The following is a 225,738-nucleotide window of genomic DNA, read 5'->3' as shown; positions in this document are numbered from 1 at the left end:
TGGTAGGTATGGGAGGGGTGGTGAATTCTGTGTGTGTGTGTGTGTGTGTGTGTGTGTGTGTGTGTGTGTGTGTGTGTGTGTGTTTTCCACACACATTACTAATGAGAAATAGCATTTTGACGAGAAAAGGACTCAGTTCTGAGAAAGTTCATAGTCCCAAACAAATGTTTCAGTTATTTCTAGCAACGTTTTGTTGAGTTGTTGACTTTTTGTTTGGTTTGTTTTGCGTTTTTCTTTTTCTTTTTTCTTTTTTCTTTTTTTTTTGGGGGGGGAAGGGGTCTTTTGGTAGTCTCTAATCAGGACGGAATGGTGCAGTAAAATGCAGCTCCTTTCCTTCGAGCTCACCGAAGCACTGTCATAATTGTCCTCAAACACGGTTTTTTGTGTCGATCAATCATCAAATATTGCTTTCAATCACTTCAATGCAGCTCTCAGGAAGGTGTGCTCAAAACAAAGGCAAATACTCCCAAAATCTTTAGCTTCTTGCACTCGCTTTGATGGTAATTTTGTTCTGCGGAGTTGATGGTCAACTCCCAAAGGAGATGCTCAGTTAAGTGTATTTATTATGGTTAATACTGGTGGTGGTGGTGGTGGCGGTGGTGGTGGTGGTGGTGGTTGTGACAACTTAATCTATGAATGGGCAAAGGACCATGGTGAACAGAAGAATCTTTTCTATATTTGCAATATTCTGTATAACTGCTGCTATGGTTGTACACCTTTATTCTCACCTTAACTTTTAATATTTTAATCGATGACAAGTGTTTTTTTTTCTTTCTAGTGTATCTTAATCTATCAGTGTTTTGTTTTGCAATGTTATGGATCAAATCAGGGCCTCCAGATGCGAGGTAAGAGTCTACCACTGAGCTAACTCACCACTTTATAGTTTCTTCTATTGATTTTATGCCAAAATATTGCATACTTGGTTTTTGCATAAACTGGAAAATGTAGAATCTTTTCATCAAACATTGTTTCTCACTCTTTTGTACCATTTATAATTTTTTGATTAGCTTATTTAAAGTATTCAATTTAATGGCAATTTAACAGGTTCTCTAAGTACTTAGTATCCATGTAAAACTCCTACTGTCCTACATTGGACACCAAAAATTTTTCTACATAAAAATGTAACATTTTTGAAATAACAAAATAGTTTCTCATTGACCAAAATACAAGTGACCACACACACACACACACACACACACACACACACACACACACACACACACACACCGAGATTAAACTCAAGGAAGTGGAAACATGCTTCTTCAAAAAATTTCATCCTCTTCGAGAAGATTTTTTTTAAGTCATAGAATAAAATATGTCTCTAAGTAGTCAGACTACAAAGGGGCAAGAAGTCTTCCAGAAGATTCTGCTATTTCAGTAAAGTGGGGAGATTTTCTGTAAGATTATGGTGCCAACTTCTTTAAAGCTCTTAGGGCAATGGGAGCCAGCGGTGCATGAAGCCCACTTTTATCTTGTCACCACAAATGCTAGTGCAGACCTGTGGTCTACTGCACACAGCTCTGGCTTCTCCATCTATGGTTCCGCTCTTCACAAGTCAGGATTTTCTAAGCAGCAAAATGCAAATAACCTGGAGGCTCTGGAGAATAAAAAAAAAAGGCAGCTTTTTAAAAAGAACCTATCAGACTAATGAATAAATACAGCATCATTTATTAGAGAATCTATCTCTTGTATAGGTGTGCATGCATATTCATTTATGTGAGGATGACTCCTTCTCCTCATGCATGTGTGTGTGTGTGTGTGTGTGTGTGTGTATGAGAGAGAGAGAGAGAGAGAGAGAGAGAGAGAGAGAGTTTTCTTGTTGTATTTGTTTGAAACAAAGTCTCTCATTTGCCTGGAGCTCACCAAGAAGGCCAAACTGGCTGGGTAACCAGCTGTAAGGACACACATGTCTCCTATCTCCTGAGCACTGGGATCTCAAGTACACACCATCCCTCCCAGACCTTTCCACATGAGCTCTGGGGGTTGTCATGCTTCCTTTAGCCAGCCAAACTGTCTTCTTAGCCGAAGAATCTATCTTTTTAATGGGGAAGATATTTCGAAGGATAAAAGTTTGATAGCACCCTCTAAATCCCAACTGCAGCTCCCTAGAAGGGTTAAGTGGGATTTGCAGCTGAGTGAGCAGAGCCTCTTGCCATTTACCCAGAGGGATCCCATTCATCAATCCCAGATGTCAAAGACCTCTAGCAAATAGCTTGCCAGTTCCCTCACTGTAATATCTGAGCCTTTGTCCTGGAGGTTCTCTGCCTGGAGCTCTGGAAAAAGACAACAGCAACAAAAAGCAGGGTGAATCCTAGGCACTTAAAAGAAGGAATGGGCCAGGTCTATCTATCTGTAAGGAAAGGGGGCTCCACAAGGAAAATGCTTCTGTCTAGAGTCCATACTGATGTGAGTAGCTCACAGGCAAATGCCTTTTTCTCATCTGGAAAGGTGGCCATCAAAAATGACTGCCTGCTTCACCATGCAGTTACCCAGATGGCAGCAAGCTTACTGTCTGTCAATACCTTCGTACAGCCTATCAAATACAACTTATAATTAGCAATTTACCAAGCCTATTATAAAATACTCAGTAATTAACTTGTAGCTTTAGAAAACATAATGAAAAGGAAGCCATAGCAAATCTTAAAGTTTCTCTGTTGGGGATTAAAGGACATAACTAATAAACACAGAGCCCAACTCAGCCAAGATAAAGCCTGAGGAAAATTAAAAAGTTAGACAAGTGTGCATTTGGCAGTCCTCCCTTCAATCCATAGTTGCCCTAACTTGTGAAATAACAAAAGTCTTGGATTTGTTTCTTGAATATTTATGTAAGAAATCTCTTGTTACTGGTTAACAAGCCATCTGATACCTCAAGCTGGCTCCCCTCAGAAGGCCTTGCTTCCCCTTCATTCTCCATCTATAGTTTTCAAGTATGTCCTCCAAATCCTCCAACACACACCTCACTGTGAGAGCTGGTGGTCTAAGTCTCCTCCCCATCTGAGCTCTAAGATTGCTCAGACTTGAAACTGCAGTAGAGTTTAGCCCAGCCATACGAAAACCATCAGCTTCCAACTTGAACCTTTAGGATCCACTTTCATGATGGGTCTTTCATGACCATGCTGCAAGGAAATGGAAAATGTCCACAGAGAAACCAAATAGAGACAACCAACATTCTCATATGTCCATCCTAATATGGAGATGTGTGGATCTCTAGCCACACATCACTAGCACCAATCCATTAGCCACAGAACAGCCCTATTAGAAGTGAATCTCTGTGGCCTAGAGAGTTTACTCCAAGGTTGAGAGCACTGGCTGTTCTTCCATAGGAAGGGTTCAGTACCCAGTACCCATAGTTCACATCATCTATAACTCCCCTGTAGGAGATACAGAACCCTTTTCTGGCCTCTGGGAGCAGCAGGCACAAATTTGGTACATATCCATACATGCAAGCAAACATCCATTCATATGAAATGACTCAAAATGAAAGGAAATAGATCCTCTAGTTCAAACTGAACAGCCTCAGCTAATGCCAGAGGAAGCATCAGTTCTGCTCGAATCATAGACTTTTGAGCCCCGTGAAGTTTGGAGGTTGTGTGTTAGACAGCAGAGGTGACTAGTTGCTGTCCACCACCAAACTCCTCATGGTATGAAGAGCCTATCTGTCTTCTAATATAGACCATGAGAATAATGTGGTTTCCTAATCGTTACACCACCTGCAGCCAGGTGAGTCCTGTCCAGTGTTGGCTGGGCAGAAAGTTCACTCTGTGCATCCTTTCAACTCCAGATTTTCTTGTTAAAATCATATGACTTTCTCAGAGGTGATGCATTCTTTGTCCAGAATTTATGAGCCATAGAACCATCCCCCAAATACATACACACACACACACAAACACACACACACACACACACACACACACACACACACATACACACACACACACCATAATCTTAGAATATTAGTGCTTGAAATAGCTCTCAACTTTCAGGATTTCAATCATTCCTGCCCTTTTTTATGCCCTTTTGCCATAAAAATACCTTTAAGGATAAGAATAATCTCCCAAGAAAAGAAGTTTACATGAAAATTTGTTTGAATGAGCAATCATCAGAGGTTAAATGGCTGACCAAAATATTACCTCATACTTTCAAGTTTTCTTATTTTAGAAATTTCTTTTATAAGCATAAATTTTGAAAAACATATCAACAAGATAACTTTATCCCAAAAAAACCCTCTAAAATATAAGTAAACCAAGGTTCTACTTTAGTGGTGGTACCCATTTACATAGGAAAACTTCAACTGAGAAAGCAGTGACTTGTAGATAGAACACAACAGGAGGTGAATACCTCAGCCCTGACCACCATTTTGACTTCCTACCTTATGCTACCCTTAACATTTGTCAGGAATTTCACAAAGGTGGAAAGTGCCCCCTCACTCAAATTTTCATTTCCCCAACAGAGATAACTTACCAATCAAACCATCCCTTAGAAAGAGATTCTTATTTTGTTGAAGGATTCGTCACATTTCAGGCAGTGTGACATATCTTGGGTAATTCCTTTTGAGTCTTTCAGCACAGGTAGGCATATGCTCCCAATAATGTATCCAATAACACTGAGAGGAGAAATTAACTTCATTACAAAAGTAACAGTCCTTGAATGTGAAGACAGATTAAGATAGAACACTAAACAATCTACTTGTTTATCATACTTTATAAGAATGTTCAGGAAGCCTTGAAAAGGATAATTTGATTATGATTTTTAAGACTTAAGGAGCCAAACTACTTATACAAGGTACTTTGTAGACACAAAAAGAGCTCACTATAAGAAATGAATAGGGATAAACAATGAACTATAATGGTTATTATATAAAGAATAATTATCAACATGAACAAAGTAATGTAGCTTAAAAACACAGCTGTGTGGCACAGAGGGAAGACAGGTTAGTTTGAAACTTCTGAGGTGTTTTAAGTAAATAGGGCTCCATAAGCTCATAGATTTGAATGCCACTAGGGAGTGGCAATGCTCGGAAAGGATTAAGAGGTATGACCTTCAACCAACTTAAGACCCATGCCATGAGAGGGAGCCCACTCCTGTCATGGAGGGCCAAGATACAGAGGCTGGATAGCCCAGAAACAAACCTAGGATAAAGCTAAACATTACTGGCAAAAAAAAAGAGTCAATGGAATGTTCCCTAATGATATTCTGTCATACTCATGATCGATGCCTAGCCCAATTGTCATCAGAGAGGCTTCATCCAACAATGGATAGAAATAGATACATAGTCCCACAGCCAAACATTAGGTGGAGCTTGGGGAATCCTACAGAAAAGGGGGTGGGTAGAAGAACTACAAGAACCAGAGGGGTCAAGGACACCAACAGAATCAACTAACCTGAACCCATAGGGGTTCAGAGACTGAACCTTCAATCAGGAAGACTGCATAGGACTGACCTAGGTCCTCTGCACATGTATAGCAGTTATATAGCTGGTCTTCTGGTGGGACTCCTAGCAGTGGGAACAGGAGCTCTCTCTGACTCTGTAGCCTGCTTTTGGGACTCTTTTCTCATCCACCCTCAGTAAAAGAGGTGCTTACTCTTAACTACAACTTGATATTCGATGACCGATGACCGGTTGATATCCATGGGCAGGAGGCCTGCCCTCTTCTGAAGAGAGAAGGAGTGAGTTGGAGAAGGGGAGGGAAGGGAAGGTACTAGACAGGGACTGGGAGGAGAAGAGGAAGGGAAAACTGGTAGGGAGAAGAAAGAGAAAGAAAGAAAAAGAGGGGGAGGGAGAGAGAGAAAGAGAGAAGAAGGAAGGAAGAGAAGGAAGGAAAGAGAGGTGTAGCCTGTTGGAAAAAAATGTACCACTGATAGTGTGCTTTGAGGTTTCAAAAGCCAAGCCATGCATGTTTCTCTCTGCCTGATGTTGAAGCTAGTGCTCAGCTATCCCTCTGGTGCCATGAATGCACTAATGGACTAAACCTCTGTAACTGTAAGCAAGCCCAATTAAATGCTTTCCTTATTAGAGTTGCCTTGGTCATGGCTTTTCTTCACGGCAGTAGAACGGTGACTAAGACAGTTTCCAAGAGGAAATGGAGATGATATGAAACGCTTCTCAGATTGTGTGCTAAGGGAGTGCATTTCCCAGAAAGCATGAGTTCAGCATTGAGCCTAGTATGTTGTACATAGTGTAAAAACAGAAAGGCAAGTTCAATGTCTGGAAGAACAAGATGAGAAGAGCTGGAGGTCCCTTGTTGCCTGGCTAAGAAGGAACTTCCCTTTGTAAGAAAGCCTGTTCCATTTGTTCTTGCAGACCAGATCCCAGTGGAGCAGAAGCAGCTATCCAAAAGAAGGAATTGTGATCATAAGCACAACACACCAGACTGTACACTGAACGCCAACAAGGAGAAGGTGTCTGTTCTTTCCCAGTGTGCCTGCAAGAGGGGTCCCTGGAATCAGTGAGCATCCTTTTTCCCCTGTGTGGGTAAGAGAGAGGAATTCCAGAGGAAATACCAGAACTGAATGTAGACAGTGGCTGTGGGTGGATCACCGGATCCTGAAGAGGCCTTCAAGATAAAGGGAAGAGCATTTGCAAATGGAGAACTTGGAGGAACGTGATGGATCCTGTAATATCAGTTGGAACAGAGAAGAGAAGAGAGGTAAGCTCTGAGAATGAAGATAAGTTGGGAAAGACAGGAAAGGATATGGGAGAAAATGCTGAAAGGACTGGTCTGACTGACATTGGAAGTCAAAGGATGAAAGAATTTTCAAGAGGATAAAACAAGATGATACTTTAAACGCTTTGTTAGTCTTGATGCTGTCTTAGCTTTCCGTTGCTTGACCATGACCAAAAGAAACTTGGAGGGAAAAAAAAAAGGATGATTTTGCTTGTACTTCCACATCCCAGTATCATTAAATCAACACAGGATTAAATGACAGGAACTGAAGCACCCTGGAAGCTGGGCCCTCCCACACTAATTATCAATCAAGACAGTTCCCCACAGGAATGCCCAAAGGCCAGTCTGTGAGGTTGGGTGAGGTCATTTTCTCCACTAAGGTTCTCTTCCTAAATGACTCTAGCTCATGCCGAAGGACATAAAGCTAGCCAGAACAGACACCAAAAGAATGCTAGTGATGTCGGCTATGTTAAAATAGGTACCACTTCAAGAAGAAGTATAGTTTCTTTAGGGCACAATATCTACTTAACTCCTTCCATCAACACACTGGTGCCAAGCTAAAGAGGACTTGAAGACTCGAAGAATGCAAAATTGAAGACTGGGGATAAAATAGACACTCAATAAAGACTTTGAAATTGATCGTGAGACTTTGACTAAGCCCAGTGAATGAAACAATACGGGTGATCTCCCCTCATAGAACATATATACACATACATCTAAAGTCTCGTACCATAGCACGTGCTAGAGTAATCCCATAAGTGCTTGCTGGAGTTCAATGCGCTGAAGAGTATAATGCTTATGAACCAGGTCCCCTGACTGTATTGAATCCCACTGATTTCTAGTCTCGAACTATGAGGTTAACTATTGTCAAATATCTGTTGAGATCTGCTATGAAATTTGCTTTTATTTTCTTCACAAATAAAGCTTTTCTGTTTATAGAGAAACATTTGAAATGTATAAATTCCATAATACCAAATCTCCTGAAAAAATAATATCTTAACCAGTTGACAATAACATACCTAAATTACATCTCCAGAAAAATAGAAATATAGTTTAGAAATAAAAGAGACGGTGCCTAGCAGTTATAGATTGGATTCTTACTGATAAAACTGCAAAATATTTTGATTAAATGAGTGATTTTTCAGGCATGGATAGGAGCAGTCTCCCTGGGAAGCTGAAGAAAAATCAGAATGAATTCCAGACCAACCCGTACTACATAAGAACCTCCAGGCCAATTTAAGCTATAGCAAGACCCTGTTTCCAAAAAAAAAAAAAAAAAAAAGCAAAATAAATAAATAAACTTTTGGTTGATTTTTCCATTTCTAAAATAACTTTCTCTGGGTTAAAATGAATCCATGAAAGCGGCTTTAAGAGTAATAGGCAATATTTTTAAAAAATAACCACAAATACGATCCATTTTAATCCATCCCTTAGTGATCTGAGTAGCACAATTTACTAGATTACCTGGCTAAGATTGGCATCTAAGTAGCTATCCTAAAGAGCAATGCTAATAGTTACTACTATGCCCCAAACAAAAGCACACAGCCCTGAATCATAGGCAGACACACGAGTTCACTGCACACAGTCTCAAAGAGAGGTACAGATGACTAAGTTAATAACGGTGCAATGCTTCAGCATTTCTCAGGACATTACAGCACCATATTGAAAAAGCGAAATGTCTGTGACAACCCACTCCAGGTGACATTTGGGGGTTGGAGGCACTGCTGTTTAAAATTTACACTTCCTTCTGTCTTCAAATGCAAAAAAAAAAAAAAAAAAAAAAATGTCGCCAGTCTCTGGATGTATTAACCATGACATAGTGTTTATTTTATTAACCCATATTTCGGCATGATCTGCAAAACCGCAAATCACCCAATATGATGGGTTTTAGGAAGAGTTTAATTTTTTTCAGGTGACAAAAACTGAAAGCCTACTGAAAAGTTTTATTTTCTTCAGGACAATTAAGGTAGGTTTAAGCCTCCCCTGTAGAGAGGCGTAAGCAAATACGAAGGGCTGGGGGCATTAGCATAAACATTTGTAGTTCCACTGTCTACTGGGGAGAAGGCTGTTATAGGGATGGAGCATGACCTCAAATACATCGCTCCATAAACATTCAACACCGGGGAGGGCCAGGATCACTACTTGTGGGCTGGGTGATGAGAACTCGGGAGTCAGCATCTGTTATGGCCTCCACCGTGGCTCATTACAGTGAACAGAACAATATGGGAAAGCTCATGGGACGACCTGCTTGCCTCTGCCTCCTGAGTGCTGGGATTAACTCAGCCAAAACTCACATTTTTAATGGGACACCTAAGATGGTGAGCTTAGTCTTATGCATGATTTATGTGACTTAAAGAACATTAGGAATCAAAGGTCGGGGCTGGAGAGATGGCTCAGCAGTTAAAAGCCCTGACCTCTCTTCCAGAGGTCCTGAGTTCAATTCCCAGCAACCACATGGTGGCTCACAACCACCTGTAATGGGATCTGATGCCCTCTTCTGGTGAGCATGAAGACAGCTACATTGTACTCACATATGTAAAATAAGTAAATCTTTAAAAAAAAGGGAATCAAAGGCCCAATCAATGCCTACAAGTGGATATTTCCTGGGCTGGTGAATAAACTGCTCTGGTAACACATGGAATACATCATTACTCTTCTTTTTACCTCGATCCTCTATCATCGGATATATGATATTTAGAGACCCAGAAAAGTGTGGACTCCCTGCCATAGGTAATACTAATAACAAACCGTTAATTTTCCAACAAATACCTGTTGTGACAGATTCTTGTCTAGGTTGTAACCAAACAGTAGTTAACAAAATATGTAGAGGCTGCGCCATCAGTTAATTTGAGCCTGCCACACAAGCATAAGGACCTGAGTTCAGATCCCTACCAGCTCTTTTTAAAGCTGACGACAGTGTGCGTCTTTACTAGCACTGGAGGATGAGGGAAGCAATGACAGACAGGTCCCGGCAGCTACTGCTGGACAACTAGCAAAGACAAGACTGTGAGTTCTAGGAAAACATCCAATGTCGCCTCTGACCTACACTCTCGCTCTCCTGCTCTCCCGCTCTCCTGCTCTCCCGCTCTCCCTCCCTCCCTTCTTCTCTCAGTTGAAACAAGGTTCCTTCAAGGACCTTAAATTTTCTCTCATTAATGGCTCGTGATAAAACATCTCATACTTGGTACATCGTGTAGAAGCTTAGCCATGATTCACTACTTTCCCTGTAGTGCCACACATGGACGCAGCAGGGGACAGGCACTGTCGCAGAGTGCGCACACTGATGAAAACCTTCCAACGCAAGCTAAATTCAATTTATAGGCTAGAAATTAAAAGATGCATTTAATTATCAGTCTTCCAGCACTCCTATTATCTTTTGGCATTTTTGAAGATTAATAAAGTGCTATGTTTCTGCAAATATAACTGGCAGTAATCCACGATTGATGGAGCTAATTAAGCGTAACAATTGTCAAGAGCTAAAAATAATGAGAAGGGAGAATTTTAATGAAATGATGAGTAACACCAGAGAGCTGTATCAAGAAGTATGGGTAATCGGGAGACATACCCCCCAAATAAACAGTGTGTGTGTGTGTGTGTGTGTGTGTGTTTGTGTGTGTGTGTCTGTGTGTCTGTGTGTCTGTGTGTGCATTCATGTGTGTATGTGTGTGCATGTGACTTTAGTATATCATTCTATAAGGTATGGAATACTTCCAATGCTCTGAGCAACAGAAAACAAGCTGTGAGAAGTTTATTCTTTTCCACTAATTCAAAGAATACTCTAATACTTAAAACTCAGATATAATAAAGATGTTCTCACAGTGGGAACATGCAATTATTATTCATCAGAATCTCACAATTCTGAGAGGGGAACAGAGATTTGAGTTCTAAGGTCACTTATTCAAGTCAATATAGTCATGAAAGGTTTAAATAATCTTCCATTGCGTTCTTAGACATGTGGTTCAGGAAGCCTATGGGGCATTTGTTGCTTACATTGGTAAGTTCTTAATGAGCATCAGACACTATTCTCTCCCCTGCTCTATTGCTAGTTAAAATTGCCTGTGGAGGGACTGAGGCAGCATGCACAGGACCTGCACAGGTCTGCACCAGATAGAGGCCTAGAGCTAAAAAAAGATATGGACACATGCCCCATCTCTAGCCCAGAAACAATCTCCAATTGATAACTTCTTAGAAATAGGAAAATGAGTTTCTCCAAAGCAGTCTCACTGGGGAGACAAATTACTCTTAAGGCTAGTAGCCCAGAAAAAAAAATCAATGGCATCTTTGGAAGTTCTTTGTTTCATAATGTTGTGTCAGGGCATTTAACCTTACAGTCCCTTTGCATATATATACTATCTTCCAATCTTATGTTTTTGTCAACGATGGGCGCTGGGTGTACCTGGAAGAGAATGGGGGACAAGAGACACGAAGAAGGATGCCAAGACAAGAGTCTGATCAAGGAGACAATTTTGTTTTTCCCAAGGCTGAATTTATACCATAACAGGGGTAACAGAGGGAGGGGGAGTAAGAAATATTTACGCAGGCCAAGGGCACAGTATTCATGTGGTCAGGGAATCGGCTGATGTTGACACGATGTCAGAAAGGTCACAGGTTTGTCATATCTATTAGTCAGCAGGATGTTGGTTTTTCAGAAAGGTTATAGATCATCACATTGGGTATCTTGACGTATCATATTATTATTCATTTTGAACACCAGATTTGTATTAGTCTTCTGCAGCTGGCTGGGGATTTTCTGTGAACCCAGTCATACTTAATTCTAACCATAATAATAACATCAATAATGGAGGGCTTCAAGGGCATCATTCCCAACATGTTTTTATGGGATTTCCATGTGTGCAAACTTCTATGTTTCTGCATCTGTATGTGTTTCTTACGCTTTTCTTTGTTTTGTCCTCTGCTGATTGTTTTGTTTTGTTTTATTATATATGTTTTATTGTATTTTATCCCTTAGAAGTCTGTTTATTTTCTAATGAGAAAGAAAAAGAGATGGATCCAAAAAGGAAGGGAAGTGGGGAGGACCTGGGAGGAGTGGGGGGATCATAATTATGCAGAACAAGTGGACCATGCCGTCAGACAGAAGAACCAGTAAGGTTGAGTAAGTCCAAACCCCATGAAACTCATAATTGAGTACTGGGTAGGCGTGGGGCCGGCTCCCTGCCAAACTCTACCTGCTCTGGAACGCATAAACATGACACCCCACTGAAAGGACCATGACAATCAGTCAAGTAGGAAGAGCACCTGGTCCTTGACCATGCTATTAGAGCATCACTAGCATCTCAAACTGAGGCAATGGGCTTACCCTACTCCTCCATGTTTATATAGTTCTATCCACATGGACTAAAATGCACAAGTTATTTCACTGAGAATCATCTAAGAGTGGCTGTTTTACAAAGCGTTCATCACTGGACCTTAGACCCACCTGGCAGGCTAGGCCCCTGCCATCCCTGTCACTGCCACCACAACCCACCATCTGCCTGCTGCCACCTGCCACCACCACAGCCGCCACCACCCCTGCCACTGGCATTGGTGCAGCCATGGTAGCAAGCAAGATCTGGGACCCTGCCCTGTGCAGGCTTCCCTTCTGAGAGCTGTAATGCTTTGGCCCTTTCCAGCAGGACCAGAGACCCACAGAAATCCTGGTTCCTCAGAGAACAATGTAATTAGAATATATTGTATGAAAAACAATTTTCAGTTAAATAATAAAAATAACGAATTTGCCTGTGAAGGTCCTGGGTGTGGCATTATAACCAAATACCAGGAGAGATGCAGACACTGGGAATTAGGCAATAAGCTGGTGCATCTTGTGTCCTGATGACCAAGCACTTTGACAGATTTCCATTCTTAAGTTATGCTCACTTGTTTACTTCTATTTGCCTTATAATGATTCCTATCTCCACATACCTCTTTCCTAGTAATTCTAAGAATATAAATCTATGAAGATGTATTTAATGCTAACAGAATTTCGGGAAATACAGTATATCTGTATCAAGGTAGAGTAGGTCAACAAGGAGGTAAATACGGCCTAGCAAGTAATCTCCAAGTCTTTTTTTCCCTCTCATTAATTTATTTATTCACTTTACATCCCAATCGCAGCTTTCTCTCCCTCTTGGCTCCCTCCACACAGCCCTTCTCCTACCTCTCCCTTTCTCCTCTTAGAAGGGGGAGACCCCCTCTGGGTATCACCCCATCAAGTCACTGCAAGAATAGGTGTATCCTCTCCCACTGAGGCCAAACAAGGTGGCCCAACTGGGAGAACAAGATCCACAGGCAGGCAACAGTTTAATGACAGAGTTCACCCTACCACCACCCCACTGCAATTGTTGGAGGACCCACATGAAGACCAAGCTTCATACCTGCTACTTATGGGGGTGGGGCTAGTTCCAGCCCATGTATGCTCTCTGGTTGGTGGCTCAGTCTCTGGGAGCCCCCAAGGGTTCAGGTTAGTTGACTCTATTGGTCTTCCTGTGGAGTACCTGTCCCCTCTGGACCCCTCAATCCTTCCCCCCCACCCAATTCTTTCACAAGACTCCCTGAGCTCCATCCAATGTTTGGCTGTGGGTCTCTGCATCTATTTCAGTCAACTGCTGGATGGAGCCTCTCAGAGGACTCCTGTCTATTAGGTTCCTGTCTGCAAGCTTAACAGAGCATTATTAATAGTGTTAATAGAGATTGGTTCTTGACCGTGGGATGGGTCTCAAGTTGGACCAGTCATTGATTAGCAATTCTCTCTGTCTTTCTGCTTCATCTTAGTCCCTATACTTCTTATAGGCATGAGGAGTAAACAGATACCCCTCAACCAAAGGGTGGATAAAGAAAATATGGTTCATTTATACAATGGCATTCCACTCAGCTATTAAAAACAAGGACATCGTGAAATTTGCAGGCAAATGGATGGAACTAGAAAATACCCTGAGTGAGGTGACCCAGACCCCAAAGGACATGCAGAGTGTATACCCACAAGTAGATATTAACCATAAAGCACAGGATGCCCATGCTATAATCCAGACCCAAAGGAGCTAAATACCAAGGAAGAACCAATCAAGGATGCTTTGAATCTCACTCAGAGGGGGAGATAAACTATCTCCGAGTCTTGATGGATGGTATTCAGCAGAAGACACACAAGAAGAGATCCCGTTGTAACGTCTGGAGGATGCTGTGGTGTACCATTTCAGAGGAGAGCTCTCTGGAATACAGGACTAACGGAAGTGGATAGTGAAGTCTAAAACCATTGCTCATTCACTCCAAATACATCTCCAAAGAAGCATGGTGTGTCCTCTCTCCGTGGAAGCCTGGTGCAATATTTATGGACTGCAATAGCTGCAAATGGCAGGATGCCGTACCCAAACTAATCTGTCAATGCCAGGATCCTCTGTGGTTCTGAAATAAGATCCATAACTCAAGAATACCAATTTCCTGCTCCTTTTAAAGACTAAAGTGGGGGGGGGGCAAAAGAAGGGGGCGGGATAAATTGCTCAGTCATGAAGAATACCAGCTACTCTTCCAAAGGAACCTGGTTCAGTTCCCAGCACCCACACGGCAGTTCATAGCTGTCTGTAATTCCAGTTCCAGGGTATCTAGCACCCTCACACAGATACACATGCAAGAAAAACGCCAATGTACATACAAATAAATAAATCTTTAAAAAAAAAAGGAAAAATTGATGGTGTGCCTGTATTGGAGTTAACCATGTAATCAGAGCTTCAGACAGATGTGATCTTCACCTTTTAGGGATTAAAGGGTCAGCACCTTGATAGAAGATTGTACCATCTGTAACACAGTAACAGTGTGAAACAGAGACACTGTGACATGTAACTTTGTAACACTGTAATAACCCAAGGCCATTCTGCTTCAATCACTTTCTTAATGGACAGTGATCATCTGGTTGTCAAAACAGGGCCCCTATTAAGGGAAGGGTTAGATTTCCACACAGTTAAGAGGTTTTTCTTACAGGAGTTTACCCTAAAGAAGTCACAGTAACAGATCAGGCAAGTATACAGCACAGAGAAAATGGAGTGACAGAAACTGGGCAAAGTGCACCATTGGTGAGTGCGGGGTTGTGTGTGAGCTGCCTGCTGGGTGGATCGTTGTGATGCCCTTGGGTGAGAAGGACTGAGTGTGCACTTGGCAGCGCCCACAGCCTGTGTGCCTAGCACTGAGCACTACTGTCTTCTACACACAAATTATGAGTGTCCCTGGAGCTCATCTGTAAAATAAATTACTCATAAAAGGTGTTTCGAAAATTCAAATTCAGTGTTGCGTATGAAACTGTTTTTAAAATGTGAAATTTTATTTCTGGAAACAAGTAGGATGCCTATGGTGCAAGAGGACAATGAAGGGGGAAAATTACAAAAGTCTTTTTTACGATTTAAAACAGAAAACATAAGGTGCAGTTGAATTCAAATCTTTACTATTAATAACCTCTCATAGATAAGGCAAATCCTTGAGACTTCAGACCCTCACTTGACTGTACTTAAATGACTGTGTGTGTGACCCCACAAGATTCACAGTGAAGCCCTCATCCTCAGTGCGATGGATGGACTTTTGACATGGAACTTTCTAGAGATAAGTCATAAAATCCCCTCGTGATGGGATAGCTGTTTACGAGAAAAGTGTTTTGCTTGCACACAATAAGTCCAGTCCCTCTTCGCATTCAAAGGAGGAGGCAGGATCTGCAAACTGAAGACCAAGAACATAGTCTGCTACATTTGACCTTGGACTTCCATAAGTGTCTGTTTAAGTCATCCAGGCTATGATGATCACACCCCAAAGTCCTCCTTTCCCGCTCCCTGCCCTGTACACACACAATTGCTGATCCACTGCAGTGTGCCAGGAGCGCTAAAGCTTCTTATGCATTTACTTATTTGTGCCTGCAATGCAAATATTGACATAGGTACAGTCCAGATATATGTGGAACACAGACGTGATTATAGCAGCACACTGTAACTACATCAGTTTTCTGTATGCAGCCATCTGCACCACGTGCGTGTATGAATGTGCGTTTCAGTGTATCTCTCACCACACCAACATGATATGCACACATGTGCACAGAGCAGTGCGAGATATAGTGGGACTATATCTAAGAGCTTGATACGGCATCAGCACCACAGTACAGTGACAAGCTAAAGTGGAAGTCTGACTTTCTTCAGCATAAAGGTGTTGGGACACTTTCTTAAGCAGATGCATGGGGCTAAATAAAATTCGATGATTCAAACATCTTCTGGAGTTTTTAGTGTCTGTAGCAAAAGAGTAAAATCAAGAGCAGAGAGTAGTAACATACCTGCTTTAAAAATATTTCCCACGGCCAGCCAATGGCTGCCAAGCCTGAGGACCTGGATTCGGTCCCCAGAATCACAGGATGAAAGGAGAGAACTAATTCCTGTAAGTTGTCCTCTCACTGGCATACTTGCAAATGCAACATGCAGTGGGTGCGTGGGCACACAAACACACATTAAATACATAAGGACATAGATTGGGTAGATAGATAGATAGATAGATAGATAGATAGATAGATAGATAGATAGATAGATAGATAGATGATGGATAGATGGATAGATGGATAAATGGATAGATGATGGATAGATGGATGGATGGATGGATGGATGGATGGATGGATGGATAGACAGATAGACAGATGGATTAATGGACAAACGAATAAAGGTTGTTTTCTTTTTTTGTAATTCCCCCAAATAATTTGGTGAAGATCAATCCTCAGAATCATTATAGACAGAAGTTTCCTCTTATGTGTCTCACAGTAACCATTCATTTAATAAAATATCTAAAAGTTTTTCCTCAGTTGCCCTATCAGTGATTTGGGCAGTAAGTTTGGGTCTTTGAATCTTCTGTGTTTTATTCTGTCTGTGTCTGTATATATTTGGATATTTGCCTATAATCAAGAAGTTGGAAGAAGTCCCACCAAGTGTGAAGCCTGATCGCCTTGCAAACCTTAAGCTCTGCTAACGCATCTTACTCAGGAAGTTGGCTGGCCTGCCCTTATTTGGTTAGAAACTGGAGAGTGGAGAATACAGAGCTGGGTGGTGTGCTCTCCTGGAATCCCAGCCCTCGGTGGAAGCAGGAGGATCAGGAGTCTAAAGCAAGTCTCTGGGCTACATGAGACCCAGCTCAAAAACAGAAACCAAACAAGCTAACAGGACTACTGCTAAGAACAGGTTTGCCGCATCTCCCTTACTGTGCCCTGCTCCGATACCTGTACCTCAGAGTAGATCAAGTTTTCCCAGAGTGAAAATAGGTCTTAGTGCAGCCAAGGCTCTAAAGGTCCCCTGTGTATCGTGGACACATGATAATACTTGAAAGCTTCTGTTATGGGCATTAGAAGCCCAGAAAGGTGTGCTGGTTTGAAGTTCTAACCACAGTTCCTCAAGTGTTCATTTGGGAGGCAGAAGGTAGTCTCCTTATTTGAACCTACATTTCTTTGAAGTGAAGGAAGATTTTAAATGTGCTTATTAACCACTTTCACTGGCTGCTTTTTAAGTGACCTGATCATACCTGTTAATCAAATATTCATTTTTAAAATAATCACAACATGGGTACTTAATTGAATTTAAGAACACAGTTTCTTGGAAGGGACCTTTCCAAGTATATTTGAAGAAAAGTACTAGGTGAGAGTAGTCAAACTGTGTAGTAGTGAATGTAACTCGGAAACCAACAATGTAAATAAACTTCCGCCATTGTTGAAAGCAGGCTTGTGTCTGTTCTAAGCAGGGCATGGTGGAAGGAAGATGACTCTTAAGTGTTTGGACAATTTTTGCCTATGGTTTTTCATTCCGTTGGAGACAGATTCAGTGTGTGATAATGACAGTCATTTCTCTTTGAGGAGAAACTACATTATGTTTTATTTTCATGAGACTATATAATTTCTAAACTATTTAACAGTTCACCTAAGGAAATCTTCCAGAAATGACTTGCTGTGCACACAAGAAGACAATTACCTATGTAAGAGCCAGGCACGGTTGTGTATGCCAATAATCTCAGTCGTCTCAGCCTGTGGGCCAGAGATTAGTCTGCATCTGTCCGGCCAGCAAGCCTAGCTGAAACAGTAGGCTTTGGGTTCAATGTGCCCTGTTTAAAATATAAGTTGGAGGACACAAGGAAAACACCTTTTGTGGCCTCCATACTCAAATTCATGCATAACACACACACATACACACACACACACACACACACACACACACAGATAAAATTATTTCAAAGAGAAAAATTCTGAATATAAAACATGTGGCATTTAGAGAAAGCAGTATAAAATTATACCAATGAATTAATACTTTTGCACTAAATTGATATTGAGGGAGTCATTCTGAGACAGGAGCATAGAGACTGCAGTCCAGAAAGTTTTGTACAAAAGCTGCCAAATTAACATATGAAAGAAAACAGTGGACAAAGAGAGAGGATGAGCCCCTCACCGAGCCCAAGGGCAGGGCACAGGTGCAGAGCCTTTGCAGAGTCTGAAGGTGACTTAAGGCTTGTCATAATGCTAAATACACACCCCTGAGTAGAAGTTTAAGATATAATGAAGCATTCTATGCCTGAAGATGTGTGCGTGTGTATGTATATATATATATATATGTATATATTTACATGTATAAATATGTACATATACATAGATATGTATATGTATATATGTGTATGTGTACATATGTGTATATACATATGTACATATGTATATACATATATGTGTATATATATATCTTGGTATAAAAATTGAGACATTAGCACATCTGGATATACAGACAAAGGAACCTTAACCAAGACATGGAATAGGCCTAGATATTCACCAACAGAAAAACAGATGATGAAAATATACTATAATATATACAATGGAGTTTTATCTGGCCACAAAAAAAAGAAATGAAATTACATGTTTTTCAGAAAGATGAATAAAACTGGCCATCATTAAGCAAATTAAGTCAGACATGCCCCCAAAATAAACCAAATATTGCATATTCTCTCAAATGTATAATTTAAAAAAAAAAAACCTCTATCTCACAGTTGGTGAGATGGCTCAGTGGATGGCATTAATTAAGTCTGATGGCCTGAGTTTCATGCCCAGAACCTGTGTAAGGTGGAAGGAGAAAACTGACTCCACAAAGTTGTCCTCTAACTTCCAGACTCTTGCCATGGTGTGCTTGCACATTCACACACACACACACACACACACACACACACACATGCACGCACACACCAGTCACACACGTACACATACATGAATGGGAGATTACTAGGAGAAGAAAGGAAGAAGAGAAGCAGGGTGAGTAGGAACAGAGTTTATGACATTCACACCATAAAGAACCCATCATTTGATGTTAATCTTTTGTTAAAAAACTAAAAGGCAATTGAGGGGATGGGTGGTACAGAGAACAGCCCACTCAGGTAATGAGGGAAGAGTAGACATGCTAATGCATGGGTGTCATTAGTAGAAGAGATTAACTATAAAAACAATAACTTATGGATCAAAATGGACGGCCAAGGGTGGGATTCAGAGTCAAGTCAGTGCAGAGGACCTGGCTTTATGAAATAGGGCACAGTAGCAGCATGAAGTGAACCTTGGAAACAGTGCAGTGTGCTGGTCAGTGCTGGGCTGACAAGGCCCCAAATTGAGATGGCAGCTGGGGTGACACAACTGCATGCCATAGAGTAATACCAGTAACTCCTGGAATAGTCCGAATCCTCCTGTCTCTACAGACCCATCACTAAGTAGGACCAGCGGAAGCATAGCCTGCCACTCTAGTTCTAAGTAAAACCAAAGACCAGACCCTGAGGCAAGGTGGGATGAGAAACTAAAGCTGGCGTTTCCAGAGTTCCTGCCTCATTCGTACCTTCCCTGTTCTCACTTACCAACCTCACACTGACATCTAAGGAGTTATTATTAGAGTCTCTAAGAGTATCAATACATAGCACCAAAAGAGTTAACAGTGCCTCTCTGTTAAAAAAAAAAAAAAGTAAGCCTGAAGGAACCATTTTGGAAAACAAATTGACAATTTCATTATGTGGTAGCTAGACTTACCTTTTTGCTCCAGCAGTTCCCCTCCCATGCATTTCCCCGGGAGAAATGAAAACTGGAGTCTTCACAGAGGTGTAATGGGAATGTTTTACAGAATGTTTATTCAGAACAGCTAAAACAGGAATAACTACATATCTGTGAGGACATAGGAATAAGTCCACTAGGTAGATTCTGGCTATAATGCAACAAAAAACAAAAGACACACACAGCAACACAGACACACTACAAGACCATTGTGTCAATTAGACATCAAACCTGCTGTGGCCAAGCCAATTCCTTCAGTCAACAGGGTCCCAAGGGAGAGAGTGAGGATTGAAAAGAAAAAGACAATTAGACATTATAACATGACTCCAGCCAGTGCTGAGGCTGAAGAGGGTTTATTTTTTTTCCCCAGTCAGCTTTTATACCATTCTAGGTACTTGTAGACTACAGGGTCAGTTCTTAGATCAAAGACAAAGTAATCAAGCAAGGTAATAAACAAAGAGATCAATCAAGGCAATAAACAAAGTCCCCTGGTCACTGTTTCTAGGGGCTTGTCAAGATGACTGAGATAAAAGAAATGTCACACATTCCTAGGCTGAGTTTACCTTGAGCTTTGTATTAGCCCAAATGTGAATATTCTCCTCTGAGCCTTGAGCCCAGTGACAAGTACTTGCCAAATTTCTATAAGTGGCACCAAGAGTTCTCCACATGCTGGGATTGGTGGCTGACTCCTGTAATCTCAGCATTCGGGAGATTGCAAGTTCTAGGCCAGTCTGGGCTACATAGTGAGACTCTATCTCCTCCTGTGTGCCTCTCCCCTGAATCTGCTTTAGGAATGGGACAAAGACACCGAATCCAGCTTTGTTTTGCATCTGTGCTCTAGCAAATTCCTACTCAAGATCCAAGAGTCAACTTACACATGCTTCTGAGTGAGGTAACCTAGTACCAAAAAACAGGCAAGGTGTGTACTCACTTATACATGGATATTAGCCACAAAATATAGGTGTCATGCTACACCCCACAGACCCAAAGAAGCCAAGCAAGAAGGAAGGGAATCCCATGTAGTCATTGTTTAATAGCTGAGTAGTACTCCATTGTGTAGATGTACCACATTTTCTGTATCCATTCCTCTGTTGAAGGACATCTGGGTTCTTTCTGCTTCTGGCTATTATAAATAAAGTTGCTATGAACATAGTGGAGCATGTGTCCTTGTTATATGTTGGAGCATCTTTTGGGTGTATGCCCAGGAATAGTATAGCTGGGTCCTCAGGTAGTACTATGTCCAGTTTTCTGAGGAACCACCAGGCTGATTTCCAGAGTAGTTGTACTAGCTTGCAATCCCACCAACAATGGAGGAGTGTTCCTATTTCTCCACATCCTTGCCAGCATCTGCTGTCATCTGAGTTTTTGATCATAGCCATTCTGATTGGTATGAGGTGGTATCTCAGGGTTATTTTGATTTGCATTTCCCTGATGACTAAGGCTGTTAAACATTTCTTTAGGTGCTTCTCAGCCATTTGATATTCCTTAGTTTAGAATTCTTTGTTTAGCTCTGTACCCCATTTTTTTTTCGTTTTTATTTTTTTTTATTTTTTTTTATTAACTTGAGTATTTCTTATATACATTTCGAGTGTTATTCCCTTTCCCGGTTTCCGGGCAAACACCCCCCTCCCCCCTCCCCTTCCTTATGGGTGTTCCCCTCCCAAACCTCCCACCATTGCCGCCCTCCCCCCATAGACTAGTTCACTGGGGGTTCAGTCTTAGCAGGACCCAGGGCTTCCCCTTCCACTGGTGCTCTTACTAGGATATTCATTGCTACCTATGGGGTCAGAGTCCAGGGTCAGTCCATGTATAGTCTTTAGGTAGTGGCTTAGTCCCTGGAAGCTCTGGTTGCTTGGCATTGTTGTACTTTTGGGGTCTCGAGCCCCTTCAAGCTCTTCCAGTTCTTTCTCTGATTCCTTCAATAGGGGACCTATTCTCAGTTCAGTGGTTTGCTGCTGGCATTCGCCTCTATATTTGCTGTAATCTGGCTGTGTCTCTCAGGAGCGATCTACATCCGGCTCCTGTCGGTCTGCACTTCTTTGCTTCATCCATCTTGTCTAATTGGGTGGCTGTATATGTATGGGCCACATGTGGGGCAGGCTCTGAATGGGTGTTCCTTCAGTCTCTGTTTTAATCTTTGCCTCTCCCTTCCCTGCCAAGGGTATTCTTTTTCCTCATTTAAAGAAGGAGTGAAGCATTCACATTTTGATCATCCGTCTTGAGTTTCCTTTGTTCTAGGGATCTAGGGTAATTCAAGCATTTGGGCTAATAGCCACTTATCAATGAGTGCATACCATGTATGTCTTTCTGTGATTGGGTTAGCTCACTCAGGATGATATTTTCCAGTTCCAACCATTTGCCTACGAATTTCATAAACTCGTTGTTTTTGATAGCTGAGTAATATTCCATTGTGTAGATGTACCACATTTTCTGTATCCATTCCTCTGTTGAAGGGCATCTGGGTTCTTTCCATTTTCTAGCTATTATAAATAAGGCTGCGATGAACATAGTGGAGCACGTGTCTCTTTTATATGTTGAAGCATCTTTTGGGTATATGCCCAAGAGAGGTATAGCTGGATCCTCAGGCAGTTCAATGTCCAATTTTCTGAGGAACCTCCAGACTGATTTCCAGAATGGTTTTACCAGTCTGCAATCCCACCAACAATGGAGGAGTGTTCCTCTTTCTCCACATCCTTGCCAGCATCTGCTGTCACCTGAGTTTTTGATCTTAGCCAATCGCACTGGTGTGAGGTGAAATCTCAGGGTTGTTTTGATTTGCATTTCCCTTATGACTAAAGATGTTGAACATTTCTTTAGGTGTTTCTCAGCCATTCGGCATTCCTCAGCTGTGAATTCTTTGTTTAGCTCTGAACCCCATTTTTTAATAGGGTTATTTGTTTCCCTGCGGTCTAACTTCTTGAGTTCTTTGTATATTTTGGATATAAGGCCTCTATCTGTTGTAGGATTGGTAAAGATCTTTTCCCACTCTGTTGGTTGCCGTTTTGTCCTAACCACAGTGTCCTTTGCCTTACAGAAGCTTTGCAGTTTTATGAGATCCCATTTGTCGATTCTTGATCTTAGAGCATAAGCCATTGGTGTTTTGTTCAGGAAATTTTTTCCAGTGCCCATGTGTTCCAGATGCTTCCCTAGTTTTTCTTCTATTAGTTTGAGTGTGTCTGGTTTGATGTGGAGGTCCTTGATCCACTTGGACTTAAGCTTTGTACAGGGTGATAGGCATGGATCGATCTGCATTCTTCTACATGTTGCCCTCCAGTTGAACCAGCACCATTTGCTGAAAATGCTATCTTTTTTCCATTGGATGGTTTTGGCTCCTTTGTCAAAAATCAAATGACCATAGGTGTGTGGGTTCATTTCTGGGTCTTCAATTCTATTCCATTGGTCTATCTGTCTATCTCTGTACCAATACCATGCAGTTTTTATCACTATTGCTCTGTAATACTGCTTGAGTTCAGGGATAGTGATTCCCGCTGAAGTCCTTTTATTGTTGAGGATAGCTTTAGCTATCCTGGGTTTTTTGTTATTCCACATGAATTTGCAAATTGTTCTGTCTAACTCTTTGAAGAATTGGATTGGTATTTTGATGGGGATTGCATTGAATCTGTAGATTGCTTTTGGTAAAATGGCCATTTTTACTATATTAATCCTGCCAATCCATGAGCATGGGAGATCTTTCCATCTTCTGAGGTCTTCTTCAATTTCTTTCCTCAGTGTCTTGAAGTTCTTATTGTACAGATCTTTTACTTGCTTGGTTAAAGTCACACCGAGGTACTTTATATTATTTGGGTCTATTATGAAGGGTGTCCTTTCCCTAATTTCTTTCTCGGCTTGTTTCTCTTTTGTATAGAGGAAGGCAACTGATTTATTTGAGTTAATTTTATACCCAGCCACTTTGCTGAAGTTGTTTATCAGCTTTAGTAGTTCTCTGGTGGAACTTTTAGGATCACTTAAATATACTATCATGTCATCTGCAAATAGTGATATTTTGACCTCTTCTTTTCCGATCTGTATCCCTTTGATCTCCTTTTGTTGTCTGATTGCTCTGGCTAGAACTTCAAGAACTATATTGAATAAGTAGGGAGAGAGTGGGCAGCCTTGTCTAGTCCCTGATTTTAGTGGGATTGCTTCAAGTTTCTCTCCATTTAGTTTAATGTTAGCAACTGGTTTGCTGTATATGGCTTTTACTATGTTTAGTTATGGGCCTTGAATTCCTATTCTTTCCAGGACTTTTATCATGAAGGGGTGTTGAATTTTGTCAAATGCTTTCTCAGCATCTAATGAAATGATCATGTGGTTCTGTTCTTTCAGTTTGTTTATATAATGGATCACGTTGATGGTTTTCCGTATATTAAACCATCCCTGCATGCCTGGGATGAAGCCTACTTGATCATGGTGGATGATTGTTTTGATGTGCTCTTGAATTCGGTTTGCCAGAATTTTATTGAGTATTTTTGCGTCGATATTCATAAGGGAAATTGGTCTGAAGTTCTCTTTCTTTGTTGTGTCTTTGTGTGGTTTAGGTATAAGAGTAATTGTGGCTTCGTAGAAGGAATTCGGTAGTGCTCCATCTGTTTCAATTTTGTGGAATAGTTTGGATAATATTGGTATGAGGTCTTCTATGAAGGTTTGATAGAATTCTGCACTAAACCCGTCTGGACCTGGGCTCTTTTTGGTTGGGAGACCTTTAATGACTGCTTCTATTTCCTTAGGAGTTATGGGGTTGTTTAACTGGTTTATCTGTTCCTGATTTAACTTCGATACCTGGTATCTGTCTAGGAAATTGTCCATTTCCTGAAGATTTTCAAATTTTGTTGAATATAGGTTTTTATAGTAAGATCTGATGATTTTTTGAATTTCCTCCGAATCTGTAGTTATGTCTCCCTTTTCATTTCTGATTTTGTTAATTTGGACGCACTCTCTGTGTCCTCTCGTTAGTCTGGCTAAGGGTTTATCTATCTTGTTGATTTTCTCAAAGAACCAACTTTTGGTTCTGTTGATTCTTTCTATGGTCCTTTTTGTTTCTACTTGGTTGATTTCAGCTCTGAGTTTGATTATTTCCTGCCTTCTACTCCTCCTGGGTGTATTTGCTTCTTTTTGTTCTAGAGCTTTTAGGTGTGCTGTCAAGCTGCTGACATATGCTCTTTCCTGTTTCTTTCTGCAGGCACTCAGCGCTATGAGTTTTCCTCTTAGCACAGCTTTCATTGTGTCCCATAAGTTTGAGTATGTTGTATCTTCATTTTCATTAAATTCTAAAAAGTTTTTAATTTCTTTCTTTATTTCTTCCTTGACCAGGTTATCATTGAGTAGAGCATTGTTCAATTTCCACGTATATGTGGGCATTCTTCCCTTATTGTTATTGAAGACCAGTTTTAGGCCGTGGTGGTCCGATAGCACGCATGGGATTATTTCTATCTTTCTGTACCTATTGAGGCCCGTTTTTTGACCAATTATATGGTCAATTTTGGAGAAAGTACCATGAGGAGCTGAGAAGAAGGTATATCCTTTTGCTTTAGGATATAATGTTCTATAAATATCCGTTAAGTCCATTTGGCTCATGACTTCTCTTAGTCTGTCTACATCACTGTTTAATTTCTGTTTCCATGATCTGTCCATTGATGAGAGTGGGGTGTTGAAATCTCCCACTATTATTGTGTGAGGTGCAATGTGTGTTTTGAGCTTTAGTAAGGTTTCTTTTACATATGTAGGTGCCCTTGTATTTGGGGCATAGATATTTAGGATTGAGAGTTCATCTTGGTGGATTTTTCCTTTGATGAATATGAAGTGTCCTTCCTTATCTTTTTTGATGACTTTTAGTTGGAAATTGATTTTATTTGATATTAGAATGGCTACTCCAGCTTGCTTCTTCTGACCATTTGCTTGGAAAGTTGTTTTCCAGCCTTTCACTCTGAGGTAGTGTCTGTCTTTGTCTCTGAGGTGTGTTTCCTGTAGGCAGCAGAATGCAGGGTCCTCGTTGCGTATCCAGTTTGTTAATCTATGTCTTTTTATTGGGGAGTGGAGGCCATTGATATTGAGAGATATTAAGGAATAGTGATTATTGCTTCCCGTTATATTCATATTTGGATGTGAGGTTATGTTTGTGTGCTTTCATTCTCTTTGTTTTGTTGCCAAGACGATTAGTTTCTTGCTTCTTCTAGGGTATAGCTTGCCTCCTTATGTTGGGCTTTACCATTTATTATCCTTTGTAGTGCTGGATTTGTAGAAAGATATTGTGTAAATTTGGTTTTGTCATGGAATATCTTGGTTTCTCCATCAATGTTAATTGAGAGTTTTGCTGGATACAGTAACCTGGGCTGGCATTTGTGTTCTCTTAGGGTCTGTATAACATCAGTCCAGGATCTTCTGGCCTTCATAGTTTCTGGCAAGAAGTCTGGTGTGATTCTGATAGGTCTCCCTTTATATGTTACTTGACCTTTTTCCCTTACTGCTTTTAATATTTTTTCTTTATTTCGTGCGTTTGGTGTTTTGACAATTATGTGACGGGAGGTGTTTCTTTTCTGGTCCAATCTATTTGGAGTTCTGTAGGCTTCTTGTATGTCTATGGGTATCTCTTTTTTTAGGTTAGGGAAGTTTTCTTCTATGATTTTGTTGAAGATATTTACTGGTCCTTTGAGCTGGGAGTCTTCACTCTCTTCTATACCTATTATCCTTAGGTTTGATCTTCTCATTGAGTCCTGGATTTCCTGTATGTTTTGGACCAGTAGCTTTTTCCGCTTTACATTATCTTTGACAGTTGAGTCAATGATTTCTATGGAATCTTCTGCTCCTGAGATTCTCTCTTCCATCTCTTGTATTCTGTTGGTGAAGCTTGTATCTACAGCTCCTTGTCTCTTCTTTTGGTTTTCTATATCCAGGGTTGTTTCCATGTGTTCTTTCTTGATTGCTTCTATTTCCATTTTTAATTCCTTCAACTGTTTGATTGTGTTTTCCTGGAATTCTTTCAGGGATTTTTGCGATTCCTCTCTGTAGGCTTTTACTTGTTTATTAATGTTTTCCTGTGCTTCCCTAAGTGTGTTCAGGTCTTTCCTGAAGTCCTCCAGCATCATGATCAAATATGATTTTGAAACTAGATCTTGCTTTTCTGGTGTGTTTGGATATTCCATGTTTGTTTTGGTGGGAGAATTGGGCTCCGATGATGGCATGTAGTCTTGGTTTCTGTTGCTTGGGTTCCTGCGCTTGCCTCTCGCCATCAGATTATCTCTAGTGTTACTTTGTTCTGCTATTTCTGACAGTGGCTAGACTGTCCTATAAGCCTGTGTGTCAGGAGTGCTGTAGACCTGTTTTCCTCTCTTTCAGTCAGTTATGGGGACAGAGTGTTCTGCTTTCGGGTGTGTAGTTTTTCCTCTCTACAGGTCTTCAGCTGTTCCTGTGGGCCTGTGTCTTGAGTTCACCAGGCAGCTTTCTTGCAGCAGAAAATTTGGTCTTACCTGTGGTCCCGAGGCTCAGGTTTGCTCGTGGGGTGCTGCCCAGGGGCTCTCTGCAGCAGCAGCAACCAGGAAGACCTGTGCCGCCCCTTCCGGGAGCTTCAGTGCACCAGGGTTCCAGATGGTCTTTGGCTTTTTCCTCTGGCGTCCGAGATGTGTGTGCAGGGAGCAGTCTCTTCTGGTTTCCCAGGCTTGTCTGCCTCTCTGAAGGTTTAGCTCTCCCTCCCAGGGGATTTGGGTGCAGAGAACTGTTTATCCGGTCTGTTTCCCTCAGGTTCCGGCGGTGTCTCAGGCGCAGGGGTCCTGCCGCTCCTGGGCCCTCCCCCACGGGAGCCCAGAGGCCTTATACAGTTTCCTCTTGGGCCAGGGATGTGGGCAGGGGTGAGCAGTGTTGGTGGTCTCTTCTGCTCTGCAGCCTCAGGAGTGCCCACCTGACCAGGCGGTTGGGTCTCTCTCTCACCGGGTCTGGGAGCAGAGCTCTGTACCCCATTTTTAATAGCATTATTTGATTCTCTGGAGACTAACTTCTTGAGTTCTTTGTATATATTATATTAGCCCTCTATTGGATGTGGGATTGGTTAAGGTCTTTTTCCAATCTGTTGGTTGCCATTTTGTCCTATTGACAGTGTCCTTTGCCTTACAGAAGCTTTACAATTTTTTTGTGTCCCCATTTGTCGATTATTGATCTTAGAGCATAAGCCATTGGTGTTCTGTTCAGGAAATTTTCCCCAGTGCCTATATGTTCAAGGCTCTTCCCCACAAATAGATGGAACTAGAAAATGTCATCCTGAGTGAGGTAACCCAGTCACAGAAGAATACACATGCCATGCACTCACTGATAAATGGATATTAGCCCAAAAGCTTAGAATACCTAAGAAAAAAGTTCAAAGATCATACGAAGCTCAAGAGGAAGGAAGACCAAAATGTGGGTGCTTCATTCCTTCTTAGAAGGGAGAAAAAAATACTCACAGGAGGAAATACAAGGACAAAGAGTGGAGCACGGACTGAAGAAAAGGTCATTCAGAGACTGCCCTACCTGGAGATCTATCCTATATGTAGCCACCAAACACAGTCACTATTGCTGATGCCAAGAAGTGCTTGCTGACAGGAGCCAGATATGGTGTCTCCTGAGAGGCTGTTCCAGAACCCTACTGATACAGGTGAGGATGCTTGCAGCCAACCATTGGACTGAACATAGGGACCCCAATGGAGGAGTTAGAGAAAAGACCGAAGAAGCTGAAGGGGTTTGCAATCCCATAGGAAGAACAACATTATCAACCAACCAGACACCAGCAGAGCTCCCAGGGACCAAACTACTAACCAATGAGTACACATGAAGGGACCCATGACTCCAGCCACGTATGTAGCAGAGGATGGCATTGTCCAGTATCAATAGGAAGAAAAGCCCTTGGTCCTGTGAAGGCTAGTTTCCCCGTGTAGGACAGGTGTCTAGCATGGCTGTCCTCTGACAGGCTCCATTTAGCAGCTGACTCAGATGCAGACATCCACAGCCCAACAGTGGGTGGAGCGTGAGGACTCTTATAGAAGAGCTGGGATAAGGATTGCATCCCTAAAGGGGAGAGGAACTACACAGGAAGACCAGCAGAGCTAACTAATGAGGACCCTTAGGGCCCTCAGAGCCTGAACTACCAAGCAAAGAACATACACAGGCTGCACCGAGGCCTCCCTGCACATATGTAGCAGACATGCTCTTCCTGTGGGTCCTGAACAACTGGAGCAGGAGCTACCCCAAAAGCTGTTTCCTGTGTGTAGGATATGTTCTTCTAGATGGGCTGCCTTGTCTGGCTTCAGTGGCAGAGAGATGTGCCAGGGTGGGGAGATACCCATGGAGGCCCTTACTGGCTACCTGATTAGAAGAGAAGGGGAGGAGGATGGGGAGAGGATTGTGGGAGAGCATGACTGGGATGGGGGCAGTGAGTGGGATATAAAGTGATTAAGTAAATATAAAAAGAAGAGGGTAATGGTGTCTCTTCACAACAATAAAAACTGAGATAGAAGTAATGAGAAAGTCTGAACAAATCTTCTAGGAAAGAAACTGTGTTTGCAGGGACTAATTGCCTGATGAGAGTTTCAGGACTGTAGAGATACTAAAACATTACAAGCCCCTGAGGCTGATTGCCTTATTTTGAGCTAGTTATAGCTCTCTAGGACAGACATTCCTTGTCCACCTCAATATTGTGACTAATAGATTAAAAACTTTTTAGAAACTATTAATTTAGCAGACTACTAGCTTCCATCAACCAAAAATCCAGACAGCATCTTCAGCCTATAGAAAAGCTTCCTCCATCTTGCTATACCTGATTCTTTGATATACCCACCAACACATTTTAAACTCACCTTGATTTATGGTTTTCCTAATTCTGAAAGTTTATAAACTTGATGAAAGTCCTGCTACATTGGAACACTGAATTTGAGATAACATAAATCTGTGTTCCTGGACCTCCGGAATAAACTATCTTTTATTCTCTTTAAGAAAAAAGAGAAGGAAGGGAATAGAAGAAGAATAGAAGGTGGAACAAAATAGTCATGAGAGGCAGATAGAGGAGGAAACTGGGAGGGAGCGGGATGGGGAGGAGAATGGGGGATTCAGGACCCAGTGCAGGAAAGGACAGGAGAGATGGCTAGAAGGCCATAAAAATGAATGGAAATCTGCAACTGACAGGGATGAGGAGGTTGGGGGAGGGGGGTATCTCCAGGACAAGACTGAGACCTGGGATAAGAGAGAGGCACCCAAGAATCAATGGGAGTAACATTAGCTATGACTCCACATTAGGGGTATGGACCCTGAAGAAGCCATCTCCTGTAGTCAGGCTCCACCCAGTGGAGCAATAGAGAAAACATCCCACCCAAAAAACTTTCAACCTGTAATTTATCCTGTCTACAAGAAATGCAGGCATGGGGCTGGGGGGTGGGGGAGCAGAGACTTGGGGAATAGGCAACCAATAACTGACCCAACTTGATACCCATCCCATGGGCAAGCACCAATCCCTGACATTATGAATGACATTCTGTTATGCTTGCAGACAGGAGCATGTTGCCCTCTGAGAGGTTTCACCCAGCAGCTGACTCAGACAGATACAAACGCCAATAGCCAAATAGTGGATGGAGCTTGGGGACTCTTAGGGACGAAAAAAAGGAAGGATCGTGGGTCCCGAAAGGCATAGGAACTCCACAGGAAGGCCAACAGAGTCAACTAACCTGAACCCTTGGGGTTCTCAGAGTCTGAACCATCAACCAAAGAACATACACAGGCTGGACCTAGGCCTCCTGGATCATATGTAGCAGATACAGCTTGATCTTCATGTGGGTCCCAAACAACAAGAATGGGGGCTATTCCAAAAGCTGTTGCCTGTACTTGGGATGTGTTCTTCTAGCTGGGCTACCTTGTGTGGCCTCAGTGGCAGAGGAAGCACCGAACTTCAAAAGACTTGAAGTGCCAGGGTAGGATACCCAGGGAGGCCCCCACCTGACTCAGAGGAGAAGGGGAGGGGATGGGGGAAGGATTATGGGTGGAAGTGACCAGGAGGGAGGCAGTGAGCAGGGTGTAAAATAAATAAGTAAAAAAATAAAATTAAATTTAAAAAAATTCTTATAGTCGCTTGGCTTTTTCGTTAACTAGAGTCAAAAGCTAGCTAACTGAAACTAAGTATTTATAACATAAAAAAGATTACATTACCACCATAATTTATTTGTACAACTTCAGTCCCAGTTTTATTGTTAATATTCAATTAATTGATTGGTTGCTTTTGGAGTCTTGCATTTTTGTTTTTCCAAGAATAGGTTTTTATGTGTACCCCTGACTGTCCTGGAACTCACGGTATAGACCAAACTAACCTCACACTCAGAGATCTCCCCGTCTCCACCTCCTACATGCTGGGATTAAAGGCTCTAGCTATCATACCAGCCAAAATCCATTAGTTCTAATCAGGATGATTCCCCCTTTGATTGCCGTAAAGTCAACTGATTACGACAGATCACTCAAGGGGAGAGCATTGACGGAAAAGGGATATGAGTCTTTGGGAGTCATCTTAGAATTCCACCTTCACAAACTGTTCTTAAAAAGGCTTTGATTCCTAGGGTGCGCTTCCAGACATGGTAGTATATTGATTCACAAGCGTGATTTAAAATTTAAGCAAAAAATGTGTTTATTACAAAAATTTTAAAAATCAATAAAAGCATACACTTACTTGTTAACCATTATTAAAAGAGATGTCAGTTTCTAGTAAATACGAAAATGGGAGATAATAAGCATGTAGTGTGGTGGTTTGAATAAGCTTGGTCCATAGGAAGGAGGCACCATGAGAAGGTATGGCCTTGTCGAAGGAAGTGTTTCACTGAATAGGTGGGCTTTGAGGTCTCCTAGTGCCCAAGGTAGTGCTCCTGACTGCATGCCAAAGACAGTCTCCTCCTGACCACCCTCAGATTGAGAAGTAGAACTCTTGGCTCCTACAGCACTAAGTCTGACTATATGGTGCCATGCTTCCCATCATGCTGATAATGGACTGGACCTCTGAATCTGTAAGCCAGACCCAATTAAATGTTTGTCTTTATAAGAGTTGTCTTGGTCATGATGGCTCTTTACAGCAATGAAATCTTAACTAACACAGGTAACAATAACTGAAAGATTCAAATAATTTACCAATGTTTGCAGTAATCTTCACTGTCAGACGGTATTAACTATACAGTACAGATGAGACTTGGTGACACAGAGCTTGTATGTAGTAATAAGCACATACTTAAAAGCTTTAAAATAGCATGTGTGAATGAAAAGCAGGGTAAATAGATTACTTGATATACTACAAAAAACACAAGGCTGTGTCTGAAGATTTGGGTTTCCTAGGTACACAAACAAGTGACATTCTCTGATATTTCTCACCTTGGCTTTCCTAAATTGTGCTACAGCTCAAGAACACAAGGAACATCCTTGTTTTTCTCTCCAAAATGCAGAACCAATAAGGACATGTTCAGCAGACAAAGGTTGGGACCTGTACTGATGATGAAGCTAATTCTGGAGAGGGAGCCCAGGTACACACCAGCCAACAGTCCCTGGCGGACGAATGAGTGTAGGCACTGGGTGAGGCAACACATGGGAAAGCTCATTCTATAGATGATCCCAGCACCCAGTAAAAAGAAGAGAAGACAACAAATTTGTGTGCTTTCATGCAATTACAGAGTCCCACCATTTAAAAACTTTGACTTATGAGTGTACCAACCAATCCAGTCACTCGCTTCAGTTTTATAGACAACCAAGGAGTCAAGAAGAGAGAAGCAAGAGGTTGGTGGTGTATAGGGTAAGTGTGTGTTTGTTCAAGTAGAACGAGTAACAATAATTCAGATAGGACCGTGTGTGTGTATGATGCTTACGGAATCTATTGAGCTTGTTCACAATAGTGTATAAAATACTACCCTCACAATCACAAGAATAACGCTCATTACCAGGCTTTCTGATAAAGACTTTATAAAGTCCAAAATAAGAAAACACATGAATAAACATTAAAGAGCACTGCCATCATTGACACGTAAGCATCTTATGAACAGAGGAAAGCATACACCTTCATGAACCACATCTTCTGCTCTGTATTTTACTGAGGTCTCCTTCAAACCATACATACATGTTCATGCTGGAAGAGAACTTGTTAAAGGAAGTGCTATTTGCTGGGAAGTTATCCTATTCTAGAGATGAACTCATTGAGGCCACATGGCTGCCCTGTAAATTAAGGATATGAGATTCTCTGTTCACATAATTTACACATGCTCACACAGCAGTACAGACAGAACTGGAAAATTCTAATGGTGCCAGGAAACTAGATTGCTTGATTTTTTTTCCAGTGTTAGAAGCTGTCTAGTAGACTTTGTATAGAACTTTGTATCAAACTCCTTACTTTGAGTCTCTTTGTGTGAAATTTAAGAGTTATTTTGATGACTAAAACACAAATGTGTTCAACTTCACCAATTTATCCCTTTGACAATATTCTTTCTAATGAGCAGAAAGAAACTGTGTTTTAATAACTGCATTTATTATCTACAAAAAATGAAGGATGAATTATCCATTAAATACTCCCCTTAGTCCAGAAGTCTTTACTAAGCTACAAAGCTTTGGCCCCCCAAACTAAGGAGAAAACTTAGTTGAGAAAACACTTGCTGTGCAAGCAAGAGGACCTGAGTTTCATATCCAGAAGCCAAGCATGGTCATAAGACATGACCTTGGGACAGTGGCTAAAACCAAGTAAGAGTGAGGACTTGCGTTTGGATCCTTAGAACACACATAAAGCCTGGCATGGTAGGATGCATCTCGAATCCCAGTATTCCTTCAGCAAGAGGGAAAATGGAGACAGAGGAGTGCCCAGTAGCTCACTGGCCAGCTAGTGTAGCACATGCAGAAACAGCAAGGCCTCGTCTCAAACAAGGTGGAAGAAGAAAACCAAAATAACAAGCTGCTCTCTGACTTCCTTTGACACACGTTTCTGCACTCACATGTACATGCACATGTATCTCACACACACATACACACATGGAGACAGACACACAGACAGATAGACACACAGACAGATAGAGATAGAGGAGAGAGAGAGAGAGAGAGAGAGAGAGGAGAAGATGACGTGAATAACTGTTTCTCTCAATTCTGAAGAGCAGAGAAGTCCAAGATCAAGTTGTGGACAGATCTGGTGTCTGGGGAGGTCTATTCCATGCTCACATCTGCCTTCTCACATAGCAGAAAGGGTAGAGCACTCTGGGCTCCCCTTCATAAGGACACTAATGCCATGTATGAGTACTCTCTTATGACTTATCTTCAGAAGCATTGTCCTCCTAATGCCACCATCATGCTGACGGTGAAGACTTCGATATAATGATTTGGCACTGGGTAGAGGCGTCTGCGGAAGCCAGTAACTGCCAGGCTCTCCATAGATGCACAGAGCATCTGTCTCACTAATGGGATAAGAGTAAGAGCACACGAGAAGAGAACCTGGAAGAGGGACAGAACTGATGCGGCAAATTGTCTTAATTAGGGTTTTGATTGATGTCAAGAGACACCATGACTACAGCAACCCTTACAAAGGAAAATATTTCATTGAGGCTGGATTACGGTTTCAAAGGTTTAGTCCATTATCATCGTGGGAAGGAAGCATGGCAGCATGCAGGCAGACACAGTGCTAGAGAAGATAAGAGCTCTACATCTCGATCTGTAGGTAGAAGTGAATGCCTCACTAGGCCTAGCTTGAGCATCTGAGACATCAAAGCCCACCCCCATTTCCTTCATTTGGAGGACCCTAGGGGCTTTTGCCACTCTCCACCCACAGTTCTTGGGAGGAACAGGAACATGCTTGGAAAACTGCAGAATGTACCGATAGTCACTCTGGTCCTAGATTAAGTTCCAATGCATGTCATAATCTGCCCATGCTTGCTAACCAATAGATTCAAAAGTCAATACGATAGCCAATGAGTTTGAACTGCAACCTTGTTGATATAACCTGTACCCCTACAAAGTATAAAAACTCCTTGTTATAGCTATTCAGGGTTGCCTTCTAGTCACTCACCACAAGGGGCTGATTGAAGGTCTCGCTGGGAAATAAGCCTCTTGCACTTGCATAGAACTCCGTTCTCTGTCTCACTTGGGGGGGTGGGGGGGCTCCCAGTAGTTAAGACTCACTTTGAGCCTTACACAATAAGACCACACCTCCTAACAGTGCCACTTCTTATAGGCCAAACATTCAAACACATTAGTCTGTGGGAGCCATTCCTGTTCAAACCACCACACAAATAGAGCAGCTGTTCTCAACCTTCCTGATGCTGAGACCCTTTAATATAGTTTCTCATGTTTTGGTGAACCTCAACCACAAAATTATTTTCATTACTACTTCATAACTCAAGTTTTGTTACTGTTGTGTATCATAATGCAAATATCAGTGTTTTCCAATGGTCTTAGGTGACGCCATGAAGGATCATTTAACCCTGAAGGGGTCTCAAATACAAGTTGAAATCCGCTGTCATAGAGGAAGATGGCTGAAATACGCAATTGCTATTAGGAGGTCAAGAAATAAAATGTGTCACAATTCATACGGGTTTTGTTTTTCTTCTTTTATTTCTTAATTGCCTGTGTGGGTTTTGGAGCAAGTCTAAAAATGATAAACTCTGAGCACTCTCTTAGAAATCAACTTAGGTCTTTAAAATGAATTTCTGTTGATTAACTCATGTGGTAAGATGACATATCAAAAGACAGGATTATAGAAGTGGAGAGATGTTCCAATTAGTCAAACAGTTGTTATGAGGCAAGCATGAGGATGTGAGTTCAGACTCCCAGCACCCACAGAACAAAGCATAGACACATGCCTGCAATCCCAGTGGATCCCTGGGGCTCGTGGGTCAGAGAATTTAGCTGAACTGATAAACTCCAGGTTCACTGAAAGAGCCTGTCTGAAAATACAACATGAAGATTGATTGAGAAAGACACGTGAGCTACTGGATCCCTCAACTCCCACACATGCACATACACAACAAACACAAACAGAGAAACTACATCAACATACATTTGTTCAGTAGGGCTTTGAAAACCCAGCTATCTGATGAAAGGCATGTTTATTAGGCGAGATTTTATTTATATGTACAAAACACATTAAGATACAATGTAACGTTTCTTCTCAAGGTTGTTCGTCTGGTTTTCTTTGCAATACTTCTGAAAGTAATGGTTTATGTCTTGAAGAGAATTCCTAGGCTTGGTGGTTAAGAGTGCTGGATACTTTTGTAGAGGACCTGGGTTCAATATCCAGAACCCACATGGTGGCTCATAACTGTAACTCCAATTTAGGGGACCTGACTAACTCCTCTGGCCTCTGAGGCAGGCAAATACATGTATATATATATACATGTATATGTAAAATATATATTTATATATATGTAAAATCCTAATATTTCAGCCAATATTATCTGCCCCACAGTTGCCTGGCAATAGCCAGCTGTGCCTGACTATAAAGGGGCCTGCTGGCGCCCTCCTCTCCTTCCTTCCTTCCTGCTCTCTCTTGCTCTTTGCTCTCTTCTCTTCCCTGCTCCTCCCCTTGTCCCTTCTCTCCCCATCTCCCCCCCTTCCCTCCACATGCTCATGGCTGGCCTTTCCTCTCTTCTTCTACTCTTCTTCTCTCATTAAACCTTTCCATGAGGAACCTTGCTGGTTAGGTGTGTTATGTCTGGATGCGAGCCAAGATTTAAACCCCAACACTAGGAGGCTTCATAACTTTATCTCCTGTTCAACTCGAGGTTAAAAAAACAAGTTAGCACATACAAAATGGAGTCGGCAAAGGCTCCTGATTAATAGAGCAAATAATAAACAAATAAAAAGGAAGGAATGACTGACCCAAGGTATGGTGGAGAGGTTTATTGCAGATAAAAGGGAGAACAGAGCCTGAGGTCTGGCAGAGTCCAGAGTGAACAGGTCCCTGAGCCATGTGAAGAGAGAGAAGGGAGAGAGAAGAGAGCAATGTAAAGGGTAGACCTAAAAGACTCAGGTGGGAAGATGGCTGGATTATATAGGGAAAGGTAACCCAGTAGGCAAGAGAGCAGGGTGTGCAAGCCACACTCTGTAAGAACCTGGGTGCCAGGTCTGCATTGATATGTTAAAGACTCCTCAGGTGTCCATTTGTTTGAGACCTAACACAGAAGAGACAGGGTCAGGCTACTGATAAGATAGCTTAGATGAAATCACAATGAGGTGTCTTCCCGGGGGACTTGGACAATTCTTTTACCTTAGCTGGTGACCTCCCTTCTCAGAGCCTTGCATGTTCCATGGGAGGCACTTGAAATTAAGCGTCCAAGTTAAACCTTCCTCTCCTTAAAGTTCACAGCCAGGGATTGATGGTGAAAGATAAAATTTGTGAAGGTCACACAATAAATGCAATACATGTGTATTCAAATACGACACAGATGTAAACAAAGTGTGCCATGACACTACTCTGAGATGCGAATAAAAATGCTATTTTGTCTCTGCCCTGAAATTAAGAAAGCTCTTTGTTCATACATATGTACATTTTTCTGAATCAAAAGTAGAGACTGACAGCTTTCAAGCTGTAGCATTTTAAAAGCAGTGGATGTAGCAAGCATAATTATCAGAATTAAAACTTACATCTCATGAATGTAGGCATAAAAATTTCAGTCATCAACTTATTCATAATATCACTACAGAAGTTAATATAGTCTTGACCCAAAAACAGCTTTTATGATACATAATTTAGGTTTTCTGTGCTTCATGACACTTGATTAGAAGCAAAACATCAGCCAGAATAATGTATCTTAGAATCACAGCCATGTGGATGGCTTTCCCAGTGAATTTGCCTGCCCCTGCACTCATGGACAGAACAAGCAAGGGAAATGTGGCCTTACACACAGAAAGGAAAGAGAAGTTAGAGCTAATGAAGTCAAAATTCACCCGTTAATTTGTTGTGCTTAGTAACAAAGGTTCTCTGACTTTGTAAGACAGACAAGTACTGCAGATGAAGGACACAAGGCACGTTAATAGAAAGTAACAGATAGTCCCTGTCCTGTGACACAAACAGAATGTGTCACCAGCAGCTGTCATGTCTGACTGAGCATTCACCTCCTACCAAAGCAGGAGAGCTTGAGTTCCTCAGCAATGTCCCACCCAACTCCTTCACTGCCCCTCACATTCACCAGCCAAGAGCAGACCTCCGAATGCCTGAAATGCTAATGCTTGAAGTTCCTACGGAGGGCGCTTGGAGAAGAGCACGGAAAAAGCACATCTGGGCTCCTAAACATTAACACAGCCCTTCAGAAGAGATGCTAGCAGAACTAGCACTTAAGGGGCATGGGGCAGGCTTTCCCCTCCGCAGCTGGTGACGCCTTCCCAAGATGCATCACATCTAAATGATACTCCTGAGGAGGGTGACGACTGTCAGATTCTGGGAGGCTGGAACTGTGAGGTGGTTTCTCTGAGATGAAGCGACCTGTTCACAGCAGAGAAACTGATCAAGTTTCAATTGAAGGAAAAATCATCTAAATATACCTACCAGCCTTTGCTAAAGGCCATCTGATTATGTGTGGACATTCTTGGAAATGCAATTCAATAGCACATTTTCTCTAATTATGTTCTGGTCGATTCGGATTTGTGGCTGAAAATGGCACTTCAATTAGAAGAAACTGGATTCTTTAAAACTTGACTTTAAAGTAGTCACAAATAAAGAACTGTTGCTTCACCAGAGACAACATCAAATATTCAACAGCACATTTAAATAGAAGCTTTTATAAAATCCCATTCCCAAATGGGCATTTGTATCTGGTCAAGACGTAACAGTAATGGGAACCAGGGTGATCATCCGTATCACCCAATAAATGATGGGAATCCCCCCCAGGCAACGTTTTACTTCATGAGCTTGTCACCCCCTCATTGGTTCACTAGTCCCAGGATGAGAAAGGACTCAGCCACCCACAATAATGTTATTAACAGGAATATAGATCAGTTCCCCAAAGAAGCCAGTGAATCCCCATGATAGCGAATCCTTTCGTTGTGGCCATGGCGATCTTCTTTTCTGTGGGGTTTGGTGCATCTTTTAAGCAGCCGAATTGAGTCCTTTACAAACTGCTGACTTGGCTCGACAAACTGCATCAGCTGATCCACGTTTGTGGGGTGGCGGTTTGAGAGGGTGGAGACATAGCTCAGGAGAGACTTGTACCCCAGGATGGGAATCTTGAAGCATAAGAAATGTAGCGGTTTGTCCCCAGCTAGACTTCACAGAGGGGAGGATTAGAGGAATTCTTTGTACTTCCTGGGGACAGAGACTGAGCCTGCACTGAGAGAGATCAGGCAGTTCAAGTTCATGACATAGGCTTCTCTGGCGACGGCCAGAGATCTGCTGGGGACTGGCCATGTAAGAAGTGTCTAGCTTCATATTGCTGTGACAATTACCTAAGGAAGCAGTTTCAAAAGAGGAAAGATTTTATAAATACTTCCTGTGTTTGATATTTGTAAATATTTCCTTGTACGGTCCCCGTGTGCCCCTACCACGCTTTCAGTGCTGGGGACCAAACCCACAAAAACAGGCTTTGCACATGGTGGGCAAGCACCGTACCACTGAATCACAGCCCCCGTCTATTCAAACTAGGAAAGGTTTATTCGGGCTCTCAGTTTCACAGGGTCAGCTGTCCAGGTTGCTTCAGGCCTGAGACAAGACAGAAACATCACCAGAGCAAGAGAGTCTGGCAAAAACTTCCCACCTCCTGGTGGCCAGGAAGCAGAATGCAACAGAGGAAGGACCCTTTAAAGACATGCCCCAGACCATTCCTTCTTCCAGCCAGACCCACCACCTCCAAAAATAGTTCACCAGCAGGGGACCAACCCTTCAACATACGAATTTGCAGGATCAATCTATATTCGAATCGTGGAAGTGAAGAAACTAGTCAAAGATTAAAAAGCAGAAACAAAACTGATGCCTTTGCCAGGCAGTGGTAGTCCTTTAATCCCAGCTCTTGGGAGGCAGAGGCAGGCAAATGTGTTGAGTTCAAGGACAGCCTGGTCTACAGAACAAATTTCAGGACAGCCAGGGCTATGCAGAGAAGCCCTACGCAGGGCTACGTCTTAGAAAAGAAAAAAAAAAAAATGTGCAGTGGCAGTGGACGCTCCGGGTCTACACACGATTCTGATTCCACACCCGAAGATTCAACCCACCACAGATCACACATATTAACAATGATCTGTGTTTGCACTAAACACATGCAGATGCCCCCCTCCCCCCACACTACTATTTATTACAAAGAAACAACCTATCCACATAGCAGTCACTTTGCCTCAGAAATGAGTACCCCGCGGGCTCTCTGCCAATGAGAATTAGGTCTCTGAAGAGACTGCCACCTTTTGGGGTAGGGAGTCTTGGAAACACTCTCTGAGGTCACCAAGGGACAACTGTAGACGTTCCTTAACTCGCAAGTTTTACTGTAGCTTCCTAATAGCCAGTCCTTGGAATTGGGAAGGGGAGAGCGTTTTATTATGATAGCAACAGTAAAGGCTGCTGTGCCTTAGAGCTAATGACAATCAACACCTTGAGGGCTGAGCTATCGCCGACACAATACAGTCCACTCATTCTCACACACAGCTGTGGATCTACTGTTTCAGTGCTAGAGTGCCAGAAAATATAAAAGTTACATCTTAAAAAAAAAAAAAAAAAAAAAAAAACCCTTCAGAACAACGTTCTTGGAAATGGCTATATTTTTAATATAACAGTTAAACTAGCATCTGGAGTTTACACCTCAATATAAAAACAGAAATTTGTGAAAACAAAATTTTAAAGGACTGGGCTCAAGTGGATTTAGGGGACAGGCTCTTCTGGGTTTCCTTTGCTCTGAGGCTACAACGAGCGAATACTAGAATCAAGTGCGTTAGTGCCCTCTAGTGGCCACTGTCCTATCCTACAAGCTCATTTTGTTGCTGTCTCTCCAAATGCCCCCATACTCCAATCCTCTGAGCAGGGACAACCTTTATAGCAACCCACTTGTGTCGTCTAAGAGCAGACAATGCCCTAAAGGTAAAAGCTATCAATTTGAGATTTTCCTGGCAAAACTAAAGTAATAAGCAGCAGACGGCAACTAGGAAAATACAGTGAAATTACTATCATGTATTTATTTCAAGATTTTAACAAATTGAGAATATTGATTTACATGGGGGAAAGTTGGGGAGTCTTTCCATGCTTCTGCCTGTGGCTTGTCAGCTACCTCCCCCTTGGGTCTCCATCTCATCCTGCAGCTTCCGTTTTAGCCTGAGTCACCAGGATTTACACGCCACAAAGAACCTGTTCTATTGCATATAAGTCTTGGGTCTGAGCCTTTCTTCTGTGAGCGTATAATGGTGACACCTACGAAACCCAGTAATTGTGAACTAAAGTGTCGTTCTCCTTGACTATGTTTTTGGGTGATAATGATATAACTATCTGTCCTATTTGTAGGTATTTGTTTTATTAGTTGAAGTCATAGACCATTTTCCGTTGCTGTATCTGGAATAATACATACTGAACAACTTATAAAGAATAAAGGTCTGCTCACTTCACAGTTCCAATAGTAGGTGATTCAGAGACCAGGGGCTGCCTTGGTACCAGGCTCCATATGGTCTACACTCCTCAGAGTTCTGAGGTGGCAAAGGACACCACATGGTGATAGAGGAGGGCAAGGAAGGCAAAAAGGGCATAGTGAGAGTTATTCCAGGACACTCATCCATCTATTCATGGACCAACCCATTCATGAGATCCCTGCCTTTGGGACCTAATTATCTCTCACATTCTCTCCCATCCCATCTCTTAATACCTCACAATGGAGATTAAATCCCAAGTGAGTTCTAATGAATCACCCAAACCACAATACATAACATTTTTAATGCATTCATTTGCTGTGTGGGGATACACATATGTGCACGTGTGTGTGTGCCACGGTGCACATGTGGGAATGAGAACACAGATGGCACTTTCCTCCTTCCTTCCATCATATGAGTCCCAGGATCAAGCACAGGGTGTGGGCTTGGTGTAAAGACTTTTATCTCCTGAACCATCTCATCAGTCCAAGAAATAAACATTTCTAAAACTTTGAACATTTTAATTGTTTACTCCAAACCTGATCATATTTAAAGAATATTACTACAAATTATTCTAAAGACAAATATTTATCTGTTGCAGTATGCACTTAAGTCATTCTTACAACCCCCATCATTTTTCACAGCGGTTGGGACTTAATGCATGATCTCCCTCCCTTCTTGTGATTCTGCAGCGTAAGTGGAAACACGCAAGGAGAATATGGAAGAAAAGCTGTTACCTCAGCCTGTTCCATCACCAGGAGACCAACTGAACAGGGTGAAGGGGAGAAACCTAAAACTTTGTAAGCAGACATAAGCCAGGAAGTCACTTTATCCCACTCAAGTCCACCAATAAATGAAACCTTTGATAGTTTCTGCAAGGTAGTACAGGCCTAATAATTAAACACAACGCTATATTCCTAACTTCTGCAGAAAATACTTTACAAACAGTTTATCCAGACAATCAGTCTGGTCATGTTGGAAAAAGAAAGTTTCCTCTTCCAACTTGGATTTGAGTGCTCTAGGGTCTGCGAATTGGTGTGAGATAAAAGCTCATTGCCAGGGAAGGAGGGAGTGACCTACAAGGATGGCTCCTTGAAGAGCTTGCAGGTTTCGATACCAGCTAAGGCCTCAGAGGGCAAGCAGAGGCATTTCCGGTCTGGCTTGTTTTCAAACCCTTTAGAATCTAACAGTTATAATCAGCCAGTCATTTCCCTGTGAGGAGATCTCTGAGCAGTTTGTAAAAGCACAAACTTACACAGCTCTGCTTTGAGTTCCTACTGTGGCTGCTTCACATATTTACAGTTTAAGGTAATTCCATGATTTCTTGGTGGGTGGCTCACCCCTTTGTTTTCTCTACTTAAAGTACCACATTGAAGCCCTTCACAAGAGCTGGGCCGCTTGCTATGAAGAGACTTGAGCTAGAAGTTCGGAGAGAAGAAACCAGCACAAGTCAAAAAGGAAGGCCTAAAACATACTGCAAGCCAACCCCAATTAACTTTTTCCCTTTATAAGAACTGCCATGGTCACACTGCCTCTTCACAGCCATAAAACCTAAGACAGAAGCCCAGCAGATATTTGTACAGGGAGACTGAAACTAGGTCAGGTTCGGCTCGACATTAGTTAGGATGGCCAGGGTTTGGTTTTGTTGATGCAAACTTCATTCATGAAGGTGAGAACATCATAGGATTAGACGAAGAGTAAAATAGGACAAGACAGTAATATTCAGCCCGTCTTTCTACAAATGAAAAAAGATGTTTGTTAAAATTTCTAGGTTAAAGAATTTTCCAGGGGAGAAAAAAAAAAGAGGTTATAAAGAAAGAAAGATGGAGAAAAGGCTGTAGACTTGTTATCTTGGACAAAGTTGCCTGGTTCATGGTGACCAGGATGAATCCAAAGGGCCCATTACTTCAGTAACAGTGCGTATCTTCTAAAAGCTCTGATGTAACCTACTCGGCTGGCCAAAAGGCACAAGACCTTTGTCAGCTGATGAAAGCCTTGTCCTCTACACCTGTACAAGAATGGCATTTTTCAGCTTTCTTTTTTTTAATAGACTTTTGTTATTTAAATAAGGAACTTGGTCATTTGTTAGCTCCCCGCCCCCACTTCTATTTATTTCTTCTTTTTTACACTCCAGATTTTATTCCCCTCCCAATCTACCCTCTGACTGTTCCACATCCCATACCTTCTCCCTGCCTCCCTGCCTACACAAGGATGCCCCTACCCCCGTCCTATCAGGCCTCTAAACTCCCTGGGGCCTCCAGTCTCTTGAGGGTTAGGTGCATCTTCTCTGACTGAACCCAGACCTGGGAGTCCTCTGCTGTATATGTGTTGGAGGCCTCATATCAGCTGCTGTATGCTGCCTGGTTGGTGGCCCAGTGTCTGAGAGATCTCAGGAGTCCAGGTTATTTGAGACTGCTGGTCCTCCTACAGGGTTGCCCTCCTTCTCAGCTTCCTCCAGCTTTTCCCTAACTCAACCAGAGGGGTCAGCAGCTTCTGTCCGTTGGTTGGGTGCACACATCTGCGTCTGACTCTTTCAGCTGCTTGTTCCATCTTTTGGAGGGCAGTCACGGTAGGACCCTTGTTGTGAGCACTCCATAGCCTCAGTAAATAGTGTCAGACCTTTGGGGCCTCCCCTTCACCTGGACGCCACTTTGGGCCTATAGCAGGACCTCCTTTTCCTCAGGCTCCTCTCCATTTCCATCCCTGCAGTTCTATCAGACAGGTACGATTCTGGGTCAGAGTTTTGACTGTGGGATAGCAACCCTATCCCTCACTTGATGCCCTGTCTTTCTGCTAGAGGTGGGCTCTTCAAGTTCCCTCTCCCCACTGTAGGGTGTTTCATCTAAGGTCCCTCTCTTTGATTCCTGAGGGTCTCTCACCTCCCAGGTCTCTGATACATTCTGGGTGGTCCCCCAAGCCCCGACCTCCACAGGTTGCCTGTTTCTACTCTTTCTGCTGGCCCTCAGGGCTTCAGTCCTTTTCCCCAACCTAATACCAGATCATGTTCTCCTCTCCCCCAACCCTAGCCCCAACCCCTTTCCCTCCCCTGTACCTCTGTCCCTCCCCCCTTGTGGTTGCTTTCTTTTCCCTCCCAAGTGGAACTAAGGCATCCTCACTTAGGCCCTTCAGCTTGTTGAACTTTTTCAGTTCTGTGGACTGTATCTTTGGTATTCTGTGCTTTTTCTTTAGCTAATATCCACCTATTAGGAAGAATATACCATGCATGTCCTTTTGGGTCTGAGTTACTTCACTCAGGATGGTATTTTCTAGTTCCATCCATTTGCCTGCAAAACTCAGGATGTCCTCATTCTCAATAGCTAAATCATATTCCATTGTGTACATGAACCACATTTTCTGTATCCATTCTTGTCGTGGGCATCTGGGTTGTTTCCAGCTCCTGACTATCACAAAAAAGGCAACTATGAACATACTGGAACATGTGCCCCTGTGGCATGGTGGGGCATCTTTTTGCCCAAGAGTGGTATAGCTGGGTCTTCAGGTAGATCTATTTCCAATTTTCTGAGGAAGCTCAGATTGATTTCCAGAGTGGTTGTACCAGTTTGCAATCCCACCAGTAATGCAAAACTGTTTCTCTTTCTCTACATCCTCACCAACATGTGTTGTCACCTGAGGTCAAATTTGAGCTTAGCCATTCTGACTAGTGTAAGGTGGAATCTTAGGGTCCTTTTGATGTGCATTTCTCTGATCGCTAAGGACTTTGAACATTTCTTTAGGTGCTTCTCAGCCATTCAAGATTCCTCTGTTGTGAATTCTTGGTTCAGTTCTGTACCCCAATTTTTGATTGGGTTGTTTTGGTTTTTCGGTGATTAGCTTCTTGAGTTCTTTGTATATTTTGGATATTAGCCCTCTATCAGATGTGGAGTTAGTAAAGATTTTTTTTCCCAATCTGTAGGATGCCAATTTGTCCTATTGACTATGTCCTTTGCCTTACAGAAGCTTTCCAGTTTCATGAGGTCCCATTTACCAATTCTTGATCTTAGAGTGTGAGCCACTGGAGTTCTGCCAATGAGTTTTCATATATTCCTGAGTGCATTAAATCATTTACTTAAATCCCCATAATATTCACTATCTAATACAGAAATCAAGAGCTTTGACATGCCAGCAAGCATAAGTCAAAATACGTCAAAATTATTTCAAAGGGGTCTGTTTTAGTCAAGAGTTCTCTGACAGAACCAAAAAGGGTATTATACTAGATGGTATTATACTAGATATTATAAAATTTGAGACGCTTACTGGTAGTGTGTCATGCTAGCCTAACAATGGCTGTCAACCAACAGACTGGTCTTCACTATGTACCAGGATCTCCAAGAAGCAGGCACTAAAGACAGTGGGGGAATGGATTGCCAGCAGAGTGAGGGCAAGCAGGTAAAGAGAGCCTCCTCCTTCCATGTCCTTTATATAGGCGGTCACCAAGTGTGGCCCAGATTAAAGGTGGATCTTCCTACCTCAAAAGACCTAAATTAAAAGTGGGTCTTTCCATTTCAAATGATTTAAGAAAGAGCAAATCCCTCACAGGTGCCCCACTTGCTTGTATTTAAGTTAATGCAGGTGTGGCCTGGTTGAGAATCAACAGTAGCTATCACAGCGTCAGCCCATGTCTCCTATTTGGGGTATTTACACGTTTAAAAGGGTCTACACAATTCCTGCAACTTAAGTTCAGAGTTCTCCTCTACACATGCATACAATGAGATCCTAGGAAATTCTGCAGAAGTGGGGTTTTCTCTTCTTCCACCATGGGGTGTGTGTGTGTGTGTGTGTGTGTGTGTGTGTGTGTGTGTGTGTGTGTGTGTGTGTGATGGAATTCAGGTCTTTCGGGTTTGGGAGCAAGCACTAGTACTCCTGAGCTATCTCTGCTGGCATGCACCTGAATTTCATGTCCTAGGAGGCCTTAACTGGCCTAAGGAGAATTTCTTCTACACTCTTTGCAAGCTGGGAAAAGGTCCCTGGTGGAACCCAACCCTCCTTTATAGAGTTGAGGTATTTTTGAGTCAAAGATCTAAATATTCTGTCAAAAACAAGTTCAAAACAGACTTCAAAAGCCTGCTGGGAGAGGGAGAACCCATTTTCCTCAGCAAGTTAGCTGGTCTATGAGAGGCTACCTGTACTACAGGTGACGATCCCACACACACTCAGGCAACACTGAGCAGACTCAGTAGGTTTAAAAACAGAACACATGGGCTGGAGAGATGGCTCAGCCGTTAAAGGCTAGGCTCACAACCAAAAACAGAACCCATGAACCTGGGAAGAAAGATGTAGGAGGGGAATAGGGAAAGACTGAAGTGGAGGAGAAAAGGGGGTAGATTTGATCAAAGTATGTTATATGCATGTATGAAATTCCCAATAACAAACAGACACATTAGAAATAAAGAAACAAGACTGTAGAACTGATCTACTATATCTTGTCTTCAAATGCTGGAAACCTAGACTTTCAGTACTTAGCAACTACATCACTTTGCAAAGAGATGCTCCCAATACCAACAACAAAATTCCCAAAGCACTAGCTACAACGTCAACTCCATGTCCCCCCAATAGAGTCCAACAGTTGTGATAGCACCCAACCAGTGTGTGGAGTGGACACGAGCTCCCATTCCATCTCCCAGCCCCAAAACTCCATCTAAAACACTATTCTGAATAGAGGATTTATCAGATATTAAGCTGATAACAGCTGTAATAATATAAATGAACCATGGGAAATATGTAAGTGAAACAAGAGAGTCATAAAATCATTCATGTGTGGTAACTTGGGTGATCACGTTCTTACAAATCAGAGGGTCGTTACCCGGGATTTGGGAGATATGAGTGTGCTTCATACCTCTGAATTTTAATTTGAAATTGTTTTAGATGGTAAATTTTGTTCTATGTACCTTACTATAGCATACAATTGCTAGGATAAAATTAAAAATTCCTTAATTTCCTTAAGCATTGGCCTAGGAATTTTATAATTTCTAGCACAAATGACATTGGCTTACTGAAGACTGGAGAACCTACTGTGTCTCTTCCCTACCGTTCACCTCTTCCATCCCACAAGAGTAAAGGAGCTATGACCGCCCTACTTCCCCACACAGCCTAGCCAGAGTAAGGGTGCTATGATTGCCCTACTTCCCCACACAGCCTAGCCGGAGTAAAGGAGCTATGACCGCCCTACTTCCCCACACAGCCTAGCCGGAGGCATCTCCGGGGCACACTCAGTGTGAACCTTTCTACCTAGCCATTCTCTCTCTGCTTTGTCCTCATGAACCTAAGGAAAAGTGAACCTCGTGGCCTACAGATGGGTTTAGCTTCAGTCAGTGCACTATTTGCCCTCACGTTGATGAGAGAAAATAATGAATGATGGAGTCCCATCCACCCACACAATTAGCAGATTCTGTACAGAAAGGGCTTCAGTTCCCTGAATGCTTTATCAAGAAAACAGAACTCTGGAAGAAGGCCTTACAGCCATGGGAACTACTGGTCAAGCAAGACTGAGGGCCAGGCGGTGGCGGCAGCGCACGCCTTTAATCCCAGCACTCAGGATTTAGAGGGAGGAAGGAGGCTCTCTGTGAGTTTGAGGCCAGCTCTCTCAAACAGATCCGAAATCCAGTAGAGTAAGTAAATTCCAGTTTATTGTAGGTCCTCTTTATTTACAGTACAAGTCTCTAAGAAGCTACGGTAGTTATCTTTAAATAACATGTCAATCATATAAAAACAGCTGGAAACAAAGTTAGAGAAATATATACATTATAATACATTAAGTAGGAGGCTACTGTGATTTACAACGTCATTTCCTCTAGTTTAAAACCTGTTGAAAGACATTATGTACATTTTCTTTTACAAAACTGACAAAGCAGCATTAAACAAAACTGCTCGTGATTGTAGTTTCCTTTTTTTCTATAATACACTACACCCATTACAAAAACAACCAAAAAAATAAAATAAAATAAGATAAAGGCATTGCACTAGATGTCTGAATACTGCATAAGTCACTTTGGAGACTGAGTGTCCTGGCAAGACGGCACCAGGCTCACAGCAGCCTTCACACTTGAAGCTCAGCTGACTTGCCACAGGCAGGTCACCTCCTCGGCACTTCCACAGAAGCCCACTGCTAATGGCTAGAGTGCCAAGAGACCATCCACCACACAGCCACCTCAGGCCAATGCTGATATGAATGACCCCATTACTTACACAGACGTCAAAGCTAGAAAACCCCTGCTCGGTCCTTCCCTAGGGAATCCTGAGAATCGGTGAGTACTGAATAGACTACAAAAGGGCTCACCGGCTTTCTGATTTCTTTACTCAGGCAAACAGGAAAAATTCAAATTCTATTTTTTTAAACAAAACTTTGTCATCAAAAAGCTTCATATTTATAAACAAGATTTTTATACACAGCAACATGCTGGCATAATTTTCTCATGTTACTGTCAGTTACTTTGGAATTCATATTATATATAAGTATGAGATTCCTTCCTTATTCATAGCTTTTCAACGTTAATATTCTCTAGGTCATGAAAGGGAGTTAAAGAGGACAACAGCCATTCAATCCGAAGCGCTCAGAACACTACATATACACATGTATGCATCAGTTGCTAAACACAAGCAGCCTGGAGTCACACATTTGTACCACACCAAACAGTTCAATTATGTGTTTCTCCTTCGTTAACACCAGCCAGACATTAATTTTAAAGGAACAACTCAAGCTTTCAAAGCAGTAACTCTTGCTTCAGAAAGTTTAGTCACCAAAGTACCTTAAATTTACTTAACCAATACTTTAAAAAGCAAAATGTCTTCCCACTCAGGAAACAAGAGAAGATGGGCATGCCACGGTACTGTCAGGAGTCACTTCCCGGAGCTCAGCTCAGCAATGCGCTACTGAAACCAAAGAAACAGAAACGGCTTCTATCTCTCCAGAGGGGGTCCTGTAGCCTCATCAGTCGCACAGAAAAATGAACAGAGGCAAACAGACCATTTCAAACCAGACACAAAAGCCTGTGTCCCTGGAAGCACAGAGAGTGTGTTCCACGCCATCTGCACGTCTGCACACGTCTGTACCCCTTTACTGATCTTTACATCAGCTGCACGCGTCCGTGTCTGGTCCATCTTTCCGAGGCACAGATGAAGACTGAAGAGGCCGAGGCCCAGCATCAGGCAGACATGGCCCTTATCTAATCGCACACTCCCCAGGGAACCAATAGCCAGCTACTGCGTCACTGTCTACAGCAAGCCTGCGCGCTGTGCCGACGCAGGTGCAGACTCTCCTCTGTAGCAGCGTCCATCTAGCCCACTGTGAATATTAAGTGCTGAAGTCTGACAAAAAATCTACTCCTTACGACTTTACCAATGTCCAAATATCCTTCACAGAAAAGCCAAGAGAAACACTCGCAGGTTACGGGTAACAGCATTTCCTCACCAGTCAGTCAGGATTCCGGGTCACTTTCAGATGAGACTGCCGACAGTAGGAGTAACTTTACCTCTGAGCATTCATCAGCAGCACTGGTCAGTGTGGTGGGAACTTAAAAATGAGAACTGAGAATGGAAAACGTTTAAATTTTACAAACCCACCTAACTGCTAGTAGTGCTGAAAGATACTTTACAAGTACAAATATAAAAGAACAAAAACAAAAAGAACAAAACCCAACATTTTGAATCTCACTCAGTTTCTCTTTACTGTAAAAAAAAAAGAAAAAAAGAAAAAAATCCTTCATTATTAATTCTTCACTTAGGGCTTCAGTGACTACTTAAGTGTCCTGCTTATTTCGTTTCCCCAAAATGAGAGGGAAATCCAGACTACAACACATATGCAGATAGGTGCTGCTTGGCACATCACACAATGTTTTAAACGAGCTTGTTAAAATGCTCTAAGAAAGGCTTTCAAGCTAAGGGCTAGAGGCTCTTGTCACCTGCAGAGAGGATAGACTGTGACAGCATCAAACACGGGTGCCGAATACAGAATATGGCAGGGTTCCCAATTTAAGTCAGACCCCTAATAAAGCAAGCACCAATCTATTTAACTGGCCATTAATGGAATAAATTAGATTTTTTCCTAAATGTTTCAGATATTGTAAGAACAAACATAAAGTCACTACACAGGAAACATACCCAATCAAGGAGGTATCTGCAAGTGCCTTCTCAGGAAAAAAGTAACAAATGTGATACCAGACAGCCACAGTCTACAGTCAAAATCTACCAGACAGCCACAGTCTACAGACAGTCACAGTCCACCAGTCAGTCTATCAGACGGTGCCTTCTGCTTCAAGCAACTGAGTTAGGAAACATGACAACTCAGTATCTTACTCTGTCTACATACTCATCCCTACTCACAGCCCTTCAAAAAGAACACTGTATTTAACTTTGTACAATTTCCCATTTTACAGGCAGGTAAGAGCGAATATCAGAAGCAAAGTACAATGCAAGGGGCTTTGACCCTGAAGTTATGGAGAGTCTGAAGCCAATGTATAGACAGTCACAGAACTGAGAGTTCTTTGTACTCAGTGGTATATATGACAAACAGGTAAAACACCATATAGTTTGAGTTTCTTCTTCAGATCCACTTTTGTTCACAGTCCTTTTCAAATCTTCCGTGTGACCTCAGCAATTGAGATCCAACCCTGTCCAGTGGTCTGGCACCATCAAGAAATACTTGTCCATTGCTTCACAAAATCTAGTCCTGTATAACTCTGGAGAGACCACGGTTGGCATTTTACCTAAGAGAGGGAAAGACAAAAGGGAGGGATAAAGCTGTTTCAATTGGGCAACTGACTTAACCAAACAAGCTACCCTAAGCCGAAGCACTCTGAAAGGAGGGGAAGAGTTTTTGAAGCTGAGTTATGAGGTAAGGGCTATCTAAACTCAGAAATGAACTAGAGACTCTAGAAGATATCAAGTGTCAGTTAAAGACAACCTTTTATTCAAAACTTATTTTAAAAACTTACTTGGAAAACTTCTGGCATTTAAATCTAGTAGTTCCCCACTTATCTTTATATTAAAGTCATTTTAGAAATGTCAAAGTCAGAGACAGTCACATTGGGTTTGTTTTGTTCTGTGTATACAGAGGGGTCTTATGTACCCAAAGTTAGCCTTGAATTCGTGATGCCCCTATCTAGACTCCTAAGCACTGGGATTACAATACGCCACCATGCCAGGCTACCATGCTTCAGGGTCTTAAATACTCAAGGAATATATGAGAAAAGTGTTAAAAATAAATAAAGCAACATTTTCTCACCTTGTCCTCCTAAAATTCCTGTTGACTTCACAACCATCTCGAGTTTTTTGTCCCATGTAAATGTTCGAATGTAATCTAGGGATAGAGAGAGGGCAACATGAACAGAAACGCTGTGGTAAGCCTAAGCCAGAAGGGCGGCAAGGCCTATTACTACTCAGACAGCGTCCTTACAATGCTGCTCCACGGGCTGTCCCCACACTGATGCTCCATTCTCGCAACTCTGTACAGTGTCTCTTTTTAAAGTAATTACCATTACGTTTTAATTGATATATTTTTAGAAGTGAAGAAAATGAATAGAAAAGACGAGCATGAAAACTTGTTAACTTGAAATTACAAATGAAAACCTACAAAAATATTCAGTGATTATAACATTAAACCAATTCAACAGAATCTTTGAAATTGTACTCTAGTTTTAGTCCTAAGCTGTAAACAGGTACAGTTACTGACTTACCTATGATTCCAACAACCAGCTCATTGCTAGTGTCATCTCGACCAACCAGCAAAGAATAGTCTATAATGAGGTGGCTGGAAAGGAAATGGGCGTCGCTATGGATGGAGGTTCTCAGCACAGATTTGGAATGGGAACGAATATACAGAGGGTTGTCTCGAACCATCTTCAGGAGGTTCTCATCCAGCAGAACCACGTCACAGCTCTCTTTCCCAGTGTCAGTTTTCACATTTCGATTCCTAAGTGAACCCTTCAAATCAAAAACCTAGCAAAACAAAAATTTTTTAGTATTTGTACAAATATGCCACAATGATTATTTGGTGCAATTAAAAGCAAAAAGATTCCTTGTACTTACTGTCAAAATATGTATTTTTTAATTTTATTTCAAAATTTAACTTCTCTAAATCATAAATACAGAGCAATATAGTTATATAATGCATAAAATACATGGTATATGATACATTAAATTCATGGTGATACAATAGTATCATACAAAATAATACACAGGTACTCAAGTTATTAAAAGTTTGGAAATAATCTGTTAATGCAACCAATTTTAAACTACATTAACAAGTTTATCATTGGATTGTCCAACAGTATTAAAGAAAACATAAATACTCTCAGGAACTTAAAATACTAAAACTCTATACATAATCACTTAAGGCAATATAAAGTGAGAACATAAATTTCAGACTATCTGGAAAGTAAGAAATGTTACAAAAGCTTGATGAGCAGGACCGGCTCATCTTCAAACCAGTTAGCCAGATAGTCCTAGTTCATGAAAACGTTATAGCTGCTGGCAGAATATAAGGCATTAAGCACACAGTGTAGCTCAGCCAGTGCTCTCACAGCCAAATGCCTCACAGTCCAGGTTCTCACCTGTGCCATCTTTCTCCCATAGAAAAGATTTTCCATGACAAGGAGATCTAACTTCTTCTCAGTGTTGTTCTGAGAGTTCTTGTAACCAATTCTGTACACACCAAGAATTTTAGCCAAAGCAGTGGGCCTCTACTCAAGAAAAGAGCAAAATAAACTATTACCAAAATAAGATTATCTGTAAGTCACATAATACCTGATTTCTCCATGTAATAGCCAAGAATGATTTTCTACTGATTTACCAGAAATAGGCCTCTGAAACTCATCAATGTCAGGGATTGCAGTTGAATATAATGCATGCCAGTAAAACAGTGGATCCTTAAATTGTACAGTAAAATAGCCCTCCACAGCTGTTCAAATTCAAAAACTTTACCATCATATGGACATTTCCCCCAAATAATTTGCAATAAATTATTACTTGACAACGATTTTTTTAAAAAACCTACATTCATGACTCAGTGACGAGTGGACAAGCATGAGCTGCTCATTGGTTTCTTTTCTAGCTCTCCCATTTATCAACATATGCTTCATATTTTTGTCTCAACAAAAACGTTATTAAATGGGAACCTAATTTCATCTGGTCTCAATATTTTACAGTAATATGTATACCAATCAAAAGCTAATTGCTTGAGGTTTTATAGCCATAAACCTCCAAAGCAGAGGTAGGAAAAATATCTAAAAACTGTGTACTCTATCACATCCCAATAGAGTAAGAGAGAACCCAGGTACATGAGACCTGCTCTTAGCAGAGACAGTTCCTATCAGGACAAACAAGATATAAAAAGCCCAGTACTCTGTGACCACAAACCACCATTTAGGATTTCTACCTTCTGTTGAACAGCATTGGTGATATAATTGAAGTAGTGCGGTGCAAAGTCAAGGAAAGACTGGACTTCCAGACGAGGCATTTGCTTCAAAATAAATCTATCATCTACAAGGAAGAAATCTGACATTATTTATCACAGTACACATTGTCTGTTGTTAAAATGAAGGTGAAATCATTTCAAATACTACAAATCATCTGTTTATTTTCTGTTTCACAGTATTCTTTTAAACCACACAGTTAAAATTTTGATCAGAAAGCAATTCTCAAGTAATGAAAATGCTAGGAACCCTGAGGGTACATGAACAAAATACCTCCTTCTCAAATCTACCCTCAAATTTAAATTCATAGCACGAATTCATTCATTTACTTTTTAAAACTCTCAAAGAAAATGTTGTAACTTCATTTCGATGACTCTTGAAAGTTATTTAAGTTATCAAGCAACAAATGGACACTGTGTTGCGGTCAGTATTCATTTGCAAGTGTACACAAATGTAGTATTCAATCCATATGCAAAGCAGAATGTTAACATAGAAGTGTCACACTGTACTATTTGGCAAGCCTGTGTAGAAAAGAAGCCCGTCTTTCTATGTTCTGGGCAAACACTTCTACTGTTCCCCTTCTCATGTCTGTAAATTGAAATGCCCCACAGGCCCATGCTTTCAGGCCTGTTCCAGCTGGTGATCCTATTGTGGAAAGGTATGGGAGTGAGTGCCAGCTGCTCAACAGAGAAAGATTATACTCACCCCATTCCAGCCTCTCTCTCTGCCTGTCTGTCAGGATGTGAATGACTACCTACCAGAACACGCTCCCGCTGCCAACCACTCAGGGCCAACATGAGCTGAAATAAACCTATCCCCACTTAAGCCGTCTCTGTCAGGTATTTTGATCACAGTGATATGAGCGTAACTAATATAGTTTCTACATGCATCTGGAAAACTCAGAAGAACTAGAAAGAGTTCAGATCATCTGACTAACATCTGACCTTGTATAGTCTTCTAAGATTTTATTACTCTTCTCAGGAGCACAAAGAAACTAGAGAACTTTGTTTGCCAACAGCTAATACATAAGGCCACTTCAAGTGCTTCATGAATTGTCTCAAGGCAAAGGATAACAACTGTTCCGCACTAGTGAGGAAAGAGAATTACCTTCTGTGGCATAGAAAGCAGCTCCTGACTTGCCTCCCCGGGCCTGCCAGGGTGATGAGTGAGAAAGGGAACGAATGAAATCTTCCTCACTGCTGCCCAGAATCACTTCCCGCATCTTATGGAACTCTCCCGCGTAGTACAGTCGACAGTAAAACTTGGCGTTAGCGTCAGAAAATTCTACAAACATATGAAAGAAAAGGAGGAGGAGGAGGAGGAGGAGGAGGAGGAGGAGGAGAAGTTACATAAAGCAGAAAATCTCTTCTTCCCTCTCCAAGCATCAAACACAACCCTTTAGGATTCCCCATGATAACATGTTTCCTAATGAGATAAAGTCCTAGTCTATCTCAACTGTGTTAGGATAAGCGTCACAGTATCAGGAAATATTATCTAACCATTCTTACTTATCTTCAAAGACCTCAATATGAAACTCTGTTCTACTTCTACATTAGCGACTGTATTTTCTTCATTATACTTTAAAGCAGTTCTTAAAATACTGTCTTTTATGAGTATATGTTAGCAAGGATTGAGCCCAGGGTCAAAAATGCTGACAGGTGAGCATTTCATCCTCAGCCCTAAACAAACATCTTAATGCTGCTTGCATAGTTCCAAGCCTCTCAATTACATAGAAGAAAATATTTAAATTTTTAAATTAAAATACAATTTTAATAAATTATAATTTAAATGGTGAAAATTATAGATTAAATAAAACTCAAACACCACCTAATACTCATTAAAAAAAATCAGTACACTTATCTACAATGAAGCTACTTACTTATCTTATTATTCCCTGTCCTTAGACAAATGTTATTGCATACTTACGAAGTTCCACATGGGGATTTGTGAGTTGTTTCTTCTGTGTGTCTCCTCCATCTACTTCATCTAAGGTTTAATATCATTAGCAAAAGCAAAGCATTAGTTATAAGTTCATTTTGTCTTTTTTCCCAATATAGCAACAAAAGTTAGCAAATAGGAAATAAAAATACCCTAATTATTATTATAAAGCACACATAAGACTGACAAATTGTGCAAATGACCACAGTAAAAAATGTATGTTCTTTCCTGGGATTTTAATATTTCAGGCTGGATCATTTTTCTTACATGTAAGTGACTTCTGTGACAGTAATACCGCAAACTAAACTCCAAGAATCTCCATGGCTTCTCTATCCATATTTATGATAATTTTTTCTAGGTACATATATAAAAAATGCTTTTTTGATATATTACAATCTTAGTAGGCATCCTAATATGTAGAAGAACAGACCATCCCCTAAGTTTCACATCTCAAAATCACTTGTTAGGCAACATAGCCCTTCATATCCCTCCAAGGTACACATTAAAGATACCTGTAGTCCAGTGGTAACATACAGATATTAAACAGATATTTTAATTAATAGTAAAACAATTTTCTCAGCTGCTATTATTTTTACTTTGTTTTGCTTTGTTTTGAAGCAGGTTGTTACCATATGACCTAAGCTAGCCATGAACTCACAATCCTCCCGCCTCAGCTTCCTGCGCACTAGGACTACAGTTGTGTATCACCACGTCAGTCTGCAGTTTTGAATTTTTTTCTTTTTTTATATACAAAGTATGTAAATCATATTCTTTCCCTGCCCTCGATTCCTGAAAGATCCTCCCCAACTTTATGTTTTTGGTCCTCTCCCTCTTTCTCAAAAAAAAAAAGGAAAGAAAAGAAAAGAGAAGAAAAAAGAAAAAAAAGACCAAAAAACAAAACATGAAAATCAAGACCAAAATCTAAAACAAAACATGCACACATACAGAGAAAAAAGCAGAATCTATTCTATGTTGGCCAATTATCCCTAGACATGGGGCCTGCCCTGGAATGTGGTTGGTAAACCCAATGACACTCCACTGGAGAGAACTGATTTTCCTTCCCCAGCAGGAATCGATTGCTATCAGCTTCTTGGTTAGGAATAGGGCTTTTCAAACTAGAGAAAATCCATACATGAAAAAAGAAGTACAATTGCTATTTTTTAAATGACTCTTCCATGATCTGACTTACAAGTCACCAAACAATTCCTCCAAAGAGTCAAACAGTAAATACTTCACTAAACTACAACTTCTCAACTGGCCAATCTAATGTGAAGCAATCAGACAACAGGAAATAAATGCACATGGCCCTATTCTGATAAGTTGGTCAACTTTGCCAAATCTAAACATAATTAGATAAACATGGTTTTTAAAGATCAAAATGAAGGTGCATATAAGTAACCACAACCATACAGGGACTGGAAAAGAAGGAAAACATGTGGAGGGGTATAGGGTATTGAAAAGTTGAGTACATGAGTTATGTTTACATAAACACATCATTTTGCCTTTAAAAGACGTTGCTTTTGCTTCTTTATAGATACGTACAGTGAGGCTTTCTGATTCTAACATATTAAATATAACAGTGCAGACATCTGAAGCCAAACAGACTCCAAGTATCATGCTGTTTCTGGTCTATTACCCTAAAGAGTTAAAACGGAAAAGATGCCCTGCCTTCAGCAAAGAATTATTTACTTCAAACCATTAAAAAATACACAAAGCTAAAGAAAATAAAGCTTAAAATAAGCACATATGGTCTACTTAACACACCTTGAGGCTCAAGGCCTTGACTCTCCATCCCCTCCTTGCCAGTCTGCCCAACCTGGTAGTATGCACTGTCGGCCCCACGTAAGGTCTCTCTCTTCTGAGAAGACAGATCAGGGCTCTTCCCTGCTGTTCCTCTGAAGAAGGACAGCATTCCTGAAGCTTTTTTGGCTTAAAAATAAAAGGTGCCATATTAGAGTAAGTACAGGTCACTATAACTGAAAACTAAAAGTTTTCAACCTTAGGTTGGCAATAAGCATTATGTGATGCTACTGAGAAGGCATTATACATATTCTCACTTACAAATTTCAACCCCCCATGCTGCTGTCTGTAAGTCCTTTCCCCATTTACCCTCATCAGAAACAAGACAAATGTTCTGCTAACTGAAGGTCAACATGTTAAATTCCCCAGAAAGCCATTCAAAATCTTTTAAAACGCAGTCATATTCTAAGCAGTAGAATGAATTACTACCAAGTTCTCATAATATTGTAGCAGTTAAAAAACTAACATAAAACGATTTCATAAACTAAAAGTTAAAATACCTTTGAATCTTAAGTATTCTGTATTAAGATTTATTCTTATTTTATGCATGAGTATTTTGCCTGGATAAAAGTACACCATGAGCATGAGTGCCTGAAGAAGCCAGAGTCTCCTGGAACTACCTGGCTGTTAACCATCATGTGGGCACTAAAAATCAAACCCAGGTTCTCAGGAACAGCTTAACCCCTGAGCCGGTTATCCAACCCTGTGGTCTTCACTTTAACAAAGGAAAACATTTTGTTTACAGCAGCTTTCAAAAAAAAAAGTGTCATATATGATAGAGGGCTGGAAAGACAGCATAGCTGCTTAGAACAGTGTACCGCTTTTGCTGAGGACCTGAGTGCTGTTCCCAGTACCCACATCACACAGCTCAAAACTGCCTGTAACTCCAGCTATAAAGATCTGACACCTTCTTCCTTTATGGACACCCAGACTCAAGTGAGCACACCCCTACACAGAGGCACACACATGATTAAAATGAACAGGTGCTGGAGCGATGCCTCAGCAGTCAGAGCACACACTGCTCTTCCAATAGAGCTGTTTGGTCCTCAGCACCCACAGAGCTGCCCATAACTCTAGCTGCAGAGGATCTGACAACCTCTTCTGTCTCCAAGGAGACACACACAGCATACAGATACACAGACATATACATGAAAATAAATAAAACCTTTTTAATAGGACGGTGAAGATTTATATTTTTGCTTACAGTTCTGTTTTGCTTAGCATATTAATATGTATGACTCTAATAATTTATTTCTTACAAAATTCATAGAGTATCAAACTGTAAAAGTGCTTAATATCCACTGGTGCACAGTCTTTGCTAACAAAACAGTAATTTTTGTAGGGAGAACCATGTATAGAGACTCAAAAGCAGATGGTGACCTGTATAAACGAGAGGTAACTGGCTAAGACTCAGTCTTGACCAATACAACTGAACAACTGAAGAGCACAGAAGTAACAAATACACCTTATACCACTCTTCTCTCAGCTTCAACACAAACTTGGAATATCATGTCTTTAAAGAAAATGAAAAAAAAAAATCGAAGGAAAAAAATCCCTCTATTATCAAAACAATGCTGAGCAGCTCAGTCCCAGCAGCTGCCTGCCTTAGACAAACATGACCTGGGGAAATGACCTGCCATTTGTTAAGCTGTACAGTCAGGTGAGCTGCTGCGACTACTGACCCAAAGGACCAGCAGACAGTTAGCAAGAGTCACTATGTCCTCTTCCACCCGCCCCCTCCCCCCACCCCCCACCCCCGTCCTCTGTGTGTCTCTCTCTGTCTCTCTCTGTCTCTCTGAATCTCTGTCTCTCTGTCTCGCTCTCTAGCCTTCGGCAGTTATTAGTCTGAACTTCAGCTTCCTTCCTAAGACACACCAGATAATTCTTATGTGAGTTATGGTAAAATTTAAGAGGCAAAACCAAAAGAGTTTTCATTATACCAATAAGAACAAAAAATTTAAAAAACTGTACATTGCTGTTGTCTCTTAAGTTATATATTTTAAACTGAAAGTTTAAGAAAGACAAATCCTCTTTCTTCACAAAGGGCTTCTACAAGTTTTAAATTCTGTAAATTGAAAGCATATTTCAAGAAGACTTCAAAGAAAAAGCAAAACATCTTAAAATGTTAAAAAATGTTTCAAAGACCAATTCTTACCAAGTAGTATTCCTTATGGATTTTGTTTTCTTCTGCAAATCATGAATATAACAGAAATATGTGCATATGAAGCCAGTGCTGGCTCAGTGGTAATGGGCACCCGCCTCTCTTGGACCCAAGAACCTGAGAAAAATCACTGAGCCCCACCCTGTAGAAAAGAGCACTAACTTCCAGTTGTCTTACGAGCCCCACATTCAAGCCCCCCCCACACAAATAATAATGAATGAATATAATAAAAGCCTTAGGTCTTACTTGGTTGAGGTTCTCCTTCTACTGTACGGTTTGTCTGTCCTCCACTGACTTCAGGTAATCTAATAGGACTGCTACTTTTTGGTCTGTTATCTAAAGCACTACCATTAAAAAAAAAAAAAAAAAAAAAGAACATAAAGATATTCAGATAAAATACAAACAAATTCTAGTTCCTAAACTACTGTATTCCTTAACTAACACCACCCTCAATATCAGGAATCTGATTTGGAATTTTGAAAATCACAAGTTACCAAAAAAAAAAAAAAAAAATCTTGAAACATCTACTAGGTTTAAAAAATAAAGTACTAGAACTAGAAAAGTATATAAAAGTGTTATAAAAAAAGACCAAGGGGTTGGGGATTTAGCTCAGTGGTAGAGCGCTTGCCTAGCAAGCGCAAGGCCCTGGGTTCGGTCCCCAGCTCCGAAAAAAAAAAAAAGAAAAAGAAAAAAAAAAAAAGACCAATAAAATTTTGCCAAGCTCATAACTATAAGTCAATTACCAAAATATACCAATATCATTTTTCTTACTTTAATTACAAAGATAATTCAGACTAAATCTGATAAGGTCAGTGTAACAGGAGAATTTATTTCAGTAAAAATAAACCTATGCCAATTTCTGTCTAAAACACAGAACATGCTAAGTAATTGATTTGAGTATTTACTTTCTAAATATTAGGATCTTTAGTACTATAGAAATTTTACAAACACTTAAAGTTATAAAGCCAAGCAATAGCACACGCTTTCCAAGTTTTTTAAACAAAACAGCCACTTCATCTTATCATTAAAAATATTGCAAGTTTTAATCTGCAGTGCACAGTGACATATCACAGCAAGGGAAGAAACTACACGCTCAGGGCTGTGTAAGGTCTTTTACAAGACTTGATTTGCTCCAATAGTTAGCTAAAATGAATTATGCGAATCCTAGGAGATTCTGTACTAATAAATGCTATCCTAGAACTAGAGTACAAGGCTATATGAAACAATGACATAGCTCAATTTAAGAAGAATTTACTCAGTCATGAATCACCTATTGGTTGGAAGCCCTTCTTCAGCATTGTTCCACAGAGTTGCTTTGGACAATTCCTCTAAGGCATTTCGGTATTCTTTACAACTTTGGGCGGAAAATAGGTTGAAAATGTTAAACATTAGGTTCTTCTTTAACAATAATAAGTTTTAAAATAACTTTTACATTATAAAAGCATAATCATTATATGTGCCCATAGGTAAACAAATACATTTGGAATTACAAAAGTAATCAAGCTTTATGAATAAAATTAATGTCTTCACAAAGAAAAATCACCAAGTCAACCATATCTAATAATCTTAGCAATGATCCAGAAACACTGTGTAAGGGGAAGATATAGCTCAGCGGGAGGAGAGCTCTAAAGCCTAGCATCTAAAGGCCCTGGGTTTAACGGCCACCAGCAACTCCTACACAACTGCCAAAAAAGAAAGGAAATTGAAAGTGACTTTCTATTTGAAGGGGCTAAACTATTTTTTTAAAATAACATTCCAAATTTTTAAAACTCCGATTCTTGGACTATCAGCCTAGAATACTAGTATCCATTACTTTTCCGAAATATTGATACAGGTAGAACATCCACTTCCTAATACTATAAAGAATGATTACATTTTTGTACCTTTAATATCTATGGAATGTAATCAATAAGGGAAGACATAAGTATCTTTATAATGCTAAAGCACAAAGGAAAAATAACTATGTAGACTCTTGTAAAGAAAAGAACTCTTATCTAATGTAAACTCTAGCTCATGAAGGAAGAATCAGATACAACCATACTGCTTACTCTGGTATATGCAATATCTATGTGCCGCATTTTGTTTATAATCAAATATTTTTCAATAAATGAGATACCTTATAATCGATACTTTTTATTTTTATTTTTATACTTTATGACAGAAAATTTTAGTTAAGCACCTTGGTCTATTTAACCTAATCCATCACTGCCAATGGCAGCTGTATAAAGGAGATGCTGAGGACTTTAGAAATTAGATAGAAATATTTTAAAGGTCCAATGCTTCTTTAAGATCATGGTAACTACTAAGTTAAACATCCAAACGTGTCTCTGGAACAAGATGCAGAAACAGCATTCTCCAGGTAGAAAATTTTAGCCCGTATGTGTGCAAAGTAGGAAGAAAGTGATATTAGGATATTGCAAACTGGGTTCACTATTACATTAAGAACTAAATTACACAGTAAGAGTTACCAGGAATAAATCAGACAGCAGTCAGCATATTCAAGGTTTAGTAGATGCTAGGCCAGGTCACATTAGTAACTACTTGCCTAAGAGTCATGCATTATCTCATTATTAAAGATTTTCAAATACAAAAGACTCTCATGCTTAACAAACACATGTTTGCTTGCATCTAAAAAGCCCCAACCAACGTAACTAACAGAGAGACTTAAAAAGACACAGATGTAAGTACAGGAAAGGCTCATTATACCTGAGTGCAAAAGCAATGATGGAGCTGGGCTCTTTCTCACAGACAGCAATGGGCACCCGTTCGTGTTCATACATTAAATAATGTTTATCTGGATCGCTGCCCAATAAATAAGAATTGAAGTAAATCAAATGCAAAACTGATTAACCCAATACAATCAAATCTCAGGACAATTTAAGATTAACTAAATACTGAGCAATGTAACCATTATTAAGAAAGCCAAAATGTATGCAAATGCTGAGAAATTGAATGAAATAAGCAATGAAAATACCAAGAAAAGTTTATAAATCAACTGGAAAATTGTCAGAAATAGGTTTGGGGTTTGGAGAGATGGCTGGCTCAGCAGTAAAGAACACAAGGACCAAGATGGGATTCCTAGCACCCATGTGTAGTTTGCAACTGTCTGTTACTCCTACCCAGGAGAAATCCAGTGCTCTCTTCTGGTCTTTCCAGGCACCAGGCACAAACCTGGTACACAGACATACATGCAGACAAAACATCCATACACAGAAAATGAACATTAAAAAAAGAAATAGTTTTCAAATCGCAGAGTTCTAGAATAGTTACTCCAAAACTTTACATACTGTCAAGACCTTGGCCATACTAGTTTCAAAACGGAGTATGCGATAAATAGGCTAAAATGCATGTCCTACTTCTAACCCTCAGAGGATGCCTCCCAGTAACTCTGCAGAAACTGTGCTGATAGTTCCAGGGCAAATAACACAACAAGACCACTCTACTGTCATGTGGAAATCGGTTTTTGCTTAACCTAAACTTTGCTCCCTGACTTCTGCTCCAACTCTGCTTGGGAACCTTAGATAGAGTCACTGGCTTTATCTTAGATGCCATTCACTGACTAACCTATGTAGAAGAAAAACAGTATTGAGGAAAACTCCTATTTCGGTATTGTCCATCCATATACATGGTTAACAATGCACTGGACAGAACTAAACAGGTTAAGTTTGTAGTACACAGGGGTAAAGAAGCAATCCTGCAAATAAATACAATCTCTCTCTGATAAATGCAGTAAGAGAACTGTTGCAGATGAGTACTTAACTCTTGTTCTCCAAATCCTAAGTAGAAACCCTAGCCCCAGTGTACTGGTATTAGGAGACAGTGCCTTTAGATCATAAGGATGAAGACATCCTAAATGGGAATAGTGTCCCTGACAAGAGGGACAAGTGAGCTCTCTTTCCACCACATGAGGACGGCCTGGGCAAGGACCCTCAGAGTCCACCCTTCAGACATGAGCTTGATCCTGCAGCCTCCAGAACTGGGAGAAATATGTTTTTATCGTGTATAAGCAAACCAAGATATGGAAACTCATTATAGCACTCTAAGCTAAGAATCCTAACAAAACATAGAGGCCTAATTCTGTTAGTACTGGGGCATAGAAAGACCATCTAGTGAAGTTGTCTTCAGAAAAGAACACAACTTCCAAATTGATAAAGATGGTAAGAACACAAAGGCCATAGGAAGGAACAAATGTCACTGAAGAAACACATATTCAGACCTGAGGTTGAGAAATCTAGCCTTTATACGTGACTACCATGTAATGTATCCTATGTATCTATGAGTCTCTTCTTGTCTCCTCCCAAGACCATCAGCTCCTAAGAGCAATGCTCTCCACCTGGGGGAAGGTGAACAGTCATCACATAAAAATTTAATTAGACCCATGGATCCCGGCCCGCAGCAGCTCTCTGCTCCCAGACCCGGTGAGAGAGAGACCCAACCGCCTGGTCAGGTGGGCACTCCTGAGGCTGCAGAGTGGAAGAGACCACCAACACTGCTCACCCCTGCCCACATCCCTGGCCCAAGAGGAAACTGTATAAGGCCTCTGGGCTCCCGTGGGGGAGGGCCCAGGAGCGGCAGGACCCCTGCCAGAGACACCGCCGGACCCTGAAGGAAACAGACCGGATAAACAGTTCTCTGCACCCAAATCCCCTGGGAGGGAGAGCTAAACCTTCAGAGAGGCAGACAAGCCTGGGAAACCAGAAGAGACTGCTCCCTGCACACACATCTCGGACGCCAGAGGAAAAAGCCAAAGACCATCTGGAACCCTGGTGCACTGAAGCTCCCGGAAGGGGCGGCACAGGTCTTCCTGGTTGCTGCCGCTGCAGAGAGCCCCTGGGCAGCACCCCACGAGCGAACCTGAGCCTCGGGACCACAGGTAAGACCAAATTTTCTGCTGCAAGAAAGCTGCCTGGTGAACTCAAGACACAGGCCCACAGGAACAGCTGAAGACCTGTAGAGAGGAAAAACTACACGCCCGAAAGCAGAACACTCTGTCCCCAGAACTGACTGAAAGAGAGGAAAACAGGTCTACAGCACTCCTGACACACAGGCTTATAGGACAGTCTAGCCACTGTCAGAAATAGCAGAACAAAGTAACACTAGAGATAATCTGATGGCGAGAGGCAAGCGCAGGAACACAAGCAACAGAAACCAAGACTACATGCCATCATCGGAGCCCAATTCTCCCACCAAAACAAACATGGAATATCCAAACACACCAGAAAAGCAAGATCTAGTTTCAAAATCATATTTGATCATGATGCTGGAGGACTTCAAGAAAGACATGAACACACTTAGGGAAGCACAGGAAAACATTAATAAACAAGTAGAAGCCTACAGAGAGGAATCGCAAAAATCCCTGAAAGAATTCCAGGAAAACACAATCAAACAGTTGAAGGAATTAAAAATGGAAATAGAAGCAATCAAGAAAGAACACATGGAAACAACCCTGGATATAGAAAACCAAAAGAAGAGACAAGGAGCTGTAGATACAAGCTTCACCAACAGAATACAAGAGATGGAAGAGAGAATCTCAGGAGCAGAAGATTCCATAGAAATCATTGACTCAACTGTCAAAGATAATGTAAAGCGGAAAAAGCTACTGGTCCAAAACATACAGGAAATCCAGGACTCAATGAGAAGATCAAACCTAAGGATAATAGGTATAGAAGAGAGTGAAGACTCCCAGCTCAAAGGACCAGTAAATATCTTCAACAAAATCATAGAAGAAAACTTCCCTAACCTAAAAAAAGAGATACCCATAGACATACAAGAAGCCTACAGAACTCCAAATAGATTGGACCAGAAAAGAAACACCTCCCGTCACATAATTGTCAAAACACCAAACGCACGAAATAAAGAAAAAATATTAAAAGCAGTAAGGGAAAAAGGTCAAGTAACATATAAAGGGAGACCTATCAGAATCACACCAGACTTCTTGCCAGAAACTATGAAGGCCAGAAGATCCTGGACTGATGTTATACAGACCCTAAGAGAACACAAATGCCAGCCCAGGTTACTGTATCCAGCAAAACTCTCAATTAACATTGATGGAGAAACCAAGATATTCCATGACAAAACCAAATTTACACAATATCTTTCTACAAATCCAGCACTACAAAGGATAATAAATGGTAAAGCCCAACATAAGGAGGCAAGCTATACCCTAGAAGAAGCAAGAAACTAATCGTCTTGGCAACAAAACAAAGAGAATGAAAGCACACAAACATAACCTCACATCCAAATATGAATATAACGGGAAGCAATAATCACTATTCCTTAATATCTCTCAATATCAATGGCCTCAACTCCCCAATAAAAAGACATAGATTAACAAACTGGATGCGCAACGAGGACCCTGCATTCTGCTGCCTACAGGAAACACACCTCAGAGACAAAGACAGACACTACCTCAGAGTGAAAGGCTGGAAAACAACTTTCCAAGCAAATGGTCAGAAGAAGCAAGCTGGAGTAGCCATTCTAATATCAAATAAAATCAATTTCCAACTAAAAGTCATCAAAAAAGATAAGGAAGGACACTTCATATTCATCAAAGGAAAAATCCACCAAGATGAACTCTCAATCCTAAATATCTATGCCCCAAATACAAGGGCACCTACATACGTAAAAGAAACCTTACTAAAGCTCAAAACACACATTGCACCTCACACAATAATAGTGGGAGATTTCAACACACCACTCTCATCAATGGACAGATCATGGAAACAGAAATTAAACAGTGATGTAGACAGACTAAGAGAAGTCATGAGCCAAATGGACTTAACGGATATCTATAGAACATTCTATCCTAAAGCAAAAGGATATACCTTCTTCTCAGCTCCTCATGGTACTTTCTCCAAAATTGACCATATAATTGGTCAAAAAACGGGCCTCAACAGGTACAGAAAGATAGAAATAATCCCATGCGTGCTATCGGACCACCACGGCCTAAAACTGGTCTTCAATAACAATAAGGGAAGAATGCCCACATATACGTGGAAATTGAACAATGCTCTACTCAATGATAACCTGGTCAAGGAAGAAATAAAGAAAGAAATTAAAAACTTTTTAGAATTTAATGAAAATGAAGATACAACATACTCAAACTTATGGGACACAATGAAAGCTGTGCTAAGAGGAAAACTCATAGCGCTGAGTGCCTGCAGAAAGAAACAGGAAAGAGCATATGTCAGCAGCTTGACAGCACACCTAAAAGCTCTAGAACAAAAAGAAGCAAATACACCCAGGAGGAGTAGAAGGCAGGAAATAATCAAACTCAGAGCTGAAATCAACCAAGTAGAAACAAAAAGGACCATAGAAAGAATCAACAGAACCAAAAGTTGGTTCTTTGAGAAAATCAACAAGATAGATAAACCCTTAGCCAGACTAACGAGAGGACACAGAGAGTGCGTCCAAATTAACAAAATCAGAAATGAAAAGGGAGACATAACTACAGATTCGGAGGAAATTCAAAAAATCATCAGATCTTACTATAAAAACCTATATTCAACAAAACTTGAAAATCGTCAGGAAATGGACAATTTCCTAGACAGATACCAGGTATCGAAGTTAAATCAGGAACAGATAAACCAGTTAAACAACCCCATAACTCCTAAGGAAATAGAAGCAGTCATTAAAGGTCTCCCAACCAAAAAGAGCCCAGGTCCAGACGGGTTTAGTGCAGAATTCTATCAAACCTTCATAGAAGACCTCATACCAATATTATCCAAACTATTCCACAAAATTGAAACAGATGGAGCCCTACCGAATTCCTTCTACGAAGCCACAATTACTCTTATACCTAAACCACACAAAGACACAACAAAGAAAGAGAACTTCAGACCAATTTCCCTTATGAATATCGACGCAAAAATACTCAATAAAATTCTGGCAAACCGAATTCAAGAGCACATCAAAACAATCATCCACCATGATCAAGTAGGCTTCATCCCAGGCATGCAGGGATGGTTTAATATACGGAAAACCATCAACGTGATCCATTATATAAACAAACTGAAAGAACAGAACCACATGATCATTTCATTAGATGCTGAGAAAGCATTTGACAAAATTCAACACCCCTTCATGATAAAAGTCCTGGAAAGAATAGGAATTCAAGGCCCATACCTAAACATAGTAAAAGCCATATACAGCAAACCAGTTGCTAACATTAAACTAAATGGAGAGAAACTTGAAGCAATCCCACTAAAATCAGGGACTAGACAAGGCTGCCCACTCTCTCCCTACTTATTCAATATAGTTCTTGAAGTTCTAGCCAGAGCAATCAGACAACAAAAGGAGATCAAAGGGATACAGATCGGAAAAGAAGAGGTCAAAATATCACTATTTGCAGATGACATGATAGTATATTTAAGTGATCCCAAAAGTTCCACCAGAGAACTACTAAAGCTGATAAACAACTTCAGCAAAGTGGCTGGGTATAAAATTAACTCAAATAAATCAGTTGCCTTCCTCTATACAAAAGAGAATCAAGCCGAGAAAGAAATTAGGGAAACGACACCCTTCATAATAGACCCAAATAATATAAAGTACCTCGGTGTGACTTTAACCAAGCAAGTAAAAGATTTGTACAATAAGAACTTCAAGACTCTGAAGAAAAAAATTGAAGAAGACCTCAGAAGATGGAAAGATCTCCCATGCTCATGGATTGGCAGGATTAATATAGTAAAAATGGCCATTTTACCAAAAGCGATCTACAGATTCAATGCAATCCCCATCAAAATACCAATCCAATTCTTCAAAGAGTTAGACAGAACAATTTGCAAATTCATCTGGAATAACAAAAAACCCAGGATAGCTAAAGCTATCCTCAACAATAAAAGGACTTCAGGGGGAATCACTATCCCTGAACTGAAGCAGTATTACAGAGCAATAGTGATAAAAACTGCATGGTATTGGTACAGAGACAGACAGATAGACCAATGGAATAGAATTGAAGACCCAGAAATGAACCCACACACCTATGGTCACTTGATTTTTGACAAAGGAGCCAAAACCATCCAATGGAAAAAAGATAGCATTTTCAGCAAATGGTGCTGGTTCAACTGGAGGGCAACATGTAGAAGAATGCAGATCGATCCATGCTTATCACCCTGTACAAAGCTTAAGTCCAAGTGGATCAAGGACCTCCACATCAAACCAGACACACTCAAACTAATAGAAGAAAAACTAGGGAAGCATCTGGAACACATGGGCACTGGAAAAAATTTCCTGAACAAAACACCAATGGCTTATGCTCTAAGATCAAGAATCGACAAATGGGATCTCATAAAACTGCAAAGCTTCTGTAAGGCAAAGGACACTGTGGTTAGGACAAAACGGCAACCAACAGATTGGGAAAAGATCTTTACCAATCCTACAACAGATAGAGGCCTTATATCCAAAATATACAAAGAACTCAAGAAGTTAGACCGCAGGGAAACAAATAACCCTATTAAAAATGGGGTTCAGAGCTAAACAAAGAATTCACAGCTGAGGAATGCCGAATGGCTGAGAAACACCTAAAGAAATGTTCAACATCTTTAGTCATAAGGGAAATGCAAATCAAAACAACCCTGAGATTTCACCTCACACCAGTGCGATTGGCTAAGATCAAAAACTCAGGTGACAGCAGATGCTGGCGAGGATGTGGAGAAAGAGGAACACTCCTCCATTGTTGGTGGGGTTGCAGACTGATAAAACCATTCTGGAAATCAGTCTGGAGGTTCCTCAGAAAATTGGACATTGAACTGCCTGAGGATCCAGCTATACCTCTCTTGGGCATATACCCAAAAGATGCCTCAACATATAAAAGAGACACGTGCTCCACTATGTTCATCGCAGCCTTATTTATAATAGCCAGAAACTGGAAAGAACCCAGATGCCCTTCAACAGAGGAATGGATACGGAAAATGTGGTACATCTACACAATGGAATATTACTCAGCTATCAAAAACAACGAGTTTATGAAATTCGTAGGCAAATGGTTGGAACTGGAAAATATCATCCTGAGTGAGCTAACCCAATCACAGAAAGACATACATGGTATGCACTCATTGATAAGTGGCTATTAGCCCAAATGCTTGAATTACCCTAGATCCCTAGAACAAAGGAAACTCAAGACGGATGATCAAAATGTGAATGCTTCACTCCTTCTTTAAATGAGGAAAAAGAATACCCTTGGCAGGGAAGGGAGAGGCAAAGATTAAAACAGAGACTGAAGGAACACCCATTCAGATCCTGCCCCACATGTGGCCCATACATATACAGCCACCCAATTAGACAAGATGGATGAAGCAAAGAAGTGCAGACCGACAGGAGCCGGATGTAGATCGCTCCTGAGAGACACAGCCAGAATACAGCAAATACAGAGGCGAATGCCAGCAGCAAACCACTGAACTGAGAATAGGTCCCCTATTGAAGGAATCAGAGAAAGAACTGGAAGAGCTTGAAGGGGCTCGAGACCCCAAAAGTACAACAATGCCAAGCAACCAGAGCTTCCAGGGACTAAGCCCCTACCTAAAGACTATACATGGACTGACCCTGGACTCTGACCCCATAGGTAGCAATGAATATCCTAGTAAGAGCACCAGTGGAAGGGGAAGCCCTGGGTCCTGCTAAGACTGAACCCCCAGTGAACTAGTCTATGGGGGGAGGGCGGCAATGGGGGGAGGGTTGGGAGGGGAACACCCATAAGGAAGGGGAGGGGGGAGGGGGATGTTTGCCCGGAAACCGGGAAAGGGAATAACACTCGAAATGTATATAAGAAATACTCAAGTTAATTTAAAAAAAAAATTTAATTACTATGGAATAAAAACAAATGAATTGGATACACTTGTACCACCATAACAAAGGCAGAATCTGGCCAGCCAGGTCAACCAGTAGAAAAACTAGCTTTTACAACCATTATGTACTTCTTTCCAGTCTGAGTGAATACGGCATAAAAAAATATGAACATGCACGGGCCATTTTGCTCTTTATCAGTATTCTGTTACATTGAGTACACTCATATACACCCAGCAATATGCCGTTTAGAGATAAATGAATGTGGATGAAAGAGATGGCTCAAGTCACTAGCACCCGTGTAAAAGGCCAGACATGACCATACATGTCTGTGACCCAGTACTAAGGGAGACAGAGACAAGAGGATCACCAATTTGCTGGGTACCCTAGCTATGGGTTCAGTGAAAAGAAAAAGGTAGAAAGTAGAAAGTGACATGACCGAACACCTAACATATTTCTCTGGCCTCTGCACATAGGTACTTATTTGCATCTACAAACACACACACACACACACACACACACACACACACACACACACACCCCACCCCTCACACATAACTTCTCTCAGACACAAACACACAAGCAAAATCTTTAAATGAGTTTTGTAAAAGATCAATGGGTATAGCACTTATCTTTACATAGATGCATATATGTTGTGTATCTGTTTTCATAACTAGTACCTTTATGTACTAAACAATATTAATGTTTTCTTCTTCCATTCTCTATGATATGATAAAACATTCTAAAAATTACATGCCAAAAGCCATCTCTTTTACTAGAATGATGTAGATTTAGACAAACATATTTGCAGATAAACTGATCTAAATAAGTAGGGAATAAATGCCACTTGGTTCTGAAATACTTACAAAGGAAATGGAATGGGATTATAGCTGTTTCCTGGAAGCAAATTAGCAAAGATGGCTTTCATGGTTGACTTTTCCTTCACCTGGCTGTCTGTGGATCCCAGCAAATGCCCATCAAATACATCTAGAACAAAACATATTCTACTTATACATTAACATTCAGGAAAAACAAAGAGTAGAAGTGTCTGTTTTATTTCATTTTCTCTTCAGAATATAGACAGATATAAATTACAGCTTCCATTTTCTGGTCACTCTTAGGACATGAAATGGCCAAGAGTGAAATCACTGATTCAGAAAGATGTGTGCAAGTCTTCACACCTGAGGAGATCAACCTGTGTCAGCACTCTCTTCCCACCACAGGATCCGTGAGGGAATTACTGTCTGAGCATGTGTGAGCTATCCCAGCACTGTTACTCCAACTGAGGAGTGTACACTCTATTACACTAGAGCTTAGCTGCAATGGTAAAGTCACCCAAAGTTTAAAGTAGTTATTGCTTAACAAGAAAGCAAGGAAAGAGAGAAAGTATGTAAATGTAAAGGTTTGTTTAAAAAAACGGTAGAAATTTCTTTCACCTTGCAAAGCAAAAATAATACACTTTATGTACCTTAAGAAAGATGCCCCCTAAAAGGTAGATAATATTGAATAATATTGTCTTACTAGAACAACATACACAAAGTGATGCATGTCAAATAGTACTACTAATAGAAGAAAGGACAAAATAGAAAGGCTTTGTTTAAAAAGGTACTTTTTGAAGACTTTATTATTTATTTATGTGTGTGAGTGTTCTGCCTGCATGTTTATATGTACAACACATGCTTGGCTGGTATCCAAGGAGAGGTGTCAGAAGAGCAAGTCAAATTCTCTGTGGAAGAATTACAAACAGTTGCTAGCTGACGTGTGGATTCCGGAAATCAAACCCAGTCCTCTGCAGGAGCTGCAGGTGCTCAAAACCACGGAGCCATCTTTTCAGTCCCTTAAAACTGTACTTTAACCACAAATAAAATAAACAATTCTAAAGAATAAGAAAGCATTATGTCAAAGGATTAGCCATGTTTTTCTTTTTTAGAGGCATGTATAAAGCAAGGAATAATCTCAGTCTTGGATTCAATGCAGTCGAGTAAAACGTGGCCCACGCCTTACCTTCAGAGCCACTGGCTGTGTCCAGGTCAGAAGGCCCTCCCACTAACTGCTCAGCCAGGGCCTCAGGAGGAGTGGGCAGCTGGAGATGGGTGGAGCTCGTGGAGCTCTGACTGGACAGGGTTGTCAAGAAGCGATCCTCTAAAGAAACACACGATCTTAAATGAATCATTATAACAAATAGTCCATGTCACCTAATTAATACTCATAATATGCAAAGTCATTTATTTCTATTTGTTAAAATAGAAATTCACCTCTTCAAAAATTATCTAGGTCATATATGTAACTCATGTCATAGAAATTGACACAAAAATCCAGAAACACTATCTGATTTAACCACAACCAAATCTTGGTGTCAAAACCACATCAACCAACTCTGACTTCTACCCAACAATGCTCCATTGTCTACCTAAACATTAACAGAGAATTGAATTAAAACACTATGGGGAAACTTACATGCTCATCCTAAAAGATAAAAGTCATTGTTATAACTATTATAGAAAAATATTTTTTAAATGGTTATTTCTTTGCAGTAGCCATCCTATGTAATTTTCCCTAGTTCCAAGATGTCACCAAGTTATTGAAGAAAGAAATCTTAAATCTAAAACATAATTAAAGATGTAAAATATAAGTTAAGCATGCTAAATGGACCTTGCAATAGAATAGGGAGGTTGACTGGCATAAGCAAAAGAGAAAGCTAATGTCAGGTTTTGTTCTTTTCCTACTGGCAGCCCTCAATATATTGTATGCATTTCTTACGTCCTAGTTTATGTTCTTATAGCACACTGTATAAGAGTCTCAGACCAGTAAAAATTATAAATGTTCTATAAGGAGGAAAATGACTATGGACAAGTGTATTAGAGAATAATGCTCACATTAGCAGTTAAAAGCAGTTGCAGAGCAAAAACCTCCTTAAAGACAATAGGGAGAAGTCACCATGCTGAAGACCAACCTTTTTCTCCGTTGTGAAGTCCTGGAGAAATATTCCTTGGAGATGTGTCCATTGCACTTATCTATAGAGAAATAATAAATATGCCGTTCTTAGGATGCATTTTTAAAAATCATATTTTAAAAGTATTTTGAATCTTGAAATTTTTGAAATTAGGACCTTCTTCCACTAAAATATTACCTTTTGATAATTTAAAGTGGCTCTTGCCACTTTAATTAAACCTGAGTACGTACATTCTTAAATGGCATCTACTGGTTCACTTAAAATGATGTAATTTATTTACATAAATATACATATAAGAACTACCTAAAGAGAAAGCTATTTTCCAAAATTTAAAAAAAAGCACTAATGAAGAGTATCACTGTTTTACATTTTCAGGAATATCTTCAAAGGCTGGCTAGCTGTAAGACAGCTAGATTCTGTATTTACTCTGAGGTATTATTACACCACCAATCCTGGCTTCAAACAGATATGCAGTTTATAAAGAAACTAGCAAACATGGACCCATACTTTGAGAATATTGCTATAAATAGTAGCTCACACCTTGGCATGGGCACATCTAGGAAGACTTGTCAAGTAAGCCTGCTCATCTCTTACAATCCATCCACTGAACCTTCTTAGATCCGCTCACCCATCACCCATGGACAACATATATTAGAAGTACTACAAGCCCCACAGAGAATTTAGTTAGGAGTAATTTCTTATTCAGTAAAGATTACCATACCACAGAGATCTTTATTTGTATCTTACATAAATAACCCACCATTATTACCCACTCTATCACCAAAATTCTATTTTCTTTTAAGGTTTTCTATAGTCTTCTAATAGACACTAAATCCTTAAGAGTCTATCTATCTTCTATCAGTTTCTTTTTAAGCAGGCAAATGTTTCATGAGATATTAACTATAGCCTGTTCACAAATGCATGCCATGTAACACAGAAAAATCCTAAACCAAAAAAAGCACTAGAAACAATTTATCAAAAGGCCATGCAACAGGATTTCAAGTCAATTTTCTACTTCCCAAAAGCAGATCATCTATTGGGTGGTAAGGTATCTTCAAGTTCATGCCTACAGACTATACTCAAAAGGGTCTCACACTAGGTACATACAAGGTGTACATACATACAATGTAGGCAACAGCACTCATGCTCATAAAAGTAAATAACTATATTTTTTAAATGGAAGAAAAATAAAGACTGAAAACTCTACTATATACTCAGAATCCAGAGCTCTTCCTCTGTTATATTTTCTATCATGTCTTAGGTAGAGAAGCCTTTTTACAAATATTCAAATAGATACATTATAACATACTATTTTAATTGGAATTAAAATATAAAAGTTATCCAGATCATAGGTCCCTGAAAATTCACACATGTTAAAAAACTTTGTGTATTAAACCAATACTCCTAAGTGTTAGAATGGCATTAACTACATTCCCATCAATGAAACAACAAAGACAGTGCTATACTCTATTACCTTGCTCTCTTCTCCTTGTCTCAGTCTTCCAGGACTGGGAGGAACCGAAGGCCTCTTCCTACCTTTTTCCTGCTGGAAGAGGTCCTGTAACCTATAGCCACAGGCAAATAGGAAATGGTTTTGTTCTCAGTACCTTAAATTATACTTATAAACTTTTTCTTGTAATGGACTTTAAAGTTGTACACAGCCATCACTAAATTATTACGACAGCCAAAGATTCACAGCACACTGATCTAGTCCATCTCACGTAGTAGCACAGCCGTCTGAAACAGCAACAAGGGCTATTTCCTCTTATTCTAACAAACTATGTAAAGGCTGCAATGTGTTTTAACGAATGAACAGACGAAGGCCAAAAAAAAAACAAAAAACAAAAACAAAAACAAAAAACAAAACCTTTATAACTAAGAAAATGGAGCATCTATAATCAATAAGGACATTTAAATTTAAAAACTGGGATTAGGGATTTAGCCAAGTAGCAAATGCATTGCCTTGGTTTGCTCCCCAGAAACAGGAAATAAATTCTGAAATACTGTGGTAGAACAAGTTTGGCAGTGCTGCGGACAGAAGACTGACAAAGCCCGACCTGCTGTTCCACGCTTGGAGCGCCTCACAGAGGCTTTGCTTCTTGGCAATGAGTGACTCGAGAACGGACTGCAGTTGCTGCGGGGTGTCCACACACGAGGACATGAGCCGCGCCTGCATCTTCTCAGTCCAGCTCTTAAACTCACCCTCCTCCATCTGGAAGGCAACAGATCCAAGTTTGCTAAGCTGAGACACCAGACAGACAGAGGGGATTCTAGGAAAAAGCAGCTCCCAGATTTTCTATAAAAGAAACAATTACCTCCTTTTGTGCAAAGATATCCTCCATCTTTTCCTCTCTGGTTTTGCTAAATGTATCTGTTTTCAAGGACGCAAGTCTTTCATCAACAGCTAGGTACACCTGTGAAACCCTTAATGTGATGGAAAAAGCACAAGTTAGGAGGAGCTGAAACCAAACTATTTCATAGAAATTGGGGGGAATGGCATTTTATATGAACTGAATCGTCATCAAATATCATGGAATTTTGCAAAGCAAAGCAAGGTGTCAAAGGATTTACTTGAAATTTTAAGTTGTCAGTTATGTTTTAGAGGTTTTCTCCTACATTACTTGAACTTTTCTTTTTCAACACTGAGCACACACTAACTATAATTAGAAAAGGAAAATCACTCATATTTCAAAAGAAGAGTTAGCCTGATACTAAATCGCCATGGATTACAAACACGACCAAGAGAAAATGGATGACCAAAGCAACGAACACCTACTTCTGAAAGAAGTCCTTGAGGTCCTGAAGAAGAGACACCTTCAGCGGGGCTTGGCGCTTAATGAATATTTTTGGCAGTGGAACACACACTTCAAGAAGCCGAATAGGAGAGTAACTGAGGAAAAAAACAGTAACAGGCGAACATAAAAACTATTTTAATAATGTATACAGAGAACGTACATATGTATGCAAATGATCAATTAAATTCTAATGAGCATAGGAGAAAATAATGTTTTCTAAAAAATTGAGTTTCATAAAGACAAAAAAAACTAACTTTCAAACCACTAGAAATCTCTCTCCCAATACTGGGAGGATTTCGTTTTACCTTTGCACTGTAATGCTGTTACTTATCACTCTGAGGGGCCATCTGCTATAAAAACAGCAATGACTTTAATGCAAACTTTTGCTATGGATCTGAAGAGACTTAAGTAAAGTTGAAACGGTACTTATTAAGTCCCAGCTACTGGGGTTTTCATGCGTCTTCCTTCCATCTGACGTATAGACTAGTAAATGCTACATCCGACCAACCTACATCCTATATTTCAGGTTAAAAGCCCTTGCTTTAAAAAGAAAATAAGTTCCAATTCACAAATACTTCATTAGTATAATGTATGAGATACGGTTTTAAGTGCCTAGAATACAGCACCAAAATTCCTGCCCTCATAACTTAGGAATAATGAAATGTGGCTAATAAATAAAATATAAATATTTAAGTATCTTTATCAGAGCTCTGTGGAAAAAAATAATGACAAATGAAGCATGGGTTACTTGACAGGTAAGGTCTAAATCGAGAGCTCTGGTAGGTAAAGAAACAACAGGTAGGTGTCTGAGGAGCAAGCACCTGCGAGAAGGAAGGGTAAGTGCAAAGTTCCCAGGTAGGCACCTACCTGGCACAGTAGAGGAAAGGCCAGTGTCAGTGAGACCTCAACAGAGTGACTATGAGCAGTACAAGGTGATAACACAGGCCTTGGGCAACCAGAGCTTGTAAGGGTTTGTCGGCCAGAGAATGGATTCTGGCCTCTGCTTGGCAGACCAGATACCTTTGGGATTTCTAGAGCACAGTAGAGAATGGCTGATTTTCCTGTAACAGGGTCACTCTTGACTGCTGAACAGAGCTGAGAGCCGGCTTCGGGAGTGAGGCTAAGGGAGTCTGCCCAGGGCTACTGTGAAAACCTCCTGCTAAAACAAAAGAGGCTTAGCCACAGCCGCAATGCTTAGGGCAGTGAAGTATTGGTCTGAGTAGTTTCTGAGGACAGAGCTTAAGGCAGTCTCACGTTTGATGCTGCAATGATCAGTACTCATTCCTTAACTTGGAATTTTCGCTTTGTTAGAAGTATCTTAGGACCTTTGTGGTAACTAATATCTCAGCAAAGTTCTCAGACTTTCAGATGCCAAAACAATCGCCAAGAGTGATCCGGGAAGCAGAAAAATCAACCAGTGTTCCATGATTCCCATTAGTTGACAGCTCCATGGGTGAAACATACAAGATCATTACCCTTGCTCATGATGGAACAGAAATACTACCTAGTTCTTGGAATAAACTAACACTAACACTAAAAGCTCTTAAAGTAGAGCCCTCTGCATTTGCAAGCTTAGAGACAGGGGAGGACATATATGTCCAAATTCAACAGTGGCAATGTTCTCTCTATAGGGAATGTGATAATACACATAATCCCTTTGCCTTCTTACCTGAAAGATGCCACCATCTGATTATAAGAGAAATACTGGTGATAATCATGGTGGATGGAGTGACCGCAGGGCTCAGCATTGGCTCTGCGAGTGTACTGGTGGCCATAAAATCGAAGTTCAAGGTATTTTGCAAATGACATCGACCAGGATTCATTTGAAAGAGCAACAACTGGTGTTACCTGAGGTTTGGGGGGAGGGGGCAGGGAAGTAATAAAGTACAGACTCAAGATCTCACATTTAAAAGACCTATCTCTATTTTTCAAGACAAACAACATATTCTGACTGAGGGGAGTGAAAAACCTAGGAAAAGAATAAACTCTTTAAGCTGGATTTGACTAAGAGGATGAGAGAAGAGCAGCTGCAGTAACCCCAGGCACCGTCAATCTCCCTGTACACTGCTGGATTTCCTTCTCTACAGCTTTCTAAATGGCCACAGGTGCACAGACTTACCTGGTTTCCACTGACTGGCATTTCAGAGAGACAGTTCTTTCTTATCAGCACACTCAGAAACAGATATAAACTATGCCCTTAGAATAAAATCAGTAATGGTGGGCAATGAATGACCGATCAAAGGGCAATGGTCTTACCATACTTCCTTCCAAATTGGGTGCATTCATTTGCACACACTCTCAACAACAGTAACTGAAAATACCAACTCTCTCATTTTCCTACCAACCCTACAAGTTACTCATCTTTGAAATGTTATTTCTTTTTTTAAGGCATTTTCTTATTTCATTTATATTTGGCTTCATTTGTGCTTCAACTACATTAATGAATAAATTTTATTTGCATATTTACTGCCCATTTGTATTAAATTACTTTGTTGTACCCTATGCCCACTCTACTGTGGCTTACAAAATTCAACATTACATTTTCCTAAGCTAGAAGCTTTTATTGTGTGTATAATGCTTTTCCTTTCTAGCATAACCCCATACTTTTTTTTTTAAATCTTAAATGCATAAACCAAAACACGTTAAACAGACTAAAATTTAACTATTCATTTAATTTAACAGTCGATACACAGCAGTGGTTCTCAACTGGTAAGTTGTGTTACCTTTGCAGTCACCTAAGACCATTGAAAAACACAGATGTTTATATTATAATACCTAATAATGGTAAATTGTTAATGTTGCTATGAAGTAGCAATGAAAATAACTTAATGGGTGGGGTAATCACAATATGAGGAACTGCATTAAAGGTCACAAGCATTAGAACAGTTGAGAAGCATTAATCTCTAGCGCTCACAACAAGTTGTCTCATGGGACCAAGATCAAGAGGCCTATGGGTATGAGGACAAGGCTGGGACTGAGCCTAATGGTAAAGCATGTGTAGCCTTGTAGCCACTAACACACACAAGAAAGTATGGAAGAATTTGATTACTGAAAATCACTCTGGACCAATAAGCCCCCAGCTCATAAAGAAAACTAGTGTCACCATTTTCAAGTGCTATATGAACAAACACACTTATGTACAATTCTCATAAATGCTTTCCAATCTCACTTCAAAATACATCAAGATAATAATGAAGACGATTTTAATACATATTCACTTAAATCTGAACAGTGTATATTTAAAATGTTATAGGAACTGAAGAGATGACTCAGCAGTTAAAGAGTATTAGCTTTACTCCAGAGGGCCCAGGGTTTGATCCAAGCATCTACACGGTGTCTCACAACCATTTGTAACTACAGTTTCAGGGGATTCAAAACCCTTTTCTGACCTTCTTGGGCACTAAGCACACATATGGTACACAAACATACATGCGGACAAACATTCAAGTATATAAAAATAAAAGCGGGGTTGGGGATTTAGCTCAGTGGTAGAGCACTTGCCTAGCAAGCGCAAGGCCCTGGGTTCAGTCCTCAGCTCCGAAAAACAAACAAACAAACAAACAAAAATAAAAGCAAATTTAAGCCACACACACACACACACTGGTACTGGAGAGATAGCTCAGCAGTTAAGAATACTCCACCTAACAACCACCTCTAACTCTAGTCCAGGGGATCTATAGCCCTCCTTTAGCCTACTCATGTATATACACAGAGTTAGCTACACACATAAACACATAAAATTACATAAATATATAAATAAATAAAAGTATATAAATAAATAAATCATAAGCCTAAACTTATGCCACTTCTCCAAAGATGGATTGAACCCATTGAATAAAAAATAAGCAAATAAAAAACGATCACAATAATGACATCAAATAATTTTTTCAGAGTTAGAAGATACATGCCCAGGTCATTTTTCTAAGATTGATTATAAAAACAAATATAAACTCATTTTGAACAAAGCCTCATCTACATTTTTTTCATAATGGTTGTTGATATAGACTCAGATTTGTTAGGTCAATAGCTTAATACACTGTAGTTACTGCTATCTAAGTCTATTTCCTCTTCTACAAGCCATTCCACTCTCCTTCTATTCCTAAGGTGAAAAATAGTACCTAGAATACAGAAAGAATTGTCTAAATTGACATACATAAGTTATCAAAATATAATTTCAATATATTTCTTGGACAAGGCATGCATATTATATGTAATGACCTATATTCCTTCGGTGAAGTTTTAAAATATATTAGGTTAAGCATAAGAAGGCTATGTGAAGATCACAATGACAAATAACTAAGTTCAAAATCCTACTAACTATACATCCCCTACAGAAGTATACAGACAGAAAGAAATGTCACAGGAAATATGTCACAGGAAGTCAGTAGCAGCACATACTTGTTTGCAGATTCTGCACCAGGAATATGTGAGAATTGTATGTTGATATCCAGGCACTGGAGAATCCAACTCCTTCAGGATTATCTGTACACAGCCTTGGCCATGAACAAAGCGTCGAATGTGATGAACCATGGGGGTATCACAGAACATGCTAGGACACTGGTAAGAAGACCTGGGATGAACAAGAGAATCTTTCTCACATTAAATATGAAACAGAGTCCACACAGCAAGTACTGAATGATCATGGCACAACCAAGAACGCACAGCAGCAGCTCGAGAGTAAAGACAAAGAACGTACAATCTGTACAGGATGCACACTGCTCTGAACTGTCTTAAACTGAAGCATGGTGACAGTTCCCATTTGTCATAAGACCTTCGAGTGCCCAGTTTCAAACAACAGTAAAACCCAGACATTTCTAAGGACTATACTCCCTGCATGATAACATTAAGTCGCTCATGCCATGCTGTAAAACTTAACTGGAAACACCAATGTCATTGTAAAGATACACTCTGACACATAGTGTAAAAATGAGAACTATCAACAATACTTGATACACAACTCAAAATGTTTAGCTTGAAATTCTGGACTTCAAAGATGCATAATAATTAATCCAGCACTTGGGAGGTAGATCTCCGTGAGTTCCAGACCAGCCTAGTTTACAGAGCTAGTTCCAGGCCAGCCAGGTCTATAGAGAGAGACACTTTCTCAAAGAGAGAGAGAGAGAGAGAGAGAGAGAGAGAGAGAGAGAGAGAGAGAGAGAGAGAGGGAGAAAAGCAAAGAAAAGAAAAGAAAAGAAAAGAAAAGAAAAAGAAAAAGGGAAGAAATCAGCTTTTACCTGAAACAGTATCTTTCTAAAAATATTCCCAGTGTAAGGTCATTCTTTCCATAAAACTCCATTGTTACAATCCTAAAAGAAGAGATGATTTCTTAGAAATATGGCAACATTACCACCAAGACCATACTCTAATTGTTAAATATGCTTACGATCAAGTACAAGAAAAACACATCTAACAGTGCTGTGAAACAGGTTTTACCTCATCCTGTCAAATAAGTGTAGAATGGCCACACTACAGTATCGAATCCATTAGTATCCGAAAAAAAATCATTTAATGAGAATGCATAAACTATAAAATAAATTTAATAAAACTGATTTGCATTAGGAAAAGGTAAAATCATCTTTTAGTTTCAATCCCCATCAACATTGGGGAGGAAAAAAAAGACAGTTTCCTTCTGCTCTCTAGTCACTAGGTATGGAAAACAGCTCTCACTCTTGATAAGAGCTAACTCCTAAGAGACTCTGCGTGTATGCTTGTTGAAATCTGTATCCTTAATATTACCTAAGGAGTCCATTAATTTCTAAGGGGAAAAACCCTACAAACTTTCAGAAAGTCATGCTTAAGTTGTCCTAGAACTACACAAGTTTCTAGAAATATATATATATATATGAAATAAATGTTTTATTATGAAGGCAGCACTACCCAAAACAAACAGCAGTGAGAAAGGAAGTGAAAGTGAGGCATGCATTCCATGCTCTCTCCTGAATGTTGACTGCTATGATCAGTTACTTCCTCTCCAGCTTCTGGAACTTCCTGCCGTGACCCACTGTACCCTTGAACTATCAGCCAAATAACCCTTTCTCCTTAAGTTGCTTTTGCAGATAATTTTTTTAACATAACAACAAAAATCTAAGACAAGCATGTAAGGTCTTCATGACTATCACTAGAAATATTACAACATTATGAGTTTGTCTCTAAATTTACTTAGACATTTGCAAGAAGAACACACAAAATAAAAGGCTCGTCTGGTAGTATAGTCAGTGACAAAACTACAAACAGTAAGATAAAAGGATGACTGTTTTTATAAAATTTATGCAAAAGGAAAACTTGCCTAAAGTTGTACATATTATAGTCAAAATGTAGATTTTGGGTTTCAAAAACCAGCTTTTGTGGGTCAATTTTGTAAGTTCTATAATATACACATTTTTCTTTCCTCTCTCAAAGTTTTTTCATTCTTACTTAAAGTACAACTATTTATCCATGAACAAAAAATTTGCAGTTACTACGTAAGTTTAAATATCCTTTCAATTCACATGTGACCATCAATGTGTCATAACTAATGGCAGGCATTATTTTTTATGTTGCTGGAATTCCACTCTTGGTGCAACAGTGTAGACAGGCATCCTACCAAGGGCTGACACAAGCACTGGGCGCATTGCTGGACTGGGCAGAAGAACTGCTGAAGAGCACGCAGAGCCTCTGGTGGTTAGCAGGATTCAGACAGTCCACCTGCAGAACAAGCAACAGGTGAGCACCTGAGTCGGAGCACAGCTCCTAGCAATTCACTGACGCAGAATGCCTTTCACTCTGTTAATAAAGCCGTCTATTATCACTGCTGGAGGCTTATGAGGGCTTACAAAAGGCTAACTATAAGAGCAGCTGGGTATTAAACACAGACTATTTCAGAACTCTAAGGTAAAGTTGGAGTGTAACATAAATGAGGCCTCTGGTTATACCCAACACTGGGTTTGAAAGGGGAAGAAAACTAAGAAGTTTGTTTCTTAACATAAACATTCCATTCTTTCAAAATTGTATTATATTTTGGAAGAACGAATTAGTTAAAATATATTCCTATGAAACGATATCACCTGACAGATGGATATGGTATCAATCCATGGTACCTAGAGATCTAAATTCTAAGATATTTTTCACCTGTGCTTTTCCTGTTCCCTGTTAAAACTCAAGTAGTAAAGGAACATACGGTAAAGTTCCTCCTCCTTAGATGCCACTCCACCTATCAAACTATGTATGTAGTTTGCAAAGCTAAATAGCCACTCAGACCAACATGGTGGCACATGCATGAAATCCCAGCACCTGGGAGGTAGAATCTAGAGGTTCAAGAGTTTAATGTCTTCCTCAACTAGATCTTGAGTTTGATGCCAGCCTACAAGAAACCCTATTTCAAAGAAAAACAGTTCCTTGTTTATTCACACTGTTCAAATATACATACATGCACAATCAAGCATGTTAATACACATATACATATACAAAGGTGATTGCTTTCACTGAAATGAGATATGCTATAAAATGAATTAATATAACTTGCTTTTTTAGAGGACATGCTAAAATACATCCATCCATAGTGTTTCATTCTGATATAGCAAAACTTGTTGTATTTTTAAAAAATCATTCATGGAATTAATTCCGAGACATGCTTTTTAGTAGTCCAGAAGTTACCGCGGGTTCTATACAGATCATATATGGGACCAGCCTATCCTCTGATATGGGTTGAATATGAATGATGCCCATGCCCAAGAATCCTGCATTTAAAGTTTATTCCTCAACTGGGATGCTATGTTAGATGTTCTAGAAACTATAATGTGGGGAGGAGTCTCCCTGAAGGCTGTATCTTATCCTGCTTCTTGTCTGTTGTGAAGTGAATGACCTCTGCCAGACTCCACTATGCACTCTTGTACATATAGTCTTACAAGCAAGCATCCTCACACAGGTATATTTAAATCATTCAAGAAGAGAGAAGTTGGAATCCTGAGTCAAAGGTGTACAAATGTGCATGTAAAATAAGAGTACATGTGAACATCCTTATCACTTTCTATACATTTATACAAAAGCATTCAAAATTTCTTGACTCCCACTATGGTTCGGTATGTGAGTCTCACAAACAATTGTCTAGCACCACCATTTAGCACTTCCTTAACTAACAATGAAACTAGATTTTTTTTTTTTAATTACAGAACTGCATTACATCTAACGAAAGATTTCTTCATAAGTTTCAATATTAGTAATGTACACACCACAAGTAAATCTTAAACATCTTTAATTTCTATCTAAACAGATATAGTTAAATAACAATATATAATTTTTAGTCTTAGATATATTCTTATATATAAGAAATATATATATATATATATATATAGTCTTGAAACAAGTCCATATCCAATATGAAATTTCCATCTCTCACAATATTATCAAAACAATAAAACTAGCCGTAATGGTGCAGAGCTATACTCCTAACACTAAGGAAGTACAGGCAATATTATGAACTCAAGATCAGCCAGGATCACATAATAAAACCTGTGGAGATTAGCTTTGTCACCTTAACACTAGGAAGAGAGTCTCAATGAAGGATTAGCTACACTGGGTTGGAAGATGGACATATCTGAGTGATTGTCTTAAGTTAAAATGTGAGAAGACCCAGTCCACTGTGGGTGGCACCATTCCATAGCAAAAGATCCTGGACTGTTTAAGTACTGAGAAATAAACCTGAGTACAAGCAAGCAGGCAGTATTTATGTATTTCTTTTTCTTTGCTCATTACTATGATTGTGGTATCTTAAGTTACTTCAAGTTCCTGCTACCTTTATTTGCCCTTACTGATGGGCTGTAAACCTATAATTACAAGCTAAATAAACTCTTTCATAAACTGACTGTTTGTCAGGGTATTTGATCACAGCAACAACAACGGAAGGAAGGAAGGAAGGAAGGAGGGAAGGAAGGAAGGAAGGAAGGGAGGGAGGGAGGGAGGGAGGGAGGGAGGGAGGGAGGAAGGAAGGAAGGAAGGAAGGAAGGAAGGAAGGAAGGAAGGAAGGAAGGAAGGAAAAAAATTAAAATGAAAACAAGCTCTATCTTAAAGCACTGAAAGAGTCAGGCGCTACATCATTATCACATGTAAGCAATTCAGGCAGAAACTTCAAACAACTGCACACTTTTCCTTAGTTCAGGCCCTTCCTACTTTACTACAAGTGCATATTAAAATCCAAACTCCCAGTTTTGTTGCCTTATGAGTCTACTTTTTACTTCATATATAAGCCATCCGATTCAAGAAGAGAAATAAACAGAAGAGTAAATATTTAATAAGCCTGCATGTAATTTGTCATTTTTTTTAAATCTTGCCTCAGTAATTTTTCAACACAAAAAAATTCTATATTACCCAGTAAAGAGTGACATCTTACCTTTGTTGGCCATAAGACATCACTTGGAATCAATCCCCTCTCTTCATCACTCTCAGTTTTGTTTCCTGATTTGCTCCCTGAAGTACATGATGTATCTTTTGAATGGACAAAAGGGTCCAAATGTTTTGACTGAATTCTTCCTCCTCTAGCTCGATAGTCAGCTAGCATTCTACCCAAGCTCTGGCTGTCCCCCAGATGTTCAGCGATCCTGGTGCTCACTAGCTCATGTGAAGGTAAGACTTGTATGGACTTGGTCTGAACATTGCCATTCATGCTCTGAAGTCCAGAGAGATCCCTGAGCAGCTGTTTCTTCCTCCTGCTCTCCATTTCCTTCACCTCTTTATTGAGAAGAGGAGACCAGTAAATCTGCTCTGGAAAGTAATCTCGAGTTGAGCACCTCATCCCCTTTTCAGTTAAAAGGAAAGGTTCACGGAATGTAATAACTGGAGAGATACAGAGGATGACGTCTTTTAATTCCTGTTTAAATGTCAAGGAGTAAGTCTTTCGTTTATCTTCAGAGGAGGTGACTTCCTCAGTAACATACATTCCAGTGTCATCCTGTAGAGGGTCTCTAAAAGCTCTCATCTGGCTTTTGGGGTCCTGTTGCTCAACCGTTTGCTGTGATGTCTCTGGCTGTTCATCTCCTACAGCATCCTGTTGATCCATATGGAGAGGCAACAATGACTCGGGTACCAGTGCAAAGAGAGCACAGGGGATACCTGCTGGGCAAGTGGGGGTGGTGTAATCTTGATGCTTCAAGGAGGCAACAGCCTGTGGGACACTTTTATTGTCCAGCTCACCCTTCTCAGGCACAGTCCTTGATTCCAACAAAGTGCTATCATCAGAAGACAGGGCATCAAAGGGGCACTCAGGATCCTGGGGAAGGGAGCTGCCACTGACCTGCTCCTGAGAAGCTCCCTCTTCCCCTCTTCCCTCAGCCAGAAAATGGAACGAAGGGCTTTGTGTTAACGTTGGAGGCATAGCAAACTCATCCATGAGAAAGGAGATTTCTAGCTGAGAATGATAAGCTACACAGATCATAAATATTAGGATCTCCTTAACTCGAGCCAGCTCATAATCAGAGCCTCCTCTGAGCTTGATTGTGCAGCCGAGGTGCTGTGCACAGCCTTCAAAAAACATCAGTGTTTTGGTTTGTTCTACAAATAAATAAATAAAAATTAAGAGACTCAGATGACAATTTAGAGGACCAAATAGAATTTACTACCCACAAAAAAGAAAATCCATAAAACAACAAAACCACCTTGAATGTCTCCCTCTTAACCAGTGCTTATGGATATTAACCCTTCCTTAGTAAACAAAGCTATCCTTAACTAGGAGATGATTCACTCCTGCTTGAGTCCCCAACTGAGTGAATGTGAGCTTCAGATGACTCACCGTTAGGCAACTGAAAGAGCTGCATATAAAACTTGTGGCAAGTGCCCAGGTGGGGTTTGGTGAGCAGCTGGTCCATGGACACCACTAAATCTCCTTGGGTCATTCGACTGATTCTTTCTAAAACTTGCTACAAAATAGAAAAACATTGTATTACAGAATTAAATTAGCTATGAGTAAAAATCTCAATACCCTGGAGAAAGATGTACATGAAGTATTAAACAAAATAATGTTTACAATCAATTTTTTTAATTTTAATAAATTGCATGACCAGATTTACCTGCTAAATAATCAATGTGTGGCCTCAAAACAAACCATGCTCATGGTACTCTTATCCAAAATGGGTGTGGCATGGTGGCCCACTTGTATAACTCTTAACACTTAGGACGCAGGGGCAGGAGGAGCAGTGCAAGTTTGAGGTCAGCCTGGTTTAATAACTGAGTTCCAGACCTGCCAGAAGTACAATGTGAGATACATTATTTTTATTCTTACTTTATGTTGTTATTATCCTTTGTTAAAAGAGCATTTGGATAGCATGTCTTAGTATAAGGCACTAAGGGAAAACAAAAAATAAAAATCAGTTTCCTTGAAAGTGGCCTCTGTTTTATAGAATGAAGCACCAATAAGGACTTCTGATGGGTAATGTCCCTTCCACCTTTGGTCTCATAAACACCCAAAAGTTAGTTTATGTAAACATAGTTACACTGTCTTCCAGTGTGAATCTACAGTCTTAATAATGTAACTACCACACCTGGGTCTCACTTCAACATAAATGCTACATCAAATAAAAATATTGCTACAAACCTACCATACATGCACCTTCATTTAAAAGTCATGATTGTGTAAATGAGTAAAAATAGACACTCACTGACTTTACATTAATGACCAGAGTAATGCCATGTTCCAGTAACATGTCTTGAGCAATCCGAGACACTGTTTTCTCAACGAGAACCAATGTGGGTCGAACATCAACTATTCGTTGAACATAATTCTTCAAGAATTCCCTTTCCTAAGTAAGATAAATCAGAAATACAAAACCTGGTACAATTCAGGATTCTGACATATTGAAACAATCATGACAGCCTGACTGTTAATATCAATATTCAGTCTATAATTTTTCATTCACAAATAAGTCTATAACAAATTTGAATGCAACAAAAAAATTTAATCATAGTTCTCAACTATACATTTTACTTAAAAGTTTTAGGAAAAGTCCACCCTCTGATAAATTTTATTTTGAAAGATTTTCAGATCCTAATAATTTGTAATTTGCTGAAGATGTAGCTCAGTGAGAAAGTACATGACAAACACATTTAGGATCCAGTGGCTCAAAACTAGCAACAACATGTGGGGACAAAAGGCGGCGGCAGCAGCAGCAGCAGCAGCAGCAGCAGCAGCAGCAGCAGCAGCAGCATGTGTGTACATGTGTCTGAATAACAAGCACGAAGAACACAATATGCAACATCGGCGAAGATTTTAGACTGTCAAGAAACAAATAGCCTGCTCCACCTAGCACAATAAAAGCAATTTCTAAATTTATATGATTATGAATTTTCTTTTCCATTCTGTAACCTACAAGAGTATCTTTTCTGGGAGTCAGAACTAATAACCCTCTGACAAACCCTACCTCCAATTTCCTAATATCCTATTATACCTTAACAAATACAACTCAAGTTCTAAAACATAATGCTTATTATTAGTCCGCCATAATAGCTGAGTGTGATGGTGCACGCCTGTAGTACCAGCACTCAGGAGGCAGAGGCATGTAGATCTCTGAGAGTTCAAGACCACCCGGGTAGAAATCAGTAACAACAGAAACACAAAGTCTGCAAACTTATGGAAACTGAACTTTCTACTGAATGAGAAAAAAAAATGGGTCAAGACAGAAATAAAGAAATAAATTTCAGATTTTCTACAATTGAGTGAAAATAAATACACAGCATACCCAAATTTATGGGGCACAATGAAAAAGGTGCTAAGAGACAAGTTCATAACACTAAGTGCCAACACAAGTGGAGAGATCTCCTAATAACAGCAACTTAACAGCACACCTGGAAGCTCTAAAACAGAAAGAAGTAATCACACCCAAGGAGTAGATGGCAAAAAATAATCAAACTCAGGGTAGAAGTCAATAAAATATAAACAAAGAAAAGAACTGAAAAAAATCAATGAAACTAACGGGGAAAAAAAATCAACAAGATAAACCCTTAATCCAAACTAAAAGATGAAGAAAAAATATCAAAATTAACAAAAACAAAAACAAAAACAGGAACAGACACCAAGGAAATCCAAAGAATCATCAGGTCATATTTCAAAAACCTGTACTCACCAGCTGGCAGTGGTGCATGCCTTTAAAACTAACACTAGGGAGGCAGTGGCAGACAGTTCAATGCCAGCCTGGTCTACAGAGTGAGTTAGAGGATAGCCAGGGCTACACAGAGAAACCCTATCTCACAACAACAAGGAATAAATAATAAAAGAAGAAAGAAACCTGTACACCAAATTGAAAATCTAAAAGAAATGGATAATTTTCTCCATAGGCATCACTTACTAAGTTAAATCAAAATCAGATGAGCAATTTCAACAGACTTATAACCCCTAGGGAAATAGAAACACTATTAAGTCTCCCAAGCAAAAAAAAAAAGCTCAGGGCAGACAATTTTAGCACAGAATTCTACCAGACTTTCAAACAAACAAAAGTTAACGCCAATATTCCTCAAATTATTCCACAAAAAAAAAAAAGACACACAAGGAACACTGCCCAATTCATTTTTTTTGTTTAAATACTCTAATTTTTATTTACCTTTTTTTTTTATTATTAACTTGAGTATTTCTTATATACATTTCAAGTGTTATTCCCTTTCCCGGTATCCGGGCAAACATCCCCCTCCCCGCTCCCCTTCCTTATGGGTGTTCCCCTCCCAACCCTCCCCCCATTGCCGCCCTCCCCCCACCAGTCTAGTTCACTGGGGGTTCAGTCTTAGCAGGACCCAGGGCTTCCCCTTCCACTGGTGCTCTTATAGGATATTCATTGCTACCTATGGGGTCAGAGTCCAGGGTCAGTCCATGTATATTCTTTAGGTAGTGGCTTAGTCCCTGGAAGCTCTGGTTGCTTGGCATTGTTGTACATATGGAGTCTCGAGCCCCTTCAAGCTCTTCCAGTTCTTTCTCTGATTCCTTCAACGGGGGTCCTATTGCCCAATTCATTTTATGAGGCCATACTTACCCTGATACCCAAACCACACAAAGACCCAACAAAGAAAGCAAATAAAAGACCCAATTTCCCTCACTAACATAGATGCAAAAATACTCATTAAAATACTTGCAAACCAAATCTAAGAACCTATCACAAACATCATCCACCATGATCACATAGATTTCATCCCAGAGAAGCAGGGAAGGTCCAATACACAAAAATCAGTAAATGTAGTCCACGATATAAACAAACTGAAAGAAAAACACTACATGATTATCTCATTAAATACAGAAAAGGCCTTTGACCAAATCCAACACCCCTTCATGATAAAAGTCCTGAAGAGATTAGGGACACAAGGAACATACCTAAACATAATAAAGACAATCTCTAACAATCCTATATAGCAAACATCAAATTCAATAAAGAGAAACATGAAGCAATTTCATTAAATAAGAATAAATAACACAAGGTTGTGCATTCTTTCCACATCTACGCAACATAGTTTTGAAGTCTTAGCTAGAGCACTAAGACAACTGTAAGAGGTCAGGGAGATACAGGATGGAAACAAAAAAGTCAAAGTATCCTTATGCAGACAATATAACAGTATACATAAGTGACCCTAAAAATTCCAATGAGAAACTCCTACAGCTAATAATTTCAGCAAAGTAAATGGATACAAGATTATACATACATACATACATATACACACACACACACACACACACACACACACACAGAGAGAGAGAGAGAGAGAGAGAGAGAGAGAGAGAAGAGAGAGAGAGAGAGAGAGAAATCAGAAACCTTCCTTTATACAAATGACAGACTGAGAAAGAGTCAGGGAACTTTCTGGAGGGTCCTCCCATCTCCCACCCCCCAAAATTGCATATTTCCATTCATTCTGCTGGCCCTCAGGGCATCTCTCCTGTCTCTTTGTCCCTTCCCCCATACTTGATCATGTTCTCCTTTTTCCCTCCCCATTCACTCTCCTACCCAAGTACCTCCCTCCCTCTTCCTCCTGTGATTTCTTCTCCCTCCCAAGTGGGATTGAAACATCCTCACTGGGGCCATTCTGCTTGTTAACTTTCTTGAGTTCTGTGGATTATATCCTAGGTGTTCTGCACTTTTTTGGCTAATACCTACTTATTAGTGATTACATACTATGCATGTTCTTTTGGGTCTGAGTTACCTTACTCGGAATATTTTCTAGTTCCATCCATTTACCTGCAAAATTCATGATGTCCTCGTTCTTAATAGGTGAATAGTAGTCCATTGTATAAATGAACCACATTTTCTGTATCCATTCTTCTGTTGTGGAACATCTGGGTTGTTTCCAGCTTCTGGCTTTTTGGGTATATGCCCAAGAGTGGTACAGCTGGGTATTCAGGTAGCTCTATTTCTAATTTTCTGAGGAACCTCCAGATTGATTTTCAGAGTGGTTGTACCAGTTTGCACGCCCACTAGCAATGGAAGAGTGTTCCTCTTTCTCCACGTCCTTGCCAACATGTGCTGTCCCCTGAGTTTCAGATCTTAGCCATTCTGACTGGTGTGAGGTGGAATGGAAACTCAGGGTCGTTTTGACTTGCATTTCCCTGATGACTAAGGACTTTGAGCATGTCTTTGAGTGCTTCTTGGCCACTGGAGATTCCTCTACTGTGAATTCTCTGTTTAGTTCTACACCCCATTTTTTGATTGGGCTGTTTGGTTTTTTGGAGGTTATCTTCTTGAGTTCTTTATATATTTTGGATATTAGCCCTCTATCAGATGTGGGGTTAGTGAAGATTTTTTTCCCAATCTGTAGGATGCCAATTTGTCTTATTGACTATGTCCTTTGCCTTACAGAAGCTGGGAGGTGAGAGACTCTCAGGACTCAAAAGGGAGGGATCTTAGATGAAATGCCCAACAGCACATGCTGGTGAGGATGTGGAACAAGAGGAAGCCCTATCCACTTCTGGTGGGAATGCGAACTTTTACATCTACTATGGAGATCAATCTGGCAGTTCCTCAGAAAACTGGGAATCAATTTACCTCAAGACCCAGCTATAGTACTCTTGGGCATCTACCCACAGGATGCTCTATCCTGTCATAAAGACACTTGCTCATAGACGCTTTATTCATAATAGCCAGAAACAACCTAGACGTTCCTCAACTGAAGAGTGGATAAAGAAAATCTGGTACATTTATACAATGGAGTATTACTATAGTAGTTTAAAAAGTAACACCATGAAATTTGCAGACAAAAAGATAGAACTAGGAAAAGATCATCCTGAGTGAGGTAACCCAGATCCAGAAAGATAAATATGGTATATATTCATTTATAAATGTATATTAGCCATAAAATGATAACCAAGCTATAATCTGGTTAGACCCAGAGGAGTTAGGGAAAGAGGAGGGGTCTAGTGGGGATACATGGATTACCCTGGGAGGATGAAATAAAATAACTTTACATGTAGACTTGGAACAATATCAATGGCATGTTAACATACAGTGGGGATTTTCACGAGGTTCACAGGACAACTACTGGTTGTCCAATGCAGAGTAGTAGCCTTGAAATCATATATATATACCAATAACAAAAACACTTAGCAGGTTCTGTGTGTGTGTGTGTGTGTGTGTGTGTGTGTGTGTGTGTGTGTGTGTAAAAAATTGTGCATACATATACATACCTATATTCATATGTATTCATAGACATCATATATACTATATAATTGTGTATACATATATATTTGTACACACATATGTAACAAAAATAATCAAAAAAGAGGCTATCAATAGGACAGTGGGTGTGGCACAGGAGGGGTTCAAGAGTGGGTAGCTGAGAAGGGCTGGAGGGAGGAAAGGGAAAAAGGAAAGTGATGCATTTAATTCTATTTCAATTTTTTTTTTTTAAATTTTAATGTCTAAAACGAACTGCAAGAGTAGAGATGGTGCTCTGGCAGTATAGTTCCCAGAAGCCAGCCCTGGCTAGGAGTACATCTTTCTGTGGAGAGAGCTTTGTAAGCATCTCTTTAAGAGCAAAGCTAAGAGAACTTGTGCCTGCAGCAAAAAGGCTGAAGTTATAACTTACAGCTGCTATTCTGGTACCCTTTGCTTGTGAAAAACACACAAAAAAACCCATATAACCCCCATCTTAAGTTATTCCTCTACTGCCAACTACATACAAACTATTTCTATTCTAGAAACAGACATTAGTGAGAGTATTACAAAATGGGAGGTTCCATTAACCTTAGAAGTTAGAAAAACTCTCCCAGTAAAGCAATGGCCAAAGTACAGAAGAGAACTAAACTCAAAGTTGAATTTTCACTTTCTCGTCCATACATTCCCAGTCAAATGTTCCCTTCAACACTCTGAAACCTTAAAAATGAGTGAAAGAGATTTGGGTAAGCTACTCCCTAAAGTGCAACATAAACATGGCTCACATAACTTAATTTTTGAAGCGTAACAAGGTTTTTGAAATTAAGAGTTGCCAAGCAACACATAAGGTAAGCATCCATCAAATGATTTCCTCCAGAAATCCTTACCTGAAGCACAATGGGGTCAATGCAAGTAAACTTAGTTTCTTCTCTATAGAGATACTCAATAGAACACTTCAACAGAAGGATTTTGGGGTTTTTAATACAGGAATTCATCTAAAAGAACAAGGTTTTGTTAAAGGTTTGCACTTTATAGACTTTTAATCATAATTTTAATTCATATTGTTCATAATTCCTGTTAGTACCATCAAACTCTAATTTATTACCTTTGGGTAATTCTCTTTTTTCAAAACAAGTTCTTGAGAAAAACAACTTTTTCTTACCTATTTCTCTATACTAGTCATTATATTTTTTTTATAGTTTCTCATACTGTAAGAACAAATAATATGCTCTAGGCAGCAGTGGGTATTACAGCCAGAGTATTCACACACTCTAGATCAACAACTTTGGAGTCCTTCTAAACTTCAAAAGGAAAAAAGTTAATGGGACTTGAACATTATTCAAACAGAACACATTCTCCAGCAATCCTAAGTTAGCAAGCCCAATGGATAATGTGAAGTTAAAAGAGAAAACATAAAATTATTGTCAAAAGCAGGAATTCGTGCCAACATTCCAACCATGCAACTAAAGCCACAGGCAGAACAGCTTGTGTCCTGCCATTAAGGTTCAGTCTGACCAAATTCACACAGCCCAAACTGGCAAACAGTTCTGAGGACAGCAAGTAAGTGAAGCAATACATCTGGGGCTCTAAAATCAAAGACTATGTCTAAAGATGATCAGTGAGGCAAACCAATAATTCATGGGTGTGTTTCTCCCTCTCCTACACATGGTTTTCACAACTCCTGAAAAACCATAACATGTTTAGTCCTTCTTTTGTTTTATTTTGTTTTATTTTTTGAGATAAGGAGGACCTCCCTCTATAGACCAGGACAGCGCCAAACTCAGAGAATCCACCTGCCCCTACCTCCTAAGAGCTGGGATTAAAAGTGTGAGCTACCACCATCTGGCTAAAATTCTTAGTCTTAATTCAGTAAAAATCTCTTATTTTGGCTCAACACTGTACCTTAAAAGTGTAATATCCTGATTTACAAGATTGTATATATAAACACATGGTTTTGGACCATGTCTAAGAAATAACATTTCTAAAGGTTAAATGTCTAATAGTCAGCCCACCATACCCATAATTTCCACATCCTGGATTTGACCTACTACAGAGAGAAAAATATTTACAAAATGGGGAAAGAGTCTAACTGTGTGTCCTACTCATGCACAAAGTATTTTTTCTATCACTTAAATCCATTAGCACCTAAACAATATAGCAAAACAACTACTACACATTTACATTGTACTAGCCAGTGTAAGTCCTCAGAGATAACTTAGACGTCTACACGGAAGTACTCAGTAGAGCATAGGTAAACACTAAACCATCTTACATACAGAGCTTGAGCATCTCAGCATCCCCTTGAGACCCTGGAATCAATAACCTGCAACAACTCAGACACAATTGTACTAACCTATACCTAGAAAATAGTAAAAACAGAACTACATTTCAGACCAGTATCCTTGCCTTCTATTGGGCTGGCAACCTAACTGTCCCCTGCTTTTTTCTGTCTTATGAATTCCCACCATTCAAATTCCGACCCATCATCAGCTCTGGGAGATTTTCCTAGAACCTCTGGACTTGCACCTCTATGAACCTTATGGGTAGGTACCCTTCAACGTCTCCTTTTCTTTTGTAATTAAGAAACCCCAATTTGTGAGTTTAGCACATAGTCACGGTCTACTGAATTTTACTGAAGAATTGAAACTTATTACCTTTTTATGTGCAATGTTTTTGGTACAAACAAAGCCATTGACAACCACGGAATCAAATTTCTTTCCACCTGGGATCTAATAAACGAGAAAACAATAAAAACCAGTGATGTACCTTGGACTTCATCAGATGGTTATCATTATGTCTAAGCATCTTTGACCAGCAAAATAATGGTAGAAAGTTCCAGAATATAGTTCATTTCATCTCTTATTATCTCTCTTATCATGATTGTTTTCCTGCCTTCTACTCTCTAAGTCATATATGCTACTCTAAGCACTCTGACTAAATAAGCTGGTGTCTACAGCACTATTTTTACATTCAACATTCAATATTACAGGTAAAACATACATTCCCAAGTTAATATTACCTAAATAAGGCTCACTTTCTGCTTTTCCTCATGACAGTGCTAGTGATCTATGAGAACAGACTCTCTCATAAATGGCATGCTAAGTAGCAGCATTAAAAAGGGAAGAAACTGTTTATTTTGGTTCTCACCACACCCAACTCACTCACTCGTTCCATGCACCTCTCACTTCCTATAATGAGCACCAAGAGCTCTATTTGTGCTATTGACAAGGCAGACGGTAACGGCTCCTTTCAGATCACCTGATACCTGCCCCATCAGTTCCTGGCAGCAGCAAACAGTAGGAGAGCTCACCTTCTTGATATGGACAAACTGACGGATATCCATGTCATCATCCTGGTGCTTGACGTCAGGTCGGACTGTCTGAACAACCTGACAAACTAGTGACACAATGATGTCCCTCCAAGATGATGACAATGACTCATTTTGAAGCAGCTGCTGGAGTAAGGCCATCATGTGGTTATGATTAGCTGAACTAAGAAAGGTTACAGAAACAAGTTTGTACAGTTAGTACACAAGAAGCACTCCTGAAGAAGTAAACATTCCAATTACGGCTCACAGATAAGATATTCCATGTCAATTTTATTCTTTTAACGTATCTTTATTTACCATAATGATTCTGCACATAAATGAAATCTGTGAGTAGCTTTAAACTAACAAACAAACATCAAAGTGCTAAAATAAAAGTTTAACACATAAATTAAAATGGAGACAATCAGTTTGGGACTCTGCTTTATAAGATATTTCATCAGAACTCAGACTACACTTTAAATTAGTATTTTTCACTTTATAAGGAAGAGAATTGTGCAGATAGGCAAGGGTCGGTGAAAATTACAAAAACTATTACGAGAAAAATAAAAATCTAGAGCCTTACAGCAGCCTTTCCATGGCTTGCTTCTCCTCATTCTCCTCCCGCAAGAGTTCCAGGTTGTTATGATGCCAGCCCAAAGGGGTAAAAGGCAGCTCTTTGGATTTTTCTTCTACCCGTCGATTAAATAAGGACTCTAAACATAAAATAAGTTAGTACTTCATTGTCATACTTTATACCATCAACTTATATACTTAAAAAAATAAAAATCTCAGAAGGTGAGAATATAAATTATTGCTATAAAACAGCAAAGACCTGTAATCAACACACAATTAAAATAGATAATCAAACATGCAATCATACATATATACATACAGCAACATGTTAAAATACAGCAGGCCTTGAGCTACAGCCCTTCTCTAGCATGTGCAAGATCTAGCATGGTAGAGGAACCAAGAAACAGCTCACATCTGGAAACATCTGAGAACAACTGTGAAAAGTAACTTAACCTAAGTAACAAAGGCTCCCACCAAAAGCATCAACATGAATTCTGAAACAAACAGAATGGTACTTTTGCATCTTGCTTGTTTTAAAGCAATGAGTCTCAACCTTCCTAATGCTGTAACCCTTAATACAGTCCCTCATGTTATTTTCATTCCTACGTCATAACTAAGTTGGTACTATTATGAATCACAATGTAAATATGTATGAAAACCACATTCAGTTGAAATCTGAATGGTAATAGTAACACAGTCATGTGGGCCCTGAACTCTCAAGAGAGAAACTCTCATGGACAGCCCCATAAAAAACAGTCTAAAGTCACTCCACACAATCTTCCACTATATTTTACAATATAGGCTTTAAAACAAAATGTTAACAAAATAAAGTATAAAGAAAGTATACTAAATAAAACATAATAAAGAATTTACATATGAGTTTGAAGTCTTTAAGTTTTCCAAATGGGTGAAATGATTGGGTGTGATGGTGCACACCTTCAGTCTCTGAACTCAGGAGACAAAGGCTGCAGGAGATCTCTAAGAGTTTGAAGCCACCCTGCTCTAAGTTGCTTTGGAGGCTGGAAGGAATGGTTCATAAGTTAAGAGCATTTGCTGTTCTTCCAGAAGACTGGAGTTCAGTTCCCAGCTCCCAGATCAGGCAGCTTACAACCATCTGTAACTCTAGTTCCAGGGGATCCAACACCTTTGGTTGCTGTACTCACATGCACATAAACCCAAGCAGACACGCACGCAGACAGGCAGGCAGGCAGGCAGGCAGGCAGGCAGGCAGACAGACTGACAGACACACATAAATGACTTAAAAATAAAAATGGAAATTTTTAGAGGGATAAAATGGATGAAAAAAGTTAAATAGTAATGCTTTATAAACCATGAGCTCATTAAATAATCACAGAATACGAGAAAGAGAGAGAATATGGAAAGAAAGAGATAGGAAATTTAGTGCTTTCTCTTTTAAAGCAAATCAACTTCTATTAAGCATGTGTAATAGTACAAGAGACTCAAGACTGGCACTTCTCAATTACATGAACAGTCAGTCTACACATGTCTAGTCAAAGCGGATGATAGGAGGTGAATTTAGATAGCCTGCCCAGCCAGAGCAGTTGCCTCCCTTGTTCCAACTTGACCCACCTCCTCTCTTTTTCTAAAACCTGAGGAGCTAAGACCTGAGAAAGACCCTTCCCTCCTTTTGCCTTTTCTCCTCAGCAGCTTAAGTTAAGGTAAGAAAGATTTGTATTCATCTACTCTTCCTTAGTCCCAATGAAATTGACCATGGATTTCCTGCTTTATTCTCTTTTGCCTACTTCTCTTCCCAGCTCTACAGAGCAAGCAGCAAGTTCAAGCAATGAGCTCACTTGTGCACTCTCTAACAACAAGGCAATCCTTGACAATCTGTATATCAATATATCAATGTTTACTACTATATAATGCCTTCAAAAGAATAAAACACAAAGTTGATTCAAAAAAATTTTAAACAATCACTTTGACATTAAAGGTCTCATCTCCAACTAAGAAGTATATTCTTGAATTACAACATACTCCAAAGTCATTCTACACGTTTAAAATCATGTTCCTGTGATACCAAAATAATCAAATACAGCTAGCACTTTCTGTCAATCAATGTGCTAAGACCTCAAGCACACCATCAAGAAGCAGACACATCACTTCCAGCACCGTTGTTTTAAGATTACCTTTGATGAAGGCATCACTTATTGAGAGCTGCTGTCCTCCAGTGTCAGAAACCAAATACTCTGCAAACCAGGAAGAGAACAGAGAAGAGGAAGGAAAGACATATGACTTCAATATGTCACCATAATTATGCAGCAGAACACCCCACAGGGTGTGTTACTCCCACAAAACGCATCACCGTCCAGCAAACTTTTACATATGTTCAATAAATTTCATACTAAACTATTTTCAGGAGACTTAAATTGACAACAGAACCATTAAAAAATTTTTCTCGATTCAAATGTCAGACATTTTAACAGATATTTTCCCAAGTGACCTTAAGTTGCCAAAACAGAACTAATTTATTAAACTGCTTCCATGCTGAACATGGGGATTAGAGAAACCTAAATCAATGTTCGTGGGCCATGGCCACTCAAAATGGTTTCAGAATAAGCTCTCTTTCTCCTTAAAAATAAAAATAAAAATAAAAAAACAGGCAAAGCTCTTTAGTAACTAGCATGATAAACACCACTTACCACTTTCCTCAGGTAGCACTACAATATTTAACAAATAATGACTATCTGTAGTAGGGTACTCTATAGAAGTCTCATAAGAAAACTGTACAAGATACATGCAATAAAATAAATTCATATGGCAGAGGATACAGATATTCAAGGAATTTCTGTTAACTTTTAAAATCAGTTTTTGTTTTTTTTTTAAGCTCCTAGCTTCTTTGCAATAAGATAACTGATAAATACATTCCTAATGCTTTCAGAGCATTTAAAATCTAAATACTTTCCTACAAGTGAAATTCTACAAATGAACTTTCCTCTAAACATAGCTCAGAGCGGTTCTTTCTCCTATGCAAATTAAACCACAGTGCATTAACTACTTCTATGTGACTATTCCACAGAACTTTTTCCAAGCCAATAAATTCACCCTTCCAGCCAGGAAGCAGAGAAAATATTTTATTTAGAAAACTAAACTACACCATACAATACAACCAGGTATGTATGTAAGATAGATACAATTTGTTTCTATATTTCTGGCAGAAAAAAGCAATGCCTAATTCTGTAAACTCAACTAATGCATTGTTATTTAAAAGCCCTGATTCTCATACTAAAACTTAAATATCAAATTACAAAAGTTATAGTTTTCTCCTCTCATTATGGAAAATTTTAAATCCACAAAAAGTTCTGTATGCAGTCCACTTAGATAGAGGAAGTGTTGAAACTGTCATATCTTACTTCTCTATATATCTGCACATGCCTTTGAAGTTACCCTAGGGCTAGAGAAGCAGGTCCGAGCTTAACAGCACCTGCTGTCCTTCCAGAGGCCCTGAATTTGAGTCCCAGCACTCACATGTTGGCTCAAAACTGACTGTAATTCCAGTTCCACAGCGCCTGACACCTACACTCACAAACATACACACATACACGTAAATAAATTTTTAATGTAAATTATTTCAAGTTAAACACAAAACTTTGCCAGTAGCACATCAGTATGCATTACTTTAAAACAAGGACACACCTCTATAGACACTATTATTTACATAATTGTGAAAGCAGACAATACCAAAACAATCACAGAACTGATCCATATTCACATTTACCTATTTGTATAGTATCTTTCAAAAACATGTTCCAGAAAATTGGATCCCACCAAGTCACACATGGAATTTGCCTGCCATGCCTCCTCATTCTCTTTCTACTTAAAACAGATCTCCTAGTCTCTTTTCATGGTAAGGAGTTTTCAAAGAACCAGGCAAGTGTCTGATGCACTGCCCCATATTCTAGGTCTGAACCCGTGTTTCTCTTCATGGGATATCTAACCTGCTCCTTAGTCACATTTTCTGTGCATGGGAAATCTACTCAAAGGACTGACAGAGCCAGGGCTTTCCCTGTGTCTCAGTCTTGCCACTAATGTTCTACACATTGCAGAATCTTGCTTGCAACATAAAATAAATTTTAATACCTGGGTTCATGCCAAATGGTGGCTTACAACCATTCTATAATTCTAGTTCCTGGGGATTCACTGCCCTCTTCTAGCATCCACAGGCACCAGGCATACACGAGGTATAAATAAATATGCAGGTAAAACACTAATATACATTTTCAAAAGTAAAGAAAAAATGTTTATGAAATATTTAAAGTGTCCACAAAGTGCTTGCCACACAGACATGAGAACAGATCCAAGTACTCATACATAAAGGGTGAATTTAGCAACACGAGCCTGTAATCCCAGCACTAAGGAAGTAGAAACAGGAGGATCTCTGGGGCTTGCTGACCAGCCAGTCTAACCAAGTCAGTGAGCTCCAGGTCCACCCTGTCTTGAGACATAAGGTGAAGAGCACTAATGAGGAAAATACCCAGGGCTGACCTTTGGTCTCCTCCATACATGCATAATCCATGTACACACAAATACACACACACACACACACACACACAGAGAGAGAGAGAGAGAGAGAGAGACAGAGAGAGACAGAGAGAGAGACAGAGAGACAGAGACAGAGACAAAGACAGAGAGACAGAGACAGACAGAGAACCTCTTACAAGCATGTGCCCCACAACCCACACACAAAGGGCTGAACAAACTGACTATAGCCATACCAAGCTCTATGAACACACAAAACCTAAGAACATCCTCCTCTAGCTGGTCTCAAACTGACATTAATCATTTTAGTACTTTACACAATCACCCCAGCAAGCTACACGACTCTCTCAACATTCATAACAGCACTGTGACTCCTACAGTTACAGACATACTATGCTTTGCATACTTCCATTCAAAAACCAAAAGCTCAGTGTGCAGAATACTGGGTGTCAGAGGCCAGCAGCAGTAGAGAGAATAGGGAAGTGTTGCTCCAGGGTAGGAAGTTTCGGTTGGGTAGAGGAACCAAGATGTACTTTACAGCATGATGACTTCAATTAATAATGTGTAGTAGATTTTTAAAATTACAAGAAAGTAAATCTTGAAGGTTTTTGTCACACACACCACACACACACACACACACACACACACACACACACACACACACACAAAGGTTGGTTACTGAGGTGCCAGATGTTACCTGGTTTTACTGACTCATTCTTTTACAAGCATACGCCACTGCATCACTTTGTTTCATATAACTAATGCAAATATATTCTATGAATGTGTGAAGAACCACAAAGAAACGCATTATCCTATACTATTAATCTGCTCTAGTAAGTAGTGAACCATCTTGACTACAGCAAAGCCCTATACGATAACTTAAGATATTCTCGTCCTGACAGACAGATAGACCAATGGAATAGAATTGAAGACCCAGAAATGAACCCACACACCTCTGGTCACTTGATTTTTGACAAAGGAGCCAAAACCATCAAATGGAAAAAAGATAGCATTTTCAGCAAATGGTGCTGGTTCAACTGGAGGTCAACATGTAGAAGAATGCAGATCGATCCATGCTTATCACCCTTTACAAAGCTTAAGTCCAAGTGGATCAAGGACCTCCACATCAAACCAGACACACTCAAACTAATAGAAGAAAAAGTGGGGGTGAATCTTGAACACATGGGCAGTGGAGAAAATTTCCTGAACAAAACACCAATGGCTTACGCTCTAAGATCAAGAATCGACAAATGGGATCTCATAAAACTACAAAGCTTCTGTAAGGCAAAGGACACGGTGGTTAGGACAAAACGGCAACCAACAGATTGGGAAAAGATCTTTACCAATCCTACAACAGATAGAGGCCTTATATCCAAAATATACAAAGAACTCAAGAAGTTAGACCACAGGGAAACAAATAACCCTATTAAAAAATGGGGTTCAGAGCTAAACAAAGAATTCACAGCTGAGGAATGCCGAATGGCTGAGAAACACCTAAAGAAATGTTCAACATCTTTAGTCATAAGGGAAATGCAAATCAAAACAACCCTGAGATTTCACCTCACACCAGTGAGAATGGCTAAGATCAAAAACTCAGGGGACAACAGATGCTGGCGAGGATGTGGAGAAAGAGGAACACTCCTCCATTGTTGGTGGGATTGCAGACTGGTACAACCATTCTGGAAATCAGTGTGGAGGTTCCTCAGAAAATTGGACATTGAACTGCCTGAGGATCCAGCTATACCTCTCTTGGGCATATACCCAAAAGATGCCCCAACATATAAAAAAGACACGTGCTCCACTATGTTCATTGCAGCCTTATTTATAATAGCCAGAAGCTGGAAAGAACCCAGATGCCCTTCAACAGAGGAATGGATACAGAAAATGTGGTACATCTACACAATGGAATATTACTCAGCTATCAAAAACAACGAGTTTATGAAATTCGTAGGCAAATGGTTGGAACTGGAAAATATCATCCTGAGTGAGCTAACCCAATCACAGAAAGACATACATGGTATGCACTCATTGATAAGTGGCTATTAGCCCAAATGCTTGAATTACCCTAGATGCCTAGAGCAAATGAAACTCAAGACGGATGATCAAAATGTGAATGCTTCACTCCTTCTTTAAAAGGGGAACAAGAATACCCTTGGCAGGGAAGAGAGAGGCAAAGATTAAAACAGAGACTGAAGGAACACCCATTCAGAGTCTGCCCCACATGTGGCCCATACATATATAGCCACCCAATTAGACAAGATGGATGAAGCAAAGAAGTGCAGACCGACAGGAGCCGGATGTAGATCGCTCCTAAGAGACACAGCCAGAATACAGCAAATACAGAGGCAAATGCCAGCAGCAAACCACTGAACTGAGAATAGGACCCCCGTTGAAGGAATCAGAGAAAGAACTGGAAGAGCTTGAAGGGGCTCGAGACTCCATATGTACAACAATGCCAAGCAACCAGAGCTTCCAGGGACTAAGCCCCTACCCAAAGACTATACATGGACTGACCCTGGACTCTGACCTCATAGGTAGCAATGCATATCCTAGTAAGAGCACCAGTGGAAGGGGAAGCCCTGGGTCCTGCTAAGACTGAACCCCCAGTGAACTAGACTGGTGGGGGGAGGGCGGCAATGGGGGGAGGGTTGGGAGGGGAACACCCATAAGGAAGGGGAGGGGGGAGGGGAATGTTTGCCCGGATACCGGGAAAGGGAATAACACTTGAAATGTATATAAGAAATACTCAAGTTAATAAAAAAAAAAATATATAGAAATAAACAAAAACAAAAACAAAAAAAAAAAGATATTCTCGTCCTAATTTAGACTTTGGCTTTCAATGAATCAAGATGTGAGCCTTGTGTTTGTTCCTTTGCAGGTGCATGCCTTTTGACACTTGTAGTTCTTTAAAATATCATTCTTTATCCATGTAGTGAAGATAAAATTTTTATTTGTATATATTGCTTCTATGGAAGTGAATAAAATGACAAGTGAAATAAAAAAAAAAAGATATTCTCTTCCTGGCATCAAATTGATAATGATCATTTTAAACTACCATTAAAAGTAAGCAACCAATTGCTATAAAGCTAATTCAGACTCCATAGCCTGAGCAATCTTATTTTTTTTCACATTTACTTACTACTTACTTACCTACCTACTTACTTATTTGGGAGGCAGGGGCATGCCAATGCTGTAAGTCAGAAGGCAACTTCTATGAGTTGGTTCTTATATTCCACCATGTGGGTGGCAGGGATGGAACTCAGGTTGCTAAGTCTGGTGACAAGCACCTTTACCTGCTGAGCCATCTCCCAGGCCAGCACAGCACAGCCTATACTTTTAACCAATACATAGGACCACTATCTCCAACTACCTCTTTTACATACTTCATTGTTGTCTCAGCTGACAAAGTTAACTATGACAATCAAATGCTTTATTAACATAAAAAAAGTGATACTCCTCTAACCTACCAACTTCTTGTCAACATTAAGGTGAGGTTAGGTTCATTTCAAAGTGACTTATTTTAGCTATGCAACACAGGCTCCCAGTCACGACAAATCCTTTTCTAAATACTACAGTTTACTCTCTAAACTTCTTATGGTTTTGTTACCTTCCTATCTGGAAAGATAGATGGATAAGGAGAAATGAAGTCCAAGAGACTAACGAAACCGAGGATGCATGGTTAGTCCAAGAAACTGCCTAGATGTAGAGAGGTTATACGCTAGCATATTAAGGGAAGTTGTATCTGTGATCAAGAAGTTAGAATCTACTGTCTTTAAAGAAGTCTGTAGGAATCCATATTACTTTATTGCTAGATGGCATGACATTTTTCTTTTATTATATGCATTGAAGATTTGCCTGAATGTCTGTGGTGTGTGTGTGTGTGTGTGTGTATGTGAGAGAGCGTATCAGAACCTCTGGAACTGGAGTTACATAGACATTGTATATTTTGGATATAAGGCCCTATCAAGAAGCCTTTTTTTTTTTTTTTTTTGGAGCTGAGGACAAACCCAGGGCCTTGCACTTGCTAGGCAAGCGCTCTACCACTGAGCTAAATCCCCAACCCCAAGAAGCCATTTTTAAACACACATACACATATGTACATATATATATATCGTCGGGTGGTGGTGCAAGCCTTTAATCCCATCATTTGATTTGGAAGGCAGAAGCAGGCATATTTCTATGAGTTTAAGGCCAGCCTGGCTGACAGAGTGAATTCCAGGAAAGTCAGGGCTACAAAGAGAAACCCTATGCTGAAAAACCAAAAAATAAGGGGCTAGAGAGATGACTTGGGGTTAAGACCATTGGCTGCGCTTCCAAAGAACCCAACACCCACGTGGCAGCTCATAACTGTCTATGTAACTCCAGTTCCAGAGGTTCTGATACGCTCTCTCACATACACACACACACACACACACACCACAGACATTCAGGCAAAGCTTCAATGCATATAATAAAAGAAAAATGTCATGCCATCTAGCAATAAAGTAATATGGATTCCTACAGACTTCTTTAAAGACAGTAGATTCTAACTTCTTGATCACAGATACAACTTCCCTTAATATGCTAGCGTATAACCTCTCTACATCTAGGCAGTTTCTTGGACTAACCATGCATCCTCGGTTTCGTTAGTCTCTTGGACTTCATTTCTCCTTATCCATCTATCTTTCCAGATAAGATTAATTTTGACAGAGAACTACATCTATTTCTCTAATAACGTGAATTTCTCTTTCTATGACAACTGTACTCTGTTCTGAGATATCCTTGCCCTTTACTCCAACCCTCAGTACCGTGTGGATTTTTATAATCCTGTCATTTTTCTTAACAAGTCTGCGTCCTTCTTTCAGATTTACCTTCACATGGCAGTTGCTGCTCATAACTTTTACCATTTTTTTTAAAGATTTAAAACCAGAGTTTCCAAGAAGAATAGTGGGTTTTTTAACTGCAGGAACTTCTTTTATTTTCCAGGAAGTTACACTGAGGTTGGCTGTAAACATGTCCCTCTTGAAGCCTTCAGTTCTACTCCTCACCTCACATTTTCAGTTAGGTTTCCTACAGTAAACGTGTCAGCTCAGCAGTAGAATTCTAAGACAAAACATTACTGTTTCCAAATTCTTCAAAACACGCTTAATATTGCAAGAGGTAAAATCATCAGCAAACAAGTATACTTGACACTCTGCATTCAACAAAACAGACCTGCTACCATGCATGCTCAGAGACATGTCCTGTCATGACACCTCTATTAAAAGCTTAATCTCCTCATGTAACAGCAGTGCAGTGGATTCTCAGAGTCAGATCTGCCTCAGTGTCCTTTACACTCATCCAGATCTTCCCCATCGTGTTTCAAACTTCTATACTAAAAGGATCCGCATCATCATGGAGTTTATACTCAGTGGCAGTCAAATATGTATTCTCTTCCTCTCTCTCAATACCTTATTTCTTAAATAAGCAGCACTTTTATTATCATGATTACATTTTATCACATCTTGATAGTAGCTTACATTGACAATTATGAGAAATTTGTTGAGGAATGTAAATGTTTCAAGTTATAAAATAAATGTTATTTTTAAGTTTAAAGTAAAGAGTAGCAAAGAATTAGACAAGCATTTCAGAAGCAATTCAGTTTTAGAGAGTTAAAAGTTTAAGATTCAAACTCTGAATAAAAGTATAAAATTAAGTACTCTATAATAAAGGTGTTTTGGTTATTATAATGAGCTGTCATAATTAACTACTTATTTTATTTTATTTTAAAAATGGTATTTTGGGTTATAATTTAAATTAGCTTCTAATTGCATCTAATAATACACAGCCCATTTTTAAAAAGAAGCAATCCATCTATACTGCTATGTTAAATATTAGAAATGGTTTGCTGCATCTTTCCTTTTACATGGTATTTTTGTTTTTGGAGTCTAAGTTCACAAAGTAAAGCATCAAATAAGACATCTAAAATTACAATGGAATTCATCGCTTACTAGAGAAGAAATCTTAAAATAAATGTAACGAACATGAGTAGAAAATTTCCCCCAATCTAAGTTCAAAAAACTACACTGTCTTAAAGAAACTGTTGTTGCAGAATAGCACAGGCAAAGAGGCTTTGTGATGTTACATGAAGAAAAGACAAAAGAATAGAGCAGAACGTCCATGTTATAAATGCAAAGAATTGCCACCTTGGAAGTTGCACATTAAGGGAATAGCAATCAGAAGAGTGCCTTTTAAAGACTATACTTTAAACTGGGCATGGCAGTGCAAAGGGTCAAAATAAGAAATAAAAAGAATCAACCAAAAAAGGTGTGGGGAGGAATACTGGGCGAGACAAGAAAGGGTGGAGCAAAACCCACTCTAAATCCCTCAGCCTTATGGGACAGAGGAAGCCAGAGGACAGGCTGTAATGAGATTCTAGGGCCCAGCTTTTCAGCCTGTTTGGAGTCCAGTTGGTGACTACCTCCTACCTTTTTGGTCAGCAGGGTGAGGGGGCACATGTGGGTACTTGGAGGGCTTCTTGATATGGAAGTTCACGTTGTCCAGCTCCACGTTCAGGCTGATAGAAGCGGCTGAGTCACTGTCCACTGTGGACTGGAAACTGCTGACTGAGGTGCGCTTGCTAGGACTGGCAGAATCTTTTAGTGTTGGGAAAGGGAAAGAAATACAGGGAGAGGGGAGTAAAAATGGGTTTTATCAGGGCATTGGAGGAAAGGAAAAAAATTTTTTAATATACAAGCCCAATGTGCAATACCAAAATGGATACAGTATTTTCATGTATTTCTGGGTAGACTTAATAAATTTAAGCAGATTAAATTTAAAATGAATTTTAAATGAGGCAATATATTGGAGGTTCTGCAGAGAGAAAGTCTGATACCACAGTGAGAATACAGGAAAGCTGCCTGCTGAGATATTAGCTGGAGTTATTTTTAAGCTGCTGCAAACTAAAGACCAATGCAACATCCAGAAATGAATGTCAGCTGACTAACAGACTGGTTTCTTAAGAAAATACTGTATCTAAGACAAAGATCACTATCGGATGTTTCCATCGAGTGAGAACCTTAAATCATAAACAAGACAAGCATTTTATCCTACCAACATAGCAATGAGCCATAAAAACTAAAACATTAGAAAATCAAACTTACTAGCCAAATTATCGTCACCTTCTTCAGCAATCTGTTCTGTGTCACTGTCATCAAATTTTATGTCTTTAAACCAGGATGGCTCAGAGTGTCCTTCCACAGAGTTCACCGAGTCACTGTCTGGAGAAGGTGTCTCAGAAAATTCAGTACTCTGAAAGGACCAAAGCACAGCAAGCAACTGACTGTCAGTGCTAACAGCAGTGCACGGTAAAGAAAGCATGGCCTAGAATTCTATAATTTAACAACTCAATAAACTCACAGAGAAACAACCAATTAACAAGAGGTACAGAGCAGTAGCATATTGATAACCACTCTTAAAGTTATAGTTTTCAGTAACAAATGAACATCTCTCTGATACGTATTGATCATGGCTTCACATCATCCTTTAGTTCAAGTGAAGACAGCATGAAATGTAGTCTAACCCTGCAACTCCAGAACCCTCCAAACACAACCCAATTTTAACAAATTATACCACAGCACTAGGAGGTTATTTGTCATTTCTAACTCTAGTTTCAGTTCATAAATCTTAGTCCACAAGTCTTTAGAGTTTCGTCATAAAGGGGTGTGTGTGTGTGTGTGTGTGTGTGTGTGTGTGTGTGTGTGTGTGTATACATTCATATGTATTATTTTACACAAACCAAAAATTAAAGAATTATATTTTAAAAATTTATCTACAAATAATTTTCATTATCATAAAGAAAGAAAGAAAGAAATTTAAGCTTTTGACCACTAGTGTACAATTTGTATATCAAGAGTCAAAACCTAACTCAATAACTAATGTTAAATTTTCCAATCATTTTATTATATATATTTCACTCCCTCTTAGTTCTAAAAGTATGGAGAGTAAAAACTGAACAGCATTAAAATTAAATGACAAATAACTAAGTACCAGAAAGCCAAGTTTAGCAAAGCCACACCAAACTAACTGCCAGATCCTAACAGCAGGAAAGTCAGCAGTGGAGTGCGTCCGAGCACTGACTCTCACGGCATTAAAGACAGGTCTCTAGGTGACTGGACTACTCTTAATCCTCCTGATGAAAACACAACTGCAAAGTAAGCTACTACCATTCTCATCGGCAGTGTCTCACTACAAGTTTACCTGCAGTGGTCTATACAATGCATACTCGTCCCTGAAAAGCTGGTCATGATGACTGACACAATCCAACCAACGTCCATCGACCATTGCTTGTCCAATTGCTATAGCTTGTGCCCTAAATCAAGACCAAGAAAATTGAAATTTTAAAAGGTTATGCAGAGTAACTGTGTAGGCAAATGATAAAACACATCTTCATTTTTTTTTTATCATTTCTAATCAAAAAGGAACTGCCAAATGGTCTTCAGATAAGTAAGGGATTAAAACAGAAAATTTGAAATAAATTAAACTCTTCTAAGTACCAAAGCAGAGAACCTACTGGTAAGGTAGCCCTTTAAGTAGCCCTGGTTTTTAAACAAGCTAATTTCAGTAAGCACGCACTGAGTACACAATGCATTCACACCCATCCTTAGCCAAGTAAGCAAGACTGAGAATGGCATGGTTCCTACATCAAACAGCTTATAGTCTCAAAAAAGACAACACAAATATAGATATAAAATACATGAATGAAACATTCATTATAGTTTGTGGTATTTCGAATTAATAAAATACCTAGCCAATGTTATTTTGTTCAATACCCCTGGCTTATCTGAACACCAAACCATTCCCCTACATTAGAACTAAGGGGTCCAAGCTTCAAAGAAACTGAATAATTTATCTAGACACAACTAAAAAAGATACAGTCAAATTAGAACCCAGAGTTCCCCTGTTCACAGCTACTTGTTCCTTCACCTACTTAAAAGATATGTTCCTTCTCATGAGGGGAGGCTCATCCAAGCAGATATCAAACATGAAGAGATAGCTTAACTTGGAAGGTATAGTATATGAATGAGGATGTTCCCACACTCAGACATCTGAATGTGTGATTCTCAGTCAGTGGTGGAGTCTGGAGATTTAAGAGATGAAGCTTTGCTGAAGGAAGAGTGTTAATAGAGGCCAACTTTCAGAATAAAAACTCTTGCCCTTCAAGATGTGAGCTCTAAGCATCCAGCTCTGTCACCATATCTGCTGCCTGTTGGCAGGCTATTACCATTGTCCCATTTAGAGGGTTTTTGGAGGGTTTTTGGTTGGTTGGTTGGTTGGTTGGTCAACTTGACACAAGCTAGAGTCATGTGAGAAACGAGAACTTTAATTGGAAAATTCCCCCACTCCAGCGGACAGTGGGCAAGCCTCTGGAGCAGTTGCTTGACTACAAATCGATGTGGAAGGGCCCAGCACACTACAGGTGGTAACAGGTGTGTAAGAAAGCCAGTTGAGAAAACCTTAGGGAGCAAGCCTGTAAGCAACATTCCTCTAAGGCTTCTGCTTCTGTTCCTGCCTCCAGACTTGCTTGAATTCCTGCACAGACTTTCCTCAGTGATAGAGTGTGGCCTGAGAGTTGTAAGCCGAAAAAAACCCTTTCCTCCCCTAGCTGCTTTTGATCAAGGTAATGTGTTTTGTTTAATTTTGGTTTATTTCCATGTTTTGAGATTATTATATAATTGCATCATTTCTCCCTTCCCTTTCCACCTTTCAAGCCCTCCCGTATGCCCCTCCTCATTCTCTTTCAAAATATTTCTAATTAATTGTTGTTATACATATATATGGTGTTTTATCATAGCAATGGAAATCCTAAGTAAGATACCCTTCATTATGTACTCCCTGTAACCTATGCCAAAATAAAGCCTTTCTTCTGTAAGTTTCCCTGGGCACTTCATCACATCATAGCAATTGTTGGCAGCTATAGTCCTTAAAACCCTCCGTTATTAATGTTAATATTAGAGCTAAGTAAGATGAAATGAAAAATGCTAAAATAAAAATATGATGACTGGGTTCATTAAGAGGTCAGGACAATGGAGAGAGCCAGCTGCAGAAGGCTAATACAAATCTGACGGTCAGGTTGCCTAATGATATGACAAACTTGTGACCTTTCTGAGAAACCAACATCCTGTTGACATCAGCCGATTATCTGACCACAAGAGCACAGTGTCCTTGGCTTTGTGTAAATATTTCCCGCGTCCCCCCTCCCTCTGTTACCCCTGCTATAGTATAAATTCAGCCTTGGGAAAAAATAAAATTTGTCACCTTGATCAGACTCCTGTCTTGGCGCCCTTCTTTGCATCTCTTGCCCCCCACTCTCTCCTAGGTGGTCCCCAACCTCCACTGACTACCCTGTGGGTCAGGGCAAGCAATAGAAAAGAAGCTAACACGGAAAACAAACCAATCCTGCCTGTGATTTGTTTTATACACGTGTGATCTGTGAGACAGATTAGCTCCCTTCAGATGTGGATTACGGATGCAATCTCAATACAGGTTTGAAGTTTAGATAGAGAATAGTGACAAGAAAACCCTTTGACTTTAGATTCTAGCTACTCTCTTCCACCCAGCTTTTCTAAGGATCCACTTGAAGAATTGCTACATGTTATGTGTGCCTGTGTGCACATGGGTGCTCACATGTGGAGGAGCAGATGGAAGACAGAGAACAACATGGAGGGTCTTCCTCGATTGATCTCCACTTTACAGGGTCTCTCACTGGATCTGGAGTTTAATCAGTTAGACACTTAGGACAAGCTCACCAGCAGGCTGAACCTCTGGCCTCTGCCTCTCCAGGAATGTGCTGCTACACCCAGTTTTTTCCATGGATGTTTTACCTCCGTGTATAGCATATGGGTTCTGGAAATCCAGGCTTGGGAATAAGTGTCTTTACTCACAGATTCATCTCGCTAGCCACCAGTCCTTGTTTTTAATGTGGTAGGTAGGCTCTGACAACAATCTGGTTCCTTACACTCTCAACAAATGAAGTTAAAGAGCTAGTTCCCCCAAACCATCAAATCCCTAAAACCAGCATTCTAACACACAAAAAGATGTTACCTTTACATCTTCAAATGTATGTCCTAAGCATTAATAAATATTAACTAATAAATATTTTTAAAATGTTTTAAAATCAAAATACCTTGTAGCAATGTGTCCATTTCTGATTAGCCAGTTGACTAATTCCTTTCCTACAATGCAGTTGGGATGTGTTCTCAACCAGTAACGGTGATCCTGAAATTCCATCCCACTGGTATGATGGCAGATTTTCTTCCACAGATCCTTTAACTGAGCACTGTCCTGCAATCACATCAAAAGCAACTAGGTAACCCCAAGAGAGATGCTGGGTTCTGTTCAGACGCTGTCCTATTGTTCTAAGATCTTAAAAGATCTCAGTTTGGAGTTCTTCACAGTAGCTAACCATGGTAAGTTAAATAAAAATGGCACACATATGGAAACAATTGAATTTGACTCATTAATTCATAACTTTTTTCTCTTCAAAACAAAATATCCCAAAATATTCCAGTCGATGGCACATATTATTGGCCTCTTAGTTATGTGCAATATAAAATTCTTTGGAGACAAGTCAAGGAAGATAAAGATAATAACCGTTACACGAACCTAAGATAATTATAGCAGTCCACACTACAGATTCTAGGCACCCTCCCCTATTCTCACCTGCTCAGTAAATGTTTCTGAAGTCTTTGTTGAATAATGTCCTAATCCAAGAAAACTTTCAACAATGTTCCTCAGTTATAAATCCAAACCTAAACTTGTAAGAGTAGATGTTGGGACACAGTCCAAAAATGGAGCTGTGTGAGAATTCTGAGCGTTTGTGAGAAAACTCCAAGAAAACAAGAATGAGTCTTGTGACAGCAATTTCTTCAGGAATTGTTTTTGGAATGCGTTTTCATGCTTCTCCCAGGTGTAGCGGATAGATATTAAAACAGGCTATGGTTATTTATATGCCTCTATGAAAAAATAAGATTTTGCTACATGTGGCTTGTCCTCCACATGCAGCTTGTTCTTGTGACTGTACACGTCACTCATGACTCCTCTGAACCCTCAGAGTATAAACTGTCTAATGTTTGAATAACGTTGGCTATTGCATAAGACTTTAGTCTGCATCATCCATCAGCTCCATTTTCCCAGGTCCCACACCAGCTAGAGTGGTGAAGAAGTGGCACCTAGTTCAGGGACCTGAAGTAGGTCTGAGATAAGACAGTAGGTACCCTCGCAGGAGTTGAGAATAATGGGGCAGAAACCAGAAAGGGTTGTCTCATATCAAGCTTGTGCATCCTTTTTTAAAGTAGGGACACAAATATTAAAATCACAACTATTTGACCACTTGCAAGTTATGACTATAATCTCTGTTTTCAGAAGAAACTCTAGAAGAAGAAATACAGAGTCCAAAAGAACACTAATAGCATATAAACAAGGGGAAAGATCCCTGTACAATTTTGGGTAACTTGGACTTTAATTCAGACTGTTATAAAAATTATTAAGATAAGAAGGATATGAATCAGAAGTAAGAAATGACTAATTCCTTGAATGAATATAAACTGAAGGACCAAACCTTAAAACTGGTAAGAGAAGCAAAAAAAGGTAAAAGAAGCAAACTGAAAGTAAAACCAGAGCCAGCAATAACTATGCTGGAGACAAGCCTCCTCAGGAGGCATAGCCTCCATTGCCTGAAAATGATCCTGAAGCATGAGGTGAGAAATTTGGTAAACAATCTAATCTTATTTTTCCTCTCCATTGCCTGGTGAAGATTTAGGAAAGCCTATAAAAATGCAACTTTACAACCTAAGCAAGCTAGGACATGGCACAGCAGTGAAAAGGAATCAGTCTCAATTCTTCCCCAGCCTCATGGACTACACTTGATATTTCCAGTGTAATTCAACAAAATCAAAATGCCTATAAGCACTAATCAATCAATCTATTTAAAACTCTAGAAGATGACATTGGACAGCCCTTGCATTTTATCTTGAGAGGCATGAAAAGACTACAGCTATTTGAATCCAGACTAAAAGCATTTGTGGATCATGGGATCCTTCACTTCCTTTAAACTTACTTATTTTCCCCACGAAATTGTCTCCGACAGGTATTATAACACAAGAGGTTAAACCTTTGGAATGGGTTAATTTATACCTTAGGGGCCATAAAATACTAACTGCTTATCTTATTCTTACTCAATTAATAAATCAAGGTGAACCCAATGTCAACAAGTATATGGATTTGATCCTTAATATATTATATTACCCTTAACTAACAATAAATTTTTAAGAGCATTACAGAACTCTATGGATTTGTCAAATTTCATTTGCAGATTATTAGGGAACGATAAGAAGTTATTATCCAGCTGGTAAACTATAATTTTTCTCACACAGACTGAACTTGTGGTTACAAAATCTGTCCGCTCTTCTCCCATTCGACTGACAGAACTTTATTTTATTGATGGCTCATCTAAGGTCTTCTTTTTCTTCAGTCCAACAGGTAGAATTGACTGTTCTGATTCATCTATTACAGTTAATTCATAAACCCTTAACTATTGTTTCAGATTCTGCTAATGTTGTAGGATTATTTCCAGCAGTAGAAACTGTTTTAATTTCGTCCTCACATTCTGTTATGATCTCATTACTACAGGAACTACAAAATCCAGGTCAACCATCTACACTTGTGTCTTTTTTTTTTCTCCATCTTTATTAAATTGGGTATTTCTTATTTATATTACAATTGTTATTCCCTTTCCCGGTTTCCAGGTCAACATCCCCCTAACCCCCCCTCCCCAGCCTCCCCCCATTACCACCCTCCCCCAACAATCCCGTTCACTGGGGGTTCAGTCTTGGCAGGACGAAGGGCTTTCCCTTCCACTGGTCTACATTTGTTTCTTACTCACATTCATGCACATTCTAACCTCCCTGATCTCACTGCAGAAGAAATAGGTAAGCTAATTGGGCAGGGATATACATCTGTCATTGCAGATGGATCCACTGAAATATTGTGGATTCCTCTTCAGCTCCCGTAGCCCCAGACTATTAAGGACAACAGCTGAAGGCAAAAAGACAGTGGGAGTCGGGCTGGAGAGATGGCTCAGTGGTTAAGAGCACCCGACTGCTCTTCCAGAGGTCATGAGTTCAATTCCCAGCAACCACATGGTGGCTCACAACCATCTGTAAAGAGATCTGATGTCCTCTTCTGGTGTATCTGAAGACAGCTACAGTGTACTTATATATAATAATGAATAATAAAAAAAAAAAAAGAGAGACAGTGGGAGTCACCAGAAAGATAGCAAACCTCCTCCAGCTAAAGAGTGAAAGGATACTGACCACATCATCAGAAGTCAAGTAGGCCCAGGTTAAGGGCCTGGCATCAAAGGAGAAGTTATTTCACACAGAGCCCTATGGTCACCTGAGAATCTTTCTGGCGATGCTAACTGCTTTGACCTGTGTGTCTGCAGTGAGTGCCTCTGAAAATGTTATGTTCCTCAACCTCCTTATTTCAACTAATAGGTCAGGGATCCAGTTTGGGCTATCTTTACTGAGGACTCTGTGTTCACGCTTGGACCTTGGCACTATAGTAGACTCCTTCAAACATCTGAAGATGGGATTGTATTTAATTTTTCTTTGGTATTTAAATCACTTCCCATTTGCACAGGACATCATAATTTCTGTGCTCCTATTAAAGGGTAAATAATATGCGCTTACATTCTATAAGAGATCAGAACTACTACTCATATGGATCTCTTTACAAGCTATTCTCTAGATTTTTCTGATCAATATAATAATATAAGCAATCGTGATGAACACAGTTTTGGACCCCTGTTCTTGGTGGCTCAGTACTACACAATGAAGCTTAATGACAACTAGGTTTATCTATAACATCTCAAACCAAAACCACTCTGGATATCCTGCTGTTGGAAATGTTTAAAAAGCTGAGATATCATACCATGGTCAATTATTGGATAAATTCTACCAGGTCCTACTAATTCTCGAGCAGTAAACAAAAAAACTGAATGTACTGCCTCCCAGTGGGTAGACCCAAATAACTTTCCATTCTAAGTGACCACAAATTCCAACTTAAACTCTGTCTCAACTAAGAAATTCTACTTCTGTCCATGGAAAATGTTTTGTACCTTTTGTCATATCTTGAAATAAAATTCACATCCTGTCTAATGAAACCAATTTTAGCCTTTGGAATTTCCTGACTCCCTCATTGTTATCAACGTTTTTAGTTTATTTCTTTATGACATAGCTGTGGTATACATTTTACACATTTTTATCATTAAAATATTACTTGAAAGCCAGGCATGCCTTTTAATCACAGCACTTGGGAGGCAGAGGCAGGCAGTTCTCTGTGAGTTCAAGGCCAGCCTGGTCACACAGGGAGAACCAGGGACACATAGTGAAAAACTATGTCTCAAAATAAATAAATAAATAAATAAATAAATAAATAAATTTTTTAAAATCAAATATTAATTCTTTCACTAGAAGATCAGATCCCACTGATCTTCTGCCTTTTGAATTATAACCTTTAGAACAAAAGGCTTCTTTTTCATTTCTTTGAGTTGGTTTTAGAATTAGGCAAATGTTTTCATATGTAAACTGAGGAAAGAGCCAATTATTATGTCATCTAAACACAGTTGGAATTAAGTTTCAAAGTTCAAATACAACAACAATTTAACCTCAAGTTCAATTCTTGTGTTAAATAAATTCTGATTTTGACAAATGAAAGGAAGAAAAAATAGTAACAGAGTGTGGAAAAAATGCTAGCAAATAAAAGATTAGCTAGCTAATGATTTCCTTGTTTAATTGATATATTTTTGTTTTAGGACAACATCCCACTTAGCTCAAGTTGGTCTCAAACATAAGATTCTCCTGCCTCAGCCTTCCCAGTTTATCTTACAGGCATGCATACCAAGCCCAGCTGACTCTCTTATGTATGTGTGTCTTTAAGAGAATAGAAAGTCAGCATTTTTTACGTTCAAAACTAGCAACAAGTTAGATGCTGGACTGGTACCAGAAGAATTTTGCGTTCATCCTCAGTAGTCTCTGTCCTGATGTAGTTTCGGTTAGCCTGGGGACTCACAGATGTCTCATATGAAGGAACCATAGGAGAACCAGACCGATCCAGTGACAGATTAGTAATGCTGGCTGATCTAGAAATAAAACAAAAAGTAAAATCACAACTTTAAGTTCATCTGAGATCAAAGGGAAGACTCATTTCTATGTGTAGCTGCCAGTGCTAAAGGAACTATAAATGGCTATGCTGACTATCACTGAAGAAAAGTAGGGAAGGACATCAGAAACTATTAATTGACTTTAAAAACTTGAACTGGGGCTGGAGAGATGGCTCAATGGTTAAGAGCACTGACTGCTCTTACAGAGTCCTAAGTTCAAATCCTGGCAATCACATGGTGGCTCACAACCATCTGCAATGAGATTTGGTGTGTCTGAAGACACCTACAGTGTCATAATAAGTAAATATTTTTTTTAAAAAATTGAACAGTTTAAATATTATGAGAAAAACATTTATATGGTTTGCATATTAGTAGTATTTCAAAGGAAACACACACAAACTCTGCTTGTAAGAAAATACTGGAAAGTCATTTTTTGAGAAAAATAAAAAATAACAACTGTATACAAAAAATAATCTTGCATATCTGGGTTAGAATAAATATGGTCTGAATGCCAAACCAGCCTGCTGCTGTTTTCAAATAGCCCAGAACTAAAAAGAATCAGTTTTGTAGACGAACATCCTGCAATTAATCTAATAGGAACTCTGATCATGAACCCCAACTAAGCAGAATGTTATGACTCAAGAAAGAATTCTTTTTCTTCTCATTAGTAGGGCTATACTGTGTTCAAATATTACAATAAATTTATTTCATCAGTAAAAAAAGTCATAGAAAATCTGTTTCCTCGCATTATATAAGTATTCACATGTATCCTTAATTTTGCCTCTATGCAAAGCTATCATATGATTTATATCACAACATATATCATATATCAATATCAAGCTTTATTCATTTTTAATATAATTGGAGATTTGGTTAAAAACAACAAAAAGAACAAAAATGAAATCAAACTTCCGCTTCAACATAAAAGATGAACAGAAACTTCACTAGACACCATGCAGTAGTTTGAATATGCTTGGCCCGGGGAGTGATTCTCTTAGGAGGTGTGGCCTTGTTGGAGGGTGGGCTTTGAGAGAGCTTCCTCCTAGCTGTCTGAGGAGCCAGTCTTCTTCTATTTGCCTACAGAATGTGATGTAGAGCTCTCAGCTCCTTCTCCAGAGCCATGCCTGCCTGGATGCCGCCCTGCTTCTCCTCACCTTGATAATGGACTGCACCTCTGAACCTGTAAGCTAGACCCAAATAAATGTTGTCCTTTATAAATGTCGCCTTGGTCATAGTGTCTCTTCACAGCACTAAAACACTAAGACACACTACATAACTCGTTTCTGGGACAATCCTTACACTTTTTCACTTAATCCTCACACATTCTGTAGAGTAAGTATTACCAGCTCCATTTTACACATTGGGGTTAAAAAAAAAACCAAGAATCAGGAGCCAGTAGGGTAGCTCAGTGGGTAAAAGTAAAACTGAAAGACCCCAGCTTAGCAGCAGTAACGCCATTTTACAAGGCTGTACTTAAGATGACTGGTTCAGGGAAAGGTTAGAACACTGAGTACACAGCGGCTGCCAAACAAGATATGTTTGGTTGAAGGCTTGGCAACAGGACGACTTCGGTTGAGCACCTGACAATGAAAAAAAACCCCAGGAGAGGTCCCACACCCTGGTGGGGGGCCGAGTCAGCCGTTATGTTCCAAGAAGGTAGCTAAGAAACTTGCCCCCGGGCTGAACCCTTGGGGGGCTGAGTCAGTCGTTATGTTTCAGGAAGGTAGCTAGGAAACTTGCCCCCGGGCTAAACCCTTGCCATATTAGAATCCACCAATTATATCCCTGTAACCATGCATCTGCTTCTGTATGCTTGCTTCTGCTCCCCAAAATCCTATAAAAGCCCATCCTTGGTTCCGTGGGGCGCGCCAGTCCCCTGAGTGACTGAAGCGCCCGCAGGTGCCTGTGCCTGTGTATCCCGACTATAAACCAAATCCTCTTGCTGATTGCATCCTGTGGTGTCTCGGTCTGGTCTTTAAAGTTAGAGGGTCTCCATCCCGAGGGAAAGTTCTCCCTGAGAGCTTTTCAAAACCTGATGACCTGCATTCAAACCTTGGAACCCACATGCTACCATGTTATTCTCTCATCTTCATGTGTGCTGTATCATGTGTAGCATGTGCATATACACATACAAGTAATAATAATAAATGTGTAAATCTTAAACTTTTAGTTTTTTGTTTTGTTTTAGTTTTCGAGACAGGGTTTCTCCATTTGCTCTGTCTGTCCTAGAACTTGCTCTGTAGTTCAGGCTGACCTCAAACTCAGAGATCTGCCTGCCTCTGCCTCCCAAGGGCTGAGATTAAAAGCATGTGCCATCACCACATTGGGTAAATGTAAAATAAGTTTTAAATCAAGAATCAGAGATAAAGTTGAGCATGGTGGTACATGCCTTTAATTCCTGCCCTTGGGAGGCAGTAGATCTCTGTGAGTTCGAGGCCAACAGAGCAAGTAGTAGTCAGTCAAGGCTAAACAAAGAAACCCTCTCTTGGAAAAACTTAATAATAATAATCATGGATAAAGAAATTCATCTAAAGTCAGTCCTCTAATAGTAAGAGGTCCCATTCGAAATCATAAGTCTCAGATGAAAATTCACTCTCTGTGCATTGTAAAGACAAAATCACTTTAAAATAAGAAATCACTCACAAGTTTAACATAGCTAATAATCACCACTCACTTCTTGACATTTTCTTTCAGTGAAAACCTGTCACTGTACCTTATTCAACTAATTTAAACCTACTCCACAACGAGTATATTTATTCATGCTGCCTAATTCTGTAACATTAATTCCTGAATGCACTCTAATATAGTAGCATCAAGAATAAAAGAAAATTAGTTAACTTTGCTGTCAAAAGTTCTAGTAAATATGCTATGGCAAGGATGCTAACTGAACTTTATTAAGATAGCATTTACTGACTCAATTCTATATCCTGAAGGCCTCCAGCAATCTTCGCATCAACTCAATCACAGGGAGGCATACAAACCAGCAAACCGGAACCTGTGCACATGCTGATGAGAACACTGTGGTGTATCTGACCTTTTAAAACCTGCCTCAGCTCTACCTCCCTCTGGTGCATTTCCCTCCTCTTTACAGCAAAACTCCCATCCCCAATTCTTCTGTTAGATGAACAACCCACCAAGACTGTCTATTATGGTCATCAGTGCGATTTGAAAATCAATGTTTGTTTGAGGAAGTGGCTTATTCCTACTGCAGTGTCACAGACATCGCTTTTAACAACGATTTATTTACTTATATATGTATGTATGTATGTATGTATGTATATATGTAAGTACACCGTAGCCGTCTTCAGACACACCAGTCATTGTTTGTCATTAATTCATCTTACTTAATTATTAACTCTTCCCTCACTGAACACCTTTTTCCATTTGGCAGCTAACACAAAACCCTCCTAGACATGCCTCACCTCTCTAGCCTCTCCAGCTCAGTCTCCTCTTCCTGCTTCTCTGTACTTTCCCAATCTCAAGGCTTGGTTCTATTTCCCCTCCAATCATAGTCTCTTTCCTGTTGAGCTGAACCATAGCTTTACACCATTCACTGCTCTAAACATGTCTTATCCGACATCTCCCATGGATGTTATCTCAAAGTCAACATGTCTAAAATCAAACTGTCACATGTCTAAAATCAAACTGTCACATGTCTAAAATCAAACTTTCACGTCTCCAGCTTCCGCCCTCATTTCAATAAACGGCAGTGCCATACTTAAGCTGCTGGGGTCAAAAAGCCTTAAGACATCTTTGGTGTCCTTTCTTGTTTAGCCTACATTCCACTGATTAGCAAATCCTATTATGTGTACATGCATCTAGAATGTGTCCTCTTCTCATGTGTTCGTGTCCCTCCCTCACTTCAATGATGATCTAAGTATATTCTCCAGCCTGGACTGCTGGCTGCTCTACCTGCTTCTACTCTCTATGTCCTTTAATGCACTCACTGGAGAGAGCAGACTTCCTTACAAACAAAATAAATAAATAAGCATTTCATCCTCCAAATACCCCTACTTAATTCTCCAAGAGAAAGACTTTATAGACTAGAATGTCATATAATAATCACACAAGGACTTAGAGAAAAACACCACCATTTTTTTAACTTCAGGGCAATAGTCAGAAAAAAGCTAAAACTGATGAAACACTGCAACCTCAAACAACATGTCCCTTATAAATGACATAATCTTAGCAAAAAGATAAATCAATGTGACCAATGAGATAAATGAAACCAAAAGGACACAAAATGTAAAATATAAGACTAAAAACACCTTGACAATATCACAGAACACCTAGATTGCCTTGGATATGTTAGCTGTCCAGATAGAACACCAAAGGCACAATCCATTTAAAGTTAAGTCCTTATGCTCTGCAAACAACAATGTCAAAAAATTAAAAGACAAACAACTATACAAAATATAAAGATGCAATATGTACAAGAAGTTTCACAGACCTAAAGAGCAGAGGCAGCTACACTGTGAGCCATCTTATTGGAAAGATACAAAGGTAGACAGATACAAAGGCAGGCAGATTCCCGAGTTCCAAGTCAGCCTGAGACAGAGTGAGGTTAGGCCCAGCCATAATAGCAATGGCTGATCTCAGAGGGAGATCCCACCCAGCTAGCTTATCATCTGGCTTACAAAGGCAGGCAGGTCTGTGAATTTATTCATAATATTAAAAAAAAATGTGCTTGCTGTCTTTTTCTAAGAATCAGGAGAATGGGGTCATGGAACGTTGATTCGTGGGATAATCGAAGGGAACCTGGAATAAATAACTAAATTGATATGTAAATAAAGGACTGGACATTGATCTGAAAAAGCTGAGCTGTATGGATGAGCTGTCTGGAGATCTCCAGAGAAAACTGTCTCAAACAGAACATGGGCCATCAGCTTGTACCCACGATTTGACTTTCAAGTCATTCTTTTGCCACTCTCTAACACCCCTTCCTCAGAACCCCTCTCCAAGCCAACCCTGGTCCTTAGCAAAGTCTCACAGGAGACAGTCATCCTAGACTCCTGTATGAAAGCATAGCATAGTACCATTAATAATGTCAGAGGTTGGCTTTCTCCCATGAGATGGGTTTCAAGTTGGGTCAGAAATTGGTTGCCCATTCCCTCAATCTCTGTTCTATCTTTAACCCTGCACATCATATAAGCAAACAAATTTTGGGTCAAAAGTTTTGAGGGTGGGTTGGTGTCCCCACCTCCCTCCACTAGAAGTCCCAACTAGCTATAGGAGGTAGCATTTCAGTCTCTATATCCCAGCTACTAGGACTCTCAACTAGGGTCACCCCCATAGACTCCTGGGACCCTCCCTGTCCCAGGTCTCCAGCTTGTCTCAGAAATACACCACAATCAATTTCCATTTTCTTTCCCAGCCCACTCCCACCCCTGCTCCCCACACCTAATCCCCAACCACCTCTCCTATCCAGTTCCCTTCCTCCTCCCACCTCCAGTGTCTATTTTATTTCCCCTTCTGGGTGAGATTCAAGCATCCTGCCTTGGGCTGTCCTGGTTACTTAGCTTCTTTGAGTCTGTGGATTATAGCACATTTATCCTGTGCTTCATGGCTAATGTCCACTTATAAGTGAGTACATACCGTGTATGTCTTTCTGTTTCTGGGTTACCGTACTCAGGATGGTTTCTTCTAGTTCCATCCATTTGCCTGCAGATCTCATAATGATTTTGTTTTTAATAGCTGAGTAGTATTCCATTGTGTAAATGTACCAATTTCTTTATCCATTCTTCAGTTGAAGGACATCTAGGTTGTTTCCAGTTTCTGGCCACTATGAATAAAGCTGCTATGAACGTAGTTAAGCAAATGTCCTTGTGCTATGGTGGGGTAATTTTTGGTATATGCCCAGTAATATAGCTGGTCTAGAGGTAGAACTATTCCCAATTTTCTGAGAAACTGCCAAACTGATTTCCAAAGTGGTTTTTCAAGTTTGCACTCATACCAGCAATGGAGGAGTGTTCTTCCTGCTCCACACATCCTCACTATCTTGTGCTGTCACTTGAGTTTTTGATCTTGTCCACTCTGACAAGTGTAAGACGGACTCTTAGAGTCGTTTTGACTTGCATTTCCCTGGTGACTAAGGACACTGAACATCTCTTTAAGTGCTTCTTGGCCACTCAAGATTCCTCCCCTTTTTAATTGGGTTTGATGGTGTCTAATTTCTTTAGTTCATTATATATTTTAGATATTAGTCCTCTGTCGGATGTAGGGTTGGTGATGATCTTTTCCCAATATAGAGGCTGCCATTTTGTCCTATTAATGGATGCCATTTGCCTTACAGAAGCTTTTCAGTTTCATGAGGTCCCATTTATTAATTGTTGATCTTAGTGCCTGAGCTACTAGTGTTCTGTTCAGGAAGTTGTCTCCTGTGCCAATGCATTCAAAACGTTTCCTCACTCTCTGTTCTATTAGATTTGGTATATCTGGTTTTATGTTTGGTATGTTAGGTCTTTGATCCACTTGGACTTGAGTGTTGTGCAGGGTAATAAATACAGATTTATGTGCATTCTTTTTCATGCAAACATCCAGTTAGTCCAGCACCATTTGTTGAAGATGATTCCTTTTGTCCACTGTATGGCTTGGGCTTGTCAAAAATCAAGTGTCCATAGGTGTATGGGCTTATATCTGGGTCTTTGATTCTATTCCACTGATCAACCGGTCAGTTCTTATGTCAATACCATATGGCTTTTATTATTGCTCTGTAGTACAGCTTGACACTAGGGATGGTAACACCACCACCAGAAGCCCTTTTATTATACAGGATTGCAAGATATTCCATGACAAATCCAAATTTAAACAATATCTATCCACAAATCCAGCCCTACAACAGATATTAGAATGAAAACTCAAACCCAACGAGACTAACTACACCCAAGAAAACACAGAAAATAACCCCCACACCAGCAAACCAAAGAAAGGGAAGCATGCACACACACGTACATGCGTGCATACCAATGGACTCAATTCCCCAATTTAAAAAAAAAAAAAAAAACAGACTAACAGAAATGGATACAAAAACCAAAACCAGGACACAACACTCTGCTGCACACAAGAAATACACCTCAGCGACTGATAAATATCCCCTCAGAGTAAAAGGGTAAGTTTTCCAAGCAAATGGACCCCATGAAAAAGCTGGAATAGCTATTCTAATGTCTAATAAAATAGACTTTCAACCAAAATTAATCAAGAGACATAAGGAAGAACACTTTATACTCATTGAAGAAAAAAGTCCACCAAGATGACATCTCAACATCTGAACATCTATGCCCCAAATGCAAGAGTACCCACATTCAAAAAAGAAAAAATTACTAAGACTTAAATCACACTTTGAACCACACACATTAATAGTGGGAGACTTCAACACCCCACTCTCACCCATGAACAAGTCATCAAGACAAAAACTAAGCTGAGAAATAATAAAAGCAACAGAGTTAAGAATCAAATGGACTTACAGATATCTATAGACTATTTCACCCAAATACAATATACCTTCTCTCAGCATCTCACAGAAACTTCTCCAAAATTGACCATATAGTCCAATCAGAAAGTCAGCAACAACAGATACAAGAAAACTGAAATAACCCCTTGTATCTTATCAGCCCACCATGGATTAAAGCTGGACTTCAAGCACAGACACAACAGAGAACCTACCGACCCCTGGAAACTGAACAACTGTCTACTGAATGACACTGGCTCAGGGAAGAAGTAAGGAGGAAATGAAAGACTTCCAGAATTCAATGAAAATGAAGGCACAACACACCCAAACGTATGGCACATAATAAAAGCAGTGCGAAAAGGAAAATCCATAGCAGTAAGAACCTTCACAAAGAAATTGGAGCATACTAGCAACTTTTCAAAAGCACATCTGAAGCTCTAGAACAAAAAGAAGGAAACAGACACAAAAGAAGTAAATGGGAGAAAATAATCAAACTCAGGGCTAAAATCACTATTGAATGATTTTTTTAAAGTATGCATTATATAAAATGTGTCAAATAAAAATGTGTCAAAATAAATAGGCAAAACATAAGTTAAGTATGTCTTAATGGAGACTATATAAGCATTTATTTCTCTATTCTTAAAATTTTCAAGTTTTACAGAGCAGTTAAATTTTCTTTAATTCCAGTAGTTCCTCATCTTGGAATGGATTAAAACATCTTGTCCACTCATGCTTGTGACACACTCTAGTGCAGCACATTGGACCTCTTCTATTCCTCCCTCTTAAGGATCTGCTATTCTGTTTTCTTGGTGCACATTTTCACAGGAATGCCTATATGGCTCATTTTCTTACATCCTTCAGGCCATCATACTAAACTAGAAGACAGAGGATAGGCTCCAGTGTCTGACATCATCAGAAAATATCTGAAAGAGCTACCAAAAAGGGAAACATAACCTAACAGAACTTTGAAACAGTCTCACCATTTTGCTTGTCTGTTCTTGTTACTAGGGACATAAATAAAAGTCAGACATGGTAGTTTCTTTACTGGCATTTACCTGTTTCGAGCAGGAGACTTCCCAGCATCCTCTTGAACAGATACAAGTCTTGTTGAAAGAGCACTACTCGAGGAGTCCGGATGAATCAAACTATAAAGAAAATTAAAATACTGGAGTCACTTGGGGCTATAATAAGTGCTTTAACATTTAAAAGCAAATTATTCTCCCTACAACAATAAAATTATATGCAGTTCATTTTTATCCTCACTTTATTTGAGGCAAAAAGTGCAGTTTCTCTAGGCAGTGTCAGAGCACACCCTTAATCCCAGCAGTTAGGAAACAGAGGCAGGCAGATCTCTGACAGTTCAAGGCCAACCTGATCTACTCCAGGGCAACTAGGCCACCATAGAAAAACAAACAAAATGTGTACTGAATGTCAATAAAACTCAAAGTTTGTTGGATAGGTGACTTGTAAAACTCATTTCCATTTCATATAGACACGATGAAAGTGATCTGAGTAAAAAACAAAACTCTGCATTCAAATATCCTCTGTCCCCGCAACCACAAGAGCAGCAAAAGCCACAGAATCGGACAGACCGAGGTCCAAGTGCAGCTCCATCTCTCACTAGCTGTGTGGCCTCAGGTTCATTACTTAATCTTCCCAAACTTCATCACCCACATCTGCCAAAAAAAAAGATTATTTCCTGCCAAAAGGATGTGATGACTTAATGGAATATGAAGCTATTAACACGGAGCCTAAAACTGAACTAGTACTCTAGCTTCGAAGTCTATCTTCTGTCTCTCAGATGTTTCACTAAATCTTACTAGTCAATTCTGTGTTCAGACAACTGGACCACACACAAATAAAAAGCACTGCTAACTAAAACAATTAAAAAGCTAAAAAAAAATCTAATCTTCATATTTTTGAAGTAAATACAGAATCACTTAAATAATAAAATGTAAGGTATAACTGTGGTGTTACAAGCATCAAAAGAACCATCAAGCAACTCAAGAAAAGCTCCACTACCACCATCTTCAAGTGCCTGTGTTCCCTTACCCAGAAACATCCTTTTCCCTAATCCCAAGGAAACCATTATTATAAATTTTATGTTTATCACTGTTAATCTTAGCTGCCAATGACCACTGAGATAATCTCCAGGCATGTGTGTGAAGGGGTCCACTAAAGAAAATTTCAGAAACTGATGAACCTAATATTCCAATATAAACAATTCTAGTTAACTTGAAAAGAGGTATGTATATATCTACAATCTGCCAGCAAAACATCTTCAGACATAAACACGTCAAAAACTCCTTTAGAAGGAAAGAAAAAGATTAACTGAATTTGCAAACAAATCCAGATTTTAGAGGAATGCTCTCCTTTCTCAAAGAAGACTACACTAGGAATTAGCAGCAATGACTTCTGGTGCCAAGTCAGCAAATATGGCAAGGACGTGCACAGGCCGAGCATTTGTTCTTGGTTTCAACAGAAGAGTAAATAAGAAAGGGATAAAAGCTCTCTTCTTATGCGCTTATATTTGAATGCTTTTAATACAAACATCTAAGATTCTCTCCATGAACTGGAAAGACTGTAAATTTGCATATAAGGAAAAGAATGTTAATGAAAAAGAAGGTCACAGGACTCACGTTGAAATCAACTTATATTCACGTTACAGTACCTTTGCCAGGCTAAGTCATCCTCTAAGAAGATGTTACGACTGGCTTTCCTACTCCCAACAGGGGTCCGAGGTTCACTTGGATCAAGTATAGACACAGAGCAAGTTGAATCTGAAAGAGCATTCAAGTCCTCCCCAATGGAATTACTGTCTGTGGAATGAGCGTAACTTAAGGCTATTTTTCTACAGTATGTGCATGCCCGGAGGTCTCCTAGGAGGAAAAGTAATAAGGAAATATATTACTTAATAAAATATTTTAAAACTTTGTTAATATGTACTTTAATAAAAGGAGTATCCTCAAATAAAGACTATCAAAAAGACATTTTAAATAAGTGAAATCCTTGACTCTGCTGTACATGTTAGATTATTACAGTAAATAATACTCATCCAAGTAGCCCTATTACTTCAAATATCTGTAATGGGTAAGAAAACTTGACCCAGAATAGTAACATAAAACTATGGCTGCAAGAATACTTTTTCAACATTGTATTCATGCAATAAGGGATCTATGAGAGTTGATGGATCCCATTACAGGAACCTGTTTCTAGTTAGAGTATGGTTCAACCCTTAGCATATACCTTTAATCCCTCTGACTGAAATAAATACTTAGTGTTCACCTTTAATCCCAAACAATGAAGGCAGATTTAGTTTGTAGAAGGAAGCACCCATGTTTGAAAGTGTTATCTAACTGAGTGGCAGAAAAAGTGACAAAACAGAGAAAGATTTGACAGAATAGGATATGCCCAACTCCCATGAGAAGAGAGAGGAAAGGGAAGCTACTTAAGGGAGAGACAGACAGACAGCACAGGAGGAAGAGAGTACAGGAATACAGTAGAGTTTGTAGAGAGCAGTGCAGTAGAGTTGAGGGGGAGAGTAGAGCAGCAGAGAGAGGAGGCTGTTTCCTAGGAGTTTTACAGAGACAGATTAAAGAGAGAATAAGCTAGACACAGGCAAAGACAGATCAAGGAAGAGAATGAAAAGGAGCCAGAAAATTAGAAAAGATTGCTATTTAGTTTGAGGCCAAGCAGAACAGTTCAGAGGCAGAGAGAAAAGCCAGACTGAGTAAGTCAGCTGGAAGAGTTGTTTAAGCCACAACAGCTGAGTTGAACCAACCAGCTAGAATTCAGAAGGAACAAGGGAAAGGGTAAACTTAGTCAGAAGTGTCAGAGGCTGAAAACATTCTAGGGCTAAGATTGTACAGAAGCTAAAAACTTCCAGGACTAGGCCTAGGTTAGCAGACAGAGGCAGTAAGTCTCACAGACAGACAATTACAACCAGAGAATAAGTTACTTTTACAAGATTCCTCTTTCAATGAAAAAAAGATTTCCATATACTAAATAACCAACACAACAGGAGCAACTTGTTTTCCCTAGGCAACAAGTAGGTTGGAAATAATATTTAGGTCTCTGTAATGAAGCCCTGAAGAATGGTCTTCAGAATAGTGCATTTTTTAATTAAAAACCCTTGAGAATTGCATAGTTTAGCACTGTATTTACATCAGTTCCAATCCTCCCTCTCTCCACTTCATCCTATGTCCCCAGTGTTCATGTGTTTAGAGCTGTACATTTGGGATTTGATAAGCTATCACGAGGCCTGTCTCTGGAAAAGACTGATTCCCCCCTCTCAGCAGCCACATGGCTCTTCGTCTCGGCAAGGGTCTTGTAGGATTTCTCCATCTACTAGTACACAGTTTTTAAAACTAGTGGAAAATGGTTTAATATACAATATGATATACAGGAATAAAACTAAAAGAAATTTTCATAGTGAAATAAAAACAAACCATAAAGGATAAACTCCCTTAACAAGTCAACTATTAAGAATCAAACCAAGAAACAGCCAAGCCTCATCCACCACTCTCATTCATGAAGAATGTTTACTCATCGGCAAAGGACTACTGAACTACATGCCTAAATTGTGTAACAGCACACAAAAACTGATGAGACTTGTCCTCGCCATTACAAAATTTATAGTTCACTGGAGGCAACTGATGCATGTAATTAAGAACTACGTGAAGTAAATGCAGATATTACTATTATCACAACAACAGCACCTTGATTTTTTTTTTTTTTTGGTTCTTTTTTTCGGAGCTGGGGACCAAAGATTTTTATTGATTCTGTATAAAATTCACTGATTTTTTTTTTTTTAAGACAATGTCTCACTACATAGACTAGGCTGGCCTTAAACTCAGAGAGACCCACCTGCCTCTTGACTGTTGTGCTTAAAGGCATGTGCCATCACACCAGGCCAACCCACTGATTTTTCTGCGTATCAAAATTCTAGGCTTTTATATGTACTCAAGGACTAAATGTGTAATTGTATCCAGCCTTCATTTTCCATCTGCAAGAGCCAAACTGAAGGTTCAGTATGCCTAATCAAAGTTTTGGTCAAACACTGGAGATGAAGCTCATTTGGTTTTGTGTTTTTCCAGTGCTATTAACAAGCAGCAGATTACCATGCAGAGTAATACTCTGATCAAATCACTAAGGCCTCAAGTACAAAGATTAAAGTTTACAAAAGCAAGAGAATCTGTTTCAGCATCGCACCCTGCTGACTAACACTGATAACTTCAGACTGCACAAGCACTTGAGTTGATTCCTGACTACAGGTACATTTGTCACCCCACCCACTTCTGTAGAGACACCTAACAGATACAGATTCAGTTTAAAAGATTCAGGGCAGGAAGAGTTTTATAGACACAACATCTTAGGGATACATTTTTGGGATTAGCTTTGAAATTTCTGAAACTAGTTCTCTAATTACATTCAACTTAAACCATTATAGAAAGGGCTGGAGAGATAGCTCAGTGGTTAAGAGGACTTGTTGCTCTTGAAGAGGATCCAGATTCAACTCCCAGCACCATCTGTGACTCCAGTTCCTGGGGATCCAATACCCTCTTCTGACTTCAGTGAACACTAGGTACACAACTGGTACACATACATACTTGCAAGCAAAACACTCGTACACATAAAATAAGACACAAATAAATCTTAAAAGAAATTAAAAAAAAATAAAACCATTAGTATTTCTAATAGTAACAAGAAGACCAAAAGAAGTGATAGAACAGGCAAACATAAGAAAATGATTCTAGATATTCTTAATAGAATCAGATCCCCAGCTCATGAACTGTACAAATGTAGTTACCTCTATGGACAAGGCTGAGTTTGATCCCACAGCAATACCAAAATAAAGCAATTTTTAGAAGGAGGAAGAGGAGGAGGAGGAGGAAGAGGAGAAAGAAGAGGAGGAAGGGCAGGGGCAGGGGCAGGGGCAGGGGCAGGGGCAGGGGCAGGGGCAGGGGCAGGGGCAGGGGCAGGGGCAGGGGCAGGAGCAGGAGCAGGAGCAGGAGCTGCTGCTGCCATAAGGCTTACTTCCTGTTACCTTGGTGCTTGCTAAGCTAAGATGCCAAGAGTCTCACACTTTAGGCAGAGAGCCACATATGAAGGCAGACAACAATCAGTGTGACACACCCTGTATGATCAAACTAGCACATGAAATGTCAACTCAAGTATGAAAAGTGAATTCAAGATAGGGAAAAAGTAATAGGAAAAGACTATTGGTTAAAAAAAATATGGTCATGGGCTGGAGAGATGGCTCAGCGGTTAAGAGCACTGGCTTGTTCTTCCAGAGGTCCTGAGTTCAGTTCCCAGCAACCACATGGTGGCTCACAACCATCCGTAATAGGAATCCGATGCCCTCTTCTGGTGTGTCTGAAGACAGGGACAGTGTACTCATATGCATGAAATAAACAAACAAATAAATAAATAAATAAAATCTTAAAAAAAAAATATGGTCATAATCTAGGTAGATGATTATGAGATTATGAACTCTACAGCACCTTTGATTAAAAACAATAAGGAAGATTTTTACAATAACTAAAATAACATAAGAAATATGTTAAGCACATTCTCTTGAACTGAGGACATAACTCGGTGGGACAGTGATCACCTAAATGCAAAAGGCTCTGGGTTTGACACTCAGAACTACAAAGAAACAAACAAATAAGTAAGTAAATAAAATCTTAAGCTGCCAGGGTGCTGAACACCCAGCGCCTGCACGACTAAGAAGGGAAGAGAGTATGGTCAAGATAGTTCCTCCTTCCATTCTCAAACCATGCATAAATCTATTCCCCATTGGTCAACGTCCTTAAACTTTCTTCATTACCAGAATTTCACTACATTCCCAATCAAAGAATATAAATAGAATACAACTTGCCAAAGTATACTATAAGTCAGGACAACCTTTACTTTGTAAATAAAAATTCTATAGAGCATAAATTTAAAATCTGCATCATCAGGCTGGAGAGATGGCTCAGTGGTTAAGAGCACTGACTTCTCTTTCAGAGGTCCTGAGTTCAAATTCCAGCAACCACATGGTGGCTCATAACCATCTGTAATGGGACATGATGCCCTCTTCTGGTGTGTCTGAAGACAGTGTCAGTGTACTCACATACATAAAATAAATAAAAATCTTTAAAAAAATACATTATCTTATTTAATAATCACTAATCATACTATAGATTTTTATAATATCTAAATTTTTACTCTAGTTACTTATAAGCAATCTCATCTCCTTTATTATTCAAGCATAAAGTTCTTAAAAATCAAAGCTGTCTCTCTCTTTCTTGCACCCCACTTACCTTAGATATAAAGCCCAAAATAAAAAAATGTCTAAAATATTGGCCTTCTATTTAACTACTTCATAATTTGACTTTTAAATATAACACCTATCGAAGAAATGCACTTACCTGTATAGCCCATAAATTTTCCAGGGATTTCTTGATTACAACAACGACTGCAGAAAATCTGCCCACACAGTCTGCAATGGTGTCTGCGCCTAAAGGTGGTAAACTTTTCACTGCAGTCATAGCACTCTTTACACTGGCTATCTGGCATCCAATACTGCTTCAGGTCACTGTCCTACAACAACAAAAATGTGTGATGGCTTCTTAAAGACAAATGAAATCTTAGAAGCTGTATTTAGCAAATGACAAGCTAGTTCTAAACTTCAGACGGAATGCAAAAGGTCAGAATGACCAAGACAGGGCTGGGTGGTGGTGAGTGCCTTGAATCCCAGCACTTGGGAGGCAGAGACAGGCAGATTTCTGAGTTCAGGGCCAGCAGAGTGAGTTCCAGGACAGCCAAGGTTACACAGAGAAACCTGTCCCAGAAAAAAGAAGAAAGATCAAGACAATGTTGAAGAAAATCTGGACTTATATCACCTGTTCTCCGAACTCAGGCTAAAGCTACAGTAACTTTAGACAGAGTATTAGTACAAGGACACAGGACAGAGTGGCATACTTGCAAGTCTATGGATTTATGAGTTACAATGCAACCACTGAAAGGGCTTTCTAAAAACAATGTGCTGGGTTCAACTAGACATCTATAAGGACAAAAGGAAACTGGAACCATATTTATGAACAAAAATAATAAAGCTTGCTAAAGAATATGTGCTAACCTTGGCCTAATAAACTAACACTAGAACAAAATATAAAAAAGGCAAAGAAGAAAAAATAGATTACACAGAAAATAAAACAAAATTAAGAATTTATATGTAAAACTCTGATATTCACAATCAGAGGAAGTAATAAAGTTTGACTTAAGTGACAGTATCCCATGGCATGATCTCCATGAGTGCTTAATAAAAAAATTTCCCAAGGCTTCCCTGCAATACCTGGCTTTTTCCTTCCATGATTTCCTTGAGGCGTTTCAACACTGTGCTGAGGCTTCGAAGCTGGACAGCTGTACGTGGGTCATGACCTCCACAGGCTGGTTCTGCTTTCCTTCTGGAGTCTGAGTCGGGTATTTTTAAAAGAAAATAATTGTTTTAATAGTTTTAGTAACTATATCAAGCAGCCTGTGTGTGTGTGTGTGTGTGTGTGTGTGTGTGTGTGTGTGTGTGTGTATCATAATACAAATCATCTCCATTCCATTGTTAGCATATATGTGTTCTCCCAGCCATTAATATGACTGAGAATTGAAACTGATTTTTATCAAGAGTAACTTATTGCTGAAAGTATGTATTACATATAAACCACTATTTTACATGTACTTAAAAAGTGTTATGTAAGAACTATCTGAAATAATTGGTGATTTTGAAATGGAAGCATCGCATCGCTTACATGTCCAGAATTCATTAATGATTTCCTGCATACTTTATCCCCAACCAAATAAATAATAAATACCTCGTAGACATTGAGCAGAAGAAGCAGCAATCCAAGAGAGTTCATTTAACTTGACCCCAAAAGTCAAATAGGTAAGCAATAGGACCAAACTGTTCAGATCTAGAGCAGATCATCAGAAAGAAACTTGACAGACCAACCTTTCAAAGATCCCTCAGCCTTTACAGGACATTTGGATGACAAAATATGCCAATGAAGCCAAAGCATCACCCTAACTCCCCCACCCACACACATACCTACCACCTCCTCAATTCTGCAATTCTGCACTGGAAGAGATCACTTACACTTGAAGTGACAATACGAAAGCAAATATATTAATAAAACAAGCCCAAATTTTAGCTTTGTGACCAGAATGGAACATTAAACTACCGTAGTTTTCACCTATTCTTATTTTAGGTGAAAATCTCAAGTGAAGTTTCTATTTATTCCTGGCTCAGCAGTTTCAAAATCACAGATTACGGTGGCTTGACAAAAAACAAAAAAGAAAACAACAACAACAAAAACAGAGTCCTTATTAATTGAAGCACATTAACCTAACAACCTGTGGAGTTCCCCTAAGTTACATAATTCCTCCTATCTCAGTTTTACTCCCATGGTTTCGGTTATCCTCAGTCACCGAGTTGGAAAATATTAACATTTGTCTTATTCAAGAGAAACAGGTCACATTCATATGACTTGATTATACCTCTAGTTACAACTGTGCTAATTTAGCATTACTGACATTAATCTCTTGGCCAAATTTATAAATTAAACTTTATCATAGGTTTCAATGTATAGTGGAAAAAGCATCATATACTATGGGTTTGAAACTACCTATGGCATTAGTCATTTACTTGGAGATCTAGATCTATAAGGCAAAGTTACTATAAAGTGGAAAATATACCACCGTGAATCTATTTCACTATTTACTAGTTTCTACTAGGCATTTTGTTTTGGTTGGGAGGGGAGAAAATAAGGACTACAAAGATGGAGAGATTGATGTATAAATCCAAATGCATCAAAATTTCTTAAGGCAGTTTAATCACTAAAATAATCACCATCTAAACTGCACCTATCTTCAATGCAGCACATATCTCACATGTGCTGTTGCTAACATGTATTACATACAGCTAAATTTTTCCTGAGTCTCAAACAATGATTACAAAACAGTCTCCATGATTATAAGTCCTAAGAGGAGAGACAAAGCTCTAGGAATCACAATGGCAGTGATCTCTGGCACAGCCAATAATAAATTGTAAAGTTCAGCTGCTTGGAAGAGAAGGGTATCAATATCCTCCTCCACTGGGAAAGAACGAACAGTTAGACCCTGCTTGACCTCAGTGAAAGGAAAGAGATCGACGCCCTTAGAGACAGAACAGTTAGCTACTGTTTTGTATAATGGATGCTAGAAAATCAAGTAACTTCCCTAAGATAGGAGAACTACCAAACGGTAGAAGTACAGGTGCGTACTAAGGGAAAAATGTACTTGACTAAGCAGTCACAAACTTCTTAAGTTCAAAGGCCACCAAGGTAAAATCCAAAACTGCACTCGATTAAATAGTAAGGAATATGGGAACAACAGGAAAGGAGGAAATCCAAGCTCTGCCTATGCTCGTCTATCCTAACAACAAAAGCAAATGCTGGCAAGCTACAACTCTGCACCCCTTCAGTTTCCAAGGGAAGAAATTCAGACTGATCTTTGGCCCTCTTGTGCTCCCTCTGCAGCAAAGGACAGCTGGGCACTGGGTGGAAAACTAAGCACCAAGTACAGCAAGGAAAAGGAAACGAAAGCTTTCAGGCAATAATGTTTTAACTCAGCGTGGAATTTGGTCCGAAGAGCACAGTGGTTCATTTTTGCTACTTCCTCTAAGATAAGAGTCTCACTGTGTATCCTACACTGGTCTGGAACCTGCTAGCATTTCCTGGCTGGCTTAAATTTGCAATTCCCCTGCCTCATCCTCCTAAGCCATGAGTCAGGTTTAAGAACTAAGGGAAGTTTAATAAGGCTGAGGTCAAACTAGGACAATCTGGGATGAAAGAAAACCTCCTGCCTCCATCCCCCAACTCTCCCTTTCAAAACGATATAACCGGAGCTGAAGAAAACATGTGGGGCTGACACAGCCAGCTCATTCAAGCCAATCAGCAAAAACGCCTCTTCTACTAGCTTCTTCCTCCTTCTTTCAAAATAAAAAAACACAACAAGCAGTAAAATATCCTTCTGCCAACGACCATTACACAACTATCATTCACTCAAGTATCTAGTGGAAGTGAGCGTCCAAACAGGACAGATACTAGGTTTAGGAACACTTGATTCCCAATGCTACCACCTCTCCTCTCTATGGATCACTGCTTCCGTCCTTCTATCACCTAGAGGTGGGCAAACCACTTCACTGAGTTTAACAATCTAACAAATAAAACATAAACCACCTTTAGTCCCTCATCTGAGCAGATCTCCAGCCCACACCCCTCAGAAAAGCATGGAAATGAATGAGGTGACTATGTAGTAGAACGAGGTGGAGAACAAGCAAGCAAGCGGGGCAGCGTATCCAGCCACACTGACAGTATGCACCCCAACAAAGACAAAGGCCAGGAGCAATCAGCAGCCCACCAATGGAGTTTGACAGTGTTCTGCAGCCAGTGGCATGCACATCACGCTTCATTAGCATCCAAGAAACAGTGCAGAATCCATCTATAAAGTTGGAACTAACCTGTGCTCTCCTGAGGATTTGGCAAAATATTCTCTGCTGAAACCCAAGAAGTAATTAATCAAAATGCAATCAAGACATCAGTGCTTGCATAATCAATGTTTAATGACAAGATGAAGAACATTTCAGGAGTTGAAGAATTCTTTTATCACGTGAGTTTTATTTATTCTAAAGAGAACTTGACTGTTCCAAGTAACAAAAACATTAAGTCATCATATCGCCTAGAAAACACGAAGATGAAAATTCCCAGTGAATAAGAGTGAATAAGAGAGCTGTTCACCTAACACTGAAGAGCGCCGGTGAAGCTCCTCATTAAGCTGCTTTTTATAAGGTACAGGCGACCTCACAGACTGTGTCCTTGAAGGGATCTGAGGGCTGGACCAACTTGAACTCGGAGACTGCTGCTCTCCTTGGCCCCCTTCTCCTCTCTCTGTGACAAAGGAAATTTGGTATTACTTGAAAAACTAAGGCTCAGAGTTCAACAAAGAGAAGGTGACAGATAAAATCCTTCAGATAATGTTCACATGTTATATTCATAACTGAGTGTGTAACGCTCTTGCAAAGAACCCTAGCTCAGTTCCCAACACCTATGTCAGGCAGCTCATAACCACCTGTAACTAACCCCATTCTCACCTCCTTAGGTACTCACACACATGTACATAAACACATGCATATACATAACTGAAAATAATTTTTTAAATTTTTAAACATTTTAAAGAAAAAGTAAAAAAACAGAATGAAAGTCCATTCCACCAGCTACCACTTTGTGTACATGAACTATGTGTTTTCCTTGTCATTTGTAAGTTTGTGAACATACTAAAAGAAACACAACACAAGCCTCACATAAAAAAACCTTGACTTTTTAGATCAGTTAATGGGAGAGATCTCTTTGTACTACTGAAACAGTGCCCAGCATACCAGGTGCTTTTTAAACTTTCCTAATACATAACTTACAACAACTAAATGTAAAATGTTATCCTGGATAACAAAACTGTTAATAAAACAGAGCTGGTACTATTAAAAGTTCTACTAAAGGCCAGGTATGGTATGGCACATACCTTGACTCCCATCACTAAGGAGGTAAAGACAGGCAGATCTCTATGCGTTGAGGCCAGTCTGGTTTACATAGTAAGTTCCAGGGCTATAGAGTAAATTCCTATCTCCAAAAAAAAAGAAAAAAAAAAAAGAAAAAAAAAAAAGAAAAAAAAAAAAGAAAGGAAAAAACTATCTAAGTCCTAAAAACAGGTTCTATCTTCTAACACATTTCAAACAATAAAGACAAATAAATCAGGCATGGTAACTCATGCCTGTAATCCTAGCTCTCAGGAGACTAATACAGGAAAATGGCCTCGTGTCCAAAGTTACACAGTGTTTCAGGTTAGCCTAGGCCTTACCTCAAAAAAAAAAAAAAAAAAAAAAAAAGGCAAATAAAGAACAAGATATGGCTATATTTTAAATTTTGGTTAAAAAACAATTAACATTGTATTCAAGAACTCATCCTTTAAATTATCTGTTCATTCATATCATTTACAACTCAATCCAGTAAGTCCCAACATGCCTGCTGTCAGCTTCTAAGATTTTAAACATATAAACCATATACTGCTGTTTAATGTTAGTGCTTTAATTAAAACCTTTTAGTTACCAACGCCTCCCTCAAAACAAGTTTCATTCTGTAAGCCTGATTAAGTCGAAGCACACTGATAGAAAATATGTGGGAAAAAATGCTTTCTCATTAAGAAAGACCACCCTAGCCCTCAATTCACACAAATAATTAATCACAAATAATGTGAAATGCTACCTTTTCCTTCTTAGAAAGACTGGTGACCTGAGATTGAAGCTACCACCTTGTTAATATTTCACATCCTTGAAACATTAAAGGGAATGCAGAGAATCCAAACTGCATTTTAGAATGAAGTCTTACCTTTGTTAAAACGAAAAAGATTTACAAACGAACTATATGCTGACTTGAAGGGGGGCTCATCCTGGTCAGGAGTCAACGGTTTAAAGTGAGTGAGGTGAGAGGGACTGGCAGGAGAGTGAGGCAAGTCATTAGCAGAGTCCAATGTCGGGGAGCTCTTGTCATCTGTGGCCATTTCATGAGTCTGGAAAGAAAAGCAGGGAGGGAAAGAGATTCCTTAGAAACCATTTGAAGAACAGGCAAATATCCAGACAGCCCCCTTGTGTGACTGTCAATTATTCTTATCAATAAACACCAAAGAGTAAGGAAACCTATGTCCGAATATTCAAATTCAGGCTTAAAACACACTGCTGTCTAAATTAAAAGAGCCTCAACACTTAAAACCATGGTCATGTGGCTAAGCTAAATTTAAATATTACCATTCTTATTCTCTTTACAATTAGAGTCAATTTAAAATCTGCAAGTAAGACATAAATATGAGCAGACAAAAAAATTCCCATTACTTATAGGTGTCCAAGGATTTTTGGTAATAATAGCTTTTTAAAGTTACAGTGGACACTGACTTTATATAACATAAGCTGCTCAGCCTTATTGTATGCATGTATCTCAGGAAAAGAAAATCAGTCACGCTGTATGACATGTCTATGCCATCTGAGCAAACAGCTTCAGTAATTAATGCCTGTGACAAGTACTCAAATCAACAAGCTGCCTGTTCTTTCCTCCTAGGCACAGGAGCTTGGGATTTCCACAACCACACTCTAAGCCTAAACTCGTAAGATACTAGGGTATGGCCTTCTTATTTTTGTTTATAAGTAATCAAGAAAGCATAGCCAGTCAAAGCAGTAAGTCTAGTCAGGAAATAAAGTCACAGGAAGGGACTAAGGCTCTCTCCCTGTAGACTGACAGGTTAAAGAGAAGTATTCTTTGCCATGTTAGTAAAATACAAAACTTTGTAATCTACCTATCCAAAAAGGGCATTACACTCTTCTAAAACGGTTTTCTCCTTCAAAATCACACCTGTTGGTTCATTTTATGTTCACAACAGTCTCAGAAGTTATAAAGTCAGCATTATCACTATGGTTAACAATTGAGGCAACTAAGGTACACTGAGCCTAAACGGTTTTCATCTGGGTGGATCAGAGATAGTAATAAATAGACGTGTGACTGTGCGACAAGTCTTGCAACAGAATTCTCCAACAGTCTTCTATCAAAAAGAAAAAAAAACTGTATTCCTCACAGACTTCCAGTTCTAGCCAATTGTATTCTCTTAGTACTCAAGATTCTCTCAGATTATTAAATTAAAACAGAAATGAAACCACTGACTTGGATGAGATTTTGGCAACAAGTGCTTAATGGAAAGGATGGGGAAGAAAGGAGAAGAGGAAGGCAATGGAGTAGGGGGAAAGGAAAGGAAAGGAAGCAGAAAGACAGGGAGGGAGGACCTCTAGTATCATAAAGTATTGTCTCAGTCGGGGTTGCTATTGCTGGGATGAAACGCCAAGACCAAAGCAACTTCCGGAGTAAAGGGCTTATTTAGTTTACACTTCCACACTACTGTTTTTATCATCAAAGGTGGTCAGGATAGGAACTCAAGCAGGGCAGAACCTGGAGACAGGAGCTGAGGCAGAGGCCAAGGAGGAGTGCTGCTTATTGGCTTATTCCTCATGAACAAGGGCTCAACCTGCTTTATTATAGAACCCAGGACCACTACCACCCACAATGAGGACTGGGCCTTCCTTCATCAGTCACTAATTAAGATGATGCCCTACAGGTTTGCTTACAGGCCATCTTATGAAAGCAATGTCTTAGTTGAGGCTCTCTCCTGTCTGAAAACTCTAGCTTGCGTCAAGCTAACATACAACTATGATCCTACAGCATGAAGGATTAACATGATGACTGATCAAGTAAAAACTCAAAGTTTTGTTTTGTTTTAAAGACCGCCGGAGAAAAAAAGATGTAATGGCAATAAGAACCCTCATGCTTCTGAACACAACCTCTTACACTTCCACAAAAGTACCAATGAAAGCGCAGAAACCAATCTGCTTACAGAGTCTTAGAATTACTTCTAAAAGTCTATATCTACAACTTTCATTAAGCTTTGGACATGTGAAGGTAAAAACTGCCATGAAAACACACATCAAGTGCAGTCTCTGAAACATGAATGCAACCACATAGACGTAATCTTAATAACTACATGCCACCAGCATCCGAAAACTTACAACTCTGATTTTTAGCAGCATGATAACTGTTTATGCTATAAAGCATGGCTCTTTCTGCATACATAATTAGAAATGTTAACCTACTTATCCAACAACTTCTGCAGTGTCTCTCTTTATCCCAAGGCCAGTGTGGTATACGCAGATTTGCAATAAGTTTCTTGGTAAAGCAAATCAGAAAATGAGTCCGATATTAAAGTGTAGGAAATAGCTTGACCTATCTGCCCATAGGAAAATTGTAGTGAAATTCCAAACAGCAGCGCAATCATTTTCTTAAATACAATTCTCAAACTTTTATCTATTGATGCAGGACAGCTGAATACAAGCAATGTTAGCTTCCATCAAGAAAGGCTTAGTGTTCGTTTTTTTTTGGCCCATGCACAGCAGAAACACTAAAGGAAAACCAGTGTGATTCATGTAACTGTTCCAGAAAGAGGAGAAGGGAGGGGGAGGACTCGGGAAGTTAGTGTTGCTTCTCAGAGAAGTCCTGACCTTTGTCACAAGCCTGAACCTAATGAATCGGAGAGAAAGAAACTAAGACTATCTCCCCTCCAGCCGCCACCCTACACCTGTGTCTGTCTCTGTCCTGGTCTACCCCGCTCCCCCTCCCTCCGGGGAGGGGGAGAATGGGGGAATGGGAGACCAGGACAGAGTGGGAGTCCTGGAGAGGCAGAGATTCAAATAAATGTAAAACAAGACGGTGCGATTTGCTGGGCAGCTACATCTAGAAATACAAGATACATCGAATGAAGCAACCCTTCATCATTTAACACATTACGCGCGTAAGATACACAGCAGTAACCTGCTTTATGCAGAATGTACACCTTCCCTGAATGTCCTAAGAACCTAAATACGACAGAAGACCCTAAATTTCTAAATGCATCCATCAAATTTCACTTTCAACATTTCTTGGGAACCTCTTGGGAAAGGGGAAACGACTTATTGGGAAATAAGTCTCCTCCTTAAAACCACTACGTTAAGTTTTTTTCTTTTTTCTTTTCTTTTTTTTTTTTAAGCCTCAAACAGCAGACAGCAGCATTTAAGCTGATGGACACACTCAAGCTTGGAATGGTTTCTGTGGGTCAGAACTTTCTTTTCCAGACTAAAGCTGCAACCCTGAGACTTGCGCTCACCCGCTCAGAGGAAGAGATGACATGGTCCACCTCCGAAATAAGTTCGGGCATTAGGAAAACAGAGAGGCAAGAGAACTTCCATTGTGTCAAGGAAGCCTGTGCAGGAGATGGCCCAGCCGGCTTCCGTCCGTCTCGCCACACAGGGCCGGCGGGCGCTCAGAAGCCAGCCGGTTCCCATCAGGTCTTCCCCGCTCCCCGGCCGAGCCTCGGCCGCAGAGTCCGCAGAGTCCCGGGCCTTCGCCATCCCTCAGGCGGTGCTCCGGGACCCACGCCGGCCTTCCTCCCACTGCGCGCCCTGCCTGCCCATGCCTCGCCGCCTCCCTTACCTTCGCCTCCCGCCCCGGCCCCGCGGGCCTCCCGCCTCCCCGGCCTCCGCCTCACCACTCTCGGCCAGGAAGCCTTAGCCAAGCGCAGGGCCGGCTTCCTCAGGCAGCCGGCGGTCGCGCCGAGGAGCCCAGAGGTATACGCTGTAACTGCGGTTTCTCGCTTCCGCCTACCACCTCAAGGCTCCGCCCCGATACCCCTTCTGACCAATCAGCAACAGGCTCCAAGGGCCGGCTCCGCCCACTCCTCGCCGCCCTCTGGACCTTCCGATCAGATGTTCAGGCAGAAAGAATCTAACCCAGAGAATATCGTTCCAGGCCCCCAGAGGACTTAACGCTGCCTCAGCCTTCCTGAAAGAAGAGAGGACAGTGCACGTGAGCATCACGAGCGCCGGGCACTAGACCCTAGTTGGTCTGCTGTTACCGTATGTGTTCAACACTGTGAGCACTCATAAGTTAGGCTGCTCTCCGAGCTCTCTTGGACCGACTTCCACCTGTGTAGCCCAGAGCGAAGAGATGGTTAGCTTTTAGGACACTTTCAGGACTCCGCTAAAACCAACTGTGTGTCTTTGAACAAATTACTTATTTCTCTAGGCCTCAAACCTCTGGTGGATAAAGCGGGGTTAATTATAGCAGCGTTCACTCCCTGTTGTTTTTTAATTATTGTTGTTGTTAATGGGTTTTGTTGTTGTTTGAGGATTAGGTAAAACACCGCATGAAAAGTAGTTGGCACAGAACCTGACCAAGTGATGTTGACTATAGCTTCTTTAAATTAGGGTTTTGTGTTGCAGATAAGAATTATCAAGTCCTGACTTGCTCAGGTTGGTATTAACGTGACGCGTTATTTTTGTCCTGCTAAAAGGGCTGTGCAGTTAAAAGTAGAAAACAAGCTAAAACCTGCTTACTGAAAACGCAGGGCTTTTCAGGGGAGCACTGAAAGGAATCTGGAGGTTGGTGTTATTCTGAGAATTCTTTTCCTCTAGAACTTTGGCATTTCCCACCCAGCTTTGTTTTTTGTTTTTGGTTTGTTTTGTTGTTGTTGATGTTGTTGTTGTTTTGGTTTTTGTTTTTTTCAACGATGGAAAATACCGCCAAAACCTGAAGCTAGAGGACGCTGCAACTGCTGGTCACCATCCTTAACTGGCTCTTGGTTGGATCTTGTCCTTAGTGCCCTTTGGCCTTCATTACTACTATGCAAATATGCAAGTCAAAAAGCTGGGCTGCAATCCTTAACCTAACGACCTCTACCAAACACAACTATCTGCAAACACGTCCCTCACTCATATCCCTGTGGGCTTGCAATGTCTCTTCAACCAAACCTTTCCCAATAACTTCTCCTTGGCCCATAAACATACTCAAGCATCTTTCTTAAGAAGAAAAGAAAAATATTTTCTTAAATTACTCCAACAGACGCTAATATCCCATAAACGTACAATAAATTATGAAATAGGCCAAGAGAACACAATACATAATCCAACTGAGAGGATAGCAAGATACAGAAAAAACTATATACAGAAACACCCGTTCAACTAACACTTTTTGAAAGATATAGTGGGCTATGCGGGTGCTCAGGAAGGTCAAAGGGATCAGATTCTGTTTTGTATTTTGATATAGGGGGTAGTGAGCCCCCAAATGTGGGTGCTAGGCATCAAACTTGGGTTCTCTGCAAAAGCAGTATGTGATCTGAACTTTGAGCCATCTCTCCAGCTCCTCAACTAACATGTTCTGAGTGATTAATTGGAGAGGTCCTCATTCTCAGTAATTGGCCATGTAGGTACTCTGCTAAGGGTAAAGCCGTGACCATAACACAGTTCACGTTCCCCAGAAGTTTGCACTTCCATGTCTACATTAGCCTGAAGTTTAATCTCTGTGAGAAAAATTGAGTTCTCTTTTAGGAAAGAAATCAGTTTGGGTTCTTACCTCAGACTAGCCGTCAAAATTTAATTCCAGGTGTATTTTATCTGTAGAGACATTTTGTTCCTATCCATAACTATTCTCCCCCAGAACTTCCATCCATGCACTTACATGAAGCTTGCTGGGCTTGGTCACACCGTGGTACTGTACTCACATGCTTCTGTGTGCTGTAATTATACTTTACTGATAATTCATAGCCGTCCCCTCTCTTTACATTGGTGAGACTCAATATAGACTTTTCTCTTTCTCTCAGCAATGCTCTAATTCAGCACAGTCACCATTACAGTTTTAAAAGTTGCCCCTGATTTGTCTAATGGGAGCCTCTCATGAAAATCCCTGGGTATGGTTGCCAGGCTCCCATGACCTTTGGAATATTTGCTTTCCGTCTTATATTCTCCCTCGTACCTCCGCTCCCGAACCCCTATAAACTACCACTCTGTTTTCTGTTTTCTTTCTAAGATTAATGTTTTAAAAACTCTACACCTGAACTCTTACAAGATTTTTATTTCTGGCATACTTCACTTACAGTGTCCTCCAGGTTCAGTGTGTTGCCACAAAGGACGTTCCTTGTTTATTAATTTATAGTTCTACGTTCAAAGTCAAGTAAATATTCTCGACCAGTCCTTGGGTCATCTCTTCGATGTTGTTTTTCTAACCTTCCAGAGTACTTTATTTGGATGTCATCCTATTTGTCTGTTTTGCTATTTTCCTAAGCTTTTGGGTTAAACAAAATAAAAATAAAAGTCACTGCCCAGGACAATGCCATGGGGCTTTTTACTTATGTTTTCTTCTACTAATTTTACCTTTAGGTGTTACATTTAGCTATTTAATCCAGTTTGAGTTGATTTTTAATACAGTGTGAAATAGCGATCTAATTTCCTTCATGAACAGTGGGTATTCAGTTTTTCCCATAACATTCATTAAACAGACTATCCTTTCCCCGGGATTTTTCTGAATAGTTAAGTCCTTCGGAAGTGGGTTTGTTTCTGCTCTTCTCTTTCTATTCCATGGTCTGTGTGTCTGCTTTTGTGCTGAAGGCATGCTGTTTTGATGACCACAGCTTTGTACCACTTGGAATCCTTTGTTCGTAGGACTACTTTTTCAGTAGTCCTCCCGCCTCACCTCCTGAGTGCTGGGTTTGCAGGGCTGAATCACCATACTCAACTCATTTTTTGGTTTCTCAAGACAGGGTTTCTTTGTGCAGTCTTCACTGTCCTGGAACTAGCTTTGTAGAACAGGCTAGCCTCCAATTCTAAGCATCTTAAGTTTGTGTTATTACAAGTAAGATTATGTTCTTGATCTCTTCTGAGGAGTCCTCTGTTAGAGAATAAAAGGACTATTGACTTTTTGTGTTGGTTACGTGGCAGTCAACGCTACTGAATTTCAGTGCTTCTAAGAGGTTTTCGGTGTTTTTCTGATCTGAGATCATATCACCTACAGGCATGACTTTTTAACTTCTTCCTTTCCCATCTGGATACCGGATACCATTTATGCCCTCCCCCCTTTTTTTTTGTCTCACCTAATTACTGTGTTATAATGTGTTGATAAATGGCAGAAGCATCCTCACCTTACCAGACACAAGAGGCTTTCAGTTTTTACAATTAACTGTTGACAGCTGACCTGTGAGGTACAATCCCTCTTGACCTGACATATTGAAAGCACATATTTATTTTCTGGCCCAGAGGATTCATTTCCAACATTGCCTGTCCAGTGCAATGTTGACTGTATAGGAAACCATGGTTTCATTTGGTATATAATGCAAAGAGTGTTTTCAGTTAGTTTTTTGGTGGTGGTGATGGTGGTAATGGTACCAGATTTATTGTTTGTTTTGTTTTGTTTTTCTTTCCTTTTTTCAGAGCTGGGGACCGAACCCAGGGCCTTGTGCTTGCTAGGCAAGTGCTCTACCACTGAGCTAAATCCCCAACCCCTAAGATTTATTGTTTGTTTGTTCACTGTAAGGCTCATTTCTAGCTAAACTATAATGAAATCACCACTCTTTCACACTGCATGTGAAAGTATACGTGAGTACGTTCCAGCAAAATGCCTCAGTGGACCTAACAAGCACTTAGGAAATGTTTATGCTCCAGGCCCTCTAGTTCCACTAACCTAGCATTAAGAACTGATAAAGAGCAATTTAAACAAGCAAGATAAAGATGGGCTTTGTGGGATGATGTCATACAGGTGAGGCAGGTACAAGATAGAATGAGGCCTGCCATTGGACGAGAAGGAAGGATGAGCAGGAGAAAAGTTTGAGGGAAGAGGAGGAGACTGAACCAGAAAGAACAGGAGACTTGGGGAGACTGGCAGAGAAGCTGCCGAGAGAACATGGACGCTGACATTAAGATTCCATGCTGTACCCTTACAGGTTGTTATGACTGTTCTTAAGGGATGGATGTGTACAGGGCTTTGTATGTTTAGGTGGGCAATTATATCTTACCAATTGGATCAGAGATTATTGGGTTGTGTGTTCTTTCTTGTGGCGATTTGATTTTGGGAGAGTGTGTGGCGGCAGAGACACTGGGGTGCCATGGAGTTGGGATATGTGTTTCTGGCAAGATATTGACCAGATATCTTGGGGCACTGCGGTGCTGGATCTAGTGGGGGTAATAGAAAACCATTTAATATAATTTTACAACAACAGGGTTTTACATTGTTATTGACTCGATAAGGAAATAAAAGAACAATTAAAGCAAATGACTCCAAAGTAACAGAATAGGCCCACTCTACTCAAGGCAAATGCAAGGCGAACGGCCTGCAAGTATGCCAGATGTTAGGAACTGTGCAGCTATCGACATAGTTCTCCAGCTAGGTAGAACTCATGCCTGTAACCAAACACAGAAGATCAGAAGCTCTGGGCCAGCCTCTGCTACATAACAAGTTCACAGTTGGGGTTGGGGATTTAGCTCAGTGGTAGAGCGCTTGCCTAGCAAGCGAAAGGCCCTGGGTTCAGTCCCCAGCTCCAAAAAAAAGAAAAAAGAAAAAAAAAAAAAACAAGTTCACAGTTAACCTGGACTGCATGAGACCGTCTTTATTAAAAAGTGCTCTTCACAACATTCTTATCTCCCTTCTAAAGCCATCAGTCTCCTTCAGCATGGCTCTGATCGATCAGAACGAATGTAGGGTCTTCCCCTAAAAGTGCATCCATGAAGTCTTCCTACTCTTTTTTCCAAGTTCTGTCTTTTTCTTAACCGTACTGTAGTACTTCTATATTTGGAAACTTTTGAAAACTTTCTAGGCTGTTGGTTTCCATCACATCAGACTCTGTAATTCTCCTACCCTAGTTCTGCACTCTCTTTGGGGATGGGAGGCTCCAATCTTCCATCTGACCCTTAAAGATTTAAATGTGCCTGGGGGTTCTTGCTGGTAGGCTACTCTTCAGTACTTCTAGATGATCTCATCACCATCTTCAGTGCTATCAACATGTGCTAAAAAACAAAAACAAAAAAAAAAACTCATGTTTAAGACTCCAGCCCCATCATCTCTTCTGAGCGCAGTTATATGTGGCTAACTACCTCCTGGACATCCTCGGTTTCCTGTCCCACAATCATGCATCTTAAACAGTCCTAGAGCTAAACTCATTATCTTGGTCATCTAACCCATGACCCTATTCCCTTCCTGTTGAAGGGTGTCTGTCACTCAAAAACCAAGTGCAACCGTTATCTTTGCTGTTCCTTTGCCAGTAATCTTAAAGGATAAGTAATGATGATGACATCATTTTACTTCCCTTCATTTTATTTATTTGCACTTATTTTGTGTGTGAGTGAGTGTGTGTGTGGGGTGTGTGTGTGTGTGTGCCACACCAGATGTATGGAGATCAGAGGGAAACTTGTAGGAGTCAATTGTTTCCTACCTTATGGGTACTGGGGATTGAATTCAAAATATCTGCTTTGCTGGAAAATGCCTTGACCTACTGAACCATCTTGACTACTGAACCATCCTGCCACCCCACTACTTCGTTTTCTTTTTCATTTGTTTTTATTTTTTCAGATGTTCAAAATGAACAAATAGTAGCGTTGGAATCTTATGGGAATCCCATCATCTGATTGAATGCCTCATAGGGAAACAGATGCTAAAAGCCATTTTCTGACCCAGGTTTCCACTGATGTTTACAATAGTGTTCGGACCAGACCTTATTCACATATTTAGATGTTTTATTGAGTAAATGAAAACAGAATAGCAAATCATACAAATGGAAATACAGCAAGCCTCATGAATATGAGCAGTGGACGTCATATTCACATTTTTAAGAGAAATGTAATTTCAGTCAAACATCAGTTGTTAAATCTAACCGTGACTAATAATGGTGATGTATTGTTTTGTGAGGCTAGAGGGGTGGCGCGGTAGGATCAAAGCTCTTGCCTTTTGACCTTCCAACCAACCTGTTTGATCTCTGGAACCTACAACTCTAAAACCTGTCCTGAGACTTCCATACCCCTCTGTGGTGTGCACATTCCCACACTCACATATTAGACACTAGTAATGATTTGTTTTTTAGTGTTTTGTAGTTTTTCCAGTCATTTTGTCTATACGTTTATTATTTTGTGATTCTATGAGAGTTTCAGCACGAGAGTATGAATGGTTTCACCCATATATGTTTTCATGTAAGATATTGTTTGTTCTTGATTTGGAAATGGAGTCTGACTGGCCTAGAGCTCCTTCTGTAGACAAGGCTAGCCTGGATCTTGTGGCAGTCGTCTCCTGCGAGTAGAGAATAGAAATATGCACTACTGGGCCTGGTTTATTTTGTAATCTAACTCAATCCCAGGCATCTACCAATACTGTCTTTCAGTGACATATCAGCTCACTCATGCACTATAGTCCTCGGAAACATGACTTCATAAGTGCCATATTTCCTATCTTAGTGTCTTAGAGACAGACACTCAGTCCATGTCTAGCCCATATTTAGAACTAGGTTAAAGATGTTTATATTTAAATCCACCTTGGCTCTGTATGATATCCTATGCGTTCTTACTTTTTCCATCATCTATAGTCAATACTTCTTATTGTGTTACAGTCTGCATTTCTTGAATGTATTCTAAAATGCTTTCTGGAACAGGAATGGATATGAATACTTACTTTTAGTAATATAAACAGGATGAGCCTGATGTGGCAGGAAGTAACACTTACAATCTCGCGTGATTTAAAGTGAGATAAGAGGTGAAAGTATAAACTCACACACACTCTCTAGCCACTTCATAGGAATAAACGGAGGCCGCTGCTAATAATCAGTTAATCAACATAACAACTGACACTATGTAGGCGATTCCTTTTCCACCTAACGCCCTCTAGCGTCCAAAATGAATCTTACTCACTGCCGTGTATTCATAACTTTACAACCCGATGCTGGATGTTTTAAAAGCGAATTACGGAGCGTAGAACCTTGAGCAATCAAGGATGATCTATTGTTCTACAAGTCATAATATTCTCCTTTTCAAGACTAATGAATACAGACAGTAAAATCTCTGGAAACATTGTAATATTTTTAACCCATTCAGATTCTAAGATCCTGTATCGTGTATCTCTAGGGCAGCTTCATCGCAACCTAGAAAATAAACTTTATTGTCTACCCTGGCAAATAGTGAGTGGGGTTTATTTATAAATAGTAACAGTTGGGAATACTGATCATTGATAGTGGAGGGAATTATTGTGATGAAATGGTGAAGCTCTATAAGAGTTTCAGCATGAGAATATGAACGGTTTTACTCATATATTTTTGTGTACGGTATTGTTTGTTCTTGATTTTGAGGGAAACAGCGTTCTTTGCATTCTAGCAGAATCTGTAGTCCTCACACGCCTTTAAAAAAAAAAAAAATCCACATTCTTCAAAGGGCAGTCTAGCCCTAAGAGGCACCCTGTAGACGCCAGGAAGGGATCCGGTCTAGGTAGCTCTCTCTCTTTTGGATACTCGACGCTGGGATTCCTAGATGGTTACACAGAACACTCGGCCTCCACGCGTCCAGTAGCCAGTAGGTGGCATTCTCGCTCCTTAACTGAAGGGTGTTCCCAAGGAACCCTGGCAGCGTGGCAGTTCCACCCCCACCGGGAACACCCGAAGGCTGCATCCCAGACTTAATCTCCATCTATGGCTCCGCCCACCCCACAAAGTCCGCGGCGACGAATGGCGTCGTGGAGGGGGCGGAGCTACGGGAGGTGGGCTGAGGGGGTGGGGCCTGGGAGGAGACAAAGCCGGGAAGAGTTAAAAAGCCTTGACCCTGCCCCCGGGCGTCGGAGCGAAGGTTGTGGCGGATGCTGATCTGACTGGGGCCGGGTTAGAACAGCTTGTGTACGCGCGGGTGTGAGCGGGTGAGTAGCTGGGGCGCCTCCGGCTGCAAGCTGGCGCTTCTTCCCCTCCTAGGGCTCAGAGAGGCAGCCGCCGCCCCTTACTATTAAACTATTCATAGAAGGCTGGAGTGAGAGAAAAGGAAGAAAATCCAGATCTTGGCTGTGCAGAGATGAACTCAGTGGCAAGGCCCTAGGGCACCCAGAGACACTTCCAGAGTTTGGGCTTAGGAGAGGGAAATGGGAGTAGCAGAATGTTGCTTGCCTTTCTGTATAGAAGGGCGCTCCCGAGGGTGGGATCGTATGATTTGGTAGGCAAGGACGTTGCAAGTAGTGACAAGTGGCGAGGCAGATCTGCACCCGCGGAGAATTCAGCTTTGGGGACACAGAGAACTCTTTGAGTGTTGGGTGTAAAAGGAATAGGCAAGAAAGCTGGTTGCAGAAAGGGTGTAAGCCAGGAATTTAGGCGTGTACCCCAATCAAGGTTCAGGGGTGGGACCTGACTTAAGGTTGGCAAGTGCTAATAAGAGTATAAGTGAGGGAGGGGGTGAAGGTAGGCGGGCCTCCAGCTTCAGTCTAGAGTGTTTACTTAGCCACCTGGGGGCGCCCTGGGTATTCGATTCCTGAGGAGTTCTGCGGCCATCTCGGTGGACCTCGTATTTAAGGAGGGGCTGAAAGGAGGGGCTGGCGTGGGGTTCTGGAAGGAGGAACCAAGTCAGCTTCATTAGCACAGCTTGCACAACGCCCACAAAGATATCTCCTGTCTCAGTGTCACCCGAGGTCGAGCAAACCAGAGACCCGCAAGAAGCCAAAAAGCCGGGTGCTTACCCTAGGACTCACCTTCCTGTGGTGAGCTGTACGCACACCGATATTTGTACTCCCGTGATCTTTATTTGGAAGGCTCCTGTGCAAATAAACTGCCCTTTGCCCCTCCGGATACATTAGCACTGTACTTTAAACCAGATCAACTGGGCTGTCAGGCTGGTATTAAATCCAAATAAATCCTCCTGGCATGGGTATTTGTATGTTAAGACTCTCTGTTCCCGATTTTGCTTTGTTTCAGGAGATAAATTGAAACAACTGTTCTTTAAGTCATCAAAATTGAGAGGCCTTGTTATGGTTGGAAGTCGATTTACCATCAAGATGAGAATTAGCAATGTTGCCCTCTAATCTGATTTCCTTAATGTGGCCACACTGTACAGTTAATTGGGTGTTAGTGCAGGTGTAGAAGAGGGAAGCAGGAATTTTCCAACAATATACTGCAACTACTTCCTTAGAGTCCCCACATGTTTTGCAACTTGAACTTGGCTGGAAAAAAAAAAAAAGATTGGCTCAAGATAGAAACTTGAGATTTATGAAAGTAAAATTAAGTATGGCAAAGGTTCCTATTGCTTAACTAGTTTATTGTGTTTGTTTTCTGGAACTACAGAGACTGTCGGATTGGAAGCTGGCTGCCTTCACACTATGTAAATAAGCAGGTAGCTGTTGGGCTTGGATCACACTTCCCTTCAAAGTTGGGGTTGGATGAAATCAGAACATGTGAGACCCCAGAAGTCAGGGAATCTAGGGGTACCTCAAGCCCACACATCCCATGGAAATCAAGTCCAGAAGAACAGTAGACATGATATAGCTTTACCTCTTTAATTAACAGGTGCCAAAAAGTCAATAGATAAAGGCAAGAAAGGAAACCTTGTGTCATTAGTGCATTCTGAGATATAGAAAGATTATAGCAGAGTATATATTCACCAAGAAGAAAATAAGGAACCAAAACAAAAGTTGCAGACATTCCAGGCATTGTGATCTTTTATTAGCTGTGTTTGCCATCACAGAAAAATAGCCTAGTCATAACTATTGCGTAATGCTGTGTAAGAACATGACCATGAAAGTGCATTATCAAAACTGAGATAAGTGTGCTGTCTCCTATTTGCCTTTAGCATATGGTCATGGTGAAAATGGAATTAATTATGAACTTTATGATCTACTGCAAGTTAATCTTTAAGTCGTTATCCGATGGGTGGTATGGGTTCACCCACACCAGTTTGTTGATTTCTTTTCAGTGAGTTCCAGAAACCTCTCAGTAATGGACTCGGGGTCTCACTTCAAACTAGAAATAGGATTCTAGAAATACAAATCTCAGAAGTAAAAATGAGACTTGGGAGTTGGGAAAATATTCCTGGCTTCTAGTGAGGAGCTGAGACCTACTGTCTAATAATCATTAGCCCTCCCCCCCTTTTTTTAAGGATCAAATTAGTTTAGCTATACTTTTCAAGACGGCTTTAGGTGGTAATCTAATTGCTTTAAAGTCTCCCAACTTTTCTGGTCCTCGGCTATAACCTCGATAAATCTTCCAGTGCATTTCTGGAAAGTTACTGTTATAGTGTCCACTGTGTGACAGAACAGGGCACTAGGGAAATTCAACACACGCAGCCCATACAGAGATCCTATGACAGGATGAGGTAGAGACATGACCAAACCCGTGAGTTCTGTTGGGGTTACTTACAGGAATATGGGTAAGGAGCAAAAATGCTTCTGCATCACCTCACCTCAGCTTGGGCGAGAACTCACCCAAGTTGGGAACCTGGAGCTCACTGCGAAGCCTGCAGGCAGCTCCACAGGATGGAAACTGTCCTTTCCAGGTGGCTGGTCTAGGTCTGGTCTCACTTGTCTTCTTCAAAGCCTGGCTTCCCTAGTCTGGCAATCTGGCCTTTTATTGTTCACTCCATGAGGGTAGGGCCTAGTGTCTGCTCAGTCTCAGGTATTTTGAGTTGTTCACCTGCCTGCTTCAAGAGCTTGGTGTGAGATAGAATGTTTCAACCACAGAGGAAATGGTTTGTTTACACAACAGTGCCCTGTAAGGGACCTCTCAGAGGTTCAGGGACCCTTTGCCTCCTGAGCAACAATAGCAACAATGCTATTCTTTAAAGCCTTGAAGTTTCTCCTTTTCCAAGCAGTCACCTTTGCCCTTTATTGGAATCAGATAAATTAATACTTTTGGTTTGTTTTGAGACAGGCTTTCTCTGTGTAGCTCTGGCTGTCCTGGAACTTGCTCTGTAGACCAGGTTGGTCTCAAACTCAGATCCACCTGCCTAGCATGTGACATCACTGCCTGGCAAATAAATGCTTTTTAAAGTGATGACCTTCCTAGAACAATGTAGTGTCCATCATACAAACAGCTGCTCTTGCCCCTGAGAAGCCAAGGGAACCGACAGGACTTGAGATACCAAGAAACATAACTTGGATAAGCCTGTGCACTAGGCAGGGGCCTTTCTGTATCCTGATTTCTTTATCTGAAGAAATCACTGTAGTAATATAGCCCCACATTGAGTCATCTCTGTGATAACAGATCTGCTTTTGTAATGGTTGAGAATAATGATTGCATTATTAGGGGTGTGTTTCAGGGTCAGGTTCCCCTACATTTTAGCCAGATGTCCTTGGCAAGGCTATTCGTCTCTCAAGTGGGAAAATAATTTCTTACAGAGTCATCTTATAACCCTGATTCAGAAGCCACACGTAAACCATTGTAGCTGTGTCTTGCACAGAGAAGTCTCAATTGTGTTGGTAAATGTGATTGTGACTATCTATATAACTGTGCTATTATAAATTGTTCTTTTTTAATAGTCAGCAATTCATTGATACTTCATTTCTACTTTATAACATGAAAAGGCGCATGTCTTTTTTTTTTTAATTAGGGTTATTGAAGTAAAAATGTCCAGAAAAATCCATGGCGGTTCTGTGGTGGAAATGCAAGGAGATGAAATGACACGGATCATCTGGGAATTGATTAAAGAAAAGCTCATTCTTCCCTACGTGGAACTGGATCTGCATAGGTAAACGACTTGCTCTTCTCTGTAGCCAGCAAACTCAGAAACAATTGTTATTTCACATTGTACCTGACATTTTTTGTTACATATATAATACCTTTTGTGATTAAAAGGTTATAAAACCTTTTGCAATTAAAGGTTTAAGTTTGTTGTTGTTTGGGTTGGGTTTTTGGGTTTTCTTTGAGACATAGAGACTTGCTACATAGCCCAGATTGGCTTTGAACTCACAACAGTCCTTCTGCCTCAGCTTCCCAAATGCTAGGCCAACAGTCATATACCACAATTCTTAGCCAAAGCTCATTTTTTTTATCTTAAATATATACAGATGGATCTATTTTTTTGACTTTGTGTGTATGTATGTGCACACATTCCACAGCATCCCTGTGGAGGTCAGGGCAACCAACTGATGGAAGTGGATTCTCTGCTTCTAACCTGAGAGCTCCAAGGATCAAACTGTCAACTTCAGGTCATCAGGCTTAGGAGCCATTGCTCCTCGGCCCTCAGGGAATCTTCTGTTTCTTCATACTGTTAGAAAAAGTGGGATTGCCATTATTTCAAAGTTAAGCCCTATAAAAGAAACATGGCAGTTTTTGAGGCATGCCTCACCCTGCTTTCCCTGTGAATGTCTCAATAAACCAGCAGTCTAGAGCAGTCTGTATATTTCTTGTAGAAGGAAAAAAAAAATAGAGGCCGAGAAGAAACTAAATGCAGAGAGTTCATCTTTGTCCTTCCCAATTGGCTCTTCTGCTCATCCACTGTCAGTGGGTGGGGCTTCACTTCTCCTCCTGCATCTTCTGTCCTTGTCACCAGGGAACCCACCCTCCAGAAGCAGCTCCTGTGCCTTCGCCCTGTTTGCTGTGTTCAGGGGCAGAGTAGAAAGAATGTTATTTATTTTCTCCTTTTTTCCTGTTATTTTTCCCTTTTTTTCTTTTTGTTTTGTTGTTTGTTTGTTTTTGTTTTTTGTAACCCTGCCTATCCTGGAACTTGCTCTGTAAGCCAGGCTGGTCTGGAACTCAGAGATCCACCTGCCTCTGCCTCAAAGTGCTGGTATAAAAGGTGTGTTTCACCACCTACTGGCCTGCCTGCTCCTGGTGTTTTTCATAAGCTTGCTCCTTGCTTTTTCTGCACATTTGAACTACATAGAGACTTTTTTTTAAAGGGTAAAGCAGTCAAAGGCTGGCATGGTATACGATTGAGCAATATATTTAAGCAAACTATTGATGTCTGCCTTTGCCTTGACCCAGAATCACTCTGTACACATCCTGTTTCTTAGTTGGGTACAGATATTTAGTTCATATTATATCACTAGCAACCTTTTGATTATGTAAATCTAAGCTGCTGGTACTGTCTATATTACAACCAAAATAAGACCAATATTGTAGTTGCTTAAGAAACGAGAGGGTGGGGGAGAGGGAGAGAAGGAGAACGAGAGAACACACACAGCATGGAGACAGGGATTGTTTTCAGAGTTTTTAATTTTAGGTTAGACTACGTGTGTGTGTGTGTGTGTGTGTGTGTGTGTGTGTGTGTGTGTGTACTCGAGTGCACGCGCATATACCTGGTTCCTGGAGAAGCAGGAAAAGGGCATCAGATTGCCTGAAATGGAGTTATAGATGGTTATGAGTCAGCACATGGGGGCTGGCACCAAACCAACCCAGGTCCTCTGCAAAAGCAGCAAGTGCTCTTAACAACTGAGCCATCTCCTAAGACCTTCTTTTTGGTTTTGATTTGGTTATTGTTTTGTTTTGTTGTTTTTGAGACAGGGCCTCACCATGTAGCCCTGATTAACTTGGACCTTACTATATAGACAGACCAAGCTGACCTAGAGGCTATGCTCCAGCTAAATGGTTAGAGATGCTTATCTGGAAGCAAAATTCTTACATTTTCTTATGTAACTCGCTCTGTGTGTGTGTGTGTGTGTGTGTGTGTGTGTGTATGTGTTTGTGTGTGTGCGCGCACAAGCTCACATGTGTGTATATGATGCACATGGCTGTACACATAGCCTAGAGGACAACCTTGGGGTTTTGTTTGTTTATGTGTTTGTTTGTTTGTTTGTTTTGAGGCAGCCCTTTCACTGACTTGGAACCCACCAAGTAAACTGAGCTGACCGGCTAGCAAGCCCTAGGATCCAGAATCCTCCTTACTCTGAGGTTACAAATGTATAATCCTATCTGGTGGGTTTTTATGACCAGCCCTTTTCTGTCTTTGAAGGCAGGTTCATAACTCCGGTGGGATTGAACTCAGGTCCTCAGGCTTGCAAGACAAGCACTTTAGTGACTGATCTCTCCAAGGCCTGCATTAGGCACATTAAAAGAGAGTCCTCCGGGCTCTGCCAGTAATCCCAGCTCCTAGAAGGCAAAGGCAAAAGGGTTGCTCTGAGTTCCAAGCTGGCCTAGACTAGCCTACAAAGACAAGAGTACATGACTGTAGGCTATGAAAGGCTCAGGTAGATTTTTAAATAGTTCTCCAGTTACATGATCACCTGGTAGGAAGGGGTGTGGAGTAGACTTTTCTTGTTGTTCTTGTCTTTTGGGGGGGGTGTTTTTAAAGACGATGCACAGTTGTCTAGGCCATTTCTTTCCTTTCTCCTGGAAATATTAAAACAAGGCAGGAAAAAAATCCTCTCCATTTGCAGATGGATTCTCCTGAGAAAGGGCTCCTATAACATGGACAACATTGTCCACATTTCCTGTGGAGTTGTGATTATTCAGCATTTCCTAGGCACAGGTGATGAGTGTGTGGCTCTGTACTGTGTATATGAATTCTCTAAAGCCAAAGCAGAAAGCATTTTTTGTTTGGACTCTCTCTGTATTTACAGCAGCAGTTGGGATAGGTCGGGAAAGGAAGATGCAAACCCCAAAAAGAGAAAGTCAGCTTACTTATTAGCTGGTTTGGAGACCTGAGACTTCTGTTAGGCCGTGGAAAACAAAATGAATCGCTTCGTGATTTTGTTTCGTTTTTTTTTTGAGAAAGAGGGTGGTGTCTGGTTTGTTTTGTTTTTTGTGTTTTATTTTGGGTTTTTTTTCTGGCTTTTTTAAAATAGGGGTGTGTGTGCACGTGCATGCGTGCATGCGTGCGTGTTTAGCCCTGGCTTCCCTGGAACTTGCTCTGTAGCTCCTCAAAATCAGAGATTTCCCCTGCCTCTGCCTCCCAAGAACTGAGATTAAAGGTGTGCGCCAACACCTCCCAGCTTGTATTACTTTTAATAAACTATTACATACTTAAGCTTTATGGTTATTTTCTCTGCTCCATGGATGCCAGCATTCATTCCTCTGTCAATAGTCTGCACTACAGGAGCTGGTGCTAAATACGGAATACACAAGATGGTTGGTAGATTCCATTGCTTATCCAGTAAACTACAGGCTTGTTTCCTGAACAAAGAAACTTACCAAGAAGTAGGGGAAGGCTCACCGCATGACTAACTGGCTTTAACAAAAGAGTTTTCAGCTCTTTTGGCACTGATGGCCAAGAGGTAACCTTCCCAGCACTTCAGTACAGACAGAACAACGCTTTAGTCCTTTCACCTCACCGCCTCTTCACTTATAAAGTTTAAAACTAACAATGGGAGAATAAGGTTGGACTTGGCTTTAATCTGTTTGCTAGTTGTGTGGATGGAAGCCAGGTGGAAGGGTTGCCTCTAAGCTGTTGCCTTCAAATGGTGAAAAACAGGAGGCAATTTAGCAGACTGCATTGGCTTCAGCTTAGTTTTCTGACAGCCATTTTTCCCCGAACCTGGGGGAGGCAGGGCGCAGCCTTTTTTTGCAGATTATACACCCATCTTTTGTTTGATGCTAAAACGTGACATACTTAGATGTGTTTAGGGTCTTCACTTTGGCCCGGCAAGCTCCGAGTGCAGGTCGCAGCCTGTCAGTTTGTCTATACAGTTGCCCTGACATCTCTCCCTCTCCAAGCTATGACTTAGGCATAGAGAATCGGGATGCCACCAATGACCAGGTCACCAAGGATGCTGCGGAGGCTATAAAGAAATACAACGTCGGCGTCAAGTGTGCTACCATCACCCCCGATGAGAAGAGGGTTGAGGAGTTCAAGTTGAAACAAATGTGGAAATCACCCAACGGTACCATCCGGAACATTCTGGGCGGCACTGTCTTCAGAGAAGCTATTATCTGCAAAAATATCCCCCGGCTAGTGACAGGCTGGGTAAAACCCATCATCATTGGCCGACACGCCTATGGGGACCAAGTAAGTCATTTGAGTGAATAATTTCATTTTTCATGTTTATTTTTCACAGACCTGTAGCTCTAGTATCTATGTTCATTCTTTGGGTATCTATGCCCTTAAGGAGGTCCAACATACATTATGCATAAACTATACATTTACATATGTTCAGGAAAGGGTAAAAATACAGAAAAACTTTTTTTTTCTCCATCTTTATTAACTTGGGTATTTCTCATTTACATTTCGATTGTTATTCCCCTTCCCGGTTTCCAGGCCAACATCCCCCTAGCTCCTCCCCATCCCCTTCTCTATGGGTGTTCCCCTCCCTATCCTCCCCCCATTACCAACCTTCCCCCAACAATCACATTCACTGGTCAGTCTTGGCAGGACCAAGGGCTTCCCCTTCCACTGGTGCTCTTACTAGGCTATTCATTGCTACCTATGAGGTTAGAGCCCAGGGTCAGTCCATGTATAGTCTTTGGGTAGTGGCTTAGTCCCTGGAAGCTCTGGTTGGTTGGCATTGTTGTTCATATGGGGTCTCAAGCCCCTTCAAGCTCTTTCAGTCCTTTCTCTGATTCCTTCAACTGGGGTCCCGTTCTCAGTTCAGTGGTTTAATGATGGCATTCGCCTATGTATTTGCTGTATTCTGGATGTGTCTCTTAGGACAGATCTATATCTGGTTCCTGTCGGCCTGCACTTCTTTGCTTCATCCATCTTGTCTAGTTTGGTGGCTGTATATGTATGGGCCACATGTGGGGCAGGCTCTGAATGGGTGTTCCTTCTGCCTCTGTTCTAAACTTTGCCTCCCTATTCCCTCCCAAGGGTATTCTTGTTCCCCTTTTAAAGAAGGACTGAAGCATTCGCATTTTGATCATCCTTCTTGAGTTTCATGTGTTCTGTGCATCTGGGTAATTCAGGCATTTGGGCTAATAGCCACTTATCAATAAGTGCATACCATGTGTGTTTTTCTGTGATTGGGTTACCTCACTCAGGATGATATTTTCCAGTTCCATCCATTTGCCTATGAATTTCATAAAGTCATTGTTTTTGATAGCTGAGTAATATTCCATTGTGTAGATATACCACATTTTCTGTATCCATTCCTCTGTTGAAGGGCATCTGGGTTCTTTCCAGCTTCTGGCTATTATAAATAAGGCTGCTATGAACATAGTGGAGCACATGTCTTTTTTTATATGTTGGGGCATCTTTTGGGTATATGCCCAAGAGTGGTATAGCTGGATCCTCAGGCAGTTCAATGTCCAATTTTCTGAGGAACCTCCAGACTGATTTCCAGAATGGTTGTACCAGTCTGCAATCCCACCAACAATGAAGGAGTGTTCCTCTTTCTCCACAACAGATAAACTTTCAAATACCCATCTCAACACATTTTTTCCCAAATATCATTTTGTTAAGTTATACCATATGATAGTGCCACTTTTACACTGGGAAGAACATATGCTCAGATCAGCGGCTTTCAATGCTGTCTGTAGTGGGATCCTTTCATGAGATTTTGCTGTTGGTAGTAATGGTGATGGTTTTATTACATTGCTTTTTTTTAATGTTTGTTTGTTTGTTGTTGTCCTGTCATAAAGCAGTTAAAAATTGAACTTTGTGAGGATCAGTGTTTTGTTTTGTTTTTAAAAAATAAACCCACCTATTCTACTGTACAGACACATAAAGAACTACCAGGGATTACATCAAACTGATCACTTCGTGGATAAAAAGTCACCCAGTAGTTGCAATGAGCCTTGCGCAAGCATTCTGTACTGCTTGGAAAACAAGTGTCACTCATTTCTGTACCCCTACAGTTAGTCTCATTGAGCAGAAAAGTTGCTAACAGCACAGATTACAAAGTCTCAGGTTTTAATAGAACGTAGCGTGTATATCAAAAGGAACCTTAAACAAAACAGGAAGCTGTTCTGCTAAAATCTACAGGCTTCTCCGAACTCATCCCTGAAAACTGTGGCCACAGCAGATGTTTCTGTGTTCCAGGGACAGGGTCACAGCAGATTCCCTAATCATTAACCTGATTAGCATACTGCCTATTCGATATTTTTTTGTCTGTCTTGTTTACTCCTTAATTCCTGTGGTTTCAGTCACTTGAGGAATGTGTTCTATTTTCTTTTCTTTCTTTCTTTTTGGAAATAGCATGTTGACTCACAGTTTAATGTCCATAGATCTGTGCAAAGTATTTTAGGGCACATTAGTGCCTTAATTACCATAGTAAAGCACTTTCAGTGTCAGAAGTGTTTAGTCTTTCTGTTACCTGACTGAACTTTTGCACACTGTGATTATGGTCACTGTAAAGCCACAGGTGTAGCTGGCACCTGCCCCTGCACTGAAAAAGGTCCCACACTACAATGGCTTGTGAGTGCCTGGACTTGTGGGTGCCCCATGTAATGGGGGCATGAGACTTCACTATAAAGTGTCTCAGGCCCATCTTGGAAGCACCCATTCTTTGAACTGCCTTAACCTGGGGCCATCAGTCTGCCATTGCTGCTTCCAGAATGTCTGCTTTCTATGGACATGTGTCTGGTATTAGTAACAGTGATCACCACAGAGGGAGACTGAACTCTGAAAACTTAACAGCAGGTCACATCCCAGGCCACTTGACCAGGTGCGTTCTTCCCTGGTTCCTTCATGAAAAGCCGGTGCCAGAATCAGATATGCTCGGCATTCGACATTTAGATTAGCATCAGGGCATGAGGTAAGCTCTGTTGCCATCCTCAGGACTAGTGCTGGCATCCTTTCTAGCTTTCCCTCTGGATCATAACCAAGGTCATCTTTCTCTATAGTCTCATTCTACCCAGCACCCTCCACCCCTGTTTTAAAACCTCTTCAAGTCAATTCTCACCTGTCTGTCTTTACAAAGCTACAAGCTTCCTAAAGGGAAATGCTTGTGACAGATCGTTTTGATTGTCATTGTAACAGTCTAGAATCACTTGAGAATGGAGTCTTGAGAAAGAATTGTGATTTAGGTTGGCCCGTTGGTGTGTCTGAGGAAATTTTGTTTTGAATCCAGTTAATTTAAGAGGGAAGGTCCTCCCTGAACGTGGGCGGCACCGTTTCCCACCAACTGGGCCTTGGGTTGGGTGAAAGAAAGCTGAGCATAAGTGAGCATGCAAGCCTTGCTTTCCGTTCCTGCCTGAGGCGGTGAATACGGCCAGCTCCCTCAGCTTCTGCTGCTGTCACTTCCCCCTGTGGCAACCATCACCTGGAACTGAGCTAAAAGAAACCCTTTCTTCCCTAAATTGCTTTTGTGGAGTATTTTATGGCAGCAACAAAAGCCAAGCTGAGACAGAGCTGTGGGTTATTCTCCGTCCCCTCTGACTCGATCCTCATAAACCTGCAGTCTGTACCGTGGGCTCCTGATGAAGAAGCGCTAATCTTCAACATGCACTATTACTAACAAGCAGATCTCCCTCACAGAGGCCCCCACCACCCCCAACCCTAGCTCTTAAAACCAAAGAGCCCCAAGTTACACTGCTGGAGTTTGGCTCCATAATCTATTCCCCTGCCCCCCGAAGGGTTTCAGGTGGGGTACTTTTCCTAATGCCTGTTCCCCTCTTCACAGTACAGAGCAACAGATTTCGTTGTTCCTGGGCCTGGAAAAGTAGAGATAACCTACACGCCAAAAGATGGGTCGCAGAAAGTGACATACCTGGTGCATGACTTTGAAGGTATGTGCAGTCTGTCTCTGCCGAATTTCACCTTACAGATGCCTTAGGCAACCTTGTGACCGTAATTTCTTTTTAACTGAGATATGGCCAAGTGGTGGTGACATATGCCTTTATCCTAGAACTTGGGAGGCAGAGGCAGGCAGATCTCTGTGAGTTTGAGGCCAGCCTGGTCTACAGAGTGAATTCTAGGACAGCCAGGGCTACACAGAGACACTTTGTCTCAAAAAATGAAAAAACAACAACAAAGTAAAGGCCCTAGTTATGTGACCACGTAAAAAAACGACCTGAATCTACAACATTTCTGAGGAACATCAAAGTCTAAAGGGTTGGGCGGGTGGTTTTATGGGCAAAGCACTTGAACACTTGCCACATAGATTTTATTTGAATCCCCAGAACCCACATAAATCTAAACACAACTGTATGCCTACTATCAGGCTGGCCGCCCTGGCCCACACAGTGGTTAGCAACAGGAGACCCGGTCTTAAACAAGATGAAAGACCAACACCTGAGGTTGTCCTGATCCCCACATTGTTTATGCACAGACACGTACGCATGCAGTCCCTCAAACATACACGTGAATATCATCACACATACACAAATTTATCTTAAACTATGTCCAAAATTCACACAAACAGGAAACCAAGAGCCTCCCTAGCTTTTGCATTCCTTGCCTCCTCTAAGTGATAATGTTTTCATAGCTTCTACGTCTTCATAGATTCATAGATTCTAGTTCTACGGGTTTAGTGTTTTTTCCATTCTCAGCCAAGTTAGCCTGGGGCCTTGGCATGGATTCAGGTTTGACTTTCAGTAATAACAGAAGTCAATAAGAGTTGTGAAACACCAGTGATTGCATGTAACGTAATTGTTTACCCCAGTTATCACAGGTGTGCTCAGTATCCCCCAGGAAGTTAGAAGATTTTTACCCGGTAGTTAAAATGCAAATCTTTTTCATTGTGTACACCTAAGTTTAAGATGCATGTTGGGAACCGGAGAGATCACTCCCTGGGCAGAGTACTTGCTGTGCAAACATGAGCTGAAATCCTCAGATCCCACATACAAAGCCAGGCCCAAAGAGCAAATGTTGGGAATCCCAGTGCCCGTCCCTACAGGGCCTTGGAAGCAGAGACTTGGAAACTCACAAACTAGCTAACCTGATAAGTGCAGGAGTGAGCAGCAAAGGAGAGCCTGCCTATGGCAACAGAAGACGACGGCCGAGGTTGACTTCTGCCTCACATGAGTGCGGTGGCACACAGGCACCATACACACACACACACACACACACACACACACACTCACACACACACACTCATACACACACTCACACACACTCACACGCACACTCACACACACACTCACACTCACACACTCATACACACACTCACACACACGCACATACACACTCACACACACTCACACTCACACACGCGTGCGCACACACACTCACACACACTCTCACACATACTCACACTCACACACACTCACACAGACACTCACCCACACACTCACTCACACACACACACACTCACACACACACACTCATACTCACACACTCATACACACACTCACACACACGCACATACACACTCACACACTCACACACACTCACACTCACACACGCGTACGCACACACACTCACACACACACTCACACTCACACTCACACACACTCACATGGACACTCACCCACACACTCACTCACACACACACACACTCTCACACACACAAACACACACACTCTCACACACACACACACACACACACACACACACACACACGCCATATATGCACACAGTTAAAAAATAAAGTACAGTCCACAGTAGTGGTGCAGGCCTTTAATCCCAGCACTCAGGAGGCAGAAGCAGAGGCCGAGGGAATCTCTGTGACTTTGAGGCCAGCTTGGTCTACAGAGCAGTTTCCAGGACAGCCAGTGTTGCACAGAGAGACCCTGTCTCAAAAACATGAAAATAAACAAATAAATTCCATGTTGGAACTTGTTAAAGTGTGTTAAGAAAAGTTCCAACTTCCTTGCCCAGTCTTCATTATGCTTCTAGTCCCTAGGGGTAGTATTCCATGTTTTGACATCTTCAGGATCTTTTGTTGTTTTTGTTTTTGAGACAAGCTCTCGCTGTGTAGCCCGTGTTATACCTCTGCCTGCAATCTTCAGGATCTTAAAGACTATATGATTTTCTTACTGCTGTTGCCTTTCTAAAATACATTAAAACATCCTTATCTAGAACAATGCTTCCCCTCTGGGTCTGTGCTATAACCTGTCCAAGTTGTAAGTTCACAGTTCTGAGCCCATGGTGGCTGCTGAGAAATTGGTCCATGGGTGTTGTACATGGTTTTAGCCTTGGTACAAATACCACCATCCTTAAATTTCTTCTCTTTGTTCTTTGTGATGTCCTCTCCACAGAAGGTGGTGGTGTTGCCATGGGTATGTACAACCAGGATAAGTCAATTGAAGATTTTGCACACAGTTCCTTCCAAATGGCTCTGTCGAAGGGCTGGCCTTTGTATCTAAGCACCAAGAACACTATTCTGAAGAAGTATGATGGACGCTTCAAAGACATCTTCCAGGAGATCTATGACAAGTAAGAATTGAGGGCAATAGGGTCTAGCCCTGGGGCAAACCGAGTGAGGGACATCATTAACCCTTACATTGGGTAATGGCAATGAGATTTAGCAGGACTGAACTCTGAGGTGCTCTTAGAAGGTAAATGTCTTCTTAAATAAGGGCCACACATTTATTTTTTTTTTTTTAGTAGGGACCCGGTTATTCAGTGTTTGAATGAAGTAGCCTGTTTATGTTGCAAAGTGCATTTCCGAAGCAGTCCCAGTTTATTTCTCTTAAAATCTTTGCTTGAATTGAAAGGTCTGCTCTAAGATGTTATTTCTCTTCCTTATGTAACAGTTCCCATTTCAGCCACATGTGAGACAAGCTTGTGTTGCTTTAGCCTCCCTGTTAGGGCAAGTGTTCCGATGGGAGCTGTGACTTTGAGGCTGGCCTGGTCTCATGAGACCTATGCTGAAGCATGGAGATCCCTCTTCCTGTGGCCCATCTGCTCCAAGCCTGGGCACTGTTATATTTTTAAAATAAACTGAATTACAGAATCTGATCATTATTGAAAATAGTAGGAAGTAAAGAAGTAGGTGGGAGAATCTGTTTTTCTCTTGTAATTCTTAGACCTTCATTCATAAGAGAGAATAGAATAGTGTTCTGAGAGACAGCCACTTTGAGGGTTCAGGATAGGAGTCTAAGCACTTGTCTGTCCCAAGTTTGTGCTGTATCTACCAAAAATAAGGTTTCCTGTCCTTTGGGGGAGTTGTAAATGGAACTCCTGATAAAACTAATTCTGTTTTATTCTTATTTTCTCTTCTTTGTTTGCTTGTTGTAGGCAATACAAGTCCAAGTTTGAAGCTCAGAAGATCTGGTATGAACACAGGCTCATAGATGACATGGTGGCCCAGGCTATGAAATCAGAAGGAGGCTTCATCTGGGCCTGTAAGAACTATGATGGTGATGTGCAGTCAGACTCAGTAGCCCAAGGTAAATCTAAAAAATGGGCAGAGGACCATGTAAAGGAAGCACATGCTAGCAGTGAGGCTATTCCACAAAGTTCTCCATTGTGAGAAGGGGCTTTAGTTTCCTTTAAAGACTTCTGTATGCGTTAGTGCTCTCCCTGCATGTACGACTGTGACAGTGCCAGGTCCCCTGGAGCTGGAGCCACAAACAGTTGTGAGCTGCCATCTGGGTGCTGGGAATTGAACCGGAGTCCTTGGGAAGAGCAGATAGAGCTCTTAAGCAGTGAGCCATCTCTCCAGCCCAGCCATACAAGGGAATTCTTAGTCCTTGCCAAATGAACTGTTAACAGCGCAGGACGCCTGGAGGCACACTTAGGTGCCTAGATAAGCGAACCGCGATCCTCCTGGGAAAGTAACTTTACTCAAAGTCACACAGGAAGTTCCTGAGTGATTTGCCATTCTTGGCTCCAGCCTTACCAATGGTAACTCGTCTCCGCCTTTTACCCCAGTTGAAGTTTCAAAGCTCCCAGTGGGTAGTAGCTAATGCCATATCGGAGCACTCAGTTTCCCTATCCTCGTATCTCCTGAGGCCAGGTCTGATGGTGCACACCTTAACCAGGAGGCAGAGGCAGGTGGATTTCTTTGAGATCCAAGGCCAGCATGGTCTACATAATGAGTTTGTGAACAGCCAGGGACATATAGAAAAGTCCTGTCTCAAACAAACAAAACAATATAGAGAGAAAACCAAGAAGAAGTTGTAAAGTGAGGGACCCCAGCACCAAGGACAGGGTCTCCAAGAGGTACTCCTCCTGCCAACCTTGAAGGCTGTTCTAATGCTCTATAAAACAAATGCTTGGCAATTAGCTTCCAACACAAAGGAGGCGTGCAAAGCCCAATGCTGTTTATAGAAATTTTAAGAACAGTGTGGTTATGCCGTATAAAATTCCCTGATTTCTGCACCAGATTACCCTTCAGTTTGAGGTTTGCACAAGGGAAGCCCATGACCCTGAATCTCCACGGTTGAGTGTTTGCGCTAGTTTCAGTTATGTTTACTTTACCGCAGGAGGCACTGCTTTTGGTCTTGTGAAAGCTGAGTATCTGTAATCAGTTTGAAAATCAGTAGACCAGCCCGACAGAAAATAACGTTAGTATCATATATATTGGTTACACAACTTTCTGTCTCTAAAACCTCGTGCGTTTATGCCGAGTGGAACAGTCCTCTGTAGTAACACAGTGGTAGATAAAGAAAACCCGCAGGTGCCATCAGAGTTCTGGGAAAGGTACACAAAGCCATTCCAAGGCCTTGTGTGGCTAGGCATGTGTTGTATCGTGAGCTCAATCTCCACACCCGTTGTTGTTAAGTATCCTGTCATCACAGGAAGAAAATGTCTAGAAAACCACTAAAGTGCAGTAAGCCCCCCCAACAGCCAAGGCACTGCGCTTGCCTACAGCCTGTAAGTCACATGACCTCAGCGAGCCAATCAGATCGCAAGGCAGCGGAGCTGGCCTCCCTCTCCTGGAGAAGCACAACTGCTGTGTCCTCACAGCCTTTTGTTTATGTTCTCAGCTTGACAAGGGCACCAACTAATGTCATGGTAGATATGTTGGGTAGGCGCCAGGAAGCCACAGAGTGGGGTGGAGCATAGGTCAGACCCACAGTGAAACATGAAGCCCCTCACCAGTCACTGTATCTGAAGCCTTGGGGCTGCACCGGTACTGGAGAGAGCCACTGCTCCCACACAGAGGCATCTTTACTTTTTAAACGCCTGCCCTCTGTTTACCAATTTCAACATAAGGAGTTGCTGTTAGATCAACGTGAGTAGATTTAGACCGGTACAGTTAGGCGTCACTCAGTTCCTCAGGAGCCTGCTTAGGACCTGTTATCAGTTAATGAGCTCTTGGAGATCCCATCCTTGGGAGTTAGGAGTTCCTCGATTTATTCCTTGCCAGAATATCTTGGTTCTCTTTTTACGTTTTCAGCCTGAGATATGACAATAAAAAAATTAGGTGACATTTACCTTCCATATGAAGTATTTGTTTTGTTTTATTTTGTTTTGTCTTAATCATTTACAAATGAATAAAATAAGGAGGGGAAAGTTTGATTTCACTGAAGTCTAAGATGACCAAAACAACATGGGCTGGTAAAATGACTCAGCAGGTAAGGGCATCTACCACCAAGCATAGTGACTGGAGTTCAGTTCCCAAGATCCACACAATAGAAGAATAGAAGTGACTCTCAAAAGTTGTCCTTTGATCGCCACACATATATGGATGCACATGTGCACACATACACGCATACCAAATAAATAATAAAAAAAATCAATGTGACCAAAAAGTAAAATCAAAGAATCTTCTTGGTGTCAGACAAAAAAAAGAAACCTGCTTATAATATAATTTATCATCAGCTTCCTTAGGTGGTCATAAAGAAAATGGAAGTGCTTTGCAATCGAGTAAAGAATGCATGAAAGAAAAGGCAGTTGCATGGACTTAAAAGTGGCAGTAAGGTTCCTTGGGTAGGGAACTGCAGAAAACAGTTATTTGCCAAGAGTATTGAGAACAAGGGGAAGCAAGTTGTTCCTACATCCACCCATCCCATCCTGCTTTTAATCTGCCTTTTCATCCCCATCTCAGCTAGGGTGAGCCACAGGAGGGCAGCAGATAACCCACATCCATGCTCCAGAACAAAGGGACACTCTGCACAGAGCAATGGAGCGGGCTCTTACTTGATAGGAAGTTCTGTTCTAAGTTTATAAGTATGCAACCACATCTTCATGATTACGTGTGTATTCCTCTAATCCCACAGCAACTCAGGGAAGTAAGCGCTTTCATTATCTAAACTTTATAGGCAGGAACCGTGGGAACCATGAAGCCGCAGAAGTATACTGGAAAGTAAATGTTCCAGAGAGAATAGTAACCTCTTCAGATGGTTTGATTCAGACTTGAAGCTGGGGTCCTGCTTTCTGAAGAGCATTACTGATGCTTTGTGTGCACCTGTGTTTATTTTGTTTACCATAACCTGTCAGCATCAAGTCACTCGCATCTCTAGCGAGATGCTGTTCATGCACCTGGACCCAATACTTCGTGCTCTTAACTTACAGGTTATGGCTCCCTTGGCATGATGACCAGTGTGCTGATTTGTCCAGATGGTAAGACGGTAGAAGCAGAGGCTGCCCATGGCACTGTCACACGTCACTACCGCATGTACCAGAAAGGACAGGAGACGTCCACCAATCCCATTGGTAAGATGGTATCTAGTTTACTGGTTTCCAGCCAGAGAACTCTTCAGGCAGTCTCAGAGGAACCCTTTGCTACTCAGAGACTCCTGCAAAATCATCACCAAAATTATCCTTTTGTTTTATTTGGAGGGTGGGTAAGGAGACAAAGTCTATGTACCCTAGGCTAGCCTAGAGCTTTTATGTGTAACACAGGGTAGCCTTAAACTCGTAGTAATTCTCCTGTCTCTGCTTCCCAAGTGTTGGGTTTATGAGTGTATACCATAATTAGGAGCCATTTTAATGTCCTTTAAACTGCAGAAGATCGATCTTCTATTTCGTTGAAGAATAAATGTTACAGAGAGGAGCATTTTCAAAAACATTTTCCTTTACCCTGGGAACAATGAAGTATCACTTAATGCCAAATACATAAATCTCTCTTAACAGAACTTTAGATAAAATATTTCCAACCATTCTAAAACTCATACATAACTCATAGCACCTAATGATGCCCATCGGCAAAACAGAAACTTGTCCCATCTCTGGAAAGAGTGAAATATTAGAAATCCCCATACCTGGAGTGATTTGAAATAGTGACTTTCTTTTCTTTTCTTAGCTTCCATTTTTGCCTGGTCCCGAGGGTTAGCCCACAGAGCAAAGCTTGACAACAATACTGAGCTCAGCTTCTTTGCAAATGCTTTGGAAGAAGTCTGCATTGAGACCATTGAGGCTGGCTTTATGACTAAGGACTTGGCTGCTTGCATTAAAGGCTTACCCAAGTAAGTGTGAGATGCCCTGCGCTCTATAGTCAAATCACCCCTCACTGAAATGAGTTATTCATCTTTTCTGGGGTCAATACACACTGTGTGTGAATTGTGTGGTAGCAGGTAGATGACCCACTCAGCTCTGTGAAATCATCTTTGTACAACCACACACTTTCACATTTGTCACTGTAGCAGGAAAGTGGTCATAGATCATAAGGAAATGCATAGATACAGTGGCATGCCAATCAAACTTCTGTGTACAGAACTGGGCTTCAACTAGATTTCATTTGCAAGTTGAGCTCTAACCTAGTGGGAAGCTATTCAAATGAAAGAGTTCTAATTAATTTTTTAAAAAAATGAAGAGGCAGGAATGATGGCTCAGTGCTTGAGCACTTACTGCTCTTGTAGAGAATGTGAGTTGGGTTTCCAGGGGTTAGGTCACTACACTGATGTGCACAGACACATACATAGCCTAATAAAAATAAATCTTTAGAAGAAATTGACACTGAAGGGCCTTTAGAGACTAGATTAGTCTACCCTTTTGTTTTCTTTAACTTTCTAGTCAGTAAACACCCTAAGTATAAGTATAAGCGATTCAGATGGTGTAGTCCCTTCCTGAAGTACTTACCAGTGTCCCTGTGGTGCCAGGATTTTTTTTCTCTTTTGAAGATCTGGAAGCCAGTGTACTAAATAGACAAGCTATTAATCAGAATCCTCTCTCAAAGAGAACTTATAAAATCAGCCCTGAAATCATAAACACACAACAGCAAAAATGGACTCATCAGGTTATATTTGCATATTTGTACATACATATACATATGTATGTAACAATAATAATATGGGGAGAAGACTATCAAATAGAGAGTGGAGGGGCCAGGAAAGAGCTGGGACTTGAGAGTGACTGAAGGGAGGGAAGGGACAGAGGAAAGTAATATAATTACATTTCAATTAAAATGTATAAAATTTTAAAAATTAAAACGAAAAGTGAAATCCTACTAAAATACAAATTAATACCAATATACCGGCAGAAATTTGTTACAGTTGCTATAGCCCAGGAAAGAGGTGGCCTCATTTACTACATGTTTCTTAGATCTCCAGCAAAGCTACATTTGCAACATTCTTACCAGGATAGTGGTTTTGTAATCTACTCTTTCGGCCTGTATTAACAGACTTTAAATGAAATGGTTTCAGTTACATTAGCATTAGCCGGACCTAAAGCTCCTGGTAGTTTATAGCCGTACAGCTAGTAGTCTCCTGTAAATGTACGCACGTGAGGCTCCTCTGCAAGGCTACCCTGAGCAGTCAGCCCCAGGAACCTCAACCATGGCCCGTAGAGTTGTAGCTTCTTAACATTAATGAGTTTTCTACTGTGATTTGTTTTAAATTACCTCATACCTCATACCATATCAGAGAAAAGCTAATTTTTCTTCTTTTTTTTTTCCTCCCACCAGTGTACAGCGTTCTGACTACTTGAATACATTTGAGTTTATGGACAAACTTGGAGAAAACTTGAAGGCCAAACTAGCTCAGGCCAAACTTTAAGGTCAAACCTGGGCTTAGGGCAAATCTTTGTGGTAACTAAGTCCACAGTTTACATATTTCCTTTTTGTTTTAATAACACTCAAGGTTAAAAACAAGAATCATTTTGTAATTTGTTTAGAAGACGAAGTTGAACTTTTCTATATGTTTACAGCCTATTTTCTTTTTCATACAGTTATTGCCACCTTAATGAATGTGGTGGGGAAGGTTTTTTTAATTGTATTTTACTGTGTAATAGCAGTCTAGGAATTGTGTTAGTATCTGTTCACAATTAACTGTCACTTTTTCTTTGCTCTAATGTAAATGACCAAAATCAGAAATGCTCCAAGGGTGAACAATCACTACACTATGTTTCCCCGTAAAGGTGAAGGAGAGGCTCACCTCCCCTACTGTCCATGAGTGTGAACACAGGGAGCTTTTGTGTGCAAATGTTGCACTGTGTGTGGAAGAGACTGGAACAAATAGAATGTGTGTAGCTGAAATGCATGGCAGCCATGTTTGTAAAGAGCACTTATGTGTCCAATATACTAATTATACGTTAAGACCACTGGAGAATTCCAAGTCTAGAATAAATACAGACTGGAGGTTTCTGCTCTTTGATTTCTCCTGTGGCCGAGCCCAAGTATGATCCTACCCCAGACAGCACAGCATTTCACCCATGTGCAATAATGGGAGCTGCATCGTTTTCGGATTTCTGCTGGCCTACTACATTTCTTTTATATAAATGTGATTGTTTTTCAGAAGTTGATATTAAACACTATCCCAGTCTAGTCCTTCTAAACTGTTAATTTTCATTAAAATGAAGTACTAACAACTCTTCTTTGAAGTGTTTACTGTGTTTTTATTAAGCGTTGTTCATTTCTTTTCCTGTTGCTGTAATAAAATACCTTGGTAAAAGGGTTTTAAAGGAGATTAGTGTGGCTGGGAGTCAGGGTAACAGGAGCTTGAAGCAGCTGGTCCTGAAGCAGAGAGCAATGGATGCATGCCAGTGTTCAGCCTGCTTCTCTTTGTGCACAGTTCAGGACCCCCAGCCTAGAAACCAAGATGGTGCTTCCCATAGCACTTAGCAGAGATCAGAGAATCCCTTGCATGTATGCCCAGAGGCCATATCCCAGATGGTTCTAGGCTCTGTCACGTTGAAAAGTAACGCAGTCACAAACACTAGATGATATCCTAGCCTCAGGAATTTGATTTGAAAATATTTCTTCTCTTAAGAACTCCACTGAGTACCAGCGGTGGTGGTGATGCACACCTGTAATCCTGGCGCTTGGGAGGCAGAGGCAGGAGGATCTCTGAGTTCCGAGCCAGCCTGGTCTACAGAGGGAGTTCCAGGATGCCCAAGGCTACACAGAAAAACCCTGTCTCTGAAAAAAAAAAAAACAAAATAAACACAAGTGTTAGCTGGGGAGTGGGGTACATAAATTAACAGACAGGAAGAGAGGAATTGCTCTGGAAGCACACAGAGTAGTGCTTCAAGATCCTGCTTCCAGTGTAAGAGAGGACAGGCCTAAGGGGCTAAGAAACTATCAGCAGACACTGCATAAACTGAAGAATGTAGGCATTACCCTGTACGTTAATAGGGAGACAGTGAAGATTTCTAAGAAGGGAAAGCCATGATCATGTTTTCAAAATCAGTGCTCTTGTAAAGGATGTTTGGTGGAGGTAAGAGCAGACGACTACTCGGGAGGGAGGACGACTACTCGGGAGGCAAGTGTAACTAACACGTTATTTGAAAAGCATTGAAGAGTCAACTGGCAGGTGCACTCACGAAAATGGGGTGGAATTCTGAGACCTCAGAAATGATGGGTGGGGCTAGAGATATGGTTCGGTTCATAAAGTGTTGGTAAGACCTGAGGTCAACAGCAAATGCACCTAAGAAAAAATAAAGGTGGGTAGTGCCTAAGGAACAGCAATCATCCAAGGCTGTCCCCCAGCTTACCCATGCACATGTGCAGGTACCCATACATAAACACAAATTGAATGAGTTGGTTTCTCTGTAAGCAAGAGATGTGGGTGGGCAGTAGGAGCCTCCCCGGCTTCTTCCTCAACACTTAGAGAAGGCTCTCCTCATCACAGTATCTTTGGTGTAGGAGGCTCTGTGAATCTGGACTCTTCCACCTCAAAAGTCCATTAGGGCCAGTGAGTTAGTTCAGCCAATAAAAGCACCTGCCACCAAGCTTAACAACTTCAGATTGTCTTCTGGTACCCACATGTTAGAAGGAGAGATCGGGAAAGATGTCCTCTGACTCAAGCACACGCATGTGCCCCCCTCCCTGCCAAAAAAGGGACTAAAAAATGTAGAACAAAACAAGTCAATGAGTAGAGTGGCAGTCTCTCATTTTCTAGTCTGCCCTCCAGGCAAGCTGGAGCTTAGGCTATAGACAATGCCTGTACACGAGGCTTTTCAGAACCCAACAGGTAGTGATACAGCATGCACATCTAGTTCCTCGGTGCTACCCACAGGGTGAACCCCAATCCAAACCTGTAGTCATTGACTAGCTCTCTTACCAATAAAACCTCACGAAGTAGAGGAAACCCACGTGGCATGGACATTTCATCCCAGACAAAACAAGTTATAAACAACCATATCAACTCTTCTGACACGGGAGTAGGTCCTAGTATTCATCAGCCTTCCCAGATGAACCTAGGGCAATAGGAAAAAAACACATTGTTTCTAGCTAAAACTATTAGGAGAGCCAGACACACAACTTTAATCCCTCCACTTGGGAGGCAGTGGAGGGCTGATCTATGAGTTCAAGGACAGAATAGTCTGCAGAGTAAGTTACAGGACAGCCAGGTCTACACAGAGAAACTCTGTCTTAAAAAAAAAAACAAAAACAAAACAAAAAAAAAACAAAAACAAAAAAAACTGAAAAAAGCAAAACAAAACAAAAGTCTATTACAAAACCAGGAGACAAAAGCAATGCATATTTTAAACTTCGCTATAAAAATATCAGGTATTTTTACCAAAGGTCATAAAACTCATGACCTGCACTTGAAGCTGGCCTCAAACTCACTATCCTGCCTCAGTCTCTCAAATAGCCGTAATTACAGGCATGGATGGATCATCATATCTGCTCTCGAATGTCTTAGAATTAAGGTGGTTCTCTCTGAGGTCAAGGCCAGCCTGGTCTCAAACTGGTGAGATCCAGGACAGCGAGAGATACACAGAGAAACCCGGTCTTGAAAAAACAAACAAACAAAAAGTTCTAGATCTTAAATTTTACATTCACAAAATAAGTGTCACCTTGGATGACAGTGAGTGTCCATGGTCTCAGCTACTGGGAAATCTGAAGATTAGAGGATGGCTTGGGATCCAAAGTTTAAGATCAGCATGGGCAACATAACAAGACTGACTCAATGTACAGTTGTGTTTGGATTCACCTTGCCTTATGTAAACTTACTGACTTCGATCTACACTTTTGACTGGTAATACTTCAATAATTATTATAACACCTGTTTCACCCTTTATTGATGAGGTCATAATTTATGAAGCTTTGTGTTTAGGGTAGGACTTGGGAAGTAGAGTGTTTGCCTACTGGATACTAAGCCCTCCTCCGTTTAGTGCCCAGCACTGCATAAAATCAGACACAGTGGTACAGGCCTGGAGCTGAAGGCAGAGCATCAGAAGTTTAAGGTTTTCCCCTGCTACAGAGCAAAGCTAGGTGCTACATGAGAACCTGTTTCAAACAAACAACATAAAGGACAGATCCTGTTTCTATCATCGTTTGCTTCATAGGCCCTTCATGGTAGGCAGTAGTTATCATTACTAATGTGTTGTAAGGAAGGACATGATGGCATTGGAAGGAGCTTTGATTGAGATTACAGAATGTGTCAGTGGCCACTGGGGAAGGGACTAGGAGTCCTAACTTAGCAAGGCCTTGTCCCGCTTTACCTGTTTGTTTCAGGTTCAGAAGTCGAGGAGGAAGAAAGCAGTGTGGAACAGAAAGATGGCTTTGGACTGGGTGATCTCTTATCGCCTCCTGCCCTCAAAGATTCTGGGAGTCCCTCAAATGAGCGCCACTATATTGCCCAGGCCCAGCGTCTGGCCAAGAGCCAGTTAATGTCTAAAACAACGATCAGATCGCAGCTGCTGACTAATGTGTCCACAGGGTAATGGGTGATTTTGTAACCACGGGAGGGTCAGGGCTACTGACCTGGAAAATGGCTCCTCAGCAAAACGCTGGCAGCAGCGGGATTCAGGGGCATAGGAGGAGATTTCCAAATTTGGGGATCCTTACATTTCATAAATACTCTCTCCTAGGAGAATTTTAAATGGAAAATATTCAAGTTTTAATCTTAACAGCTAGAATCATAGCTCTCTGTACTCTCAATATATACATTCTGTTAAAGAAATATTTATATAATATTAGATTTTCCCTAAATGAAGGCTCTTCGTCTTCCTGCTAATCTGGAGATGAGCCTGAAACCCAGTAGAACAAAAACAAACAAACACACAACCCAGCAATGAAGGCTTGGAACGCTTGTGACAGGACTGACAAAAGCGAGCTAATGTTTATTGATTAATAAGCAATCTCACCCACTGTCCCTCATTTTACATCAGGGGACATGGAATTTTTAAACTGCTAAGCCGTAAATCAGGGATTCAAAAAAGGCAGAAAACTCTGGGAGCGTCTGTGGCCAAGCAATGATGCTTTATTGGAAAAGTAATTTTGTTTGTTTTTTTGTGTTTGTGGTTTTTGTTTTTGAAACAAGAGTTTCTCTGCATAGCTGTGGCTGTCCTGGAACTTACTATGTAGACTAGTCATGCCTCAAACCAGAGTTCTACCTGCCTCTGCCTTCTACATGCTAGGTTTTAAAGCGATAAAAATTCTAACATAGAAAACTTCTCTGAACTATTGGTGCAGCATAATAGACAGAAAACAAAGAAAAATTGTTCAACCAAGGGTCTAACAAAACAACCTTTTGATATATGTCTTAAGTCTCTGGACTTTCCAGACTTACCCTTAGACCTTGTCCAGGGCCAGCCTTTGTTTTGCATGAATTTTCTTAAATTGTCCACTATCCCTGACACTCTTCCTATGCTTTAGGGAAAGGACGATTGAGTTTCTGAATCATATTGGGCTGTAATTTTCCATTTCACACATTAATAAATTTCTGTGCTTTTTGTCTATTTATTCAATCTTTGTCAGTTTATTTCTGTGAGAAATGTGTAAAATGGAAAAGGTCTACAGAACCCAAAAGACAATAAATGGCGGGCGATTGTCTTAGTTAGGGTTTTATTGCTATGAAGAGATACCATGACCAAGGTAACTCTTTTTTCTTTTTTTTTTTTTTTTTTTTTTTGGTTCTTTTTTTCGGAGCTGGGGATCGAACCCAGGGCCTTGCGCTTCCTAGGCAAGCGCTCTACCACTGAGCTAAATCCCCAACCCCGACCAAGGTAACTCTTATAAAGGCATTTAACTGGGGCTGGATAATAGGTTCAGAAATTCAGTCCATTATCATCAAGGCAGGAGCATGGCAACATCCAGACAGGCCTGTAGAAGCTAAAAGTTCTACATCTTCCTCTAAAGACCACTAGGAGAAGACTGGCTCCCACATGGTTAGGAGGAAGATCTCATTGCCCATCCCAACAGTACATACTTCTCTAACAAAGTCACACTCACTCCAACAAAGTCACACCTACTCCAACAAGACCACACCTCCTAATAGTGCCACTCCCTGGGCCAAGCATATTCAAACCACCCCAGTGAATTTCTAACAAATCTAAGTAGAGGACAATAGTATGGGGCAAATCAAAAATGTTTATACTATGAATTTGGTTTTCTCTGATTAAATAAATTTTAGGGAACAGGGGAGATTATAGATAATTTATCATGTTCCTTTCTTAGAGGATCAAGTCAGGTCAATAAAGGAATTTGTAGAGTGTTTCTTTACTCCTCAGAGCATGAGGAGACCATAGGAACCTCATTCTGGTATGTTCCACAATCCTTCAGCAGCAAAGAAACAATATTTGGCATAACCTTTTCTAAGTCACAACACTAGTTACTTTATAGACAGTCCCTAACTATGTTTCCTTGCACTCTGACTCAAATTAAGCACCTCCCCCGCAAAAAAAAAAAAACAACAAAAAAAAAACCTACAGAAGGAATATAGTATCCCTCTCAGGTATCTCAATATGTAAGGTGTTACTCACCTGGTAATGTAGAAACTGACTTGTTTCTCCACCATTAAATTACTGGACAGACACTATGTCTGCCTAGTGTTCTTCACCCATTGTTTTAGCTTCCTTTTATGTCCATCACACACTCTGAATGGTTGTAGAGAAGTATTTATGTTCTTATAGTCTACTGTATTGAACACTTCCCTCCACTCATCTATTTGATTAATGTACACCAATATAGACACACAGATTCTTGTTTTATCCTCTGGACTATAATAAATACACTATCATTATGCATTGTTGATGCTTAAACTGCCTCAGACTTTCCCACTGTGGATCTTATCAAATTATGCCCTCTTACCATTGTGCTGTATTTTATAAATGGTTAATGGATAAAGAAACTATTTGTTACATCATGACGCCTGACACCACAACTCACCTAAGTGAGGCTTCCTCTGAGACCAGCTTTCCACATGGGCTCTGTCTTCCACCGTCTAGACCCTCACTCCACCCCAGGCACTGGCTCCCACCATCTCAACAGAAAATACTGAGGACTGTGCTTTTCAAGAGTGGTGTCCATAATCCGACTTAAAACCTGAATGCCACTATAAAAAGCCAGCTGTGGGCTAGAAGAAAAGAAGGCTTGCAGGGCTCCTGACCCTTTGGAGACAAGTAGATAACTACATTTTATTTTATTTTAAGCTATAAAGTCAATGGGGTGTATACTCAGATGTTAGTCAGTGGGGTGGTATCACTGGGACAGGCAGTGGAGGGCTTCAGCATTCTGTCTCTTGAGAAGGGTCTTGATTAGAGCACCCTGTAATAATTTGTTAAGCTGCGAACTTGTTATGTGTGCTCTGCTCCTAAATGGACCGGACAATGTTATGGGGCCCTGTTTGCCCACCATGGCAAGGTTATTACCACGCTTGAAAGCAGAGCATCTGTGATGACAACCTTCACGAACCCTTCACAAGATCAGGGCTATTGCTATTCTCTAATGGATGAAGAGGGAAGAGGGTCATCAGTCCCTCACCTGAAGTTCCAGACTCCCATGAACTGCCTGGCTCTCAGAGCGACATGTGCCCTCAGTAAGATGCTAGGATATATAGGCTGTATGTGGTCTATGTAGCCTTTGGATAGCCATCATCCATGCTGCAGTGATGGATACCTTTTGGGGATATAGATAGATAGATAGATAGATAGATAGATAGATAGATAGATAGATAGATAGATAGATAGGACATAGCTCTTCCCCCGTACTTCTACAACTAAGCCTAATAAACTCATATTGCTTCAGCAAGCTGAATTTGGATTGACCCCTTTCTTTCATCTGTCCTTGGTGACAGAGAGTGAATACACTCTTGCTCACATTTCTCCAGAAAAAGCAGCATAATAAGAAACACATACCAAATCTCTGGGTAGGCAGTACAGACCCATATCAGATAGACCCTTGTCCAAGAACTTCCTCTGCAGCACAGGGCTTTACTTCCCGGACCCTTGCCTGATAGAATGGCACAATTCCAGTCACATCATCTTTCACCTTCTCAAGCATATAATAGAGATTGTCTCTTAAGAAGTTGCTTTCTCCCTACCTACTCAACATAGTACTCAAAGTCCTAGCCAGAACAATTAGATAACAAAAGGAGGTCAAAGGGATACAAATTTGAAAGGACGAAGTCAAAATATCATTATTTGCAGATGATACGGTAGTATCTTTAAGTGACCTCAAAAATTCCACCAGAGAACACCTAAACCTGATCAACAACTTCAGCAAAGTGACTGGATATAAAATTAACTCAAACAAATCAGTAGCCTTTCTCTACTCAAAGGATAAACAGGCTGAGAAAGAAATTATGGACACAACACCCTTCACAATAGTCACAGAAAATATTAAATACCTTGGTGAGACTCTAGCCAAGCAAGTGAAAGATCTGTATAACAAGAACTTCAAGTCTCTGAAGAAAGATATCAAAGAAGATCTCAGAATATGGAAAGATCTCCCATGCTCATGGATTGGCAAGATTAATATTGTAAAAATGGCCATCTTGCAATCTACAGATTCAACGCAATCCCCATCAAAATTCCAACTCACAGAGTTAGAAAGGGCAATTTGCAAATTCATTTGGAATAACAAAAATCCAGGACAGTGAAAACTATTCTCAACAATAGAAGAACTTCTGGGTAAATAACCATCCCTGACCTCAAGCAGTATTACAGAGCAATCATGATAAAAACTGTATGGTATTAGTACAGTGACAGGCAGGTAGATCAATGGAATAGATTTGAAGACCCAGAAATGAACCCACACACCTATGGTCACTTGATCTTTGACAAATGAGGTAAAACCATCCAGTGGAGAAAAGACAGCATTTTCAACAAATGGTGCTGGTTCAACTGACAGGCAGCATGTAGAAGAATGCAGATCGATCTATTCTTATCTCCTTGTACAAAGCTCAAATTCAAGTGGATCGAGGATCTTCACATTTAACCAGATACACTAAAACTAACAGAAGAGAAAGTGGGGAAGAGCCTCGAACGCAAAGGCACAGGGGAAATTTTCCTGAACAGAATTCCAATGGCTTATGTTCTAAGATCAAGAATCAACACATGGGACCTCATAAAACTGCAAACCTTCTGGAAGGCAAAGGACACTGTCAATAGGACAAAATGATAACCAACAGATTGGGAAAAGATCTTTACAAATCCTACAACTAATAGAGGGCTAATGTCTAATATATACAAAGAATTCAAGAAGTTAGACTCTAGAGATCCAAATAATCCTATTAAAAATGGGGTACAGAGCTAAACAAAGAATTCTCAGCTGAGGAATATCAAATGGCTAAGAAGTACCTAAAGAAATGTCCAACATCCTTAGTCATCAGGGAAATGCAAATCAAAACAACCTTGAGATTCCGCCTCACACCAGTCAGAATGGCTAAGATCAAAAACTCAGATGACAGCAGATGTTAGCAAGTATGTGGAGAAAGGGGAACACTCCTCCATTGCTGGTGGGATTGCAAACTGGTACAATCACTCTGGAAACCAGTCTGGCAATTCCTCAGAAAATTGGACATAGTGTTACCTGAGGACCCAGCTATACCACTCCTGGGCATATACTCAAAAGATGCTCCAACATATAACAAGGACACGTGATCCACTATGTTCATAGCAGCCTTATTTATAATAGCCAGAAGCTGGAAAGAACCCAGATGCCCTTCAACAGAGGGAAGAATACAGGAAATATGGTACATTTACACAATGGAGTACTACTCAGCTATTAAAAACAATGACTTCATGAAATTCTTAGGTAAATGGATGGAACTAGAAAATATCATCCTGAGTGAGGTAACCCAATCACAAAAGAACACACAGGGTATGCAATCACTGATAAGTGGATATTAGCCCAAAAGCTCAGAATACACAAGATACAATTCACAGACCATATGAAGCTCAAGAAGAAGGAAGACCAAACTGTGGATGTTTCAGTCCTTCTTAGAAGGGGGAACAAAATATTCATGGAAGACTAGAGGGTAGGAAGGACTTGAGAGGAAGAGAGGAGGGGGAGGGGAAAGAGGGGTCAGGTATGAGAGGAGACAGGGATTAATGTGCTTATAAAAAGATAAAGATAGGGGGAATATGTTCTATGGAGGTGTGATGAGATATGGGGGAAGGGGGTGTCTCTGCAGGCCCATTCTGAGACAACCCTTCGCCTGAGGGACCAGCTACACAATAGTATAGTATAGTATAGTATAGTATAGTATAGTATAGTATAGTATAGTATAGTATAGTATAGTATAGAATAGAATAGTTTATTCAGAGCATGGGGAATGGCATTAAGAGGGTAGTTGGGGTAAAGAAAGGTGGTGGTGGGGAGTAGGGAAGTAGAGGCAGGCCATGAGCACATGGAGAGAAAGGGATGGAAATGGGAGGAGAAGGGACAAAGGGAAATGAGGGTAAGAGAGAAAGAGAGCAAGAGAGTGAGAAGGGGGCAAGCAGCCCTTTTTATAGTGTTAGGCATACCAGGCTATTGCCAGGTAACTGCAGGGTGGAGCTTAGACAGAATACAAACAGGGGTGATATACAGAGGGTCAGGAATTTGAACAGAAGTGTGTAACAATGGGGAATGGGGAACTGGGGGTAGCCACCAGCAAGTTCCAGATGCCAGGAAAGCAAGAGGCTCCCAGGACCCAACAGGGATGAGATTAGCTGAAAGGCCAACAAAGGGGAGGGAGAACCTATAGAGACCATATCCAGAGATTAGGCAAGGTTGGGGGATGGGGCCACCCACCCTTCTCAAAATTTTAACCCAGAATTGCTCCTGTCTAAAGGAAATGCAGGGACAAAGTGTTGAGCAGAGACTGAAGGAAAGGCCATCTAGAGACCGCCGCACCTGGGGACCCATCCCATATGCAGATACCAAACCCGTTGCTGATGCCAAAAAGTGCTTGCTGACAGGAGCCTGATATGGATGTCTCCTGGAAGCTCTACCACAGCCTTACTAATACAGATGAGAATGCTTGCAGCTAACTATCAGACTGAGCATGGGGACCCCAATGAAGGAGTTAGAGAAAGAACTGAAGGAGCTGAAGGGGTTTGCAACCCCATAGGAAGAACAACAGTATCAACCAACCAGACCCCTCCAACCAAAGAGTACACATGGAGGGACTCCTGACTCCAGCCACACATATCACAGCATATGGCGTTGTCTGGCATCGATAGGAGGAGAAGCCCTTGGTCCTTTGAAGGCTCAATAGCCCAGTACAGAGGAATGCCAGGGTGTTGAGGTGGGAGTGGGTGAGTTGGAGGGGGAACATACTTATAGAAGCAGGGGGAGGGAGGATGGGAGAGGGGGGAACCAGGAAAGGGATAGCATTTGAAATATAAATACGGAAAATAGCCAATAAAAAAGGAAAAAAATTAAAAGTAAAATAAAAACAAGGACATCATGAATTTTGCAGGCAAATGGATGGAGCTAGAAAATATCATCCTGAGTGACGTCATTTACCTTTTAAATGAAATCTGAGGGAGCTGATCTTGGGTCAGCTTCTACCCTAAACTGGAACATATTACAAACTTACCTCATGCCCTTCCTAGAGTTGCTGATATAGGATCCTGAGCTGCTGACTCAGCTCAAGATGACTGATTCCCTCCTTCAACCGAGGGTGTTGCTGACACAGCCTGTGTCCTGTCAGACACATGCTTCCAGGCAGCTCTTGAGAGATATTCAGAATTGTAACGCACAGCGGCCGCGCTTCTCGGCACCATTGTGTACAGGAGTCGAGTGTAACAACTAAAACACACACTTGCACGCTTGTGGTCTGGCGGGACTGCCTCTTTTAGGTGACTGCTCAGAATTCTGTGTTAGATAAAGAAGATGCCCCAGCCTTCATCTTGTAACTTCAGCAGGACTAGCAGTGTTTTAAAGACATCGAACAGTCCTTGGCTAGCTTTTTGAACTTTCAGTCCCTTGCCTTGAGGAAGCTATGGCACCTTCCTGTCCATAATACTTGGAGTTAAAGCTTTAGTTTGACTTCTGTATGTTTTCCTGGTTGGCCTTGCTTTGTTGTGTCTGGAAAAAAAAAATGTATTTCACCTCGTTCAGCTCTTCAGGAATTTAAGCTTCAAGATGCATGGTAACTGAATCACGTTTTCCTATTTGGGGGATCACTAAAATTTTGTCACTTTCAATTTTTTCAAGACTTTTCCCACTTCTTAAATAATATTTGGACAACACAAACTTTCCGGATAAACTCCAAGATCTTTAAGTAACATGATAGAAAAATAGCTTTGACTCTGTGCTTTGATTCTAATATTTTAAAGCTAGTCTCGTCTACTTAAAGGTTCACAGATTCTCTCTTGGCAATTACTGGTTTTGCTGGGATTGCTCGGTGGGTTTCCAGCCACTCTGATCATGCTTGAAGTTTTAATTTTTTGAGAAGAACCTGGACGTTGGTCATTTGTTTATTTGTGCAAAAGCTGCCAGGCCCTGTACTCTTCCATGAAGACTTACAGCTTGGATCTCAGCCAGAGTGTGAATCTGGTTTTTCCATCATTGAGGAAGAACATTTTTTTTTCTCTCAAGTATTTTCACTTCCTTATATTTGCATGTGTCCTTTACTCCTGATACACGCTTGGAAAAGCTGTGTCACTCGGAACCCACAACCTTCCAGAAGGAACTTCTTCTAGGTCAGACAAGTCCAATGACTCCATTTGCACAGCCGGGGTTTGAGTCACTGTGTTTACTCCCGTGTTTTCGTGTGGTGTACTGTGACAGATACATCTTTCAAAATTTCCTCGATGTTAACTTGCTCCTCTTTTTTTTTTTTTAAGAATGTATTGTTTAATGTCCTAAAGCTTTGTCAAGATAAGCATCATCCCTATCTGCATATTGAGTGTTTGACATTTCCCACAGTTGTGGTGAGATCTCGGGATCTGGTGGTGTCAACACCACACGGATAATGCAGGCCTTTGCCTCAGGTGGTTATGGGGAAAGTATCAGACTGCAGTGTCTGCCTCACAAACTCCTAATTCAGGGCACGGGGTAAGGGGTTAACTCACTGTGAAGATCTCAAACTCACAGAGATCTGCCTCCCAAGTGCTGGGATTAAAGGCTTGTGGCACTGCCCAGCTTTTGTGCTTTGACTTTGTAGTTCATAACTCTCTAACTGATATCTTCTCCACTTAAAATACATTTCTTTACAAAGTAAATCTTTGGCGCTGAAGAGATGGCTCAGCAGTTAGAGCACACACTGCTCTTCCAGAGGACCTGGGTTGGTTGCTCCGCACCCACATCAGGAGGCTACAACTGCCACGTTACTATCTCTGATCCACACAATTTAAGGCAGACTGGTAAATTCTTTCACCTATTTGACCTGTGGATTCAGCAAATTTTGATTTACGGAAGACATCCTCTGAGGTCCACTGTCCCAAGCCGTTTGTTTCTTCCTCCTTTCTCTACCTCTGGACCTTAGGTGGCTACTCTAGGATTGGTGTGGGGCATTCTTTTGAAATCTCACTAGTGAGGTCAAGAGGCTGGCAGGACTGGGGTGGTCAGGAGTTGTCGATTCTGTAGCTGCTAGGGATATGTGCCTCTTTTCAAGCAAATCTACAATATTTTCCGCCAGAATCTCTCAGGCAAAATTCACACTGACATCAAAAGTCTCGTTGCACACAAAAACCTTAATTATAAGGCCACTAATCACAAATGCGTCAGAAATCACCAGAAACCACATCAGAGCTGCAGTGGGAAAAATCTGTGAGCCAGAGTTATCATTCTAATGCTGTTTTATTAACTCCGATAAACACTTCAAACTGATGCTCTATGGTGTGCAGACAACTCTGCTTTCCCAAGAATCTTTCCCCAACTTCTGGGCCCAACACACACACACACACACACACACACACACACACACACAAACACCATACACACACACACACACCACACCACACACAAACACCATACACACACACACACACACACACACACACACACACAAAGAGAGAGAGAGAGAGAGAGAGAGAGAGAGAGAGAGAGAGAGATGCGCACACACCCCATTTTTTTCTCTTGTCCTTACTGTCTAAGGATTAAATATTACAGATAGTTGACTGGCTCGGTAAGCCATGGCCAACCCAGACTTCAAGGTAACTGCCATAGATCATAATAAATCAAGGACTGAACCCTGAGGGCTAATGATTTGGTATCTTCCAAAGTCTAAAGTTCTAGGTAGTATTTCAGATGTTGCCTGAGGGTTTCTATTGCAACACTGTGTGCCTGCCATGCCAGAGAATTACTGTCAGCGTCTGTGGGTGAAATGGTTATGTCTAACAAGGTCTTAAGGAAGGCTCAGAGTCCTTGAGGGTGTTCTCAGGTCTTGGAACACATTCTAATCACTTCTATTTGTCTGCTACTCCTGCAAAGGTTAACCCATAGACATTTTGAAGATGATAATGTTTTCAAGAGGAAAGAGTATGGTAGGAATTATAGGATAATCAATTATAAATTAATGAGTATAATATTTTATTTTAGAAATAAAGAAGAAAATGGTTCTACTCTGGAGCTAAGAAGGAATACTTAATAGAACCATAATTTATATTAAGATATACATTTACAGGTAGAGAAGAGTAGAGGTGGGGCATGGTGAGATGGGAAGTTCTCTCTCTGTGTATGTCTTTCACTATTTCTCTCTCTTTCTCTGGAACTATAAGCTTTTACACATGACATGTGTATACACAGGCACACAGACACACAGACACACAGACACACAGACACACAGACACACACACACACACACACACACACACACACACACACACACACCTCCTAATGGGCTGTTGTTATCTTCCACACTCACCAATGGCTAACCCAACAGTCTGTCCTTACCCAATCTTGGACTTAAACTCTCCAAACCTGCGAACTAAATAAGCCTCATTTCCTTCCAAGTCAGATGCATTATATGTATATATGTAAATAAAACATGTTATTTAAATGTATATAAATGTATGTGTATGAATATATATGTGTAAATATACATATACATTAAAAAAGAAAGAAAGCAGCACCCAGCACCTTAGCAGGGCTCACTAAATGTTGACTGTGATATGTATCTTAGCTAAAACCTATCATGCTACTTTGTGGAAGTCACCTGATCATTGGCATACGCCATTGTTATGCACCACAGGCCAGGCTCTCTGGTGGGAGCTGAGCCTGTCCTGGAGGAGCTGGGAGAAGCAACGTTCTAATGTGCCAGTCACTTAAACCACAGGTATGCATTCTCTAGCTCTCACAGACTGGAGACTGCCAAAAAGAAAAAGTTTGATAATTTAGTGCCATGGTTTCTGAGAAAATGGCTTTGAAATAAGAAAAGACCTCAATCAAAGCATGAGTTGAATCAGGTCTTAAAATTTTTCAGACAGTTGTCACTAAGACTATACCTGTAGGTCTATATTTTCTAAAACCTACTTTAATACATGTAATTATATGCTTGAACCTCCCTTCTAGCCCACCACCCTCCAGAGGTAGTGGAAAGGAAGGTTAATAGGGTAAAGGAGGATGTGGACATGTTTAGAATAGTTCTATGGAGTGAATCCTATCTGCATTGTCAGGATACCAACAGGTCAGTTCACCCAAATCAGCAGCAGTAGCTTCATCCACTTGCAGACACCATTCAAGAATCAGCAATGGTAATTTGGTCCAGAAGAAACTGCGAGGCTTTGTCAATCAACCCGTGTCCACAAAAGTGGCAAGAAGCCACTGGAACACAGCCAGAAGTTCTTTGGTGCATTTCTCTCTATGAAGTTATGACAGACGATGACCAGCAAAGAGTGGCAAGGTGGACCAACACTACACAGCCTCATCCACTGTCTGTTGGGTTATATTTAAACCCTTTCCAAACATCACACGTTCTTTCAAGCATCCCCACTAGCAAAACATCACGTGTCCTTTTCCCAGGCTGATTCCAGAAAGTACCATGTGTCTGCGCTCAACAACATCATCCCACATGTCTGCCTCAGTAAAATATCCTCTCATATGACAACTTGCCAGAAAAACACCAAATGACACAACTGATTTTCCAAAGGAAAAGAAATTTCCACTTCATACACCAGTTAGGTACATTTTCCCCAGAATGAAATGGGCACAGAAGAATTCTCTGGAGAGATGCTAACCTGGGTTTTCTTCACACTGTTTCTCCTTCTCTTTTATGTTCCCCCTTTGCAGACCACTGTAAAATCTGCAAAAGAATCAGTGTAACTGTAAACACTGGTGACAAAGCCAAGCATTTGGAGGGCAGTAAGATCAATGAGAATGTTTTTCTCTCCACCAGCCACAGGAAGGATTTGTTTTTTACCTCAAAGTGCCACCAAACAAATATTAAAACAAGTCATTATATCCTTGTTTAGTAGTTCCCCATGAAGCTGGCCTCATGCTTCTAAACATGGCTGTAGCGATGGGGGTCTCCAAAAGTAGAGATAATAGCGGCTATGCTTCTAAATGTTCTTCCCCCCACAACTTACAATGGACCCATGACTACTACTTAGGTCTCTCTTCCTTTATAAAATTTTGCATCAAAAATAAACACAGAAGAATACATCATAAGTATGTAGATTGGTGCATCTTTATAAGCTGTGTGCAGATCCCAGGACTGCACCCAGAACCATCCGCTTAGTGCCCCTTCCCCTTCCTAGTCTGACAGCTACTGCCTTGACTTTGAACAGTTGTGTTCTCTCTCTCTCTCTCTCTCTCTCTCTCTCTCTCTCTCTCTCTCTCTCTCTCTCTCTGTCTGTCTCCCTCTCTCTCTATCTCTCTCTCTCAGGTTTATATGCATAGGTCAGGTCCTACACATTCTTTTGTGATTGCTTTTGTTAACACCATGTTGGTAGGATCCAGCCTTACAGCCTACATTGTAGCTTGAGCTTTCTGAGGATTTACTAGTGTAGAATAGAATGGTCTACACCATTCACAAAGGTATTTCCTTCCTCTCGGGGCACCAATGAATGTCTTCTTGTGACATCAAATATCTTAGGACAACTGACCAGGCTAGCTATACTTTATTCCAAGAACTGGAAGACCCACGAAGGAATAATCTGGGACATCTGCCTCAGGCTAAGTTTTCTGAAGCACAGTCCCTTGGGTCTTCAGTGAGGTGGCCGCTGGCATGTACCTTAACCTATTGGTGCCCCTGGGGAACTTTTCTTATCTCTCTGAGTCAAGGAAAAGATTACCAGATAAGTCCAAATCCCTTCTAATGCTCATAATTTATGATTCCATAGTTTCAACTCAGGTGCCATGACTACCTGTCTTCATGAATAGCCCAAGTTCTCTTCCCTATCCTGTGCTCCCCCTGAAGCCAGACCAGCTGGTAGAGAAAAAAAAGTAGCAGCCTTCAATGGAATCAATGAAACTAGTCTGGTTTTTATTTGCTATATCCAGCAAGTGCATTTGTATTTAAATCTAGTAGGGGATGTCTTAAAAGCATACTGTGTCTGTAACAGAACATTTCTTTATCGGTGTTGTAATAACTGGTGTGTCTAGTAAGCTAAATCTATCTAGAAGGAGAGAGGAGGGGAAGTAACAGGGAGTGGCTCCGCTGGCCCCACTTATATTCACCTCACACCTGACTGAAAGGATGACATCAAACCAATTTGTCTCCATTTAGGAACCAGGCCTGATGTTGAAAAGGCTAAGAACAGACCATAAAATCTAGAAATGAGGTTATAAAACCTCCTCCCAAAGAACAGCCTGGGGATAACCACAGGAATGGGGAACTATCTCATCTCAGAATGGGCCATCTGAGCTGAGCAGCTCTATCTCGTCCTATGGTTAAACGTTCACAACACAGGAATGCAGACCACAGACCACTGTGACCTCCTAGCACCCACCAATGAAACTTGGCCTCCTGGAGGTCCTGGCAGTCTCCCTACAAATAGATGATGACTAGGGTCTATGTTGCGGTGGAGGTGCCTTCTGTGTTTTAGCCTTGGTGATTTTAGCAATTTTAAACCTGTCAGCAATATCTGATTTTAAGAATATAACAGTGTGGGAAGATGGTCACGTACCTTTAGAAGTCTCAGGAACTGAAAGTTCAGAGATGGAAACGTTTCACACCATCAGGATCCTGATAAACTCAATGGCTGCGATAAATTCAATTGCTGTATCCATTAGCTCCCAGTAAATAGGAGAGAAATTAATTGCAGTTACTAACAACATGACTGTTCCAGAAAAGCCTTTCCCCCTTTTTGGAAAAGTTTTGTTTAGCATGATTCAAAACAGTAACGATTCTTTTAGAAAGATCATAGACAAGTTCCAACAAGGTGAACAAACTTATCAAGAGTTAACTATGGTTACAAAAGTTTCCTTACTAATCTGAGGGGCCATAAATATAGAGTTTAAACTTTATTATGACAAAGATAAATGATGAATACATACCTGGTGCCCACAAATCTGGCAGTATAACTGCAGTTTTTTAAACTGTTGTTTGCAGTTGAGAATTGTTTCCTAGACTGTACGTTCTGCTTTCCTCCTTGCAAGGGACATTTGGTTGGGTGATGAATAAGAGCTGGATGATTGCCAATTATGATGTACCTGTTCTAACTGCTTAAATCTATGCCAAGAAGTAAAGCTTTTTGCGGCAGCACACACCTCGAGTTTGTGTCTGTCTGTCACACCGAATCCCTTCTCTACCTGAACTCCAAGCCTTGGTTCCTCTGCTGACACACTCCCCTGGGTGGTCTGTGGCATTCCTCCCCCTTCCCAACATGGATCAAGTCAATGAAGGGAAAAGTCCTCCCTTCAGTCTAGAGATGCCGCCAGCCAGAAGCCAGGAATCGAGTCTACACACTGTTCTGACAGAGGACTCCAAACCAGTAGGATGGTCTGGAGATGACGTAGTGTTGCTCAGTGGCAGAGCATCTGACCGGCATGGTTCAGATCCTGAGTGTGACTTACAGAGTAATAGGAAATGTAGAAAAGAACTCTGCCTTCAAGAGATGTGTGGAGAAGCGGCAAGCACTTTTGTTTACTGAGTCATCTTGCCAATTTCCCACCTTATTTTTTCTTTTGATTTTTTATTGGTTATTTCATTTATTGACATTACAAGTGTTATACCCCCTTCCCAGTTTCCCCTCCACAAATTGCCTATCTCCTACCCCATTCCCCTGCCTCTATGAGGGTGCTCCCCCAATCTTCCACCCACTCCAGCATCAGTACCCTTGAGCCTTCACAGGACCAAAGGTCCCCTCTCAGTGATGTCCAGTAAGGCCGTTCTCTGTTACAAATGCAGCTGGAGCCATGGGTCCCTGCATGTGTAGTCTTTGAATGGTGGTTTAGTCCCTGGGAGCTCTAGGGGCTCTGGTTGGTTGATATTGTTGTTCTACCTATGAGGTTGCAAACCCCTTCAGCTCCTTCAGTCTTTCCAGTAACTTCTCCATTGTGGTTCTCGTGCTCAGTCTGATGGTTAGCTGGGAGCATCCTCATCTGTTATTAGTAAGGCTCTGGCAGAGCCCCTCAGGAGACACCCATATCAGGCTCCTGTGAGCAAACACTTCTTGTCATTAGCAAGTCTGGGCTTAGTGGCTGCATATGGGATGGATCACCAGGTGGGGCAGTCTCTGGATGGCCTTTCCTTTAGTCTCTGCTCCACTCTTTGTCCCTGTATTTCCTTCAGACAGGAGCAATTCTGGGTTAAAATTTTTGAGAAAGGTGAGTGGCTCCATCTCTCTTTTTTTGGGGGGAGGGCTTTTTATTTCATTGAGACTTTAATATTTTTGTATCTTTTGCTAGTATCGTTAGATTTTTTTTATCTTTATTAACTTGAGTATTTTTTATTTACATTTCGATTGTTATTCCCCTTCCCAGTTTCCAGGCCAACATTCCCCTAACCCCTCCCCCTCCCCTTCTATCTGGGCTTCCCCTCCCCATCCTCCCCCCATTACCACCCTCCCCCCAACAATCATGTTCACTAGGTGTTCAGTCTTGGCAGGACCAAGGGCTTCCCCTTCCACTGGTGCTCTTACTAGGCTATTCATTGCTACCTATGCAGTTGGAGCCCAGGGTCAGTCCATGTATAGTCTTTGGGTAGTGGCTTAGTCCCTGGAAGCTCTGGTTGGTTGGCATTGTTGTTCATATGGGGTCTCAAGCCCCTTCAAACTCTTCCGTCCTTTCTCTGATTCCTTCAATAGGAATCCCGTTCTCAGTTCAGTGGTTTGCTGCTGGCATTCACCTATGTATTTGCTGTATTCCGGGTGTGTCTCTCAGGACAGATCTACATCCGGTTCCTGTCGGCCTGCACTTCTTTGCTTCATCCATCTTGTCTAATTGGGTGGCTGTATATGTATGGGCCACATGTGGGGCAGGCTCTGAACGGGTGTTCCTTCTGCCTCTGTTCTAAACTTTGCCTCCCTGTTCCCTGCCAAGGGTATTCTTGTTCCCCTTTTAAAGAAGGAGTGAAGCATTCACATTTTGATCATCCGTCTTGAGTTTCATTTGTTCTAGTCATCTAGGGTAATTCAAGCATTTGGACTAATAGCCACTTATCAATGAGTGCATACCATGCGTGTTTTTCTGTGATTGGGTTACCTCACTCAGGATGATATTTTCCAGTTCCAACCATTTGCCTACGAATTTCATAAAGTCATTGTTTTTGATAGCTGAGTAATATTCCATTGTGTAGATGTACCACATTTTCTGAATCCATTCCTCTGTTGAAGGGCATCTGGGTTCTTTCCAGTTTCTGGCTATTATAAATAAGGCTGCGATGAACATAGTGGAGCACGTGTCTCTTTTGTATGTTGAGGAATCTTTTGGGTATATGCCCAAGAGAGGTATAGCTGGATCCTCAGGCAGTTCAATGTCCAATTTTCTGAGGAACCTCCAGACTGATTTCCAGAATGGTTGTACCAGTCTGCAATCCCACCAACAATGGAGGAGTGTTCCTCTTTCTCCACATTCTCGCCAGCATCTGCTGTCACCTGAGTTTTTGATCTTAGCCATTCTCACTGGTGTGAGGTGAAATCTCAGGGTTGTTTTGATTTGCATTTCCCTTATGACTAAAGATGTTGAACATTTCTTCAGGTGTTTCTCAGCCATTCGGCATTCCTCAGCTGTGAATTCTTTGTTTAGCTCTGAACCCCAGTTTTTAGTATGGTTATTTGTCTCCCTGCAGTCTAACTTCTTGAGTTCTTTGTATATTATGGATATAAGGCCTCTATCTGTTGTAGGATTGGTAAAGATCTTTTCCCAATCTGTTGGTTGCCGTTTTGTCCTAACCACAGTGTCCTTTGCCTTACAGAAGCTTTGCAGTTTTATGAGATCCCATTTGTCGATTCTTGATCTTAGAGGATAAGCCATTGGTGTTTTGTTCAGGAAATTTTTTCCAGTGCCCATGTGTTCCAGATGCTTCCCCAGTTTTTCTTCTATTAGTTTGAGTGTATCTGGTTTGATGGGGAGGTCCTTGATCCACTTGGACTTAAGCTTTGTACAGGGTGATAAGCATGGATCGATCTGCATTCTTCTACATGCTGACCTCCAGTTGGACCAGTGGCTCCATCTCTTAACCGGGCACCATGCCTATCCACTGGATATGGTCTCTACAGGTTCTCTCTCCCCTTTGTTGAGTATTTAGGCTAATGTCTTCCCTGTTAGGTCCTGGTTAGCTCTTGGGTCCCTGGCATCTGGGACTTACTAGTGGCTAACCTCAGCTCCCCCTGCCCCACTGCTGCTCCTCTTCTCCTTTCAAATTCCTGACCCTCTGTACTTCTCCCCCATGTCCTCCCCTGTCTGAACTGTCCCCCCCTTTTACACTCCCCTGTCCTTCCACCTTGTTTTTTTAAGGTAGAATCTTTTGCTGGACCCAGAGCTCACTGATTTGGCTAGACAGCCTGCCAGGCCTGCCTCACACAGGGGTCCCCTTGTCTGGGCCTTCCCAGTGTGGGAATTAAACGTGCACACTTAGGTATTAATGTGGATGCTGGAGAACGAGCTCAGGTCCAGATGCTTGCACAGTAAGCACCTTCCTAACTGAGACATCTCTGTAACCCAAAGTCTTTCACTTAAAAAAAAACAAACAAAAAAAAAAACAAAATAAGAATCCTACTTTTAAGAGCTTGGTATAGAAGGGGAAATGAGAAAAATCAGGAGTGGCTTTAATCAGAGGGAGGGGAGGTTGATGCAGAAGGAAAGGGAAGAAACAAAAATAACACAAAGGATATCTGAAAAAGCAGATCTGAGGAACTGTATTTTTTTTATTTACCAAAATTACATATGTTACGTTTGTGTGTGTGTGTGTGTGTGTGTGTGTGTGTGTGTGTGTGTGTGTGTGTGTACAGATATAGTTTAAATGAAGTTATCACACTTGGATTGGCAATGCTCCCCCAAGAACCATAGACTACCTAATAAAACCTCCAGGACCAGGCGTGAGATACCCTCTTTCAATTTTTTTTTTTTTGTTCTTTTTTTCGGAGCTGGGGACCGAACCCAGGGCGAGATACCCTCTTTCAAATCGCTGGTCATGGTTATCCCCGAGACTCCTAAAACAATACAGGTAGGCTACTGCTGTTGCCCTTGGTTGTCTCCCAGAGGGTGAAAGTAAGTCCCTGTTGCTGAAGACACCATTCACTTCAGGCACAGGACTCAGGATCCCAGCTGGATCTGGCCTGAAAGTCTCCTCCCTGAGGACTGGCTTTCAGTGTACCAGAAGGTGCTATGTAAGCTCCTGAGGGAGGCAACCAGTAATCCTGCCTAGCAGGGGTGCCTGTGATCCCTAACAATGGCCAGCTTCACAAGATCCTCAAATCCCCAAGGAAGCAATAGTGACACTCTTGCCTGCACAGTAATCAACAGCTGTGTGATTGGACTAAGGACCACTAAACAGGAGGGAAATCATGCCTAATACTAGAACTCTAAACTTCCAACTGCCTGGGAGGTCATGGACCTGAGAAGTGAACCTTCTACCACACTAAATGCTACCCACATAATGGTAAATACTTATCCTTATACTCACAGATACGTATAGCTCCCCTCATACACACACCCTTCTCTTTGCAATAGATGGTTCCATTCAAGGAAAACGAAAATGCTGAAAACACAAAGAAGAATTGTCGTAGAGAGCCCAGACCTAGTGGATTTATCTACAACCCAATTCCTGGACATTAAGACTCAGGGAACACCATGTTAAGTGGGGCAGAAAGATTATAAGAGCCAGAGAAGCAGGAAAGTTGCTGTGGGATTGTGTCTCCTAGAAATGGCAGAGTAGCTTCTGCCACTGTGATACCTCAATAATAAGGTTGCCAAAACAAGACATAAACCAGGCCAACATCAATAGGCATGGTAACATGGAAGGGGGAAATCTCACGGGGACGTTAGTCTTCCCTAGGGAGGAGCTCTCTGTCTGGGTAATTGGCTATCCAATACCAAGTGGTCAGCCCTGAAATTATATACGTACGTAATGCTAAAATGAGTATGAGTGTGTAAAAGTGTCTGTGTGTGTGTGTGTGCGTGCACGCACACACATGTACGCACATGTGTTTAAAACAAAGACAAAGAGGCCGAAGAATGTGTAAGGGATACACGTACAAAGTTTGGAAAGGAAAAATGATGTAATTATATTTTAATTTTTAACCAAAATTGGTCACCTCTAAGATGTTTCAGTGACAGGCTGTTTCCCATCTCCATTCATCTTTTTTTAATGAAATGAAGAGAAGCTTTCTCTAGCTAAAGCTTAGGGTAGCTGTGTAATGATGGAGTACCCCCCTGCCAGGATGTCCCCCAGTCTTCCACACGCACCCTTTATTACCAACCTTCTTTGTATATCAGAGCCCTTGGAAGAATTTAAGGAATATAATACCTTGGCCTCACTCTCAGGGATTCAAAGCTAATGTTTCTTCAAGTTTTAAAAGTTCCTCAGGTGGAACATACAGCCAAAGTTCAGATCCACTGATGCAAATACAACCGAGATGCTCCCACAGTCTCTAATCCTCCAGACTTGTCCTGATGTGCCCAGACATGTCTAATTCCTAAGGTAAACAGACTCTAGAACGTCTGGTTTCTTTTGTCCATGGAGAAGTTTGTAAACTCTATACTTTTATGCAAAAAATACTCCATCCCCGTATGATGGCTTGTTATATGCCATGGGTGTGTACAGTGCCCCACTACCACGCACACCAAATACAAAGGCTAGAATCATAACCAACTGTGACAGGAGAGACCATCTGTTCTACACCAATCCTGAGCTGCTCTGAGCCTAGCACACCCCACAATGCTGGGCCCAGCCACTTTGGAATTAGAGAACGTAACAGCAACAGGAAGGTCACTGTTACCTTCTCCCCAAAGCAAGCAATAGCAGACGGTTCTCCAGTGAAGCATAGCCTGACTTCTCAGGTGAGAGGAACCTCTTATCTGGAGAAGAGTCAATGACACAGGAGCAGAGAAGCGCCTCAGCGGCCTGTGCATACCGCAAGATCACAGAATCTCTGTCCATCATATTTCACAATGACTATCCACTCTTCCAAAACTCTTCATGAAAACACTGAAGCTTACCTGTATCTTTGGGTCTTCATTTCATTATGAAGCCTCTCATGTCATCTAAAACATATTAGCTAAATTAATACCTTTCTCTTATTGTTATGTCTCAATTTAGGAAGTTCTCAGCCATGAACCTTACTATGCATGAGGAAAGATATTTTTCTCACTAATACAGTCAAGGGGGTGGGTGATGATGAATATAAGTGTTTATAGGTTGTGGCTACCGTGCTCATGGGCAGAGTGTTTGCCTAGAACACACAGGCCCTGGGTTCCACTCTCAGTAATGTAAACACAAAGAAAGGGGAATTGGTAACATGTCCTCAGCCTAGGGGCAGTATATCCAACTTAGTGTGTGTCCAGTGGCCTGGAGAAGGCACATGCAGCCCATGGTCAGACATGGAGATGTTGTCATAAAAGTAAAGAGATGTCCTCCGCAAGCTAAGCAAGGGAACATGGGTTATGGATGAGAGTGTGCGGGCAGGGAACAGGCATCAGGAGAGAGGTACTAATGTGTCCTAGTTTGGTTTTCTGTTGCTGAGATAAAACACTGTCCACTGAGCTGGGGAAGAAAGGGTTCGTTACATCTTACAGATTAGAGTCCATTAATGGAGAGATACCAGGGAAGGAGCTTGAGGCTAGAACTTGGAGGCAGGAACTAACGTAGAAACCATGGAGGGATGTTGCTTATCAGTTTCCACCTCATGGCTTGCTCTGCCTGCTTTCTTATACAATGCAGGACCACTTGGCTAGGGGTGGCAGCACTCACAGTGGCGCTCTACCCATGAGCATTATAGCCACAGCCCACGCCAATCATTAACGAAGAAAATGCTCTCACACACCCGCATGAAGACCGTCTGGTGAAAGCAACCAATCAACTAAGGTTCCGTCCTGCCAGATGATTCTAGTCGGTGTTTAGTTGTTCAAAAACTAAGTAGGACATGGGGCTTTGACCAGAGGAGGTGGTTTCCACGGTTTTTCATGCCATGAAGTTGAATCATCCCTAAAGACTGCTTGAGTGTGAGGGAGCCAGAGCTCCAGGGGCTTAACTCAGCAATCCTGGCTGACTCCTGGATTCCTCCATCTGTAGCCAAATGCTAGTTTGGAAAAGAAGAAAGGAAAGAGGGAGAGAGAAAAAGAAAACCTGGGGAAGTGGCTTCCCCTTCTCATCTTGGTTTTCTGTTTAATCATTTAGCTGGCACACCTATTACTACTCAGGTGAAAAGATATGTGAACCAAAGGTTAGGACCACAATTCTGTCTCAAATACACACATGTCCCCTTCGTCTGCACCCGGGAGGAGATACGGGGATGCTTATAAAACTATTTTCATCTAGTCAGTGTTTCCTAGCAACCAGGCAAAAGCATCTGTGTTCAGGATGACTTTACGCATCAGCTCAAGCCATCCAAACCTCAAACCTGCCTGCAGGTACTGGAGAGGACGGAAGCGCTGCGTTCAGTCGCCAGCTGGTGAGACATCGGGGTCGGGGTTTGTTAAGGGCCTGCACCTGATACTACATAGCAGAGGTCTGTATCACCATGATAAGATTGTGGAGAGGCTATCTGCTTGGAATATGCAGATATCCCATAGTTCCCAGGATTCCTTAAACTATGGGGACTGTGACTTTGGAGAGGCGGGGCTATGAAAAACCTAGAGGCTGAGGCAGCTGACCACTTTCCTGTACCTCTTTTGAGTGTGTTTCCAGCTAGTGGCCTTGATCCCTTTATAGCTTTATGCACAAAAGAAGAATGACTGGGTGGCTGGGCTGTGATGGAGAACGACTTTTGTCCCAGTACTTGAGAGATAGAGGCAGGCGCATCTCTGTGAGTTCAAGGCCAGCCTGAGTTCAAGGTCTACAGTGCTAGTTCCAGGACTGGAACTCTGTCAGGCAAAAATCATCTCTAACTGAATGAATGGTCTATGCAAATGGCTCTCTCTCAACCAGGCAAAGCTGACAAATTGCTGTAAACGAGTTCTTGAGTTAGCCAGACCTCGCCAAGCAGTCCATGCTTGTTTTACAGAGGAAGAAATGCACCCCCTTCCCAAAAAAATTCTGGAAAGTTTATTTGCATAAGGTGACACAGCTAATCAGTAGCCTTTCAAGGTCTTCTGACCTCCAGTCTAGTGATCTAGAGGTTGTAGGCATTCATATTTTTATTATCTAAAATATTATAAATATGATATATCTTTGGAAATTATACCACACTGGGATAGGGGTGCTAAGAGAAAGTTGGTACAGGCTTATAATTCATAAGTTTGAAAGATAAAGGGCCTGCCCAGAATTGTAAGACTAAAATTAAAGTAAATGCTAAGACTTTTTGCTTGTTAGGCTTCAAAGCTAATGATATTGCTTCGTACCAAGATATTGAGCCCACTTCCTGTCAAGAAATCAAGCCTGCTTTCTAGTCAGGAACTGGAATAGGACAAAATCTTATGAACATGTGCTTTTATAAATTACTGAATTAAAAGAATTTTAACATATTCCAGTCATCATGGAGTGATAGAATGTAGTGAAGTTAACTATACATACATACATACATGCCTGCATACATACATACATGCATCCATACACATAGATGTATATTTCTTTGGTGATACCAGAGACCGAGAGCCAAGCAGCTTGACCATGGTCACACAATCAGTTGTAGAGGGGATGCTGCATCCCAGTTCCTGTCTTCCCTAGGTCAGGGCTTTTTTTCCTTCAGACCATGAGACCTCCTTTCTGACTCACAGCAAGTAAGCTCTCCTGCCTCTCCTGATCAGAGAAATGACAGTGCCTTTGGAATTAATCCACCTATGCAGTACTTCTCCACCTCTGCACACCCCAGGCCTCACAGGCTGAAGCAGAGGCTGCAGCAGGAAGAAGGAGTCTAAGCAGTCACCCTGGCGAGGAACTCACTCAAGTCAGTGTCGGCCTGCGTGCTCTCCCCCTATTGTTAGAGACCAACTCAGGTGAACCTTCGTGATTGTGAGCTCCAGCTGTCTGCCAAGCTAACTTTCCATTTATCTTCAGAGTAAGAGTTTTAAAGCACATGCACAATTTAAGTAGTCTGTCAACATTTCCGTTGCATCTATAGTCAGTCTTCTCCAAGGAAGCAAAACCAGCAGTGTGTGTGTGTGTGTGTGTGTGTGTGTGTGTGTGTGTGTGTGATGTTTATGTGTATCTGTGTGTGTGGTGTGTGTGTATATGTGTGTGTGTGTGTGTGTGATGTTTATGTGTATCTGTGTGTGTGGTGTGTGTGTATATGTGTGTGTATGTGTGTGTGTGTGTGTATACAGATGTAGTCTGTACTAAGAGCTACTAAACTACCACAAGTAGGAATGAGACAGAGACAGAGACAGAAACAGAGACAGAGACTATGAGTGATTTAAAAGAATCTGGCTCTCATGCGTGTAGAGAGAGGTTCCCTTGGTCATTCTGAATTTGATGGAGGAGATGCACAGCCTGGAGACCCCAGCAAGAGTGGCAGTTAGAGTCTAGGCTGTCTGCTGGTAGACTTTCTTCTTGTTAGGAAAGGTCAACTCTTGTTCATTCAAGGCTTTCCACAAGTTAGGTAGGGCTGCTCAGATTATGGAGGGAAATATACTTATTTTAAAGTATAGTTTAAATTATACTTATTTTAAAGTATAGTTTAAAGTTTAATGTATAAATGTTTAACTCATTTAAATGTTTTTTCTCATCCAGAAAACAATTTTATAAAAACATCGGAATAGCACTTTCCCAAATATCTAAAATAATAGTAATTCAGCCATGACGATTCAACAAGCTAGCCATCACAAAATGCTCCAAATTTTTTTAAAATGATACAGGCGATGCTGATAGATTTTGTTTGTGGTCATATTTGTTGCTGAGTTCCTCCTTTTATTAGTAACGATTGGTGTGTGTCCATTCCATAGCTCCTTTGATCCCATAACCTCATCTTCGATTTCCTGTTCAAAGTCAAGGTGGGCACTAGACACATTTGCCACTATTGTGTGGACTGTAAATGACCTCCCAGCTACAGGGAGTCACAGACAGTTCCATCATGAGCCGTTACTCTGTCGTGAACTCACTGGGAGTCACTGAGTCACTCCCACACAGGATAATTCGGTGTTCAGATCAGAAGTCGGTGTGTTAGGGTGGTTCTGCCCAGGAGCCTTGTCAACTGCTCCAGGAACCATATGTTTTTCAAGGTAGAGTACTGTGAGGATGCACACACACTGAGTGTGAGAAAAACTTGAAAGGGGGTGAGTGAGACAGCTCAGCAGGTCAAAATACTTAAAGTCAGACCTCAGGACCTACCTGTGCTCCATCCCTGGGTCCCACATGGTGTGGTGAGAGAACCATCTCCTGACATTTGTCCTTTGACAGCCACACTTGTGCTGTGGCACATTCACACCTGCACTCATATGCAAACACAAAAAAATGAGGTATTTAATAAATCTATTTTTTTTAAATTAAAACTTGAAAGGGATAATCTCTCTCAGATGAGCACAAAGATCAGGGCTAGCCTCCAGGTCACTTTCTGCTTGAAACTTGCCGGGTAAGAGGCCTGAATTCTGGATGGTCTTGGATCCCTTCCACAGCCTTAAACTCCATGACTGGTATTTGTAACAACAGCATCCCTAATTCGTATCCCCTCTGATTTGCTGCTGTAGTTTCTAGGCTTGCAGAAATTGCTCTTCCTAAAGGCCATCAGCTGGACAGCTATCGAGCTGCAGATACCTGCTTAGCCACAGCCTTCCGGCATGGAAAGGAGGCTTGTGAAGCAGGAGGTGAAACGGCTGCTGTGAGTATTGCCGAGAATAACTTTCCGTTTCTGGCCCTTGCATTTGGAATGCTCTCCCGGATGGTCTGTAGATTGGCAGGTGGACAAAAAGCTAAGGAGGGATCTCCCTGTTCTGCCTGTGCGGGAGAAAGCCAGCAAATGCTTTAGTCTCTGTCTCCTGCCGCGCAGGCACATGCGGTACAGGGCAGGATGAAGAATCTCTTCAGAAGATGCTCCTGCAGGAGCACGCATGTGCAAGGCATCCCTTAGAGCCTAGGAGGACAGGATGCACCTCTGAAGTGGGCAGCACTTACTGGCAAAGATATAGATCCCTTAATGTGCCTTGGGGCCCAGCATCTGCTGCTTTCAGTGCAGAGCTTAGCAATCAAACGATCCGTCTCCATTTTTTTTTTTTGACTTCCGACTTTTTTGAATAATAAAGAAAAGATTACGTTTCCCATAAATTTTCCCCATCCCATCCAGTTTTTCTTCCACCCGGTACTTTGCAAATGTTGGCGAAAAAAATAATCACAGACCGTACAACAAGAAGTCATATTTTCTTTCGTATACATTGTTGGCACTACATTAATATGTTCCTCACCAAAGATCTTATTATAGATACCATCAAATGTCCTTTGTCTGCCTGTGAAGGTAGTGTCTTTACTAGAACTTTAAGGAATTCTGGAATAACATGTATGGAATTCACTCGTGTTTACATGTATGTGTTTGAACGCTAAGATAACAGCAACAGCAACAACAACCACAAAAAAAAAAAAAGAAAAAAAAAGAAAAAGAACCCAATAGTTTAAAAGACAGCAGCAAAAAACAATAAGAATGACAACGCTGACGAGTATGGTGGTAATGTCTTTAATCCCAGTAGTTGGGAGACAAAGGCATGTGGAGTTCTATGAATTGAGGCTGGCTAGGTCTAGGTCTACAGAATCCTGGGATAGCCATGACTCATAAAGACCCTATCTCAAATAAATAAATGAATAGATAATAAGTAAGTAAATAAATAAGTGAATAACTAAATAAATATTTTCTTGCTGCACATGCTAACTTCCAGCAGAATGTCCAGTGCCAATGTGTTCCATGGGAAATTTTACCAAAAAATGTACGCTTTATTATCATGGCCTCTCCTAAGAGTACAGATATCCACAGGAGCTATGTCTGCTTCTGTCTGCTGAGTATCTGGGTTAAAGGTGTGCACTGCCATGCCTGGCAGGAAATCTTCATTTTATGCAATGGATCTTAGCCCTCCTCTTGCAAAAAATCTTTTCTGCATGCTGGCATTTTGAATCCTTCCTTCTTTACTGTAAATTATTCTAACAATACATTTAATTTTAAGGTGAATGTGATTAAGCTCATTGTGATTAGATATTTTAAACCTGAAACCCTTGGAAATCACTATGAAAGCCAAAATTGAATATTAATAGCTACTAGGCCATCTATTGCATTTTTGTCTTGGGGGGTTTCAGGGGCATCGGGAAGAAAGCCTCTTTCTGAGGATGGAACCCTATGTTGTTCCCAATAGTTCAATGCTGCTCTCTTGCTTTTAAGGGGAGAGTATATTGGAATCAGACTTCGGGAAAATGAATTTGATCCAAAAGGAAGAGGTCAACTCACCTTTCTAGATGATATGGTAAACTAAGTCATGCGCAACTCCCATTGCATTCTGTGTGTGGTAAGGGGAGAGGACAGGTATCAAATGCATATGTAACGCGCACACACATGCGCGCGTGCGCGCGCACACACACACACACACACACACACACACACACACACACACACACACACTCGAGCACCCTGTCTTCTTCCTAATGTTTTCCTCATCCTAAGGTTGTCTCTACGAGCATCTTTACCCACTAAATCGGAAGCAGAAAGAAAATAAACATAGTCAAGAAAAGATTTTTAACGTAAACGACTGAGATAAAATGTTAGTTCCCAATGTTAAGACCTTGACAAAAGTAGCAATAGTGTGGTTCTAACTATAAGTGCTCACCATCCTTGGCGTTAGTGGGGAAGGCAAGGTGATACAGGATCCTAGAGCTCATGGTGGTTTTCAGACTGAGCCCCGGCTCATGTGAAGCTCTGCTCTTGAGCTACACAGAAATTGGAGAAGACACCACAAAAAGATTTGATCCAAAGGAATCAGTTAACTCAGTTTACCTCCTGCCCATGTGCTATCCTCATGCTAAGAGAGTTGTGTCTCTTCTTAGTTCCCTTCTGAGTAAAGCCAGAGTTTGTAGCTAAGCCACACATCACACAGAGGCATCAAACAGATCAGAACTGTGCTTCTCAAACTTTAATGAGGTATTGTTACAGCGCCATTTTTATTCTGGAGGTCGAGGTCGGGTTTGTATTTCTAATGAGCATGACCAGTGTAACTGACCCAGCATCAAACTCCAGATGAGGTTTCGACAGAATGACCAGGCTGCAAACCCCTTATTTATTATTTAGGTTGACATTTTACTTCCCTGGAGAATATTATTTCATGACTAAGGAATTCTTAGAACCTTAAACAAACCCAGATCTGTCTTTGCCTCCCTGGATGTGGGCTAGAAAGAAAATGTCACTAGTAAGTGGTAAACATACTTACTAAGTAAAAACTTACAAACTACCAGGGCGAAGGCCATCACTGTAATAAGAATCAACATGCAAACTGACTCTCAGTTCTGTACCAGGGGTGAGGCTCTCTGCCTGTCAGTCACCTCTGTCTGGTCCATTGCTCCTGCTTTGTCCTCTAACAATAAACCGGATTAGAAACTGTTCTCTGTAGCTTTCTTTCCCCACCTTCTCCTTTTGCCTTTTTAAAACTTAAGAAAATGGAGTCCCAATGTTCATCAGTGACTCACCCAAGAATATACTGGTAATCCTCAGGGGGAGATCTCATTCCCCAATTCCCTGTTGAGGGTTCTTTCTATTCTGTACTACACACAGCAAGTAATTGTTTAGTGGGAGATAAGCTTAATTCTGAAACATCCCTAGCTGACTATCAGGCTATAACTAGGGATTCCCCCCTTTCTACACACACACACACACACACACACACACACACACACACACATACACACACACACACACACACACAGTTGAAACTTAGCAGAGGACGGGCTTAGCAGTACCATTGTTCAGGAAGTTGTTGCTTTGCCAAGGTCTCATCCTACCTCTGCTTTCTACTTCGTGCTTCCAGGCCCACTATGACTTGGCCATCAGTGTTGCTAGTCAATGGCTAGATCACTCAGAAAACTTAACTTGGCTCCAGTGGGAGAAAGTGTAAGTTGAAATATGTTTGCTGTTTTTTTTTTGTTGTTGTTGTTGTTGTTGTTGTTGTTGTCTGTCTATTTAGTGTGAGTGGGGAAACATATATGTCCATGTCATTCCTGTGTACAGGTGTGAGTATATGCAGAGGTCAGAGGTCAATGTCTTTCTCTGTCACTCTTCATCTTAGTTGTGAGATAAGGTCTCTCTCCCACTGAATCTGGAATTCACTGCTAGCAAGCCTATCTGGGTTAGCAAGTGCCGGGTAGCCTACTGTCTTCCTCCGTCTCCCCTGCCCTAGGAATGCAGGCTGTGCCACTGTGCCCAGCTTTTTGTGTGGATGATGGGGGAAGGCACCACACTCAGGCTCTCAGGTTTACACACTTTACTCCTGAGCCATCTCCTCTGTCCTCATGGTTTTTTTCCTTTTAAAACACTACTCTAACTGATGGAGCAAGTTGCAACCCTATCTGACATCTTCCTATGAGGCACTGTGAGGTAGAAGCACAGAGCTAGCTTCCTGCTCCAGCCAGAAGCCTGAAGATACACCACAGCTGCAGCTTGGGACCTCATGGGGACGTTCACATATTTCATATTTGTAATCACTGGTTTCCGTCAAGGTCTTTAAAAAGATGCTTCTCCGAAGAAGCACACCTTCACTGTATTGTATACAAGCTACACAGTGGTTAGTTCTATAGGTAAAGACTGACGTTACTTCCCAAGGACTATTTCACAGTTTCTGGAGCATGTCAGCGCTTGAGGCTCTGGGATCATTTCCTTCCCAAGATTGTCAGCGTTTTCCTTCAAGTGTAGTGATGCAGTCGATTCACTCAAGCAGTCGGGACAGGGAACGGAGAGGCACGGTCAAATAGCTCAGTCCAAAGTCCAGACATTGTTTCTATTCCTCCCGCCTCAAGCTCCAAGTGAGGAACTGACAGCAATAAGCAGGAAATCCAGTTTGAACAATCTTAAGGAAGGAACAAGAACAAGGGGTGGAGTGGGGCGAGAGAGTAGGGAGAGAGGAAGTGAGGGAGGGAGGATTGATTGCCTCTAGATCTGAAAAGTTTGTGACATGGACTGTTGGGCACAGGAATTCAAAGCTCAGGTGGGTGAGATGTCTCAGTGGGCAAATGACTTGCTAGCGAGCCTGACTAACGAGCCTGACTAACCAGCCTGACTATCTATCTGAGTTCAGCCCACTGGGCTCACATGGTGGGAGGAGAGAGCAGAGCGAGCTCCCTCAAATGTCTTCTAAGCTTCACAGGAGCTCCTCAGTGAAGCAAGCGCTGGCCCTCCTACACACACAGACACAGAGACACACAGACTCACAGACACACACACACACACACACACACAGACACACACACACATACATACACACACAGACACACACACAGACACACACACAGAGACACACACAGACACACACACAGACACACACACACATACAGACACACACACACACAGAGACACACACAGACACACACACAGAGACACACACACAGACACACACACAGAGACACACACACAGACACACACAGACACACACAGAGAGACACACACAGACACACACACACACAGACACACACACATACACACACAGACACACACACAGACACACACACAGAGACACACACAGACACACACACAGACACACACAGACACACACAGACACATACACACAGACACACACACAAACACACACACAGAGACACATACACAGACACACACACAAACACACACACAGAGACACATACACACAGACACACACACACAAACACACACACAGAGACACATACACACAGACACACACACAAACACACACAGACACACACACAGACACACACACACAGAGACACACACATACACACACATACACACACACACAGACACACACACACACACACACACACACACACACACCAATTAATGTGATTTTTTTTTGAACATCACTGGCTGCTACCAGGTTCTACCTCCAGTATCTTTCTTCTGGGTGGACATTATCATTATTAACAAGGTTCAGTCCAAACCAGATGGATTTAAACAAACAACAAGCAAACAGAGCATGTCTTAGTGTCTGTTTCCTGATTTGTCTGGCCATGGGACACTCCGGCAAGACCAGTTCTCAGAGTCTAGGAATATTTTCAGATTCCCTACAGGTATGCAAGCTTACAGTGAGGTGAAACAGGTCCCCCTAAGCAGACAATGAGGAGAAGCAGGTGAATACCTTCTAGCAAAGCCATAACCACTTACTACAGGAGCCATCGATATTTATAAGTTTTAGTGAAAACCCACAAAGAAGAAAAATACATTGCTTGGTTAGAAAATTAGAAATTCAAAGTAAGACTGGTTGGTGGTGGTGCACACCTTTAATCCCAGCGCTTGGGAGGCAGAAGCAGTTAGATCTCTGAATTCCAGGCCAGCCTAGTCTACAGAGTAAGTTCTAGGAGATCCAGGGCTACACAGAGAGATCCTATTTCAAACAAACAAATGAACAAACAAACACACAAAAAATTCAAAGTACATGTTCATCAACAGAAAGTCAATCATATTAATCCTATTTAAAAAGTGGATGACACACAGCCATTGTTGATTACTTATGGATTAGCGTCACACCTTAGCTTATGTCAAAAGGAACAAGAAAAGGAGCCATAAAATGGAGAGAACAGTCAGCGCTTACTGTACAAGCAAGGACACCTGACTTTGATCCCCACACCTACATAAAATATTGGGTGAGGTGGCACAAATTTATAATCACGGCACTGAAGAGGCACAGACGTGGTGCTTGCTGTCTGGCCAGCCTAGCCTAGTGAATGAATCCCAGGTCCCAGTGAGTCCCTTACTCAGAAATTCCAAGGTGGGTGGCTCCAGAGGATGTCATCCAAGGTTGACCTCTGATCTCCACACGCATGTGCGTACACTCACACACACCACCTCCAACACATGCCCCCCCAACTCGTCTCCCTCCCTATTTCCTCTTAGGAGAGCTCCACTTCATGACAGACCCGTGTATCCGAACCGAAAAGAGCGAGAAGCACTGATCTTATCCTCCTACGCCGGAGTCTTGATGGTGAGGGAGAGAGCACTGCATGTGTACACACTTTGTGTCTTCTAAGATCGTTTGGTTCTAGTGCATACTTACATGGTTTTAATATTGCTTCTAAATGCCTTGGATTTCCTCACCGTAAAATGTATTATTTTAAATGTGTAATGAAAAATTCGACTGCCATACCATACGCGAAAAATATTTATGGGAGATGAGAGGGGAGGGAATAAAAGGAGTAGAGGCAGTAGTGTCTGGAAAACTTGTCACTCATTAATTTAGAAATTATTATCTAGTTGCTGTGTTACCTCACACCATACTTGATCCACTAGAGCTGCCGTAACTTTGTTTTATAATAAAGAAAAGGCACGGTGTAGCGACACATTGTTTTTATTTCACAGAACAGTATTCCAATCGAAGAAGTCCTTAAAATTTATGGGGCCAATTCTTCTGCCAGTCCTGATTCTACCAAGGTAAGCATGACACGGGACTGTTGGTACCAGGGATGTATATGGGCCTGTTTACGGTATATGCTAAGCAAGTGCTCTACCACTGACATATATTCCAAGCTATAAACACAGATACATATGCACGCCTCTTTATGTGTATGTATCTGTGCGTGGTGTGTGTGTGTGCTGCTGGGGACACTGCTCAGAGTCCTGCACGTGCTAAGCATCCATTCTACCACTGAGCACAGTCCATAGCCCCAGAATGAGGTTATTCAGCATATACATTTAGGCTGTCAGATAAATAACAATTTTATGTCAAGAAGTCAAAACTGAGATACTGAGATTGCTTGGCAAGCAAAGACTCCTGTGGTCAATCCCCACTCCCTGATTCGATTCCTCAAACCTATGTAATGGAAGGAGAAAACCACTCCTGGAAGCTGCCCTCTGACCACACGGATACCTGTGCACACACAACTGCTCACCCCACCCCTGAATAAACAATTGTAGTTTTAATAAAGGTAAAAACCAGAAGCAACCACATCCTAATTGCGTCACACATGCTTATAAAATGCCCCCTTTTAAGTAGAGTAGCACATGCTGGTGCGTTTTGTGTAACCCCAGCACTTAGGTGAGGGAGGCAGGAGCATCAGGAGTTCAAGGTCATCCTTGGCAACATAGAGAATTCAGGCCAGCCTGGGCTACACGAGGTTCAGTATTTGAGAAAATAAAGTATTCTGGATGATTTTCAAGCAGTTCCATTTTCACAGCTTGAACACTCAGTAAGAATATAAAAACTGGGTGTGATCCCTTTACCACTGGAAACTTCTATGGGCCCGGTGGGTGGCAGGGGGTGGAGTGGGGCAGGAGTAAAGGGAGCTGAACCAGCACGTTCACTCCTGACCTGCTCACTGTCCCTTGCAATGTCTGATTTAAAAGGCTGTCAACTGCAGGGCCAGGGCCATGAACACAACCACAGGACAAGTGCCCAACCTGTTTCTTTTACCTATAGACGACAGTCTATAAGCAATGGGTCACAACCATAACAGTTTGGAAGGACTCAGAAAGAGGCCAGGGCAGGGTCAAGGCCATAGACACAGGACAGTTATTTAATTTCCTATTGTACCCACGGACCACAGTGTGTATGTAATGGCTCACAACCACGAAGCAGCTTTGAAGGATTCAGGAGGAGGCCAGGGCCAGAGACACAGGACCATTATTTATCCCCTGTTCTTCAGACTAGACTGTATGAGCAATGGGTCAGAGATGGTCAAGTGCCTACCTCGTCCACTTCCACAGCCAAGTGCTTACTAAGTCTTGTGGTTTTGAAACCAATTTCTGAGCACCTTGCTCTTGCTGAGATCCACATTCCCTCAGCTCCTGAGGAACTAGAGCTTGCTCCCTGACCACTGCATGGCGTATCGCTCCTTCTTTTGCTCTCTCACAGATTAGGCAGGGAGCAAGTTGGGCAAGGTGCCTTGTTTTCTATAGATCTTAGATTCTGTATCAAGACTTATCTTGACTGTGGCTCTTAAGAGACTAAGCAGTTTTCTGCTTGTTTGTTTTTTTGAAAGGCAAGTGAATGGCACATGACCTGATTTGATTTCTGTGATTTATTGATTGATCCATCGATTGATTGATTGATTGATCGATTTGTATGTGCGTTGGTGTTTTGACTGCATGTATGCCTGCAAGCTGTGAGCTGCCGTGTGGGTGCTGGGAATTGACCCCGGGTCTCCTGGAAAAGCAGCCAGTGCTCTTAACCACTGAGCCATCTCTCCATCCCCACCCCCCTCCCAAGCAGCTTTTGTTTTGTTTTGTTGTTGTTGTTGTTGTTGTTGTTGTTGTTGTTCTTAAGTTGAAGAAAGGCCTGCCTTTGTGGTGCTCTGCTTCCACACACTACTCTGCCCAGTGTCTGCCTGTTTGCTGCTGCTGCGTTCTCACTGCCCGCCTGTCTCCCCTCTCCTTCACCAAACACGCCCCAAACTGAGCCAGGCTCGCTATTTTTCCCTTAGATTTTCTCTTCTTCTAGCTTTGGAGATGTGTCAGTCACACTGTTTGGGCGATTGCGTCTCAGTCCCCACGCCTCATTCTGAAGGAGATTGTACTGTGACTTCCTGGTTTGGGGGGGGGGGGGCATCAGTCAGAGTTTGCAAATGTCAGTGTGTCTGAGCAACCGGGCTAAGTGCAGCCTGCATAATGGAGCTAAAACAGGAAGCCACGGCTGCTTACGTGCTTGTCCTCCGGATCACTCGTTCAGTCCTGCAAGAGCCTCTGCTCCGTAGTATGTAGCCGCGATCCTCAGAATCATACCAACAGTGGGACAGTTCAAAATGCCTCCCGACTGACAAATGTGTCCTAGGGACAAAATCACATCTGATAGAGACTCTAAGTATCTAAACATTAAATAGCTAATCAAATATGTATATTATTAGCAATGCAAACGTAACTTGTCTGGGGTAACTAATTCCCCCAAATGATTATGGTTTGAGGAAGCAATGCTAGCAGCCCCTACCCTCCCACCAGAGTTCGTACCACCCCCATGCAGTTGCAGACTGACTCCACCCACAAGCCACCGAGTATCCAGCAGGATCTCTCAGTGGCAATGTAACATTTCAAACATTAAACTATAGGACTATTTTAAAACAGCCTTTTGGGGTTTAACATCACTTTAAAAGTAGTGGTTTTAATTGTAAGTCTGAGTGGTTTACAGATGAAAGATGTTGTCAAAGGTTCTTTAATTACCATTTATATCGGAATGCCCTTTGATTCCTTCGGATAAAATGTCTCCGAAGCAACAACTGAAATCGTTTCTAAGCCAGAGTTTAAAACCAAGTGGAATACAAATCACATTAGGACGAATTTCCGGCATCTGGGAAGGACTTGTGGGAACTGTGCTTGGCCCGAAGACTTTCTCTGAGACTCTCCTCTGCCCCCTGGTGGTAGGAGAGCAGCAAGGCATATACTGTTTGCTATCAGTCTCAGGCTTGTTATAAATAACCAGTTTTTGTTAATAAGGAATTCAGGTTTTGCTTTGTTTTGTTTTGTTTTCCTGTTGAAGACTTGGACCCAGAAAAGTTCAGTTGAAGGCTTTACATAATTACAGGATATTTGCAACCGTGTCCAGATAATAAATATAAAATACCCAACTTGATTTAAACTGAAGAAAAAGCCTAAATATTCCTTAAACTTATAAAGCAATTGATAAAAACATTGTTCTGCCTCATTTGATGGAAGAAATGGGGGTCAAAGGGGAAAAAGGCAGAGAAAATAAAAGTGGGTGGAAGGAGATAAGGGTACTAAACAGAGAACCCCGAGACCTCAGCTCTCCTCTGTCTTGCCAAAGGGCATCACATTGTAAAAGCCTGCTTTGAGCCTGTCATGGTGGCACATGCAAGCCTGTAGTCCCAGCACTGAGGAGGCAGAGGTGGGTGGATCTCTGGGGGTTCCAGGCCAGCCCGATCTACAAAGGGAACCCAGGACAGCCAGGGCTCTGTTGCACAGAAGAAAACATATCTCAAAAATCAAAAGAAAAAAGCTGGCATTCACATCCATCCTAACTAACACTCAAATATCATGACTCCAGAGGCAAAGCAGACAGGGCCCAGACCCAGATCCACCCCTTTCAAGTTGGATGTCTCCTGTTGGGGTCCAGGAGTCTCCTCCCAAACCACACAAACACTGAACTCAGTCGGACAGGGATAGTTTATTAAGTATAATGTCCCAAGACTGATAGATCAGGGCCACAAATCCAGACTCAGGAGCTGGTTGCGACATTGAATTAAGATCCTACATGGCCTTTAAGCCTAAAATCCACAAACAGCCGTGTCAAGTTATTTCACCAATCATGATTTAGGGATAAGGGATTTAGGAACAAGTCCATTTATCCTGCTCCATCGGTTTCGGGATTCAACTCTGGCAGGAGACTTGTCTTGCCTAACATTCTTGTCTTAAGTCATCTACCGGGACGGGGCTTGTCTAACATTCATGTCTTAACTTGTCCACCAGGATGTCAGTTACCTATGTGCATGTCTTTTTCTGCCAACTAGGATGTCAGTTCTCAGGGAGTCTTGGGAACTTAAACTTTACTTGGCCACAACTCAGAATGGAGGTCTTATTCCAGATAGTTTCTTATATTGGTGCAGGGGTCTCTCTTATGTTAGGGTCCATCCCAGGGGCAGCTTGTAAAAGCAAACATCATAAAAGCTTCTATACATGTGCAGGAATTGCTGCTGAGTGGTTGGTTTGGGACCAAGCTTATTAGAAATGTAATGCAAAGGCAGGCAGGGATGCCTGGTGGGCCCATGCCAGGGTTATTCAGGGGAAGGGAGGGGAGTGAGGACCTGGAGAAGGGGTAGAGGTAGGCAGAGCCATGAGGGCAGAGGGCAGAGAAAGGTGGAGGGCTGAGGAGGACAGAAAGAGAGGCTGTCTGGGGACACCTGGGACAGAAAGAAAGAGACAGAGAGATATCTGGGGTAACAAGCAATCTTCGTATATGCCACCCAATGCAACTCCACACCTGGTGGCAGGTGATGATGTAAGCTGTTGCTAGGTCCTTGGGAGGAATCTAGCACAATTGCCTTTACAGGGGGTAATTATTCAAAAGAGCTCTACCGACTTCTCCCACTACTGGTTTCCAACTGCACAGAACGTAACAGAATACATAATCAACTTGGCAGGAGAAAGTTTCATGCTAACATCAAAATCATATGAGGGAATTCCCTTATAATATCAGTAATGGCACTAAATGACAGGCTAGCCAGGCAACTGCTACCTAGGCCTTAAGTTATTTTTCTCCAATCACAAGTTTCCTATGTGTAAGTAGGCCTGATGTCACACCCCAGGCTATTCTGGGGATTAAATGGCACTGTGCACATCAATTACATGATGGCCCCAGGGGAACCTGCTATATGACTGCCATTACTGCCAGGGCCACCCTGCTGGGACACCAGCCTCCTCTGTCCTGCCAGCAGCTGATCCTCCCAGTAGCAGGCTGCCTCTACCCTCTCACCTTCAAGTATCTGCTCTTCCTGAAGGGTTTACCCTCAAACTAATTTGTACAGACGTAAAAACGTGGCTATGTCATGAACGGTGGAACCTACATTTTCAACCAAAGCTGGAGATGAAGGGATCAGAGAAATCAGAGATTCAAGGCCATGCCCTTGAGATTAGCTATGTCCACCTAGACATAGGCTCAGCAGAGCATCAGTATTGATTATGTCCCAACCAACACCATACATGTTTAAAGTATAACAGCTAAATAGACAAGTCCACCGAGTGCGGTGAGCAGAGCTTACCATGCTCACCCCACCACTTCTGCTCTCAGAGCAGATGTGACTTTAAGTGTATGACAGTTAATCTTGCACAATGGTGGGGTTGGGTTATGCTTTTGCAGTACTGAGAGTGAAAACAGGGCCTTTTGCCTCCTGCTGCACTTCTTTGACAAGCACTCTACGTGTGTGTGTGTGTGTGTGTGTGTGTGTGTGTGTGTGTGTGTGTGTACATATGTGCACCTGTGTTTGGAGGCCTGAGGTTGATGTTGTGTGTTGTCCTCAATCACACACCTTGATTTTATTTTACCTGTGTGTATGTGTCATGTGCACGTCCATGCATGCATATGTGCGATGTGTGCATGCCTAAGTGTGCAATGGCACATGTAAGCCAGGGGCTTATGTCAGGTCTTCTATCATTCTGTTCTTTATCAAGGTCAGGTATCTGTCAGAGGAAAAGGAACTTAGGCCTCCGAGTGTTTCCTCTATGTGTTTTAGTTACAGCAGAGTTCCTGGATAGGGTGTGTAGGAGGTAGCTGAGCTTAGAGTATGAAGTCAATTAGTCTCCAAAGTGATTAGACCGTTCTACCAACAGTCTATGCTATCTACACAGATGCTTTCAAAACAGAGAAAGAGTGTATCAATTGGTAGCTCACTGTGGATTTTGTTTTGGGGGTGCTGTTGTGGATTTTTTGTTGTGTTTCTTCATTGTTTTGTTTGCTATGTAGGAAAAGATGACTTTAAATGTGTAATCCCCCTGCCTCTACCTTCTGTTTGCTAGGATCACCCTTGGTTCCCGTGACCTTGATTCTTATTCCAATTATCAACCAACAACAGCAGATATTTCCTCTTTGGAAAATCACAAATTAAAGTCATTTGTCCATTTTTGTGGTGAAATATTGTTCTGTCATTTTCCACTGATCCCTGAGCTCCAGAAGTCTACAGCACTAGCACTAGTGTAACAAGCATGTGACACTATGTGACACTTTTATGTGGGCCTTTATGTGTGCACAGTAGGCATATTTCCTCCTCCCAGGATATACATTCTGAGAAAGGCATTCGACAAAATGCAATGTATTTTATCCTTTAAAAAGTGAACGGCTTCGGAATTTTGGTGATGAGGTGGTGTGTGTAGGGGGAAACTGGGGATGTGTGTGTAAATTTCCTACATAGTTTTCACTATCTTTACCTGAACCTAAAATTGCTCTTTGTGTCAAAGTTAACAATTAAAACATGTAAACAGTTAAGGGAATACTTTTGTTATTTATTTTTATCATAGTAAAGTAATGCTCACCAAAGTAAGACAATAGAGAAATTTCTTAATCTGTTAAAGTATATTTTAAAATCTATAGCAAACATACTTAATATCAGCATCTTCCTTGAAGTAAGAAGTAGATCAGGGAGTGGAAAGATGGCTTAGCGGTTAAGAGTACAAATTGCTCTTCTAGCGATCCTGGGTTCAATTCCCAGCAACCACATGGTAGCTCGCCACCACCTATAACAGAATATGATGCCTTCTTCTGGTCTGCAGATGAACATGCAGACAGAGAACTCAGATGCATAAATAAACCTTTGGGACTGGAGAGATGGTTTGGTGGTTAAGAGCACTGGCTACTCTTCCACAGAACCTGGGCTGACTTCTCGGCACCCACATGACAGTTCATAAACTGTCTGTGACTCCACTTTAAAAGGACCTGACACCCTCATACAGACATACATGCAGGCAACCATTGATGTACATGATCCCCCATCATGCCATGAACAGAAGTCCTTCCTGAAGGACTGTAGGTTCCCATATAAAAGATCAAAGCAAGAGCGCCATTAGGGGAAGTGTGAGAGTCTGAGTCTGTGACTGCGGGCAGCCACCTATGGACCTGAGTTTCTCTCACTGTCATGCCTGGGTCTCTTCCCCCATTCCGATGATGCTGGTTCTGATGATGCCGGGGCTTGGGAAGGGTTATCTAGAACAAGCACTCCATTGGCAGAGTGTATGTGCCTAGCTGGCAATTACATGTCCATGCGAACTTTTTACAAAGCGGAGTCACACGTGCCTTCACAATAGAGAATATACGAGTACCCTTGTCATGCCACATGTCCTGATCCAAGGCTGGCCACACATGCTGTCACGATGCAGCTCACATCCAAACACCGATGCTATTAGAAACAGCCTGGACCAGCCTAGTAGCTATTCAGATGCGTAAGAACTTCGGGTGGAGGGGGAATAATTATGCTGGTGCACTCCGAGGCCCAGAAATTAAACGGTCACTGTGCTTCCACCTCCTGTGTGTTCCTCACACAGAAGCCAAGGTGATCTTTTTGTTTCATTATTTTTTTTAAATATATTTCAAATGCTGGGAGTGAATCCAGGGCCTTTGCATGGTAGACAAGCATTCACAACTAAGCCCCAGACTGCTTTTAAAAATTGACATCAGGGCTGGGGATTTAGCTCAGTGGTAGAGCGCTTACCTAGGAAGCGCAAGGCCCTGGGTTCGGTCCCCAGCTCCGAAAAAAAAAGAACCAAAAAAAAAAAAAAATTGACATCAGACTCTGTCAGTCTTTAAAGTCTGTCTAATACTTTAAAACTGTCCAATGGGGAATAAGCCTCTCCCCAGCCACACCTCTTAATTGGTTTTCTAGTACAAAATGACATCGTTGGATCACACAATCCTCCCTAAATGGATTCAGAAACAGCTTATATTGGTACATTTATGCGTTTATTTTTATTTTGATAATTGTTTGAGACAGGGTTTCTCTGTATAGCTCTGACTGTCCTGAAATTTGTTTTGTAGACCAGGCTGCTCTCGAACTCAGAAATCTGCATGCGAGTGCTGGGGTTAAAAGGTGTGTGCCACCATGCCTGACGTTGCATTTACATACATGTAACAGTAATAATAAAAAAGAGGCTACCAATTAGAGAGAGAGGAGTTGGAGGGATAAGGGGAAGTGATATAATTATATTCTTTAATTTATTTTTAATGAAAAGATTATTAATAAAGTTAGGGGCATTTAACTGGAATGTTAAAAAATTCCAGTTGCATAAGTAGCAATTCCCAGCCTGTAGTGAGAGCAGGTCAGAGCAAGTTTCTCACTCAGACAAGGGAATACTTGAGATTCACAGCAAAGGAAAGGCAAGAGCCTAGGGCAGAAAAGAGGAAGTGGCTATGCCAGGAGAAGAGTGTTAGGAATGTCCTGTGTAAAGGGGACTTCCATGTCATGAGAACCAAGCACGGAGTAGAGACTAAATGAAGACCACATCCACCCACCTTTTATACCTCAGCCGTTCAGGTGCCTCATGGACACAGTTCCCTGGGACTGGGGTGGGTGAGGCTGAGACTCGACAGGTACTGTAAGCAGCAGTTGCTCCCCACACAAAACTCACGCCGCCCTAAACTGGAACTATCGTTTCCCCCTTTCAGGTCGCTCGGGCTCTGTTGCCCCGCCGCTCCTTGCACCCCTTTGCCATGTTGACGGCCCCCAGAGCAGCAGAGTGCAACCGCAGACGGAGTAAGCCTACCCTCTTCTGGATGTAGAGGAAGTAAACTAGGAGGTGGGCCCACTGAGTCAGCTTAAATGATAACACTGGTTAGGCTTCTATCTAGTGAGATTAAAAAAAATTCAGCGTCCTTCATAACCAGGTGTACGCCTCCTGCACATACATTTCCATAACCTGAAAGGCTTAACTACTTAGACACTTTGGGCTTGGGAGTTGGGGAGGGGGGGCAATGCAGCTCAGAAAGACAATATTTAATACGTCATGGACACATTTGTTAAAGGTTGTACCCTCAGGTGTGCTGCTGCCTGTGTCTGCAGGTGTCAAGTTGAGGAGAGGAGCCATGAATAAAGAAGCCACCAGCCTGCGGGGAAAGGAGCTCGTATGTGCGCACACCCCCAAGAACAAAGTAAGACTGAAAACATGGTTGGCATTGCCTAAATCATGCTGACAGTTGAGTACTGGGAGTTCAAGGCTGTTTGGTTTTGAACAGGGTGCTTAACTACTCTGTGCCTTATGTTTCTCCTCCTCCTCCTCCCAAAAAATGATAAGAATAATCGTACCCACCTCTTTAAGCCACAGAGAGACCAGGATTATGGGACGAGTGGTGAGAATGGTACTCAGTACATGGCGATGCCCAAATAGACATCCGCAGTGATTAGCTTTAATACTCAAAAACCACTTGTCACAAGTGACTCTGCTGTTTTTCCATTTGTTCAATCAAATACGGTGGTTTGTTTTTAGCATCTGCACCTAAAATGTTCTGGATGAGAACTTTACCACAGAGAGAGAATTTTGTCTTTTTGTTTCATAGCATCTCTCCAATTTCTGCCTTTTCTTCTGCCCTGTCCATCCACTCCTCAACTATTATGTGGAACAATTTAGTGTCAGCTCAGAGACAGATGGGGCTGGAGGGAAAGTAGAAGGATCGTGTGGTCTTTGCTGTCCTCCCTGTGTTTACTCTGAGTTCTCAAGATAAGTACAAGGTGATGTCAGAGACACCAAGTTGGTGAACGTAACAGAAACGGAAATGGGGGCTCTCCAGAGGTGAAGCTGGGAGTCTGAGGTGTTTTAGGGATCTGGGATCCAAAGAATGGGAGACTCCAGATGAGCTGGAGGGTCCAGGGGTAGGATATAGGAGAGTTTGGAACTGAATAACAGGCCTGTGTTTGTAGTTGAGACCTAAAATAAAATCTCTATTCACTCAACTGCTGTGCCATGCATGTTTTGAATGTGCATCTTTAAATCAACTGAACCATATGGTGCTTGGGATTCGTTTAGTCTTCAGTAATAAACAGACTGATTGATTAGAAATATAAACAACAACAACACACACACACATTACATGCAAACACATACACGCATATACACACATGTACACATACACACATATACCCACATGCATACACACACATATGCATGCATACATACTGCATGCACACACACTTTTAAAAATAGAAAAGAAATACAACCTCCTCACTGGGGGTGCTTTGGGACTTCCTGCGCTGTTTGGTTATCTCAAACCTTAGCACTGTTCTAAAGATAGAAAGCTGAGGAAACAGCCACCTGTTGGTTTTTTCTTTTGAAGACATTTACTCTAATGAGATTTCAGGGCATAGACTTTCTCAAGCTTCATTCTTGCTTCTGAAGAACTGTATAAAGTACAGCTTTCAAAAGAATTTGGAAACAGCAGGCTTTGGGAAGCAAGTTAAAGCAACAACCAGAAAACAGTAAGCCCTCTAGACACAGGCCACATGGACACCTGTGAGTGTGCACACACCACACACCCTGATGACCTGGACAAAACGCAATCGTATGAAGACCGATCTCAAGAACTGGTTCATAGACCTGCTCCTGCGTAGCCCTGTGTAATAAGAGCACAGCTCTAAATACTTGAGTTTTAGATATCATTTGGGTGTTATGTTTTTTAAATATAATGTCATCTCGTATACTTTCTTCTTCCACAATCACCAGTGGCTTTCTGACAACAGCAGAACTTTCACTTCCTGCTTATCTTGTGTGTGTGTGTGTGTGTGTGTTGTGTGCCCGTGCACATGCGCACATGTGCAATGATCTGCAGGTCATGGGGACTTGTAACTACTATAGGTAATCAAATAATAGCGAATGGCTCTGGGGTGCTAGTCTGACCAGCAGACGTCTTTCTAAGCACAGCACCGTTCTCCTGACTCCATCCAAGACTCAAGCCCATTTTTAAACAAACCCCTTCCAACAAGATGTCTTAGTGAAAACAGAAAATCCATTGGTACTTTCATTTTCACGAATATTATATGTATAATTTAGGCATTTTGCAACTCCTGGGTATGGTTTTTAAAACCGCTTCATAAAACATAATAATAATAATAATAATAATAATAGTAATAGTAATAGTAATAGTAATACATCAAAATTACAGTGGAAAGATAAAAGAATTCTCCTTTCCTTACACTCCTTTTCCATGATTTATAACATATTTATTATTAACATATATTTATTAACAGCTATTAACCTTCCTTATGACTTGTCAATAGTTGTTATACACATATTTATGTATGAACCACTGGTTTGATATCATTGAATAAGGTAAATATTTTATTAAATATATATAAAATATGCTTTTTTTGTTGTTTTCTTTTTAAGACAGGATTTTTCTGTGTAGCCCTGGCTGTCCTGAAACTCACTCTGTAGACCAGGCTGGCCTCAAACGTAGACACCCACATCAAAAGCATGCGACATCACCACCTGGCTGAGAGTATGCTTTTATGGTTTTTCATTTGAGGAAATTGTTTATCTTATATATTTGGAATTCTTCATTTTCCCTGTAAGTTTTAAACCCCTATGTAACAGATCTTTCTTCCCAATGTTCTTTTTATTTCCAGACACTGAGTTTTGTCACAAACTAAGAGAAAGGCAATAACTTTTCAATACTCCCAGCTTTTCTGGGGAACATTTAAGTGGGTGTGTTTTGTTTGTTTGTTTGGTTGGTTGGTTGGTTTGGTTAATTTTATTTTGTACTAGTAGCTTGTTTTAATCAGCATGGATATGAGCAATATTTCCTGGCATAGCTAATCTCCCTACACTTTACTTTCTTTTCTATAAAAGAAAACGTACTGGGTACCTTACAGGGTTAGTTCAAGAATGAAATGATTAGCATATGTACAAAGGCTCATAGAGTCACCCAAACCATAGCACGTAGAAAGATACCTGTCCACTTTTTTCCTGGAGAACCCACAGTATCACGGAAGGAAGCCAGATAGGAGGAGGAGGAATCTAAGTTTAAATTCAAAGTAATAGATGGAAAATCTAAAATAGTATGCTACCACCACAGAGCTGAAGAATGAATTATGTTGGGCAGCACTAGACCAAAGAAGTGTGACTTTCGTGATTATTTTTAAAATTTGATTTGGAGACAATTGCAAGCTTCGAGATATGCTGCCTTAGAACAAAAGACACAGATTCATATCTGTGTTGCTGTCTGTCCCACCAGCTTAGTGACTTTCTCTTTGTCTATTCTCCCTGCTGTCCTTCGCTTGTGTTTACAGACATTGACAAACAATCTTTTCTGAGCTATTACAACTTGTGCATACCCTATCAACGCACCCTGTATATTTTACTTTGTGCCTCCTAAGAAAAGCAAAGTCATTTCCTTAAGTAACCAATTATTAACTTCAGAACCTAAAACATTGCTACTTTTATCCAATCTATCACTCACATAGCATTTTTTTCCACTTGCTCGGATAATGTCCCCTTTAAGGATCCAACATGAGATCACATACTGCCTTCAGTTGAGAAATACAATTCCTTTTCAGATATTTCAGAATTGTTCCATGGAAATTCTTTTACATCTCCATCTATCTAACCCATCTGTTGGTATCTGATATTTGACCTTAACTCCAATCGAGAGCTAGTGTGTGTGTGTGTCTGTGTTATACAGATGTGCTTGGTACCAAAACCATCCTTTCCTTCTGCAGGTCACTTAGAAACATGGACTAGCACCATGGATGTGTAAGAGCTTCTAGGAGCAGCCAGGATGCACCGCCTTAAAGCCACAGCTGTCACCCGCAGCACACGCTTTGTCTGCAGTTAGCTCTTGATGTGAACTGCATTGACTCTCAAGTTTGCCACTGAGCTGTCTTCTTTTGGAAGCATATCTTCCAGTTTGACAAACGGAAGAAGTGTGTCTGTCTATCCTATGCTATTTCATTCTATGCCTGGAAGACTGCTGGAGCATCCAGAGGGGGTTCACTATTTCTGGGTGTGACCAGACAATCTGGCTTTGATACACATTTTAGCAAATGTATATCATTAAATATTGCATATAATTCTAGAGGAGGCCGTTTTCCAAAAGTTTTAATCCCAAATCAAATCAATGTCTCATTAGCATACTTCCAAAATAGAGAAAATGTAAACTCATTCCATTTCAATAAAGTTTGAAAAGAGAAATGGATGCTGGCTCTCTCTGGGTAGAACATGATGACCAGTAGGGAAAGAGAATGGGCTGCTCTTTTCCAAGTGCCAACAAGGCACATGACTTAACCAGTGAGCAAAACAACTTGGTCAGGTGAATGTCAGAACACATCATACCATCTCCCCATTCCTAAAGACTGAGACAGCCATCTCCTTGCATGAGGGTCTTAAGGGAGTTTGTTGACCTCTTTTGAAAATAGTGAGGTACTCCCATGTGGGGTCATGGCTGGGGAGGTCAGTGTGGGCCTTTCCACAAGGGGCTTAATCACAGTTGCACTTGAAGTTCACCAGGACACTTGGGAAGCTAGGATAGAGGCAGAGGGGAACATCTGTGGCCCGTAGCCCTCACCAGTGCTCCAGCCACTGAGGACTTTGCCCACTCTGCTTCTGTGCAGCCTCACTTCCTGCTGTCTACCCTTCCACCATCTGTACATGCCCTGGAAGGATGAAGTGATGCCTGAGAATTTTCATGTGCCTGCATTGCTAACTCTAGCCGGGTGTCCTCATGGGCATGACTCCACTACCTAAAATATGCACAGGATGGGATGACAGCAGATAATCCAAGGCTGGACCATCCTCCATGCCTGCAATAGGCACGCACATGGAGGAAAACAAAGAGGAAAGTTCTTATAAGCTGTCACCCTGGCTCAGGGAAACCAACAGTTTGGTGAGGGAAAACACAGACAAGCCAGAGCACTGGTTTTAAGAACAAAAGGTAATCCTGGAAGAAGAGTGGTAACAGGAAGAATGGCTGTCTTCTCCTAACCAGTGTGAGATCTATTCATTTTAGACCAAGAAGAAATGTTTCACCTTACCATCATCACATATATATATTCATATCGCATTATATATTATATGTATATGCTATATAGATCATATATACTTATATTTATATATTATAGATATATGCTTTTAACCATTAACTTAAACATCACACATTTAAAATTCACTTTACTGCTTTCATCTGCTGAATTCATAATATAAATATATATAATAGAAAAATTTTAAAATTTTTAAAATCAAAAGGAAGAAATAAAACGAAGGCCTCTATATAAACTTACCTACCATTCACTGATGACCAGGGTTGACATTTTAGTCTATACACAGGTCTAATCTTTTTATCTTAAACATGTGCAAGTTTTCAAAGCATCAAACCCCCATACTACAGGTAAAGACATGCAACTGTCTTTCATTTAGAGAAATTTGTTTATTTTTCTGCTGCTGCCTCTTGGTGCCTGAGTGTGGCTCTGGAACTCGTGTAATTCTCATGAGCTCCCACAAACGGAGGCGCCACCCTCCACTCAGCAGTTTCTATAGGCAAACACTGCAAAACGCTGCGTACATAATGCATTTCTAGAGCGCTGCATAGGGTGAGAAGCGCGCCCTTTGTCTCCAAGGTCATAATGGCTCTGCTGACTTGAATTCCTTTCACTGAGCTAGTAAGGACAACTCGAAAATGCCAGAGAGAATGAGAGCCCCCTACCCCATGATCCCAAATGAAAAAGCGAGAGAACACAGAAATCCCCTTACACATTACCCCCCAGGCCCCTTTTGTGTTGTTCTTGCCAACACAGCAGCCATCCTGCTGTATATATATCAGCTGCCACTCCTGTCCCCATCACACTCAACACTGACCATTTGCTGTCAACAACGATGGGAAAGGTGAGCCAAGGGCGAACCCTCCAGGTCTGTTGAGTGCCCCCTCTGTGTGGGGGATGCGCCTTCCGGTTAACCATGTGTTGTTACCCCTTCTCCTTTACAGATCACCTTCTACGAGGACCGAGGCTTCCAGGGCCGCTGCTATGAGTGCAGCAGCGACTGCCCCAACCTGCAGACCTACTTCAGCCGCTGCAACTCCATCCGCGTGGACAGTGGCTGCTGGATGCTCTATGAGCGACCCAACTACCAGGGCTACCAGTACTTCCTGCGACGCGGGGACTACCCCGACTACCAGCAGTGGATGGGTTTCAGCGACTCCATTCGCTCCTGCCGTTCCATTCCCTATGTGAGTATTGCTGCAGCCGTGCTGATGTGAGAACACTGGTCTTCCTTTTGGCCAGTTTGTTCCCATTTCTGTTCTAATGTTCTCAGCAAAGATAGGAATGCTTGACAAATGCTCACACTAAAACCAAGGCCCGACTCTTACAGCTAAATAGAACGAACATGTATACACACCCGAACAGCAGTATAAGCAATATATAGTTTCTTACTTAAGGGCATGAGTGTTTTGAGACATAAGAAACCACAACAGGACCTTTAAAACTAAACTCGGCTGAATAAGCACATACCCTTCAGCCATAAAAGAAGGAAATCCTGTCATTTGTGGTGACATGGATGAACCTGGAGGTCACTGTGCTAAAAGGAAGGAGCAAGGTACGTAATGATAAAGGCCACAAGTTCTCGTTCGTATGTGGGATCTACAGCAGCAGGTTCATGGAGGGGTGAAGATCGGGTTGGGGATTTACCTCAGCGGTAGTGTGCCTGTGTAGCAAGCACGCAGCCCTGAATTCTGTTCTGAGGGTAAAAATGAGAGAGAGAGGGGGGGGGGGGAGGGAGAGGGAGAGGGAGAGGGAGAGGGAGAGGGAGAGGGAGAGAGAGAGAGAGAGAGAGAGAGAGAGAGAGAGAGAGAGAGAGAAAGGGAGAGAGAGAGAGAGAGATACTAGAGGCTAGAGTGGCAAAGTCAGGAACCAGAGGTTTGGAATGACAGTCAGAAAAAGAAAAATTACAGCTAGAGAGAACTGTGTTCTAGAAATCCGTTGTGAAGCATGGCAATGACAGTTCATGTTATGTACTAGTTATTAAAAATACTGAAAGGTAAGGCTGGAAGATGGCTCAGTGGTTAGGAGCACTGGCTACCCTTCTTGAGGACCTGGGTTCAGTTCCCTGCGCCCACAAGTGGCTCACAACTGAGGACTCCAGTCCTCAGGAATCCCATGAACTCCAAAAGGGCAACTCATGTAGTACACTTACAAACACACAGGTAAATACTTACAGACATAAAATAAAAAGAAATACATCTTAAACGCACAATAAAAAATGCCGAAAGAGTGGAATCTATGTATTTTCAGCACAAAAATAATGTGAGATAAGAATATATATATATTGCAAAATCAATTAAATTTGGTTAGAGCTAGTGTATTCAGATTTTATTGGTGAGATTTTTTTATTTTACTATACACTCTCACACTCACCTAGAGCCTAGAACAATGTGTGTCAATTCGTGTGGTTTTGGTTTTTTTTAATAAGTCATTACTGACTAGTCTGTTATGAAACACGTGATTAGAATTTCATGAGATAATGTCTACATCACCTGTCTGAAAGGAAGGAGAAAGAAAGAAAGAAAGAAAGAAAGAAAGAAAGAAAGAAAGAAAGAAAGGAAGAAAGAGAGAAAGGCAAAAAGAAAAGGAAAAGAAAAAGAAATTTATGTGGACTCGAAGTAAATCCGAATCATTGCACATCATGCATACAAAAGGCAGCTTCGAAGTAAGCTTAGTAGGATTTGGTTCCACGGGCAGTAAATGCTTTCACTCCCTGCCTTTCGGTATTCGTTTCCTTCACAAGAGTTCACTGGTCAGGTCAGCTTTATGTGAGTGCATTTCCTAATCTGTTACAACAGCAGCACAAGGAGTAGGCTTAAGGGAGACGCACACTTGACAGATTCGCCCGAAAGCCGTGTTTTGTGACTGTGCACAGAGGCTGTAACTCTGAGTGCATACATCGCTGTTTCTCCTCTTCTGTCTTCCTCACAACAGACCAGCTCTCACAGGATAAGGCTGTACGAGAGAGATGACTACCGGGGCCTTGTGTCTGAGCTCACGGAAGACTGTTCCTGCATCCACGACCGCTTCCGCCTCAACGAGATCTACTCCATGCATGTGCTAGAAGGCAGCTGGGTCCTCTATGAGATGCCCAACTACCGAGGCCGCCAGTACCTGCTCAGGCCTGGAGACTACAGGCGCTACCACGACTGGGGCGCCATGGATGCCAAAGTCGGCTCTCTGAGACGGGTCATGGATTTGTACTAAGCCCCATTTTGCTTGTTACAACACACACATGCAATAAATATACAACTTGTGTTCCTGGCACTAAGTGGCTCTCGCTTATCTTCAATATCTAAATCCTATTTAGTGGTGTCCTAGTAAACTTAATGCTGAAAGAGGTTTCAAATGTCCACCCTCTGTCCTCACATCTTCACTTGCAAATGTTCATTGCAATGAGTCATTGTCTGGTTCATGGCCTCTGGCTTCTGTGACACCATCGTTATCAGATCCTCACCAGAACTCCTCCTGGTTATCTTGTTGTTGTCCTATGTCATGGAGATCCTGCAGCTTTGGATCAGCAGGACTGTTTCTTTCACACATCCCAGCCATTTGCAGATGATATACATTTTGGGGTGGGCCAACTCTGAGCCCTGGACCTGGGCCTGGTCGGCAGCTGAGTTGGTCAGCCTGCCGGCTTTCCCTTATTTGTACCACAGGACAGGACAAGCTCTCTAGCACTGCTTCGGCTAGGCTACCCAATGCTGCCATTGGCAGGAGGCAGGACCTCCTCTCTCTGCTCTCCTGCTCTCTCACCCTCTGGACTGACTCAATCCTGCCTTTGCCATCAAGGTCAGCTCCACTGTGTTGCCCACTCAAGGTACATGGCCCGCTCTCCTGAGTGTTACAGACAGTGAAGGGACAAGGATAGCTCTCTTATTCTCATGATCCCAGAGCCGGCTCTCCCCATTGCCACAGATGGTGAGGGGTGAGGAGGAACTGGGGCATCACCCCGCACCTATGCCACCTCTTGGCACGGCCAGCCCTCCTGATCTCACATCCTCAGGGCTGGTTCTACACCCCACTACCAGGGTCAACGCTGCTATGCTGTCCAGGCAAGGTACAGGGCTCATTTCCTGAGTGCTAAAGCTGGTGAGGGGCAGCGATAGCTCTCCCACTCTTATGACCCCAGGGCCATCTCTTCCAGCTGCCCCAGGTGGTGGGAGCATGAGAGGGTAGGTGTTTTTGTTTTCGATTGAGGCACGGTTTCTCTGTATAGCCTTGGTTGTCCAGGAACTCACTATGTAGACCAGGTTGGCCTCAAATTCAGAGATCGCCTCCGCCTCCGCCTCCGCCTCCGCCTCCGCCTCCGCCTCCGCCTCCGCCTCCGCCTCCGCCTCCGCCTCCGCCTCCGCCTCCGCCTCCGCCTCCGCCTCCGCCTCCGCCTCCGCCTCCGCCTCCGCCTCCGCCTCTGCGGAGTGCTGGGATTAAAGGTGTGAGCCACCACCACCTGTTGATAATATTCTTAAATTAAATTAACATTTAATTTTAATTAAATCCCACCAAAGAGAAAACAAACAAAAGTGTTGGTGAGGATGTAGAAAAGTTGGAACCCTTTTAAATTTTCGACGGGAATGTAAAATGATGCTCCTTCGTAGAAACTTTGTTATCCCTCTAAAACAGTTGCCTTAGGGCCTAGCAATTCCACTCATGGGTGAACAATCAAAGGAACTGAAAATAAGGGCTCAAATGGAAATCTATACATGAATTTGCATAGTAATACTTTTCATGGCAGCTAAAAGGCGGACGCAGCCCAGTGTCCTGATGTCGATAGATTGCCAGACAAACACAGTGAGAGGTGATATCTGGCCATCAGGAGGAATGAGGTTCTGATCACGCCATGATAGTGTACAAAGAAGACTCACACAGACCACAGACGACACAGATCACATACGAGTGCGTCCAGTTATATGAAGTGCCCAAAACTAGAAAGAGCATTAGTGGCTGCTTAGGGCTGAGGGGATGGCTAACTAAGGTTGTGATCTCTGGAGTACAGCTTTTTGTTGAGGCGATAAACATATCTGTACACACACTAAAAACACTGAACTATGAACATAGAACGGTATGGCCAAAGCTGTCTCAAAACACTCCCCATCTGATTCAGAAAGCTTCTTAATTGAAGGTATTCTTTCTGACTGAAAGAACATGTGGGGTAAAATGAAATTATAAAGCTCAAAACACTGGGACTCCAACCAGTATCAACTATGCAGAAAAACCTTTGGCTTGCTGGGAGCTTGGCTAATTCACTTCGCTATCCCACCGTGTTAGGTGACTAATGACTTACAGCTGGTGCATTCGAATTTCCTTTTTAACAAAAAAAGGTAAAGGCCTGGGTCAGGTCTCATGGAAAACATCT

General features: G+C 41.2%; 3 protein-coding genes and 1 pseudogene across 31 annotated transcripts; 2 read left to right on the top strand and 2 right to left on the bottom strand.

The window, feature by feature from the left end:
• Positions 1-38,480: 38,480 nt before the first annotated feature.
• On the bottom strand, positions 38,481-38,817 carry LOC148003765 (protein transport protein Sec61 subunit gamma pseudogene; annotated as a pseudogene).
• A 9,043-nt stretch (positions 38,818-47,860) lies between these two features.
• Positions 47,861-141,966, bottom strand: Pikfyve (phosphoinositide kinase, FYVE-type zinc finger containing). Of its 19 annotated transcripts, none has more exons than XM_087566254.1 (44): positions 141,858-141,942; positions 141,477-141,506; positions 138,131-138,311; positions 136,490-136,639; positions 136,213-136,248; positions 133,018-133,136; positions 132,092-132,263; positions 127,351-127,558; positions 125,735-125,824; positions 117,073-117,211; positions 112,196-112,353; positions 109,270-109,381; positions 108,174-108,321; positions 107,499-107,666; positions 98,703-98,762; positions 96,563-96,692; positions 95,983-96,163; positions 95,327-95,401; positions 93,560-93,667; positions 87,714-87,854; positions 86,849-86,975; positions 85,454-86,610; positions 82,673-82,773; positions 81,324-81,395; positions 80,488-80,659; positions 77,759-77,937; positions 76,071-76,184; positions 75,610-75,718; positions 75,352-75,506; positions 74,769-74,859; positions 73,295-73,355; positions 72,346-72,483; positions 71,208-71,328; positions 62,269-62,364; positions 60,833-60,916; positions 59,809-59,906; positions 57,366-57,530; positions 55,590-55,649; positions 54,771-54,947; positions 53,627-53,730; positions 52,803-52,931; positions 51,927-52,188; positions 51,476-51,550; positions 47,861-50,957 (listed from the first exon to the last, which is right to left on the bottom strand). In XM_087566254.1, the coding sequence occupies exons 3-44, from the start codon at positions 138,300-138,302 to the stop codon at positions 50,842-50,844; spliced, it is 6,330 nt and encodes a 2,109-aa protein (XP_087422380.1). In that variant the 5' UTR covers positions 138,303-138,311; positions 141,477-141,506; positions 141,858-141,942; the 3' UTR covers positions 47,861-50,841.
• Positions 141,967-142,100: 134 nt separating this feature from the next.
• Positions 142,101-171,522, top strand: Idh1 (isocitrate dehydrogenase (NADP(+)) 1). Of its 2 annotated transcripts, none has more exons than XM_087564701.1 (9): positions 142,101-142,174; positions 153,682-153,819; positions 157,725-158,016; positions 161,567-161,672; positions 164,085-164,262; positions 165,067-165,218; positions 168,292-168,432; positions 169,022-169,184; positions 170,621-171,522. In XM_087564701.1, the coding sequence occupies exons 2-9, from the start codon at positions 153,698-153,700 to the stop codon at positions 170,709-170,711; spliced, it is 1,245 nt and encodes a 414-aa protein (XP_087420827.1). In that variant the 5' UTR covers positions 142,101-142,174; positions 153,682-153,697; the 3' UTR covers positions 170,712-171,522.
• Positions 171,523-196,058: 24,536 nt separating this feature from the next.
• On the top strand, positions 196,059-223,649 carry Cryga (crystallin, gamma A). 10 transcript variants are annotated; one of them, XR_015628917.1, is made up of 10 exons: positions 196,089-196,311; positions 199,481-199,611; positions 201,151-201,232; positions 202,784-202,866; positions 205,834-205,921; positions 206,296-206,367; positions 215,027-215,114; positions 215,421-215,509; positions 217,738-217,849; positions 219,069-219,540. XR_015628917.1 is itself a non-coding variant. In XM_087567663.1 (10 exons), exons 2-10 carry the CDS (start codon positions 199,571-199,573, stop codon positions 223,587-223,589), a joined length of 1,059 nt encoding a protein of 352 aa, XP_087423789.1. In that variant the 5' UTR covers positions 196,089-196,311; positions 199,481-199,570; the 3' UTR covers positions 223,590-223,649.
• The last annotated feature ends 2,089 nt before the right edge of the window (positions 223,650-225,738 follow it).

The sequence above is a fragment of the Rattus norvegicus genome, chromosome 9, assembly GCF_021556685.1.
Source record: "Rattus norvegicus strain SHRSP/BbbUtx chromosome 9, alternate assembly SHRSP_T2T, whole genome shotgun sequence".
Lineage (NCBI taxonomy): Eukaryota > Metazoa > Chordata > Mammalia > Rodentia > Muridae > Rattus > Rattus norvegicus.
Note: the sequence above shows the minus strand (reverse complement) of the source record. Positions and strands in the feature narration are given on the sequence as shown.

Bases quoted from the DNA above. Each gene is read 5' to 3' on its own strand.
- Idh1 (XM_087564701.1), top strand. From the start codon at position 153,698: ATGTCCAGAAAAATCCATGGCGGTTCTGTGGTGGAAATGCAAGGAGAT. The intron at 161,673-164,084 runs GTATGTGCAGTC...TCCTCTCCACAG, and splicing joins CCTGGTGCATGACTTTGAAG to AAGGTGGTGGTGTTGCCATG. The intron at 165,219-168,291 runs GTAAATCTAAAA...CTTAACTTACAG, and splicing joins GTCAGACTCAGTAGCCCAAG to GTTATGGCTCCCTTGGCATG.
- Cryga (XM_087567662.1), top strand. From the start codon at position 196,221: ATGACTTTACGCATCAGCTCAAGCCATCCAAACCTCAAACCTGCCTGC. The intron at 202,867-205,833 runs GTAAGTTGAAAT...ATTTCCTCTTAG, and splicing joins TGGCTCCAGTGGGAGAAAGT to GAGAGCTCCACTTCATGACA. The intron at 215,115-215,420 runs GTAAGCCTACCC...CTGTGTCTGCAG, and splicing joins AGAGTGCAACCGCAGACGGA to GTGTCAAGTTGAGGAGAGGA.
- Pikfyve (XM_087566249.1), bottom strand. From the start codon at position 141,527: ATGCCCGAACTTATTTCGGAGGTGGACCATGTCATCTCTTCCTCTGAG. The intron at 87,855-93,559 runs GTAAGGATTTCT...TATCTTACTTAG, and splicing joins TTGACCCCATTGTGCTTCAG to GAAAGGGAATTCTTGAAGAA. The intron at 59,907-60,832 runs GTGATTCATGAC...TTTTAATGGTAG, and splicing joins GAAGGGCTTCCAACCAATAG to TGCTTTAGATAACAGACCAA.